At 41.5% G+C, this 288,358-nt stretch overlaps 1 protein-coding gene across 1 annotated transcript; it reads left to right on the top strand.

The window, feature by feature from the left end:
- Window positions 1-131,078: 131,078 nt before the first annotated feature.
- On the top strand, window positions 131,079-287,940 carry PLPPR1 (phospholipid phosphatase related 1). The gene is made up of 8 exons (XM_058171791.1): window positions 131,079-131,397; window positions 214,412-214,518; window positions 253,621-253,809; window positions 260,491-260,623; window positions 266,548-266,798; window positions 279,306-279,482; window positions 282,673-282,804; window positions 285,414-287,940. The coding sequence occupies exons 2-8, from the start codon at window positions 214,456-214,458 to the stop codon at window positions 285,444-285,446; spliced, it is 978 nt and encodes a 325-aa protein (XP_058027774.1). The 5' UTR covers window positions 131,079-131,397; window positions 214,412-214,455; the 3' UTR covers window positions 285,447-287,940.
- Window positions 287,941-288,358: the final 418 nt, after the last annotated feature.

Raw genomic sequence — 288,358 nt, 5'->3', positions numbered from 1 at the left:
TATTTCCATCCTTCAACCATGAAGAAATCGGATTTCAGATTAGAGGCATTCCCTGCTTTTCCTCCTCTATAATGGTACAAATCTTAAAACCTTAACTCAAAATTCAACAGGAGGAAAGTACCTTTGATTCTTTGACATTTTGTAGAGAAGCAGTGTGATAAAAATGCATTTTCTTGCCAAGAAAGACGACAAGAAACAGGATAGTTTGGCTTCACCTGTTATTTCTATTATTTTTACATGCCTGTTTCATATTTTCAGTAATATATATCTACTATTTCATATTTTAACAACTTCATATAAAATATATTTAATACTTCTCTGCAGGTGTACCAAGCAATATAGGTCGGTTCTTGGCAATGAAGAAACCACTGGTGCAATATATTATTCTGTGTTTAAATATGTTTTTTTTATTTATGCTTATGAAACCAGCCTGAAGCAGACATGATCACAAACACAAACAGAGAAACTCAGCATGAAAGCCTTCATGAACTCGTCCTGTCTCAATGAGTAATAGAGAAAATTTTAATAGATCCGAATAACCTGTGAGTTCAAAAGGTTTATCCTCCGTGACACCAGCTCTTGCACTGTATGACAATAATGTTCAAAACTTGATATAGTGATAAAAGGGTCAAAACCTTAACAAGTAAGACATCCTTCCATTTGCTACATAGTCCTAAAATGAAAGAGGGCAATCAAACTTGTCTAATTAGGAAAAGGGCAATAATCTCATTTTTTTAGCAGCTGGAAACCTCTTTGGACTTTTGGCTGAAGAAAGGAAAAAAAATGAACTTAAGATTTATGGCTTTAACGATTAGGAAGGTAGCTTATGGCAAGAAGAAAATCACAGTGTAATCTTGGGGCTAAATATAAATTCATTTTTAGCCGCTGTTATATCAGAAGCTTCATCTTTCTTTTCTTTCTTTTCTTTCTATTCTTTTTCTTTTTCCTATTTCCTTTATTACCCATTCAACATTTTTTCTTTATTTTTCTTTACTTTTCTCTAAAAATTTGTATTGCTTTTATCTTGTCATACATTTCTTTAGTGAAATTTGTTATTTACAAAAGAACCATGTAGCAATTTGAAGGAAGCCTCAATTGTTTGTAACATTGATTCCTTTATGTTTTCTCACAGGATTGCTGGAAGAATATACAAAGGGAGACCAGAAAGTTAATTTTTTTTTCTGTGTTTGTTAATGTTCAAACAAATTGGAAAACTGTGGTTTAACAGCTGACCATACATCAGCATATGAAATGGTGATTGGATCAGTGTCTGAATTCAGTTTAACTTGATTGTCTGCAAAACATTCTGTCTTTTGAAAATGCTTTCTATAGTAGCTTGGTTACCTTGGAATTCTGATGTTATATTGTAGACCCTTGGTTTAGGGAGATAAATGTCAAGGTGATGAATTATGATAGCTATGTAATGGAACAAAGGGGATACTGAGAAACAATGGCCACAGGTAATGGTATCTTTGAGGAAACCCTGAGTGTAATTTCAGTTAATGTAACAGACATTGCATATAATGAAGTGCTTGTTTTTATTTATTTGTGTTTCCATGGTCTTTAGGATCACCATTAAAGGTTACAGAAGAAATAAATATGCATAAAGTGATGGACACATTATTGCCTACTTCTAAAAGCCCTGTAGAGGTGAATAGTTTTTGATATCAATATTTAGATGGAACTATTATCTGTATGTTTACTCTAGGAGAAAAGGAAATGATCGAAGGCTACAATTTACTTTCAAAGCTTATTTTATGTATGCCATTATTGCATAGCAAATATCAGCACTTTTTCGTCTCTCCTATCTTTCTGAATGCTCTGTGGGATTAAAGATTTCACTTCATTTAATGTCACACTGCTTTATGCTCCCATTTCTCTGGATAGAGATAACTAACTTCAAGCATAAGGCAATAAGGATATCACTTAGAGATGCAATTTTATTTGTTTTTTTGATCCAATATCAGAGTCTCTGTCAAAGAATTTATTAACATTTTGTTAACTGAGATTGCACTCTGGAACTAACATTTTTATGTTAGTATATTCTCAAAAATCAATTACATAGAGTCGAAACCTAATTTGACATTACACTAGATACTTGCTATAATACAGTTTGTAATAGAAATGCTTGGAATGTTACAGAATTATACTTTAGGCATTTGTGCAAGGATAAATGAACATTTTTTGTTTAGTTTCAGATAATCTCTTAGATTTAAAAGTAATTCTTGTCAAATGCTTAAAATGCTCACAAATAGAATAGAATAGAATAGAATAGAATAGAATAGAATAGAATAGAATAGAATAGAATAGAATAGAATAGAATAGAATAGAATAGAATAGAATAATTTTTTTATTGGCCAAGTGTGAATGGACACACAAGGAATTTGTCTTGGTGCATATGCTCTCAGTGTACATAAAAGAAAAGATACGTTCGTCAAGAATCATAAGGTACAACATTTAATGATAGTCATAGGGTACAAATAAGCAATCAGGAAAAAATCAATATCAATATGAATCATAAGGATACAAGCAACAAAGTTACAGTCATACAGTCATAAGTGGAAGGAGATGGGTGATGGGAACGATGAGAAGATTAATAGTAGTGCAGACTTAGTAAATAGTTTGACAGTTGTGAGGGAATTATTTGTTTAGCAGAGTGATTGTGTTTGGGGAAAAAACTGTTCTTGTGTCTAGTTGTTCTGGTGTGCAGTGCTCTGTAGCATCGTTTTGAGAGTAGGGGTTGAAACAATTTATGTCCAGGATATGAAGGGTCTGTAAATATTTTCATAGCCCTCTTTTTGACTCGTGTAGTATACAGGTCCTCAATGGAAGGCAGGTTGGTAGCAATTGTTTTTTCTGCACTTCTAATTATCCTCTGAAGTCTGTGTCTGTCTTGTTGGGTTGCAGAACCAAACCAGAGAGTTATAGAGGTGCAGATGAAAATGGGAAATACTATTTTGAGAGGGGAGGAAAAATGCAGACAATTCTACATTTTTATGTATCCTGTTCAGCAGGATATATTTAATGAATCTTCCTTCATTGTTTTTCTTTAGAATTTTTTTGTTGCTTTTTCCGAAATCAAGCCACAACACTTTGCAGTAAAAAGCAAATATTCCACTGAGACAATCTCAATTCCTAATGACAAAGATCAGTAGTGCATCAAAACTATTTTCTTCACAACATTAAGATAGCGGTTTCCCACTGTCTCCTTCTACTTCCTGGTACATAGCCTACAGCCATGGATTTCTCTGGTGGTCCCTGATCAAAGTAATGAACAGAGCAGGCCCTGCTTTTCAGATACTATCAGCTAAAGTCAGTGCCACCACTACCAAAAATGTATCTTTAAAGCCCAAATGCATACAGTTGTTTCTATATAAATAACAGATAATAAAATCAGGATATTTTTTTGTTTACTCAGCCTAGAGGAAGTCAATGAGCATATATTACATTTCTACATTTGGAAATTCAGCTTCCCAAATTACACACAAGTTGTACATTTAGAAAAGTAGTGACTAGCGGAACAACTGAGCTTGCTGATGACGCTAAATTGTTCACAGTGGTAAAGGGTAAAGGGACTGAAAAACACTCTAAATAGATTTTTGCACATTAGGGGAGTAGGTGTCAAATTGGTAGATATCATTCAACACGAGCAGGTGTAAAGTGAGGCATATTTGGTGCCAAATATCCTAGCTACACATACAGATTAACAGGATCAAAATTAGCAGAGTCTGAGGAGGAAAGAGATCTTGGAGTAACGGTTAACAGTTTTCTGAAGATGTTGGCACAATGTGCATCTGCTGTAGGGGAAAAAAAAAGGCTACAGCATGTTAGGGATAATAAGAAACAATACTGAAAATAAAGATATCAGTTTCCTAATGTTCTTATCAAAGGTGTGACTCCCTTCTGGAATATTGTGTACAGTTTTGGTTGCTGTACCTTCACAAATATACAATAGGGCTGGAAAAGTTACCAATTAGGGGACCTAAGATGATCAAAGAGTTGGAGTAGCTTCCCATCGAGGAAAGATTGTGACATTTATAACTTTTTGGTCCAGAAGGCAAGCAAATGAGATCAGACATGAGTCCAAAATTTGTGTGGATAAAATAGACAAGGATATGCTACTTTCACCTTCCTAAAATATTAGAATGACAATTCATCAGACAAAATTGAATCCTGGAAGAATCAGGACAGGAAAAAGGACAGATTTCTTTCTCTCTTTTTTAACACACACACACACACACACAAAATAGCCTAATTCAACTTTGAAATTTGCTGTCCCAAGATGTGGTGCTGGCTATCAGCTTCAGAAAAAGGGTTGGACGAATTCATTGAAGTCATGGGGATCAAGGGCTATTAGCTTTGATGACAGTGTGACTGGTTCTGAAGGCCATTCGCTGGAAGGTTAGTGGTCTTCCCAGAGATGATAGACAAACAGACATAGATGGATGGATGGATGGATAGATGGATGGATAGATGGACAGATGGATAGATAGATCTTTAACTTTAAAATTTTTCCTCTTTTTAATCACCTTCTTCCCCAAATTTTTCTCCTTAGTGTTATTTTATGTTTTATCAACCTTTTGAAATTCAGTAAAGTTATTTGGGGAGAAAAAGAATTCCAAGACCACCTTTTTCCAAATTTCATATTATTTTGGCTTGTCTGTGGGTTAATACCAAATCAAGAAGAGCCAAATCCTTTGTGCCTTTCTCATGGAAGCTGATAGATATTTTTCTGATAGGGGAAAATGACAATTGATGAATCAAGATTTTTCTGGAAGGAACATGTTTAGCCATCGGTTTTCCCACCAATGTGCCATCACTTCCCTTCCTGCTTTTTTGAAATAATTGCAATTTGCTTTTGGAAATATCAGCCTATCCTCCTCCTACTTGTATAATAGGAAAGAATAATACTGCTTTTATCCATTTTTCCATGTATTCTATTTCAAATATTCTGAACAGAACCAGTAAGTTCTTTTATTTGAATTTCTGTGCAGATGTGATATTTTAACATATTTAATGCTTCTGTTTCTTTTAAATAAATTATATCCTTTAATTACTATAGTGCAGTAATCAAAATAATCTCAACGGGTCTCAATTATACTAATTAAACAACTGATGTATTCCTGTTCTCAGTTTATTTCCCTTACACTGTGCATTAGTACATAGACAATGAAGGTACACGCATCAGTGATACAAACTAATATAAAGTAAAGAGAAATGAAAAATCAAAAGAAAAAATAGAAAAGAAAAAAGATATGAAGATATAGTTTCCAATCTCTACAGCAGTTATAAATACAATTATAAATTTACCTCTTTCTCTAAAGTTACATCATAACACTCTTTTTTATGTAATCTATCCTGCCCTATCATCAAAACCAAAAGTCACAAGTTCATTTCAGCAATAAATAAAGAACTCTCTTATGGATTTTCCTTAGAACAACTTTATTGTCACTTTGAATGTACATTAACTGGCATACATTAAAAATTAAATTTTGTTGCATACAGCTCTCAAAGGTTCACCACCTCCAATGTACACGTCATAAACATGACAATATAAATAAATAAATAAATGCAAAATTATGCATATACCCACATATATTATATGACACAGAGAAACAACACAATCTAATTCGGATGTATACCTGTACATGGAGAGAAAAATGAATCTTGTGAGTACCAAATGGATGGCATAGGGAACAAAGCTGTTACAGAATCTGGTAGTTCTGCTGGAAATATTTGGAAACCTCCTTCCAGAGGGGAGCAACAGACACAGACCATATAGTCTGTGTGTGGAGGTCTCTAATAATGCCTTGAGCTCTAAGCACATAGCGCTTATAAGCAGCACCCTAAATAACAGGAAGCGAGCTTCCTATAATCTTCTCAGTTGTCCTTACCACTCTCTGTATGGACCTTTTATCTGAGGAACTGCTGCCACCAAACCAAACCAAACGGTGATGCAATTTGTTAAAATAATCTCAATTGTGCCTCTGTAGAAAGTGGCCAGGAGAGAAGGAGAAAGATGTGCTCTCCTCATCCGATGCAGGAAATGCAGATGCTGGTTTGCACACTTCACTAAGGATGACATGTGGACAGACCAATTCAGATTGTTAGTTATCTGCACCCCCAGATATTTAATACTGTTGACCGCCTCTACAACTGCATCCTTGATGCTGAGTGGAGTATGACTATCCCAACTCTTTCTAAAATCTACAATGATCTGTTTTGTTTTATTAACAATTAGAACCAGGTTACTTTTATTGCACCAGTCCACCAGAACCTTCACCTCTTCCTTATTTGATCCCTCTGATCAAAGAAATCAGTTTAACCATATTAACAAGTTCCATCATTTTCACTAACCATTCTTTCATAGTGGGCAGTGCTAAATCTTTCCCTCTTTGTCATGCAATAATCTTACTGCAGTTATCATGTACAAAAACAAAGTTCCATGACTTTTTCTCAACTGTTTGTCTATCCATTCCAAACTGTTTATCTATCCAAAACTTCCAAAACTTCTGCTCTCAGTTGTACATTAAAATACTTGGAATCATCACCTAGATCAGGTATCCCCCAACCCCTGTGCTGCAGCCCATTACTAAGCCAGGCTACGTGAGAGGTGGCTCGGTGTGTATGCCGCCCTGAGCTCAACTCACATGAGTGGCAGGGCGGCCCACCTGCGCATGCACGCAATAGCTCAACTTGCAGTCCAGCTGCATGAACAGACGTGTGGGTGCTAGCCCGCTGCTCATGCGAGTTGAGCTGCATGCACACGTGCACACCAGTCCACTATTTGTGTGGCCCAGTTCCCCTTCCCAGTCAAGACATCAAGTTGGCTTGGGGATCGTTGACCTAGATGAGGGGGTTGAAGGGATGCTCATCAGATTTGCAGATGACACAAAGCTGGGGAAAATTATTAGCACTTCAGAAGATAGACTCAAGATGCAGTTCAGTTGCAAAAAAAAAAAGGTCTTGCAATTAGGAAGGATGAGGTCAGGATAGAAACTTGATACAAAGTATTCTCTAGGACAGTGATGGCTAACCTTTTTGCCATCCTGTGCCAGGATGGGGGTGGGGTGGGGGGAAGATTCACGCATGCACGTGCCCACACCCATAATTCTATGCGCCGCACCCCACCCTGCCATGTACACGCATCCCCCTCCCCCCCCGCTCCTGGCACGCCATGGCCCGGTAGGCCAGTTTTTCTTTCTCACCCGGCTCCAGGTCCTCTCCATGCATCTGGGGAGGGCGAAAACAGCCTTCCCCACCCCCTCGGAGGCTCTCCGTAGGCCTGAAATGGCCCGTTTCCCAACTTCCAGTTGGACAGCAAGTGATGTTTTTTGCTGTCCCAGCCTCCAAAGCCACTCTAGGAGTCTCTGGAGGCTGGGGATGGCAAAAAACATCACTTCTAGGAGTCTCTGGAGGCTGGGAATGGCAAAAAAATCACTTCCTGTCCAACCGGAAGTTGGGAAATGGGCTGTTTTGGGCCTCCAGAGGGCCTGGGGAAGGCTGTTTTTGCCCTCCCTAGATGCATACAGAGGATCTGGAGCCAGGTGAGAAAGAAAAACGGGCCTACCGGGCCATCAAAGGCCCTCTGGAGGCAGGAAACAGCCTGTTTCTCTACTTCTGGTGGGCCCTGAAGGTCGGAAAATCAGCTGGCTAGTGTGCGCATGCGCGCTGGAGCTGAGCCGACATGTCCACTGATATGACTATGCGTGCAACCTGGGGCACGCGTGCAATAGGTTCACCATCATGGCTCTAGGATCTAGCTATCCTGGTGGATCACCACTTAAGTATGAGTCAGCAGTATACTGCAGCTACCAAAAGAAGCAATGCAGTCCTGGGCTGTATCAACAGAGGGATAGAATCAAGATCAAGTGAGTTGATAGCACCACTCTATTTTACTGCCCTGTTGAGGCCTCCAATACAAAATACAGTACAAAAAATTCCTTGAAATAGCGCAGAAAAGAGCATCAAGGATGATAAGCGGTCTGGAGGCTAAATTCTATGAAGAACAGCTAAAGGAACTAGACATACTTAGATTAATGAAGAGAAGACTGAAGGGAGACATAATAGCAGTCTTCTAATACTTGAACGGTTGCCACAAGCAAGAGGAGTATCAATTTATTGTCCATAGTACCTGAAGATAGAAGTAGAGGGGGGAAGCTCATAAGAGAGATTCACCTGGAAATGAGGAATTTACTGACAGTGAGAACTATTAAGCAGAGGAACAGCTTGCCTTCTGGATTTGTGAGTGCTCCACTGCTGTTGGATTTCAAGAAAAGATTGGACAACCATTTGTCCAAGAAGCTATGAGGACTTGTAAAAGGCCCCTTCCAACCCTGTGATTCTGTGAGTATGTACATTTAAATTCAGAATTTTGTAGCTTTTTTACACATCTGTCAAACGTGATAAAATATCCCTTCCTGTTCCCTCTCTTTTCCAGCATAAATTTGAATTGCCCTTATACATTTTAGACAATGGTGAAATATACCAATGGTATAACATTTTATAAATATTCTCTTTAAGATTATAACATAATGTAAATTTCAATCCTTTCAACCACATATTTTCCATTGTTCCACTTTTAACACATTTTATCATACAAAAGGAAGGAGTATGAGGTATGTTTGCCATCTTGGGTTATTTATAAGGCCAGTTATAAATATATAAAATAATAATATTAGGCCCTTGGGAAAGACTCAACAGCTAGATAAATATGCCAAATTCAATCTAAATGTCTGGCTGACTGTGCAATGAACCATAATAATTCTCTCACTTGTTCTTCTGTTTCAAATTTCAATAAATATTTATACATTTAGCAATTACATGTTCATCATTTGTACCCAATACTATTTCAAACTTGTCTCACAATGTTCAAAACTATAACTCTTCTGTACATTTTAAATCTAAATAACTATAAATAAGAGAACCATTGGCAACTGTAGCCCTCTGCCACCAGTTCTTGATTTTATATTAAATTCTTACCTCACAAAATTCAAGAATCTTACAATATGATACTCATTTGTGTTTTCTTATTATTTCTCATCTACAAAATGCTTCTTGTATTGAGAATCAAAAATCTGTTTTAAGGAATAACCTGGATTGGTATTTGTATCCACATTCTCAATATGGCATGCCTGATATAATTATTTTTGAAATCCATATTAATTTTTACTTTGTCATTCTCAGCAAACTTCTCTAAAAAAGGGAAAGTTGAAGACAGGGCAATAATATAGTTGATTCTATGATTAACATTTCTTCTTTACGCAAGAAAAAGGACGGGCGAAAAATTTCTTCTTTCTATTTGAAGCCATTCAGTATGGCCTAGCTCCAGCCTGCCATCCCCTCCCTAGCTTCCCATACATTTCAGATTGGGAAAGAGAGAAGCCTAGAGATGACAGAGGTAACCTCTGTCCATTTCCTCAAGTTCAACAGTTTTTAAACCTTTTGTCGTGTCCCACTCCCACTCCGACGACCGGGTCTGGGAAGTCTGTATCAAGCGTGGCCATGAAGCCTCTGCAGCTTTGCCAAATTCCTTTCAGATTTCTCAGGCAGGCAGGAATCCAAGGTGTGACTTCAGCAAACCAGATGAGACTTTGCTTGACTCAAGGAATGCCAAAAAGCAGATCCTTTATATAGGCCATGGGGTGTGGCTCCATGACTCAGCACTTATCCAGGCCTGCCCCTCCCTTCCTTCTGCTGACATCGCCTCTCAATTCTCCGGAAGCAGGGATCCATCCACTGTAAATTCCCTTCCTCTGGATCTAACACGTGGCTGGCTTCATGCTCACACGCTGTAGGAGTGAGGTTTGCTTGTTCATTCCTGACATTCTGTCCGGGCATGGTGCCCGGGCTGGGGGCTGGAGGCATGCCAGGCCGTTCCTCTTCATTATCAGACTCTGAATCTGATAGCAGGCCTGGCAGGAGGAGGGAGGGGCCCGGCTGAGAAGAGGAGGGCGGGTGGGCACAACACCTTTCCTCATGATGTAAATATCAGCCCACAAAGACATCAACCCATTTCCAATCCACATCATTTCAAATCTGTTTAATCTCAGTTACATGTTTATGTGGGTACAAATGTGCTAATTCCCATTTAAATTCCCATTTTGATTTACAATTGGGAAACGGTGCTATATGAATGGTTTTTATCAGATGAGCTACCCTTGGTCATAACATTTCTGTATTTGGATTGAGTAATGATGGGCACACCTTAAATAAAGTTCATATTGTAAATTATGTTATCAGTATGCCTAAGTCTCTGTTTGTCCCCTTTAAACTTGATTTCTAATTATAGACATTTATATATCTGTGGATTGTCTCATTATGAGTTCCAAAACAATTCTTTTTTTTGGCTCAAAGTATCCATATAGGATCCATATAGGATCCATATAGGATACTTTTAGGGACGCGGTGGGTCAGGGGCTAGGACATTGAGCTTGTCGATCAAAAGGTCGGCACCTCAGCGGTTCGAATCTTTAGTGCTGCTGTGTAACGGGGTGAGCTCCCGTTACTTGTCCCAGCTTCTGCCAACCTAGCAGTTTCGAAAGCACGTAAAAATGCAAGTAGAAAAAATAGGGATCACCTTTGGTGGGAAGGTAACAGCGTTCCGTGCGCTTTTGGTGTTGAGTCATGCCAGCCACATGACCACAGAGACGTCTTTGGACAGCGCTGGCTCTTTGGCTTTGAAACGGAGATGAGCACCGCCCCCTAGAGTCGGCAATGACTAGCACGTATGTGCGAGGGGAACCTTTACCGTTACCTCTTATTCATATAACTGAAGCATACATACTAGCATAATACAGTAAGCATTTTTGAGAGCAAAGTGGACTGCATTTTCTTTTTCAGAAGAGAATAGGAACTGATGTTGCCTGGCAATTGTTAATTACGATTAAACATTAGGCCAAGCCTGTGAAGCTTTCTTCGTGTATCCCAGCTATTTAATGGAAGTTGGCCTAAAAGACATGAGTTCATCCTTCCATCACTTGTTTTCTTAGCTGCCAGGCTTGGCATACCTTCCTTTCACTTGGCAGCCATATGTCTTTATGGGAATGACACAGATGGATGGCTTTACTTATCTATTTTGTATTTCATTCTCAGTCTTGGTTTTAAAACCCTGGAAGTTACAATTTCCTAAGACACGATGCCAAGAAGCCTGCTAGCCCACAGAAGCCAGCAATCTTAAGAGTGCCAGCCTTGTTCACATCATAATTCTTGCCAGACAGTCGCAGAAGCAAACACGCTTTCCCAGAAAGTCTGCCAAGAAACAGGCCAGCCTATGGATGTCAGCAATCTCAGAATTCCAGTCCAAAGATTGTCACATTGGTGTTCTCTTGGCTGGATAATTGGAGGTTCTGTGTTTGTAGCTGATATAGCAGCATGCCTATTCCAGCCCTTTCCTTTTCCTCCTATTACTAGTCACATAGTCAGAAAAGCATCCTCTGAGATGCCTTTAGCTTTTCTTGTGAGCCTAACTTCCTCTTGTGCATTAGATTTCCTAATCTTCTTTCTAAAGAGATCAGCTACTTGCTGATGTGATTATATCTATCTTCCATCTCCTATCCCAGTCTTTTTAACTCTTGACTCAGTCGAACATTTCCTATGCCTTCACAAGTGTTTCTTAAACTGCTTCTTCACCCCTTCCCCAATCTTTGATCTTGATGGAATTGTAGGATACGTTCTTTTTCCCCCAAAGCTCTATTGAGCGTTTACCAGTTATTTCCAATTCTTTAAATCCTTAAACCTATTGTGAATTATTTTTTATACAAGAATGAAAGTACATTCACTAGGTGGCATTTGAAACAAGCCATTCTGAAGGTCTCTAATACCCTGTTTTCCCCAAAATAAGACATTCCCTGATAATAAGCCCAATTGGGCTTTTTGAGTGCATGACAATAAGGCCAAGCGCTTATTTCAGGATTCAGAAAAATACAAGACAGTGTCTTATTTTCGAGAAAACATGGTAGCTTTAATATAGTTAAATAGACAATTTCTGAAAGTGATGAGAACATGATGCCAGTGTCTTTTAAGTGCTTGCATTAGTTCCATCATTGTTATATTCCCTTCCAGCATCATTTCCGTGTCTTTGGAAATCTGAGGTAGACGTGCTTTCTGTAAATAATATTTAATATTATTATTAATAAGGCCCCCCTAATACACGATCTTATCCAGGGTGGCGCTGCGGATCTTATAGGCGTTACGGAGACCTGGTTGGGCACTGAAGGGGGCGTGCCCCTGGTCGAAATGTGCCCACCGGGTTTCCGTGCATTCCATCAGCCGAGGGCCCAGGGTAGGGGTGGGGGGGTGGCGGTTGCTATTAAAGAGAGTCTAGAGCCGAGGGAGACCACTGTACCTCAGATCGCCGGGTGTGAATCCCTCTTTGTGAGATGGGGTCATCGGTGTCAGATGGGCTTGCTGGTCACGTACCTGGCTCCTTGCTGCGTGACAGCTGCCCTGCCCGAGCTCCTGGAGGTGCTTGCCGGGGTGGCAGTGGAGACCCCCAGACTTTTAGTCATGGGGGACTTTAACTTGCCATCGGCCGGCTCGTCATCGACAGTGGCTCGGGAGTTCATGGCTTCCATGACGGCCTTGGACCTGACTCAAGTAGTGGATGGCCCCACTCACATCGGGGGTGGCACTCTGGATCTTATTTTTATCTCTGGTCAGTGGTTGAAGGATCTGGATTTGAGAGATGTAGTCATAGAACCTTTGTCATGGTCAGATCACTCTCTCCTTCGCCTGGACTTTCTGACCGCCACTCAACACCGCAGGGGGGCGGAGCCACAACGTTGGTTCCGTCCCAGGCGCCTGATGGGCCCGGAGAGGTTCGGACGGAGCTTCGGCCCCTTCCTGAGGGCCTGGTTCACGGCACGGCAGAGGAACTAGCCGCAGCCTGGCAACGGGCTGCGGCTGGGGCTTTAGACCGTGTCGTGCCTCTGCGGCCTCTGACCCGGCGCAGATCCCAACCAGCTCCTTGGTTCTCCGAGGAGCTGAGGGGGATGAAACGCCGGAGAAGACACCTAGAGAGCTCCTGGAGGTCTAGCCGTTTAGAGGCTGATCGGACACTAGTTAGGTCCTATACTAGGACCTACCTGGTGGCACTGAGGGAAGCGAGGCGTTGCTACGCCTCCTCCCTCATTGCGTCGGCAGATAACCGCCCAGCCACCCTGTTTCGGGTAACCCGTTCCCTCCTTCACCAGGGGGAGCGGGATGACCCATTGCAGGGATGTGCTGAGGAGTTTAACGGTTATCTATACGATAAAATCGTTCAGCTTCGAGACGGTCTAGACCAAAATTGCGATGATTCAGATGAGGTGTCTGAGGGTGGTCTTGGTGACATTTTCTGGGATGAGTTTGACCCTGTGGCTCCCGAGGACATGGACAGGTTGTTGGGTAGGCTGAATGCCACCACGTGTTTACTGGACCTGTGCCCCTCCTGGCTGGTGCTGGCCACTCAGGAGGTGACACGAGGCTGGCTCCAGGCGATTACGAGTGCCTCCTTGTTGGAGGGAGTCTTTCCGGCCGCCTCGAAAGAGGCGGTGGTGACCCCTCCTCAAGAAGCCCTCCTGGACCCGGCTGTCTTAGGTAATTATCGTCCGGTCTCCAACCTTCGCTTGGCGAAGGTTGTAGAAATATGGTGGCATATCAGTTTCCCCTGCACCTGGATGAAACTGTCTATCTAGACCCGTTCAGTCCGGTTTCCGGCCCGGCTACAGCACGGAGGCGGCTTTGGTCGCGTTGGTGGATGATCTCTGGAGGGCCAGGGATGAGGGTTGTTCCTCTGTCCTGGTCCTATTAGACCTCTCAGCGGCTTTCGATACCATCGACCATGGTATCCTGCTGCGCGGTTGGAGGATTGGGAGTGGGAGGCACCGTTTATCGGTGGTTCTCCTCCTATCTCTCCGACCGTCGCAGACGGTGTTGACAGGGGCAGAGGTCGGCCCGGGCGCCTCACTTGTGGGGTGCCGCGGGGTCGATTCTCTCGCCTTCTGTTCAACATCTATGTAAACCGCTGGGTGAGATCATCAGTGGCTTCGGTGTGAGGTACCAGCTGTACGCTGATGACACCCAGCTGTACTTCTCCACGGGCCACCCCAATGAAGCTATCGAAGTGCTGTCCCGGTGTTTGGAAGCCGTCGGGTCTGGATGGGGAGAAACAGGCTCAAGCTCAATCCTCCAAGACAGAGTGGCTGTGGATGCGGCATCCCGGTACAGTCAGCTGAGTCCTCGGCTGACTGTTGGGGCAGTCAATGGCCCCGATGGAGAGGGTGCGCAATCTGGGCGTTCTCCTGGATGAGCGGCTGTCTTTTGAAGATCACTTGATGGCCGTCTCCAGGAGAGCTTTCCACCAGGTTCGCCTGGTGCGCCAGTTGCGCCCCTTTCTAGACCGGGATGCCTTATGCACGGTCACTCACGCCCTCGTGACATCTTGTCTGGATTACTGCAATGCTCTCTACATGGGGCTCCCTTGAGGGGCATCCGGAGGCTTCAGTTGGTCAGAATGCAGCTGCGCGGGTGATAGAGGGAGCCCCTCGTGGCTCCCGTGTTACACCTATCCTGCGCAGACTGCACTGGCTACCTGTGGCCTTCGGGTGCGCTTCAAGGTGCTGGTGACAATCTTTAAAGCGCTCCATGGCATAGGGCCGGGCTATTTACGGGACCGCCTACTGCTACCAAATACCTCTCACCGACCGTGCGCTCTCACAGAGGGACTCCTCAGGGTGCCGTCAGCTAGGCAGTGCCGTCTGGCGACACCAGGAAGGACCTTCTCTGTGGGGCTCCCACCCTCTGGAGCAGAACTCCTCAGGACTTCGTCAACTTCCGGACCTCCGAACCTTTCGTCATGAGCTTAAAACACACTTATTTATCTGCGGGACTGGATTAGATTTTAAAGTTATGGGTTTTAAGGGGTTTTTATTATTTATACTATTTTAAACTTGGGCAATAGAATAAGTTTTTAATTGTTGTTTTTAATCTGTATTTATATGTATTTTAACTGCCTGTGAACCGCCCTGAGTCCTTAGGGAGATAGGGCGGTATATAAATTTGAAAAATAAATAAAAATAAATAAATAAATATTTCCCTTGTCAATACTCTCCTGCTCATATAATTCTCTGTAATAATCCTGCACAATTTTTTTCTCTTCATTCCCATATTTAATCTGACCTTAGTTGTCCACTAATTAAGGTGTGGCCAGCTCAACATCACTTGTGTTTTTATTTATTTATTTATTTTATTTATTAATCATATTTGTATACCGCCCTATCTCCCGAAGGACTCAGGGCGGTTCACAGGCAAGTAAAAACATATAAATACAAATTAAAATAACAATTAAAAAACTTATTCTAAAAGCCGAATTATTAAAAAACAGTATAAATACTAAAACCCATTAAAAACCAATATAAATTTAAAATCTAGTCCAGTCCTGCGCAGATGAATAAATGTGTTTTAAGCTCGCGACGGAAAGTTCGGAGGTCCGGAAGTTGACGGAGTCCTGGGGGAAGTTCGTTCCAGAGGGTGGGAGCCCCCACAGAGAAGGCCCTTCCCCTGGGTGTCGCCAGACGACACTGCCTAGCTGACGGCACCCTGAGGAGTCCCTCTCTGTGAGAGCGCACGGGTCGGTGAGAGGTATTCGGTAGCAGTAGGCGGTCCCGTAAGTAACCCGGCCCTATGCCATGGAGCGCTTTAAAGGTGGTTACCAAAACCTTGAAATGCACCCGGAAGGCCACAGGTAGCCAGTGCAGTCTGCGCAGGATAGATGTCACACGGGAGCCACGAGGGGCTCCCTCTATCACCCGCGCAGCCGCATTCTGGACCAACTGCAGTCTCCGGGTGCCCTTCAAGGGGAGCCCCATTTAGAGAGCATTGCAGTAATCCAGACGAGACGTCACGAGGGCGTGAGTGACCGTGCATAGGGCAGCCCGGTCTAGAAAGGGGCGCAACTGGCGCACCAGGCGGACCTGGTGGAAAGCTCTCCTGGAGACGGCCGTCAAATGATCTTCCAAAGACAGCCGTTCATCCAGGAGGACGCCCAAGTTGCGCACCCTCTCCATCGGGGCCAATGACTTGCCCCCAACAGTCAGCCGTGGACTCAGCTGACTGTACCGGGATGCCGGCATCCACAGCCACTCAGTCTTGGAGGGATTGAGCTTGAGCCTGTTTCTCCCCATCCAGACCCGTACGGCTTCCAAAAACCGGGACAGCACTTCGATAGCTTCGTTGGGAATGCCTGTGGTGGCCCGAGTGCTCTGCCAGTGAAAATGGGCTCCCGAGCTCAGTTTTTGGCTGTGACGGCCTCCTGCAACCTTCTGCCAATGAAAATGGAGCTTGGGAATGCCACTCATGACTGCCGCAAGCTCTGTTTTTGGCTGCGATGGCCTCCTGCGACCCTCTGCCAGCGAAGACAGTATATGCAGCCCTCCTGAGCTCCATTTTCGCTGACAGAGGCATTGCTGGCCAGTCCTTTGCTGTTTCCAGGGTGGCCCCATGGGCCAGATCTAAGCAACCTGCAGGCCGCATCTGACCCGCAGGCCTTGAGTTTGACATCCCTGACTTGCATGTTTAAAATTTCTTCTTTTCTATCCAAGATTTCCATGAGACTTGCTTGTCCTTTGAAACAACAAATCTCCTTTATTTTAAAAAAAAGGCAAATTCTCTACTCTTTTTCAATGACCTAGATAATATTTTGCTGTGTTTAAATAGATCACAACCTCTTTAAATACAACCTCACAACCTCTACTAGAATTTCTGACACTACTTCTGAAACTATATGAATAAGAAGATTGCTAGGGTGGGAGGATTACTATTACAATTAGTACAGGAAGGAAAGAAGAGAGGGAGGGAGGGAGGGAGGCTATTTTGTGGATCAATATCATATATGCATGCATGATGTATTCAGATACAACATATTTCTCTCTCTCTCTCTCTCTCTCCCTCCCTCCTTCCCTCTCTCTCTCTCCTTCCTTCTCTCTCTAAATGAGTGTAAAGGGGAGGGAAGATGTGTGAATTGGAGGAGTTGGCATAAACCAGATTGTTGGGGGCAATATGCTAACTCTGTAAACCGCTTAGGGAAGGCTGTAAAGCACTGTGAAGTGGTATAAAAGTCTAAATGCTATTGCTAGTGTTATATCTACAAAGATTAAAATTTAAAATTAAACTTTCCCACAGCTCTATGAATAAATGTATCACACAAAGAAGTCTCTAGATGAAGTGGATTATCCGGACATTTTCAGGGCGGTTTATGCTTTTGAGATGGCATTGATTTGTTGCACCTGTAAATGGAATAAATGACCTTTGGAGGGCTCAGGATAGGGATGGTGCATCCATCCTGTCTGTCCTGGATCTCTTGAGGACTTTTAATACCATCATCCATGGCATCCTTCTGAACCAACTCCAGGAGTTAAGAGCAGAGAGAAGTGTTTGCTGTACTACCTGTACTTAGCCCTCCAGAGTCTGTTCCAGTCAATGGTGATGGCGATAGAGGCGGGAGAGAGACCCACCCTAGATCTCTTCTGTATGGGGTGCCTAGGGTTCTCCCGCTCCATCCTACTTAACATCTACATGTTGCGTAAGATCATTCAACAACATGGGGTGGAGTATCATCAGCACATGGATGATACTATGTTATACATCACCCCATGCCAGGCAGTGATGCTTTTCAGTGCCTGGAGGTTACGAGGGCCTGAATGGGGAAGAACCAGCTCAGAGTTAATCTTGGCAAGATGAGTGGCTTTGAGTCTTTCACCCCCTAGTATGTGATTACTTGTCATCCTTAATTCTCTTTCCATCTGAGTTGGTGTGCAACTTGAGGATTCATCTGGACTTGCAGCTCCTGCTTCTGGAGCAGATGGTAGTTGTGACTAATGAGGCCTTTGCAGAGGTTCAGCTTGTGTGCCAATTACATCCTTTGCTGGACCAGGTGGCCTTGCTCATCTCAATCTCCTTTCAATTGGATTACTGCAATGTGCTCTATTTGGAGCTACCCTTGAAAATCACCCAGAAGTCTTCAACTGGTCCAGCATGCAGTGATGCTTTCTTTAATTCAGCTATTACCATTAACACCCATATAAATGGTATATGGTCAGATTATTTGCCTCTCCCTGAAGCTCCCTACTACCAATTTTAGGCTGGATGCCCCCTCCAGATCCCTTCTCCTAAATATTGCCAACTAATGGGACTTCAGGGCAGGGGGTGAAATTCAGCAGATTCTGACAGGTTCTGGAGAACAGGTAGCGAAAATTTTGAGTATTTCAGAGAACCGGCAAATACCACCTCTGGCTGGCCCCATAGTGGGGTGGGAATGGAGATTTTGCAATATCCTTACCCCAGGAATGTGGAGGGAATGGAGAATTTGCAGTATCCTTCCCCTGGAGTGGGGAGGGAATAGGGATTTTGCAGTATCCTTCTCCTGCCACGCTCACCAAGCCACGCCCACAGAACCAGTAGTAAAAAAAATTGAATTCCACCACTGCTTCAGGGATGTGCTTTTTCTGTGGTTGCTCTAATCTTTTGAACAGCCTCCCCTTGAATTTTAAAGGCCCTCCATCTTACTAGCCTTCTGTGAGGCTGTGAAAACCTGTCTATTTGCTCAGGCATTGAGAAAGGATAATAGCGAGCCTAGCAAATGCAAATATAAATTTAGAGTTAATATGATGTTATGGTGCTCTGATTGCGATATATGATATTATTGTTGGGTTTGGTTGGTCATATTTATTTTGTGTTTATTAAATGTCATTGTGAGCTGTCTAAGGTTACTATCTATAAAATAAGCAATCTTATAAGTTTCCTAAATCAATACACTAGAAAGTAGAGATAAAACATTTGGAAACCTGAAATTGAAAATGCAGAAAATGTTACAGCCCCTCCAAAGATATATCATTGACAACTTTAAAAAGGAAGACCTTTTTTAACTTTTAGAGGATGAACAAAGAATTTCTAAATCCTACCACGTAGTACATTCACAAAGATGGCTTGAAATTTGGTAAAATAGTAAATATTCTATTCATGATCCATATTAACCATTGTGCAAAATGCATTTCTACAAGATTTTTTACCTTATAGTATAATTTGGAAAGAATGTAACACAGGATTTAATCACACACACAAATCCCTATACAATTACCTCAGTAGTATGCATTCTTTGTTCAAGTTTATTATTTGTGGAAAATCGGAGGGGGGGGATTAATTATAACTTTCCAAAGTCTATCTGCTAAATGTAAAGGAGAGACTTGAATGTGATAAATTGGAAATTCAGCTGATAATCTTCTAGTAGAGTTAATATTTCATATTTTAGAGCTTCCACCAAGTAAAAGGCTGGTTCTTTTCTACATAAATTGAACTAACATTGTTTCAGATTTCAATGACATTGCTTTGGATTGAAGGATCTTATTAGCCTTCAATAATTAAATAATCTACATGGCCCACTAAATTATGTTTTTTGCAGTCACGTTGTAGAGCTAAGTGTAAGATTAATGAGTCTATAACCTCTCAATCTTCATAAGAACTAGACATATGCGTCTACTGATAAAGGAGAATATTTGTAGCTCAGGTTGAAATGTGCTCTCTGAACTTAGTTATTGTCATGCAGAAATTTTATTACCAAACTAGGTAACATGTCATCAGTGCATGGTGATGGAACATCTGTAGGAAAACAGCCAAGCTCAGAGAGCACCAAGGACCCCTCACATGTCAGTCTTTTCAGCCATTGCCATCACTGATACCTTAGAGGAAGGAGGCGGCAACTGAGCTTTCTAAATTGTCCAATTGGAAGATGGAAGTAGCCTGCAGTCCAGATTAAATGTGTTGCAAACTGTTGCTCACGTTCCCAATCTAGACAGCATTTTCGTAAACCAAATTAGAATCAAGCCAGCATAAGGACAGGGTAGGAATATATTAAACAGTAATTGTGGCTATGTCCTTAATTTACTAAGCATGTCAGAAATAACGAAGTAATTACATATCTTTTGTTAAACAATAACTTAACAAAGTCTTTGTTAAGTCTGGCCACAAGATCCTAGTTTACACCACTGTAGTTATGCTTGCTCTCCACACTTCAGATCTGGCAGTCAAATGCTAGATAGGATCTAGCCATCGACTTCAAATGCATCATTATCATATGGGCTTAAGTTTAAGCTTATTTTTTTTTCCAATTTACTTTATGTATTTAAAAATAAACATTAGAGAAAATAAGTACTACATGAAAATGATTTCTTTTTTATTAAGAAGACTTTCCACTCTACCCCCAATGTGTATTTCTATTTTTCTATTCTAATTGTTACTATCTTCCACAGTAACCCAACATGCAGAATTTTCAGTACTGCAGGCTGCTTTTCAGAAAGGGTAGGGAGATTCTCTTCTTAGGTTTTTGATTTTTAAGATTTAATTTTGCAAAGTTTGTGGTCTCTTGATGCTTCTCTCTTACTTGGACTGTAATTCTGTGAGTGTTTACTATCTGAGTTTCCCATGAGGTTAAATTATAACCTTTTTTTTCTTTCATTCAATCAATCAATCAATCATGTCTGATTCTTAAAGACTATCTGTTTCTGCAGTTTTCTTGAAAAAAATTTTCAGAAGTAGTTTGCCATTGCTTCCTGCCTAGGACCAAAAGTGAGCAACCGGCCCAAGGTGACAAGCTGACTTTGTGCCTAAGGCAGAAGTAAAATTCACAATCTCCCAATTTCTAGCCTTATTCCTTAACCACTACACCAAACTGGCTCTCAGAAATTTTAATTAGAGCAACTCAATATCCAGCCCTGAATGAATAAGATTATTATTAACCATCAATGAGTTAGTGCCGTGCCTTCACATTTGCAGCACAATAGACATTCACTGTTACATTAATGAGTACTCTAACTAAACTAAAGTAATACACTCCAGAAGTAAATAGACCCTCCAAAAGGCATTTGCAAATAGATGAGTTGAAAACACAACATGTGAATGTGTCATAAGAAAGGTTTATAATCTAATTTCAAGAGGGAAGCTCTGCTTAGAATAATGATAGAATAATGAAATGTTTCTACAATGCTAAATTCAAACAAAGGTTTCTTAACCCTTTTTTACTCACAGCTGTTACCATGGCAACATCTTTGGGTGAAAAATTGGGAAAGCCCAGCTGTAGGCTGTAGAATCAATAATAGGAAAATAAATCAGAAAACAAAGCTGGTAGATCCTGAGGAAGAATCCATTCTGAGGTACTCCCTCCTCACCAGGATGATTCAAGGTATTCTATACTTGTATAGAAGAAATTAGAAATATATATCTTTATGTTAATCCATAAATAGAATTTGTAAGTGCAGTAATAATTATTTTAAAAGTGGATCTTTAATAAATCCATAACGTATTGGCCCTATACAATACAATACCTGAATTGCACTACATGTTGAAACCAAACCAAGTGAATCACACGATTGATTACTAGAATAGGTGCACCTGGTCATAGTATTTATACCTTATCAACATTCATCCCGGTTCTACGTTAAGCATCATTCATATGGCTCTGCCATATCATACCAAGCTCTAGAATGGTCAGGAGAAGAGCACATTAAATTCATCCTGCATTTAATGAAAGTTTCCCTTGGAGCTGCAGTGGCAGAAAAGAGGCCTATGATCCTACTAATGACATGTAAACCAACTTAGCAGGAAGCCCAAACATAGCCAATTATTTAGTCAAAACCATATATTCAAATCTGCAGATTGCCACAATTGCTCGAGCACAACATTATTTATACAGCAAAATCCCACTCCAATTTATTTAAAATTCTTGTGGAGTCAGATAGGATTTATTTCTGTATATTGTTTGTTTTTGCCATTCATGCATGCCTCATAATAATCCTATAAAATAGATTGGTCTGGCAAAAGAGTAACAAAAGTTACTTCATGAACCTCCAGGCCTACGATACTTTTGAACTTCGATCTCCCCAGCTCAAGTTAAAAAAACAGAAGAGACCTGTCACAAGCTGCAACTCACTTCATCAGATGCACAGATAAACTGATAATAGGATTTAAATTGGGGTTGAGTCAGCAGGGAAGGGAGGAAAGGAAAGGCTAGCTGCATAAATGCAGGTTACATGTGAGGCAAATTAGCAGTACCTTATTGATTAACAATTTAATATATTGCGTTCATTGCGCTTCTTGAAATCTTATGAGATTGCCTGAAACTTTTTGATGTTTATGAGTTGAGCAATCACAAGCTCAGTAATGGAGATTTTTTGCTACCATAGACTGATACTGAGATGCTTGTGAAATGGGTAGCTACTTACCTAAATATGAGGAATTAATAAATAAAGTCCAATTTTTCCAAAACAGTCACTTTGAGGTTTATAGCAGACTCCATGGGATTATTATTTTTTTGCTAGTGTAAACTAATATGGAATCCTGCTTGTGAGATGGATACTTACTTAATAGGAGAAATTAAATAAATAAATGAACAATAAATGGTAAGACAGTCTGTTATTAACACAGCTGCCTGCAATTACTGCAAGTTCCACCAGGCTCAAGGTTGACTCAGCCTTCCATCCTTTATAAGGTAGGTAAAATGAGGACCCAGATTGTTGGGGGCAATAAGTTGACTTTGTATATAAATATACAAATAGGATGAAGACTATTGCTAACATAGTGTAAGCCGCCCTGAGTCTTCGGAGAAGGGCGGGATATAAATGCAAATTTAAAAAAAAGAGCTCTCTCCTACTACGCCTAGCTCTAGTTAATAACATAAAGACATTTATAACATATTTGTTTTTAAACAAATGAGTGTATGATTATAGCTAGGCACATGGCCAAGGGGTTAAAGATTTCTTTCATGTGCCATGGCACCCATTTGCCTGTCCCTAAAGGGATTACTGAGCTAGATTATATTACTCAGTACAAGATAGCTCTTTGGTTCAAATATTGATATTGCTCTCGATTTATAACCTCCTCTATCTCCCCCCACTCTATATCATAAAATTGTATGAAGCTTTTTCTTTCAGAAAGCTTAACTGTGTATTAATATGGCCTGATGCTATTTTAAACTATGGACCACAGTGTGCTCGCTCACAGAAATGGAGGTTAAAATGTATTAAATACATAATTTATGCAGCTTATGTTATGTCTCATGACAAACTCACAGTTCCCAGAAATCTTTGTATTGCTGTATCTTTTCTAATCAGTTAGTAAACAGCCAGCCAAAAAGAAAAGGTAAATTTAAGTAAACATAGGAACAACCTACTTACAGTTATATTTTTAGACAAGAATAAATCACAAAGCACTTAATTATATTCCATTTTCAGGTTTATATTAGGAAATCTCAGTTTCAACGAGGGATAAAGGGTATGTATTATCTTGCTACGGGTATATGGATTTAAACTCTATTGCATGTTTTCCATTACCTGCCTCTTGATTTAACTTGGAGAACAAGTTAATTCTGATTTCAGATTAATGCAGTTCTTTCCTTCTCCTTCCGCCATTTTTAAAAAATGGTTTTTGCTTCACATGTACATTGGCTGATGTCCAATAATGGCCAAACCACTTGTTTTGTTTAGGAAGACAGGGAGGATAAGAGGCAAAAGTGAGAGGAACAGCTGGGAATAAAAGATAAATCGGTGAAGAGAAAAAGAGAAGATTAGAAAAGGTTTTATCTAAGGATTTCAGTCAGATAAGCAATTTCAGTTGTTCTCTTTCTTTAAGGAGAGCCAGTTTGGGATAATGATTAGGGCACTGGGCCAGAAGCTGGGGGACTGTGAGTTCTAATCCCACATTAGGCACAAAGCCAGCTGGGTATCCTTGGCCCAGACATTTTTCTCCTCCCTATGAAAGAAGCAATGGCATATAACTGGGAGTCAACAATGACTCAAAGGCAAAAAACCCCAAAAACTTTATATAAGTTATTTTCTTGCTTTCTCTCTCTCTTTTTTAATTTTAGCCTGTGAATGTCATCTAATCAGCTAATGGAAGGCCATAATCCAGAAAATACCATCTCTCCACTTAGCCCTCAAAACAAATTCTTCCCATTTGATCTTTCATCCCAAAACACAGGAAAAGATAGAGACCGCTTAGATCCGTGATGGCAAACATATGGCCCGAAGTGGCACGCAGAGCAGGGGTGGGCTCTACTTACCTTTACTACCAGTTCACAATGAGACCTCGTGTGCTGCTTTGCTCATGCATGCACTCTTCTGTGCATGCACAGAAGCTTCCTAATGATGTCCGGGTCAGTGGGTGAAGCCTCCCGCAGGTTTTACTACCGGTTCTTGCGAACCAGTCCGAACCGCGGGCAACCCACCACTGACACAGAGCCATGTTGCCTGGCATGCGTGGCATCACCCGTTCCTCTTCCGGGTTTCTGGTGTGCATGCGTGAGATGATCAGCTGCCCTTTTTGCATGCGCCAGTGCTGGAAACTAGACGACGGTGCCGAAAGGTTCGCCATCACTGGCTTAGATACTGTTGGTTGGCTCCTGCTCAGGAAAATGTTTGAAACTGAGTCGTGAACCAAGATAAAGAGGTAGAGATATGAATTCAAGATCCATTATCTTTAAACCACTACCATGGGATTACACACCAGTACATTGATTAGAACTAAAGGAAACCAAAAATAGGCTGTATAGCACATCTCCTAATATGATGGAATCTGTTTCTGTATTGGGGTTTTCAGTATGTATACGATGGGAAAAAAGAGGCAGATTGAAATCAGTCCATTGACAATTGTTTTAAACCAAGTCCAGGAAACAAAAAACAAACAAATAAAAAAACAAAAACTCACAAACACAATGCTGCTATTTGCAAACACCAAATCATTCCAAACAACACAAGGAGAAATTCACTTGGGAAGAGAGTTGTAAGAATGCTTGTTACCGCTGTGACAGAAGCTCACATAAAGAACAATTGGGTAGGATTTATGGAATATATATATAATCCTGGCAAGGAATGATTAGCCGAGTATAGCATAAGGCTAACAGGTAATAGAAAAGAGCTGGAAGTGTTAGTCTTGAATCCAAGGTTTTGAGCCTGAGAGAGCATGACTTGAAAAGATGATGTTTCAACAGTAATCTAAAATATCATGATCAATTATGCATGATCAAACAAAAATAAGTTGATAAGAAATGGCTCAAAAGTGTTGCCCCTTTAGACATAAATAAATTAAGTAAAATTGGGCTGAGTTCCCCTAGATGACCTGTAAATCTGCTTGCTATACAAGAACAAACTATTGCTAGGCTATTTTGATCTGGATTGGACAATATTTTGGTATACATGGCCAGCCTGTTTCTGTAATATGCAATCCAACTGTACAACTGTACAATTCGTACATACGAATTCTCATTGGTCAATTAAGGGGCGTGCATAAGAGCACAAAAGTGCCTACCGTTCCTGTCCTATTGTTCTCTTCATTATAGTATTATATGCATACTTTTACTTATACTTTTACTTATATATACTTTTTCTCTCATGATGAATTATTGTTTATGTTGATGTTTGTTTATACTGTTGTGACAAAATAAATTTAAAAAATTGTTTTTTTTTCTTGGTAAAGAATAATCTTTACTAAAGGATTCTGTTAAGGAAAAATATTCAGAGAAAGTATGTATCAATGAGATTCTTCTACCCTTATGGTCAGGGTAAAGTCTGCCAGTCAAACTGAGACATTTAAGACATAAATCAAATGATTCAAATGATTCACAGCCATTGGAGGGCACTACAATTCCACATTCTCAGGACCCCGGTAATCTGATTCAGGAAAACCTTAAATATTCTCTTAGTTACTTTATTGGAAAGTCATTGTATAGCGCTTTTTAGTTCTACCACCAGCTCCACAGCAATGAATGTTTTAAAATAATTACACTAATGTTGCTAACATAGTAGAGAACACTAAGATATAATAAGGCATATTTTATTTCAGATGTTTACGGCCAAATCTAACGCTTTGTTGAGAACCAGATTTAATTCTTATCTGTATAATTTTCCAAGAAACGTTCACTATGATAAGATCTGCTATTCCTTATCTGCAAAAGTTAGTGAATTTCAGTAGCCTTTGGCAGTTTTATATATACACCTAACCCGATGGTCTATGTAGCAAACTTCCATGGAAGGAGGATTAAGAAACAGCTGATGTTTCTTTATGAACTCTCAAAATGGGGAGGGGGGGAATGAAAAAAAAAAATTTCTCCAGCTCAAGTGTAAAAGTCTAAAATCTATAATGGATAGGATTTCATGTCCCTAGGCCAGGGGTCTTTAACCTTGGCAACTTTACGACTTGTGGACTTCAACTGGCTGAGGAATTCTGGGAGTTGAAGTCCACAAGTCTTAAAGTTGCCAAGGTTGGAGACCCCTGCCCTAGGCAACATAACTGTTCCATAATTATGTTAGTGTTGACCATGAAAATGCAGATTATGTAGGCTGCATAAAATAAACCAGCTTCAGTGACTTTTAGTATTGATAGGATAGAAGGGAAGTCAGGAGAGGCTGGCGGACATGCCAAAATTTCTATGGAGTCTATTACCCTAGAACTGCCCATCATTATGAAACTGATTGATATCAAGTGATCTGCAGGAAAGAGCTGGGAGGCTGTTTTATTCTGACTTTGTTCACTGTGGTGTTATTTCCTAATCTGTGATGATCTTTTATCATGAAAGGCAGGATATAAATAAGTTTAATCAATAAACAGACAAATTGTTTAAAATGAAGGCAGAACTGCAAAGGCAGAACTATAATATATTCACATAAAGGTAGCAAGAAGCCTTCAGCACACTTACAATCTTTATCATTACTTGGGAATCCTCCCATATATGAGAAATATAAGAACCATTATATGTTAGATTACACTCCCAGTATTTTCCCATTGTGGCAAATAAGCAATCTACTGAATAAGGTGATACCTCATAGCCTTTTACATTTATTATCGCCTAATTCTTCACAAAATAGGACTCAAGAAACCTTAGAGTTTTCGAGAGGTTTTAAATACACAGAGGCTTTTCAATAAAATGGTTCACTCATTGTGGCAAAGCTTTTCATGAAAAATGGATTCCTAACTGCTGCTATTCTTCCCTTTCATAACTTTTGTGCATAAGAGCACAAAAGTGCCTACCGTTCCTGTCCTATTGCTCCCTTCATTATATCAAGTTAACATAGCTGTTGCATACTTTTACTTATATATATATAATATATTTCTTTCATGATGTGTTGTTTTTATTTATGATGATGTTTGTGTATACTGTTGTGACAAAATGAAATTAAAAAAAGGAAGAAGATAGAACTGCTCTAAAGTATACAGTTGAATAATGCAAGGTACTATTTGGGCCCAGTGAATGTACTTGCTGAGACTCTGAAATATAATATCAACATCCAAGAATGAATCATAGGTTTAGTGAAACTGTATTGGAAATCCCTTCCTTCCTTCCTTCCTTCCTTCCTTCCTTCCTTCCTTCCTTCCTTCCTTCCTTCCTTCCTTCCTTCCTTCCTTCCTTTCTTCCTTCTCATAAGCAAAGGAAAACAGAGAAGATGGGATACTTAACAGTCTCACCACAACCAATAAATGAGACCAGAATGCATTAGACCTTTTTAAGGTTAGTGTGTATACATATGAGATCAATAACCATATACCCATCTCAGTACCCTTAACAAAAAGTCTGAATTTACAGGAAGCTGGGATTTTTTGACAAAATTATGAGTAGAGAAAAATGTGAAGCCCATTCCTTTGAAGGCTTCCTGGAATACCGCATAAGAAAAGTGATGCCAATCATTCTTGCATCAAGAAGTAGCAGGCTTATTTTCATTTGTCCCAGTCCCATTTCCATAGCAATGCTAAGTACAGGGTAAAACCGAATCCTAGCTTCTATACTGTTACTTTCTTTCGAGTGCTAATAATGCTTTGTATTGCAGTTGGGCACCATTTACATAAAGGTGGAAGAACATTCATCCAAATTAATTACATTTACTTTCAGGCAGGAGATGACTCTGGCAGTGGAGAGCTTCTCCTTGTAAAATGTTTATCCATCAACCTTCAGCTATAACCTTGGCAATGGATTTGATTTAGATGACAGGCTACTTTTGAATGAATGTAGTAAGAATGCAAGGCCACTATTCTATTTCAAAGTAATTGCATATAGGAGCCACTGAACTCAGCCAGTTTTCTGAGTAAACAACTATATGATCAATCTGTATGACCCAACTTCCTTGGAAGTAATAGCTATTGAAGTCCATGAAACTTGTGCTCAAAAGAATCAAAGCCATAGAAGCTTATGTTGAAAGAGTTTTCTTTATGATTAGGTTGACTGCAAGTCAATTGTTTATTTGAGAAAAGTATTTTTGCAATATATTTCTGCAAGTTGGTTACAGCTTTTCCACATAAAAGATACTACCTTCCCATATCAACTTTATTCTTCTCTTCCAACTTTCATATACTCATTTTACTCCTGCTAACATGCCCTTGAAAATTTCTTGTCCGGGGGCGTGGCCATGACCGTGGTGGGGTAAGGACCTTTCCTTCACTTCACAGGGCTTATTAATGAAGATTTATGAGAATTTATGCCGTTTGGAATGCACTGTTATGGATGAAAGTTAATAAATCATGAACTGAAAGTGTTAACAGCCCAGCAGATTGAATTTAAAACTGGTAGGTCATCTGAAACGGCTTGAATTAAGGAGTTTCTACAGCGTGGGTTGACCGAGCCGGCAGACAAGATAAGTTGGAATAAATTACTGTGTTCTGTTTTTCCAAAATTAACTATCTTGTTCTGTGTTAAAAAAAATTTTTCTATTGCTGAGGCTAAGGACTGAATATTAAGGACTGAATTTGATAATGAGAAGAATTTTTTTTTTTTTTGAGCCTTCCGGAAGTTCAGCCAAGAAGAATTTAATTGAAGAGAAGAGAAACTGATTTTTTATTGGATTGTTTGGCAGTAAGAGGATTTTACTGAGCTAATTTTTTCTTTATTTTTTTTTCTCTTGAGAGCAAATTAATAGCTTGTTTATATTACAAAAAAAAAAAAGGATTTTGCTTCGTTTAAGTTGGTTTGTCTTCCTTTCTGCTTTGCTGACGTGGAGGAAAAATGGAGCTGATTAATGTTAGCTGTGAAGTTTTGTGTTTCTTTGTGGAGTATCCTTGAACTTGAGAGATAACAGTGCAAATAAGCCGCTTCATTTCAATTAAAAGACAGTCGTCCTTTGATCTTCACCAAGACCCTCTGTAAAATTGGTTTGGAATCTTAGTTTGGGAAATTTTTTGGTTTTTTTCAAAATGACTCAACAACTTTCAAGAGCAGCAACTGCAGCTTTAAATAAAATTGGGGAAAAATAGCAGGACTATCAGGCGTATAGATAATTTGACATTGAAACTGACATCTGAAATGCAGAATTTAAAGCAAGAGATGAATGAAAACTTTGCAAAACAAAAAGAGGAAATGATAATGATTAAAGATGAAATGGAGCAGATGCATGTGCATGAGGTAAAAGTAGATCGGCAAATTGGTAAAATATTTTATAAAAATGAGCAGCAAGATAAGAGAATCTGTCTTTTGGAAGAAGAGATGAGGAATTATAATTTGTTATCAGAGGAATCTCAGAAGAAAAGGAGGATAAATTGAAACAGCGGGTTTTGAAATGGATTAATGATTTGGATACGCAACTTACGTTCACAATAGCAGACCTGGCAAGTGTTTTAGAATTGGATATAGAAGGCAAAATGGTTCTAACAGGAATGTGCTTGTCAGGTTCGCAAATCTTGGTGATAAGTTGGAAGTTATGGCCAAGGTGAGAGAGTTGGGAGATGCTTTGAAGTTTGAAGGGAAGACTATTCAAGTCTTCCCGGATATATCAAGAGAAGAAAGGGCATGGAGATTTTTTTTAAAACCAATCACAAAAGTTTTGAGGGATAATGGAATTAAATACAATTGGAGGCCACCACAACAATTGAAATTTTTTTATAAAGGAAGGATGCGTACAATCACCCCAGATATAGATGCATTATTATATTTACGGGAGCTTGGACTGATTGAGATGGAGGATTTAATGGAGATAAAAGATCAAATGCTTCAGATGGGTGGAACATACATGTGAAATATCAATCCCAGAAGAAGAAAAAGGGGCTATTGGAGGGCAAGACTCCAAAGGGTTAAAGAGGAAAGAAATATCACCTGTGTTGGTTGAACAGAAGAAGAGTCGTGAGGATACAGTAGGAGAAGAAGCAGATAAGAGTCTTGGAAAATATGAAGCTGAATGCGGGTCATCGCTATCTTTTTTTTTGAGTGATGAATTTAAATAGACAGCCGAAGAAGTGGCCGGGCATTGGCACGTCCCTCTCCCCATTCTCTTTATAGAGGCGAAATCGATGAGGATGTGGGGAAGAAGATTGTTTGTACTTTATTGTTTGTTTTGTTTTGTTTTGTTTTTCTTATTGTTGTTTATATGTTAAATATGGTAGTTTAATGTCGGGTGGTGGGCACAGAAAGGAAGATCGGGATAGGATTAAATATTTATATTTTAAATGGGAGTTATAAAAATAATGTCATGGAATGTGAAGGGTACAGGGAATCAGATTAAAAGAAGAAGATTGGAGCTTAAGATTAAAAGGGATTTGCCAGACATTTTATTTTTACAAGAAACCCATCAGAAATCTGAAGATTCAAATAGAATGTATATAAAAGGTATGCAAATATATGAAAAAGCATTTGGAACTTCAAAAGCTAGAGGAGTTGCAACACTGATATCAGATAGGGTGTACTTTGAAAAACATAAGGTAATTTTGGATGAAGATGGAAGATATGTAATAATTGTTGGAAATCTTAATGAGGAAAAAGTGACACTTGTTAATTTATATTTACCAAATGAAAAACAAAGAGAATTTCTTGTAAAAATAACAAAAATTTTGGAGAATGAAAGTGTAGGGAAAGTAATTGTGGCTGGGGATTTTAATTTAATCAGAGATAAAATAGATAGTACTAATCCCACCCGCTGTGGAGGAGCAAATAAAATGGGGATTTTAAATATGTGGATGCTTCAAACGGCGTGGGTGATGTGTGGAGAGAGGATAAAGGAATTGAGAGAGTATACACTTTTTTCTCTAAGATATATAATACATATTCTAGAATTGATTATATTTTTCTTTCTAAAGATTTGTTGAATAATGTGGATAAGGTAGATGTGGGAATTTTTAAAGATTCTGATCATGCAGAAGTTATGGTGGACTTAGATTTTAATTTTGAGAAAAAGAAGCTATTGGAGTCCATGAAACTTGTGCTCAAAAGAATCAAAGCCATAGAAGCTTATGTTGAAAGAGTTTTCTTTATGATTAGGTTGACTGCAAGTCAATTGTTCATTTGAGAAAAGTATTTTTGCAATATATTTCTGCAAGTTGGTTACAGCTTTTCCACATAAAAGATACTACCTTCCCATATCAACTTTATTCTTCTCTTCCAACTTTCATGTACTCATTTTACTCCTGCTAACATGCCCTTGAAAATTTCTTGTCCAATCTGTTATGGAATCTCATAAGTGAGACTATATTTAAATAGGACAACTATTATATCATTATTCTTAGGTATCTTTAATTATTTGATGCATATCTGCATTTTTTTGTGCTTCAAATTAATGTACATAATATTCCTTTTTCCAATTTTTCCCACAGCAACAACCCTGTAAGATAGATTGGGCTAAGAGACAGTGAATGGCCCAAAGTCACCTAGCTAGAGGTTTTAAATTTTATGCCTAATAGAGGACTTGATGCTCTCTGAGCTTGCAGTGGTAGGTTTCAAAAAAATTTACTACTGGTTCTGTGAGTGTGGCTTGGTGGGCATGGCAGGGGAAGGATACTGTAAAATCTCCATTCCCACCCCACTCCATGGGAAGGATACTGTAAAATCTCCATTCCCTCTCCAATCCAGGGGAAGGTTACTGCAAAATCCCCATTTCCTCCCAATCAGTTGGGACTTGGGAGGCAGATAATAGATGGGAGTGGGTCCAGTCAGAATTTTTACGACCGGTTCTCCGAACTACTCAAAATTTCCGCTACCGGTTCTCCAGAACTAGTCAGATCCTGCTGAAACCCACCTCTGTGAGCTTGGTTGCATACATTTCATTACCAAACTAGGTAATATCATCAGTGCACTGATGTTACCTGGTTTGGTAATGAAACATCTATAAAAAATGAGCTCAAAGAGTATCAAGGACCCCACAGTTAAACCCTGAGCTACAAATATTCTCTTCTATCAGCAATAGAGGACTTCTGGTTTCCAATCCACCAACTTAATCACTAGAGCAGGGGTGTCAAACCCACATCATCATGATGGCGTCACGTGACGTATCAGGATTCCCCAGTGGTGGGATTCAAGTAATTTAACAACTGGTTCTCTACCCTAATGATTTCTTCCAACAACCAGTTTGCCAGACTGCTCAGAAAATTAACAACCGGTTCTCCCGAAGTGGTGTGAACTGGCTGAATCCCACCACTGGGATTCTCCGCCCCCCATTTGCTAAACCGGGCATGGCCAACACGTGACATATCCAGCCCGTGGGCCGTGAGTTTGACAGCCCTGCACTAGAATAAACTGCCTCTCTAATATAGCTTCTATATAACACTTTGCCACTCTTAAGAAAGGGAAAAGCAAAATATACATATGAAATGTTATTTAATTTCTATTAATTCATACCAGCCTTTCTCAACATGGGGTCTTTCAGATATAATGCTTTATAATTCTTAGGACACTGAATAACTTAATGTTGGGTAGTAGACAGGAAAAGTTTCATTTTTATAGTCTTCATCTTAATAGGGCCATGCCTGAACAACATTTGGTTCATTTTGGCGAATCTCCCATTGTCTTCCAGCACTCAAAACTAAAAGACCAAATATTTATTTGATTATACATGTAATAACAGCAGCAAGAATTGTTTTTGCACAAAACTGGAAAACAGAGAAAATAGCCCTGGAAGGAAAAATATTAAAAAATTTTTAGAATGTGCAGAAATGAATAGATTAACTTGCAATTATCTTTGTTGGGGAGAATTGCTGCTATTAAAATGAATGTTTTACCTAGATTTTTATTCCTCTTTCAGATGATACCAATAATTAAGAAAGATAAGAATCTTGAGGAATGGCAGAAGGGAATTAACAAATTTATATGGGAAGGTAAAAAAGCTAGGGTTAAAATGAAAATAATTCAAGATTCTCGAGAAAGGGGAGGTTTAAAAATGCCTAATTTTAAATTATATTATGAAGCAGCTGCTCTCTCTGCAATAAGTGATTGGTTTAATTTAACAGAGGATAGAATTTTGAATATAGAAGGTTATGATTTGCTATATGGATGGCATGCATATTTAATTTATGACAAAAAAGTGGATAAGGCCTTTAAAAATCATGTGCTAAGAAATTTACTGCTATTATAAGTAATAGACTAAATAGATTTATAGATAGATATATAAGTTATAATCAAGTAGGTTTTGTGAAGGGTAGATACATGAGTGATATTGTTAGAAGAGTATTAAATATTATAGATGTAGCTGAATATAATGGTGATAAAATTGGTATAGTATCATTGGATATTTTTAAAGCTTTTGATTCTGTACAATGGGAAACAATTAAAGTAATTGTGGAGGCTTTAGGCTTTGGTAATAAGTTTATACATGTTATTTCAAAATTGTACCAAAAGAGCAGTGCAAGAGTGAAGGTGAATGGAATATTAACTGAAGAGATAAAATTAGAAGCTGGTACGAGACAAGGATGTCCCGTCCCCAACATTATTTTTATTGGCTATGGAAATATTGACAAAATGATAGAAAAGATGAAGAATTAGAAGGATATAAGGGTATAAGATAAATTTGTATGGATGATACTTTAATTATTTTGAAAAATGTAGAGAAAGATCTGAAAAGATATATAAGCATTTGATAGAATTTGAGGAAATGACAGGATTGAAAGTAAATTGGTCAAAGTCAGAATTATTGATGGATAGTAATGGTAATGAGTCTGAGAATATGCAAGAGCAATTTGGGATAAGGATTAAAACACATTGAAATATTTGGGTATAGTGCTTTCACTTAAGGTTAAAGAATTGAAAAAACTTAATTATGATGTGGTGATTAACGAAATTGAGAAGAAGATAGATAAATATAAAATTTTAAAGTTGTCTTGGTTTGGTAGAATTGCAATGTGTAAGATGATGTTGCTGCCCAAGTTCAACTTTTTATTCGAGATGCTACCACTAAATTTGACAGAGAAAGATATTGAAGGATATCAGAAAAAACTAGATAACTTTTGCAATGGTGGTAAAAGACCTAGATTAGTGAAGAAAATGTGGTATCAAAATCAAAAGGAAGGTGGATTAGGAATCCCCAAATTATTTAATTATTACTGTGCGTATGGTATCCGGATAGTGGTAAAAATACTTAAAGGTGAAGATAACTATTGGAGAGATTTAGAGTTAAGGGATATAGAAATTTGGATCAAGGTGGTTTTTAGATAAAGCAAATTTAAAATGTGTAAGTAGAAGTTATTGGTTAAAGGGATTAAGTAAAATGTGGAACAAATTTGTTAAAATTTTAATTCCGGATATAATCTTTTTGGGGGAGACAACTGGAATTTGGCGATTAAAAATAATATAAAACGTAATGAAGTGATTAAAGAGGAAAATATAGAAATTATTAGAGATTGGATAAAAGTTATGGGAAATGAAAGGAGGAATAAAGAAATTATTGAAAAATTAGGGTTAAGTTGGTTTGAAAAATACAGATAGAAAATGGACAAAAAACTAAAGGAAAATTATTCGATAAATAGATGTGAAACTGAATTTGAATATTTAGTATCTCGGATTATGAAAGATGAAATTGGGCTAAAGGGACTCGTTAGTAGGGTTTATAAGATTATAAATTCTGATGAAAAATTACAAAGAGTGATGAGGACAAATTGGGAAAAAGATCTTAATATTGAAATACCAGAGTCAGATTGGAATGTGAATTGGAAGAGTAGAATTATGAGAACTTTATCTATAAGGATTAAAGAGCACAATTATAAAGTTGTTTGGCAATGGAGTTTGAGTCCAGTAAGATTGCCAGAAATGAATGAAAAAATTAGTAAAAATGTTGGAGATGTGAGATGGAATTGGGGACTTATGAACATATGTGGTATAATTGTGATAAGGTTAAAAGTTTTGGCAACAATTGGAGAAAATGATATTTGAAATGATGGGAAAGTAATAACATTGAGAGTGGAAACTATATTATTGTTGGTAATTAAGGAAATAGAATTAACAAAATATGAAAAAGAATTGATTAGAATTATGATTATAATAGGTAGAATTATAATAGCTAGATATTGGAAACTAGATGTGATTTTTAGAATAGAAGAGTGGAATTCTGAAATGTGGAAATTAGCTTTAAATGATAAAATGACATGTGATATTAAAATTAGAAGTGGTGTGTATAAAGAAGATATTTTCTGGAAGACTTGGAAACCATTTGTGGACTTTGCGCTTGGAACATTGGACGCTTCAGTACCTGTACCTCGAGAACGTGGATTTTGGCAATCATGAGGATATATCCGAAGACCCAAATCTTCCTTTTATGTATAGCACAAGGGTGTAATAATGTATTTTTTTTTGTTTGTTTGTTGTAAAAAAAGTAATTAAAAAAAAAAAAAGAAAATTTCTTGTCCAATCTGTTATGGAATCTCATAAGTGAGACTATATTTAAATAGGACAACTATAGTCATTATTCTTAGGTATCTTTATTTATTTGATGCATATCTGCATTTTTTTGTGCTTCAAATTAATGTACATAATACTCCTTTTTCCAATTTTTCCCACAGCAACAACCCTGTAAGATAGATTGGGCTAAGAGACAGTGAATGGCCCAAAGTCACCTAGCTAGAGGTTTTAAATTTTATGCCTAATAGAGGACTTGATGCTCTCTGAGCTTGCAGTGGTAGGTTTCAAAATTTTTTACTACTGGTTCTGTGAGTGTGGCTTGGTGGGCATGCAGGGGAAGGATACTGTAAAATCTCCATTCCCACCCCACTCCAGGGGAAGGTTACTGCAAAATCCCCATTTCCTTCCAATCAGTTGGGACTTGGGAGGCAGATAATAGATGGGAGTGGATCCATCTATTTGCCCGAAGCCCCTTCTTGACAGGAAGCCATTTTGAGGAGAGGCTCTTACAGGCTTTGCAGTCCCACCATGGTGTCCCACCATGCCCAGGGTTTAAGTAGAAGTGGGTGGTACTTGTCAGGAGACACAGGAAGGTCTTCAATGTTGCTCTTCAAACAACAGAAAAGGTGCAAACACCTTTTCCAGATATTCTATGAAGAGAAGAGAAATAGACATGAGTCAGTCAGAAGAGAAGCATGATTTCTCCCTCTACTGCCAGTTTTTTGGCAGCTGAGATGGTCACACATACTCCGAAAAGCCTTCTGACAGCCATGACCAACTAGTTGCTTGCACTTTCACTGCACGAAGGGAGAATGGACAGCTGTGCACTGGCTAGTGGCTTTTCAGGGCAATTGAAAGCCTCGTTCCCTCAGCAACCAGGTAAAAATGGCCATTTTTTAAAATGAGATCTGGCCAGACACCTTCCTTCCTGGGACTCCAGGCGGTGGCAGGAGCACCGATCACAACCTGCAAGTGACGATTATTCAATGAAGTTATACATTAAAACTCCTCTGCATGTGGTGGAATGTTTATCTTCCCAGGAGGAAGGGCTGCATTAGAGAGGCAAAGAGATCCGCTGATCATGGGAAATGTGGCTGATAGGAAGAGGCTCAAACTGGGTCTTCCTTAGTATTTCCCAGGAGTTCTCTTTTGGACTGATGGAATATACGGCAGTAATTTTGGATTTCTGGACATAAGGAATTACTAGGAAATATTGTGATTGACTTTTTAAAAGGAGCAATGAAGGAAAGACAGAGATTAATGCACCAAAAAAAATGGCAAGAGACAATAGTATTATTTTTGAAACAAGGTTTTTTTAAAATATTAATAGACAAAAATATTTGTGTCCCCGAAAGAATTATATGGTTATATGGTTATAGAAGCTATAAGGGAGATATTCTCTGAATTGGATTGGATTTTTACGTTTTAGCTGGTTTTAAATATTTTAGGATTAATTTGTTCTACTGATTTATATATTTTATGATTGTTTATTGTTAATTTTTTGAAGGATTTGGTTATGTAAGGAGGAAGTCAGAGCTAGAGAGGGAAAATTGGTATAATAGTTTTGGGAAAAAAAATTTTTTTTTTTTAGCATATGTTTGTTTTATTTTTAACTATACCTTGTGTTTGTTCCGGGAAGCCAGGGGGGGAGGGGGAGGGGGTTTGTGAAGGGAAAGGGGTTGGGGGGAAAGGAGGGAAAAAATTTTTGTAAAACTTTTTGAATAAAAAAAAAAAAAAGATTTTTGTTAAAATAATAGCTAATAGATTAATGTTGATTCTGCAGCAAAGAATTCATAATGATCAATCTGGATTTATAAAAGGGAGACAGATGAGGAATAATGTTAGGCAGATTGTTAATTTATTGGAGTACTTAGAAAAGAAAAATTTTATTCCAGCAGCATTTATTTTTCTCGATGCAGAGAAAGCTTTTGATCGATTGCATTGGGAATTTTTATTTAAATTAATAGAAAAGATGCAATTTGGAGATGGTTTTTTAAGAATAATTAAGGCAATTTATGGAGAGCAAACAGCACAGATTATAATCAATGGTAGCTTAACAGAACCTTTTAAGATTGCGAAAGGAACAAGACAGGGATGTCCTTTATCACCATTATTGTTTATTTTAACTCTAGAACCATTATTGGATAAAATACGAGAAGTAAAGGAGATAGAGGGAATTAGAGTTAGACAGTATGAATATAAGTTAAGAGCTTTTGCAGATGATTTGGTGATTACTTTAACAAACCCTATAAATTCTAGTAAATCTTTGTTGGAAATAATTGATCAATATGGGAATGTCTCAGGGTTTAAGGTAAATCAGAAAAAGACAAAAGTGATAATAAAAAATATGGCCAGACAACAGAAAGAAAAACTAGAGGAAGTAACAGGATTTGAAATTGTAAAGAAGGTTAAGTACTTAGGGGTTTATATTACGTCGTCAAATGTGAAATTGTATAAGAATAACTATGAGGTTTTATGGCAAAAAGTTCAGAAGGAGTTGATTGTTTGGAAAAAATTGCAATTATAATAGATTAACTTTGATGATCAAAGAGAGAGAGGATTCAGAATATTTTAAGATATGGGACCAATTTTACCATTGGTTAGAAAAAAGATATAGATAAGCAATTGACAATTATGTAAGAAATGGTCTAATTAGAATATTGTACTTATGAAAAAATTGTAATAGATTAAATTGAAATGAAGAAAGAAGAAACAACAAAAAGATGGAGCCATGAAGAAAACACCGAGATGTCACACGGAAGAAATGACTGATGTATTAAATGTTTGTTTGTTTATAAAATAAAAAAACTTTTTAAAAAAACCCTAAAAAACCCACTCTTCTATGGTCTCCTTATGAGGAGCAGCAATCTCCCATCCTCTTTATGTGGAGAGTTCCTCAGTTTTTGCTGCAGTCATTGGCTCTGCTTTTTTTTCAGACTGGCCCCTGAAGTCCTTGCAATAACATGTTGTTTAAACACTCAATGTCAAATGCTATTCCTCCTAAGGAACTAAGTTACCAGGGTTTCCTCCCCCCCTCCCTTCATAATAATTACTTCTCCCTATGGATGCAGATGCTTTGTTCTACAATTCCGCCACTTAAAATTTTCAAATGGAACATAGAATTCATATTTTAACTGGAAAAATCTTTTACTACTAAGTCATCCTGAATAACTGAAACAATTATTACTATAAATATAGAAGTACTTTTATGCTGTCCCTGCTAACTGTGAGGGGCATTTATTTAATTTTGCCCTTCATCACTGCCTACAAGAGGTGAGAAGCAATCAAAGGTTGTCTCTCATTAGCTTCTTTGACATCCTCAATAATTGTTCTCACATCATCTGCTTTATTTTACAGAACATCTCATTTGTACAAATGAAAAGGTTTAAATGAAAAAAGTAATGGGCTATTTTTTTTCTTTTCTTTGTGGAATAATTTGATGCAGATGAAAATAATACTCTTTCAATTAATGGCTTTTATAGCACCGAGATATGTTTGGATAATTCAGAACCAACACTTGTGTATGTAAGTCCCCATACTCCTCTTTTATCTTATCTTGTTATCTGGATTTGAGTTCACTGTTGTTTGAAATATAGTCTAATTGTATTTCTGTGCTAACAAGGTCACCTTGTTTTGAAAAATACACCTGTTCAATTTATACCTCATTCCCTATGCTGTTAGTAGTGATTGGTCATTTTCTGCTTTGAAAATACTATTCAAGGATCCCTTTCATCAATCTGAAAGAAATCTGCATGGGCCTTCATTAAGTAAGTTCTTACTTAAGGGTGCTTTTTCAAGAGATATCTTTCATTTTTCCTTGAAGATGTTTTGCTTCTTATCCAAAAAGCTTCTTCATTTCTGAAGCTTTTCCACTTCAGCTTCTTGGATAAGAAGCAAAATGTCTTCAAGGAAAAACAAAGAAAGTCCAGTTGCCTCTTAAAAAAGCACCTTTGGGACAACCATGACCTGGATGACTGAGAATCTCCATAGACAAGTTCTCACTCCTTTCAGGCACCTACTTGCATGTAGCATTTGCTCCAAAGTAGATTGAAACACATTAGGCAGGTATATATCTCCAGTGACTTCACCCTTCTCACCTGCCATTTTGACCCTTCTGGGTCAGCAAGGGTCAGCAAAGAGCTAGCCAGAAGTGTAAATGACTGACTCAGAAACCTCTAATCCTAAAATGCCCAATATTTCTTCAGTATATTTGGACTACAGGCATTTGCTGAGGGACCTATGCTTATTCAAGAAGTTTCAGGTGGGCTGAATCCTGATGCAAATGAAAAAATAAGGTGCAAATTTCTATTTATAACCAATATAAGGTAAAACTAAACAAAGGGAATTCCCACTTATTTCATTTTCTGCAGCTCCCAAATGCCTTGAACCACAGTTTTGAGGGAGGAGAAGCTGCCCAAATTCATGACATTTCAAAGTGCTACTAATATAAACTGTTCTTAGAAAGCTAAATGTTGTTTTTTAAGCTAGCCATCTGTCTACACAAAACTATATAGGCAGTTTATTAGGTGGATTTAGACTGGAACTAAGATTTTCCACTTCAGCCATAACCCAATGCACATGTAACGTTAAACAATATATGACTTGACATGTTATGCAAATATTCCATGTTGCATTGAGTCATTATTTAATTGTGGCTATTTATTTAAACCACAGTAGTTGGGTTCACATACTGTGCTATGCAAAAAACCAAGCAAACTACATTATTAGCACAAATGTGAAACAATATTAAACTGCTTCCAAGATTGGTGATTTGGCTCTTAGGCTTTTGTCTTATTCCCAGACAATATATTTGTTTTTTCAAAGCTATTTTACTATTTTCAACCTTCATCTAAACCTTCCTCTAAAACAACAGAAAGTATTAAATATAGCAATAGCACTTAAGACTTACATATCGCCCATAGTTTACAATGTCAGCTGCCACAATCTGGGTCCTCATTTTACTGATCTTGGAAGGATGGAAGGTTGAGTTAACCTTGAGTGGGTCAGAATCAACCTCCTGGCAGCGGGCTGAGTATGCCTGCAATACTGCATTTTAACTACTGTGCCACCACAGCTCTTTTCTATGAAATATCTATGGAAGGCATAAGGTTTACTACTTTTAAACATTCTCATTGTATATCTGAGAGCTGCAGGTTTGATAGGTATCAGAGCTATTCCAACTACTAACCTGAGACTTGAATCTTTGGCTCAAATCCTACATAGTGTGAAGGTAAAAATTTATGCCAAGAAGGGTGAACTGGATCTGTTATAAATCAAAGTCTTGTAGCCAGACTTACTGCCTCCAATGGGACAGCCAAGCCCAGGTTAGATTGGGGTCAGGAATCCTAAAATTCAGGTATAGGCTTAGAAGTTCATGACTACTTATTGGCTGAAAGTACAGTTTTTCCTCCAAAGACTTTCCACATTTTGCTGATTACCTTTCCTCAAACTGGAAATTGGTGGTAGAGCAGAAGCTTGCATTATACAGGCACCATTTTTAATGTCATTAGGATACTAGAAGACTAAGAAAGTGTTCATCCAATGAATGAATGATATGAAGCATTAAGCTGAGTTGGGTTCTGGGTTGTCCCAGAACAACAGAATTTAGGTTGTTGAGGATATATGGGAACCAGCAAATTATTTATACGTTCTCACTTTTCCCAAGCTGAGAAAAGCATTGTTCAAAGCTGAACATGACATCCTTTCCTCTGGATTGCTGCAAGGTATATATGCTGAAATCCCATTAACTGAGGATACATTACATACCTCCATGTGGTGCTAATAAGACAGAAACAATCAACCACTGTACATTTTATAGAGTCGTTCTGACCAATATTATTTTACACAAAGATGCTGAAAGATCAGACACACAATTTTATGAAGTTTCTCACAAAAGAGTTGAAATCTTTTATCAGTTCAGTAGCTGTGTGTTGCCACAAAGGAAATAATGAAAAAGCTGACACAGAGATAATTTTACTGACTTTTTTTCAGTTTCACGGTGCTATATTTAGATAGTTATACTGTTAAAATGCTACTTTTTCGATTTTAGGAACACCCTTGTAAATGGTTTTAGTTTCATTGTGCTTTGGTCCTACAGATTATAGTTTTAATGTTAAAAATATTAAATTCCTGAGAATTATTCTGATCTTAGTGTCATAAGAGACTATTATGCTACTTCCCCCGCTCTCTCTTGAGATAATTTCAGGGCAAAATTTACCCTCAGGTTTGTATTTTGAATTTTCTATATGTCAGGTTATTGATAAAATTAAAAAAAATATTTGAATTTGATTCATCTGAAGTTTTGGTTTTCACAGAACATTTTCTCTCTTGAAATAACTCAAGGATACTAAAAATTGCTGGATTAAAAAAACTTGTAGAACAGTTATACTTCAGGGATGCCATGCAAAGTTGAAAGAAAAAGGAAGACATAACAGGTAAACAGAATGGTAGATAAAAGTTAGCTTGGAATCAACCTTGGTTTCTCCAGTTCTCATATAATTTTTCCTATGTAATGCAGTCCTAGAAAAGCAGTTGCTTTACTTATTTGCAGTAGAAGTCAACTACACACAAAATTCCCTATGGGGTAACATATATTACTTTACAGTACATTACGAAGAAATCTCCCTCCAGTCTTAAAATTTTGTACCCTGAATATTTTTTAACGTATTGATGTATTATAGTGTGTCTATGACAGCTTATCTATAGAAAGGAAGCAGAGGAAAGGAACTACTAATATATTTAAATTGCTAGAATATATTTCCTACAAACCTGGAGCTATTCTGTGGCAGTATAACATTGTGACGGCATATATACATCATACTCAAATAAATCCAAAGAAACAAAATCATACCTTAATATTTAGACTGGAATAAAAAAGAGGGGAGGGAGAGAATCAGTGGGCTTAACCAATCAATTATTTATTACTGTATGTCTTTAAAAAGATTGACTTTTGCAAAGCCCAATCTTTAATCTCTAAATAAGGAACAGTGTTGAATTGTCAGTCATATGCAATTTTTAACAGCATTAGAACATGTTCAAACGTTCAAAACTTCCTATCCATCACAATTTATAGATATTGCTGTTAAGGCCATTATCTATGCATAATGGTTAAGGCACCAGGCTAGAAAGCCAGAGGCTGTGAGTTCTAGTCCTTCCCTTAGCCATAAAAACCAGCTGGGTGACCCTCTCAACCTCTCTCACCCACTCCATCTCACAAGATTGTTATTGTGGAGAAAATAGGAGGAAGGTGCGTTGGATATGTTCATTACCTTGAGTTGCTTGTAAAAGTAATAAAGGTGGGATAGAAATTTACTAAGGTGGAAGAGGTTCAAATTTCAATTTATTCATTTGCTTGAATATTCCCTATATTACATTCAATATATCCATTTGCTTCAAAACTGATAACATTTATTAGAATGAGTTACACAGCTCTTTCAAATATCTTTTTTATTCTGCAATCAAGTAGGACGGGTGCCCTTTGCATCCCATCCATCAAACAATGTCATCTATTGTGACCCCGGAGGTGTGCTTTCCCAATTCCAGCACCTGCTCTCTGGAATCATTTCCCTCCAGAGGTTCATGCAGCTTGCATCTTAATGACATTCCATCAATTACTCAATTACATAAATTACTGGTTTTTCTACCAAGCTAGGGGCTATGGTTGTGTAGCCCCTTCTAGTTAAGATTGTTTTGGTTTAGTTTGGTTTTGCTGTCTTCAAGTCAGGATTGATGGTGATGGCCTGGATAAGTTCTTACAATTTATTTGGCAAGAATTCAAAAGTGGTTTGGCATTTATTTGTTTGTTTGTTTGTTTGTTTGTTTATCACCCCATCTTTTTATTTTAGAAATAATTCAAGGTGGCAAACAAATCCAACACACCTTCCTCCTTCTATTGTCCCACAACAATAACACCCCTCCCCCCCCCCAAGTGGATTGGGAAAGAGAGTGACTTGCCCAAAGTCACCCAGCTGTTTTTTGTGGCTAAGGCGTGACTTGAATCGCTGACTCTCGCTTTCTAGTCTGGTGCTCTAACCACTAGACCAACTGGCTCTAATTAGTTTTGTTCTATTTTATTTAACATCGTGTATTTCTTCTTCTGATCAATGATGTTATCTTTTTCATGTTTTTTTTTAAATCTAAGCCTCCAATAGAAGAGTCAAGCAGTCTTAAAATCCGAATGAATTTTAAAAAAGGGAGGGAGGGAGGAAGGAAGGAAGATAATGTTTTGTGTGAGCTCTGGACACTGATTGTGGGAGGTTTGTTTAGCATCTGGAATAGATCCAGAGGTTTTTACCTTTGCCTCAATGTTTCCACATCTGCAGGAAGAAATCACTGATGAGTAGAGTCACTGTTTTAATTAGGTTTGTGCTTGTAGTTCTTCTCATGAGAGACAACTCAGCCTCTCCTTCTCTCACTCTTCACTTCAGAAGAATGCTGACTATGGTGCATCACTATAAATAAAGCTGAGCTGGGTAGGGGTAACTATGGCAACCACGGAGTTTCAAAAACATATGTGTACAGGCTTTTTGAAGGCTACCCTGGAGTTTACAATGACACATTATGTCCCCTTTGCAAATGACATCACAATGATATTTTTTTATTTCTCGCTGGACACAAACATTCTTTCTTTCAAGTAGTGGTATCATGTAGTTTCCTCACCCTGTACTGTTTTGGTCTTTCGAATATATCAAGCGTATAAAACACATGAAAGAAAATGGACTGTATATCTTTTGTGTTCTCCATTCATTTAATAATTTTTCCAAAGAAACTGGAAATCAGTTCAGCAAAACAATTATTGTGGAAAGCACATTACAATTATTTTATGGCATTACCAGAAGATGGAAGAGTTTTGCCAGTTTCATTACTGTGCATTATTTTAAATGGAAATACAGATACTATTTACAGAGGGGGAGGGGAAATCAATACAAATTAATTAGAAGAGTCATTGGAAAGAAAATCCTAATTATAGTGTATAAATGCTAATAATCTCAAGAGACTTCTACAGCATCATTTACTCAAGACTCTTTGTTATCTTCATTAAGATTCTGGGAGCCTATGAGAGCCTTTTGGTTTATTCGCACTCGCTTCCATAATGAAGATATTGGGGATTTTTTTATACAGCTCATGATAGCACACCAAAAGCCTTATTGGATTGATTGGGAATGCTCTCATTAAAACCATGTCAGAACAGCATCGTTCCACTGGATGTGAGACACCAAGAAAGAAGACTGCCTTTTTCATGTGATGACCCATTAAAGCAGCCAAAGATTTCCCCTTTTTTAAGTTCAAATTCTCTGAAGTGTTAAATCTGCTTTTTTATGCATTTTTGGTAAGGCAAGGGGGCTCGACAGCCCCAATCAGTAGAAGAATGGAAATCTATTTTTGTTGCACAAATGCCAGCCTAGCAAACTCACCAGTGCATGTATTTGCACATTTGTAATCCTATCAATTTTGAAAAGGCTAATGGTGTGAAGAAAGCTGTTTGTTTGCATATAAACAGCATCGGAATCTGTATTTAATAGGACACTTGTTTTCCCCAGGCCTCTTAAGGGAATTCACACTCAGAAAAGAAATACAAATAGATTCCTGTTACTCCTTGCTCTTACCAAATGCATCTGTTCTTCCCTCCTTCAGGAAATTGTTTTGTGGACTTCTAGGAATGTGAGAAAGGAACAAGAGGCACATGCATTTGTTCTTTAAGAATCAATCCATGATTGGGGTCTAAATCATGTAACAGTAGTGTTATGGAGGAAGGAATCACATGTTAGAGCAAGAGTGATGAATCATTACTATGGGCCACATTTTGAAAAACGGTTCGTACTCTGCATGACATGGAACAGATTTAAATAAATAGACTGTTGCTATGTTTAACATGCTCACAGTCTGTGTTGTGTCTTGCCCGCCCTCAGAGCAGCCAGGGCCTTCTTACCTGCTCCCGAACACTGAGGAATGTATGCCTCCCGGCCCCAGTCCTGGCTCCATGCCCACACAAACTGCAGAAGAAGGAGCATCTCCCTGCCCCAGCCCTGACTCCATGCCCAGGCAAACGGAGCAGCTAGACCCCTCCCCCTCCTCCACAGCAGGTGAGCCTGAGGAGGGTTTACTCCCAACAACAGCTGATTGGAGTGACCCTCGCATCAGAAGATTGGAGAGGCGGAGGCAACAGAAGGAAGGGAGGGGCAAGATGGCGCTGCTGTAAGACTCGGCTCAGCAGATCTGAGCTCGCCGGGCGAATGGCAGTATCGGGGCCGCTCGTCTAGCTGTTTTCGCCCCCCGGTCCGGTAGACGATCTTCCTCGCAGCCGCGGGAGAGGTCTGCGGACCTTTTAGGACCCGCGGCTGCTGAGAACGGGCCGGGAGGGCGATCGGCGAAAGACGGCAGCCATTTTAGGTGCCGGGGATGAGGTGGCGTTTTAGTCGGCGTTCGGCTAGTGTGCCGCCCCTCCCAGCTCTTCCTGGTTTGCTCCCTATGTTTTTTACCCTAAGGACTCTCAAGGACTCCCTAAGGACTCTCAAGGATTCTTAAGGACTCGCTCCTGTGATTAACAACTGCCCCCCCTCGATATCAGAGGGTGGGGGCGACCTCGGAGGACACTGGAGGTAAGGAGGGCGGTGTAGCCTATTTGGCCTGGCTTTCCTTGCTTCTGGGTTTGTCTGTTATAAGATCTCCCCTGTCGCAAGCACAAGATCTTCCCTCTCACAAGGACAACTGTGGTCCCTTTGATATCAGAGAGGAGGAGGACGTTTTTGGCCTGCCTTTTGATCTGGTTTGGCTTGGCTCCCTAATTGCGGCGATGTCGGCCGCGCCCGCCCTTCCCCTGTGTGTTGGGGATTTTGGGACGTATACCAACTTTTGGGCATTTTTTGATCTTTTGGGGAGCTGTCAGGAGTGGATGGGCTGTACTGGAGTCGGACTGGAGTTCTGGGAGCTGCTAGGAGTGGATGGGAGTGCCATCTGGAAACAGCGATGGACGTAGAGGGCGGCTTGGATGGCGGCCATGGAGCGCCTCCCCTTCCCCCCCCTCTTCTTGGGACCCGGATGTTTCTCTGGACAGATTGTGCTATTTAAGTCCTGGACTATTAGTCGCTGATTATGGACTTACTAAGATTGTACCATGGGTTTGATGGTTGAGTATATTTTACATCTTATATGCTACATGTTACATCTTATATCCCACTTGTACCATGGAGATTGACTGTCCATTTTTACATCTTATGTCATCTTATATCTGGATCCTAAGTCGAGAGCTACCTCAGGAGAACATCCCTGTTAACATCTCTGCCAGCCTAGGATGATCTATCTTCTGCTGACTTTTACTGTACTGTATGCGCTATTCTAGAACTGAACTCTTGCACCTGCGAGGTGCCCCGCCTCATGAGCGGCCTGTTACACTACGAAGGCGGCCTCTATGTGGTCTTGGGACCCACAGAGGTGGCACGAGAGGAGGAGGACGTTTTGGCCTGCCTTTTGATCTGGTTTGGCTTGGCTCCTAATTGCGGCGATGTCGGCGCCGCCTCCCCTGTGTGTTGGGGATTTTGGGACGTATACCAACTTTTGGGCACCTTTTGATCTTTTGGGGAGCTGTCAGGAGTGGATGGGCTGTACTGGAGTCGGACTGGAGTTCTGGGAGCTGCTAGGAGTGGATGGGAGTGCCATCTGGAAACAGCGATGGACGTAGAGGGCGACTTGGATGGCGGCCATGGAGCGCCTCCCCTTCCCCCCCCTCTTCTTGGGACCCGGATGTTTCTCTGGACAGATTGTGCTATTTAAGTCCTGGACTATTAGTCGCTGATTATGGACTTACTAAGATTGTACCATGGGTTTGATGGTTGAGTATATTTTACATCTTATATGCTACATGTTACATCTTATATCCCACTTGTACCATGGAGATTGACTGTCCATTTTTACATCTTATGTCATCTTATATCTGGATCCTAAGTCGAGAGCTACCTCAGGAGAACATCCCTGTTAACATCTCTGCCAGCCTGGGACGATCTATCTTCTGCTGACTTTTACTGTACTGTATGCGCTATTCTAGAACTGAACTCTTGCACCTGCGAGGTGCCCCCGCCTCGCGGGAACGGCCTGTTACACTACCGAAGGCCGGCCTCTATGACGGGTCTTGGGACCCACAGAGGTGGCACGCGAAGAGGAGGAGCCTTTGGGGTTTTTTAGACAGGGCATTTTTAAGGGGTGGGAGGGTAAGGAAGGGTGTTGGGGGAAACCCGTTGGGGGTCCAGTTCCTGCAGTGCTCGCGGTAAGTCTATAGGTTCGGAGGTCACGGGGGTTTGTGTTCCGTCGGTTGAGGTGGTTCTATTTGCACGGTAAGTGGGAGGGGCAGATATGGCGGAAGTGGGGCTCATATCGTTCTTTGGGGGCGCTCGATGTTTGCAGGCGACCACGCCCGAGCCCCAGACTTCTCCCGTTTCCCGGATGGTCAAGACTCTCAGAGCCTGGGCCTTGGCTGATGCTGTGCAACGCACGGTCCGTGGCCAATAAGGCCCCCCTAATTCATGATCTTATCCAGGGGGGTGCCGCGGACCTTATGGGCGTTACGGAGACCTGGTTGGGTGCAGAAGGGGGCGTGCCCCTTGTTGAGATGTGCCCACCGGGTTTCCGTGCATTCCATCAGCCGAGGGCTCAGGGTAGGGGTGGGGGGGTGGCGGTTGTGATTAGAGAGAGTCTGGAGCCGAGGGAGACCACTGTACCTCAGATTGCCGGGTGCGAATCCCTCTTTGTGAGATGGGGTCATAGGTGTCAGATGGGCTTGCTGGTCGCGTACCTGGCTCCTTGCTGCGTGACAGCTGCCCTGCCCGAGCTCCTGGAGGTGCTTGCTGGGGTGGCAGTTGAGACCCCCAGACTTTTAGTCATGGGGGACTTTAACTTGCCATCTTCCGGCTCGTCATCGACAGCAGCTCGGGAGTTCATGGCTTCCATGACGGCCTTGGACCTGACCCAAGTAGTTGATGGCCCTACTCACATTGGGGGAGGCACTTTGGATTTGATTTTGTCTCTGGTCAGTGGTTGAGAGATCTGGACTTGAAGGAAATAGTCATTGAACCTTTGTCATGGTCGGATCACTCTCTCCTTCGCCTGGACTTTCTGACCGCCATTCAACACCGCAGGGAGGCGGAGCCGATCGTTGGTTCCGTCCCAGGCGCCTGATGGACCCGGAGAGGTTCCGGACGGAGCTTGGGCCACTCCCTGAGAGTCTGGCTCACGGCACGGCTGAGAAACTTGGTGCGGCCTGGGAACGGGCCGCGGTGAAACCCTAGACCGTGTCGTGCCTTTGCGGCCTCTGACCCGGCGCGGGTCCCAACCGGCTCCTTGGTTCTCCGAGGAGCTGAGAGGATGAAGCGCGGAGAAGGCGCCTAGAGAGTTCCTGGAGGTCTAGCCGTTCGGAGGCTGATCGGACACTAGTGAAGTCCTATAATAGGGCTTACCTAGTGGCATTGAGGGAAGCGAGGCGTAGCTACGCCTCCTCCCTCATTGCATCGGCAGATAACCGCCCAGCCGCCCTGTTTCGGGTGACTCGTTCCCTCCTTCATCAGGGGGAGCGGGATGACCCGTTGCAGGGACGTGCTGAGGAGTTTAACGGTTATCTATACGATAAAATCATTCAGCTTCGGGACGGTCTGGACCAGAATTGCGGTGACTCAGATGAGGCGTCTGAGGGTGGTCTTGGTGACATTTTGTGGGATGAGTTTGACCCTGTGGCTCCCGAGGACATGGACAGGTTGTTGGGTAGGCTGAATGCTACCACGTGTTTACTGGACCCGTGCCCCTCCTGGTTGGTACTGGCCACTCAGGAGGTGACACGAGGCTGGCTCCAGGCAATTACGAGCGCTTCCTTGGTGGAGGGAGTCTTCCCAGCTGCCTTGAAAGAGGCGGTGGTGAGACCCCTCCTCAAGAAGCCTTCCCTGGACCCGGCTGTTTTAGGTAATTATTGTCCGGTCTCCAACCTTCGCTTCGCGGCGAAGGTTGTTGAGAGTATGGTGGCATATCAGTTTCCCTTGCACCTAGAGGAAACTGTCTATCTAGACCCGTTCCAGTCCGGTTTCCAGCCCGGTTACAGCACTGAGACGGCTTTGGTCGCGTTGGTGGATGATCTCTGGAGGGCCAGGGATAGGGGTTGTTCCTCTGCCCTGGTCCTATTAGACCTCTCAGCGGCTTTCGATACCATCGACCATGGTATCCTGCTGCGCCGGGTGGGGGGATTGGGAGTGGGAGGCACCGTGTATCGGTGGTTCTCCTCCTATCTCTCCGATCGGTCGCAGACGGTGTTGACAGGGGCAGAGGTCGGCTCCGGGCGCCTCACTTGTGGGGTGCCGCGGGGTCGATCCTCTCGCCTTCTGTTCAACATCTATATGAAGCCGCTGGGTGAGATCATCAGTGGCTTCGTGTGAGGTACCAGCTGTCGCTGATGACACCCAGCTGTACTTTTCACACGGGCCACCCCAACGAAGCTATCAAGTGCTGTCCCGGTGTTTGGAGGCCGTCGGGTCTGGATGGGGAGAAACAGGCTCAAGCTCAATCCCTCCAAGACAGAGTGGCTGTGGATGCCGGCATCCCGGTACAGTCAGCTGAGTCCACGGCTGACTGTCGGGGGCGAGTCACTGGCCCCGATGGAGAGGGTGCGCAACTTGGGCGTCCTCCTGGATGAACGGCTGTCTTTTGAAGATCATTTGGCGGCCGTCTCCCGGGGGGCTTTTTTCCAGGTTCGCCTGGTGCGGCAGGTGCGCCTTTCTGAACCGGGATGCCCTGTGCACGGTCACTCACGCCCTCGTGACGTCTCGCCTGGATTATTGCAATGCTCTCTACATGGGGCTCCCCTTGAAGGGCATCCGGAGACTGCAGTTAGTTCAGAATGCGGCTGCGCGGGTTATAGAGGGAGCCCCTCGTGGCTCCCGTATGACACCTATCCTGCGCAGACTGCACTGGCTACCTGTGGCCTTCCGGGTGCGCTTCAAGGTTCTGGTAACCACCTTTAAAGCGCTCCATGGCATAGGGCCGGGCTACTTACGGGACCGTCTACTGCTACCGGATACCTCTCACCGGCCCGTGCGCTCTCACAGAGAGGGACTCCTCAGGGTGCCGTCAGCTAGACAGTGTCGTCTGGCGACGCCCAGGGGAAGGGCCTTCTCTGTGGGGGCTCCCACCCTCTGGAACGAACTCCCCACAGGACTCCGTCAACTTCCAGACCTCCGAACCTTCCGTCGCGAGCTTAAAACACACTTATTTATTTGCTGGACTAGTTTTTTAAATTTTCTAAATTTTAAATTTTTAAATTTTATAGGGGTTTTAATTGGTTTTAATATTTATATTATTTTTAATAATCAGGCTTTCTGAATATGTTTTCTTAATGGTTTTCTTAACTTGTATATATATGTTTTTCCAGTCAGGTTTCAAGCAAGCACACATCCCAAAATTTTCACAGCCATGGTTTTCCTTTAAATTATAGGCTGCCCATTTCCAAGGGTTGGTTACTGAACCTGCCCTAGCTCTTACTTTAGTGCATCCAGATTTTTTTTTAGTCCAAATTGAGGTTAATCAGTGTGCAATCCAGGCTTTTTCCTTTCTTTTTTTTTTAAATTACACACAATGAGCCCTGGGACTTCTACTCATGAGACCACCAGTGCAACATATCTTGCTTTACTGGGCAACTGGGCAGCATCATTTGTGAGTCATAGTCAGGGCTTGGGTTTTGGATATCACTTTTTCTGCTATCTCTTCAAGGGAGGAATTGCCTGAGGGGGATGCCCCTCCCCCATGGAATTAGCAGGGAGATCTGACTCCTTGGACTTTTAGTGCCACAGAGCAAAATCAACCTAGAAGTCTTGTGTGGAGGTAAGTGAAGGGAATAGTTTCAGTCTAATTCTGAATGGTGTGTCTCTCTGTGTGTGCCTGTGTATGCAGCTACTTTTACAATACAGGCAATACAAACATTTTGGACATATTTCCTTCCTACCAGACAAAAATCTAAGGTGTTCAGAACTTGCTGTGGTAGCCACTCAAATACAATCCTTACATGAGTACTTTAGACTGATTACAATGTAAATGAGACAAGAAAGAAAACCTTACAATGAATTTCCACCCTCCCGCCATAGTCTTTCCAGTTGTCTTCTGGGGATTGAAAAGAGTCTTTTAGTCTTTACTTGTATATCTCAGGGTCCTTTCTTTCATGTCTGCTGGGTAGCATGCTTGGTGATAAGGCTAGTTAGTCAGGCTTGGAAAGGTCTGCTCCAATCTGGTTGCTGTGATGACTTTCAGTGGGGGCTGGATTCAAACTCAATTCCTGGCTCCAACAAATGGAAGGTCTCCTCTGGGAGCAGCATCTGGACCCATGTGCTCTGCTTCCACAGTTGCAGAGTCATCTTTTCAGGGCTGAAAGACATTAGAACAGGATCTCCCCCCCACTTTTGTGGGTAATCTTCTCAGGAAAGGCATTTAACAGGATTAGAGGGGGGTGGTGTAGATATCTTGCAGGCAGAGTTTGAAAAGAAACAACACATCAGTATTACAGTTATTAAAAGATAATGCAGTTTCAACAAAATGGAGACACAACTGATGAAAGAAAAAACTGGATTCACATGCTTCAGGAAGAGGATGAACAAGTAAAATCATTTAAACACACAGTAAATGCAAGACTGATTTTTTTTTTCTTGTAAGTGAACTTAAAACGTTTCCTCATAAACTTGAGTTGTTACTTTAAGATAAAGAGAGAGAAGAAGAAGAAAAACAGAAATAGGATGAAAAGTCCTCTTTACTGTTTTGTTGGCCAGACAAAGACAGGAAAAAGGCTCTTTCCTTTTTTTCTCTCTCTCTTCCCCATTTTCATTGCTTCAACCTTTTCTTTTTCTCTAACAATTTAAAATTCTTGTCTCTAGAGATCAGATACATTTTACAGTTACAATTACCTCAAGGGCCCACAAAGACAGACATACACACATAAAAAACAAGGAGGACAAAGAGAGGAAAACAAAACTGAGATTTACACACACACTGATCATTCCCGCCATAAATCTCAGTTAAATTAGGGAAGGCACAAATCTTAACAGACAGACCACGTGGTTCCATAGAAGACAGAGAAAGAGACAAACAAACAAACAAAACAAAAACCCAAACATTCCTATTTATATATTTCCCTTTTCTTTTAAGTACCTTTATTTAGCCAAATTTGTTTCCTATTCTCATCTCTTAGCAAAGCACATTTTTCACATAGTTTTCTCAACTACTTTTTCCGCATACCAGGCAAAACTGGCAGCCGCCTGGCATCCCAGGCCCCAAGCAGGTCTCCTAGGGGATTTCCCGCCACCCTCGAGCTACTGCTTCCCATGTTTCCCTCCCCGATGTGAGGTTTTATTTTTCACTTTGGCTTAGCCGGGTGGACCCTCCTACAGTTTTCAGAAAAAAAGGTTCTGGGAAGGACTTCGACTCCCTTCTGTCTAAGTATGGGCCCCTTCCTGTTAAGGGAGCTTCGTTTTGCATCAAAAAGGTGATCCCAGAGGACCTACTGCCCCTCCAGCAGGTACGAGCACCTCCTCAACACTGCTTCCTGCTTTGCTTTCTCTAAAATACACTAGTAAACTCTACTCTTTTTAATTGTCCCCTTCACACTCACTTTCCTTTTACTTGGCTCCCGTTCCTGATAAACACAAAGTTCCACGTTTGGCTTCCCCCCCCTTGGCTTCCCCCCCTTGCTTTCTCTAGCCTACTGGTCACAGCTTGGTGGAGCTAGCAGTAGGCAGAGGTGTGGCTAGAGGTTGCTCAAAGAGGTGGAATCAGATTGTTTCCTCAGGTGGAATCCCACACATACTTCCTCCTTCCCTAACAGAAGGTCCTGTGCTCTGGCAAAACCCCCATGCTCTCCAGACTTTTGGTCTTTCTGCGGTTAGAAAATGCACAGAGGAAGCAAGATCCAGCTGTGATATATAATATATATAGATATAGATAGTTATATATATATAATTATATATATATATTATATATTATATTATATATTATATATTATATAATAATGTAATATTGTCACTCAATACCGGTCACTCAAGTGGCCTCCAACAACCTGGGTCAGGCAATAACCCCAAAAGAAGCTGCTCAACACAATTCCGGATTGTTTCTTGTCCCAGTCAAAGCGAGAGCTCATGGTGACCACACAGATGGGCATGAGGACCCTGGCGCAATAAAGCAGGCAGGTTCCCAGCAGGAGCATCGTGGTCCATAATCTGACCCAGGTTGTCGGAGGCCACTTGAGTGACCGGTATTGAGTGACAATATTACATTATTATACTAAATTTAAATAATAATTAAATAATAAATAATCATATATATATAATTATCTATATCTATATATCTATATATTATATAGATATAAAACATATATATATATAATTATATATATGTTTTATATATAAAACCAGACCGCAGCTGCAACATTAGCCATTTCAAACCCCTCCAATCCATACATGCAGCAGACTGACACCCACTACGAAGATGTAGCATGACCACGACCATGAAGCCAAACAGCAGCAGTGCAGCTCACTGGCTTCAGGAAACTTCAAAAAATTTTCAGAATACCAAAGCTTTCAGGATGAACTCTTCCACAAATACAGTGTATACGACTTCAGGTTATTTATCAATAAACAAATAATGAGGCAAATCCAGAGGAAAACCACATAGAACCAATACAAAATAAATTTGTATAAAGCTTTAAGAAGTCCCTTCATTCCAGTTCCACTTTTCTTTTATGCATTAGATTTCCTGTCGGGTTTGCCATTGAAAATGCTTCAGCCTGCTCACTGGGGAAATCCAAATTTTTCTACTACCGGTTCTATGGGCCTGGCTTGGTGGGTGGTGTGGCTTGGTGGGCATGACTTGGTGGGTGTGGCAGGGGAAGGATACTGTAAAATCTCCATTCCCACCCACACTCTAGGGGAAGGATATGGCTAAATCTACATTCCCACCCACACTCTAGGGGAAGGATATGGCTAAATCTACATTCCCACCCCCACACTGGGGCCAGCCACAGGTAGTATTTGCTAGTTCTCCGAACTTCTCAAAATTTCCACTACTGGTTCTCTGAACTGCTCAAAATTTCTGCTACCGGTTCTCTAGAACCTGTCAGAACCTGCTGGATTTCATCCCTGAGCCTGCTTCTCTTTGTTGGTATCCCACCATAAAATGTGGGAGGGGGGGGGAGAAAGGGAATGTAGTGGGGGAGGGGTGACAGGAACCAGAAGTACCAATCTGGAACAGACCAGCACATGAAAGAGGTGCCAAATCTTAAAGCTGTTACCAAAACACCAAATTCGAAGATTATTGGACACTCGTGAACTGGCCATGGGAGTAGGGCCCAGGAAATGGGGAAAAAGCAGGGTTTGAGCGGGAATATTCAGATCCAGCTTTGCTTATGCTGTAATCACTTGGCTTTAGTAAAAGTATACCTTTGGCTTCAAATGGAGTCGCAGGTCTTTCTTTCCTAAATGCCCAAGCTGGGATTATCCTGACATTTTCCATTTATCTTCATAGTTGCTCAAATTCCAAACTGGATGCAATTATAACATTCTAGCCTGATCCTCTGGTATAAATGTAAAGGCAGTCTCAATTTGAGCTTATTTTTAAATGAGTATGTAGTGTGGTTCTTGCTGTTTTTGCCAATATTATGAAAGTAATTGGCTATGCCGCCTTTTGTTTTCAGTTTCCCAATGTAGCATAGAGATGTTTCCTGAAATTTCCTATGCAATTAATAACCAGACCTAATTCTGATTATTTCATTTTGAGATCAGCTGAAGTTAGCCTGATGCTATCAACTGTTTAAGTGCCTTTAACATACTCACCTATAACAGCCTCATTATTTTCATCATCATTCTCTTTCAATCTTCTTGAGTAGATAGTCTAGTATATACTAGACTGCTTTTTCTTCATAATGGCATTTACGTGCACAGTGAAATGGCTTTGATTTAGAAAGGCAGATGGAAAGAAAAAAATAATAAGGGTAGAAATAAAAGGAGGGTAGGCACGAAGATGAATATTCAGGAAGAAGGGCAGGCAGATGGCAGACAAAATGTGTTGTGTAGTGGAAAAAAATGACTCTCCAATCCTGAATGACATTTTCATCTTCCTCCTTCATTTGCTTCAGTTACTTATAACCAGTTTGGTGCATCAATTTGCATATGTGAAGGTTTCCCTGTGATATGCAGGGATATTTTCAGGAATTACTCAGCTCTGTAGCCTTGAACTGAATTGCTTGCCAAGCCAAAGAAGCAAATAAAGCATGCACTTCAGGGGAAAGCAAACAAAAGTTCCTCGGTATCACCATCTAATGTGAGGAAAAACCCTGTGTAAGTTCTCTGTCTGATGATCAATCAGACTGACCTTGCCTGTGAGGAATCATAAAACCATCTGTTGAGATATCCCCCCAAAAATGTTATTGGCACATGCTCGCTATAAATAGCTTCTCTCTAAATGGAGCAATTCTGAGGCCAATTTATACTTTTTCTTCTTCCCCTCTTCCCAACTGAAAGCAATTTGGAGGATTATTTCTTCTATACACAAGTAACATGGATGGTGCCTTACAATATACATCTTAAAATAATTAACCAACCTGGATCCTTTTTTGGAATATGAATTTACTTACAAAAGAAAGACCCTATATTTACCATATAATAATAGGCTGGAAGGAAAAACCCCAAAAGAAACCATAAAAATCACGTAGAAGATGAATTTAACAGAATAACAGAGTTGGAAGGGACCTTGGAGGTCTTCTAGTCCAGCCCCCTGCTCCATCAGGAGACCCTATATCATTTCAAATAAATGCCTCTCCAATCTCTTCTTAAAAACCTCCAGTGATGGAACACTCATAAATTCTGGAGGCAAGCTGTTCCACACGTTAATTGTTATTGCTGTCGAAAAATTTCTCAGAGATTGGATCTCTCCTTGATAAGTTTCTATCTGTTACTTCTTGTCCTGCCCTCAGATGCTTTGGAGAGTAGGCTGACTCCTTCTTTTCTGTGGCAGCCCCTCAAATATTGGAAGACTGCTATCATGTCACCTCTAGTTCTTCTTTTTGTTAGACTAGACATTATCCAGCTTCATATGTTTTAGCCCCTAAAACAGTCCCCTAATCTGTTCTATACACCCTTTTTTTGTACTGTGGTGATCAAAACTGGACACAGTATTCCAAATGTGGTCATACTAAAGCAGTGTGGCATGTGTTTTCTCCCATTTCCTGATGCCTAAAGGTATTAAGAACTTGGCTTTTTCCTCTGGCCTTGGGCCAGGATTTTTTTCAGGAGGTTATAAATGTGAACATGGGAGTTGCCTCTGGTATGATGCATTTTTGGCAGCTGCTGCTTCTGACAATATTTCAATGATTAATTTTAATTATTGTTTACTACCCAGAGTCATATGTCAAATGAGTAGCTATATACGTTGAAATAAATAAATAAAGTTTTTTTTAAAAAAAAATACCTAGAGGTACCATAACTTCCAACTTATCAGCATCTTTCAAGTTTCCCACACTCCTCTAGGCCACTGACTTCAATAACCTGAATCTCATTACCCAAATATGAGCATAGTTACAAATGCTCCTCATTCAGCTATTTTCAACAGAGAAAGACAAAAGAAGTATCTACGTTCACATGTCAGCTATGTGCTATGCTAAGAAGATAAAAGAAGATCAGAAAGGCTGAGAACAATATCATCATATTTTCATCTGAGATTATATCATATTACCAGCTACAACAGAAGCGAAATACCAATATTTGTTTTCAGGAAAGCCAATGTCAATAGATTTAGGGAAGTACTAGATAAGATCACTATGGCAGGAATCCTTGGGTCATACAATATGCAAAAGAGTTGGGAGTGTCTTGCAAATAAATCATAATCACACCCATTCCAAAGAGAAGGGGGGGAAATTGGAGACACCAGAAAAAGTGTTCTGGATGCACAGGAAGCTTTTGAATAATTATCTTTAAGTCTATGAAGGGTAGAATTGTACTGTAAGACAAGGTAGACATGGCAGGTACAATGAGTTTAAAGTACAAAGAAGTAGGTTTTGATTAGACAACAGGTAAAATTTCCTAATGGTAAAAGTTATTCAACAAGAACAAGGGAATAGAACACCTGCTAAATTAGTGACTAGACTATTTAAGCAAATAGCAAAGAAACCATTTAAACCGAGGTCAGATCATGGATGATATTGTGGTGGACTTTTCTTGCACTGGGCAGAGGATTGGATTAAATGAACCCTTCCAACATTATATATTGCTATGAAATTTTATAAGTTTTTAATTTTGATGAAGTTTAGTGTTGAAAAAGTTACTTAGTCCACTTAGTTACTTATATTGCCATAACCAATATCTCTCTCTCCATGGAATTGTCTGTTTCACGTGTCAACTCAGTAGTTTTCTTAAATTTTAAGAAAGCTACTTTGCTTTACTTCACTGTTTTAGAATGACTGCCATTGAACAAATCAGTATTATTATTATACGCATTATTCCTCATAACAGATGATCTGTACTTCCAACCCCAATATTCCAAAATGTGTATTGGAAAAAAGAAGTATAGCTAATCAAAATAAGTATTTTATGAACATTGACATTGGTTTCAAACATGTGATTAAGCACAAAAATCTCTGTTTTTATTAATTTGTTAATACAAAACGGTAGTAATTACATTTTAGACTTACTTTTTTGACTGTTCCACAGAGGCAAGAAAATATGCACAAAGCCTACCTGGTTTTTTGCTTTAACGAAAACTAAATAATGAACCAAGCATTTAAGAACATAAGAAAAAAAATCCTTGTAGACCAGGTGATTAAATCATCTAATCAAGCATGCAGAATGTCACACAGAGGTTAACTAGATAGATTTGAGAAGATGAATATAAGCATATACTACAGAGTGATGGCTTCTTTCTCTGTTCTTTTGGGTGTATTTGAAACATGCTCCCTATGCTTCAAGAGGCAGTTGGCAGTGATCAGTATTAAAAGCCACTGATAGTCTGATCTTCCATGCACCTCATCCATCACTATTAAGTCATCATAATTAGAATGAGATAACTGATATCTCATCCCCGGAGAATCCTGTCACCTCTCTGTCAGCCCCAGCTATTCCAGTTCATCTGCCTTGGTGTCAGGAGAATAAATAAGCTCTCTGAGAACCAAGAACTCATTGCACCCAAAGTACACTAATGTCTTCTGCCCATCAGATAGATAGTCATATGCTACATAGCTCGCACACCCTTCTTGGCCTGGCTATTTGCGATTAGGTGTTTAATACCCTATAATACTATATTAAATCTGCTACATTTCAATTTGGTTGTAAAAGTCTTTTCTGCATGTGTGTTAATTATATTACAATTTGATTGCATTGCTGGCTGCTTTAATCAAATCACCTTTAAAATTGTCTTGGAACCAATAGGTAGAATTAACACCTAAGTTGATGTTCATGTGGCCATGTGTATTTAATACTTCTCATATTCTGCACCTATGGATTCTCTCAGTAGGTAATTAATTATGGTAATAAATCTTCCATACTGGATTGCTTGTCTGACTCTTAATGTCCATTATAAGAATTATAAAGAGAACTAGCAAGGTTGCTTATGCTGCAATTTTTAGGATTTATGTCGGTGAGAAAAGTGCAGGAAAATGAATGCCTTTGCATTTTTCAGAGGCAAGAAGGAGAATCAGGACAAGTTCTTTAATTCATCATTTGCCGCTGAAGCAATCCAGAGCAGGGATCAAGCACTGTAAGAAGCAAAAGGAAAAAAGAGTTTGGAAGTAGGGCCAGGCCAAGACATTTTGCAACAAAAACAGGAAAAGGAAGCATATGTTGTACGTTGATGAAGGTATCTTTTCTTTTATGTACACTGAGAGCATATGCACCAAGACAAATTCCTTGTGTGTCCAATCACACTTGGCCAATAAAATTCTATTCTATTCTATTCTAATAAGCATGACTTTCCTATGAAGAAAAGGTCTAGATAGCCAGGAAAACCTAGCATGATTTCAGATAATTGCCTAGTGTTTTCTACTACACTTGAGGGCAATAGACAGTGTGAGGTGGCAAAATAGACCATAGAAATTTCCAGAAAAGGGGAATGTTCCAGGGGCTGAAAAGGAAACTGACATTTTTCCCTTTCTCTAATGATTGCTGCCTGAGGATTTTTCCCCCCAATTTGTCTAATGTAGTCCAGTTTATGCTCTATAGATTTCAAGCCATCTCCATACCAGTTTGCACCCTCTCTAGTCAGATTCTCCTAAAAAAAGGTTTTCCGGACCTGGTACACTTCAGATGTGTTAAATCATAATTACCATCAGGGCTTAGACAGATGCGGATTGATGGGAGATGTGATCCCACATATCTGGAATGGAGTTCCAAGTTGGAAAAGATGCACTTGAAAGATAGATGTGTTTTATTTTGCACATTGCTATACTGATGTAAGCACTCACTGGAGAAGACCCTAATGTTGACAAAGACTGAAGAAAAATAAAAGAAAAAGGGGACAGCAGAGGATGAGATAGAATAGAATAATAACAGAGAGATCCTCGGTGCTCTCTGAGCTTGTTTGTTTTCTTGCAGACATTTCATTACCCAAACTAGGTAACATCATCAGTGCTGGTGAGGAATGCTGTTTGCTGTCAGTTTATATTCTAGTGGATTGCCTGTCAGTGTTGGTGGGGTTGATCTTAGAGATTATTTGATTGGGCTGTTTGCTTTGGCTTCCTTGATAGTTTCTTGATTAGAGCATTGCTTACTTGAATGTTGGTAAATAATAACAGAGTTGGAATGGACCTTGGAAGCCTTCTAGTCCAATGGTTAGATAGTGTCATCAATGCAATGAATATAAGTTTGGGCAGACTTCACAAGGTAGTGAAAGATGGGGGGGTGTGTCCATAAAGTTGCAAAAAGTCGGGCACAACTTAGTGACTGAACAACAACACTGATGCAACACTTCTCACAAATCTTTATGAATTTATTGTTTAAAGCAAACCATGATTGAGATGTTAGCTGTCATAATATTTCAAAACAATCAGAAAAAGTATTAAGATTAAGATCAGACTCCTGCTGATAGCAACCTGCAATTATTGCTTTTTTTAAAAAAGTACCCAGGAAACTTACACTTAATTTGAAGAAATGCCATGCAAGCAATGTATTTTTTTTTTTAAAAAAAGAGGAATTGAAAATGTAAACACAATTGTATGTTTTTGTTTTAATTTATTTGTATTCAACATTTACATCTTTAAAATTTTAATTACACTTTTACATCTTTCCAATACCGGCATCTTTAGTAATATCTATTTTAATACAATTGTATGTTAATTACCACCTTTGTTTAAAATACCTGGTTCTCCAGGATTACTTTTGATTGTTTTTGTTTGTCTTCTGAATTATCTGAAGCTTTATAATAGATGCCTTTGTTAACTCCACTCCTAATCCATACTTGTTATGCTTACATTAGTATGTCATATATGTGCTAACAAAATGGGTTGGGAAACATTCAGGACATATTACTGCAAAGGGAAATACAGTATATATGCATGCTATGAAAAGAGCAATTTTGACATTTATTACCAAAAAGAAATACATATACACATAAACTTTCTGGTATTTAAATGTTTAAATGATACAGTTAACAATCAAGGGTTTGGGAAATCAAGTCTATCATTATTCGATTTGTTTTCAGCATGATCCCAGATTGACATACCCAACTTCTAGATGGGAGATTGAATCTGCTCTTCATGTATGTGTATATATTATATTGTAAAATAATATGTAAAATAAAATATAATTATGTATACCTGTGTTGCACATAGTAATCTTTTCAACATATATACACCATTCTATATATGGATAATGGAAGCCTAGGCTCGGAGCAGGAAGTGCATTTACACTGTCCCATTGATGTGGGATTAAATATTAACTCAATGTTAAATATTAATATTAGTGGAATTAAAAATTAATTCCACTATTTGAACCGTAAAATAAGTTATAGTAAAGCACATTTAACATGGACTCTGATAGTCATTTATTGATTGACTGAAATTAATCTGCCCTACGTATTAGCCCAAATTCTGAAGTCTTATGAACATTCTAAGTGATGTAAAGTTTTTTTTTTTAAAAACCTAAAAAAAATCTACAGACTGAAGGGCTGTGCAAAGAGGGATAGAAGTACTAAGTATTGATCAGTTGCTATAATGGGTATTTTAGTGCTATTCGTTTATGAGAAATTTTATAAAACTGAAAAGTGAGAATAATATGTGTGATTTTCTCTCCGTATGCCTTAGAATAGAATAGAATAGAATAGAATAGAATAGAATAGAATAGAATAGAATAGAATAGAATAGAATTTATTGGCCAAGTGTGATTGGACACACAAGGAATTTGTCTTGGTGCATATGCTCTCAGTGTACATAAAAAAAAAAAAAATACGTTCATCAAGGTACAACATTTACAACACAATTGATGATCAATATATCAATATAAATCATAAGGATTGCCAGCAACAAGTTATAGTCATACAGTCATAAGTGGAAAGAGATTGGTGATGGGAACTATGAAACGATTAATAGTAGTGCAGATTCAGTAAATAGTCTGACAGTGTTGAGGGAATTATTTGTTTAGCAGAGTGATGGCCTTCGGGAAAAAGCTGTTCTTGTGTCTAGTTGTTCTGGTGTGCAGTGCTCTATAGCGTCGTTTTGAGGGTAGGAGTTGAAACAGTTTATGTCCAGGATGCGAGGAATCTGCAAATATTTTCACGGCCCTCTTCTTGATTCGTGCAGTATACAGGTCCTCAATGGAAGGCAGGTTGGTAGCAATTATTTTTTCTGCAGTTCTAATTATCCTCTGAAGTCTGTGTTTTTCTTGTTGGGTTGCAGAACCAAAGCAGACAGTTATAGAGGTGCAAATGACAGACTCAATAAGTCCTGTGTAGAATTGGATCAGCAGCTCCTTGGGCAGTTTGAGCTTACTGAGTTGGCGCAGAAAGAACATTCTTTGTTGTCCTTTTTAATGATGTTTTGATGTTAGCTGTCCATTTGAGATCTTGCGATATGATAGAACCCAGAAATTTGAAGGTTTCTACTGTTGATACTGTGTTGTCAAGTATTGTGAGAGGTGGAAGTATGGAAGGGTTTTCCTAAAGTCTACCACCATTTCTACGGTTTTGAGTGTGTTCAGTTCCAGATTGTTTTGGTTGCACCACAAGGCTAGTCGTTCGACCTCTCATCTATATGCGGATTCGTCATTGTCTCGAATGAGACCAATCACTGTTGTGTCATCTGCGAACTTCAGTAGCTTAACAAATGGATCATTGGAGATGCAGTCATTGGTATACAGAGAAGAGAAGTGGGAGAGCACACAGCCTTGGGGGCCCCTGTGCTAATTGTACAGGTATTTGATGTGATCTTGCTTAGCTTCACCTGCTGCTTCCTGTTTGTTAGGAAGCTTGTGATCCACTTACAAGTCTGTTCCGGTACCTGTAGCTGGTTTAGCTTAGTTAGAAGAATGTCTGGAATGATGGTATTGAATGCTGAACTAAAGTCTACAAAAAGGACCCTTGCATAGGTCTTTGGAGACTCAAGATGTTGTAGGATGTAGTGCAGAGCCATATTAACAGCATCATCTGTTGATCTATTTGCTCGGTATGCAAATTCCAAGGGTCTAAGAGCGGATTCGTGATGGTTTTCAGGTAGGAAAGCACTAGCCTTTCAAAGGTTTTCATGACTACAGATGTTAGAGCAACTGGTCTGTAGTCATTCAGTTCCTTGATGGTGGGCTTCTTCGGCACTGGGATGATGGTAGAGCGTTTGAAGCAAGAAGGAACATAGCACATCTCTAGTGATTTATTGAAAATATGGGTGAAGATGGGGGCCAATTGGTCAGCACAGACTTTTAAGCAAGAAGGAGTTATCTTGTCTGGGCCTGGAGCTTTTCCTGGCTTTTGTCTGTGAAATAGGTCCTGCACTTCCTTTTCTGTGATCACTAGGGGTTGTGAACCCAATGAAATGGGGTCAGTTGTAGGAGGCTTGGCTGTTGTTGGTGTGTCTGAGATGGGGGTTGTGGAGATAGGTGGCTGTAGTTTCCTTTCAAACCTGCAGTAAAACTCATTCAGGTCATCTGCCAGTTGTTGATTACCTTCAGCCTGGGAAGGAGGTTTGCCATAGCCGGTGATATTTTTAAGAGTTTTCCACATGTTTGCTGGTTCATTTGCTGAAAATTGATTCTTTAGCTTTTCAGAGTAGCTTCTTTTTGCTGCTCTTATCTCCCTTGTTAGTGCATTTCTGGCCTGATTGTACAGCATTTTATCACCTTTTCTGTAGGCTTCCTCTTTGGAATGTTGTAGCTGCTTAAGTTTAGGTGTAAACCAAGGTTTGTTATTACTGTGTATTTGCAATTAGGCATATAGACTCTGTATGTCCTGACTCCTAAGCAATCCCTGCAGTTTTCTTGGCAACATTTTAAAGAAGTGGTTTGCCATTGCCTGTTTCCTAGGGCTGAAGTAGAAGAACTGGCAAAGGTCACCCAGCTGTCTTTGTGTATAAGGCAGCACTAGAACTCATGGTCTCATCAGTTCTAGCCTGGTGCTTTAACCATTACAGCACTGGCTTTCAATTACTGTTATACATTCAGAATATCATTTATGAGTAGTGTGAATGAGTACATAATTGTAGGGATATATCAGTGTGCATGTTTATGGAGAAATATGAATGTGTGAGAAACTGGATGAGAACAGACAAACAGCAGATTTTACATGCATATCTCTGGTTTTAAACAAAACTTGGCTTATTCAGTTTTATAAAACTTGCATAATCAGCATGTACTGCTAAAGCATATGGAAGCTCTCCTTTTCTATTCCAGCAGGTGGTAGTAAAACAGATGATGGTTTTTTTCTGGTGCTGAAATTAAAATTCCCATTACATTTCACTCAAATCAGAGATTTACAAAATATGTATGGCATCACTGAATTTACTATGAAAATTACTAATTCAAAACTTATTTTATTTTGCAAAACTCATTTTTACAAAACAATAGTTTCCTATTTTTTATTGTTCCCACTTCAGAAAATTGGTGTCCAGCTACAGTATATCAGTGGTGTGATTCAAAATTTTTTACTACCGGTTCTGTGGACATGGCTTATTTTATTTATTTATTTATTTTATTTTATTTATTAAATTTTTATACCGCCCTTCTCCCGAAGGACTCAGGGCGGTGTACAGCCAAAAGATAAAAACATAAGAAATATACAATTAAAACAACAATTTAAAACCGAGCATATTAGAAAAAGGCCAAATAAAAGATTTAAAATTTAAAATTAGAAACCCTAAAATGATAAAACCCAGTTAAAAGAATTTTAAAAAAAGCAAAAAAGCTTGGAAGTTATATGGAAATTCTTGCTTAATATTAATTCAATCAATCCTCTGCATCACCAATTAGTTATTGGGATTTCATAAAGGTAAAGGTAAAGGTTTCCCTCGCACATACGTGCTAGTCGTTGCCGACTCTAGAGGGCGGTACTCATCTCCATTTCAAAGCCGAAGAGCCAGCACTGTCCGAAGACATCTCCGAGGTCATGTGGCCGGCATGACTCAATGGCAAAGGCGCACGGAACGCTGTTACCTTCCCACCAAGGTGGTCCCTATTTTTTCTACTTGCATTTTTATGTGCTTTCGAAACTGCTAGGTTGGCAGAAGCTGGGACAAGTAACGGGAACTCACCCCATTACACGGCAGCACTAGGGATTCGAACCACTGAGCTGCCGACCTTTCGATCGACTAGCTCAACATCCTAGCCCCTGAGCCCCTGAAATCTCTGGGATTTCATAGTCCAAGTCTAATCAATAAGTGAAGAATAAATAAATACATTGAAATTGCCCCATTGCTAACCATATACATATACAGTAGAACCTCTGGTCACGAACAATTCTGACATGACCAAATCAGTTTCCGACCAAAAAAAATTTCATATTTTTTTTCCACGTCCGATTTCACGTCTGAAAAAACTGACATTACCATTTTTCACACTTAGGACCATTGCAGCATCCCCATGGTCACGTGATTTACATTTGGATGCTTGGCAACTGACTCACATTTATGATGGTTGCAGTGTTTTGGGTCATGTTTTGGGTCATGCGATCCTCTTTTGTGACCTTCTGACAAGTAAAGTCAATGGGAAAACCAGTTTCACTTAACAACTATGTTATTAATTTAACAACTGCAGAGAGCCATTTAACAAATGTGATAAGAAAAGTTGTAAAATGGGGCAAAACTCAACAAATTTTGGACTCAATTGTGGTCATAAGTTGAAGACAATCTATATATAGTATTTTCTTCCTACAATAGAGATCAGATCAGGCTAATCCCAGCTGATAGATAGATAGATAGATAGATAGATAGATAGATAGATAGATAGATAGATAGATAGATAGATAGATCGATTGATCAGATAGATAGACAGAACATGTATATATAAATATAATATATACATACATACATATACTATATATACATATACATAAGAAACCCCAAAGACAAAATTGAGTTAGAAAATCAAGGAGTATATGAAATCCCATGCACCGCCTGCCCCACCACATACATTGGACAAACCAATAGAAGAATAAGTGCACGCATTGAAGAACACAAAAACTCAGTCAAAAAAGAGGAACCAACTTCTTCCCTGGTCCAACACCTTAAAGCCACAGGACACGATATTGACTTTAAAAAGACCAGAACTATCGCCAAAACTGAACACTTTAACAACAGAATAATCAGAGAAGCCATCCGCCCACACAGCATGAACAAACGAGATGATACCTCCCGCCTACCAGCCATTTGGAAACCCGCCCTTATTGACAAACGAGTCCCTAACACGAGGAATGACACCAGACCCACACTCACGAGGTCCACACAGGATGTCACCACCACACATCCACCCAGAAAGCAGACCCAAACCCACACTGATCAGGAAGCACGACCAAGGACCAGAAGCCAGACCGCAGCTGCAACATTAGCCATTTCAAACCCCTCCAATCCATACATGCAGCAGACTGACACCCACTATGAAGATGTAGCACGACCACGAAGCCAAACAACAGCTATGCAGCTCACTAGCTCAAATCCCCCTGCAACTCAGAGTAATCTGAGCACAAACAAGCCCCCACCCAAACAGGACACACCCCCAGCAAATCAGAGCACAAAAAAACCCCCATCCAATCAGAGCACAGCCAAGCTCCCACCCAATCAGTTCAAACCCCCACTAGCAGTTAAAAAGGAAGAAACAGCTGCAATCACACATTGCTCCCAGAAGCACGAAGCTGAAGCCTGAAGATGATGAATGAGACTTCGTCGAAACGTCGCCAAGACACTTTCAATTTTACGCGGGAGAAAACCCGAATAACCAAAGACCTACATACAAACACCCGCGAAAACCTCAGAAAACACATATACATATATACTGTATACACACACACACATATACACACACACACTATATACATGCTATATCTATCTATCTATCTATCTATCTATCTATCTATCTATCTATCTATCTATCTATCTATCTATACACACACACATATATACTAGGTAAAGGTAAAGGTTCCTCTTGCACATATGTGCTAGTCGTTCCCGAATCTAGGGGGTGGTGCTCATCTCTGTTTCAAAGCCGAAGAGCCAGCGCTGTCCGAAGATGTCTCTGTGGTTATGTGGCCGGCATGACTAAATACTGTAAACGCTGTTACCTTCCCACCAAAGGTGATCCCTATTTTTTCTACTTGCATTTTTTACGTGCTTTCTCACTGCTAAGTTGGCAGAAGCTGTGACAAGTAATGGGAGCTCGCTCCGTTACGCGGCACTAGGGATTCAAACTGCTAGACTGCCAACCTTTCGATCGACAAGCTCAGTGTCTTACCCACTAAGCCACCGCATCCCTCTTACACATATATATTATATACAGAATAGAATAGAATAGAATAGAATAGAATAGAATAGAATAGAATAGAATAGAATAGAATAGAATAAAATAGAATTTTTTATCGGCCAAGTGTGATTGGACAAACAAGGAATTTGTCTTGTTGCATATGCTCAATAATGTGTGTGTGTGTGTATGTATATGTGTGTGTGTGTGTGTGTGTGTGTGTATATGTGTGTGTGTGTGTGTGTGTGTGTGTAGGTCTTCGGTTATTCGGGTTTTCTCCTGCGTAAAATTGGAAGTGTCTTGGCGACGTTTCGACGAAGTCTCATTCGTCATCTTCAGGCTTCAGCTTCGTGCTTCTGGGAGCAATGTGTGATTGCAGCTGTTTCTTCCTTTTTAACTGCTAATGGGGGTTTGAACTGATTGGGTGGGAGCTTGGCTGTGCTCTGATTGGCTGGGGTGTGTCCTGTTTGGGTGGGGGCTTGGTTGTGCTCAGATTAGTCTGAGTTGCAGGGGGATTAGAGCTGGTGAGCTGCATTGCTGTTGTTTGGCTTCATATTTGTGGTCGTGCTACATCTTCATAGTGGGTGGGTGTCTGCTGTATGTATGGATTGGAGGGGTTTGAATCTAATCCCCCTGCAACTCAATTGAATCTAATTAAAGTCTAATCCCCCTGCAACTCAGACTAATCTGAGCACAACCAAGCCCCCACCCAAACAGGACACACCCCCAGCCAATCAGAACACAAAAAACCCCCATCCAATCAGAGCACAGCCAAGCTCCCACCCAATCAGTTCAAACCCCCACTAGCAGTTAAAAAGGAAGAAACAGCTGCAATTACACATTGCTCCCAGAAGCATGAAGCTGAAGCCTGAAGATGACGAATGAGACTTCGTCGAAACGTCGCCAAGACACTTCCAATTTTACGCGGGAGAAAACCTGAATAACCAAAAACCTACATACAAACACACGCGAAAACCTCAGAAAACAAATATATATATATTATATATATATATAGTCATGTCCCACTCCTCCGCTGACGGCCGGGTCAGGGCAATCCGAATCAGGCTTGCCTCTGCAGCTCTGCCCAAAGTCCTAGCAAAGTCCTCAGAGCAGGAAGGAGACCAGTAAGTGACTTCAGTAAGATAAGTTTGACTTTGCCTGACTCAGAGACTGCCAGAAAGCAGATCCTTTATATAGGCCATGGGGTGTGGCTCCATGACTCAGCACTCATTAAGGCCTGCCCCTCCCTTCCTTCTGTTGCCTCCGCCTATCCAATCTTCTGATGCGAGGGTCACTCCAATCAGCTGTTGTTGGAAGTAAACTTTCCTCAGGCTCACATGCTGTGGAGGAGGAGGTCTAGCTGCTCCGTTTGCCTGGGCATGGAGCCAGGGCTGGGGCCGGGGGATGCTCCCTCCTCTGCAGCCTGCTTGGGCATGGAGCCAGGGCTGGGACCGGGAGGTGCCCCCTCCTCTGCAGCTTGTCTGGGCATGGAGCCAGGACTGGGGTCGGGAGGCATACATTCCTCCGTGTTCGGGAGCAGATAAGCAGACCCCGGCTGCGGTGAGAGCGGACAAGACACAACATATATATATATATAGGTCTTTGGTTATTCGGGTTTTCTCCCGCGTAAAATTTGAAATGTCTTGGCGACGTTTCGACGAAATCCCATTCGTCATCATCAGGCTAGGTGCTTACAGCTTCCTATTTGTAGGAGAAATGTAAGCACCTAGCCTGATGATGACGAATGGGATTTCGTCGAAACGTCGCCAAGACACTTCAAATTTTACGCGGGAGAAAACCCGAATAACCAAAGACCTACATACAAACACCCGCGAAAACCTCAGAAAACATATATATATATATATATATGATCTGATCTCTGTTGTAGAAGAAGCAATCATGTTTTAAAATACAGGAACAGCATGCCTTTTGCTAGAAACCTTTGGTCCGTTCAACACATATGCTCTATCACTCTAACAACTTTTTCTTCTTCTCTAGATAAATAGAGTCCACCGTGAATGGGCATTGTTACAGTAATGTAGTAGGTAAAACACTTTAGAGATTCAAATAAATTCTTGGAAAATATTCAAAACAGTGTTTGCAAGCTGAATGCTGGAATCTTTTCCTAATTTTAGCTTCAGTTCCTTTCATTTTAAGAATGTTGCCCAGGCACTTATTATTTTCTATATATAAATTGGCAAAGCAGCAGCTGTGCCTAAACCATTTAAATTGTTTATAGTAATTCACTGCATTGATTACTTAGCCTGCCTCAGGGAGAAATTGGGTCCAATCTAGGCAGGATGAGGATTATAATTTGGCATTTTCTGCCCCCCCCCCTTTTTTTTAATGCTTCAAATTTATCTGTGGCTTGAAGCTGCTAGGAGAATGATTGACTCATAAAGAGTTTGGTAAAACATCTGGGCAAAAAATATATTCTGCATCAAAAAGTATAGCTTTAATATTTTAATAAACACATTTACATGTTAATAAATAGCAATTATTAATAATTTAAAAAAATACAAATAGATATATATGGGTCTCTTTTTAATGACTCCTGAAGCCCTGCCTTCTTTAGTTGATTTATTACATCCATTTGATCTTCTTTCTACAAATAATTCTTTCACCCAGAAAACCTGTAATGGTGGCCAAATGTAATTATTGCAAGGAGTCCTTGTCTATGCTGGGGATGTTTATAGCCTTGTCTTGGCTTTTCTCCTTGGGATTAATTTTGGAACTAAGCCCTGCAAGTGAGCTCATGAAAACAAGATGCTTTATATCTAGGTCTTTATTCAGATTTGAGGCTTTATTCAAGAGTGTTAAATTAGGCAAGAAAGCAGTTGCATTGAATGGAAGTTTGCAATGAAAAAGCATTCCCTTCTCCGTATTTTTCTGTTATTGCTTCACACATTATCTTCTCTCTATACCAAAAACAGGCTTTGGGATCAAGACTATGACATTAACCCCTGTTGCATGTCTATGATTTATCACAGTTTATATATCAGATTTCCCCAACTATCTAAACAAGTACTTTGATCACATTCCACAACATCACAGCATTTCACCCAAATTGGCTGTGAGAAGACAATGGCCAGCATGCAAGTGATCAACAGCAGCAGATAGTATGGAATTTATTTTATTGACATCATATTAGCCTCTTTCAACCAGACAAGTCGAGCTACTCAAATATTCTGTACTAAGGATATGTTGCCAAAATGAAATAATGCAAAAGTGAATCCTCCTTTATCAGTAAGCTGAAGCAGCAGAGAATGCATAAATGCAGAAGAGACGTTAGATTTTTAAGAGACATCAGACCAGACCTATTATTTTAATCAGTGCAATCGCTGATGCTATTGCCATATGATAAGAACAAGAAGAGCAAGAGTTCAATAGGTCTGTCACTAACTAATTATGGAAAACATGCTACTTGCCATTTCCACTATTCTTCTCAAAAAGTACATTAATTTGGTAAGTCCACCGCATCTGACGGCTGACCTGCTACTGTTTTACCATAATAGCCTGCAAAACAGAGAAAGGCATAATAAAAAGGGGAAACTAAGAGTTCATGTTTTCATATTGTAGTATAATGAGATAATTTAATGAAGTGCTAATGGCTATAGCTCTTTCCCTCCTACACTAAGCTGTTGTTTTAGCAGAGTATATTGAGAGGAAACTAAGAACCTAGGAAAATTATCTTGTGTGTTATCCAGCTCCAATACAATTGTTAGACCACATATGTACCCTCCCTCCCTCCCTTCCTCTGTGTGTGTGTGTGTGTGTGTGTTTGTGTGTGTGTACCAACAGACAGACAGACATAAATCTCTGTATTAGAACTGCCAGTTCTCAAGTATCCTCTGGCTTCTGTACCAACATGTTTTGCAAAAGATGGAATGGGTTGGGGGAAAGAAACTCTAAACTGCAGCTTGGAGAAACTGCTATTTCCTCTTTTCATCAAAAGCGGCCTTCTCTGTCACTTGACAGAGGAAACTGTGCTAAGTAGTAAGACCAGTAATATCAACAGGATGAATGCAGACAGGCACCAGCATAAAAGTATTTTAAAAACATATTTCCATCTCTATCAGGGATCTTTTGCTCTGTACAGGGACTCTCTGTACCACAGGTATTCCTAATAATACATCCAATACTTAAACATTTAAATACAAAGAAGCTGGAGGGTATTGGACCATGCATTTCAATCTATTGGGCAGAATTGGTGGTAGAAGACCTGGCTGTTCTAAAGCAATGTGGCCATTTAGTAAATATGACAACAAGCAATATACTGCTAAGTGACATTATCTCAATGAACCAAAATTAAATCTTACACATCCTAGCTGGGTTAAGATTAGGAGAAATGAGGAAAAGATAAAAGCATGAAATATTTGAACCTTGACAATTATATTTGAGGTAGGAATGAAGAACATAAGCAAATGTATTAACAATTGGGGGTGAAATAGCGAAAAAAAGAATATAAAAAACTTCTTCAAACTACAAAACCAGTAACATGTCATTAGGCATTTTATGACTTCACCAGAAAACAGGTTGGTCACTATGAGGACAATTTTTATATATTGCAAAGAATTAAAAGCAGAGCATGTTTCTCAGGCATATGGACTTGGAAAATATATGCTCTCATTCTCTTCTCGATTGAGAGTTTCAATGACTTAATGTTGTTCTTTCAAAGCAATATTTCAAGCTGGTTAAATCTGAAGTTGGGGGAATAAATTGACTTTAAAACAAGACCAAATAGTTGGTAACTTTATTTCCCAATTATGTTTAACCCTAAACACAGTGGTGGGATTCAAGTAATTTAACAACCGGTTCTCTGCCCTAATGATTTCTTCCAACAAACAGTTTGCCAAACTTGCTCAGAAAGTTAACAACCGGTTCTTCCGAAGTGGTGCGAACTGGCTGAATCCCACCACTGCCTAAACATTTATCTAAAGCACATTATGTACATTCCTGGTATAGAAATACAAATATAGGCTAGATTCACTAAGACATAATGTTTATCTCGTTTTAATTTAATGCAATTTGTGAATTCAACCACTGTGAGTAAAAAAAACATGATTTGCCATAGGGATAGGCAAAATTTCTGAATCTTAGACTGCACTACTTTTCATTTCTCTCTCTCCTGATTGGTCTCCAAAAGCAGGAAGCACTGGGCTAAACATTTTTAAGGTTTAGGGTTGAGAATTAATGGACATTAAATCTTGCAAACTGTTTAAATCACCCAATTTGTACTCCTCCAGAAAAAAATATCCTGGTGATGAAAATCTGTAATTTTAACTACCAGATTTTAATCACAAAATATAAGTACGCAACAGAGCTGCCAAACACAAAGGTGAGGAGAGCTGTATTCAGTTTATGGACTCCAGTTACATACTCCTGTCATAGGGAAGTATGGTTTATTACATGACAGACATGTAATTGCATACCTGCATACGCATCCTGTCAGTGTGAAAAGGTACATCAGCCTGTTTAATGGAATAATTATGAGGCATTTCTTGAACGTCATCTTTGCAGCTGAACTTCCTCTTACAGATGATCTTTGCATTCATGATATTTAGATTTACAGATGTTTTCTATATCCTATCTATAAGGCTATCCATTAACAAATGTTACTTTCCTTCTTTTGTTCAGTGAAGCATTTACATTGTGTATGCTATTCTGAGCCATCCAAATTCTATATTTTTTTTAAAAAAAATATCCAATATGAGCAGCAGAATATGAAGCAAATCATTACTAATTTTGCAAATAGATTTCAAAGTTTCTCCATTAGCCTGCTTCATACTTGCATATCGCTCAATACATGGTGTGAGCAAATGTTGTACAACTTCTCTTTCGCAAAATTAGCTACTGCCAGATTTCATTCAGCACTAGAATTAAAAGAGCCACTTCTCTGCTACTCTTTTGAAGTTTTAAATATTTTCTTGGTTAGGAAAACATACATATATGCACATATTGGAGCCACAAGTGAACACAGTTGGTTTCTTCTATTAGTCTGGGGACTAACAGAAAGGATCTGCAACCACTAGGCTATGCTGCCATTTCAGCTCTCTGCCGCCTTGGTTTAACATGAAAAGATGGGAATAGGGGACAGAGATAGCCAATGAATTTAAGCCTTCATCCTCTGAAGGAAGTTTTGAAATATCATTGATGTCACGGCTGGAATTAAAACCTTTGGGGAAAAAACAATCTTTATTATAATTATACCCATTCTGTATTGGGGACATTTTAAAAGTTCAATAGTAATATTGGTGCCACATCATAGTGGTGTTGGGGGATCAATTCTTCACTACAGCTTATACTGTCTGCTTCCCTTGCTGATTTCAGCTGTTTTTTTAAAAAGAGCTTCAGCAATTTTAATCTAGGCTGCAGTGAACTGGCAACAAGGCATCAATGGCCCTCATTTTGGAACATGACCACCACAAGATTTGAATTGTCATTCCCCTGCTTCTTAACTTTTTCATCCATGCACAGAAAATAAATCTCACTAGCTGGTTCCTTTCTGGACTGCTCTATCCAAGCTCTATCCAACCCTTCCCTTCCCTTCTTTTCCCTTCCCCACAGCCTTTTCTTCACTTGCCCAGACATTTGCACAAATGGTTGCCTTCACATTCACATTTTCCACATATTTGCTTTGACACCAGTAGTGTTCCTTTCTAAATTAATCAAAGTGATGGGGAACAACTTGCTTTTTCTCCTACGTCCTTCTGTAGGCCTATGGAAACGTTTAGCAACGAAGAACTGATAGTCCAGCTGAAACAAAACAACAACATTCCTAGTCATGTCATCGTTTTCGATCTTTTTTGTCCAATGTTTCCTTTGTTTTTGGCAAGAAATGCCTATTGGACATCATGGATTGGCTTAACGAGCGCAGCATTCATTTAACTGCACCGTTTACTCTAATAACCAATGTAAAATGAAGTTGGATGCAGTTACATGGCAACCCACTTAACAACCACAGTGCCAGACAACTGTAATTTGGAGTTCAATTATGGTTCTAAATCAAGAACAACCTGCAGCTAAGAATAGGAGAACTGCAATGGAATGCATTAGGTAGGGCAGAACATTCTTAGTGCTTTAAATTCTGAAGTTTTTTTTTCCTTTCCCCTCTACAAGTTAATGCAGGCAAAGAAATTTCAGAGCAGCTCATCTTGTCAAATGTTATTTCTTAATTACAACTCTTTATAATCTACTGCTAGAGAACAATGACATATTTTTTCAATGACTAGTGGGCTTTGGCAGTGAGAAATATTTGGATGCTTCTCCACATTTAGACATGCATATTGCTCTAGGTCAGGGGTGTCCAAACTACGGCCCGCGGGCCAACTGCGGCTCGCGGGTCAGTTTTTATTGGCCCTCAGCAAATTCTAAAAGTATAATGAATATGGCCCTTTTGGGCCACCTCCCGGTGCTTGCCCAGTGGTTCGCTGCGAGGCTCGCGGCTCCTCCCCATGGCGGGGAATAATGAAGGGAGGGGGCGGAGGAGGCGGCGAGCGGGAAAGAGGCTGCTGGCCGTTCCCGACCCCAGGAGTTGTACTCTCGCCTTCCCCGGGCCGCCTGGTGAGCTCCTCGCGCCTCCATCCCTTGGGCAGGGAATAACGAAGGGAGGGGCGGAGGCGGCAAGCGGGAAAGAGGCTGCTGGCGTTCCGACCCCAGGAGTTGTACTCGCCTTCCCGGGCCGCCTGGTGAGCTCCTCGCGCCTCCACCCCTTGGCAGGGAATAACGAAGGAGGGGCGGAGGCGGCGGCGGGAAAGAGGCTGCTGGCGTTCCGACCCCAGGAGTTGTACTCTCGCCTTCCCCGGGCCGCCTGGTGAGCCCCTCGCGCCACCACCCCTTGGGCAGGGAATAACGAAGGGAGGGGGCGGAGGAGGCGGTGGCAAGCGGGAAAGAGGCTGCTGGCCGTTCCCGACCCCAGGAGTTGTACTCTCGCCTTCCCCGGGCCGCCTGGTGAGCTCCTCGCGCCTCCACCCCTTCGGCAGGGAATAACGAAGGGAGGGGGCGGAGGAGGCGGCGGCAAGCGGGAAAGAGGCTGCTGGCCGTTCCCGACCCCAGGAGTTGTACTCTCGCCTTCCCCGGGCCGCCTGGTGAGCTCCTCGCGCCTCCACCCCTTCGGCAGGGAATAACGAAGGGAGGGGGCGGAGGAGGCGGCGGCAAGCGGAAAGAGGCTGCTGGCCGTTCCGACCCCAGGAGTTGTACTCGCCTTCCCGGGCCGCCTGGTGAGCTCCTCGCGCCTCCACCCCTTGACGGGGAATAACGAAGGGAGGGGCGGAGGAGGCGGCGGCAAGCGGAAAGAGGCTGCTGGCGTTCCGACCCCAGGAGTTGTACTCGCCTTCCCGGGCCGCCTGGTGAGCTCCTCGCGCCTCCAGCCCTTCGGCAGGGAATAACGAAGGAGGGGCGGAGGAGGCGGCAAGCGGAAAGAGGCTGCTGGCCGTTCCGACCCCAGGAGTTGTACTCGCCTTCCCGGGCCGCCTGGTGAGCTCCTCGCGCCTCCACCCCTTCGGCAGGGAATAACGAAGGGAGGGGGCGGAGGAGGCGGCGGCAAGCGGGAAAGAGGCTGCTGGCCGTTCCCGACCCCAGGAGTTGTACTCTCGCCTTCCCCGGGCCGCCTGGTGAGCTCCTCGCGCCTCCACCCCTTGGGCAGGGAATAACGAAGGGAGTTTCAAGTTCATACCAAATACAAAACAAAGTTAAGATTGGTGTCCAAACTTGGTCTCTTTAAGACTTGTGGACTTCAATTCCCAGAGTTCCTCAGCCAGCTTTGCTGGCTGAGGACTCTGGGAGTTGAAGTCCACAAGTCTTAAGGGACCAAGTTTGACACCCCTGGCCAAGATGAATGAATATGAAACATTTTCCCCCCTTAAATGAAGATGATATCCACATATTGTTGCTTTTTAGTAGACTGACTGTATCCATCTGTATTGTAATGTCCCAGGTTTTCAGGCCTCTGATATAGTCTATTTACCACGAGTCACCAGAAATGGCAGCACCGAAGAAACGCAAGATAGCAAGTGAGTGTAGAAGATTTCAAACACGGTGGGAAAATGAATATTTCTTTAAAGAAATCAACGGAAAGTGTGTCTGTTTGATTTGCAATGAAGATGTTGCCGTGATGAAAGAGTATAATGTCCATCGGCACTATGAGACCAAGCATCAGAGCTACGCATCGTACACAGGTGCCAAACGAGCACAGAAATTCAAGCAAATGGCAGCTAGCCTGCAAGCTCAACAACAGTTTTTATTTCGTGCTAACAAAATACAGGAAAACGCCACAGCAGCAAGCTATGAAGTCGCAAAACTTATTGCCCAGCATGGCAAACCGTTCTCAGACGGTGATTTCATAAAGCAGCGCCTCATCAAAGTCACAGAAGTAATGTGCCCGGAAAAAGTGCAGGATTTCAACAACGTGACCTTATCCAGAAATACAGTGGTGCGGAGAATCGAGGACTTGTCAGCTAACCTGAAACTTCAGCTGAGAGAGAAAGCTTGTGCTTTTGATTTTTACTCGATAGCATGCGATGAGAGCACAGACGCCACAGACACCGCACAGCTTTTAATTTTTGCGGGAGTCGATGATAATTTTGCTGTACGGAGGAGCTGCTTGATATGATGAGCCTAAAAGGCACAACGACGGTGGAAATATTTTGACGCTGTGTCAGAGGCAGTTGAAAAGATGGGGCTTAAATGGGACAAGCTCTGTGGAGTAACAACGGATGGAGCTCCGGCCATGACGGGTGAGTGCAAAGGAATGGCATCCATGGTGTGCGTAAAAGAGAGCGGAGGTGAGGCTGTTAGGATGCACTGTATAATCCACCAAGAAGCACTGTGTGCCAAGACTGTGCAGCTGGGCGATGTGATGAACACTGTTGTAAAAACTGTCAACATAATTCGAGCTAGAGGACTGGACCACAGGAATTTCAAGCTTTCTTATCTGATGTGGATGCTGAATACGGGGATGTACTCTACCACTCTGATGTGCGCTGGCTCAGCCGTGGCTCTGTGCTGCAGCGGTTTTATTCGCTGAGATCAGAAATCGACAATTTTTTGAAAGAGAAGGACCGACTTCTTCATGAACTGAGTGACCCTCTGTGGCTGGCAGACCTGGCATTTTTAGTTGATCTTACTCATCATCTGAATACACTGAACAAGAACCTACAAGGCAAAGAACAGCTGGTATCACACCTGTATGCGCACATGAAAGCCTTCTGTGTAAAGCTCCGCCTGTTTGAGACACAACTACGAAGCTTTAATGCTGCACACTTCCCTCGCTGTCTGAAATCAAGTCTGCTTTTCCAAAGGCAGACCTTTCTGCTAAAAAGGAGAAATATGTTTCTGTAATTACATCTCTCGTGACAGAATTCAACCAGCGTTTTCAAGATTTTTCTGTCATTGAAAAACAAATCAAGCTGTTCTCGACCCCCTTCCTGGTGGATGCAGAAGAAGTGGAGGAGAGTCTGCAGTTAGAACTGATTGAAATGCAATGTGATGATTCTCTGAAGAGTCAACATCAGCTTCTCTCCCTCCCTGACTTCTATCAGAGTTTGGATCATGCCAAGTTTCCTCTGATGAGACGCCATGCAAAAAGAATGATGAGCCTGTTCGGCTCAACATACATATGTGAACAAACATTTTCTCTGTTAAATCAGAACAAAAGCAGACTGAGATCCAGAATGACTGATAGCCATCTCTGTGAAGTCCTTCGTGTCTCAACCACCAAACTTTCTCCTGACATCCCAGCCATCCTTCAATCCAAAGGACAGCATCACTGCTCCCACTGAGAGCAATGTTCTTCACATTATAGGCGAGTTAGAAATACACACAGTAATCATGTGTCAATATGTCACCTCTTGTGTGTGGCCCGGGCCACACATGAATTTACTAGGCTTATATACTGTTTGTTGTCCAGCCGCATGCCTTTCTGAATAATTATATTTAAAATTGGCATAAATAGTTGGATTTTAAATTGGGGTTTTATTAATATTTTAAATTTTAAATTTATTTTAATTTAATTTTAAATGGGGTTTTAGTTTTTATATATTTTAACTTTTCAGGCTAGTTTTAAAATAAGTTTTTTAATTTGCATTTTAAATTGTATATTGTATCACCTGTTTTATTTTTGCCTGTACACCGCCCTGAGTCCTTCGGGAGAAGGGCGGTATAAAAATTAAATAAATAAATAAATAAATAAATAAATAAATAAATAAAAATATTACATTAAAAATCAACATAACACAAACACACACGTACACAAACATAGAGATACACATGCACATATATATAACTCACACACATATAGTATACTTAAGCCTAAACTGTGCATAGGGACTACCCAGACGGCTGAAAAAAGTGATTTCTGACAGGTTCTCACACTTTTGACTGGTCCTCACACGTACAACTATCTTTACATTTTGCACCCTATCTTGTAACCGTGGTGAAGAGAAGCAGTTGTGAAATGAGTGATATGGTTGTTAAAAATGCTGCAATGGGCATAAATGTGAGGATGGTCATAAGTGTGAGGACTGGTCAAAAATTACTTTTTTTAGCCCTCTGAGTAGTTTCTATGCCCATAGCCACATCCACTCAGTCACATGAGCAGTTAGCCACGCCCACCAGTCACATGAACACCAAGCCACACCCCAAAATAAGCCACGCCCATCCCCCCCCCCCCGGTGGCCCGGGCCTTTGCTTATTTTTCTGTATTTGGCCCTCACTCAAAAAAGTTTGGACACCCCTGCTCTAGGTCAAGCTTAACATTAAGCAGTAAATGTACAGTTTGGCCTGTCAGCGGAACAAAATGTAAAAGACCCGCTATCATTTAGCAGCGAAGCATAAAAGAAAAGGAAACTAAACAGGAAAAGGAAAAACTTTGTGCCAGGGCAATTTAGGCAGGGATTAGCAATAGGTCTCAAGTACAGCAAACAGGTGTTTAAACACACATGAACAGCGGGGAGGTCAAATTGTAGACCACATCATGACCAGCTATAAACTGAGGACATATACAGTATCTGGTTTTCTCGCCCTTCTTAATGGGCTGCACCAGAAGTTGACTATTTAGCATAGCAGATAGACGGGGCAGATACTGGGAACGTGTTCAAGAGCAGGGGGTTGGACTAGAAGACCTTCAAGGTCCCTTCAACTCTGTTATTCTGTCTGCCTATAGGATGGCTTCAGCAACGGAGGGTATGGAACTGAAGGGCAGAATCACCCCTACCTACAAAGCCCTGCACAGAGTTGCCTTTCCCTGGAATGGATGTCTTTTTGTTGTTTTTCTTGTTGTTATTTTTCTTGTTGTTGCTGAGTTTGTTCTTGTTAGTTCTAAGATTTTTTCAATTTGTTATCTTTTTATCTGAATTGTTAAGTGCTAAAAAATAAAAACAACAGTTAAATAAAGTTGTTCATTGACCATAATTATTTTCCTTTAGCTATCGGTGTAGCATTCAGTGGATAAAATGATAAATAATTGTATAACGTTGTATAAAATAAAACTACAAAAACACTTTATATACTAATTTATATTTAGGCCTATTGTCATTACACTTTTCTTAGGGACAGGGTGAACTTTAGAACCTACAATTCTCAATGATAGGGAAAACAGCTAGTATATTAGATAATTAGATAAATGACAAAAACTTTGGGATAGGAATTATAAATTGACAATAGCTAATGCGTATAAGGAAAATCTTTATAAAATATTTTATAGGTGATATTTGCCACCAGCAAGGCTCGCAAAAATGTTTAACACCATGTCCGCCAAATGTTGGAAATGCAATCAGACTCTCAGTACTTATTATCATATGTGGTGGACATGTATGCAAGCAAGAAAATATTGAACGAAACTACATACATGGTTGGAAAAGATGATTAAGCAGCATATTGATTTAAAACCAGAAATATTTTTGTTAGGAATAATACCAAAAAGCTATGACATATTGGAAAAATGAGAACACCCCATCAGATGAAAATATAATTCAGAAAATATTGGATTGGATCACAAGCTTCCTAACAAACAGGAAGCAGCAGCTGAAGCTAAGCAAGATCACATCAAATACCTGTACAATTAGCACAGGGGCCCCCCCAAGGCTGTGTGCTCTCCCCACTTCTCTTCTCTCTGTATACCAATGACTGCATCTCTAATGATCCATCTGTTAAGCTACTGAAGTTTGCAGATGACACAACAGTGATTGGTCTCATTCGAGACAATGACGAATCCGCATATAGACGAGAGGTCGAACGACTAGCCTTGTGGTGCAACCAAAACAATCTGGAACTGAACACACTCAAAACCGTAGAAATGGTGGTAGACTTTAGGAGAAACCCTTCCATACTTCCACCTCTCACAATACTTGACAACACAGTATCAACAATAGAAACCTTCAAATTTCTGGGTTCTATCATATCGCAAGATCTCAAATGGACAGCTAACATCAAAAACATCATTAAAAAGGACAACAAAGAATGTTCTTTCTGCGCCAACTCAGTAAGCTCAAACTGCCCAAGGAGCTGCTGATCCAATTCTACAGAGGAATTATTGAGTCTGTCATTTGCACCTCTATAACTGTCTGGTTCGGTTCTGCAACCCAACAAGAAAAACACAGACTTCAGAGGATAATTAGAACTGCAGAAAAAATAATTGCTACCAACCTGCCTTCCATTGAGGACCTGTATACTGCACGAATCAAGAAGAGGGCCGTGAAAATATTTGCAGATCCCTCGCATCCTGGACATAAACTGTTTCAACTCCTACCCTCAAAACGACGCTATAGAGCACTGCACACCAGAACAACTAGACACAAGAACAGTTTTTTCCCGAAGGCCATCACTCTGCTAAACAAATAATTCCCTCAACACTGTCAGACTATTTACTGAATTTGCACTACTATTAATCGTTTCATAGTTCCCATCACCAATCTCTTTCCACTTATGACTGTATGACTATAACTTGTTGCTGGCAATCCTTATGATTTATATTGATATATTGATCATCAGTTGTGTTGTAAATGTTGTACCTTGATGAACGTCTCTTTTCTTTTATGTACACTGAGAGCATATGCACCAAGACAAATTCCTTGTGTGTCCAATCACACTTGGCCAATAAAAATTCTATTCTATTCTATTCTATTCTATTGTACAGAGATGGATAGATTGACATTGAAAATAAAAGATAAAGGAGATTCAGAGTATTATTTAATGTGAAATAGGTTTTTATCAATGATTAGAGATAAGAGGTAGAAATTAGATGAAGAAAGAGCATTACTATATTCAAGTAAAATATGAGTGTTGTTTATAACTATAAGCATGATAATATAATCAATAGGATTACAAACAAGCTAATATAATTATAAATATGGTTAGAATTATTCTGTTGTATTATTACTATTACTATCAGTATATATGTTACTTTTTCTTTTTTTCTTTTGTAAAATGGTATGCACGGACAACACACTGTATTCAAAATACTTGCATATAAAAAAAAACTTTGACATTAAAAAAAAAAGAGAATACGGTTTCGCCATTGCTTTTGTTTGCCGGAAAAACAAAAATTGATCGCATAACCTGGGACACTGCAACAGTCATAAACATGAGTCAGTTGCAAGTGTCTGAATTTTGATCACGTGACCATGGGGATGTGGTGGTCTTAAGTATGAAAAAAGCTCATAAGTCCATTTTTTCAGTGCTGTTCTAACTTTGAACGGTCACTAAATGAACAGTTCTAAGTCGAGGCTCACCTGTACTTTCCGCAGCATCATTCAGTGTATTGTCTAGTAAGAGGTGGAATTTTGTTTAGCAACTTCAGGAAGATCTGTCTTTGCAACATCATGGTTAAGCACAGTAGATCTGCTATGCCGGCATAAATGAGAAATCATTAAATAATGATCCGAAGATGTGAAAAACTGAACTCCGTACCCTCTGCATGAAAATATGCTCTGCTGTTTCTTTTCTTAAATGGAGCACCCAGAACTTCTGAAGGCAAATCATTCCACTGGTAAATAGTTCTAAATCTTAGGAAGTTTCTCCTTAGTTCTAGGTTGCCTCTCTCCTTGATTAGTTTCCATCCATTGTTCTTTGCCTTGCCTTCTGGTGCTTTGGAAAATAGGCTTACTCCCCTCCTTTTTGTGCCTCAGTATCACCATTTAAATGGGAAAGAAAATCCTGTTTAATTCCTCTGTCTGACGGTCAGTCAAACTGACCTTCTCTATTAAGAATCATAAACCCATCTGTTGAAATAGCACCCAAAAAATGCTATTGGCACACACTCACCAAGGGACTCTGGCAACTTACAACTACACAAAAACACCAAAGAAAACAATAAAACAGTAAAAATGTGAAAAAAGACAACATTCAGAATGATGACATTAAAATTACCCAAGGACTGGATAAAAAGGGCCAATATGCAAAAGGGGGTTTCTAATACTGCTAATCTGAGGCCCTCCCTGACTTCCTGCATTGGTTCCTCAGTGTGCACACAATGGAAAAAAGCAGGAGGGGGAGCATCCCTTCTCTTCCTCTAACGATGGCATCAGCTCCTAGACCACAGAGGGAAGGAAAGTTTTGCAACATGGCCGCTGGGTCTGAGTGAACCTCCCTCAGATTGAAGTCTGAGTGGGGATGGGGAGGAAATCTCTCCTGGGGAGCCTGGCCAGGCTGGCAACCTCAAGAAGAAGAGCCTTTCCTTGGGCAGGGAGTTGGACTAAAGTCGCTTCCGCCCTAGGATGCCATGATTCCCTCTGTGCTTTGTGCCACAAGGAAGGTGCTTCTCTGTTGTTCATGAACAGACAATTTCTCACCATGAAATGCAGAGGCCAAAAGGCCACCAAAGGAGCCAGCCACCGGCCACTCCTAGACCCAGGTGAGCTGCCCTCCTCCTGGTGTAGGTATAAAAATGGCCATTGTTTATCTGATTGCCAAGGGAACGAGGCTTTCAATTGCCCTGAAAAGCCACTAGCCAGTGCACAGCTCTCCATTCTCCCTTCGTGCAGTGAAAGTGCAAGCAACTAGTTGGTCATGGTTGTCAGAAGGCTTTTCGGAGTAAGTGTGGCCATCTCAGCTGCCAAAAAACTGGCAGTAGAGGGAGAAATCATGCTTCTCTTCTGACTGACTCATGTCTATTTCTCTTCTCTTCATAGAATATTTGGAAAAAGTGTTTGCACCTTTTCTGTTGTTTGAAGAGCAACATTGAAGACCTTCCTGTGTCTCCTGACAAGTACCACCCACTTCTACTTAAACCCTGGGCATGGTGGGACACCATGGTGGGACTGCAAAGCCTGTAAGAGCCTCTCCTCAAAATGGCTTTCTGTCCAGAAGGGGCTTCAGGCAAAAAGATGGACTGGCCAGGCTGAGAAAGGAGAGGCTAAGCTAGATGGATGTTCTTTGACATGTCACCTTCTTCTTTTGGTCAGGACTGTCGAGGCACAGGATGACCAGCAGAGAGAACCGGATGACCAGCAGAGAGAATTGGAGACACATTTTCATGTGTCTGATGGAGGCACATCTTCCTTTCCAGGGGTAAGGATGCTTCTGAAACATGGCCAGTGGGCTTTCATGCTTCAAAACTGGGCGGGGGGGAGGAATTCCCACTTGGGGGAAACTTGGCCAGCCAGAACACACTAAAGAAGATCTCTTTGGGTTCATGGGAAAATCTTGATGGCTTGGAAGGGAAAATCCTGGGAAATACTAAGGAAGAGCCAGTTTGAGCCTCTTCCTATCAGCCACATTTCCCATGATCAGCAGATCTGTTTGCTCTCTTTGCCCTCTGTAATGCAGCCCTTCCCTCCTGGGGAAGATAAGCATTCCACCACATGCAGAGGAGTTTTAATGTATAACTTCATTGAATAATCGTCACTTGCAGGTTGTGATCGGTGCTCCTGCCACCGCCTGGAGTCCCAGGAAGGAAGGTGTCTGGCCAGATCTCATTTTAAAAAATGGCCATTGTTTACCTGGTTGCCGAGGGAACGAGGCTTTCAATTGCCCTGAAAAGCCACTAGCCACTGCACAGCTGTCCATTCTCCCTTCGTGCAGTGAAAGTGCAATCAAATAGTTGGTCATAGCTGTCAGAAGGCTTTTCGGAGTAAGTGTGGCCATCTCAGCTGCCAAAAAACTGGCAATAGAGGGAGAAATCATGCTTCTCAACTCTTCTGACTGACTCTCTTCCTTCACAGAACATCTGGAAAAGGTGTTTGCACCTTTTCTGTTGTCTGAAGAGCAACATTGAAGACCTTCCTGTGTCTCCTGACAAGTACCACCCACCTCTCCTTAAACCCTGGGTATGGTGGGACACCATGGTGGGACTGCAAAGTCTGTAAGAGCTTCTCCTCAAAATGGCTTCCTGTCCAGAAGGGGCTTTGGGCAAATAGATGGGCAAGCTGAGTGGCCAGGCTGAGAAAGGAGAGGCTCAGCTAGATGGATGTTCTTTGACATGTCACCTTCTTCTTTTGGTCAGGACTGTCGAGGCACAGGAACCGGATGGCCAGCAGGGAGAATTGGAGACACATCTTCATGTGTCTGATGGAGGCATATCTTCCTTTCCAGGGGTAAAGATGCTTCTTCAACATGGCCAGTGGGGGTTCATTCTTCAGAACTGGGTGGGGGAAGGGAGGAATTCCCACTTGGGGGAACCTGGCCAACCAGAAAACTGAAGAAGAGCTCTCTGGATTCATGGGAAAATCTTGATGGCTTGGAAGGGAAATACTAAGGAAGAGCCAGTTTGAGCCTCTTCCTATCAGCCACATTTCCCATGATCTGCTATCTCTTTGCCCTCTCTAATGCAGCCCATCCTTCCTGGGGAAGATAAACATTCCACCACATGCAGAGGACTTTTAATGTATAACTTCATTGAACAATTGTCACCTGCAGGTTTTGATCGGTGCTCCTGCTACCACCCAGAATCGCAGGAAGGAAGATGTGCGGCCAGCTCTCATTTTAAGGAGGTTAGTGTTCCCAGCTGAGGAATTCTGAAGCCCTAAAGAGAAGGCCTAGAAGGTTGGCAGAGGGGAAGCATCTCTGCCCTCTACCTCTACTTCTGCTAAAAGAAGAATGACTCAGGTCCTTTGTTCTATCCCCAGAAATGAGAGGACATTGAAGTGGACACTGTGGCTATCTACAATTTTCGAGACCTGCACTGAGTCGGTAAGGCCAGAGCAGCTCCTCCCCATAGTAATGGCAGAAGCCCCGTCTCTGTGGATTTGTTCATATGCCAATAGACGGAATATTTGCATTCTTATTTCAGGATCCATCGGAAGGATGCCAACAGATGGGGAGCCCATGGGACGTGGAGGAGCGACGTGCAGGAGGAGACAGTGCCTGTCTTTCAGGGTAGGTAACACTTTGGAGGGTGAGACTTTTGCAGAGGGGAGCCATCTCTGCCTCTGCTTCTGCTGAAGGAAGAAGGACTCAGGGCAATCCCACTGGCAAGCCAAGCCCCTTGGCAGGCCAGCTGGAAGGGTTCTTAGAGCCTCCACATGACCACTCTTGCAAAAGGGCCCATGGCCAGTTTTGATCTTTGGCGCCTTCGTTTCTCCCCCCAGAGAAGAAAGGCAAGAGCACTAGAGGCCGCGGCTTTCCACCATTTTGGAGACCTGCACTGAGTTGGTAAATCCTGGACAGATCCTCCCCATGTGAAAAAAAGAAGACCTGTCTGTGCATTTCTTCATATGCCAACCGACGGAAACTTTGACTTTTTATTTCAGGAACCACAAGTTCAATCAGTGGAGGAGAAGCTCTCTCCTGATGAGAAGTCATCTTCTTCAGAGGTAAGAAAGTTTTGGCAATGGGAAGTGGGAGAAATTATGCTATACATCCTTCTTAGCTTAATGCTTGCAAAGGCACTCTTGCTGTTGGCACATAGGACCTGAATGCACCCTATCCTTTAGGAATCTCATTGGGACACAGAAAGCTTAGGATTTAGCCTCCATACTGTCATTTGCAGGATTCACTGACAGTCCTAATGGGCTCCAGGACCAGCAGCCTTTGGGACTTGGACTCTCTTGCTGACCTTCTGCAGGAGGAATCTGAGGATAGCTGGGACCAGGATGCAGAGGCTTCAGAGGCCAGCCCTTCTTCCAGTCCATGGGTGAGAAAGACAAAGTGTTTTTGGTTGGGGAGGGATAGAGTCCCTCTGAGTCCCAATAGGCCCTCTTTTAGTAATTCTGAGTTTCTTTTTTCGGATGGATAAAGAGGAATGATTGTCATTCACAGGATTCTCCAGAAGAAGGGGAAGCCACTCTGGAGGATCTCAGCAGCCTGGAAGAAGACATCCTGGACTCCCTGGACTGCCTTCTTCAATGAGAAGAGGTATCTATTTTACTCTCTTCACAGATCAATGCCTTGCCTTGTGAAGCTCAAGGAAGCAATGAGCTATGCTGTGCAGGGCCATTTAGGTGAGAGAGGTCATAGTTGAGGGTGCTGACACAACATGGTCCACTGGAGAAGGAAATGGCAACCCTCTCCAGTATCCTTAGTAAGAAAACCTCAGGAAAAGTATCAAAAGGCTAAAAGCTACGATGCCAGAAAATAAGCCCCTCAGCTAGGAAGGTGTCCAATATGCTACATGGGAAGAGTGGAGGGCAATTACAAATAGCTCCAGAAAGAGTAAAATGGTACTAATAATAGCCTTTGATTCCTCCCCCAGATGCTTCCTCAGATTCCTCTCCAGAGATGAGCTTGCAGGAGAAAGAACCTGTTGTGGTCCGTCAGCAGCCTACGGAGCTGGCAACGGAGTCGGACAGCGATGAGGCTGAGGTGAGGCCAGGGCCATCGGGAACCGGGGTGCGAACTCCAGAGCCTCCAGAGACTGATAGTAGTGAGGCAGAGGAACAGGAGGAGCCTGTTCCTAATGCACGCATGAGAAGAGCTGCCAGAAGGCAAGAGCAGCTCAAGCAGAAAGGACAACTCGGGAGTAGGGCCAAGAGATGATTGGCCTCTTCTGTAAGGCTTAAAACAGAACAGCACCGGCATTTCAGCTTTGCCAGAAAACAACGTTATAGCTGCATCTTCTGCTTTGTCTATGTCTTTGTTTTTGTGGCTTCTGGACATTTGCCAGGAAGGGCCTTTGGCAGTTTCCCTAATTGGACCAAGGTTTGCGAGATAACTGAGGAATTTGTGTTGGGAGGCATTTGTTTTACTTTCAGTTGAACGATGCTGGGAATGAAGTAATTCCCAGCTGTTCGAATAAAGTTTGTTTGTTTTTCCACAGACTAAGTTTATTACTACCTACTTGGGCCTGGGTCACGACAGAACCAGCGCCAGGCACCTTAAGAGGTGAGTTGGTCAATGGCTCTGAGCAGTCTGCTGAGAGTGATTTGGCTGAAACAACAGCTGCAGCAGGACAGCCCTACGGCTTCTGGTGGGGAAACCACGCAGCTGCCAGCTGGTTAGTGATGGGGAAGAGGAACTGCCTTCTGCACCTAAACCAGGAACACTTAGGGCGGAGAAAAGGCAGGAGCAGCGAAGGTCAGCTTGATTACTTGCGAGGAACCAGGCTTGCCATTCTTGATGAACTGCATCAGAAGCTGGCTACCTAGCACAAGAGACAAAGAGAGGCGATGCTGGGAACGTGTTCATGAGCAGGGGGTTGGACTAGAAGACCTTCAAGGTCCCTTCCAATTTGTTATTCTTTCTGCCCATAGGACGGCTTCAGCAATGGAGTGTATGGAGATGGAGGGCAAAATCAACCCCACCTACAAAGCCCTGCATAGAGCCTCTTTCCCCTGGAATGGATGTTTTTTTGTTGTTGTTCTTGTTGTTCTTGTTATTCTTGTTAGTTCTTTTTCAATTTGTTGTGCTTAAAAAATAAAAGCAACAGTTAAATAAAGTTGTTCATTGACCACAATTATTTTCCTTTAGCTACCAGTGTAGCCTTCAGTGGATAGAATGATAAATAATAGTACAACGTATACAAAAAAACCTACAAAAATACTTTATATACACTAATTTATTTTTAGGCCTTTTGCCATTACACTTTTCTTAGTGATAGGGAGAACTTTTAATTAAATGCAAAATTTCACCAAGTGTCTTTGTCCCTAGTTTTGTCTAGGGACATTTATTTTTCACTGCTTTATGAAAGATAGTGTATTAGTACTCAGTTACTATATACAATCTGAAGTGCTATAGGATATCTTGCTTGAGTAGGGGGCTGGACTAGAAGACCTCCAAGATTCCTTCCAGTTCTATTCCGGTTGGTTGATTGATTGAAGTAAAACAGTTTTTTCTGAGAATCTGGCACCCCCATTGCTTTTGCTTGCCGGAAGGACGAAAAGCTGATCACATGACCCTGGGACTTCAATCGTCATAAAGATGAGTCAGTTGCCAAGAGTCTGAATATTGATCACGCGACCATGGGGATGCTGCGAAGGTCTTTAAGTGTGAAAAAAGATTGTAAGTCCATTTTTTCAGTACTGTTCTAACTTGTTCTAACGGTCACTAAATGAACTGTTGTAACTCGAGGATCACCTGTACTTTCTGCAGCATCAACCGGTTTACTGTCTAGTAAGAAGCGGAATTTTGTTCAGTGACTTCAGGCTTGAAAAGTGCCTTTAAGCTGCGTGGAGGGGTGCTGGGGGGGGGTCCCCAAATTTATGGCGCGAAGCAGACACCACTGCTTCTCAGGCACCTAGTCACCGCAGCATTGGCAGGGGGAGCTTGCATCCGACAACACGGATCTTTCTCCACCCCTGCAAGCGCGAAGCCGACACCACGGCTTCTCCTGCGCTCCGCTGGCTGCAACTCACGATTTTGAAGGTCCAGCAATGTCCCAGGCAGTCCGGACGATCCTGTGAGGCTTGGATTCGGCAAAATGACCAAAAAAAATGGCCGCCATTGCTCTAGCAGCTCAGCTTATTTCAGGCTCCCAGCAGCAAGGAATAATAAAGAAAAGGTGTTTGGTTTTTTGTTTTTTGGAGTGGTTTGAGAATTTTGAGAATATCCTTGGAACATCGTGATGGTAGGCACATAAAGCACAGTAGATCTGTTATGCTAGCATAAACTTTGTATTCTTCCAGAAAAAGGAATTTTACAGAACAGTACTCAGGTTACAGTGTCTAATTGGTTATAATTTCATGCAAATGATGGTAAGTTGTTGCTACAATACATACACCAGCATACTACTGTGTATAATAAGATACACAAATGAGACAGTTAAAATGGTAGTGCATGTCTTAACCTGGTATGAAGAATTTCCATGCATGGGGATTTCAATTCAACTGTAAACAAAATTTCTACCGCAAGTGAATGACAATGTAGCATACCTTGCTTCAATATTGTCCTCTCAGGAATCTTGTTAATTTGTACTACATTTTCAATTGAAAAGGAAATGTTGATTCAAGTTTACTAGCGAATTGAGAATATAAGAGGACCACAAAAGTTCATTCTTCTGCCTTACTCATAATTGTTTCCCAGAGACTCAGGAATATAATTTGCTTTACATTGGGTGTAGACTATGCACCAAGCTGAATATTATTTTCTTAAGCTCTTCGGCACTAGAGAAATCATTAAATAATGATCTGAAGATGTGAAAAACTGAACTCCGTACCCTCTGCATGAAAATATGCTCTGCCATTTCTTTTCTTAAATGGAGCACCCAGAACTTCTGAAGGCAAATCATTCCACTGGTAAATAGTTCTAACTCTTAGGAAGTTTCTCCTTAGTTCTAGGTTGCCTCTCTCCTTGATTAGTTTCCATCCATTGTTCCTTGTCTTGCCTTCTGGTGCTTTGGAAAATAGGCTGACTCCCCTCTTTTTTGTGCCTCAGTATCACTATCTAAATGGGAAAGAAAATTCTGTTTAATTCCTCTGTCTGATGGTCAGTCAAACTGACCTTCTCTATTAGGAATCATAAACCCATCTGTTGAAATGCTATTGGCACACACTAACTGTTTTTCTTGTTATTTTTACTGTTGCTGCTGAGTTTGTTCTTGTTAGTTCTGAGATTTTTTTCAATTTGTTATCTTTTTATCTATATTGTTAAGTGCTAAAAAATAAAAGCAACAGTTAAATAAAGTTGTTCATTGACCACAATTATTTTCCTTTAGCTATCAGTGTAGCATTCAGTGGATAAAATGATAAATAATTGTATAACGTTGTATGCAATAAAACTACAAAAACACTTTATTTACACTAATTTATATTTAGGCCTATTGTCATTACACTTTTCTTAGGGACAGGGAGAACTTTAGAACCTACGACTCTCAATGACCGGGAGAACAGCTAGTATATTAGATAATTAGATAAATGGCAAAAACTTTGGGATAGGAATTATAAATGACAATGGCTACTGCATATAAGGAAAATGTTTATAAAATATTTTACAGGTGGCATTTGCCAGTGGCAAGGCTTGCAAAAACACCATCTCCGCCAAATTTTCGAAATGCAATCAGACTCTCAGTACTTATTATCATATGTGGTGGACATGTATGCAAGCAAGAAAATATTAAATATTAATATTAATTTAATTCCTCTGTCTGATGGTTAATTAAACTGACCTTCTCTATTAGGAATCATAAACCTAGCTGTTGAAATGCTATTGGCACACACTCACTAAGGGACTCTGGCAACTTACTGTATAACTGCACAAAAACACCGAAGAAAACAATAAAACAGTAAAAATGTCGAAAGAGACAACATTCAGAATGATGACGTTAAAATTACTCAAGGTAAAAAAAGGGCCAATATGCAAAAGGGGGTTTCTAATACTGCTAATCTGAGGCCCTCCCTGACTTCCTGCCCTGGTTCCTCAGTGTGCACACAATGGAAAAAAAGCAGGAGGGGGAGCATCCCTTCTCTTCCTCTAATGATGGCATCAGCTCCTCTACCACAGAGGGAAGGAAAGTTTTGCAACATGGCCACTGGGGAGGTCATGCCTGAACTCTGAGTGGGGATGAGGAGGTAATCTCTCCTGGGGAGCCTGGCCAGGCTGGCAACCTCAAGAAGAGCAGCCCCTTGGATTGCTGGAAAATCCTTTGAGGTTTGCAGTGGAAAGGTGATAACATTTGCACAGCCTTTCCAAGTAATCCTCACCTCCATTGGTGTCCCTGGCAGAATTAAGGGGTTGCACCTCTGAAACTCCTCCTAATGCTTCACCCCTCTCCTGGATTGAGTGGCACTTTGTATAAAGACTTCACAAATCTGAAAAGCTGCATTAGCCAAAAAAAAAGAAAAAAGAAGAAGAAGTATGTTTTCCTTTAATTAGACGGGATTGGGACCCCTTCACAGATGAGGAAGAGATGCCAGGCTGTGCTGCCCAATGAGTAAAGGAAGGTCAAATTGCCCAAGGGACCCAGCAGAGAAGCAAGTGAATTTCTGGGGCCTCTTGAAGAGAAGACCAAGGGAAGACATGATGGTTGTCTTTCAATACTTGAAGTGTTGCTACAGAGAAGAGGGTGTTGATCCTCCAAAGCAACTGAGAGAAAGACACGGAGCAGCGGGTGGAAGCTCATCAGAGAGAGATCCAACACTGGAAATTAGGAGGAATTTCCTCACAGGGACAACCATTAAGCAGTGGAACAGTTTGTTTCCAAGATTTGTTTGTGCTCCATTGTTGAGATTTTCAAGAAAATATTGGACAATCATTTGTTTGAGATGGTAGGAGGAGCCCTTCCTTGGGCAGGGAGTTGGACTAAAGTTGCTTCTGCCCTAAGATGCCACGATTCCCTCTGTGCTTTGTGCCACAAGGAAGGTGTTTCTCTGTTGTTCATGAACAGACAATTTCTCACCATGAAATGCAGAGGCCAAAAGGCCACCAAAGGAGCCAGCCACCAGCCACTCCTAGACCCAAGTGAGCTGCCCTCCTCCTGGTGTAGGTATAAAAATGGCCATTGTTTACCTGGTTGCCGTGGGAACGAGGCTTCCAATTGCCCTGAAAAGCCATAGCCAGTGCACAGTTGTCCATTCTTGTGCAGTGAAAGTGCAAGCAACTAGTTGGTCATGGCTGTCAGAAAGCTTTTCGGAGTAAGTGTGGCCATCTCAGCTGCCAAAAAACTGGCAGTAGAGGGGGAAATCATGCTTCTCTTCTGACTCATGTCTATTTCTCTTCTCTTCATAGAACATCTGGAAAAGGTGTTTGCACCTTTTCTGTTGTCTGAAAAGCAACATTGAAGACCTTCCTGTGCCTACTGACAGGTACCACCCACCTCTCCTTAAACCCTGGGCATGGTGGGACACCATGGTGGGACTGCAAAGTCTGTAAGAGCCTCTCCTCAAAATGGCTTCCTGTCCAGAAGGGGATTTGGGCAAATAGATGGGCAAGCTGAGTGGCCAGGCTGAGAAAGGAGAGGCTCAGCTAGATGGATGTTCTTTGACATGTCACCTTCTTCTTTTGGTCAGGACTGTCGTGGCACAGGAACCGGATGACCAGCAGAGAGAATTGGAGACACATTTTCATGTGTCTGATGGAGGCACATCTTCCTTTCCAGGGGTAAGGATGTGTTGTGTCTTGCCCGCCCTCAGAGCAGCCAGGGCCTTCTTACCTGCTCCCGAACACTGAGGAATGTATGCCTCCCGGCCCAAGTCCTGGCTCCATGCCCACACAAACTGCAGAAGAAGGAGCATCTCCCTGCCACAGCCCTGACTCCATGCCCAGGCAAACGGAGCAGCTAGACCCCTCCCCCTCCTCCACAGCAGGTGAGCCTGAGGAGGGTTTACTCCCAACAACAGCTGATTGGAGTAATCCTCGCATCAGAAGATTGGAGAGGCGGAGGCAACAGAAGGAAGGGAGGGGCAGGCCTTAATGAGTGCTGAGTCATGGAGCCACACCCCATGGCCTATATAAAGGATCTACTTTCTGGCAGTCTCTGAGTCAGGCAAAAGTCGAACTTATCTTGCTGAAGTCACTTACTGGTCTCCTGCCTGCTCTGAGGACTTTGCTAGGACTTTGGGCAGAGCTGCAGAGGCAAGCCTGATTTGGATTTCCCTGACCCAGCCGTCAGCGGAGGAGTGGGACACGACAGGATGCTTCTGCAACATGGCCAGTGGGCTTTCATGCTTCAAAACTGGGGGGTGGGGAGGAAGGAATTCCCACTTAGGGGAACTTGGCCAGCCAGAACACACTAAAGAAGATCTCTTTGGGTTCATGGGAAAATCTTGATGGCTTGGAAGGGAAAATCCTGGGAAATACTAAGGAAGACCCAGTTTGAGCCTCTTCCTATCAGCCACATTTCCCATGATCAGCAGATCTCTTTGCCCTCTGTAATGCAGCCCTTCCCTCCTGGGGAAGATAAACATTCCACCACATGCAGAGGAGTTTTAATGTATAACTTCATTGAATAATCGTCACTTGCAGGTTGTGATCGGTGCTCCTGCCACCGCCTGGAGTCCCAGGAAGGAAGGTGTCTGGCCAGATCTCATTTTAAAAAATGGCCATTTTTACCTGGTTGCTGAGGGAACGAGGCTTTCAATTGCCCTGAAAAGCCACTAGCCAGTGCACAGCTGTCCATTCTCCCTTCGTGCAGTGAAAGTGCAAGCAACTAGTTGGTCATGGCTGTCAGAAGGCTTTTCGGAGTATGTGTGACCATCTCAGCTGCCAAAAAACTGGCAGTAGAGGGAGAAATCATGCTTCTCTTCTGACTGACTCATGTCTATTTCTCTTCTCTTCATAGAATATCTGGAAAAGGTGTTTGCACCTTTTCTGTTGTTTGAAGAGCAACATTGAAGACCTTCCTGTGTCTCCTGACAAGTACCACCCACTTCTACTTAAACCCTGGGCATGGTGGGACACCATGGTGGGACTGCAAAGCCTGTAAGAGCCTCTCCTCAAAATGGCTTCCTGTCAAGAAGGGGCTTCAGGCAAAAAGATGGACTGGCCAGGCTGAGAAAGGAGAGGCTAAGCTAGATGGATGTTCTTTGACATGTCACCTTCTTCTTTTGGTCAGGACTGTCGAGGCACAGGATGACCAGCAGAGAGAACCGGATGACCAGCAGAGAGAATTGGAGACACATTTTCATGTGTCTGATGGAGGCACATCTTCCTTTCCAGGGGTAAGGATGCTTCTGAAATAGATGGGCAGGCTGAGTGGCCGAGCTGAGAAAGGAGAGGCTCAGCTAGATAGATGTTTTTTGACATGTCACCTTCTTCTTTTGGTCAGGACTGTTGAGGCACAGAAACCGGATGACCAGCAGGGAGAATTGGAGACAAATTTTCATGTGTCATATGTTCCTTTCCAGGGGTAAGGATGCTTCTGCAACATGGCCAGTGGGCGTTCATGCTCCAAATCTGGGTGGGGGAAGGAAGGAATTCCCAGCCAGAAAACTGAAGAAGATCTCTTTGGATTCATGGGAAAATCTTGATGGCTTGGAAGGGAAAATCCTGGGAAATACTAAGGAAGACCCAGTTTGAGCCTCTTCCTATCAGCCACATTTCCCATGATCAGCAGATCTCTTTGCCCTCTGTAATGCAGCCCTTCCCTCCTGGGGAAGATAAACATTCCACCACATGCAGAGGAGTTTTAATGTATAACTTCATTGAATAATCGTCACTTGCAGGTTGTGATCGGTGCTCCTGCCACCGCCTGGAGTCCCAGGAAGGAAGGTGTCTGGCCAGATCTCATTTTAAAAAATGGCCATTTTTACCTGGTTGCTGAGGGAACGAGGCTTTCAATTGCCCTGAAAAGCCACTAGCCAATGCACAGCTGTCCATTCTCCCTTCGTGCAGTGAAAGTGCAAGCAACTAGTTGGTCATGGCTGTCAGAAGGCTTTTCGGAGTATGTGTGACCATCTCAGCTGCCAAAAAACTGGCAATAGAGGGAGAAATCATGCTTCTCTTCTGACTGACTCATGTCTATTTCTCTTCTCTTCATAGAATATCTGGAAAAGGTGTTTGCACCTTTTCTGTTGTTTGAAGAGCAACATTGAAGACCTTCCTGTGTCTCCTGACAAGTACCACCCACTTCTACTTAAACCCTGGGCATGGTGGGACACCATGGTGGGACTGCAAAGCCTGTAAGAGCCTCTCCTCAAAATGGCTTCCTGTCCAGAAGGGGCTTTGGGTAAATAGATGGGCAGGCTGAGTGGCCGGGCTGAGAAAGGATAGGTTCAGCTAGATGGATATTCTTTGACATGTCACCTTCTTCTTTTGGTCAGGACTGTCGAGGCACAGGAACCGCATGACCAGCAGGGAGAATTGGAGACACCTCTTTATGTGTCTAATGGAGGCACATCTTCCTTTCCAGGGGTAAGGATGCTTCTGCAACATGGCCAGTGGGCTTTCATGCTCCAAATCTGGGTGGGGGAAGGAAGGAATTCCCAGCCAGAAAACTGAAGAAGATCTCTTTGGATTCATGGGAAAATCTTGATGGCTTGGAAGGGAAATACTAAGGAAGAGCCAGTTTGAGCCTCTTCCTATCAGCCACATTTCCCATGATCTGCTATCTCTTTGCCCTCTCTAATGCAGCCCTTCCTTCCTGGGGAAGATAAACATTCCACCACATGCAGAGGACTTTTAATGTATAACTTAATTGAACAATTGTCACCTGCAGGTTTTGATCGGTGCTCCTGCTACCACCCAGAATCGCAGGAAGGAAGATGTGCGGCCAGCTCTCATTTTAAGGAGGTTAGTGTTCCCAGCTGAGGAATTCTGAAGCCCTAAAGAGAAGGGCTAGAAGGTTGGCAGAGGGGAAGCATCTCTACCCTCTACCTCTACTTCTGCTAAAAGAAGAATGACTGAGGGTCTTTGTTCTCTCCCCAGAAATGAGAGGACATTGAAGTGGACACCGCGGCTATCTACAATTTTCGAGACTTGCACTGAGTCGGTAAGGCCAGAGCAGCTCCTTCCCATAGTAATGGCAGAAGCCCTGTCTCTGTAGATTTGTTCATATGCCAATAGACGGAATATTTGCATTCTTATTTCAGGATCCATCGGAAGGATGCCAACCGATGGAGGGCCCATGGGACGTTGAGGAGCGACGTGCAGGAGGAGACAGTGCCTGTCTTTCAGGGTAGGTAACACTTTGGAGGGTGAAACTTTTGCAGAGGGGAGGCATCTCTGCCTCTGCTTCTGCTAAAGGAAGAAGGACTCAGGGCAATCCCACTGGCAGGCCAAGTCCTTGGCAGGCCAGCTGGAAGGGTTCTTAGAGCCTCCACATGTCCACTCTTGTAAAAGGGCCCATGGCTACTGTTAAGTTTGGGCAATAACGAGGCAGGAGACCAGGGTAGTGACAACAGCTCTTTAATATACAGTGAACCCAGCAACCAGTACTGGGGCAAACCTCTCTTTATATACAGTTCAGCCGGTGGCCTCAACCACTCAACAATGTGCTAATTCCCGCCAAAACTTTTAAAGATACATTACACTCCTTCCCTCCCAGAAAACACTTTACCCATATTTGCATTAATTTAGCATATTATTTCTCTACGTAGTCGCGCAGGTACGCTGGGCGTTTCCTAACTCTTTCGGACCTGCGCAGTTCATTTTCTGGGAGTGAGTCGAGCTGACCGGAGGGACTGCTCGCTCCACTCAGCTCCTCCTCCAGGCCATCCGGCCTCGGATTACTTGCCGAGTCGTGCCTGCTGTCCTCAGGAAGGACCGGATGGTGTCGCTGGACCTCGTCTGAACCAGATAAGTCCCCCGTTTTTACTCGGCTTGAGTCGGCTGTGGGTTCAATCAATGAGTAGTCAGGGCCTGTCCCATCTATCTCTGGTCTAGTGTTAATTCTATTTCTTAGCTGATCTATGTGGCGTCTCCACACCCGGCCGTCCTCTATCTCTACGAGATACGACTTGGGGCCCGTGGTGTCTATGATTGTTCCCTTTAGCCAGTTTGGGCCATCACCGTAATTGTGTGCCCATACATAGCTTCCTATGGCCAGTTCTCTTGTTTTGCCTGGTGTTGTTTTGTACCCGTCTGGCGTGTAATTAGGGTTTAAACGGTCTAATGGGCATCTTAGTTTTCGTCCCATCAGTAGTTCTGCTGGGCTGCGGCCAGTGGCCACACAAGGGGTTCTGTGTTGTACCGTTAGGAATGCATCGATCTGTGATTGCCAATCGCCTGGGCCACTTCTGGACAATGCCTCTTTCGCGCTCCGGACGAAACGTTCAGCAAGGCCGTTCGTCGCAGGGTGGAAAGGCGCCGAGAGGGCATGTCGGATGCCCTCTTCTGCCAAGTACCCCTCAAAATGTGTCGCGGTGAACTGTGGCCCATTGTCTGACACTAGAGTGTCCGGCAACCCGTGCGTTGCGAAAAGGTGCCTTAGTGCTGAAATGACAGCTTCAGCGGTTGTGGATTTCATTAGGATGATCTCCAACCATTTGGAGAATGCATCCACCACTATTAGAAACGTTTGGCCGTGGAAGGGGCCGGCGGAGTCTATGTATACGGGACCATGGGCCTTGGGGTTTCTCCCACTCCCGGATTGGGGCCGTGGTGGTAGTGGTCTGGACTCCTAGCACACTTGGCATCTCCCAACCTTGTCGCTAATCTCTTTGTCCATTAGGGGCCACCACACATAGCTTCTAGCTAAACCCTTCATTCTCACGATCCCAGGGTGACCTTCGTGCAGAAGTTCCAGAACTTTTCCCGCAGTTTCTCTGGAACAACCACCTATCCCCCAGAGCAGGCAACCCCTTGCACTGATAATTCCCGCTTTTCTTAACAAATTCTTTGAAACGCTCGCCCGGTAATGACACCCAGACCCAACCAATTACAGTTCTCAAAGTAATGTCCCGGTATGAAGCCCGAGCCACTTCCTTAGACGTGACTGGGCCAGAGTCCAGAGAGTCAATTAACAGTATGGGTGTCCCCGGAGTGGGGTCCTCGATCGCCCCTGGTAGTGGGCATCTGCTTAATGCGTCCGCATGCCCCAACTCCTTTCCTGGCCGATGCCGCAGCTTATAGGAGTAGGCAGCTAGAAAGATAGTCCATCGGGTCAATCGGGGCGAGAGTGCCACGGGTGTTGGCCGGTCGCCAGCCAGCAACCCTAACAGTGGTCTATGGTCTGTAATAATTTCAAAGTCTCGACCAAAAATGTATTCGTGAAATTTTTTCACTCCTGAAACTATGGCTAGGGCTTCCCTATCCAACTGACTATAGTTCCTCTCTGCCAAGGACATCGTTCTGGAGTAGAAGGCTATTGGGGCTTCTGTGCCATTCGGGAGTCTGTGGCTGAGCACAGCCCCCACCCCATAGGGGGATGCATCGCAAACTAACACCACTGGCATTGTGCTATTGTACTGGATCAGTAAATTATCGTTCGATAGTAGGTTTTTTACTGCCTCGAATGCTCTAGCTTCTGTCTTTCCCCAAGACCAAACAGCATTCTTCCCCAGTAACTTATGTAGCGGCTCGGCAACAGTCGCCTTATTTTTTAAAAAGACCGCGTAAAAATTCAATAGGCCCAGAAATGCCTGTAGCTCTGTTTTGTTTCTGGGTGCTGGGGCCTTTTTTATTGCCTTGATTTTGCTCTCTGTGGGGTGAATTCCTTCCTTGTCTATTCGGTAGCCCAAGAAATCTACGGATTCTACCCCTATTTGGCATTTGTTCACTTTAACTTTTAGACCGGCTGACCGGAAAATGCCCAAAACTTTTCTCAAACGCTCCCCTAGTTCTTCCAAATACTCGGCGGATACCAACACATCATCAAAATATGGTACCACCCCCGGGAGCCCTTGCAGAAGTCGCTCCATTAAATTTTGAAAAAGGCCAGGTGCCACACTCACCCCAAACTGTAATCTGGTACATTTAAAGGCACCTCTGTGAGTTACAATTGTCTGGGCTTCGGCTGTGTTGGCATCTACGGGCAGCTGTTGATAGGCTTGGGCCAAATCTAATTTGGCAAAAATGTGCCCTTGCCCCAGCGAGTGCAGCAAGTGTTGTACCACTGGAACCGGGTAAGCGCTTTTTTGCAAGGCTTTGTTTAAGGTCGCCTTGTAGTCAGCGCAAATTCGAATTGACCCATCTGGTTTTACTGGGGTGACGATTGGCGTCTCCCATTTTGCATGGTCGACTGGTACTAGTATCCCTTGACTGACTAGTTTATCTATTTCCCGGTCAATCTTGGGCTTAAGGGCGAAAGGAACCCTCCTCGCTTTTAACCGTATGGGGGCTACCTGAGGATCTAAGTTGAAAGAAATAGGGGTCCCCTTGTACTTGCCCAGGCAGTCTTTGAAAACATCTTCGAATTCTTCCATGAGGGCGTCCTTTAGTTTAAAGTCGTTTCTGTAGATGCCAGTCACTCCCATGCCCAATGCTCGAAACCAGTCTAGTCCCAACAAGCTTGGCAGGGTCCCCTCGACTATCGTGATGGGCAGGGTTTTCTTGTGTGGTCCATACTCGACGCGGACGGACGTTGTCCCTCGAACAGGGATGCGATTCCCTTGGTAGTCTTGAACTTTTAGCCGCTGTGTTCGCAGTTTGCGCTTGGCGATGTTCGGCAAAGCTTTCGCAAAAATGTCCCAGGACATGATTGTGATCGCTGACCCTGTGTCCACCTCCAGTCGGCACGGCACTCCTTCGATTTTTGGTTTTGTGAAGATCTTCTTCTCTAACCGGGTTGCTGCACGACCCACTATCACGGTCGTTCGATTTGACTTCGCGCCCTTTTTGTTTTGACCAATCACGGGTCGCCTTGCCGATCCCGCGCTCTGATTGGTTGGTTTGAATTTTCGGCGGGAAGGTTGGGGTGCTCGACAGACTTGAGCCAGGTGCCCCTTCTTCTCGCACCGCCGACATGTAGCGTCCTTGAACTTGCATTGTTGACGCTGGTGTTGCCCTCCGCAACTTCCGCAGTCATCCCGGTCTTCTTTTCTCGGTCCCCCGGTGTGGAAAACTCCTTCCTCACCCTCGCCGTCTGATTCGGTCTGGATTTCTTCGTTGTGGACCGGAGTTGATTTCGCTTCGCCATTGGTGTGGCGGCTTTTGTAGGTTTCCGCTGCTTGGGTGGACATTTCATGAGCTCTGGCCGTCCAGAGCGTTTGCCAGCGATAGGTTGCTCTTGGATAGCAACCGCCTCCATAACGAATGTCCCTGACCCCACGGATGAGTTGCTCCAACAGTTCCTCATCCAAATCTCGGTACCCACAATATTTAGAGGCTTTCCTTAGGGCGGCCATGTATTCGCTGATGGACTCGCCCTCTTGCTGTCTGCGCTCTCCAAATTCAAAACGTTGCACGTATTTGGATGGTGTTGGCGCGAAATGGTTCTTCAATAGGTTCTGCAGAGTTTGCCACGATACCGATTGTACCGGCGTTGGCTCTGCCAGGGCTTCTGCGATGTCGATGACCTCGGGACCGCAGTGGCTCAGGAAATACGCCCTTTTTCTGTTGTCTGGAACTCCTTGCAGTTCGTTCGCCTCGAGGAAACTCTCGAAACGGGTCATGTATGTTCCCCATTTCTCCTTGGATGGGTCAAACGGCGCGGGCGGTGTGTAGCTGGCCATCGCTGCGTTTCCGCCCTGAATTTGCTGGGTTCGGTCCTCGTAGTGCGTTCAGCTCTTTCCTGGTGCTTTTAGCCTCGGGATCCCATCCTCGTCACCAGTGTTAAGTTTGGGCAATAACGAGGCAGGAGACCAGGGTAGTGACAACAGCTCTTTAATATACAGTGAACCCAGCAACCAGTACTGGGGCAAACCTCTCTTTATATACAGTTCAGCCGGTGGCCTCAACCAATCAGCAACGTGCTAATTCCCGCCAAAACTTTTAAAGATACATTACAGCTACTTTTGATCTTTTCCCCTTTGTTTTCTCCCCCTAGAGAGGAAAGGCAAGAGCACTGGAGGCCGCAACTGTCCACCATTTTGGAGACCTGCACTGAGTTGGTAAATCCTGGATAGATCCTTCCCATGTGAAAAGAAGAAGCCCTGTCTCTTGCCTTTTTATTTCAGGAACCACAAGTCCAACCAGTGGAGGAGGAGCTCTCTCCTGATGAGGAGTCCTCTTCTTCAGAGGTAAGAAAGTTTTGGCAATGGGAAGTGGAAGAAATTGTGCTATACATCCTTCTTAGCTTAATGCTTGCAAAGGCACTCTTGCTGTTGGCACATAGGACCTGAATGCACCCTATCCTTTAGGAATCTTATTGGGACACAGAAAGCTTAGGATTTAGCCTCCATACTGTCATTTGCAGGATTTGCTGACAGTCCTAGTTGGCTCCAGGACCAGCAGCCTCTGGGACTTGGACTCTCTTGCTGACCTTCTGCAGGAGGAATCTGAGGATAGCTGGGACCAGGATGCAGAGGCTTCAGAGGCCAGCCCTTCTTCCAGTCCATGGGTGAGAAAGACAAAGTGTTTTCGGTTGGGGAGGGATAGAGTCCCTCTAGGTCCCAATAGGCTCTGTTTTAGTAATTCTGAGTTTCTTTTTTCAGATGGATAAAGAAGAATGATTGTCATTCACAGGATTCTCCAGAAGAAGGGGAAGCCACCCTGGAGGATCTCAGCAGCCTGGAAGAAGACATCCTGGACTACCTGGACCGCCTTCTTCAATTAGAAGAGGTATCTATTTTACCCTCTTCACAGATCAACGCCTTGCCTTGTGAAGATCAAGGAAGCAATGAGCTATGCTGTGCAGGGCCATTTAGGTCAGATAGGTCATAGTTGAGGATGCTGGCACAACATGGTCCACTGGAGAAGGAAATGGCAACCCTCTCCAGTATCCTTAGTAAGAAAACCTCAGGAAAAGTATCAAAAAGCTAAAAGCTACGATGCCAGAAAATAAGCCCCTCAGATAGGAAGGTGTCCAATATGCTACATGGGAAGAGTGGAGGGCAATTACAAATAGCTCCAGAAAGAGTAAAGTGGTACTAATAAGAGCCTTTGATTCCTACCCCAGATGCTTCCTCAGATTCCTCTCTAGGGATGAGCTTGCAGGAGAAAGGACCTGTTGTGGTCCGTCAGCAGCCTATGGAGCTGGCAACTGAGTTGGACAGCGATGAAGCTGAGGTGAAGCCAGGGCCATCGGGAACTGGGGTGCAAACTCCAAAGCCTCCAGAGACTGATAGTAGTGAGGCAGAGGAACAGGAGGAGCCTGTTCCTAATGCACACGAGAAGAGCTGCCAGAAGGCAAGAGCAGCTCAAGCAGAAAGGACAACTCGGGAGTAGGGCCAAGAGATGATTGGCCCCTCCCATAAGGCTTAAAACAGACCAGCACCGGCGTTTCAGCTTTGCCAGAAAACAACGTTGTAGCTGCATCTTCTGCTTTGTCTATGTCTTTGTTTTTGTGGCTTCTGGACATTTGCCAGGAAGGGCCTTTGGCAGTTTGCCTAATTGGACCAAGATTTGCGAGATAACTGAGGAATTTGTGTTGGGAAGCATTTGTTTTAATTTGAGTTGAAAGACGCTGGGAATGAAGTAATTCGAATAAAGTTTGTTTGTTTTTCCACAGACTAAGTTTATTACTACCTACTTAGGCCTGGGTCACAACAGTTTGTTTTCCGGGCAAGAGGATAAGTATCAACAAACTTCTATCACAATGGAGGGGCTCTGTGCTGTGAACACGCAGCTTCAGCAGCAAGTAGCTTTGTTATCTGCACAGATGGCTCAGCTCCATGCTCCAGCTTCCCCCTCTCCCCGTAGAAGAGGTCATATTGCCGCGCCAGACAAGTTTGATGGTACTCAAGCCATGTTTCCTGCATTTATGGGATAATGCCAGATTTTTATCAGCCTGAGAATGGAGGACTTTCCCACTGACTGGGATAAAGTGGGGTTTGTACTCAGCCTGCTTTCAGGCTCTGCAGTTCGCTGAGCCATACCCCTGCTGGTCCAGGCTAGTCCTCTGTTGGATGATTTCAGGTTTTTTTTTAAGCATCTCAGACTTATGTATGAGGACTCCATCAAAATGCAGACTGACACCAGACAACTGAAGACCCTGAAGGAACTACTGCAGGAATATATCAATGAGTTTTGGTTGCTTAGCCAGGATTCAGCCGGGAATGAGGCAGCCCTTATGGGCGCGTTCTAGGATGCCTTATTGGAGGAGCTGCAGGATGAGCTGTTTGGGTTGATATCCCTCTAACCTTCAATTTGCTGATACATCTGTGCCTTAGGAGTGATACCTGGTTGCAGATACGGAGCAGTCGCCATGCCCTCCAGGAGACCCGTATGATTCCAGTCAGGTGTGAGACCCCGGCTCCATGGGAGGAGCCCATGGAAATAGGTACAGCCAGACCCCATCTGTCGGTGGCTGAAAAAAATAGATGACGATCAAGGGGTTGTGTTTGTATTGTGGGGAACCTGGCACATGGCCACCTCCTGCCCAAAGAAGCGACGAGGGGAGCCGGCTTCTGTGCCTGCCCCAAAGCCACAGAAAACCTTGTTGGAAAATGACCTGAGCCTGATCTAGGGGAGACCCTGGGTCAGGTGCGCACCAATACCAAGGAACGCCCAGTGGACATGGAGCCCGGACTCCCCCGGCACCTGATTTTGGCGGCAAAAGTCTTCTTGTCCAATAGTCAGCAGGGAATTCTGGCACATACCTTGGTGGACTCCAGAGCTACAACTAATTTTATGGACACAGCATTTGCAGCCATATATTCAGTCCCTCAGTGTCCAGTGGATCCTCCCATGCTCATGGAGACCATTGATGACTGGGTGCTTCTGTCTGGGCCTATTACGGCTGCTACGCAAGCCTTGCGCCTGACCATTGGGTCTCATGAGGAGGACATTCAGTTTTATATTACCTCCAGCCTGCATTTTCCCGTGGTTTTGGGCTTTGCTTTGCTCCGTACACATGACCGACAGATCTGTTGGTCCCAGAACTTCATCGCTTTTCTGAGCCTGCAATGTGTGGACCACACCCGCCAAGTCTGCACAGGTCAGCTGCAGGGTCCAACTGGGGTGTCCTTGCCTTCTGACCTCGAGGACTTTGCAGATGTTTTCAGTGAGAAGGAGGCAGACCAATTGCCCCCACACCGGCCATACGACTGCCCCATTGATTTGATCCCGGACGCACCACTCCCAGTGGGGCGTTTGTATTCAATGTCAGATCCTGAGTTGGCCGCGTTATGGGACTTTGTTGACAAAAACCTGGCTCACAGCTTTATCCAGCCCTCATTGTCGCCATTGTCTGCCCCGGTCCTATTCGTGAAAAAGAAGACTGGAGACTTGCGGCTTTGTTGAGACTGCCGCAAGTTAAACACCATCATGGTGCGCAAAGCTGTCCTCTGTCCCTTATTCCCAAACTCTTGGAACGGCTTCCGGAGGCTACCGTGTTCACTAAATTGGACTTGCAAGGGGCCTAAAATCTTGTTCAGATCTGGCCTGGAGATGAATGGAAGACAGCGTTCGGCACCCGTTATGGACATTTTGAGTATACGGTCATGCCGTTTGGACTGACCAATGCTCCTGCTGTCTTCCAACATTTCATGAATAACATTTTTAGGGACCTCTTAGACAAGTTTGTCGTTATTTATCTAGACAACATTCTATCTACTCTCTTTCCCAGGAGAGCCACCAACAGCACCTCCACCAGGTCCTGCAACATCTTCGGGAGCATCATCTGTATGTGAAACTGGAGAAATGCCAGTTATTCCAGTCCACCATCGAGTTCCTGGGGTATCGCATCTCTCCCAAGGGCATTGCTATGGAGACGAGCAAGGTGGAGTCTTTGCATAGTTGGCAACCTCCTTGATGAGCAAAGGATGTCCAGCGCCTTCTTAGGTTCGCCAACTACTATTGGACCTTTATCCCCGGCTTTGCTGCCTTGATCGCGCCCCTCACTTGGCTTTTGCAGAAAAAGGTCCCATTCCGGTGAGCAGCAGGCATCCCAGGCCTTGAAACAGGCCTTCATGAAAGACCCTATCTTGAAGCATGCTGACCCCCATTGTCCATTTGTGGTGGAAGCAGATGCATCGAATGTTGCTGTTGGTACAGTATTGCTCCAGGCTCGCACGTCCGGTGGTACCCTCTTTCCTTGTGCATATTATTTCCAGAAGCTCGACCCTTCTGAGTGCATTACACCATCTGGGAGAAGGGGTTACTAGCCATTAAGACAGCGTTTGAGGCCTGGAGACATCTTCTGGAGGGGACTCAGCATCAAATTGAAGTCTGGACGGACCATAAAAACCTTGAGTTCCTACAGACTGCCTGGAAACTGAACCAACAGCAGATTCAGTCGTCCCTCTTCTTTGCCCGGTTTCATTTCCGCATGACATACATCCCCAGTGGTTGCAACCAAAGGGTGGATGCGCTCTCGAGAAAACTGGAGATTTCCCACATCGAAGACCTGCTTCTGCTCCGGACAGTGTTGCCTGCAGAATCTTTCTCTGCGGTTCAGGAACCAGTGGATTTACGGGCTCAGATATGGGAAGCACAGCGGCACAATGCTTATGTGGAGCAATGGAAGAAAGAGGTAGGGCCCGCCTCTCCATGGATGTTTCACGATGAACTTTTGCAATACCGTAACAGGCTCTACGTGCCTGTAGGGCTGCTCCAGGAACTTATCTTGTCGCAGTGGCATGATGATCCTGCAGCAGGGCAGAATTTGCAGTGGAAAGGTGATAATATTTGCGCAGCCTTTCCAAATAATCCTCACCTCCATTGGTGTCCCTGGCAGAATTAAGAGGTTGCCCCTCTGAAACTCCTCCTAATGCTTCACCCCTCTCCTGGTTGAGTGGCAGTTTGTATAAAGACTTCACAAATCTGAAAATCTATATTAGCAAAAAAAAGAAGAAGAAGAAGAAGAAGTATGTTTTCCTTTAATTAGACAGGATTGGAATCCATTCACAGATGAGGAAGAGATGCCAGGCTGTGCTGCCCAATGTGTAAAGGAAGGTCAAATTGGCCAAGGGACCCAGCAGAAAAGCAAGTAAGCTTCCGGGGCCCCTTGAAGAGAAGACCAAAGGGAGACATGATGGCAATCTTCCAAGACTTGAAGTGTTGCTACAGAGAAGAGGGTGTTGATCCTCCAAAGCAGCTGAGAGAAGGACACGGAGCAGTGGGTGGAAGCTCATCAAAGAGAGATCCAACTCTGGAAATTAGGAGGAATTTTCTCACAGTCGCAACCATTAAGAAGCAAAACCATTTGTTTCCAAGATTTGTTTGTGCTCCATTGTTGAGATTTTCAAGAAAAAATTGGACAATCATTTCTCTAAGATGGTAGGAGGAGCCCTTCCTTGGGCAGGGAGTTGGACTAAAGTCGCTTCCGCCCTAGGATGCCATGATTCCCTCTGTGCTTTGTGCCACAAGGAAGGTGCTTCTCTGTTGTTCATGAACAGACAATTTCTCACCATGAAATGCAGAGGCCAAAAGGCCACCAAAGGAGCCAGCCACCGGCCACTCCTAGACCCAAGGGAGCTGCCCTCCTGTTGTAGGTATAAAAATGGCCATTGTTTATCTGGTTGCCGAGGGAACGAGGCTTTCAATTGCCCTGAAAAGCCATAGCCAGTGCACAGTTGTCCATTCTTGTGCAGTGAAAGTGCAAGCAACTAGTTGGTCATGGCTGTCAGAAAGCTGTTCGGAGTAAGTGTGGCCATCTCAGCTGCCAAAAAACTGGCAGTAGAGGGGGAAATCATGCTTCTCTTCTGACTCATGTCTATTTCTCTTCTCTTCATAGAACATCTGGAAAAGGTGTTTGCACCTTTTCTGTTGTCTGAAAAGCAACATTGAAGACCTTCCTGTGCCTCCTGACAGGTACCACCCACTTCTTCTTAAACCCTGGGCATGGTGGGACGCCATGGTGGGACTGCAGAGTCTGTAAGAGCCTCTCCTCAAAATGGCTTCCTGTCCAGAAGGGGCTTCAGGCAAAAAGATGGGCAGGCTGCCTGGCCAGGCTGAGAAAGGAGATGCTCAGCTAGATGGATGTTCTTTGACATGTCACCTTCTTCTTTTGGTCAGGACTGATGAGGCACAGGAACCAGATGACCAGCAGGGAGAATTGGAGACACATCTTCATGTGTCTGATGGAGCCACATCTTCCTTTCCAGGGGTAAGGATGCTTCTGCAACATGGCCAGTGGGCTTTCATGCTTCAAAACTGGGGGGGGGGAGGAAGGAATTCCCACTTGGGGGGAACTTGGCCAGCCAGAACACTAAAGAAGAGCTCCTTGGATTCATGGGAAAATCTTGACAGCTTAGAAGGGAAAATCCTGGGAAATACTAAGGAAGAGCCAGTTTGAGCCTCTTCCTATCTGCTACATTCCCCATGATCTGTTATCTCTTTGTCCTCTCTAATGCAGCCCTTCCCTCCTGGGGAAGATAAACATTCCACCGCATGCAGAGGACTTTTAATGTATAACTTCATTAAACAATTGTCACTTGCAGGTTGTGATGGGTGCTCCTGCCATCATCTGGAGTCCCAGGAAGGAAGATGTCTGGCCAGCACTCATTTTAAGGAGGTTAGTGTCTTAGCTGAGGGATTCTGAAGCCCCCAGGAAGGCAGCTACACTGAAGCCCTAAAGAGAAGGGCTAGAAGGTTTGCAGAGGGGAGGCATCTCTACCCTCTACCTCTACTTCTGCTAAAAGAAGAATGACTCAGGTCCTTTGTTCTCTCCCCAGAAATGAGAGGGCATTGAAGTGGACACTGTGGCTACCTACATTTTTGAGACCTGCACTAGCCTACAGTTAGGGCAGAGCAGCTACTCCCCATAGTAATGGCAGAAGCCCCGTCTCTGTGAATTGGTTCATATACCAATAGACGGAATATTTGCATTCTTATTTCAGGATCCATCGGAAGGATGCCAACCGATGTAGAGCCCATGGGACGTGGAAGTGGGACGTGCAGGAGGAGACAGTGCCTATCTTTCAAGGTAGGTAACACTTTGGAGGGTGAGATTTTGGAGAGGGGAGGCATCTCTGCCACTGCTTCTGCTAAAGGAAGAAGGACTCAGGGCAATCTCACTGGCAAGCCAAGCCCCTTGGCAGGCCAGCTGGAAGGGTTCTTAGAGCCTCCACATGTCCACTCTTGTAAAAGGGCCCATGGCTACTTTTGATCTTTTCCCCTTTGTTTTCTCCCCCTAGAGAGGAAAGGCAAGAGCACTGGAGGCCGCAACTGTCCACCATTTTGGAGATCTGCACTGAGTTGGTAAATCCTGGACAGATCCTTCCGATGTGAAAAGAAAAAGCCCTGTCTCTGTGGATTTCTTGATATCCCAACAAATGGGATCTTTGCCTTTTTATTTCAGGAACCACAAGTCCAACCAGTGGAGGAGGAGCTCTCTCCTGATGAGGAGTCCTCTTCTTCAGAGGTAAGAAAGTTTTGGCAATGGGAAGTGGAAGAAATTGTGCTATACATCCTTCTTAGCTTAATGCTTGAAAAGGCATTGCTGTTGGCCCATAGGGCCTGAATGCACCCTATCCTTTAGGAATCTTATTGGGACACAGAAAGCTTAGGATTTAGCCTCCATACTGTCATTTGCAGGATTCCCTGACAGTCCTGATGGGCTCCAGACCTGCAGCCTCTGGGACTTGGACTCTCTTGCTGACCTTCTGCAGGAGGAATTTGAGGATAGTTGGGACCAGGATGCAGAGGCTTCAGAGGCCAGCCCTTCTTCCAGTCCATGGGTGAGAAAGACAAAGTGTTTTCGATTGGAGAGGGATAGAGTCCCTCTGAGTCCCAATAGGCCCTCTTTTAGTAATTCTGAGTTTCTTTTTTTGGATGGCTAAAGCCAAATCATTGACATTCACAGGATTCTCCAGAAGAAGGGGAAGCCACCCTGGAGGATCTCAGCAGCCTGGAAGAAGACATCCTGGACTCCCTGGACCGCCTTCTTCAATGAGAACATGGTCCATTGGAGAAGGACATGGAGAAGGAAGTGACAACTCTCTTCAGTATCCTTAGTAAGAAAACCTCAGGAAAAGTATCAAAAGGCTAATAGCTACAATGCCAGAAAATGAGCCCCTCAGATAGGAAAGTGTCCAATATGGTACCTGGGAAGAGCGAAGGCCTATTACAAGTATCTCCAGAAAGAGCAAAGTGGTACTAATAATAGCCTTTGATTCCTCCCCCCAGATTCTTCCTCAGATTTCTCGCTAGAGGTCAGCTTGGAGGAGGAGAAACCAGCCCCAGGCACCTCAGAAGGTGAGTTGGTCAATGGCTCTGAGCAGCCTGCTGAGAGTGATTTGGCTGAAACAACAGCTGCAGCAGGATAGCCCTGAAGGTTCAGGTGGGGAAACCAAGCAGCTGCCAGCTGGTTAGTGATGAGGAGGAAGTACTACAGGAGCAGCGAAAGTCAGCTCGATTACTTGAGAGGAGCCAGTCTCGCCATTCTTGATGGGCTGCAACAGAAGCTGGCTACTTAGTACAGCAGACAGGAGATGATAGTGGGAACAACTTAAGAAGGGGGCTGGTATAGAAGACCTCTGAGGTCCCTTCCAACTCAGTTATTTTATTCTGTTATTCTGTCTGCATATAGAGAGACGGCTTCAGCAAAGGACGATGGAGAGCTGAATTACCCCCACTGACAAAGCCCAGCGAGGAGCTGCTCTCCCCCAAAGAACTTTCCTTGATCGATGGCTTGTTTGTTTGTTTTTATTTGTTTGTTTGTTTGTTGTTATTACTTTTCATATTTGCTCATTTTTCTATTTGGTATTTTTTATATTATCATTTATGTAAATTTTGTTTAGTGCTTAAAATTAAAACCAACAGTTATATAAACAATATTGTTCATTGACCATTATTATTCTCCTAGAATATAAGAGGACCACAAAAGTCCATTCTTCTGCCTTACTCACAATTGTTTCTCAGAAAGTCGGAAATGTAATTTTAGATTGGATGTAGACTATGCATCATCAAGCTGAATATTGTTCTCTAAGGCTTTCTGGCACTTCAGAAATAATGATCCGAAGATGTCAAATACTGAACTCAGTATCCTCTGCATGTAAACATGCTGTGCCATTTCTAAAACTGGCATATCTGCCATTTGAATTCATGCCTTCTCAGCCCAGATATGAGCATGCAATTTGAAATGTCTTTACTTTGTGGTTGAAATGAAGTGTGTATATGTTCCTGTACTTCATATGAACATTTAAGAAATAAATGATATAGACGGTGCCACAAGGATCAGATGCATAGTGGCATAAATAAATTCAGGAACAGATCTGAAACTGCTGCATTCATAGAATTAATTTGGAAAAATTGGGGAAATTATTGACAATTTCATAGAAAGGCTGTCCAGCCTCTTTCTTTATAACCTAGCTGATGGAAAAGCCATAAATTCTGATTCACTATTTACAGTTTTTATTAGTTTATAATAAAAAAGAAACATACAAAAGCAAATAGTAGAAAAATAGGGGAAAGGAAGGGACAAGTGTAGAAAGAGAAAGGGAAAAAGAAAAAAAGGCATTGACTTCGGACTCCCACTAGTGCAGTAGAATAAGACAGTAACATCAAATCTCAACTTTTTACTTTTACATAGTAGTGTAAACTAGCCATTTCTATAACAACAAACTAATCAGTAAAACCCAAAAGCAATTTTTCATTTTTTTCCACCTCAAGCACAAAGTCCAGAAGCGGTTTCCAAGTAGAAACAAAAGTCCTATTTTTTGTTTGTTTGATCAAAGCTGTAAATTTAGCCATCTCTGAGAACTCCATCAACTTTTGCAGCCATTGTGGGAATCGAAATATCCTTCCATTTTTGTGCATAAAGTAGTCTTGCTGCCATCAACATATACAATATCGAACTTCTAATATTTTTTTCAAGTCTTTTCTAAGAAATAAACGATATAGACAGTGTTACAAGGATCAGGTGCATAGTGGCCTAAATAAATTCAGAAACAGATCTGAAACTGCTACATTCATAGAATTAATTTGGAAATAATTGTGGTGGAAACAAAGTTAGTAATTAATATTTGCATAGGAGGAGTTTTTCAAGTCACAAGAAGAACATTAAATAATAGTTATTATTATTAAATCCTGATAGCTGTTAGATCTGTCAAGGGAGAGAATGGCCTCCTCCCTTCCTGAGCCAGGCCATGTCAAGAGATGATGAACATCTGGCAAGCCCCTTCAGCAGCAGCAGCAGCGGCCCAGCCAGTGGATCTATAAATATGCCTGTGCTGTGCTGTGAGATAAACACTAAATTGTATTTATTGTCTGGGGAAAAAACACCTGTATAATGTATTGTTAGAAATGGTGAAAGAAGAAAGAAAGAAAATACCACCAAACCTGAAGTTTATTGCACACTGTATATGCTGAGAATCTGATCATTATTTCCATGTTAGATCAATGTTATCTACATTTATCAAAATGTGCAAAAATGTGGCTGCCATCAAGTGTTTTTCCAGACCATTCCAGCCGGGATTTGCTTTTACCAATTACTTAATTTTCTACTTCAAAAAGAGGACTGTTAGCTACTGAATCACAAGAACTATCAATCTTCTTCTGCATTGTTGTGCAACAAAGAACTCCTTTAAATGAAACATGGTAATGGTGCTTCGTTGCCTTTGTATTTTCCTTGGTATTTCAACAAATACTGCTCTCATATTATATTTCCCTGTTCAGCTCACTACTTTTGCACAATCTGTTACGATGGCCAGTTATTGAACGGTCAGATATAAGCACTGCTTGGAAATTATAGCTTCCCATGCCAACCCTGGATCTCTGACCAGAAATTTCAGATTAATCCAATGTCTTCAGCAAGAGGGAAGCAGAGTAATTTTCTCTTCACCGTTCATATGATTGCCCTATGGATTTCATGCTGAATGCCAAGGCCCCAGAGGGTGGATTTATTCACTGTCCGAGCCCAGAGCTCAAGGCCCTGAAAGTCAAACATTTGCAACATTAACACTATACCCTGTTTCTGAATGTATTATAATGAACTGACTCCATGGGACATGCAATGCTGATCTCTTGCTTGCTGATACATTTCTCTCCCAAATTTATGACAAAAGTGATTTCTATATTCCTCTTCCATATGAAGCTCTTTAATACTGAATTCTTTGTTTAATACCTTAGGTAAAGCTAGATTTAAATTAATAAATATATTTTAAATTTTAATTTATATAATAACCATATGATTAGGAGAGGATCTTAACTGAGACTATGTAGTGGAAAGAAGGCTGCTCTATTGTTGTTGCTATTAGTGTTACATTTTCCCAGTAAAATGCAACCCTACTGAATAACTGCACATTGCCCCGGTAATAAATCAGGGAAATTAAAAGTGCTGCCCTGATACTAAAATCATGACTGCACACATATAAGTAAAAACTGCCATATTACATTGTGATTTGCCCAAAATACATTTTAAAAGCTACCTACAGATTGGGAATTTTTTTTATTATACAGCTAATGAATAAAACTAGTCACTTATATTGTTCAAAAAACATAGTATGCGGAAAAATGGGTGCAGTCTGTTGCACATACAGTAACTTATTTTTAGGACATGGAAAAGTAATACACTTAGAAATCTAGTCATATTTGAAAAAAACTTGAAACATACAGCAAACATCCAATAAAGCATCAGCACTAGCATGGAAAGTCAAATTAAAATGCTAATATTAGAGCTGGCAGACTCTTAAAAATGTACATGTTTTCTAAAACAATAGCAAAGCCCAGGACCCTAGCAGCTAAAACAGTAGAAGCTATAAGATTTGTGGTGAGCACAAACATACATCAGGGAGGGTGACATGTGCATACAACCAGACAAAGCCTTAACTCCATTATTTGAATGTCACAGCTCACCGAGTCTCTGCTCCAAAAAACATTTGTGTAGCAGCCATGGGCCAGCTGCCCTTTTCATCTTTTTTTCTGAAAGCTTGACCAAATGACCCGGCTTCCAATATTGGTCCCTAGAATTAACCTTGTGTGCTTGGTGTGCTCCTTTGTGTTCTTTTCCTCAACAGAAGTGAATGCTTACCATCTTTCTCTTCTCCCCCCACCCTTCAATTTGGACTTCACTTTTACTGCTTCATTTTCATGCTCTGAGTGGGTTAATTTTGCTCCCAGGTGCATATTTATGCACCTGTTCTAACATGTCTACCAGCAGCTGGACTTTTCCATCTGACTGCTTTACAGTGTGTGTGGGGGGGGGAACCAATCAGGATTTTGTATATACAGAGCTTTTTAACATATTGCTGCAGAGACCCCCATCATTGATCTAAGTTTCCGTGATACATTGCTCCAGCCTAGCACTAATAAGACAGCAGGGGCATTGAATAATGCCTAAGTAAAGGTGCTTCATGAATTCCATTGAAAAACATGAGTTGTTATTTTACACTAGACAAGGAGAACTGAGCTGTTTATTTGGCTTTTTAAAAAGAAGGATGCCATAAAGATGAATTGCTATCAATAATCTTTCAGATAATCAGCCGATGATAATTGCATGTTGCCAAATAACAATTACATCAGTTTAAGAAAAATAAACTTTTCTTTTTATTTATTTAAACTAAGAGGGGTGCGGAGAGAGGGACGGTGGGGGGGAGAGGGAGGGTGGGAGGGAGGGAGAGAGAGAGAGAGAGAGAGAGAGAGAGAGAGAGAGAGAGAGAAGAGCAAGGGTATCACGATTAAGTTCTCTGTTTTATTAACAAGGCAATGCAACTAAGGGGTTACCAACAACTTTTCTATTCTGATCTCTTCTATATTTCATTTTTTGTAATGGAACAAAATGTTAATTTACCACAATGTCTTGATGTAGCCATTAGTTTGACTTTTGTTATGAATTAAAGGGGACTGTTTTATAGAGCTAGCATTTTAATTATCCATAATGTTGTATTCAAGTAAGTGAAGTGAAATGTCATTGGTACCCATCAATTTCCCATTAGCTGCTGGTCACTGTTAATCAGATTGTTATTGCCATTAATACCTGTTGAAAGTTTCCACCCATGCCAATCTTGAATCATTCGTGAGCTATACAAGATCAGATCATAAGTGCAAACATACATAACTGAATGATTAAGCTGATCTATGATTAACTTAGCCACTGTTTCATTTGTATCTATGAAGGAGCATTTAGTCTTATAGACAACCAGGTCTCCATATGACATGAATGGAGCTGTATTCATGTCATATGGAGTTACAATATAGCAGGCCACATTTTTCAAGTAGCATGTTGTACAAACCTAGGCCATATAACGAGTTTATGGTTCGGTATGTCATGGAAAGACTTTAAAAAAGGATAGCTAGGGTGAATGGAAAGAAGTGACTTCACAATTTTACCTACTGGTAGATTAAGCATTTTGTGAGAGGGCTGGTAGCAGTGAGAATCTGTTTGTTCTGCTGTCTTACTGTAAGGTGCATCTATGCCCTTCACAATGAGAGTAGCTTTTAATACGCTAAGAATATTTTCAGATGAATGACTTCTAGAATTTAACAATGGGAAAAAGTACCACAGAACTATTTTCACCTTTTCCTCCCACCCCCATATATTTTTATTAAGAAAAGACATGAAAAGCCAGCATGGATCTAAGTTGGAGGATAACGTCTGGACTTCCTGTAAAACTGTGAAAAAGGCAGGATAATCATATGATAAAAGCCTCACCTAAGTGAGTCTGCTTGACTTTTTCCCAATTGTTTTCCAGCTTGAAATTATCTTTCTTTGAACAACCAATTCAACTGTACTGAGAAATTCCAGCAAAGATAATGACAAATGTAAATTTTCCTTCACACTAAATGTAAAAAAACTGTTGGAAAGGGGTAGGAATCAGATGGAAAAATTACTTAGGAGGAAAGGTTTGTGAAGATTTTCTCCCTTCACCCTTCTGTTTGATTCAGTCTTCAGAAGCTGATATTATTAAGGTGGAGAAAAAAGGAAGAATTACTTAATACATTAGGCATCAGGGTTTTGATAAGTGCTGACATTCACTGAGATTATCTTGATAGACTTTTTCCAGTTGACAATTTCAGAAGATAGGAAGAGATTATAACTGCACTGTAAGTGATTAATCTAGAGAGTGTTCACCTTGTTACTTTTGCTAAGTATACCATATTTAATTGCATAATCCATAGTATGTAATTTAGGAAGAAGGAATTTCCTTGAGAAGTACATCCAGCAAATGTTCCTAGTTTTTTTGTTACATAGATACAGTGGACTGTGCAATGTTGATAACCTGCTATAAATAAAAGACTTTTCAGCAGATAGGCTTAATGGAATTCCCTTTATTATTTGTCTTATTTAATATAAAGATAAGGGATAAAAGTAACTGCAAGACGCAAACAGGAAACTGGCTTCAAAGAGTTTGTCATGAAACTGATTCATTGCCACAATTGAGAACTGTTTGTGAGTTATGATTTTGCAAGATATGCCATTGTATCTTTTTGTTTCTGGGTACACTTAGTAGTCCTTTTGAAAATAGCATTCAAGAAGTAGTTCAGAGTGCTAAAAGGTCTAATAATGTGGTAGGAATAAGTCCCTACACCTGGAAAACCCTAAAACATCCAAATGTTCTCAATGATACAATAGTATTTTATTTAGCTACTGAGATGACAGTAAAATTGACATGGTTTTTCCTAAAGCCAGTCTGCAGAGCTTGTTCTCACAGTGGTGGTACTAGTCATAATAAATTATAATTTACATCTTTTTCTGACTGAGAAAAGCAGTTAAAACAGACTAAAAGGAATTTTCTCAGGAGGAAATGTATAGTATTTTAGAATAGTCAACTCTGGTGGGTGTTATAACAGGCAACATAATTCTTTTTTTGTATCAATAATAAAATAAAATATCTGAAGATGATGATGATGCAGATGATGATGATGATGTTATTCATCAATCGAATCTGACTCTTGGGGATTCTATGCGCCAGGTCTCTCCACATCCTCAGATCTTGCACTGTTTCTTTGAGTTTTTCTATACTCCGGCTGGTGTCAGCTTTGATGGAGTCCAGCCACCATGTTCTTTAGTTTCCTTTTACCACTATCTTCCAAACATAATTGTCTTCTCCAGTAAATTCCCCTGCATGACAGGATCAAACTGAGAGGTAGTTTCACAATTTTGCCTTCTAGTTACATGCCTGGTGTTATACGCTCCAGTAATTTCTTGGTCATCTTTGCTGTTTTAGGAATATACAGGAGTCTTCTCCAGCACCACAGCTCAAAAGAATTGACTTTCTTCCCATCTTGTTTTTTTTTTTCCCAGGCTCAACTTTCTTAACCATAGGTAGCTACCAGGAACACAGTAGAGTGAACTAATCTACATTTGGTTGCCAGAGTGATGTCTTTGCTTTTCTATATTTGGCTCATGTTCATCATTGGTATGAGATACAGTGCAAGCCAACATTTTATATTTGTGTTGCACTAGAAGTTGTCTTTTACAAAAATAGCTTTTGCCTGATTTCATTCAGCTCTAGAATTTAAACTAACCTCTTCTTCGATGTGGCTCTTTGAAGACTGAAATATTTCTTTTGTTAGGAAAACATAAACACACACACAGGTATTCACAGAAGTGAATACACTTCTGGCTCCAATTAGAATTATTAATTCTAATTAATAATTAGAATTAATTCTAATTCTAATTATTAGAATTAATAATTAAATTCTATTAATTTAGGACTAATAGAAGGGATCTGCAACCACTGGGCTATGTTGTCCTTTCAGCTCTCTGCTCTGCTACTCTGCCTTCTTGATTTAACAACAAAAGATGGGAATAATCGATAGAGATAACCAATGAATTTAAACCATCATCTTCTGAAGGTAGGCTTGGAATAAAAACTTTTGAATTTATATTTATTATATCTATATTTATTATAATTATGCACATTCTGTATTTCTTGAGGGGAGGCATTTTAGAAGTGCAATAGTGACAATGGTGCCTCATCATGGTAGGGGAGGGGAGCAATTCCTCACTAGAGCTTAAGCTACTTCCCTCTCATGTTGCTTCCAGCTGTTTTTAAAACAGCCTCAGTAGTTCCAATCTAGGTTGCAGTGAATTGGCAACAAGGAATCAATGGTCCTGAGTCTGGACTATGACCATCACAAAATCTGAATTGTCATTCCCATGCTTCTTAACTTTTTCAACCACACACAGAAAACAAATCTCACTGGCTGGTTTCTGTTTCTGGACTGCTCTACCCATATATGCCCTTCCCTTCCCTTCCCTTCCCGCAGCCTGTTCTTCGCTTGACCAGAAGTTTGCACAAATGGTTGCCTTCACATCGCTTTCCCACATATCTGCTTTGACTACAGTACTGTTCCTTTCTAAATTAATCAAAATGATGGGGAACAAGTTGCTTTTTCTCCTATGTTCCTGGAACCTAGGCCCACGAGAACATTTAGCAATACAGAACTGATATTCCAGCTCCATAGAAACAAAACAATATTCCTAGTAATGTTATCATGATTTTTTAATCTTTTTTGTCCATTTCCAATGTTTTTTTTCTGGCAAGAAATGCCTATTGGATATAATGGATTAGCATAATGATAGCTGCATTCATTTAAGTGCCCATGCAAAAAAGTTATGAAGTTGGGTGCAATTACATAGCAACTGGTTAATGACCACAATGACTGACAACTGTAATTCAGAACTCAGTTATGGTCATAAATGAAGGAAAACCTACAGCTAAGAATAGGAGAAATGCAATTTTAGCCTATCTGGAATGTATTAGGTATGGTAAAATATTCTTAGTGCTTTAAGTCCTGAAGTTTTTTTCTTTCCCCTCTCCAAGTTCATTCAGGCAAAAAAGTTCCACAGCTGCTCATCTTGTCAGATGTTATTTCTTAATTACAACTCTTTATAATCTCTACCACTAGACAACAATGATTTTTTTTAATAACCAGTGCTTTAGAAGTGAGAAATATTTGAATGTTTCTCCACCTTTAGAAGCACATATTGCTCTAGCTCTATCTTATCTTAATATTAAATAATATATGTAAAAACTTGGCCTGTCAGCTGAAGAAAATGTAAAGGCTGGCCATTATTTAGCAGTGAAGCAGAAAAGAAAGGGAAACTAAACAGGATGAGGAAAAAATTGTGCTAGGGCAATTTAGGCAGCACAGCAAACAGGTGTTTAAACACATACAAACTGCGGGTCCTACATCAAATTGTAGATCACATCGTGACCAGCTGTAAACTGAGGGCATATACAATATCTTATTTTTTTAATATAAACAATGCCTCACTTTAACGATTAGGGGGCCTAGACATGGGTATTTGAACATAGATCTTTTTAACATTTCTATTTTATTGTGTATTATTAATCTAGATGAATTAATATATACTGCTAGTTCATGTATGCCATATGCTAAATAAATAAATACATACAAAGAGAGAGAGAGCCTTGTTTTGCCCTGGTATTTTATCACCATTATAATTCTATTCATAGTTATTTATGGGATTTTATGTTTGTGCATCTGTCTTCAGTGCAAAAAAAAATGCAAACCATTGAAAATACTGGCTGTCTCGTGGACTGCAGAGCTCTCTCATCTCAGGCCTGATTTTGAGGCCCTGTGTTGGGAAAGGAGGAGGCCATTTCCTGTTGCCCAGAAATTTAGTGAGTGCTGATTGGATCATAGAACCATCAATCAAAGGACAGTAACACTGGGTTCCTCCTCCTGGTTTATACTCTTGGAGGAAAGAGAAATGAGAAATTTGGGAGCTAGGAGTGGAAGGACAGATGGGAGAAAAGCCTGGAGTCTTAGCCCTAGGAAAAATATTCAGAGTTATAGAGGTGGTTGTCCAAAGGTTGCAAAAGGTGATCTCATAACCCCGGGACACAGCAACCATCATAAGTATGAACCAGTTGCCGAGCATCTGAATTTTTATCACATGATCATGGGATTGTTACAAAGATCGTAAGTGTAAAAAATGGTCATAAATAACTTTTTCCAGTGCCGTTGTAACTTTCATCGGTGACTAAATGAACTGTTGTATGTTGAGGATTACCTGTGCTATGTGTACTTAATCCTGCTTCCAATATTTTGTCTCAACCTTCCTTTGAAATTTCTCTAATCACTTCACAACTCTGAAGCGCATCCTTCAGAAATTGAATTATAATAATTACTCAATTTGTTCCTGTTTTGGGCATTATATCAAACTTAGATATGTTTATAAACTCAGAGAGGATACAGGGACAGCATTTAAAATATAAAAATAAATGACAATTCGCCCATTGGAGGGGGGGGGGAAAGATATCTATATGAAATAATAGACATTTTAGAAGTAAACCTGCACAACTGAAATTTATTTGAAAACAAATAAGAATTTATTCTGTTTCTGTGAAGCATGTGGTTTAATATTTCACTATCTGAAGAACAAGCTGTAAAGCTGGCTATCTAGAACCTGGTGTTAATTATTTGTTTGTTTTGTTCCTAGTTTATGATATTTGGAAATTTAAAATAGAATATATTTGTTACTAGCAAGTCCATTCCTGATGAAAGAAGGAATGTCTCCATTTAGGGCAGTGAATGCTTCAAAATTTATTTAGAAGACTTTTAAGAACAGCGTCTTTTTCCTGGTCATTAAAAATATGTAACTTTTTTCAGTAACCGTTGACTGTAATTGAGCCATGAATTACAATTATAAGTTGTTACAGTCATAGGTCAAGGCATCATGTGACATGTTTACAGTAGTTGTTAAGCAAATGCTGTAGTCATTAAGTGAACGCCAGGACGCTGCAAACAGTCATAAAGATAAGGCAGTTGCCAACCATCCAAACTGCGATCATATGAACACAGAGGTGGGGATATGCGGCTACCATAATTCTTTTAACAAGTTGTAAGTAACTCTGCAGCAGTTCTTCATAACTTCAAATGGCCATTAAGGAACCAGTCATAAATTGAGGACTACTTATAATGAATGGATTGTTTAAATACATATATACAATAAAACATACCTGTAGATTATTGTGGTGGAAACAAAATTTTAGTAATTAATACTTAGAAGAGGAACATTAAATAATTGTATTTAATTAGGGAAAACCCTCATAGTTGTTGGATCTGTCAGGGGAGAGGAGGGCCTGCCTTGTCTTTCCCAAGCCAGGCCACAGCAGGAGGTGATGCATGTCTGATATGGCCCCTCAGCAGCAGTGGTGGCATTGGCAGCAGCCCAGCCAGTGATCACTCCCGCAATCGAGCCACATTCCAGTCAAGGAAGGGCTTCAGCCTCGCTGTCATTCACTGGCAAATATCCAGCTTGGGAAGAGCTGAAAGAGGACTACAAGTCATGGCCGTGACCAGAGCTTCAGTAGTCCCATGGGTAGAGCACACACTGGCCCCTTCACCTTCCTGGAGACCCCGCACGTGCCCTCAGTAGGCAGGCGGGAACGCAGCCAGTCTCTTTGGTGATGCAGACACCGCAACAGTCAGGCAAGCAAGGCTTGAGGGGTGCCTGTTCTGTTTCCCTCTGATGCCCCCCAGGCTGTGGTAACATATACATTTCATTGGAAGACATTGTATGATTCCTTCTGTACTTTCTGCCACATTTGTGGTGCTCCTCTGTTGTTAATGAACAGACAACTTCCCACAGGAAACGCAGAGGCCAAAGGCCACCAAGGGAGTCAGCCACCAGCCACTCCTAGACCCAGGTGAACTGCCCTCCTTGTGTAGGTGTAAAAATGGCCATTGTTTACCTGGTTGCCGAGGGAACAAGGTTGTCAATTGCCCTGAAAAGCCACTAGCCAGTGCACAGCTGTCCATTCTCCCTTCGTGCAGTGAAAGTGCAAGCAACTAGTTGGTCATGGCTGTCAGAAGGCTTATCAGATAATGTGTGGCCATCTCAGCTGCCAAGAAACTGGCAATAGGGGAGAAAATCATGCTTCTCAACTCTTCTGACTGACTCATGTCAATTTCTCTTCTCTTCACAGAACATCTGGAAAAGGTGTTTGCGCCTTTTCTGTTGTCGGAAAAGCAACATTGAAGACTTTTCTGTGCCTCCTGACAGGTACCACCCACTTCTACTTAAACCCTGGGCATGGTGGGACACCATGGTGGGACTGCAAAGCCTGTAAGAGCCTCTCCTCAAAATGGCTTCCTGTCCAGAAGGGGCTTTGGGCAAATAGATGGGCAGGCTGAGTGGCCAGGCTGAGAAAGGAGAGGCTCAGCTAGATAGATGTTCTTTGACATGTCACCTTCTTCTTTTGGTCAGGAATGACGAGGCACAGGAACCGGATGACCAGCAGGGAGAAAAGGTGTTCGGCACTTTTCTGCTGTATGAAGAGCAACATTGAAGACTTTCCTGTGCCACCTGACAGGTACCACCACCTTCTCCTCAAACCATGGGCATGGGAGGCACCATTGATGGACTGCAGAGTCTGTAAGAATCTCTCCTCAAAATGGCTTTAGGGGCAAGAAGATGGGCAGGTTGAATGGCCAGGCTGAGAAAGGATAGGCTCAGCTAGATGGATGTTCTTTAACATGTCACCTTCTTCTTTTGGTCAGGACTGTCGAGGCACAGGAACCGGATGACCAGCAGGGAGAATTGGAGACACATCTTCATGTGTCTGATGGAGGCATATCTTCCTTTCCAGGGGTAAGGATGCTTCTGCAACATGGTCAGTCGGGGTTCATTCTTCAAAACTGGGTCGGGGAAGGGAGGCATTCCCACTTGGGGGGAACCTGGCCAGCCTAGAAAACTGAAGAAGAGCTCTCTGGATTCATGGAAAGATCTTGATGGCTTGGAGGGGAAAATACTGGTAAATACTAAGGAAGAACCATTTTGAGCCTCTTCCTATCAGCCACATTTCCCATGATCTGCTGTGTCTTTGCCCTCTGTAATGCATCCCTTCCCTCGGGGAAGATAAACATTCCACCACATGCAGAGGACTTTTAATGTATAACTTCATTGAACAATTGTCACCTGCAGGTTTTGATGGATGTTGGTGCCACCATCCGGAGCCCCAAGAAAGATGTCAGGCCAGCTCTCATTTTAAGGAGGTTAGTATTATCAGTTGAGGGATTCTGAAGCCCTAAAGAGAAGGGCTAGAAGGTTTGCAGAGGGGAGGCATCTTTACTCTCTGCTTCTACTTCTGCTAAAAGAAGAATGACTCAGGCCAACCCCCTTGGCAGGCCAGCTGGCAGGCCTCTTTAAGCCTTCATGTGTTCCCTCTTTAAAAAGGCTCATGGCCACTTTCAATCTTTGGTCCTTCATTCTCTCCCCAGAAATAAGAAGCTCTCCACAATTTTGGACACCTGCCCTGAATCACTAAGGTGAGATCAGCTCCTTACCATGGTAATGGCAGAAGCCCTGTCTCTGTGGATTTGTTGATATACCAATACAGAATATTTGCATAGTTATTTCAGGATCCATCGGAAGAATGCCGACTGATGGAGAAGGCTAAGAGCCCAAGAAACATGCAGGAGAAAAGCAGTGCCTGTCAGTCAAGGTATGTAACACCTCAGAGGGTGAAACATTTGCAGAGGGGAGGCATCTCTGCCTGTGCTTCTGCTAAAGGAAGAAGGACCCAGGCCAAGCTCCTTGACCAGCCAACTGGTTCTTAGAGCCTCTACATGATCACTCATGAAAAAGGTCTCATGGTTACTTTTGATCTTTGGCCCCTTCATTTTCTCCCCCCAGAGAGGAAAAGCAAGAGCACTGGAGGCCGCGGCTGTCCACCATTTTGGAGATTTGCACTGAGTTGGTAAGGCCTGGACAGATCCTCCCCATGTGAAAAGAAGAAGCCCTGTCTGTGCATTTCTTGATATGCCAACAGATGGGAACTTTGACTTTTTATTTCAGGAACCACAAGTCCAACCAGTGGAGGAGAAGCTCTCTCCTGATGAGGAGTCATCTTCTTCAGAGGTAAGAAAGTTTTGGCAATGGGAAGTGGGAGAAATTGTGCTAAACATCCTTCTTAGCTTAAGGCTTGCAAAGGCACTCTTGCTGTTGGCCCATAGGGCCTGAATGCACCCTATCCTTTAGGAATCTTATTGGGTCACAGAAAGCTTAGGATTTAGCCTCCATACTGTCATTTTCAGGATTTGCTGACAGTCCTAGTGGGCTCCAGGACCAGCAGCCTCTGGGACTTGGACTCTCTTGCTGACCTTCTGCAGGAGGAATCTGAGGATAGTTGGGACCAGGATGCAGAGGCGATTTGGAGATTTGCATTGAATTGGTAAGGCCTGGACAGATCCTCCCCATGTGAAAAGAAGAAGCCCTGTCTGTGCATTTCTTGATATGCCAACAGACAGAATCTTTGGCTTTTTATTTCAGGAACCACAAGTCCAATCAGTGGAGGAGGAGCTCTCTCCTGATGAAGAGTCATCTTCCTCAGAGGTAAGAAAGTTTTGGCAATGGGAAGTGGGAGAAATTATGTTATACATCCTTCTTAGCTTAAAGGCTTGCAAAGGCACTCTTGCTGTTGGCCCACAGGGCCTGAATGTACCGTATCCTTTGGGAATCTTATTGGGTCACAGAAAGCTTAGGATTTAGCCTCCAAACTGTCATTTGCAGGATCCGCTGACAGTCCTGATGGACTCCAGGACCAGCAGCCTCTGGGACTTGGACTGTCTTGCTGACCTTCTGCAGGAGGAATCTGAGGATAGTTGGGACCAGGATGCAGAGGCGATTTGGAGATTTGCATTGAATTGGTAAGGCCTGGACAGATCCTCCCCATGTGAAAAGAAGCCCTGTCTGTGCATTTCTTAATATGCCAACAGATGGAATCTTTGACTTTTTATTTCAGGAACCACAAGACCAACCAGTGGAGGAGAAGCTCTCTCCTGATGAGGAAACAACATCTTCAGAGGTAAGAAAGTTTTGGCGATGTGGCCAATGTAGGCTATGTCATAATTCCTGATGCGAATGGGAGAAATTGTGGTATATATCCTTCTCCCCTTAAGGCTCACAAAGGCTCTCTTGCTGTTGGCCCATAGGACCTGAATCCACCCTATCCTTTAGGAATCTTATTGGGTCACAGAAAGCTTAGGATTTAGCCTCCATACTGTCATTTTCAGGATTTGCTGACAGTCCTAGTGGGCTCCAGGACCAGCAGCCTCTGGGACTTGGACTCTCTTGCTGACCTTCTGCAGGAGGAATCTGAGGATAGTTGGGACCAGGATGCAGAGGCGATTTGGAGATTTGCATTGAATTGGTAAGGCCTGGACAGATCCTCCCCATGTGAAAAGAAGAAGCCCTGTCTGTGCACTTCTTGATATGCCAACAGACAGAATCTTTGGCTTTTTATTTCAGGAACCACAAGTCCAATCAGTGGAGGAGGAGCTCTCTCCTGATGAAGAGTCATCTTCCTCAGAGGTAAGAAAGTTTTGGCAATGGGAAGTGGGAGAAATTATGTTATACATCCTGCTTAGCTTAAAGGCTTGCAAAGGCACGCTTGCTGTTGGCCCACAAGGCCTGAATGTACCGTATCCTTTGGGAATCTTATTGGGTCACAGAAAGCTTAGGATTTAGCCTCCAAACTGTCGTTTGCAGGATCCGCTGACAGTCCTGATGGACTCCAGGACCAGCAGCCTCTGGGACTTGGACTGTCTTGCTGACCTTCTGCAGGAGGAATCTGAGGATAGTTGGGACCAGGATGCAGAGGCGATTTGGAGATTTGCATTGAATTGGTAAGGCCTGGACAGATCCTCCCCATGTGAAAAGAAGCCCTGTCTGTGCATTTCTTGATATGCCAACAGATGGAATCTTTGGCTTTTTATTTCAGGAACCACAAGACCAACCAGTGGAGGAGAAGCTCTCTCCTGATGAGGAAACAACATCTTCAGAGGTAAGAAAGTTTTGGCGATGTGGCCAATGTAGGCTATGTCATAATTCCTGATGCGAATGGGAAATTGTGGTATATATCCTTCTCCCCTTAAGGCTCACAAAGGCTCTCTTGCTGTTGGCCCATAGGACCTGAATCCACCCTATCTTTTTCCAATCTTATTGATATGCAGAAAGCTTAGGCTTTAGCCTTAACACTATCATTTGCAGGATTTGATAGAAGTCCAGGGGGCATCCAGGATGAGCAGCCTTCAACACCTGGACTCCATTTCTGACATCTTGGATGAAGAGTCTGAGGAAAGCTGGGACCAGAATGCAGAGGCTTCGGAGGCCAGCCCTTCTTCCAGTCCATGAGTAAGAAAGATAAGAGTGTTTTCTGTTGGGGAGGGATGGAGTCCCTCTAGTCAGTTCTCCTAACATGAGTGAACTGTGCTGGAGAGCTCTGGGCAGTGGAGCAAGTTGACACCCAGCCCTTGGGACAATGTACTTAGGCTAACTAAGTTCTGGTGTGATTGGTTCATTTACTGCAAAGCAGCAGGGAAGGGCCCATTGCAGTGAACTGGTGTCCTAAATGGATGTGACCCACCCTGCTTATTCTTTTCCTTTTTGTGTGTCCTGCTGCTTCTGGGCAAAGCTTTAACAGGCAAAGAGTAGAGAGTCTACTTTTCTGGGGGATGTGTGGGGTGGGAGTGGAAATTCCTGTCACTCTGGAGATGGGACAGAAGCATTGTTCTGGTCATGGATCCCATTCAATAGATCCTCTTTTAGGAATTCTGAATCTCTTTTCCCTGATGGCTAAAGAGGAATCATTGTCATTCATAGTATTCTCCTGAAGAAGGGGAAGCCACCCTAGAGAATCTCAGCAGCTTGGAAGAGAACTATCTAGACCTCAATCTTTAATTAAAAGAAGTATCTATTTTAGCCTCTGCATGGATCACTGCCTTGTCGTGTTGAAGAGTCTTACGCAGCTAAGGGCCACCCAAGTCAGAAAGGTTATAGTGGAGGGTGCTGACACAATGTGGTCTACTGGAGAAGGAAATGGAAACCCTCTCCAGTATCAAAAGACTAAAAGCTATGATGCAAGTAAATGACCCCCTCAGATCAGAAAGTGCCTAATATGCTACCTGGGAAGAGCGGAGGGCAATTACAAGTAGCTCCAGAGAGAGCAAAGTGGTACTAATAATAGCCTTTGATTCCTCCCCCAGATGCTTCCCCAGACGCCTCTCGGAGGTTAGTTCGGAAGAGGAGGAACCAGCCCCAGGCACCTCAGGAAATGAGTTGGTCAATGGCTCCAAGCAGTCTGCTGAGAGTGATTTGGCTGAAGCGCAGCTGAAGCAGGGCAACCCTGAGGGTTCTGGTGGGGAAAGCACACAGCTGCAGGCAGTCGGTGATGAGGAAGAGGAACTGCCTTCTGCATTGATCCAAGAACACATAGGGCAGAGAAAAGGCAGGAGCAGAGAAGGTCAACCAGATTATTCGTGAAGAGAAAGCCTCACCGTTATTGATGGGCTGCACCAGAAGCTGGCTCTTTAGCACAGCAGACAGATGGAGGCGATGCTGGGAACAACTTGTTTGTAAGAAGGGGATTGGAGTAGAAGACCTCTGAGGTCCCATCCCCTCCAACTCAGTTATTCTGTCTGTACACAGAGGGACGGCTTCAGCAATGGAGTGTATGGAGACAGAGGGCTATATTACCCCGACCGACGAAGCCCAGCAAGGAGCCGCTTTCCCCCGAAGACCTTTCTATAATTGATGGCTTGTTTTTTATTGTTTGTTGCTGTTAGTTTTAATATTTGTTCATTTTTCAATTTGGTGGTTTTTTATGTTATCATTTATGTACTTTTTTGTTTACTGCTTAGAATTAAAACCAACAGTTAAATAAATAATGTTGTTCATTAACCACTATTATTCTCCCAGTTTTTTCACTGCTGTATAAGATACAGTGAATTAGTATTCAGTTACCATATTGATAGAAACCTGATACTTGCAGATGTTCCGCAGATATATACAGGTGATCAACAACTTACCACCACAATTGAGCACATTTATGTTGCTAAGTGAAACATTGTTAAGTGACCTTTGCCCCATTTTATGACCTTTCTTGCCACAGTTGTTAAGAAAATCAATGCAGTTCTTAAGTTAGTAACACAGTTGTTACAAGAATCTCACTTTCCCATTTCTTTTGCTTGCCAGAAGGACACAAAAGTTGATCACATGACCCCGGGACACTGCAACTGTCATAAAGATGAGTCAGTTGTCAAGTGTCTGAATACTGATCACATGACCATGGGGATGCTGCAATGGTTGTTAAGGGTGAAAAAAGGTCATAAGTCCCCTTTTTTCAGTGCCATTATAACTTTGAACTAAATGAATTGTTGTAACTCAAGGATCACCTGTACTTTCTGTAGCATCAACCAATGTATTGTCTAGTAAGTAGAATTTTATTCAGCAACTTCAGGAAGATCTGTCATTGGAACATCATGATGGTAGGCACAAAAAGCACAGTAGATCTGCTATGCCAGCATAAATTTTGTATTCTTCCAGAAAAAGGAATTTTACAGAATAATACCTAGGTTACAGTGTCTAATAGGCTATAATTTCATGGAAGTCATGCTAGGTTGTTGCTCCTATGCATACACTAGCAAAATACTGTATATGGCAACTCCAAATCTCTGGTAACAAATGCTCAGTCCTGCACATTGGCAATAAAAATCAGAACATCAAATACAAGCTGGGCGGAAATGATCTAAAAGATGACTTACATTCCGTCAAGGACCTAGGAGTACTCATTTCAAAAGATCTAAGCCCCAGAGCTCACTGTAAAAACATCGCTAAAAAGGCATTAAGAGTTGTCAACCTTATTTTATGAAGTTTTCTCTCTGATAACGCTATATTTCTAACTAGGGCATACAAAACCTTTGCCAGACTTATCCTTGAATATTGCTCACCTGTCTGGAACCCACACTATTTCAGACATTAATACAATAGAGAGGGTCCAGACTAAAATGACAGGGAAAGTGTCTGTCTTAACCTGGCATGAAGAATTTCCATGCACAGCGATTTCAATTAAAGTGTAAACAAAAATTCTACCTCATGTGAATGGCAAAGCTGCATACCTTGCTTTGATATTGTCAGTAATAACCTTGTTAATTTTTACATTTTCAGTTGAAAAAAAAGTGTTGATTCAAGTTCACTAAGAATTAAGAATATATGAGGACCATGAAAGTCCATTCTTCTGCCTTACTCACAATTGTTTCTCAGAAACTCAGGAATGTATTTTGTTTTAGATTGGGTGTAGACCAGGGTGAAATCTAGCAGGTTCTGACAGGTTCTGGAGAACCGGTAGTGGAAATTTTGAGTAGTTCGGAGAACCACGAATACCATCTCTGGCTGGTCCCAGAGTGGGATGGGAATGGAGATTTTGCAATATCCTTCCCCCAGGAGTGGGGAGGAAAAGGGGATTTTTCAGCATCCTTCCCCTGGAGTGGGGTAGAAATGGAGATTTTGCAGTATCCTTCCCATGCCATGCCCACCAAGCCACGCCCACAGAACCCGTAGTAAAAAAATTTGAATTTCATCACTGGTGTAGACTATGCACCATCAAGCAGAATATTGTTTTCTAAGGCTCTCTGGTAATTCAGAATTTAAAAAATGATCCAAAAGTGTTAGATACTGAACTCAGTACCCTCTCCATGTAAACACGCTCTGCCATTTCTAAAACTGGCATATTTGCCATTTGAATTCATGCCTTTCTCCAGTATCACCACAGCTGATTACAATGCACTGACATATGCATTTATAGTGCACCATTCAAGTGGTGCAGAAAGCAGCCCAGATATGAACATGCAGTTTGAAATTTCACTTTGTGATTGAAATGATGTATGTATATGTTCCTGTACATAATACGTCTAAGAAATAAAAGATCTAGACTGGACAGTGCTACAAGGAACAGGTGAATAGTGGCCTAAATAAATTCAGAAACAGATCTGAAACTGCTGCATTGATAGGATTAATTTGGAAAGCTTGGAAAAATTATTTTCTCCATATATGGGGAAATATCCAAGGGGGAATAAGTCATATGTTCATCTTATTTTAGTTCAGTTCTTGTTGCTGGATGGGGACATGAGTGAAAAGAAGTACCCAAGTACCCAAGTAGTCCTTGTTTAACAAACTGGTGGCTTAGTGATTGTTTGAAGTGACAACAGAACTCCAAAAGGTATTTATGACTTGGATTCAAAGTCTTTATGTCTGCCCCTTTCCCCATCTGCACTCATGCAATTGCATTGTGGACAACCAGTCCACATTCACAGCTCTTTGCAACATCCCACGATCACATGACTTCAATTTACAATGTTTTTTCTTGTGTTTACTTCCACTTTCTGGCAAAAAAGTGCCCATGGCTTCACTTAACAATTGCAGCTTTCCTTTAATGACCGCTTCAGAAACTGTTGTAAAAGTGGGTTGGTCATGATGACCCATTTAATGACCAGTAAGATTTACGACTTTAATTCCAGGGTCAATTATGATTGTAAGTCAAGGACTACCTGTATAATTATTTGCTACATCTTTGCTTGGAAGAAAACAAAGGAAGCCCTGCCAATAAAACCTGTGACATAACTGCTATAAGGTGCCAAATGCCATTATTCTTTTTTTCTAAGATATGAAAAATTATCAGTATTTTAATCTGCACATCTACATCTATTAAAGTGCTTTTGCATTAGTTCTGTAATTTAACCACTTCTGTAATTAAACCAACTTTTTCTGGAGAGATGAGTGCAGTTCCTAGACAGCCTTTCAGCGATTGCCATCCAAACATTTAGAGAATTAATTTCATCTGCCGCATGCAAACACACTTCAAGGAAGTTCCCCAGGAGCCCCTGGAAGCCACCTTTGAATTCTTTTCTCCCTTAGACACCTCCATGCATTCCCAGTACATTTCACTATCCTTGTTTTGTTGTCCTCTTTAAAAGGTAGAAAAACATAGCTGGAAGGGATCTTAGATGTCTTCTATCTAGTCCAACCCCCTGCTCAAGCAGAAGACCCTGTACCATTTCACAGAAATGGCTGTCCAGTCTCTTCTTAAGCCTCCAGTGCTGGAGCACCCAAAACTTCTAAAGGCAAGCTCTTTCACTGGTAAATAGTTCCAACTCTTAGAAAGTTTCTCCTCAGTTCTAGGTTGCTCCTCTCCTTAATTAGTTTCCATCTACTATGGTTTCTTGTCTTGCCTTCTGGTGCTTTGGAAAATAGGTTGACTCCCTCTTCTTTGTGGCAGCCCCTCAAATATTGGAACATTGCTATCATGTCGCCCCTAGTCCTTTTTTTTCATTTTACTAGAGGTACCTAATTCTGGCAACCGGTCTTCATTATATTTTAGCCTCCAGCCCCCCCCCCCCAATCATCTTTGTTGTTCTTCTCTACTCTCTTTCCATACACTTTCCATAGTCTGTTGACACTTTTTTAAAAAAAAATACTGGTATAGTGGTGACCAAAACTGGGTGCAATATTCCAGGTGTGATTTCATTAAGGCCTTATAAAGTGGTACTAGCACTTCTTGTGGTCTTTATTCTATCCCTCTAGGAACACTCCTGTGGAAGTAGTGATCTAAGAGATGATGCTGTAGAACAGCTCATGCAACTAGAAATTTAAGTGCAGCAAGAAATAGAATTGCGCGCTTATAAACTGCAGCGAAGCTGGAACCTCCTCTTCATCCTCATTTACACATAATTCCCTACCCCATCCTTTCCTCTTTCCCTCAACAAACAAGTAGAACCCGGGCTCCACGCAGGGAAAGGACGCCCACATGGCAAGCGAGACCGGGCAAGGCAAGTGAGGGAAAACAGCCCTTCGCTTTCCAGAAAAAGAGAGGCGGGAAGCCACCCAGGCGACACTAACCCACGCTAACGGAGACGGGCGGAAAGCAGAGGGCGCGCGACGACAGTAAAAAAAGACCACCACCACCAACCCGCTGCACAGCCCGCCACGCCCCCTTCGCCCACAGGGCAACTGGTTTTGGTTGCAGGACCCAGGAGGTCGGAAGCAGCACGAGGGGGCTACCGCGCACGCTGAGTATCCTCCGTCCTGCGCCTGCGCAAATCTGCTCTCGTTGGCTGGCGTTCTCCCTTCGATTCCCACCTCCTCACACCATCATCAATCTCCTTTTCTGCCCCGGCTGTTTCTTCTGTTGAGCAAGTAGGAGACAGTGTTTCCCCCTTTACGCACACACACCATCCCTCTTCCACCTCAGGACCTTGGTAAACCAGGAGTATCCGGGCTCTGAAAGAACAGATCCTCCGCCGAAACCCCAAAGTGCAGCCTCTCCCGTACATGCATCGCTACACACGGAGATCATGATCGTACATTGGATGGAGACGGCGTCTCTCGGCAGCCTCTTGAGTGGATATTGCTACTCCTAGCTTGGATAGCGGCGGTGCTGGAGAAAAGGACAAGGAGAGCCGGAGAAGCGCCCGGAGGTGAGACAAGGGACGGAGATCGGAGCCGCAGTGGGTTGACTCCGAAAGGGGGAGGGGGTTTGCGGTCTAGAGGCAGATCCCTGGGGCTGAGCCCCTTGGCTGCGGTGGGGGTGAGGGTTAATCTCGCCGGAAAACTTTGCTTTCTTTCTCCGCTTTTTAGTTCGGGCAAGGAGCGATGAAGGGACACAAAGAGCCCTTGGTTAGGTCTGCGGGGAAATTGTGGGAATATTAAAAGAAGACGCAGGGTGAAAAAGGCGCAGCTTGCAATTGCGAAGTATGTGCGTGTATGTGTAAGAAGCCTCGGGACGCCTGGCAATATTTGCTACGCGTTGCCTGCCGTAGAGGATTTATCGGGCTTCCACGAGGCATTTTTAAAAAAAAAGTGTGCTAGTGTAAGTGTGTGTGCGCGCGCGCAAAACAACATACAAGCAGAGCTGCCTGCGTTTTTCTTTGTACCAGAGGATCTTACAGCCCAGATACCTGATTGCTGCGTGGGTGACTATGCTTTTCGTTGCGCGGAGAATCATTCGGATGCTTTGAGTTGTGTATGTGTGTGTAGAAGATGCTTAGCACTTCTTTATATGTACAGTTGGATTTCCCAAACGTAATCGTACCAAGAAGAAAAATGTACCCGAAACTTGGATGCGAGAGAAGCAAGCAACATTAAAAAGCCTCTTAACTGATGGAAGGGTTGGGACTAGCGAGATCTACCTAAGTAAAGTTTTGCCGCGCATCTTGGTTTCTGGAGTTGGATTTGTGCGGAGTGCCTACTGCTAAGCAGCTTGGCCTCTCTATTCTTCTATCTAAGGGGTGTGCGTTGCTCTCTTTTTCAATGGCATTTTGTGCATTCTGCTGAGAGGCTCAGAAGCAACTGCAACATAAGAGGTTCTCCCCCCACCCTATTTTTGTTACTGTTGATCTGCCGCGGTTGAAAAGGCTCCACCTGTGCTACTGGCAGATGAAAAGTGATTTATGTGTGCACAGGCCAGGGGAAAAAACCCTTGTGATTTATTGTTGCTATTTGGATGCAGCTAAATGCATGTTTCAGGAAGGCAAGACAATGTTGGTGACATTAATGGATATTGAAAATGAGTTAATTGCAAACATGTGGGATGTTTTGAGCTGACTAAAAGTACTTAGTGTGTAGAAGCCAAGGAAGGCAGTCTAGTGTCCTCCATTTTGGACTGCAACAACTCTTTCATTGTTATACTTTTGGTGGATGGAGTTTTGGGAATTTCCAGTCCAAAAGTACCAAATTGCCTATATCCAATATAGGAGATTGTATATCATAGCTTTATAAATTTTAGAGGCTGTTTCCTGTTGACTTTTCCCATTTGCAGTGCATGCCAGTGGAATGTTGTGTTGCTAAGTATTTCCTCTCTACTGTTTTTGTGGAGAAGAATGTGCTTCAGAAAGTGAGCTGTTTATCAGAGCATCAAACCATCACTCCTGTAATAAAAAATGTCACAGGTGTACCAGCCTGGAAGTTGTTCCTGTTGACCTAGAGATGTAGATTAGTAAGAGGTGATTGTGGTTGATGCCTCAGAATGGAAGAAAGGACTCTGTTACTCTGGTAGTTCTTGATATTTATTGAGGCCGGATTTGGTGACTAAACCTTCAAATTAAATCCTGGCAAAGATTTTGTACTACATGATTCCTGTTTGATTGCCACTTCCTCACTGAGGGATGAAACAAACCTATTTTCTCTTTATACATCCATTTTTGCTACTGAGAAAAGCTACACAAAAGCTAGTTCTGGCTCTTTCATGAGTTGGTATTTGGATTCATATTTCTCAGCTATATGTGATTTCATTTTATTTAGCTTAGCATTTTGGTGAACCCAGACATTGTAGCTTAGCAGGAAACCAAGCTATTATGATTTGTTCAACAACCATAGTTAACATCCTAGTCCAGCTTTAGGTGTGAATGCAGTACTTGTGCTTGGTACAAGAGTTTGCAAACAATTATGTCCCCATTTCTTATGCAATAATTTACTAAAGTGATAAAAGTTAGTAATTTAAGAATATATGGATGAATAGTCAAACTTCAGCAATAAACTTAAAATAAATACTTCTGGCATGGCAAACATAACATGAATAAGTAAAAATTAATAAAAAAGAATAGATACTATTGTTATTATTTGCAAAATTATCTTTTGTTTATCTAAATAAACATTGGGAAGAACAAATGATGAAACACAAATATTTCTGAAATAGCAAGACTTGGTAGGTAGCACCTAAAAACAATTGGGTTTTTAAAAAATATATTCCAGTAAACAAATATAAAACTCTTTGATTTTGTAAATTTGTAGTAGGAAAAATTAATTCACTAGTTTGGGATATGCTGGTGTGACTTAAAATATGTTAAATTTAATATATAGCTTAGAGCAGGGGTCCCCAACCCCAGTCTGTGGACCTGCACCGGGCCACATCCCATCTACAAGATGCAGGCAGCATGTGAAACCACACCCCATCTAGGCTAAGGAAAAACCTGTTTCCACAGAACTGATCTATGGTGCCCAAAAGATTGGGGGCCATTGGTTTACCAATCATACACTGCAATTCTTCACTGCAATTTGTGATCTAAAGTGTTTAGAGACTAAAATTTCCAAAATTCTTGGCCCAGTTGGAAAGTACCAAGTAGAGGAAGTTTGACAACATTGCATTAAGCCTTGTTGATTGTTGAGTAAGGCACAATGGGTCCCCATATAAAGTGCACTATGGAATTCGCACTGCAGATTAAGCCAGACTACCATGTTATGGATGAATATATTGTGATGTAAATTATGGCTACAAGATCTGGAGTGCAACATGTTGGATGACTACTGGATAACAATAAAGAGATACAAAAAAACTGTTTGGTGCCTTCTAGTGGTCTAACTCAGATTTTACAGTCCAGATCTGATGCCTCCAATATAAAATAATTGAAATGAAATAAAATCTCTGTCCAGATAATCAGCGTAATCTATTTACTGGCAGCAAACATACCCTTGAGGCAGTAAAGGGGGAAAATGCTTGTGTGTGTGTATGTGTTTACTCTCAGCCAAAAAAGTAGGAAATGAAAAAGTAGGACAGACAGTGAGGTCTGCTTCAAAGAATAAAAAAACGGCACCAAAACTCTTGGGAAATTCTTCAGTTACAGGGTAAGAAATAACTTGACAGAACAGTACCTCCTGAATGACTACACCAATATTATAAATGAAACAAACAAAATGTTAAAAAGTTATATTTATGTAGTTACTTATCAAGCACATCTAAATTATATTAAGGTAACCAAAATATCTTTACAATCCCCAAGGCATGTCACAATTTTTGAGCACCCCTAATGTTTGGAAATTGAAGGTTGAAAACTTACATCAATATTACAGTATGCTTTCCCCACTAAAATCTCTTCTCTTTTCCCTTCCCTTCCTTCTCTCTTCTTCGTCTTTCTGTCTTCTGTCACATCACTATTGTGGCTAGCTTTCTCCCTCATAGTACTGGTTTCATTTCAAAAGGTTGACTTTTTTTTATTGTATTTTAAAACAATCCATTTTTATGATGTGTTGTATGGTTTTAAATCATGAGTTGTTCCCCGTGGAGGAGCAGCACAAGAAATGTAGGAAATCAATTTCTAGATAAGGTAAGTATGATCTAAATCCCAGGACAGAACAAAGCGATCTGATTAAAAGTCCTTCTTCTGGGTCTGCCTTAGAAATTTCCTGTTTTCCTTAACCCAATAGATATGGTGATTACATAGCCTTGGAAAGAAACAAACAAGATGCTAAATTAGCATGAGCAAAAAAAAAAAATAGCCACCTACTAGGCAAGAATTACACATCTTAGTTTTTCAATAAAGCTCTCCCTGAATCACATACTGATAAGAACTGCTTCTAAAGATTATGTGTGAGAAATGCAGCTGCCTTGTGAATCATGTCAGTAGCAGAAATTGTTTTCTTTTGGAGATGCCAGGTTTCACAAATTATGTTTTGATTGAGCATGACTCACTAATGAATTTGTCAGATTAAGGCTGTTCATAGGTAGGAGCATTGTATGTATAAACCAGCTCCCACATGTTGTAAAACATCCCACAATAGAGCAATATGCATATCTTTACAACATTCCAGCTGCAAGCTACTTTGGACTGGAAAAAATTAGGATTTATCCTTGCTGTTATTCAAAGCAGTGGTTACTATGGGTAGTCATTGTTGGGCAAGGAAATCCTAGTAGAATTTCTGTTTTGTTTTTTCCTCCCAGAATTAGTGTCTGTTATTGATAGTTTCTTCATTGAGCAGTTTCAACTCTTATACTAACAGCAAATGTAAGTGGTGAATTATGATAGCCACATAGCTTATTTTGTTAGGGAATGGGGTGGAATATTCTCATACAAGACATGACTGCCTGGCAAACTCTTAACATTCTGTTGGCAATATTTTGTTTAGGCTCCTCTTAAACTCAGTTTTGGGAGATTCAGTTGTTTTGCATGTATTAATTTGTGTTATTCTAAGTATTTTATAGTCATCTGAAGGTCCTGGATATAGCCCAAGCATGCTTTCTTGCTTCTGAAACATTTCCTGCCTTTTGGAAAACATTGTTGATTTTGAACGATTAGAGTCATGGCAATGGATTTAGCTGGAGGAAAATAAACATACACTAAGCATTGCACCTAGCAGGGTAACCTCTGTGTTGTGGGAGATTGGTAGCAGCATTTCATGCATTCATCCTGCACAAATCTCTAGCAAATGTCAGGCTGTTATGATTGCAAACATAGACTTAAAAATGTGTGGGCAGTGTCTAGTAAAAGCTTTTAAAGCCATGCAGTGTCTTCTGACAATTTTCTGCAACCAAAAGTTGAATCTGAGTTGTCAAAATAATCCCTGCTTAAAGAATGAGCAGATCAGTTGCTTTTTCTTGCCCAAAAATTCCTGAGGAGGTTTGACAAAATTCCTGGCCAGAACGGCATTCTATCTGAAGTCACCTTTTATGGAAGCTAGTTATTTAGCATAACTGGCTAAAGAAAGAAATATCTCAACAAGAGTTCTTTCATTCTATTTTATCCATTTTAGACAGACTCCCATCCATCTATCCATCTATCCTCTATCTAATTCATCTCCCCAAACCACTAAGTGTTATTATTTGCAATGTTTTAACACACTACAAGGGGATATAATTAAATAAATGGTTGAAAATACTACAATATTCAGGATATTTAATTAAACATAACTGCAAATGAGAACAAAGTTAGTTTTTATTCCTGATTCATTAGCACACCACTCAAAAGCTATCAATCCACTAAAGTTCTGCACTTCTATATAATTTAGTACTATATCTACCCAACTGCTGCTTAAGGAAAAATATGATTAAAACCAATGATCAGCAAAGGAACGATTTTCCTCCCTCCCTCCCTTAATTTTCGTTCTGCCTGAAACAGCTGCAGACAGGTGCCATGTATGCCATGAAGCACCTTTTTCAAATTACTTTCAAAGCACAGCACAACCCTCTTAATTAGACACCAATGAATGAAATATTTCAAGAGCTGTGGTGGTGCAGTGGTTAGAATGCAGTATTGCAGACAAACTGCATTCCCACAGATACAAATTCAGTCCTGATGGGCTCAAGGTTGACTCAACTTTCCACCCTTCCAAGGCTGGTAAAATGAGGACCCAGATTGTTGGGGGCAATATGCTTGGAGCGGAGCTGTAAAGCACTATGAAGTGGTATATAAATTGCGTATATAATTATATAAATATAAATCATACATGCTATTGCTATTTCCTGAGACTACAGTTTGAGGATTTCAAATGGAAAACAGGATGTATTTGTATGCTTGTTTGCACTCTCTCTCTCTCTCCTAACTTTCTTAACTATTCTTTAATTTAGATATAAAAAGCATGCTGTCTTGGAAATTGATATATGTCTGATCTGAGAATCATAGCAGAGGTCCCTGAAGAATTTGGTAAAGCTTCAGAAGGATGATTCTTGTTTTAATAGATTTTTTAAAGGATTTCTCCTGAGCTCAGTTGCCATAAAATCGTCAACCTTACATCTTTCTCTTCCAAAAAGAATTATTTTTATGTATTAGGGAATACTCATGGACATTTGGAAGTTTGGTTGGACACATTTCTGTCTTGTTTGTTTTCCTGCTTAGAGGAACGTGGAGAGTGATCCTGAGAGACTCAATAGTAAAATTTGTTGCAAACTACATACAGATACAGTGACTTGAAAAATGGCATTTTGTCAAAACAGACATTGCCCTTTCCATGTAATCCTTTTTTAAAAAACCCAATGGGAATTGGTTTTGTTAGTTGAATTGAAAAGAAGATTGGATTTTGCCAAGTTGTATTGATATCTTGAAATGAAGCATGCACAGTAGCTCAGTTTAAAATCTATTGAAATATACATAGAAACTCTCTGGCAATCCACTAAAATTTTAACCAATTATGTGACAAAAATGTCTGGTTTGGTTCTTTCAACCCAACAAGACAGACACAGACTTCAGAGGATAATTAGAACTCCAGAAAAAACAGTCACTACCAACCTGCCTTCCATTGAGGACCTGTATACTGCATGAGACAAAAAGAGGGCTGTGAAAATATTTACAGACCCCTCACATACCGGACATAAATTGTTTCAACTTCTACCCTCAAAACGACGCTACAGAGCACTGCACACCAAAACAACTAGACACAAGAACAGTTTTTTTCCCAAACGCCATCACTCTGCTAAACAAATAATTCCGTCAACACTGTCAAACTATTCACTAATTCGCTGCATTACTATTACTATTAGTCTTCATATCGTTCCTATTACCCATCTCCTCCCACTTATGACTGCATGACTGTAACTTTCTTGTTTGTATCCTTACGATTTATATTGATATTGTTTCCTAGTATGATTTGATCGCTTATTTGTACCCTATGGCTATCATTAAGTGTTATACCTTATGATTCTTGACTAATGTATCTTGTCTTTTTATGTATACTGAGAGCATATCAAAGACAAATTCCTTGTGTGTCCAATCACACTTGGCCAATAAAGAATTCTATTCTTGCCATCTTCTCATCCTTCTCACTTCTCATCTTTCCTTCTACCTTCTCAAATTGGTATATTATGATTTATCAATTGTTGTTTGTATCTTATGATTTATGATTGTACCGTATGATTTATGAATTACTATTTTGTTGTTTGTATGTACACTGAGAGCTTATGCACCGAAGACAAATTTCTTGTATGTCCAATCACACTTGGCTAATAAAGAAGTCTATTCTATTCTATAATTTTTATCTCTGGGCCATCCCAGATCAAATATTCTCAGTTGATTCTTAATGATAAAACTTTTCCTTAAGTTTTTAATTTTAACTGGGATCTTTCCCAACAATTGGATCTCATTGCCCAAAATCATAAGCCTCTGTTGTAGATATATCTGCATTATTTGCTGTTCAAAAAACTTCTTTTACTTGGATATAAGTCCATTCTCTATCAATCTTCTTAAGAAAGTCTAGTTCATTACCATCAGTTCTGTCAACTCTTTTAAGTTTTTAGAATCCATGACACTTTTAGCCTTCTCCAACAAGCCTATAATTTTCAAATCAAACTTCTCTTTCAAATCTATCACAGCTATAAATTAGATTCCAATCTGTCCTATTGTAAATCTGGCTTAGCTGCTGTTACTTGTATCTGAGCATCTTCTTTGGGTTGATTTAAAATCATTGTTATTTTATCAAACTTCTTATCTAAATTTTCAATTTGAACTTGTTAGTTGAAAAGCATTTTTTTTCAAAGGCTTCTGAATTTATGGTACATTTTTATGGAAAGCCCAATGTCAGCTGTTGAGTGTGAAATTCCAGCTATCATCTGCCCATCAGCCACAGTTAGATAGATAAATTGAGAAAATAAATGACACATTAGAACAATGTCTTCATTGATCTATTAATCATCAGCATGATGACTTGCACATTTACTCATAGTGGGCATTCACTTATAATATCCCAGTTCACAAATGCACTCATTAATCATAAATTTATGCCATGTCCTTGCTTTTGCTAGGTAACTCCTGGCCTTTGTTTTACCCGGTGGCTTTGTCTGAGGTCCTGATCTCAGTGGTGGAGTCCTGACCTCAGTGGTGGAGTTGTCAGGGAACTTATGGTTCTGGGGAACTGCCTTCTCAGGGCTCAGAGGCAGAGATGGCCTAAGAATTCAAGGCCACCATGACAGTCATGAAACTCGTGCACCTTATAGAAGACCCAATTCACAAAGGGATCACACATTAGATCTTTGTCTCAGGACAGTGGCAAAGTGATCTGAGATTAGGGGACATTAACACTAGTCCCTTGGCCTGGACACATGGACAGATCACTTGGTCCTGGAATTATCTAGCTGCCTCCCACTGCAGGGAGGATGGGCCTATTTGGTCTGTCCATTCCATGATTGATGGACCCAATAGGGTTTCAGAAGGAGCTTGGGGTTATTCCCAAGGTTCTCATGACTTTGCTGAGGTCTGAATTGCAGCCTGGAATGAGTATGTGACAAGGGCCTTGAATCTTGAATGATGCTGGAGGAATATGAAGGATGAAGCTGACCAAACATTGACATTAGAACTTGTGGCAGTAAGAGCGCAGTGAAGCTTGCTTACTTCTTTGCTCTTATTGTGTGTGCTACAGGGCTTAACTCTCTCCCCTCCTATTTAATATAGGAAGTCCTCGACTTGCAACAGTTCAGTTAGTGACCGTTCAAAGTTACAATGTCACTGAAAAAAGTTACTGTCTCGTATTTATGATGGTTGCAGTGTCCTGGAGTCACGTGATCCCCTTTTGCAACCTTCTGACAAGCAAAGTCAACCTTAACAACCAAGTTACTAATTTAACTACTGCAGTGATTCATTTTTAACAGCTGTGTCAAGAAAGGTCGTAAAAAGGGGCAAAACACACTTAACAAATGTCTCATTTAGCAACTTAAATTTTGGGCTCAATTGTGGTTGAAAATTGAGGACTACCATTATTTTTGAGCTCTCTGTGGTCAGGAGAATTGACATCTCTGACTGAACAGGGATAACAATCCCCCATACTGCTCTGATACACAATTTGGCAATCCCCTTGGATTTATGGCTCCTGCTGGAAGAGCAGGTGGCAGCCATGGTAGAGAGTCTTTGTACTAATCTCTCTTGTATGCCAGTTGCTGTACCAAGAGACCTTGCTCATAGTTACACATGCCTTTATTACTCCTGTTTGGATTACTGCAATGCACTTTACATGCATTGTAAAGTGAAGACAATTTGGAATCTGCAACTGGTCCAGAATGCAGCAACCTGATAGCCCAAGACAATTATTCCTATTTGGAAGCTCTTCCTGTTCAATATCACGTTTGATTTTCTGTCTTTCATTCCTGCTGCCCAGTAATACACTTTACTGTATAAGTCTACAGTTGGAGAACTTGTAAGAGCACAAGGCGCCTCTGTTCAGTTAATTAAAACAACTGGTTTCTGCCCTCTGGAACATCTTGCCTCCCCCTGAGGTGAGATTGGCTTCCATCCTTCTGACTTTCTGCAGGAGCCTGAAGACATGGCTCTGCCAGATGGCTTCGGGCGCAAACTGGGGGGAGCAACACACCGGAGGTGGTTGATGAAAAAAGAGGCAATCCCACCTTCTCACCCCAGTGCATTCTGTTCCCTCTCTCCCCATCTTTTAACTATAATTTTATCTTGATTGGGAGTTTCATCTTTATTGTTTTAGATATATTTACTTGTTAGGATTTTAATATTTTAATCCTGTAACTTATCCAGAATTGTTTTGTGTGAGATGGGTGGCAAATAAATTTACTTAACAAGCAAGCAAGCAAATAAATAAATGACATTTTCCAAGTCTGCTTGAGAAGCTGTTCCGTTTTGTCCCTGGTTGCATGAGCCTGGGAAATGGCATGGCTGCTTTAATGAACACGCTGAAAATTTTCAGAATTGGAACAGCTCATTGGGTGCAGGAGAATATAGGATATTTTGCACCTAACAAACTCACTCTTCATGCCCAACTGTCCTCCTGAACATTCTTTCTTTTCATTTTATTATCTTGACAACATGCTTAATTATAGGCAATCCTTAGTTAACAACTGCCCTGTTCAGCAATCTCTCCGGGTCAGGGGAGGGGAAGTACCTCTTATCCTAAATTCTTTTTAGTGTGTAGATGTATTTCCATAATTATGAGGCTGGAGGAGCAAGACAAAGATTATAGGGAAAGCTTGGAAAAATACAGTTGGGGAGAGAATTTCTTCTTTACTAGCGGTAAATGGAGCGCTCATTGCCTCAGGTTGTTTTATATGATGGGAATTCCTTTTTTCTGCCTGATAAACTTCACCTATCTTTTTATTGCTAGGTCGTGTCACATTGTTATCGTGGTGGATCTGCTATCATAGATAGTTTCCTTTTATCATGTCAACTTGCCACCAAATGAAAGCAAGCAGGCTGTGATGTGATAAGGAAGAGCAATCCTTGATAATGTATCTAGGATAATAGTCTTACAAAATGAAACAATCTGTTGATAGTTGTTGTGAAATTAAAATTATCACCTACAGTACATTGGCCTGAAATAGACACACACGTAACATTGAAACGAGGTTTAAATAGTAGCAGCCTTTGTTTTTTCAGCCTTTTTAAAGCAGATTGTAGTGATAAAGAAATTAACATACTATAAAAAAATAGAACTTAATTGCTCTGTTTGTATGATATTCTTATCTGCAGAATCGTCAATGAACATGAAGTTGGATCAAGGGGCCCAAACTATTTGACCTTAAGGAGATTACTTTTAATATTAAAAAGGCCCAGGTTTCTTTGGCACTCATGTAACTCCCCCTAGTGAGCTATTGTCATCTGAATGGCAGACCAGAGGGAAGAGTCAGCTCTTCTGCTTTCTGTGATAGAAATAAAAGTCATAGATAGGCTTTCAAAAAACAAATTTCTCTATGCATTTCCTTTCTTTGACACTTCCAATTTGGTATCCCCATTCCTCATAGCTACATAAGAAAGTTGAAAAAAAGGGCAGAAATGGGTGGGTAAATAGGACTCCCCACCTCCTTGTGATCCTGTCAATGGTGGTGCTGACCTTGATCTTATCGCTGTTGATTTTTTTAAAAAAAATGTTCCAGTAGAACAAAAAATAGAAAGCTGGGAAAGAGGCGAAAACCTCTCTGGCTATTCTGTGCCAGCTGGGAAGAAAAGGAAAGAAAATGGCAGACAGATGACAGATGAAGTCATCCCAGCTCTTTTGCTGCTGGTGCATGCAGGTCACTTAATTAGCAAGTGGAATGAATGCAAACTTGATTAATATGTGGATGAAAGATGTTATTTCCCAATGTCAAGATGAGAATCTTTTTTTAAAAAAAATTATAAGATGTATTTTGAGCATTTTTAAATAACTGTGGGCCTAATTTGTTTCATTGCTTTTCCAGCTAAGGACAAAAGTCAACCTATTGCTTGTGAAAACAAGGGGCACACCATTGAATCATTTGCTGAATGATCATCTTAAGATGAAAGCATTAGAAATATAACCAGAATTCCAATCGTATTTCCAAAAGCAACATATGGGAAGGAATGGCAGGAGCTATTCCTTGGAATGGGGGGTGGGGAGGAGAGGAGGATGCCTGTGAATCCTTTAGCCAGTTTCCAATTAGTGTTACCTAGGCTGAATATATAGAACAACATATAAGTATATAGATATAGGAAAAGTTATTTTCATTAAATATCCAATCTTCATCAAGGCAATAGAAGACAGAAATTCTATATATCCAGTAAATCAAGCTGCATCGATAAAAATGTATTTCACACATAAGCTTTCAAAAGGATGGAAAAAAATAATGGCAATAGCACTTAGACTTGTATACCGCTTCATAGTGCTTTACAGACCTGTCTAAGAGGTTTACGGAATCAGCATACTGTATGTGTGGATACAGTAGCTGACTTACAACAGTTCATTTAGTGACTGTTACAACGGCACTGAAAAAAGTGACCTATGAATATTTTTCACACATATGACAGTTGCAGCATCCCCATGGTCATGTGCTTACATTTGGCTGCTTGACAACTGGTTCATATTTATGGTGATTGCAGAGTCCCGAGGTCATGTGATCACCTTTTGTGACCTTCTAACGAACAAAGTCAATAGGAAAGCTAGATTCACTTAACAACAGTGTTACTAATTTAACAATAAAAATTATTCACTTAACAAATGTGACAAGAAAAGCTGTAAAATGGGACAAAATTCACTTAGCCACTGTCTTACTTAGTAACATAAACTTTGGGCTCAATTGTAGTCATAAATTGAGGACTATCTGTACTCTTTTGTTTATTTGCATTGTTAATATTTGTTTACTGATTTAGCTATTTAAACTAATTATATTGTATGGTATGTTGTAATTATTGGGACTACCTGATTTGTATTGCACTTTGATAAATAATAAATGTCCATAGATCTGGATCTAGGAACATCTAATTCACATCATCAGAATTTCTGAAACTTATGATTGCTACATCTGCATGCACGAAATCTAGAAATGCTACCATAGCTTGTTTATATGATATTTATACAGTTATTTGCATATTAGTAGCAATGAATAGTAGGATAAGGCAGTGGAGAATAATGCAATATGATATTGCTAACAAAATTATACTGGACATTTTGGAAAGGAAAATGTAAAGAGATATATAGAGGCATCAAAGTTATGATGTAAACATCAATGTTCTGAAGGAATCTTTTCTTTTAGTCATGACCTCGCAAGGGCCTTAGATCATGCATTTTATTTTAGAATTCTAAATAGCTGCTTCCTATATGTTTTTTCATAGCCAGTGTAACAATGAAAAGACAATAGCCTACATGCGCTTGATATCTCTGCCTTCATAATGAATCGCTCACTCGTGATGCCTCTTGTCAACAATAACAATGAGGCTTGCAAACATGATTCCTCTAGGGAAAGAAACTATTCTGATTCACGTGATTGTCTTAAGCAGGCCTATGACTGTTCACAAATGCACACCATATATTTATGCTGCCTTCTGAGCTTCTCCCCAGAGAGAAAAGGTAATTTTGTTTGCTCCAGTGGTGCTTCTGGTGAGAGCTGGCACATTTATATTGGAAAGTCTGATATGTGCTACCTTATTACAATTTTTTTTATTTGGCCTCTGCAGCTGAGATCTAGCGCGTTATGCTAAAAGCAGCATGTAGTAAAAGACTGAAGCTATAATTACTTTGGAAAGAGAGTAACACATAGACTGTTGGAGATTTAATCATTTCCCTTGTAAGCACAATACTCCATCATTATTCTTCTCATCAAACTAATAGATGAAAGTGATACAGTGGTAATCAATTTAAAGAATTCTCCCCTGAGGTGGAAACAAATGCAAAATGCTGTTTTCCATGCTGTTTTTTAAAAAATATTTCTTGAAACTATCCGTTTAAATAGGACCATTCCTTCTAGAAGGTTGATTGAAATATCGATGAGGGGAAAGGAGACTTTGTTTTAAATTGCCCCTCCTCACTCCTCTGTAATCTTGCTAAATGTGCCAGCCAATAAAAATGTGCCAGCCAATAAAAAAATCTCATTTAGAAGTGAGGATGACTAAAGGCCAATGAACAAGATTAGGGAGTAGAAAGGACAATACAGGATCAATAACACACAAGAATTTATCAGCTGTTTAAAAATGGACAGTGTATAGATTTGCAGTTTGTAAAAGTGTGCCTCGTGTACCATGGTGCTACAAAAGCATGGAGTGTCGTGAGATATTTTAAATTCAGATCTGATTCCTTAAGTAACAGAACTGTTAGGCATTTCTTTTGATTTAGAGATGCTATGAAAAAATTACTAAGGCATTCAGAACAGCATTGAACTGAGAAAGTTTGTGATCCTCCAGCATAGATCTTTGTCAGGGAATTGCGCAGCCAGTGTCCAAATGGAGTCAGAGACAAACCAGTTTTTTTATAAATAAATATATTTTATATCATGAATATATAAATATATTTAGTGAATACAATAGGCAAAGAGGAGCATCCTCAGATGAATCAATACAGCAGGAACATCATGAGGTAAATTACAGAGAGCACAGAGAGCACACAGAGGAAAAAAACCGGTAAACAAGGAAACTCCCCCTTTACACTCACAGCAACCAATCACAGGTTAGATTCCCTCATGCACTGGCCAATTGCATGAGGCAATTTAACCTCTTCAACCAATTAACTCATTGTCTAACTGTCACTGCTCCAGCAGTTAAATTTTAAATATCTTAACGATCTTTTCCATGAATTTGAAAATAATGTAATTAGGCAGGTAGCACTGTTAGCCTCCCCTCTCCCCCCCCCCTTGCTGCAATTGGTGGTCAAATGAATGCTTCAGAATTCAAAAGCACTACAATAATTTTGTCTGATGAGAAGTGAGAGCCATAATGAGAGGTAAATTAAGAGCCACAGAGGATGGACTTTAAAATATAAGAAAACCCAGGTTAATTAGTCAGTGCAACAATATTACAAAAACCATGTGGCAGGTATTACAAAGTCCATCCTCTGGGGCTCTCAGAAGTATCCAAGGAGATTAGTTAAATTGTATGTACTTTGCTTTTTGTTTATCCACTTATTGGTAGTACAGTTCCCTCTAATACAAAGCAGTTGCTAATGACAGTTAACTGAGGAGGAATTCTGGGAGTTGAAGTCCACAAGTCTTAAAATTGCCAAGTTTGGAGACTCCTGGTTTAAAGTTTGGATTGGCATTGGGCGATTTAAGCTGAAATTCCATCTTCCGCAATGGGAGGTTACTGGGTGATTTTGGGCCCGTCATTCTCAGCCTCCTAACCTATCTCGCAAGATAGATGCTGTGAGGAAAAATAAGAAGATATATGCTTGAACTCCTGAAAGAAAAGCCAAATATAAATATAACCAACCAGCCAATAAATATAAGCTGGTGCTTATACTTCTTCCCCCAAATCTGTGTATCGCAACCGAACAATTGAAGCCCATTTCCAGAGGGAAACTGGACAGTGTTCTTCATTTAAATAGTAGATATGGGGAATTTAGGAGACAAAGGACATGTCACAAGCTTATCTCTGTGGAGTTCAAATGTCAGCAGTTGCTTCCTAAGACAGTTGCCTCATCCAGCTATGCCCTGTTTGAAATCCCTGGAGAGCAAAGGTATTAGTAGGGAGGAACAGAAAAGTCAAGATGGCAGCCGGAGCTGTGCAAATGAAACCCTGCAAAGAAAAGGTGGGGCTTCAATCAGGCGGTTGTGGGACCATCTTGACTTTTTGACACTGTTCCTCCTGCAAAGCCGCTGCTGGATTTCCTGGCCAATAGCACAGTGTGTGTTTCCCAGTGAAGGCTGTCAACTTGACAGACTCTCCTCCACAGAATGCATCTTCTGTGTCTATGTACATACTGCATGGCTCTTGTCGGACAGATAAATAAAAACAGAGGAGGGCAAAGTGCCAAAATGTATGTCAGTCTGACCTTTTAGATTTCACTGCATCTTTGGTCATCTATGCTTGTAAAATATGTACGGATGAAAAAATCTTAGATAAGTCATGACTGGTATTTTTTTTTTACTTCCCTCCTTTCATACTCTCTCAAGCATGTGAGGCTTCTGTGCCAGCCAGTGTTTATCAGAATGGGAGCTGGCATCGTTTGTATTATACTAAGTGATGAAGTAGCTCATTACAGCTAGCTGGCAACCATATGGCATGACCAAGCTGCTTCTTTAAGGATCAGTGACCAGCTTTTTGTTTCAGTTAAAGAAACCATAAAACTACAGAACGGTCCACTTCCTTGGCGAATACAGTACATTCCAAATCTTACTAAATATCCATTCTGCAACATAATATTACATGCAGTGAAGCCTCATTTTAAAGGAATTAATTTGCAGAAGGGAGTATCCTTTATTCATAAATGTCCATTCAACACAAAAACAGGTCCTTGTGCCCGTTTACATCATTTGTGTATATCATTGACGTCATTATGCAGTGTAAATTACATTTTACACATCATTAATGTGGTAACATAAATTGCTACAAACTTACATAATCTACACCATTTGCATAAACACTGTAATGCAAATAATTGGAAATGTTATTAGTTGCATAGTGACAGTTATGCAAGTAACATGCATTGCATGCAAAGCCCATTTTTAAAAGATCCACTAAATGAGTATTTTCACTGTATTTGGTTAGCATCTCTTCATATGCAAATTGGTTAGATCAAGTACTTATTATTAGATTTATTTAGTTTTTATACCATCTTTATTACTTTATAAATAACTCAGAGCAGTGAACATACCTCTTCCTATTTTTACCATAAACCTGTGAGGTTGGTTTGACTGAGAGTGTGACTGGCCCCAAATCACTCAGCTGGTTTTCTTGTCTAAGGGAGGCCTAGAATCATCCTGCTGTTTATGCCTGCACCTTAAAACTATACCATATTCGCTCAAGCATAAAAGCAAAAACCACAGAATTTTTCAGTCAGATTCTCTGTGAGAAAAATGCTGTAATATTTTATATATGTTGAAAGCAAAGTCACTGAAAAGGATTGAGCTTGCACAGAATTTTGGTTAAGTGTCGGGGGGGGGGGGAGCCTGATAAATGTTAGAGATTAAAAGGCAAAGGACTTGGCAGACTACAGTATAATCCTAAACTGAAATGCTACATGAGGCAACATTTTGTTGCAGTCTCCATTTATAACTTTCCTATTTCAACAATTTTTGATGTTCTCTGTGGATAAATAGAGGACATAAATATCCTTTGTTGAATCATAGTCTTCCTCATGACCCAACAATCTGTGTTTTGTTAGCTTTTCTTAGCTTTCTCAAGTAAAAAAAAGTACCATAAGAAACCCAAACTTAATTATTTAATTTTAATTTTTTATTTATTAAAATAAAATAAATAAAATATTATTTATTAAATTTATGCACCCATCTAGCCATCAAGAGAAACTTCATATTAGCTATGAAGTTACTTGGAACTCACTGTTTTTTCTTACCTTGCATATTCTGGAATATATTTTGTATACTGTTTTACTATGGGCTGCATGGTTTCAAACTTAAGGATATCTTTGCAATCCAAGGGCTAGAAATTTGGGTTTTTTCACCCTAAATAAAACGTCATAGGATTCATGGGAATTTGACCTGAGTATAGTTTCACATACAATAAAAAGTGGCCTATGTATATTTCTAGGCTTCAAAGAACAGTTATCTGCTAATATCTGCAATCTGTCAGAGCCATCTTTTGTTTATGATGCTGCAGTATGCCAAATTTAAATTTTAGAAGTTGTAACAAATGTATAGTAGCTTGTCTTAGGCTAGAAGCCAATACAAAGCAGGAATTCTAATCTACTTTACCATGGCTGTTGTGAATATCAAAATAATTAGCCCATATCTATTTGTAATCACACCCATCCAAAAGTGAATAGTTCAAATGCATACTTACAAGCATACATACAAGTGTGCAGTGTGACAGTATCCATAGCAAAATTCTAGCATGTATTTACTCTGGAGAATAAAGAGTACCCTTGGGGTTGAAATCTAACCCTCATTAGATTTCAACCTGCAGAAATTTCACAAGCTTGCATCACACTCCACTATCTCAAGAGTGTGATTACAAAAATAATTGCAAAGATGAAGCTGTTGTCTTAACTTTTGAGTTTTAATGTACACAAATTTTCTAAAGCAAAAACAATGTTACATAATCACATTCACAAAGTGTCTAATTTTTAAGGGAATAAACACATCCTCTACAGCCTTCCTCCCTCCCTCCCTCTATTTCCAGGCAGGAGCTAATAAATTATACATAGCCTAGGTCAGTGGTCACCAGCTGGTGGTTCATGGACCACTGGTGGTCTGCGAGAAAATTTTGGTGGTCCGTGAGAAAATTTTGGTGGTTCAAAGAAAAATTATTTGCATTTTTTATATTGCACTAAATCAGGGGTCCTCAAACTACAGCCCCTGGGACAAATATGTGCAATGAACATTTGTGTTGCTGCAGAGTCTCCCCTTTTGGGGTTTTTTGTGTGGGTCAGAGGAGGGCAGAAATTCCAACTTGGGGTCTGCTTCAGCCTCCTGGTGCTGGGTTTTGGGCGAAGGCTGAAGGGAAATACCACTGGTGGCGAAGAGCCGGAGGACCTTGTTCCAGTGGGACTGCATCATGGCCTGGAACTGGCTGACCATCTCAGCCCACTGAGCCTCCAGGCGCTGGTATCTGGCCTTGCACTCTCACAGGTCTTCCCTTTGGTTGGAAAGCCTATGCTCATAATCCACAGTGAGGTGCTTCTACTGAGCCTCCTTCTCGGTCAGAGGAGTGGCTGGGAGGGGTGAGTAGAGGCTGACGAGGCGCCCCTTGATGTGAGTGACATCAAGTTGGCCACGCCCACCCAGTCACATGACCACCTAGCCATGCCCACACACCCAGTCATTAGGCAGATCATATTAGTGGTCCGTGGGATTTAAAATTATGAATTTAATGGTCCCGGAGGTCCGAAAGGTTGGTGACCTAGGTGACCAACTCCAATACCTGCCTTTCATTAACACTGTCAATCTTGATTGTAATTCATGGTAGGCTATAGAATAATACTGAGGAACAGAGTTTAGGAGATGACTAGACGGAGACTGAGGGACAGGTCAAACCCATCATAGTCACACAAGAGATCTAAGTCCAGCCCGCTTTGAATGTCTTTCTTACCTCCAGCTCATTTTCCTTAACCATTTGTTGGTCAGATTCTTGTAAAGATCTTAAGCTTGCAATAATTTATTCTCATTTGAACTGCATGAATCTCCTGATTTCCCTGTTGCTTGAAACAGAGGATTTCTCCTGTTAACTCACAATGTAGTTCCCCTGGATTGGGGAAAGCATAGGTCCCTAGCAGTTGCTGAGTGACAAATCCCAGTATTCCTTATCCTTCCAAGATTGCTTTTTAGGTACTGGTTCAACAAAATCTCAAGAATCACAGATTTCCTCCTTTATCTGAATCTATAGCCTCTTATTTTCAGAAAGAGTATAGACAATATCTTTGAAAAAACATATCCAAGCTGTTACAAGATTACCTGATCAATTTCTTCCAATATCCCTCTCAGTAATTGCTTTCTATCCAAAAATCCTGAAGGTATTTAAACAACTTTCAGGCAAATTCACTAAACTTTCTATTTTGTTACCTGCCAAATGACTGGCCCTTTGTATTTTTATTTCAAGTTACTATTAGAAGTAGAAGCTCATATATGTACATTTTTTTGACCAAATCTTTTGAGGCATATTTTCTGACCATACCTTGGATTTTACAATGCAACTGTTTCCTCTAATAAAGGGAAGCAGAGGACAAAGGCTTACAAGCATCATATTTTTATTAGATGCTTTGTGTACTTAATGAAAAAATGAATCTTTTTCTTAGTATCTCAGCATAAGGAATCCCATTTACTTCTCTTAAAATGTCTTCTCAACGATTCATGGCCTATTAAACAAACCAGCCTTTACCTTGTAGATTATTAAATGTATGGTATATTTTAAAGCTTGAAATGACTATTTAAAACATAGGTTGCTCTGATGTTTCCAGTTGACAAATGCAGATTTTTGTTTGTTGACTGCTGTGAGGTAAGCAGCTTTTTCTTTCTTAAACATTCCCATGTTTTACACTTATTGCTCGTGGATTCAATAACCTAATGTTTGATAATGGATGCTTTCATAATGTTTGCTTGCATTATTAATGTTTTCTGCCATTCAGTAGAGATGTTTCATTTGTCTTCATACTTAACCTTCCCTGTTAGTACCTAATAGAGTTTTATGTCAAGTAATCACTGCCATTGAGGTTGTCAGAAATGACTTCATCTCATCTAAGGGCTACTATTCTGTATAATAGTTATTATTATTATTATTATTTTTACAAAAAAGCACCCACCATTCACAAGAAAAAAGACAGATTATATCATGTGCATGTAATTTGATTTACCAGGAGGCCCCACACAGTGTGCCCTGTCAATCAGAAGCTGCAGTTCCTACCAACCAGCAAATAATCTATGAGTTATTTCTGATTTCTCTTTTGCCCATCTCATTTGTTCAGTCTTTTTTTTTTTGCTAGTTTTTCTGTTTCACTCTTCCTTACTTATCCTTTTCTGTTACTCATTCTGCTGCCCGCTCTATTAATCCTTGCTCAGTCCATTTCCTAATCCACAAGCTATGCTCCTCTGTGGATCACATCATCACCCCATGGCTTCTTCCTTGTTCATTCTCTCCATGATGTGTTCCATTTCTTGTCCCATTTCCCTCTTCATCAACAGCTCTAAAACTTTTGCTTTATCATGCCTTTTGTTGCTAGCTCAATCATTGACTCCATTGCTGTTGCTCTGTCACTAGAGCCATTACCTAATTCATTGTCCTCTCTCTTGGTATCATTTGCTGTTATCATACACACACACTCTGTTTTCTGCTCAATCACCTTCTTTCATTTTATTGCCTGCTCCAATACCTGCTTCATCATCTACTCCAGGGGTGTCAAACTGATGGCCTGAGGGCGAGAAGCGTCATGTGCAGGCCACATCCACCCCAGCTCCGCAAAGGCAAAAAACCTCACGATAGGTCACATGACATCACCAAATTTGACACCCGTGATCTACTCCATCACCTATTCTTTCATTCAGCCTCACTTCAGTTACTGGTTCTGTTACTGGATTTAACAATTGCTGCCTGTGTATCTCTCTGTTTCAGGCTCTGTCATTTTCTCCAGGGCTCTCTCTTACTTGTCCTTCTCTCACTCTTATGCATCTGTTGATCCTCACTCATCCTTCTCTACTTTTTCTTTCTCATTCTATTTAAAAATAGCTGATTGGGTGAAGTGGAGGTGGATTCTCCTGCTCGCCCCTATGTTGCACAACTGGGCAACATTCTATCTCTGTAGAAGAGGAACCTGTGTAATGCCTGATCAGCGCTCTGATTCGTTGCTGCCTAAACCAAAATAATTCCATAAGGAAGTTGGTAATAATCAAAAAGGAGGGAATGTATTTGACGGAAACAAAGTGGCCAATAGGCACTGGACATAATCCCTGATGCGTCATCACTAGTATTTCTGTTAAATAAACTGTGTCTATAGCAAAACTTACATTGGAAGAAAATGAAAAACACCACTATAACATTGGATCAGCTAAATACAAAAGTTAAGGTTTGGAGTTAAGATAAAGACTGCAGCACAAAGACATGCTCTTAAAATGGCTAGTTGGTTATCTTTAAGCCACAGTTAGGTGTATGTGTGGATAAGCTTTGTGAGATATGGCTGATGACCCTCATCATTTTTCCCTTTTTTCATTAATAGTCCAATTTTTGTTCTCTTTTTTTAATGTATGCCCAGGAATGTTGGTGTTCTGAGCCTATATTGTACTGCAGTTGGCACACTGCCCATAATAAGGAAAACTTGCACTAGGTGTAATTACATTGTAAAAAAAAGTTTATTTTTGGAATCTATGGTAATTTGTTAAATTATACAAAGGAATATGTGCCTTCTGAAAAGCAGCTAATTATGGTGAGGATTTTAAAGAAAATTTGGAAACAGTTGGAGGTTGTATACTTTCTAATTTACTGAAAAACTGATAAAAATACAGAAAAGTAATGTGGCAGCAATTAGATTCCAGCAGAGAAATTAAAATTAAAAGCAGTGGAAATAAGATAATAGAAGTTAAGAATAGAAGCTGCTTTTCTCTTGTGCTATGCTTTGATTTAATTTCTGTTTTTAAGATATGCTATTATGACATTTTAGTACAGCAAATAATACACATCCATAATAAACACCTAGAGGAACCATTTAACATTGAGTTTTTGCTACCATAACAGATAAATTAGACTGCTTCTGTTTCTGACCAGTTTTATATTTATTGCCGGCAGTTCCATTCAGCTTTTCTCATTTTAAAAAAATCTTTGAAGAAAAAAGTTTTAAAAAATCTTGAAGAAAACAAATTTAATCATTTTTATTAATCTGCGTATTTTCGTATGCAACTTTTGAACTGAGAACTTTACTGCAAAATTCAAAGAGCACACTAAAGAACAACTGCATCAAAGTGTGTTAAATGTTGTGTAGCGTCTCAAATGTTTCTAGGCAATGTAAATTATATTGGTCAATTTGAAAATGCCAATGAAAGTATTTGCTTTCCCAAGTGTTAAAAGGCATTCAGATTTCTTTTAGATTTAGTCTTCCCATCATATCTGCTGTTATTATTACATCTTCCCTGTCCTCTCTAAGCAGTTTTTGGTGTTTTCTGCAATCCTTGTGCAGTCATACCTTCCCTGGAAGAAATTGTCATGAGATATATAAATTTGAAAGATGGGATTAAAAAAAACCTATAGAAAAGTACACATTTAAGTGTATCATGTTCCAGTGGTATAATATATTCTGAATTTTCCACTACTAAGAATCTTCCTATCTCCACAATGAATCCACAGAATGGCCACTGTCAGGCTTGAAAGACCAGATCCACATGTGAAGATTCAATTAAGCTGATTTATTGCTAAAGTATGCACAGGAAACTTCTCCAGTAACCCTCCGCACCTGTTTAGAGTTAGATAAGAACCAACAACAGTCCAAAATGGGGTGGGGGTGGGGGGCCTTGGGTTCACTTATTGCTACATAAGGATTCTAGACTGATTACTCTTTTAATTCCACCTCCAGATTCTGCCATTCCTTCTACATTCACAATCAAGCCAATTACTCTCAACCTACGGGGATAATAACAAATGACTCCCACTACAAATTCATCCAAAAGTTTACTAATACACATAAAAAACTTTGAAAACCAAAATGTATCGTATTTGCATTCTCAGTGTTTTCCATATATTAGAAAACCTTAGAATAAATCTGGGAAGCAGATCAATGTCAATATTCCTATATAATTTTAATGTCAAAATACAAGTGAAACTTCAATAAAACCAAATTTGCAAGTGAAAGGCCAAATTTGCACAGCACTATTTGCATCATAATCCAAATAATGTAAATAGTGTTTCCTTTGCAAGATGACATCATGCAAAAAACATAAATTTACACAAATACATTTATTTGAGAAAGTGACTAGCCCAAGGTCACCCAGCTGGCTTTGTGCCTAAGGCAAGACTAGAACTTACTGGACTCCTAGTTTCTAGCCTGGTGCCTTCGCCACCACACCAAACTGGCTCTCATTAAAAATGAATGCAGCCCATAATTACAAAAATTAATATATTTACTTTGCTCTATGTAAAAGCTCATTTTGAGTTCAGCAAGTATAATAACTTCAGTTATTCAATAGTAATTAAAAGACAACAGAATAGAAATGGTGAAATTATGACTTCTGAGAATGGTTCCATGTCAAAGCAAAGCAAATGGAAATCTTACTTTCAAATAGATAAAGGCTTTGTGAAGGATAGTGTAGTGCTTCTGTAAAACCTTTATATATATATATTTGTTTTGTTTTATAGTATTTACCCTGTTGTATTCATAGCCAAGAAAGGGTAATATCAAATGTGATTTATATTAGTAGATTTTTTCTCTTCTCAAGTGCACATATATTTTGCAGCATAAGGAGCCTGAGGCAATATACTAATTTTCTCTGCTGTCTACTATTCTGCCAATACCGTACTTGTAAGGTGAATAATACTGAAATATATCTTCCAGAATAAATCTATTGGCTGCATTGCGCTGACTCTTTCTGGTGGTCAGTGTCATGACAACAATATTTTATAAGGCTATTAAAAAACTGAATGTCCCAGTGCATGTAGTATCTTCATGAGGGAGAGATATTCTTTAATGTGCTCACTGACCAACCTACATAAAACAGCAAAATCCACAGGATAGACATATGCACTCTGATATTAGCTGATTAGCCCTTGCCAAATTTTATATTTTATACCGTGACACAAAATTTTGCAATAATTAAGAGAAAATGATGTATTTCTGCTGCAAAATAAATAATTCAGAGAAAGCAAATCTGTGTTTCTTAAACACACTATTGCTATGTAGAAAGTTAGCACCCACCTCTCTCCAAGAAGAATGAAATATTCTAGGAAATATTAAAAAGGCAGAATATTTCCTCTAAGAGAGAAATAGAAATCTTAAGGGACAAAGAAACTCAGCCCCAGCAGATATTTTGGTGCCAGCTTATCTACAAAACAACAGACCTTCAGCTCCAGGGTGATAGGATTAGCCTTCACTCAAGATCCAAACCAGGACAAAGCCGTTAAGCCATAATAGGAATTGCCCAAAGCCCCTTCATTACATCACCCAACAAGATTCAACCAAGCCTGGGACTCATAACAACCTACAAAGTTACCTCTGCATGGCCCCATGGGAGTCTGACAACCATTCAGAATACATTTTTTTCACAGGAAAAGGAAGCAAATTCAAAGCCCAAGAAAGGGTATAAATCTCTCTCTCTCTCTCTGTCTCTCCCATGTGCTTGATTGCCCAGGACCTCAATCCATGTGGTCCTGTCCACCATTAAACCATCTTTCCAATCAGTCTCCATGTTTCCAGTGTCTTTCTTCCCACTTGGAACTGAACCCAGATGGACATTTCTTCCAAAAGCTATTAAAGGAATTATGAGCTAAAATATTTCTGTAAAATTGACAAAAAAATCAGTGTGGCCTGTTGTTTCAATGGCAAAATTGTAGCCTCAATAAAAATTAAATTTCTCCTCTGTAATAAATAAAAATTAAATAAAAATTAAATAAAAATTAAATTTTGTTTAAGAACTCTTTAAAGGCAAAAACCTCATGTGGAAAGTTATTCGGAAACAAATGAAACCAAAATGGTTTGTTGCAAATGTGAAAAAAGAGAGTAACAGCTGGTCATATTATCACAGTAGTACCTTTGACATGCTTGTAGATTTAAATTGTAATTGGGCAAAGACTTAAAATATAGGGATTAAATCTCAATCTCAAAGTGATTTGGCTGAGACTGTTCCTTTGTTAGAGAAAGAACTGTACATACTGGGTTTAAATGAGATTTCAGTTAGAAGAGGTGGGAGACGGGAGAATCTACCATGAAATGGAATTAGGGGCAATTGTGGAGTGTAGAAATTCATTGTTCAGCAGTTCTATTTCTATAGAGATAGCTACATCAGCATCAATGTGGGTATAATAACACCTACATATAAATTTAAGTGATTTTGTTTCTGTTATTCGTTATTCAAAATATCAGAATCTTTTTTTGAAAAAAAGTATTTCAAGGAATAAGCCTTCCTCACACATGAGAAATAAAATCTTTTTTTTTAATTACACATTTCCTATGTAATGTAACATATTGAAAAGAAAGAATGCCAGGATTCAAAAACTATACTAATAGAAAAGATTATAATGATGTATATTTTAACTGATGTGGTCTAAACATTACTTGAATATAAATTTCTCCCTGCAATATACAGCACACATCATTAAACAATAAGCAGAAAAAGATGGTGCATAAAGAACTATTACAAATTGAGTGCGCAAGGCCTGGTAGTGGGCCATAGCCCAGGTGTTGGGGACCCCTGGTTTAAAGAATCATATCAAATTAAAGGTGTCACTGGATTGACTTCCACAAAATAGCAAATTTCAATATTACCAACTGGCCTTCTCTTGTGTTCAGAAGTTAAACAAGGTCAGTTTTGATTAATGGAATGGGAGAATTCTAAGGAATATCAAAGTTTGTAATTATACTAGAATATACAGTATACTATATATACTAGTTTTAATTCAGAGACAACAAATCCAAATGTCCTAAAAATGTTATTAAAGAAACTATGAGGCAAAATACCTGTGTAAAATTGACAAAGCAAAGCAATGTGGTATGTGGTTTCAGTGGCAAAATTATTGGCAAATTATTTGACAAAAGCATCTTGGAAAAAGGCAATGCAAGTCACATCTTTTTACTGTCAAAGAAATAACACGGATTTGTTCATGAAGTTACAAGAAGCTGAGTACAGCTTAAAAGAAGCTTGACATTTTTACAAAAAAAACAGACTCATATTATAAACACCCTTAAACATTTATGGCAATTGCCAAGAGTATTGTGACTAGGCACCCCACTTTAAAAATGGGTTGTCAAAATGTTTTGATATTTTTATTATCTCTCTGGTGGGATAGTTAGCACTAAGAAGTTATGACTAAGATTAACTTATATGAAGAAAGAGAGAGAGAGAGAGAGGAAAGAAGAGAAAGGAAAGAAGAGAATTTCTGGCCTCTTAGTCATTGACCAAGAATTCCACCTAAATTGATAAATAAAATTTATGGCATTAAATTGTACTCCAGAATTTACTAGTTAAGATAGTGATGGCTAAACCTTTCTGGACCGAGTGCCCAAAGCGTATGCATGTGCGTGAATGTGTGTACGCGCGCCTGAACCCCCTAAATGAAATGCATGTGCGCCCCCCCGCATGAACCCTACCCCCACCTGTGCATGTTGGCCCCCATATGTGCATCCCGCCTGCGTGCGTGCATGCCTCCTGCACATGCCCCACCCCCACGCATGCATGCATGCCCGCTCCCCCACATGCACCCTGCCCCCGCGCATGCATAGCTGAGAGCCAATGACCAACTGGCCAGCAGGAGGTGCACGTTCATGTGCAGTGGAGCTGAACTGGGGCAATGGCTCGCATGCCCGCAGAGAGGGCACTGCATACCACAGGTTTGCCATCACAGATTTAAGATATACATTATGTTCCTATAGCTCCAAGCCATAACACATGCTACTCAAGATAAATCCCAGAAATAATTGTATGTGCTATTGCCTTTTGTGGAAATGTTTAATTTGGAAAAAGGTGGGTCCAGTTTACTTTTTCCTACATGCGTAACAAGAGCTCTGTTTGTTAGAAATCTGATTATCCTTTTTTGTCAGTTAGATGTCACACATTGAAAACAGAAACAAATTAGAGCTTAAACATGTGTGCAAATACATGTTTTGCAAAGAGGATACTTCAATTTAAGGGAGGTGAGAGATAAAATCCCTTCAGCACATCCTATAACTGTTTCACCTGTTCTTTTTAGTTGCTAGGTAACAGTGTCTCCTCCCCTTTAGAAGCCAGAGAATCTAATACAGGTGATTGACCCCTTTTACGATGAACACAGCACAGGAGTAATTATCAACTGGCATTTCTCCAATTTGTCTCATAAGTGGCACTTGCTTTTTAAGTGATAGCTTACACACTAATACATCAAATTATTTTCTACAAAATCAAGTGAATTTTAAAAAGTAGTTGAGACTCGTCTCCAGGATCCCTGGCAATTTAAAGTTATCAGCCCTCTATTCAAGTGAAGTGATGTAAAGAACTCTCAAAGGAGCTTGGCAGACTAATTTAGCTAATATTGGTTGGGTTTATAAACTACACCAAGCTAAAATGTGAATAGTTCTCCGTAGTGGTAGAGATAGAATCCAGGAATGGGTTAACTCCATCTGTCAGCTAATTGGACTGAGTCTGCAAGTTGTGGTGACACTCCTCCTCTGCTTGCATCCCCAGCTTTTAGACTCAGTCTTAGCTTGGACTAGGCATGTTTTCTAGATTCTCTATTCTTGGATGCTTTCAACAACAGAGAAATACAACATTGATTGCAGAGAAATATACCATCGCTTGCTGTGGCTCCCAGTTTTGGCTGGTCGAGCGACTCACACTATTCCAGCGTGAAGGGCTTTCAGCCCAAATCTGCTGAAGGCCGTGTGGCGGCAATCAAGCTGCCTGATGGCAGCACTGATAGGGCAGTGCTCACGAACCTAGCTCCGCAATGCTGGCCCTGGGGCTTGGGGGAAGTCAAATCTTTGCACCATTATGCTCAATTTGGATCAGCGGAGCAGAAGATGTGCTTGATGGCAGTGAGTCACGGGACTGTCAGAAGACTCCCGTTGTGCATAAAAACCCCAGTAGGCAGGGCCCGTAGCCCAGAACACACCGGAGCTACTCTAGCTCCTGCTCGCACCCTGGTCATACTAAATTGTGCCAGGCCATTCATGGCGCTTTATGCAGCAGGGCTCTAATCGGGTGAGACTGTTAGGCCAGAAATATCGAAATGGCGGCCACCTTTGCCAGAAACACTGCTCTTGAGGCCGGAAACCCAGTGCTCTCTGGCACTGACAATTTTGAGGGTGCAGGGCCCTCGCAGATGAGGCCCGCAAGAAAGAGAGCAGCAACTGAGCCTCACTCGGGTAACCTGGCTAAGCAGCGGGAGGCCAAGCAGCAACATAAAGCCATTGAGAGGGCGATTGCAAAGGCTCAGAGGGAGACTGATAAGAAGACAAGAGGTCTTCAGAATATGGAGCCAGCATGTTTCTGCCCATTTACCTCACAGCAGTTGGAGCTGCCTGATCTTCAGGATAATTTGCAAACATGGGCATGGTCCCCAGATGGCACTGTGGAGCAGACTTCTGATCCGCCCAGCAACAGTGAGTTTTTCTTCGGCTCGCTGCCAGAACCAATGCCTGCCTGGGAGCAGCCTGTAAGACAGAGGTTTCCCTCTGCTTCATGCCCACTGCCGCAGGCCTTCACGCAGAGGAGCGATTAGAGCCTCAAATCCCTGCCAGTATGGGAACTTTCATCTCCAAGGCGATCAGACAAGGGATTGCAGCTGGTTTACAACAGAGAGCACCATCGGTGGTTATTGTTCACCCCAGGCCCCAAGTTTGCCATCAAGGGTCCCATTTTTCGGGGGAAGATTTTCCCCTCAAGGTCAGTACTCCCCAGCCTCTTCCAGTCAGGCATCTTTGTCGGAAGAGGAGACACAACGGGACCTAGAACTATCTGATGATGAAGGCTTAATGCTTGATCAGCCTGCCTTTGTGGGTCTATTTCGGCCTCCGTTGTTCAGATCCTTGCTCTTCAAAGTGAAGAATAATGTTCTCCGTTATGGTGGAGACAGCAGTCAGAGTGGGTGGAGCTCCTCTGTTCAGATTGGATAACTGAGTCTGTTGAAGCTGAAAGTCCCGCCCCTTGCTGCTGGGAACCCCAGATTTTGACTCAGTTGTTCAGCCTGGACGGTTGCGTTGTGGATTTCTCCCTGCCTGACTTGCAGGGAGAACTTGTGAGTACATACTTGTGAGTAACATTTTTCTTATTTTTTCTCCGCTGGCTGCAGAAGTTATTATTACTTCTGCTTCAATTCTGTTGAGCTGCAGGCGTTCCAGGATATTTTTGGTGGGGTTTTTAGCGCCCCCGAAGCCAGCAGGGATTGGATGAGTGGAGTTATTCACTCCCAGTATCGTTGGGGCAGCTTCTAGCACTGCCGAGGGCTTGCTGGGCGGTATAGAAATTGTTTGGATTAGTTTGCCGCCCGGCTTTAATTATGATCGCTGAGGAGTTTGGTTTCCGCTCCCACAGGGTAGCCTGCAATTTACCCAGCCCTCCGTCTCCTATTTCGCGCGATCTGATTTTTCCCGCCCAAAACAGTTTAAATGGATCGCTTATTGCAGCTGCGGAAGGAGACACTTAGAGCTTAGTGCTCACTCCGCCTCTCCCCTATCCAAACTCCGGTGGCCATTTTGAGCACATTTCGGGTGAGTCTTCAGAAGATTAGTCCTGAAGTTTACATTAGGCGGAGTTAGGGGCTAATTTGGGCGTGGAGCTTTGTGCTCTCATTATTTCAGCTGCAGTTCTCCTCCAGTTCGGACTTTATTAGTCTCTCTATTGGTGGCCGCCATTTTGAATTTAAAAAAGAGGAGAAGTGATTCTTTGGCCTTATTGAGGTCTAGAAACTTAATATTTCATCATGCCTAAGGCCTTGGCAAAATCCAACAAACGCCAGGGGTCTCCATTGCCGGAGGAGCAAGGTCCATCAGGAGGGGTCTCTCCCAAGGCCCCTATTGCAAAGTGCAGCCGTGTTTCCAAGCAGAAAACCAAGGCCCCATCTGCTTCAGGCCGCAGTAAGTCGTCTAAAGCATCTCTGAGGGATGAGCAGAGAAGAGATGAAGCAATACAGAGAATATGTAGTAGGGCAGTCTCTAATTTACCCTCTTCTTCAATGGCCAATCCAGAACCCAGTACTTCTGCTGGGTCTCTTATTCGAGAGGGTATTATTTCTACCTCTCCTGGTCAAGCTTCCTTACAATGTTGCCCAGTGGATATTCCTACAGACGCATTATGGGGGGATCCCTTCCTCCAGTTTCTCATACAGTTGATGCACCAGTTATTGAGTCTCCTGAGGAGTTTTCTCAGATAGTTCCTTCTACTGCAACCCACGTTGTTGGTCAGGGGGCAGAGCCTCTTTTGCCTGTTTCGCCACATATTCAGGCAATCATTGAACAGACGATTCAAAGGACCCTTTTATCGGGCATGCAGATATCTGAGAGGGCTTCCTTGTCCCATTCAAGGCTATCAGTGAGGGAGGAGGATCCTGAAGAGGAGGAAATGCAGTCACAGCTGGGTACAGTCTCGCCTACCCACTCAGTAACTAGCCATCCTCTCTTTTGGAGGGATTAGAAAGGCGAGATCCTGACCTGTCTGAAGATGAAGGGTTATTACCTGACCAGCCGGCATTTACTGGTCTTTTTCCTCCTAGTCTTTTTAAGTCCTTGCTTTTCAAGGCAAAGAATGTGGCTCAATTGAGTTCTTCCTCGGATCAACCTGTGGCATCATCCTCCAAGGGTGCATCTGACATTCTTTTTTCTGAACCTGACCGAGTTCCGGATTCTATTCCAGCACCCCCACTTTTCATGGACGTAATCAAACGCCAGTGGACAGCCCCTGGTTCTTCTACGGTTCCTTCCTCAGCAGACAAACGTTTCTTCAATGTGGACCCCAAATTAGCTTCAGCTCTACAGACACCCACTGTAGATGGTCCAGTTGCAGCTCTGGCATCTTCCTCATCCATTCCGGGCCAGCCTGAAGAGAACCTTCGTCCAGAGGATAGACGGCGGAGCAAGTCCTGCAGAGAGCTCATCTAGGTGCAGCTTGGGCAATCCGGTCGGCTTCTTCAGCATCTTTCTTTAATAGGTCCACCTTGTTGTGGCTCAGACAATTACAGGATAAACTTCCAGCAGAGGATACTCGTATCCACCAGGACCTGAATAAGATAATTGCAGCTGTTCAATTTTCGGCGGATGCCACTTTACATGCCATACGTTTTGTTTCCAAATCCATGGCTTCAGCTTTGACGGCTCGACGCTTACTCTGGCTTAGACATTGGCAGGCGGATGCCCGCCACAAATGGAGGCTGGCATCGGCTCCCTTCGCAGGGGAGCTACTTTTGGTGCTGCGTTGGACCCTCTATTGGTCGAGACTAAAGACAAAAGAAAGATATTACCTTCAGTCTATCGCAGAGGGGAAGCCAGATTTACTCCCTTTTCTCGTCAATCTTCCTTTCGAGGTTCTGAATGGGGGGCTGGTTCTTCCAAGTTCCAGGGGTCCTGGGCTCCTAGACAAAGAGGAGGTCATGATAGAGTTTCACGGGGTAGGCCCTTTCCTTCCAAGCGGCCCTTTCGTGGAGGAGGAAGTCGTCCATTCGGCGTCATCGATAGGTGCATTGCTAGTCCTCCCATAGGGGGCAGGTTAGCCCATTTTGCGGATCAATGGGAGTTCACTACTTCTGATAATTGGGTTAAGAATACAATTCGATACGGTTTGTCTCTGGAATTTGTTTCCTTTCCAAAAGATTTTTTCATTCGCTGTCCGGTATCTAGGAACAGGGATAAACGGGTCCATATGGCGGCAGCAGTTAAGCATTTAATGGAGATTAGGGCTATTCAACCAGTTCCCGTAAGGCAAAGGGGACATGGGTTTTATTCTCTTCTGTTCCTAGTTCCCAAATCTTCGGGGGGCTGGAGGCCCATTTTAGACCTCAAGAGACTAAATCGTTTTATTGTTTATCATAAGTTTAAAATGCACTCTCTTCGTTCGATTCTAGATGGCGTTCGGAAGGGCGACTTCCTCACTTCCATAGACCTCACTGAAGCTTATCTTCATATCCCTATTTTCCCGGATCATAGGAAGTTTCTCCGGTTTTGTTATAAGGGGGTTCACTATCAATATAGGGCACTGCCCTTTGGGTTGTCTTCTGCCCTGAGGGTTTTCACCAAGATCTTGGCTGCTATGGCAGCTCATCTTAGGTCCATACCTATTCGACTTTATTGTTATTTGGATGATATTTTAATTTTATCATCGTCAGAGTCAATGGCCAGAAGAGATGTACAGATTGTAGTTCAGACTCTTTCTTTACATGGCTTCTCTATTAATATAGAGAAAAGTCATTTGACCCCCTCAACCTGTTTACTTCACTTAGGAGCAAATATTGATTCCATATTAGGTAGAGTCTCTTTATCTCAGGAGAGACAGAGTAGTTTAAGATCTTTAGCTGGTTCTTTAATAAAGGAAAGCAGAGTTTCCTTGCTGTCATTATCCCAACTCCTGGGAAAGATGATTTCAACCATTTCCATCGTTCCATGGGCGAGATTTCATACTAGAGACCTCCAGTGGTTCCTGTTGCCATTCCAAAGAGCGGGCACAGGCAATTCCACTTCCAAAGTCCTACTGCCCAAGGAGGTTCGCAAGTCCTTCTTCTGGTGGTTGTCATCGGCGATTTCCAAGGGATCTCCTTTGCACGAGCCTCATCGTTTGGTGGTAACTACGGATGCCAGTCTTTTCGGTTGGGGTGCACACCTCAAATCGCTGCTGGCTCAAGGGAGCTGGTCCATCACTGAACGCCGTTTTCCTATCAACCAGCTAGAGCTACGGGCTATTTATCTAGCTCTTTGTTTTTTCCAGAACCATCTATCAGGCAAGCATGTACTGGTGCTCACGGACAATATCACAGCCAAGGCTCATGTCAACCGACAAGGGGGCACCAGATCCAAGTCCTTGATGAAGGAAGCAAGGACCCTATTCCTGTGGGCAGAACGGAATCTTCTGTCCTTGACTGCAGAACACATCTCAGGGGTGTCCAATATTCAGGCAGACTGGCTCAGTCGTCAAGTCATCGACCAGGCGGAGTGGCGTCTGCATCCAGATCTGTTCAACGACCTCTCACGTCGATTTGGCACTCCAGTGGTGGACATGTTCGCAACACGGCAGAACACGCAGCTTCCTCGTTTCTTTGCCAGGTTTCCAGATCATCTAGCAGAGGGAGTCGATGCTCTTCGCAGTCCATGGCCAGAGGGGTTACTCTCGCGTTCCGCCTCTCTCAATCATCCGAGTGGTCCGTCGGATTCTGGAGGAACAGGCAGAGGTCATCTTAATCGCCCCTCACTGGCCTCGGAGGTCTTGGTTCGCAGATCTCAAGTCGCTGTCAGTGGCTCCCCCCTGGAGGATTCCTCCCAGCAGAGTGTCGTTATCTCAAGGGGCTCTGGTTCATCCAGATCCTCTATGGCTCCAGTTGACCGCCTGGCGCTTGAGCGGGGCGCCATGAGAAGAGACAATATGTCTGCGAGGTTTATCCTGACTATGTTAGCGTCCGGAGGCCTTCCACTGAGCGCATTTACTCAGCCTCTTGGCGGGCTTTTTGTTCCTGGTGTCAAAGGCCGGGGGTTTCTCCACTCCGGGTTTCCATTTTGCATATATTGGAATTTTTGCAGGAAGGGTTAGACAAGGGGTTAGCTCCCAACACACTTCGTAGACAGGTAGCAGCTATTTCCACGGTTTTATCCTGTGATCCACTGACTTCCTTGTCTCAACATCCTTCTATCAGGAGGTTTTCAAAGGGCCAAAAATTTATGTCCTCCCGTGGTCCACAGATATCCCACTTGGGATCTTTCGCTGGTCCTAAATTCCCTAACAGGGCCTCCTTATGAGCCATTGAGGTCTACCTCTCTGAGGCTATTAACTTGTAAGGTTGCCTTTTTGGTGGCTATCACCTCTGCCAGAAGGATTTCAGAATTAGCTGCCCTCTCTGTCCGCAGTGATCTTTGTGTTTTCCATCCGGATCGAGTAGTGCTCCGTTTGGATCCTTCATTCATTCCTAAAGTAAATTCAGTTTTCCATCGCATGCAGGAACTTAATTTGCCTAATTTTTGCCCTCACCCAGTTCACGGGTTAGAGCGCCGTTGGCATACTTTAGATGTTCGAAGAGCTTTGAGAATTTACATTAAGAGAACAGCAGAGTTAAGGAGAACAGAGTCCTTGTTTGTGTCTTTCCTTCCTGTTTCTTTAGGGCGTAAGGTGACCTCGTCCACTATAGGCAGATGGATTAGGCATACGATAGCTAAGGCTTACGAGATGAGATCCCTGCCTAGGCCCCCGCGTTTAACAGCGCATTCCACTCGCAGTGCAGCTACCTCAGCGGCCTGGTCTACTCAGGCATCCTTGCCAGAGATATGCAGGGCAGCCACCTGGTCGTCGCCCTCTCCGTTTATTAGACACTACAGAGTGGACAAGTATGCTTCGGCTGAAGCTGCCTTTGGCCGTAGGGTGCTGCAGCAGGTACTTGTATCTGAGGTTGAATCTGTCCAGACCGATCCCTCCCGTAGTTAGGGACACTAGGCTTTGGTATGTCCCACTCTGACTGCTGTCTCCACCATAACGGAGAAGGGGCGTTGGTACTTACCTGAGACGCACCTTCTAGTTCAGTGGAGACAGCAGTCAGCCCCTCCCTATTTCGGTCTGGATCCTCTTTTGTTTGTTTGTTTTGGATAATAAAATTTGTTTCTCTATTTTCCACGACGCATTGAGGCTGGTTTTTCTCGCCTTCATCAAAATCTGGGGTTCCCAGCAGCAAGGGGCGGGACTTTCAGCTTCAACAGACTCAGTTATCCAATCTGAACAGAGGAGCTCCACCCACTCTGACTGCTGTCTCCACTGAACTAGAAGGTGCGTCTCAGGTAAGTACCAACGCCCCTTCTACCAGGAGTGCGGCTACAACTGTGGCGTGGTTGACGCAGGCCTCTATAGAGGAGGTCTGTCGAGCAGCTACCTGGTCCTCTCCATCCCCTTTTATCCATCACTATAAGCTGGAGATTTATGCCTCAGCTGAGGTGGCCTTTGAAGGCAAGTACTTCAGAGTGTCCACGCGGAGCAGGGGACTTTGGACCGGACTCCGGCCCAACCCGTAGGAAAACCAGCTTTGATATGTCCCATTCCTGGATGCTATCTCTACCAATATGGAGAAGGGACGTTGGTCTTACCTGATGCGCTACTTCTCGTTGGGGTGGAGATAGCATCCAGTCTCACCCAGATTTGCATCTGGTCCTGAGCCCAGGAGGGGATATGACTAGAGCAGAGCATGTCAGTCTGCATCAACGCCTTTGTCAAAAAACTGGGGCTGCAAGCAGAGGAGGTGTTTCATCACAACTTGCAGACTCAGTCCAATTAGCTGACAGACGGAGTTAATCTATTCCTGGATGCTATCTCCACCCCAACGAGAAGGAGTGTATCAGGTATGACCAACGCCCCATTTATGACTCAGTGGCTGGTCATGTAACTTGGTTATATACATTTAGTGGTAATATACTTGGTAAATTGTACACTTGGTGGGTTACATAAATTGGACTGTACATTCAACTTTCTGTTGAAATTTCAATATTGGTCTGTAGAAATGTAGCAATACAAAGTTTTATAAAGGCCCCTTGGGAGGAAGTCATGAAGCTTCTAGTATGAAGTCCAGACAGTTTAACTCCTATAGCTCCCTAGTTTAAGGGTGCGAATAAAAAGGAAGGTGTATAATTCATAGCATCTGCAGACTTCTCTGCCAAAGATAGCTGTAAAAGCTAAATGCCCTCATTATAGTAATTAAAGTGCAAGGCCTATAAACTTACTCACTTATTTAGTCTATGTGGCTGCCCATCTTGCCAAATGAACAATATTAAAATAAAAATTCTAATAATGGAAGAATTAAAATACTGAGCAAGAAAATATCATCCCGTAATCCAGCGGTTTGCCAGGGGTTGCCTAAGACCATCGGAAATATGGGAAGTATACTTGCGAGTTGAAGAATCGCGCTCCAATGGTTGACTCCACAAGCCAGCTGCAGGCTCTTCAAATCGCTAGCCGAATTCGGCTTCAGGTGCGATGAATTAAAAAAGAGAGAAATCTTTGCTCTGATGTCTCCCTTTCAAGCCAGCTGCAATCACTCCCGATCGCTAGCCTAATCTGGCTTCAGGTGCGATAAATTCAAAACGAAAATAATTTTACGGTTGGGGTCACCACACTGTGGGGAATTGTATTAAAGGGGTCGCCACATCATGGGGAATTGTATTAAAGGGGTCGCAGCACTATAAAGGTTGAGAACCACTGCCGTAATCACTCATACAACCAAGAAATAGGTCCCGGCATAGTCTGTGGGCACAGCCTTATGAGAGGCAGGCAGGGATCTCCAGAGAGAGAATGTTCCATAATGTCAGCGTTACCTATCTGTTTATTTAATTGTTCCTCTATTTAATTATTAGATTTTTATCCCACCTGTATTATTTTATAAATAACTCCTTCTCCTCTTCTTTTTCTCCACAACAGCAACCCTGTGAAGTGGGTTGGGCTGAGTAAAAGTGACTGAGCCAAAGTCACCCAGTCAGCTTTCGTACCTAAGGTGGGAATAGAACTCAGTCTCCTGGTTTCTAGGCCAGCACCTTTACTATACCAGACTTGCTATGGCAGAAAAGCCATGTCTTCTAGGTCCTACAAACATTCCTTAGCCAATGGGACCAAAACCATTCCCATCCTGCCTAACCAGATTGGATAGATGGAAACAACTATAGTCCTTCAAGTAACTTAAAGATGATAGCCGATACCTTGAATTGCACCTGAAAGCAAACTGGCAATCAATGCAGGTCATGGAATAGTAGTGTTGCATATGCCATATAACTGGCACTATTTACTATCTGCTGCTACATTTTGTACCAGTTGAAACTTGCAAATGCTCTTCAGGGGCAATGGGAGGTCTCAGAGGTATGAGTGACATTGAGCAGAAACGCTCTTATTTAATATATGACTTAACATAGGGATGTGGGTGTTACCCATGCCTTTGGTCCAACAAGGGTGAAATCGGGTCTGTAGCTCCCTTTAGTGGCCAGTAGTGACTGCAACCGCTGTAATACAAAATTATGTAAGTCCTCAGGGAGAGATCTTCTGGAGCTGCTTCTAAATTGTGGCCAAGACAAAATGGCTCCTATAGTTATCTAAGCCTGAAAGAATAGAAAATAAGGTCCAGAATTTATAGCACTCATTCATAGTGCTATGGCACTATAGGTTGCTCCAGATTCCATTTGTGTTTCTATTTTAAATCCTCACAGCTCTTGGAAGCAAGAGCAGAGAGCTGGTAGAATCTTCACATCAGTTCTCAGCTTGCTAGATGATTTGCTGGCAAGCAAGTGTTAATCACATAAAACAAGATAATAACTTTGGAATGGAGGCAATTGCCTTTCTTCTGTATGAATGAATATCATGTGCTGAGAGTTCATGTTGCAAAACATCTGTAACATTCTTGAATCAATTGAATAAAAATTTAATTGTTCAGCTTCAAATTTGAAGATCAGTTTCAAATCTCATAGCCTTTTTAGCCCATTCAACCTTCACACTCTATTTGTCTTGTTTTCTAGAAGCTTATTTATGTCCTATCTGATTTTTTTTTCACTGGAAACAAGATTTTTCATGGCAGTAAATAAAAGTGAAGAAAGGACAATATAAGTGCTATTTCAGACACACTGCCATGCATTGGAAATCTGTGATGCTGAAAAAGATGTTCCTTAAGGATTTGTTTTGGTGGAGATTCCCTCTCTCTCCCTCCCCCCTCTCTCTTATACACATACAGATACACTTTGAAGCAAGCTGAGACTCAAATGTGTCCTAGGAAATTGCCATGTTTATGAAATATATTAAGTTGACAGCATAGAAAGAGATTTAAAGCCTCATTTCTTAGAAAAGGAGCCAGCCCCGGCATCTTATTTCCCCTCCCCACCAGGCATTCAAATAATTTTTTAAAATGTCCATATAATTTTTCTACAGTGGACCAAGTTTACCTTTGAGGCAAGCAATACTAGAGAGCATATGTCTTTGAGAGAAGAAATCTCAAATGACATAAAAATCTCATGCAACAACAATACAATTCAGTATAAAGAAATAATATTATATATCAGAAGCAACCCAAAATGCAAACTCATTATAATCTTGGAAGCTTCTCACTTTTTGTGTGTGTACAAACAATGTTCATGGCATTTCTTTTACTATAAGGCTTTTTGGAGCAGTGTGACGGGAAGCATGTTAGTTAGAATGAAGAATTTGAGGCCTGGTTAATCCTGGTTCATCAACATGGATCCTGTGTTTTTTGTTGATTAGGGGCATACTTAATTTCTTCCAGTGACAGTCAACCAGACTGATTTGTTAAAAATGGAAACTCAAATCTAAGAAATGGGCTCTATAAGCAGTGGTGAAATCCAATTTTTTTACTACCAGTTCTATGGGCGTGGCTTGGTGGGTGTGGTGTGGCGTGGCTTGGTGGGCATGGCAGAGGAAGGATATTGCAAAATCTCCATTCCCACCCCACTCTGGGGCCAGCCAGAGGTAATATTTGCCGGTTCTCCGAATTACTCAAAATTTCCGCTACCGGTTCTCTGAACTGCTCAAAAGTTCGCGGCCAAGGTAATACTTTTCTCAAGTTTGCCACTGGTCCTTAAGAGTTTTCAGATATTTAAAAGGCAAAAAGAGGACATAGATAATTGGAAAGGAGGACATGCTAACGGTGAAACACGCAAACCAGCATCTGCATTTCCAGTCTCGGATGAGGAGAGCACATCTTTCTCCTTCTATCCTAGCCATTTTTACAGAGGCACAATTGAGAGCGTTTTAACAAACTACATCACTGTTTTGTTTGGTGGTAGCAGTGCCTCAGATAGTCGATACAGAGAGTGGTAAGGACAGCCAAGAAGATTATAGGAAACTCACTTCCTATTATTCAGGATACTGCTTATAAGTGCTATGTGCTTAGAACTTGAAGCCTTGTTAGAGATCCCACACACCCACTTTATGGTCTGTTTCTGTTGCTCAACTCTGGGAGAAGATTTCCAAGTACCGTACTTTTCGGAGTATAAGACACACTCCCCCCCCCCAAAAAGAGGGTGGAAATGTTGGTACATCTTATACTGAATACAACCATTTCTGGCCTCCTGAAACCCCGCCTCACAGGTTCCGTTTTTGCGAAAAACAGGCCCATTTTTTGCAAAAATGTGATATGCAGAGAGTTTGCAGAGTGCTCCTGGGGGCTGGGGAGGGCAAAAACATGGTGCGTGGGGGGTTTGGGAGGCCAAAAATGGGGCACACAGAGGGTCTGGGAGTCCTGCAGAGTGCTCCTGGGGGCTGGGGAAGGCAAAAATGCGACAGGTGGGGGCTTTGGGAGGCCAAACCTGGGCCTGTTTTTCACAAAAATGGCATTTTTGCCCTTCCCAGCCTCTGTGCGCTCCATTTTTGTGGCCTCCCAAACCTCCCACGCGTCATGTTTTTGCTCTCCCCAGTTTTCAGGAGCACTTCAGAGCTCCCAAACCTCTGCATGCCCCATTTTTCGCAAAAACAGGATGCGCAGAGGGTTTGGGAAGCTTGCAGAGTGCTCCTGAGGGCCAAGGAGAGCAAAAACTTTTTTTTTCTTGTTTACCTCTTTGAAATCTTGGTGCATCTTATACTCCAGTCTTATAGTCTGAAAAATATGGTATTTCTAGCATAACTACCAGATTTTGTAACAGTTTCGTTCTCTATGTTATCCATCTGGTAAACTCACAAGATTCGTTTTCTCTCCATGTACACATATACATCCAAATTAGACTGCGTTGTTTCTCTGTGTCATATGCTATTTTTTTTTTATTTATTTTTTTTGTAAAAAAGTTTTATTTTTACAATCATATCAAATAATTCATCCAATGTACAGTTATATACAATTAGTTGGGCTTGCCCAGTCACCACCCCCCTTTTTAACACTCTTCCCTCTTCTACCTTCTTCTACTTTCCAGACCTTCCTCTCCTTCTCTTATCTACATCCTCTCCTCCCTCCACCCTACACCTTCCTTCTCCCTCTTCTACCCCTCTTCCTTCCTCTTCTCCTCTTTCCTACCTCCTACTCTCTCTTTTCTCCCTCCCCACCGTTCTAAAATGGTAACTGGGCAGACCCGACCCTGCATTAATTATATTTATACATCTTCAATAATCCCTGTACATTAACCATCACTTGGTAGAGATATGCTATTTATTTTTTCATATCCTTGTAGTGTATATTGTAGGTGGTGACCCTTTGAGAGCTGCACGCAACAAAATTTCATTTTAATATATGCCAATTAGTGTACATTCAAAGTGACAATAAAGGTCACAGTACCACGAAAGTTTGAATGACCACTGTTGAAAAAACAGATCAAAATAGAAAACCAAGACACTCAAAAAAATGGACAATATTTGATTTTATGTCTGTCTGTGGTTGGAGGGCATGAAGACAAAAAGGAGGATATGTTCTCCTTTTGTTAGACAGTTGGTAATCCTATTCAGAGTGCTATTTGGGATACATCATAGTTTCCTCAGAAAAATAATTTTACTCTAGCTGCTTATGGTACCTCACTGCTTTTCAATGGCTTCTGTCACACAACATGATTAATGAGGTCAATTAAAACCACACAGTGGAGTGGTGTTCACGCAACCTATTTTGCTTGGTTAGTTTTAACGTTGGTTATTTTTTTTAAAGTATGTACAAAGCCAGCCTGTTGGCTTGTATATGACTCAATAAATTGTCAAAGCCAGAAAATAGAATAACTAATTAGGAAACCTAACTAATCATGTGATGCAGATGGAATAAAGAAGTAGGTTGTATCCCAGCTTAAAATGGATGACTCAACAAAATCATCATTCTCATGACTGCCTCAATTTTCTCACATTATCTCAGTTTGTTTTTTCATCTCCAACTGGGTATTCACTGTGTTTTCTTCAGAGGGTTTCCCCAGATAGAGAGATTCTCCTTAAAACCTGGTCAAAAAAGGACATAGGGGCATTGTGTGAGGAATTTACAAGACATTTGAAATGATTCACATTGCTGTGATAGACTTAGTGTATTTTGATTGAATCATACTCGGTGGGTTAAATTTCAGTAGATGAGCTTTGAAAATCCTGGCAAAAGGGCTTGGTTAATTTCGTTGTTACTTGTATGCTCACATCTTCGATTAGTTCCTTTGCTTGTTTGTGCCTTCCAGTCAGCATTGCCTGAACAAATCCCTACAATTCTTTTCACAAGATTTTGTAAGTGATTTGCCATTACCTGCATCTTCAGGCTGAGAGTATGATTGGCCTAAGGTCACCCAGCTGGCCTTGTGCCTAAGGCAGGATTGGAACTCACAGTCTCACAATTTCTAGCTATAAACCTTAGCCATAACACCAAGTGACTTATTGTTTGATTAAGGAAGCAGGAATTAGGGGTAAGATACACAATAATTGCAACTGCAATAGTAACCTTCCACCTTCCCCTTTTTATTAGCAACTTCATTAAGGCTGAAATCTGAACATTTTAAATTTCTTCCAGGCCTTTGTACAAGCTGGATTCAGCTGACATTTATGAGATAAATTACTGATAAATTCTGCCATCTGTAGATTGTTTATGTGTGGAATTCCTCTTTTTTCTTTCCAGCCTCCTCTTTTAATCTTTCACAAGCAGCAGGGGTGAGCAATCTGTACAGAGCCCCAGGAAACTCCCAAATTTTGCTGCTAAAATTCAGTAACAAACTGCCAAATAATGGCAGTGTAATTTTCTGCTGATTTGTTCCTGAAAATTAGTGAGGAGGGTGCTCAAGTTTTGATATTTTAATGCACTTTGTAAAGTTTTTTTTTTTTAAAATAACCAAATGGGGAAGAGTGAAACCCCACCTAGTAATCCCATCCTTTCAGTTTCATTAAGCCTTGGTCTTCTGGCTGGAAATAAAGGTAGTTGCTTAAGTTGCTTAAGGCAAATGGCCTTGAAGGATATTGGGATATCTCAAGTGCCTTAAGGTGACTGTAATACTTGCTACATAGGAGTGTGCCTTGTATTATTTAGGAGCCCTGGTGGTGCAGTGGTTAGAATGCAGTATTGTAGGCTAACTCTGTCCACAGACTGGAGTTCAATCCTGACTGGATCAAAGTTGACTCAGCCTTCCATCCAAGGTTGGTAAAATGAGGACCCAAATGATTGGGGGCAGTATATTGACTCAGCCTTCCTTCCTTCCCATGTCAAAAAAATGAGGACCCAGATTGTTGGGGGCAATATGCTGACATTTGTAAGCCCCTCAAATGGTGCTATAAAGCACCAGGAGGCAGTATATAAGCCTAAGTGTGATTGCTATTAACTTGTGATCAGCCTGAGAATTTTGCCATTTCAACCATTCACCTCTTAATATATCAGTCAACAGACTAGTGGCTGTCTGATGAATTGGCATATAGGTAATCTTCAACTTACAGCCACAATTGGGACCAGAATTTCCATTGCTAAGCAGAGTGGTTATTCAGTGAGTTATGCCCAATTTTATTACATTTTTTGTCACAGTTGTTAAAGGAATCACTTCAATTAAGTGTGTCACACGGTCATTAAGCGAATCCTGCTTCTCCCATTGACTTTGCTGGTTGAAAGCCCTTTGGGAAGGTTGAAAATGGTGATCACATGATCCTGGGACACGGCAGCCTTCATAACTACACGCCAGTTGTCAAGCGCCCAAATTTTGATCACATGACCATGGAGATGCTGTGATGGTCTTAAGTATGAGAACCAGTCATAAGTCACTGTTTTCATTGCCGTTGTAACTAAATGAATGATTGTAAGTTGAGGACTACCTGTAATCAACACACATTGTTGTCATTTTTAACAACACATGGCTGGGGGGGAGGTTGGTGGGGTTTTTTTGGGTGCCCACGGTTTGGCTGTGAAAAAAGCCCATTTTGCATAAAACTGTCATTCTCTCCATCACTACAGAACAGAGTTCTCCATTGGGTTTCCTGCACCAACAAATCTTACAAGTAAACAGATTTATTAATGGCCTCTAAAATTATGCTTTTCTTCCAAAGTTTCCGCAGTTCTAATATATGTTGGAAGGACATTTCAGCATTTTTTTTTATTCCTCTTCATCTCTTCTCATGTCATACATCCCCTTTTATCTCTGCATCTCTTGCTCTTTGACCTTCCTTTCCTCAAAATTCTCATGAGGGTTAGTCTTATGAATGCTATTTTGTGCTGACAGCTACTTTCCTTCCTCTGCAAGGAGAATTACATTCAGCGAGGCAAAGAATTGCATTTTTCCCTTTTGCTCATTGGCACCTATAGATTGTAAATCACATACCAAGGAGAAGGAGTCAATTCTGCTTCTCTGAATTTGGTGCTAGATTTTTCTAACAGAAGCATCTTTTTATCTTTTAGGGAACATCATTTTTTAAAAATTGAATATGATGTCAGCTGCTTGATTGTTTCAGTGTTGTTTTCTGTCTCTTTCATTCTTTGATTTTACTTCTCAAATTAACCAATTTCTAATATTAGGCAAGCAGACATTATTTGCATATGGTTCGTAGGCAATATCACTGCCAAGAGTGAGAAAATTGTGGGAAAGATGCTATATCCACACCCACATTTCAAGGTATTTCGTCCCTTAGTATCATCTATCAATTTGTTAATATAGTTTTATTAAGATAATATGTTTTAAAAGTGCAAGTGTGCTTTGGAATTATTTACAATATTACAGCCCACCTCTAAAGATGGTCCTCAACTTACGACTGGTCATTTAGTGACTGTTCAAAGTCATAATGGCCTTGCAAAGGATGCTTTCTGGCCCATAAAGCACTATGCTGACCCGCTCCCCCATGGTCACATGAGAACATTTTTTGGGGCACTTGTCAATTTATTTGTACCTATGATCAGTTGCCAAGTGCTCTGTGATCATATGCTCGCCATTTGCAATCCTCTCTGCTGGCTTCCTCAGTAAGTCAGTGGTTGCAATCTGCAATCTAGTATTGCCCGACAAGAGGACTCCTTCTCATCTCTTGGGGCTGGCTGGAAGAGCTGCCTACTAAGTAGAGCTCAGCCCCTCCACAAGGCTGCAGAAATGGGACCTGTGTTCCAAAAGACACAAGCACAGTTTCTGCAGCCTGGCTGAAGCATTGTCTTATGTACATGGAAGAGGCTGAAAAGCTAGTGAACAGCATTGCTTAAAACGATAACGGTTAGGCTAAGAAGGGTAGAATACAGGGTCGATCTTGTGATTGTTTGGAAGGCCTTTTTTTCCAAATTGTCTGATTTGGAGAAGGACCTTCTAACTATCATAAAAATGGGGCTTGCTTCCAGGATGGTGCAAGAAGGCTTTAGTAAGAAGGCTGTGCCTGGCATCAGCTGAGCATGCCAGCAGCTTCAGAAAATAAGTGATAGAAATCAGAAGGTGTATTTTTTTCATTCACGTCTTTCCAAATTTGAAATTCCACATTTTAAATGTGCAGTCACATGGTATTAGCTGTTTCATTATTCTAGTGAATTGGTTAATGGAGTCAGTCTCAGTTATCAGCTAGTTAGAGTGGCTTCTTCCCTATCCTCTTCTTCATTTCCTATTTCTAGAAATGATCTTCGTCTACCTCTACAGTGTGCATATTTATTTAAGGTGATGTCTTGGTTTGCTCAGATATCTATAGCACTTTCTTCAAAAGTGAGAATAACAAGATTTATTGAAAGGAGAATTCATTGTCACATTTTCAGTGTTTCACTGTGGGACCAAAATCTTGATTATTGAGTGAAGCAGCCAGTAAGCAAGATACCATGTGACTGCTTCACTCAGTGACTTCAGTCCTGGCATTGTTGGTTGTTCTGTTAGGCAATCTGGTGGATCATTAAGTATACGAATCCCAGATAAGGAGTGTGGGGTGCTTCAGGGGGTGGAGGAGACCGTGGGAGGTTCCGCTTAGGTGCTGAAAATACTCTCTGCCAAAATCCCAGCAGGATTTTCAGCTCCTGGGCAGAGAAACATACATTCCCCATCTTTGTAAGGTACGCTGTGCGCCTTTCCTTATCATGTTGCCTCTGTGCATTTTGGTTTTTGAAATTGGTTCTTCTCTGAGAGTGGCTGAAAGAGCTGCCTGCCAAAGGATTTCAGCTCCTGCCTGTGCACAGAAGGGAACTCCTTCAGTCACTTGGGTAAGATGGGCAGTGTATAAATTTAATAAATAAAAAAAATAAAATAAAAAACATTTGATTATTTGAATGCTTTGTTTTCCTATTGCTTAGATAGGTAGCAGCCTCTAGCTGATCTCTGATAGGTTGCAGAAAGCTCACCAGCATTAGGTCTGCTTAGTATTTCCATAGGACACCACTAGAAAATCCCAATGCTTCAGAGTAAATCATTGTTAAGCTGACAGGAGAATCTGTTAGATTCGGGCAATAACGAGGCAGGAGACCAGATGAGTAACAACAGCTCTTTAGTTTATAGTGAACCCAGCAAAAGCAACGGTAAAAAACCCCTCCTTATATACAGTTCAGCTGGAGGCTTCAGCCAATTAGCAACGTGCTATTTCCCGCTCTTATTTTCCCTCCAAAACCCTTAAAGATACATTACACTCCTCCCCTCCCAGAAAACTTTTTACCCCTATTTACATAAAATGAATAATTATTTTTCTACGTAGTCACGTGCACGCAGGGCGCCTCCTAACTCTTCGGACCTGCGCAGTTCATTATCTGGGAGTGAGTCGAGCTGGCCGGAGGGACTGTTCGTTCCTCTCAGCTCCTCCTCCAGGCCATCCGCCTTGATTACTTGCAGAGTCGTTCCTGCTTTCCTTCGGAGGGACGGTTGGTGTCGCTGGAACTCAGATAAGTCCTGCGGTTTTCGGGTTTGAGTTAGCTGTGGATTCAATCATTGGATAGTCAGGGCCTGTTTCGCCTGTTTCTAGACTGGTGGCTATTCTTTTCTTAACTGGTCTATGTGGCGTTTCCAAACCCGCCATCCTCTATTTCTACGAGATATGATTTGGGCCCGGTTGTTTCTAGGATTGTTCCTTTGCCAGTTTGGGCCTTCACCATAATTGTGTGCCCATACGGAACTCCCTACTGTCAATTCTCTTGTTTTGCCCGGTGTTGTTTTGTACCCGCCTGGTGTGTAGTTCGGGTTTAACCGGTCTAACGGGCATCTAAGCTTTCTCCCATCAGTAGCTCTGCTGGGCTGCGGCCAGTCGCTACACAAGGGGTTCTGTGTTGTACCGCTAAGAAGGTGTCAATTTTAATTGCCAATCCCGGGTCTGATTCTGGACAATGCCTCTTTGCACTCCGGACGAAACGCTCTGCAAGGCCGTTCGTCGCAGGGTGGAAAGGCGCCGAGAGGACATGCCGGATGCCCTCTTCCGCCAAGTACCCTCAAAAGGGTCGCCGTGAACTGTGGCCCGTTGTCTGAAACGAGTGTGTCTGGTAACCCGTGTGTTACAAAAGGTGCCGCAGGACTGAAATTACAGCCTCTGCGGTCATGGATTTCATTAGAATGATTTCCAGCCATTTGGAAAACGGCACTGAAAAAGTGACCTATGACCATTTTTCACACAACTGTCACCACATCACCATGGTCACATGATCAAAATTCAGATGCTTGGCAGCTGACTCATAGTTATGACGGTTGTAGTATCCTGGGGTCATGCGATAATGTTTTGCGACCTTCTGAAAAGGTAGGGGAAGCCAGAGTCACTTAATGAGCATGTTACTAACTTAACAACTGCAGTGATTCACTTAACAACTGTAGCAAGAAAGGTCGTAAAATGGGGCAAATTTACTGAACAGCTGTCTCATTTAGCAACATAAATTTTGGACTCAATTGTTATTGTAAGTCGAGGACCATCTGTACCTTGCTGAGAGTATTCAAGACAAGTAGAAAATTGAAACTGATGTAGGTAATTCTATATTTTGGTTTTCAGGGTTGTTTGTTGGAAAAACAATAAAAGGTAATGAAAATTGAACTAAATCTGACACATGACAAGCTGGACACAACATATTGATAAACTACTAGAGTATATCTGAAATCCATTTGCAGCTACCACCTGTGCTTTGAATGAAATTACACCATTACTTTTGAAACGCTAAAGTTATATTGGGAAATAATAATTTCATTTCTGCTATAAAGAAAAGTAAATTCAGATGTTATATTCATATTCTTTCCTCTCACGTCCCCAATGTATTTCTGGAAGAAGAAAACAAATATAAAGAATTGTATTTTGTGTGTGTGTATATGTGTATAAAATTAATGAGTATAAAGAAGTTCTATTCCTGCATAAGAGAGGCACAATGGCTCATTAAAAATGCTGGAAAGCTGACTTTTCCGGTTTGAGACCCGAATGCTGACAGATGAGTTGAGCTCCCATTACTTCCTCCAGCTTCTGCCTACCTAGCAGTTCACAGGCATATAAATGCAAGTAGATAAAATACTGTGTTTGCCCGAAAATAAGACAAGGTTTTATTTTCTTTTGGCCCCTGAAATATGGCCTTGGCCTTATTATCGGTGGGTCTTATTATTTTTGAGCTGTAGGAGGCCCCTAAATCTCAGCCCGTGGCAGGAGGACTGGTGCCGGAGCTCCGACCAGCTGTTTCACCGGTGCCGCTCAGGCTGCTGCCTCCAGCAATCGTGGCAGCTTTTTTGTTGCTTCCCATGCAAAAAACACAAGGTGAGGAGGCGAGATGAGGTGGGGGGAACATGCCCCACGTGCCCCACATGCACTTGCCATCCACACAGAATGGCCTTGCAGAGGCCGCTCCCCCAAACCTAGCTCACACACCCCTTCTCTTAGTGGCTGCAGCAAAAAAAGACTTGCCAGCCCTAGCCCTGTCGACCTGGGACCTGAGGGAGACTATTCAAACAATGTCGGCTGGCGGCCCCCAGGGGAAGAGTGTTCTCTGTGGGGGCCCCGGCCTTGTGGAACAAGTTGTCGGTGGGACTCCGTCTTCTCCCTGATCTTCGGACCTTTAAGCGTGAGCTCAAGACTTTCTTTTTTCACCAAGCGGGGCTGGCCTGATTAATTTTAATACTGAGGGTTTTTAGTGGGTTTTTAACAGGGTTTTTATCTTTTGTAATTTTTTTATCTAATAGTTTTAATTATACAGCATTTAAATTAGATTTTTAAACTTGTTATCGTATTTTAATATTTTTGGATTATTGTTGTTTTATTTGCTGTACATCGCCCTGAGTCTCCGGAGAAGGGCGGTATAAAAATGTGAATAAATAAATAAATAAATAAATAGACTGGCACCAGAGCTCAGAGTAGTCTGCGCAGCCATGAAGTGGGATTGGTGTAGCTGGTTCTTGCCCGCAGCATTGTCGGCGAGGATCGAGTCAGAGCTGCTGCCGCCCAAAATCAGCAGACCAGATTCAGTGAGCCAGGCGCACTGCTGTCACTCAGGAGAAGAGAGAGAGGAGGAGTAGCAAGACAGCCCCTTTCTTACATTCTTCTTGTCCCAGACAGCGACGGCGTGTTCAGTTTCCCAAATCTGGTTTGCTGATCTCGCCCGGCGAGGGGGAGTGGCAAGTGGGTAGGGATGCATCACAAACTAGCACCAATGGTAGTGTGCTATTGTATTGGATCAATAGGCTATCGCTAGACAGGAGGTTTTTATTGCTTGAATGCTCTAGCTTCCGCCTTTCCCCAAGACCATGCAGCATTTTCCTAGTAATTTGTGTAGCGGCTATGGTAGCCTTATTTTTTAAAAACAGCGTAAAAGTTTACCAGACCCAAAACGCCTGCAACTCTGTTTTGTTTTGGGGTGCTGGGGCCTTTCTGATTGCCCTAACCTTGCTCTCAGTGGGTGGATCCTCCTGTCTATCCGTAGCCCAGGAATTCTACGGATCCTACCCCGATCTGGCATTTGTTTAATTTGACTTTTAAACCGCGGACCGGAAAATACTTAAAACTTTTCTCAGTCGCACCTAAGTTCTTCCATATTGTCGGCGGATACCAGTACGTCATCAAAATGCGGTACCACCCGGGAGCCCTGCAGAAGCCGCTCCATTAAATTTTGAAAATAATCCTGGTGCCACACTGACCCCAAACTGTAACCTGGTGCATTTGAAAGCACCCTGTGCGTTACGATTGTTTGTGCTTGCCGTGCTGCTATCTACGGGCAACTGCTGATAGGCTTGGGCCAAATCTAGTTTTGCAATAACCTGCCCCTGCCCTATCGAGTGTAGTAAGTGTTGCAGCACTGGGTGGGGTGAAGTGCTTTTGTGCAAAGGTGTGTTTTGCGTTGCCTTGTATTCGGGCCAAATCCTGACTGACCCATCCTGTTTCAGTGGGGTGACTATGGCGTCTCCCACTGCATGGTCGACTGGCACTAGTATCCCCTGGCTTACTAGTTTGTCCAGTTCCCGATCAATCTTGGGCTTCAGGGCGAAGGGAACCCTCCTAGCCTTTAAACGGATAGGGGCAACTTGAGGGTCTAGGTTGAAGGAGATAGGGGTCCCCTTGTACTTGCCCAGGCAGTCTTTGAAAACGTCCTCGAACTCCTTCATGAGTTCGTCCTTGAGGTCGACTTCATTTCGGAAGACTCCGGTCACTCCCATGCCCAATGCCCGGAACCAGTCTAGTCCCAACAAACTCGGCAGAGTCCCATCGACGATGGTGATGGGCAGAGTTTTTTCGAACTGTCCATACTTGACGTGGACGGTCGTCACCCCTCGAACAGGGATCCTGTTCCCTTGATAGTCCTGCACTCGTAGCTTCTGTGGCCGCAGTTTGCGTTTCGCGATAGCCGGCAAGTTTTTTTCTAAGTTGCTCCAGGACATGATCGTAATTGAAGATCCAGTGTCCACTTCCATTCGGCACGGCACTCCTTCGATGAGTGTTTTAATAAAGATTTTTTTTTCTAGGCGCGTTGATGCTTGGCCCACTCTCACGGCGGTCTGATTCAACTTCGCGCTTTTTTTGAATGACCAATCCCGGGCCTTTCGTTCCCGCGCTTTGATTGGTCGGTTTGAATTTTGGCGGGAAGGTTGGGGCGCTCGGCAGGCTTTCGCGATGTGCCCTTTTTTCACGCCGACACGTGGCATCCTTAAATTTGCAATGCTGCCATTAGTGTTGGCCCCCGCAACTCGCGCATTCCCGGTGTGGAAGACTTCTTCCTCTTCCTCCTCTTCCGACTCGGCCTGGACTTCCTCGTTGTGGACCGGGGTTGTTTTCGCTGCCGCCCCTGGCGACCGGCTTTTGTAGTGTTTCTGCCGCTTGGGTAGACATCTCGTGAGCCCTTGCCTCGTCCAGGCGATTGCGGCGTTAGGTTGCTTCTGGACAGCAGCCGTCGCAAACGGATGTCACTGACCCCGCAAATTAGCTGGTCGAGCAAGGCGTCTTCCAAGTCTCGGTACTCACAATGGTTCGCGGCTTTCCTCAGTGCTGCCATGTACACACTGATGGACTCGCCCTCTTGCTGCATGCGCTGCCTTAATTCGAACCGTTGAACGAACTTGAAGGCGTTGGTGCATAGTGGGCTTTCAAAACAGTCTGCAGAGTTTGCCACGGTACCGCTGTACCGGCGTTGGCTCAGCGATTCCGCGGTGTCGAAAACCTCTGGACCGCAGTGACTCAGGAAATCGCCGTTTCCTGTTGTCCGAGACTCCTTGAGCTCGCTATTTCGAGGAAACACTCGAAGCGAGCCATGTATGACCCCCATTTTTCTTTGGCTGGGTCGAATGGCGCTGGCGGTGTATAGCTGGACATCGTTGCTAACCGCCCTTATTTTGCTGGGTTCGTTCCTGGTGCTCTTTTGCCCCGAGATCCCACCTTCGTCGCCAGTGTTAGATTCGGGCAATAACGAGGCAGGAGACCAGATGAGTAACAACAGCTCTTTAGTTTATAGTGAACCCAGCAAAAGCAACGGTAAAAAACCCCTCCTTATATACAGTTCAGCTGGAGGCTTCAGCCAATTAGCAACGTGCTATTTCCCGCTCTTATTTTCCCTCCAAAACCCTTAAAGATACATTACAGAATCCTTTAAAAAAAAAAGCAGTAATCATTTCCATCACATTGTTATAAAGAAAATTACATGGATAAAATCAGCAGGCCAGATTCAGTGAGCCAGGCGCACTGCTGTCACTCAGGAGAAGAGAGAGAGGAGGAGTAGCGAGACAGCCCCTTTCTTACATTCTTCTTGTCCCGGACAGTGACGGCGTGTTCAGTTTCCCAAATCTGGTTTGCCGATCTCGCCCGGCGAGGGGGAATGGCAAGTGGGGAGGGATGGGGTGGCAGAGAAGCGAGACACATGGAGCAAGATGGGGCTCCCCTTGCCGTCTCTTCTCCCACCCCTTGCCGGGCATGGCAGGAGCTGGAAGTCAAGTAAGACAAGTGTCTCGCTCTCCCACCCCCCACAATTGGGAGACTGTTCCATAGGGCAGCTCTCATAACCGAGAAGATGTGCTTCCTTGGACCTACAAGTTGACATAAGGGGACCCAGAGCATGTCCAGTTTATCAATTCTGGTGTCATAGGCAATATCAAAAACAGGATAGGCAATATTTACAGTATCTAGCTCAAATTCATATGGACAGTGACTCTGTCACTCTTATATAGCACCTACAATATTGAGGGTTCAGTTTCGGATAGGTTCCATTTGAAGAGACCAGATTACAGGTAGTGTGAAAGATTTAAACCTGAGATCCTCAAAGTAAAAGAGACAAACTCAAGTGAGATCCGATGCCCTAAACTTCCTGGCCTAAGAAGATCAACTTCCAGAATACCCCAGCCAGCATGGCCATTGAGAGGAATCCTGGAACTCTAATCTAGTGATGTGAAGGGCACCCAGATTTGAGAAGTTGTTCATGGGTAGGCAACCTATACCTTCTAAACATTTTGAAAAATAACTTCCACAAGCTAATCTGTTAAGGAAGAAAACAGGGAAGTAACTGTACAGTGTTTTCTAATTGGTAACACACACATTAAAAATCTTTGCTGGAAGCTTTTTCTTGCCAATTTTATCCCCTTTCTTGCTACAGTTGTTAAGTGAATTTTCCCCATTTTATGACCTTTCTTGCTACAGTTGTTAAGTGAATCACCACAGTTGTTAAGTGAATCACCACAGTTGTTAAGTGAATCACCACAGTTGTTAAGTGAATCACCACAGTTGTTAAGTGAATCACCACAGTTGTTAAGTGAATCACCACAGTTGTTAAGTGAATCACCACAGTTGTTAAGTGAATCACCACAGTTGTTAAGTGAATCACCACAGTTGTTAAGTGAATCACCACAGTTGTTAAGTGAATCACCACAGTTGTTAAGTGAATCACCACAGTTGTTAAGTGAATCACCACAGTTGTTAAGTGAATCACCACAGTTGTTAAGTGAATTTTCCCCATTTTATGACCTTTCTTGCTACAGTTGTTAAGTGAATCACCACAGTTGTTAAGTGAATCACCACAGTTGTTAAGTGAATCACCACAGTTGTTAAACTAGTAACACAGTTGCTAAAATAATCTGGCTTCCCCGTTGATTTTACTTGTCAGAAGATCACAAAGATGATCACATGACCATGGAGATGCTGTGATGGTCTTAAGTATGAGAACCAGTCATAAGTCAAGGACTATCTGTTTTGGGACATAGTATTTCTGAGTTACTCCTAACTTATTTGGAGAACAAAGGGTTACTTTTGTCTCATTTTATAGACAGTGAATTGAATTACAGATAACTGAATAGTATGCAAGAGTGAGCATGTTGTCTGTGATATTGCAGTGTCCTTAAATACATTCTTAATTAAGTCCTCTTAATGATATCTCTTTGTCATTAAATGCAAAGTATTTATTATCATTAAAGGTTAATCTAAAAACAACACAATCCAGATGCATTCTATTTTAACCAAGGTTATCTTGCTTAAATACAGCAACTAATTCATGAAGTTGGGCTAAGCTACTTTATGGATTATAGAAGGAATACTGATGAGGAGTATTCTTGATTGCACATGAGTTAACTACAGTATTAAGTTATTGCGGTTGTTATTCTTTATCTAATATGAAGGAAAGCTTTATTGTGTTCCAGTTCTTTGCAAAGCCACCACTTGGCTTGATTATTTCATATGGTTTGAATGAATAGAAAAGCAAGGCTACCTGGAGGGTAAACAAATACAGTTAGTCCTCCACTTACGACCACGACTGAGCCCAAAATTTCTGTTAAGCAAGAAATTTGTTAAGTGAATCACCACAGTTGTTAAGTGAATCACCACAGTTGTTAAGTGAATCACCACAGTTGTTAAGTGAATCACCACAGTTGTTAAGTGAATCACCACAGTTGTTAAGTGAATCACCACAGTTGTTAAGTGAATCACCACAGTTGTTAAGTGAATCACCACAGTTGTTAAGTGAATCACCACAGTTGTTAAGTGAATCACCACAGTTGTTAAGTGAATCACCACAGTTGTTAAGTGAATTTTCCCCATTTTATGACCTTTCTTGCTACAGTTGTTAAGTGAATCACCACAGTTGTTAAGTGAATCACCACAGTTGTTAAGTGAATCACCACAGTTGTTAAGTGAATCACCACAGTTGTTAAGTGAATCACCACAGTTGTTAAGTGAATCACCACAGTTGTTAAGTGAATCACCACAGTTGTTAAGTTATTGAGGTTGTTATTCTTTATCTAATATGAAGGAAAGCTTTATTGTGTTCCAGTTCTTTGCAAAGCCACCACTTGGCTTGATTATTTCATATGGTTTGAATGAATAGAAAAGCAAGGCTACCTGGAGGGTAAACAAATACAGTTAGTCCTCCACTTACGACCACGACTGAGCCCAAAATTTCTGTTAAGCAAGAAATTTGTTAAGTGAATTTTCCCCATTTTATGACCTTTCTTGCTACAGTTGTTAAAGTGAATCACCACAGTTGTTAAATTAGTAACACGGTTGTTAAAGCGAATCTGGCTTTCCCATTGATTTTGCTTGTCAGAAGATCACAAAAGATGATCACATGATCCCGGGACACTGCAACTGTCATAAATATGAGACAGTTGTCGAATGTCTGGATTTTAATCACGCGACCATGGAGATGCTGCAGTGGTCATAAGTGTGAAAAACAGTCACAGGTCACTTTTTTCAGTACCGTTGTAACTTCAAATGGTCACTTAGCAAATGGTTGTAGGTCAAGGAATACCTGTATAGCCACAGAAATTCCTTCTGCTCCATTTTACCTGAGCTGCTCACTTTCCTGAATATTCCAACTGCTTATCAGAGATAGTTTAGAGATAGCACACTGCAGCTGAGTTCCAGCCTCAGTTTAGTAACTTCAGCTTTGCTTTAAATGGAGAAGTCTTTATCAGGATCTAGCAGAAGAAGGAGTTGAGATAATCTGACTATATGGTTGTGAACCTGTCTCTTTCCCTCGTGAATTTATGTATAGAGAATGTCTGCCGTCTGCCTGAGAAGAAGTATCTTCTCTGTATTTCAGAATATGGAGCACAGCCAACCTAGCCACAATATGAATATTTCTGATCATAGAAATCACTGCCATCTCAGAAGACATGGTCTGAACAAGTAAACTTGATCCTTTTTGGTGCAAATCTGTCATTGATAAAACTGCTGAGGTGGGAAATCTGAGAAAGGAGCAGTGTGTTGAATAGTGTTCTTCCTTGTGCTTTCTAAGCACTTCCTTCCTTTCTAAGCACATTTACACCTCATATATGGCAATTCCCTCTGTGGATCCAGTTTTGTATTCTGAATGTTCATAGAGTTATTAGAACTGTGATTTACTGAACTTGATTTACTTAGTTATCTCAATTCCATGGCTTTACCCAATTTGCATTGTAAAGTGATTTCATAGATTTTGTAACTGCTGCACAAAGTTTGAATACTTAATTTGGGGTCCAATGCCTTATGTAAACCCGACATTTATTTATGTGCATTATATGAATTTGCCTGGCCATTTTATTGATATTTTCAAGCAGCTCCTTCCTTTCCTCAATTGGTAGAGTATATTCTACTGACGGAGAAGGGCTTTGTGAAGTAAGTAAGTAAGACTACATAGGCAGGTAAGAAAGAAAAGTAATGGGTATGTATTCCCTTGAGATAGACAAGCCATTATACAAATGAAGGAAAGAGGAATAAGCAACAATCACAACAAAGAGTGAGTTTGAAGTCTGATATGTATACAGTATGTTCTCTCAATGCTACAAAGCATGTAGTGATAATCATTTATATAGAGAGGGAGTTCTGTCCCCAAGGCAGGACTGAACACTGAAAAGAATATGTCCCATATTCTTTTCAGTGCCAATGGCACCTGATTTTAAATATACTTGGAGAATACAGAGTAACATTGATCTCTTAAGGAAAAACACTTCTCAAGGTCTCATATCCAGCACAATGCTTCTTCCTCCACTTTCTATTTCAGCAGTTTTATCAATCCCAGTCTCCTCACTAAGTGGATCTGGTCTACTTCCTATTTGGAGCACAGACTCCTGTTGAGATTGTGGTGGTTTCTGTGGATGTACTGTGGTAATTGACCAACACCGATAATTCTGATGCGCTAAATTTGTCATGATTTACTAATGTGCATTCAAGGGGGGGGAAAGGGATGCTAGGTGAAAATAATTGCTTAATATTTTCTAGTGGATAATTCTATATGGTTATCCACTTCAGTATCTGTTAATTTTCTAAAAGATAAGTCTTCTTTGAATCATGTTCAGTTCTGGGTGGGCTCATGAGCCCATGTAATTTTCTTGGCAGCAAAATAGAATTGCTTTATTATTGCCTCCTTCCAGAATAGTCATCTAGAGAGCACCAGATTGGAAAAAGCTTGTCTGTGTTAAAGTAGATCAATGACATTTAATGAAATGTTGACATGAGGGTCTAGTGTGAATGCTGATAATTATACTGAAGAGGCTGCCGTTACAGCCAATGTGGGGCTTCTAAATTAAAAATCATCCTGCATGATTAATATTTGCTGTATTTCTGAAAAAGTCCTGTTACATATTGTGTTAATATTGTATATACGAGTATATGCATAGCCCACATTATTAGTAATACTGCTACAAATCTATCATGCTATTTAATTCTGCAGCTGAACAGCCAGCCTTCTTGTCAGGTTCTCAGATCGATTGGGTACCCAAGAAACCAGTACAGGTAGTCCCTGACTTACAACAGTTTGCTTAGTTACAACAGCACTGAAAAATGTGACTTACGACTGTTCTTCATAGTTACGACCTTTGCAGCATCCCCATGATCAAAATTCAGATGCTTGGCAACTGAATCATATTTGTGACCATTGCTGTGTCCCGAGGTCATGTGATCCTCTTTTGTGACCTTCTCACACGCAAAGTCAATAGGGAAGCCAGATTCACTTAACAATCGGGTTACTAACTTATCAACTGCAGCGATTCACTTAACAACTGTGGCAAGAAAGGTCGTAAAATGGGGCAAAACTCGCTTAATTAATGTCTCACCTAACAACAGAAATTTTGGGCTCAATTGTGGTTGTAAGTCAACGACTACCTGTACTTCACTTAATTCATTTTCTTTATTGCAGCTTCATCTACCACAAGTCTCCCATCAAAATGCTATTTGCCATGATTGCGACAGAAGAAGAATTCATGACTGTAGCTTTCGTTTCTCAATATTACTGGCTCTTGGTTCATGGCTGATCAAATTTGCAAAAAAGCACAGAAAGCGTTAAAAAAAATCTTCAGGGATGAAAAAGGCAAATGCAGCCATTTGATCTTCACTACTTTTGATTCCATCACAATCAGATCTTCCCAGTGACCTGCTGAATCTAAACAATAGCTGCATTTTAAATAGAGACTCTTAATATTCAAATTGCATTGATCAGGTCTGAAAGAAAATTACAATATTGACTAAATAAAGATAATAATTTTTTTCAGCCATTGAGTTTCAATTGTATGTTTAATTTCCCGAGGTGTCTTATAACCTGAGCCCTCTAATAATAACACAGAAGCAGCTCTGCAATCATATGAACTTATTATGGAGATTACTTGGTTCATGTTTATTCATAAATAATCATATCCCTACAATGTTCATTGTAGATCTGGCTCACAGTTGCTAGGCTACAAAGAACAGTCAAGATTTACATTTAATGGCATCCATAGAATTTTTACAATTCTTGCTAGGTTTGGTACTGGGTTCACATTCTGTGTCAAGCCATAACATGGATAATATGGTTTACAAACCATGTTTTATAATACATGCGCTGCATGACTCAACCTAGAAACGCAGACATATTGTGCCCAGCTTCTTCTGGCATTCAGACAGCAAGGAGTAAAGTAGTTGTTGTCTTGTTTTATCGATGTCCTGGGAATTTGCAATTTGCTAAGTTTAATTTCAACTTTAGTAAAAACCAGCTTGGCCAAGAAAGTGATGTAGAAGAGCCAAGGAGGCTGCCAGAAGGTCCTCCTTATATTTTGAAATATATGTACTGCCCAAGTCTCTGGTGAGCGTTAGGATAGAGGGCTCTGCCACTGTGTTCTGAATAGAATACCTCTGTGGTCATTGCAGGGTTCAGAATTTAAACTAATGTGTATTATTTCTATGAAACTAAGCCTTGTCACTTTGTTTTTATTTTCCTAGCACTACTTTGTGCCCAATTTGATTTAACAATTATATTTTGGCATACAAAGAAGTTTTATTTTCCTTTTCTTTTTTTAACATTCCTTTTGTTAAGGGCAATTATTTTTCATTCCCAGCAGAGATCATCTTATTCTCTAGTTTTCTTCTTAAGCTTTCAGCTATAGTTCTTAGACTGAAGTATTTTTCAGTTCAGTGCAGCTGATAAAGTACATTGATTACTCTCTAGATTATTTTATAGAATAGCGCTGAACTGGGATTGGTTGATCTGTTTTTATTTGTTTGTTTGTTTGTTTCCTTGGCTGTCCATAATATTCATAGGAATCCTCTAGCACTAGAACTGAAAAGTGTCAAAACTCTTTATATTCTTCATAGTCCATTTTTTGCTTCCATAAATGTCAAAATTAATACCACTGCTTGCACTTACGATTATTTGTAAGTTTAAACACATCACAATATCTAAGCATCTTTTCCAAGGCCTTAATGACTGCTCTATCAGATAGTCATGTATGGTGTATTTCTTGATTTCTCAATTATCCAGCATGCATCAGCAGTAATACCTTGGTTACATTTTCGGGAGGAATGAATTGGTGACACTGCTTTTTATTATTGCTATCAATACAGTTTCCAAATGCCATGTAGTGGCAACCCTGTAATCAGAGCAATTTAGAAATTTCGATTTCAACTCCTCAGTTAATAAGTTGTAAAAAATGCATGGTCCTATTTTATCCCAGTTAATATACTATTGTACTAACGGAAAGAAAGACTAGGGTTCTTTTCTCCAAATAGTAAAATGTCAGCTAGGAGTATCATAATGGAAGTAGAGAAGCAAAACTTTCTTCTCTGTTGACATTAATGTAAATCTAGAGTAAATTTTCCCTGGGTTGCTGTTTTGTATAAGATGTAAGTAAGACATGTTAATAGTCCTGAGCTGTTAGCTTATGTAAGAGGATTTTAAGATAGAATTAACTCTGTATTTTTGTTTTTAATACCTCTTAGGGGGTCTAAATGGGCAGATGAAAATAGACCAAGTTTTATGTTCTCTGTAGTGTAGAGTATGTCAGAAAAAGAGAAAGTATTTAGAATAGTTATAGGATTATGATGGTGTTTAGACTAACTGCTGGGGTTTTGAAGTGGAAACGCCTCCACAATCATATTTATGTGACAGTTCCACCCTGGGAGTTAAATCTGCACTTTCCTAAAGAATAGAGCAAATGTCACAGGCCTGTTTTATCTTCAGACATAGATAATCAGACAAGCCGTGATGAGTTGGTGAACCCAGCATGGAATCATGAGGAGCTAATGAATGTCTGACTTGTGCCAGGAAGTGTGACAGACAAATGGGTAAATACTGGATTTATGTGTGAATCCAGGACTGGGGAAAGCAAATAGTTTAATATATCAGTGTCTCTATCACCAAATAACCTGTTTTACAGGTCAGTCTACCCATTTTCTGATAAGACTTGTTGAAGTCCCAAGGGTCAGTAAATACTATCAACCCTAAAGTTGCCATCTATGTTTGTTTAATGGCAATTCTGCCCTTGGTTTATCAAGTTTTCGAGGCCACGAGTGGACAGCAAGTATAATTGGAATCTGCCAGTCTGTCAGTGATCAGTTACCTTAAAACTTTATGGGCATAGAGATGTGCAATAATTTAAAAATAATTATTGCTTGTCTCATTTTTATTCTAGCCTACAGCTATCCCTATAAATGGCTAAACATAAAAATTATAAAGTCAGATGATTACTATTTTATTTGATTGTTCTGTTGAAATATTTATACCTGCCTTTTTGTCCATTAGTATGATCAAAAGTACTTAGCAATAATAATATTAAAGCAAGACTAGAATAGATACACACCTCAGGGTAGAGAGTTAACTGATTAAATAATGTTTCCTGAAGTTTTGTCAAGTTCCTGACTGAATTACATCATACCATGAAGGAGTTATGCAAAATTCCTTCAAAAGGCCATGAAATTCAGAGCAAGCACCCAGATGATATGAGTCAACTCATTTTTATTTGGGGGGGGGGAGTCAGATTTGTAGGGCTAAGATTATTTTGAACTAAGATCCTAAAATTCTTTGCATTTGGTCCATATATTATTAGGACCTAATGGAACATTGAAGTAATAATTTTAAGGAGCAACCAGAGGCTATTTGTACTTTCTGAATATTTCCACACACACACACACACACGCAGATATATATGTTTTCTGAGGTTTTCGCGGGTGTTTGTATGTAGGTCTTTGGTTATTCGGGTTTTCTCCCGCGTAAAATTGGAAGTGTCTTGGCGACGTTTCGACGAAGTCTCATTCGTCATCTTCAGGCTTCAGCAGGACACGATATTGACTTTAAAAAGACCAGAACTATCGCCAAAACTGAACACTTTAACAACAGAATAATCAGAGAAGCCATCGAGATAGAAAAAAGCCCACACAGCATGAACAAACGAGATGACACCTCCCGCCTACCAGCCATTTGGAAACCCGCCCTTATTGACAAACGAGTCCCTAACACGAGGAATGACACCAGACCCACACTCACAAGGTCCACACAGGATGTCACCACTGCACATCCACCCAGAAAGCAGACTCAAACCCACACTGATCATGAAGCACGACCAAGGACCAGAAGCCAGACCGCAGCTGCAACATTAGCCATTTCAAACCCCTCCAATCCATTCATGCAGCAGACTGACACCCACTATGAAGATATAGCACGACCACAAAGCCAAACAACAGCTATGCAGCTCACCAGCTCAAATCCCCCTGCAGCACAGACTAGACTGAGCACAACCCACCAACACAGGACACACCCCCAGCCAATCAGAGCACAGAAAAACCCCCATCCAATCAGAGCACAGCCAAGCTCCCACCCAATCAGTTCAAACCCCCACTAGCAGTTAAAAGGAAGAAACAGCTGCGATCACACATTGCTCCCAGAAGCACGAAGCTGAAGCCTGAAGATGACGAATGAGACTTCGTCGAAACGTCACCAAGACACTTCCAATTTTACACGGGAGAAAACCCGAACAACCAAAGACCTATATCTATATATATATCTATCTATCTATCTATCTATCTATCTATCTATCTATCTATATATATATATACATACACACACACACACACACACACACACACACACACACACACACACACATATATATATGTACACACACACACACATTTGAAAAAACATTCTGGGAAAGGCAGAGATTTAAAGCTGTATCCAGAGAAACTAGAGAGGCAACCTTTGAGAGTTCCCTATCTGTTTCACCTTGAATGGCATTTTCTTTGAAGTAGACATCTGTAGGAAAGTCTATGGCAGCTTGCTGCAGACACTGGTGTGACCAGATTTTATAAAGGAGTAGAGCAAGAAGAAGTCCAGAAACCCGTGCTTATGGACTCGCCATGGTCAACTCACTGCAGCACAACTTGCCATGGCTAGCTCACCACGGGACAACTCGCCAGGGGACAAGAGTTATACTGATATTGAAGAAATCGTGGAATAGAATCATTAGCAAAAGGATGCCAAAATGAAATGTGAATGACAAAAATTAAAATATTTTTTAAATTATTTTAAATAATCAAACTGAATTGTTGAATTGTCCAGCAGTGAGTCGCCCGATGGTGAGTTGGCCATTGCAAGTTATCCCGTGGTGAGTTGGCCATTGCGAATTGTACCGCAGCGAGTCCATAAGAATGGGTTTCTGGGCTTCTTCTTGCTCTATTCCCTTATAAAACCAGGTCACACCAGTGGGACCCCAACAGTAGGATCAGAAGAACAGGGCAGAAGGAAGAAGGGACAGAGTGAGGGGAGAAACAGCACTGCTGATCCACTACTGCCAACTGATGCTCCTAAATGAAAAGCCCCTGCCAATTTTCTCTGTTGAGTTGGATCACCTGGAATCGGAGCAAGAAAAAAGAATTCTTGGATGCCCTGGCAATTCTGTGGCCCTCCTCAGAACTCAGGCTTGGCCCCTTTTTTCTCTTAAGCAGGGATCTCCAAACTTGGCAACTTTAAGACTTGTGGACTTCAACTCCCGAAGTTGAAGTTGGGGCCGTGGTGGCTCAGGCTGTAAGAAGCCTGTTATTAAAACACAGCTGCCTGCAATTACTGCAGGTTCTAGTCCCACCAGGTCCAAGGTTGACTCAGCCTTCCATCCTTTATAAGGTAGGTAAAATGAGGACCCAGATAGTTGGGGTGGCAATAAGTTGACTTTGTAAATATACAAATAGAATGAGACTATTGCCTTACACACTGTAAGCCGCCCTGAGTCTTCGGAGAAGGGCGGAATATAAATGTAAACAAAAAAAAAACAACTCCCAGAATTCCTCAGCCAGCCATGCTGGTTGCCAAGTTTGGAGACCCCCCGCCCCCCCGCTCTTGAGCTTTTCATAGAGGTCTGGTGTTGTGGCATAGATGAAGACAAACGCTTGTAGGTGTGATGGGATTTCATCTGACTTAGAGAAAGAGAATGCTGAACCATTACAAAAATGCTATTTGAGTCCTTGGAAAATGAAAGGAGAAGAGTGAAGATCAAGATTACTTTGCCTTGATTATGTTTGTTATGAGTTGAAGTGGGGGGGGGCTTGATCGGTTTTCAAAATGCTCTACAATACTGCATTAAAGTACATTCTGAGACTCCTAGACGCTCCTCATTTCTGATCTTAACCTGTCTCAAAGGGCTGGCAGTATAAGACAGTCCTCCCTGCCTGCCCAAGCTGCAGCTTGGAGGGGCACCTTGTTTGGCTTCACTGGAAGGTAGGTTAAATATCGTATACTCAGCAGGAGTGTCTTACAGAATGAAACGGGGGGGGGAGGGGAAATCACAGGGTTCCCTTCCTGTTGCTCTTATGTTTGTCATTGGTATTGTGCCAGTATGACAAATTAAGGTAGTTATAGCCTAGAAGAAGCTAATCAGATTTTCTTTTGAAAATAAATTAGGAAAGCTCCTGCTAATGATTGGTTATTCCCTGGACAAAAAGCATATACCAATTCCTTGGCTGTTCCTTTTTCTTTCTAGTGTTCTTTTCCCAACAGGTCAAAGGCAGAAGGAGAAATGAACCTATGAGTTCATTCAAACCCTTCATTCAAAGGGGAAGAAAGCGGGGGTGAAATGCTCCTGGTTTGGACTGGATCGGCTGATCTGGTAGCAATGGCGGGTGGTGGTTCGGAGAACCGGTAGCAAAAATCCCTGTCCCACCCCCCATGCCCATCTGAGCCACGCGATCATCAGAGCCTTTTTAAAAAACTTTTAAAAGCATTTTTTAAAAGCTAAAAAAGCTAAAGCCTGCTAGGCAAAAAATGGGGGGTGTAATGGGGTGGGGTGGGGGTTGTGAGAGAGAGAAAGAAAGAAAGAAGGGAGGGAGGGAGGGAAAAGGAGAGGAAGGAAGGACTAAAAACCTGGCACAATTTCAGGGGATAATCCAGGGCTGGAAGGGACCTGGAGGTCATTTAGTCCAACCCTGCTCCAGCAGGACATTGTTACTGAGTTTCTGCCTTTTGATCCCCCGTCACATAGCCACGCCCACCCAGTCACATTACCCCACCACCAAGCCACGCCCACAGAACCGGTAGGAAAGGAATTTCGATTTCACCACTGCAAGAAAGCCTTTCTCTTACTGTAATAATTACTGGTTAGGGGTAGAAGTCTACCACCACCCCTTCCTATTTGGTTTCCAAGTATTCTTCACATGAGGAGCAATTGTTGCTGAAATAGTTCAGGTGAACGGCTCAATATATTTCAAAATCTTTTAAAATTTTGTAATCTTTCTTAGTTTGCTTCTCTTCAGATGTGTTGAAATGTATATTATCTCCAGCTAACAAGGATCAGGAATAGGGGTTTATAGTCCTTTATGGAATAAACAGATGAACTACATACAGTATGATACAGGTATCCCGAACTCCTAGTTGCTGAACTGGCACCAGTCTGTGGCATGCCAGAAACCTGACTGCACAAACAAGGCTAAGCCCCATCCATAGGATGCAGGCAGCACACAAAACTACACCTCTTCCGGTCCATGGAAAAACGTCTCTCCATGAAACTAGTCCCTGTGCCCAAAAGTTGGGGGGTCGCTGGTTCATCAGTTAATGCAGAAGCATGATTGTCTAGATCCATGTGCAGATCTCCAGTGCTGTAGGAGTCCTGCTGGTTGAGGATGGTAGAAATTGTATTTTATTCACCAAAGAGTGAGCAATTATGGCTGGTCACATGGGAAAAAAATGAGAACTGAGAAAGTGGATGAAGTCCACAGCCTCATTAGCCTTGCTGCCACTTTATTTGCAGAGTTGCAAATAGGAAGGGGAACTAGACTGCTTATCAATAAAGCAATTAGCAAACAGCAGTGATCTCCTTTGGAAACACTTGTTTATTCATATATCTGATTCCTAGCCACACTATGTACTTTGGAAAAGCCTGCTATTAGGAATGTGTGCCTGTTTATCCAGTCAATATTGACTTGGTTTTTTTAAACCTGTCTTGGGCCAAAGAAACAAAACCTGGTTGACAAAAATTATTTGTATGAACAGGCAAAAAATTGACCATGACTTCTTGGGAAAGATACATTACTCAGGGCTTTTGAAACCAATATTTAAATTAATATAACACCACTTTCATATTCTAATCACTTGCATTTTGTGTTGCCAGGCTACACATGCCTTTTGAAAAATTTGGCAAGCAGAGCTTGACCCAGAAAGAGATCCAATTATCAAGCTCAGTATCATGTAAACACAGGGTAGCATAAACTCCCAGCTTTGTGATTTTCTGCCAATATGAAGCGGCAGATAAGGTTGTCCACCCTGTAAGCCACCCCCTCTAGAGGGCAGAGGGGATGACCTTGTAGGATAGTGGGAAGAGTGGCAAGGCTATAATGTGGCTTGGGACCTCATCTTCTTTCCTGTGGCTACTAGAGGGAAGGGCAAGGCAACAATCAGATAAAAGGGGCCTGAACCCACACCAAGAGTATAATGTGTCTCAGACAGTCTCCTCCTTAGTTCACATGAAGATTAAGGGGAGGGGGGGACATCAAGACTGGCAAGATTCTATTTTTAAAGCGTTAACTATAAAAATTATACTGACATACATAACATTGGCTTCCTAGTCTGATTTCCTTTGAAGGGCTGAAATCCATCCAATATGTGGTCTATGACATGCCTCAATTCACATGTGATGGGATACCCATCCATCACTTCTGAGTACAGAAATATCTGGCCTGAGAGAAATACTTCTCCCAGTATTTTCCTTCCAAGGCACTTGAGGGAAAGGCTGCAAGGCACTACAGATAGTCCTCAATGTACAACAGTTCATTTAGTGACCGTTCAAACTTGTAATGGCACTGAAAAAAGTGCCTTACGACCATTTTTCATACTTACGATCTTTGCGACAGCCCCATGGTCATGTGATAAAAAAAATCAGACTCTTGGCAACTGACTCATATTTATGACTATTGCAGTATCCTGCGGTCATGTGATTACCTTTTGCGACCTTCTGACAAGCAACATCAATGGGAAAGCCAGATTCACTTAACAACCATGTTACTAACTTAACTGCAGGGATTCATTTAGCAGCTGTGGCAAGAAAGGTCATAACATGGGGCAAAATTCACTTAACCACTGTCTCACTTAACAACAGAAATTTTGAGCTCAATTGTGGTTATAAGTCAAGGACTACCTGTTCATGACTCTGGACAGTTTGCAATTAACACAATAAAAACAAGCAGAGTTTAAAAAACGAAAAAGATAAAAATAGCAGTGGAGAAAACTCAAGACCACTCAAACAAGCCATAACACTATCAGGGTCCTACATTTGATAGGAAAGCCAAAGTTTTAGTGCTTCCTGAAGGTCAGCAGGGTTCAAGGAAGCTGAAGATGTCCCCTAATTTTGCACTAGTTGAAAGCTTCTCATACTGCTTTCTGGAAGAGATTTTAAGAAACACTCCATAATTTTTACATAAGGATATAGATTCTGGTTCTGGCAATATGAACTCCAGTGTTCCTGTAAACCTTAGAGTAAGTGGAAGGAACATTGTTGCCCCTCAAAGGCAAAAGGAACCGGGAATGAAGAAGATGGTCCAGATGTTTTACCTGCAACTGTTCTGACCTAGGCTTCCTTAAAAAGTAGGAAGCAGGAACTGGTCCTGGCAAAACCTCTTATTTACACGACTGTGAATTACTTTCATTCACAGTCAGCAAGGCTGGTCCAAACAGCTTTTCAAAGGAATATTTATCAACAGACCTTATCTCACTTGGCAAGCTGCCACTTAATTTGTTTCCAAACACAGAATAAGGCAAAACTTGACACAGAGTCTCTTAGAGTCATGAACAGAACTTTCCACTCTTGAAATGACCGAACAAATGAATTGTTTCCTGCAAAAGCCCCCTCCCTTTTTGCTCCTCTTTTGTTTCCTATGGGAGGGGCCAATCATTTCCTAGGTGTGGGTTTACTCCAAAGTTGACCCTGCTTTCTGAGTTGTTTCTTGTCTTCTGGCAGCTCTGCGTATGTGCACACTGGGAATAGGCTCCAGCTGTTCCTCTGCCTCATTGCTGTCTGACACAGAGCCCTCGTCCAACCTTGCTGGCCACTGGCGGGCCACAACAGCAATATCTTCCTCGCTAGCGAAAAGTTCCCTTGCCTTCCTCTATGCCAGGGTTTTGTAAACAATGTTCTGAGGAACTCCAGGGTTCTGTGAGAACTTGATGGGGTTTTGTGAGAGAATATGGACAAAAAACAACAACCGCTCACTCAAATGCAGCCAATTTTCTGTCACTAGAGTTCTGGCTGTAGATTATGTGTTCTGGGATTTATTTATTTTTTTTAACTGGCCTATAAACTTTGAAAACTGCTCTGGAGAGCCAGTTTGGTCTAGAGATGAAGGTACTAGACTAAAAACCAGGAGACTGACTTCTAGTTAGTGTTAGGCATGAAACTTGGCTGCGTGACTTTGGACCAATCATTCTTTCTCAGCCCAGTTCACTTCGCAGGATTGCTGTTGTGTGTAAAATAGGAGGAGGAAGGGGTATTATACAAATTATTTAAAAAAACAAAGGTGGGATAAAAAAAACCTTAAAAATATACCACAGGACTAGTGGCTCCTGCTGCCAATGGGACAGATGAGGTTGCCTTCTGCTGCCTTTAGATCTCTCCTTTATTGCAGGTGGGACACAAAGTCCCTCTGTGTATATTGTTAGCTAATGCACAAACAGAGAAGAGCAAATCACAGACCATTGGGATAGTGTCCAAAGCTCATCTCTTATTTCAGCTCCCTTGCTTCCTTCTGCTCCCTGATCACATCACAGTTCATATTATTCATATATAATTGACTAGTAAAATAGTTTGCTGAACTAATGAAATTAAAGTAATTCTCAGCGGCGTGCATGTGTAGCTATTACCTTGCAGAGACTATCATGATATTAAATGCAGGTGGCATTTTAGCATGATTTCAAATTTCAAACTACACTTTGAGATCCATTTATTCAAAACAAGCAGTAGATAACACAAGGAATTTTAAAATCAGCGGAGTGGGAGTGAGGGAGTGGTAAAGGCACAAGACAAGAAACAATGGTTGGAAACTTCCCAAGGAGAGAAGCAACCTAGAACTAAGGAGAAAATTCCTAACAGTGAGAACAATCAATCAATGGAACAGCTTTCCTTCAAAGGGTGTTCCATCACTAGAGGCTTTCAAAAAAAAGTCTGGATAACCATTTGTCTGAAATGGTGTAGGGTCTCCTACTTGAGCAGAGTGTTGGACTAAAAGACCTACAAGGTCCCTTCCAATTCTATTATTCCACATTCTGTCATGGGAGGGAAATGAAAAGGATTGCAACACTGCAATATGAAAGACGTAGACTTTCAGGGAATTGGGTCATGCAAACAAGCATTTTAATAAAATGTGGATTTGAGGAAACATGATTGTGTCCCACAACAAACAAGCAGTAAGTCAGAGCAAAAGAAACCGATCCCTTTCTTCTCCCTTATCTGAAATAAGCTATAAAGCAAACAAATCCCTGCATAAAATGAAAAACTGGAATGAGCAGAAATAGAATAGCATGCATGAGTACTTCCACCCTCAAAGAGCTCTGATAGTAGGATTTAACAGTGTGATAAAATCTTACTGGCCGGCTACTCATATCACTGTCGGAGTCTACCACAGCACTCAAACCCCACCAGAATTTTTTCATAAATGGAAGAGAAAGTCTGCTAGAGTCCCAGAAGCTGTTGAATTTGCAAAGCACTTCAAAAGGCTATAACTGTGTTGGCGAACTTATGGCATGCGTGCCGGAAGTGGCATGCAGAGCCATTTCTCCCGGCATGCGTGGCTTGGCCCATTCCTCTTCCGGGTTTCCAGGGCACACATACACACTAGCTAGTTAGTCTGCTGGTTACTGGTGCGCATGCGTGCGCAACAATCAACTGGCCTTTAGCGTGAGTGTGCACCAGCCATGCCATCATTGCCCCAGGATATCCACCTCTTGCCAGCCAGGAGCGCTGCCACCAGCCACTCCCCTACGCATGGCTGCCTGTTTGCCTCATCATCACCACTGCGAGGAGAGGCCCTGAAGCTGCATTGCCTGGAATCCACATGGGCTGCCACAGGGGGAGGCCATAACACAAGGGCGGCAGGAGGAGGAACCGTCGCTACCTCTTAGCTGGCGCGATCAGCCTGCTGCTGTAGCTTGCCGCCACCCTCTCTCCCGCCAGCTACTCCTGCCACCACCGGGGAATGGCAGTGCAAGAACCGCTGCTGCCGGGTGCGAGGGGGCGGTGGAAAGGATGTGCAGTCTGGGGCTTCCCTGTCTCCCCACCTGAACAGGCTGTCTGGGGGAAGGGATTGAAGCTCCAGCCCACTGCTCCTGCCACCGCCGGGAAAGAGCAGCATGAGAATCGCCGCCGCCGGGTGCGAGGGGGCGGTGGGAAGGATGTGAGGTCTGGGGCTTCACTGTCTCACCGCCCAAGCAGGCCGTCCAAGGGAAGGGATTGAAACCCTGGCCTGTTGCTTCTGGCAGTGGCACCCCCTCATCTCCAGCAACAGCGGTTCTTGCGGTGCCTCTTCTCCGGCAGTACCAGGAGTAGGACTTCCTGTGGGTCTTTTCCCCCCCTTTGCACCGTGACACATGGAGAATGGGGGTGGGTGGGAGCGACCTGCTTCTGGAGGAGGTGGAAAGGGGTGATGGTGGTGGCATTGTTGTCTTTATTCTGAGGCAGGGCTGTGTGCCTGTTGTGTCTGTACGTGGTGGGCTTTTTGGTGAGCTGGCGAGGCTGCGTAGTTACCACAGCGGCTTGTAAAGCTCGGGCTGAGTCTGAGGGCCGCCAGGTCCGGAGTTGGCAGCAGTTTCTTCCTGTCACTCAGCTTTGCTTTGGGTGACATTTTCCGCATTCAACTCTGAAGGGTAGCTCAGAGGCAGTTTGCAGTCCTCTGGATCCAAGTCTTGGCATTGAGAGAAAAGCAAATTTCCAAAAGGAGCAGATTGATCAGGGGTGAGGGGGTGCCGGTGACAAGGATGGGTGGGTCGGGGCTTCCCTGTCTCCCCACCTGAGCAGGCTTCTAGCGTAGCCCCAAGCCTCAGGGGGGAGGTAGGGAAGTCTCCTGCTGCTCCTGCCACCTCCACCTCCTCGCCCTTGGCAACAACAGTTCTCGTGCTTCTGCTTCCCCGCTTTGCGCTCCAGGCAGCATCCAGCATGGCAGAATTCTCTCCCTCCCCCTGGAGGCCTGGGGCTATGCTAGAAGCCTGCTCGGGGAAGCCTCAGGCTGCCGGGGAAGGGCAAGAGCAACTGTCCAGCTCAGCCGCATGGGGCAGCATTTGCTGTCGGGGCGACTGGCTGCCTCGCCTGCTGTTCCTTCCCCAATGTTGGCTCAGCTGATGGTGCAGCAGTGGGTGTGGTGGAAGTCGGGTGATGAGCTCAACCGCAGGCAGCATAGTGGTGGGGGTCGGGTGGGGGTGCCGTGCCAAGCCAGGGAATGACAGTTCCCAGTGGGGAAGGAGCCCAGGCAAGCCATGCGTTCAGAGCTCACTGGCTGCTGGTCCACCAAAGCCCCGCCAGCTGCACCTGGTCAGCCACGGCTCCCAGCAGGGAGAAGCCCAGGCAAGCCGTGCATTCATAGCTTTCCCGGCAGGGCCAAGAGAATGGCCATCAGCCAGGGAAGGGCGGCTCCCGGCGGGAAGGAACCCAGCAATGCCACACATTCAGAGATTCCCTGGCAATGCTCTTGGCCCTGATATCTCGGCAGTGCCATGCGCTGGCTGGGGAATGCCTGTCTCACCAGGGAATGGGCCGGTACCTAGTTGTCCTCCTGTAAGAGGTACACCAGCCCTCTTGGAAAAGGGGGGGCATTTTCAGGGGGTGCACATGCTCAGGGGAATCGTGTGGGGGATCATTTGCACATTCACAGATGGGGGCGCGCATTGCATTATGGGTACTGGCATGCAGGAGCACGACAGCACTTGCAGGCTCAGACTTTTGGCACGCAATGCCAAAAAGGTTAGCCATCACTGGGCTATAAAGTAGCTCAAGGCCACCTGATTCTGCCTGGAGTTCTGAAGAGAACCCACCCTTGATTCACAGATACGCTTTTGAGGAGGTGGTTCAACTGAAATTTCATTGAAACAAGCAGCCCCTTAACTCGTTCCAAACATAAGCATTTCAACAAATCCTTTTTTTAATAATATACTGTTCGGGAAGAGAGAGAAGAGGCTGGTGGCTAAATAAAAACAGCTAGATGAAACCAGGTAATTTTCTCTGCAGATCATTTAATTTTATTACTAGTACAAGGGAAGGCTATTTAAAATTTAATCCAAAGAAACATTAAGTCAATTCTAAGCCAACATCCAACCTGTAATTTACTGTCTTCTTCTGGGTGGTCTGACTGATGTTGAAGCGCCATTTGTGGTATTGAATATGTTTAGACAAGACGGAGGAACAGCAAATCTTTATATGTTGAAAGTCATCACTGTCCCTTTGGCTATCCCAAATAACCACCCAAGCAACAATCTGTTGTGTATGTTCAGTGAGGAATCAAAACAACTTTTCATTGGGAAAAAAAATCCACTCTATTTACACTGGCAAACAAAATTAATGTTTGCATCATTTCTCACCTTCGCCTGCACTATTTTCTATGGTTTCAGCTTATGTTTCAGTTAGCAATCTCTATTTCTATGCCTTCTAGAGGTTTAATAGATAAGATTGTTACGTTTCTTCTGCTGATCTTGCAAAATCCTTGAGAAATTCCATTTAGTTTTCAAGCGACTAGTCCAGTATGCAATCTTGATCAAAACGTATTTCAAATTCTGCACAATTCTGTGTCTCCACAAGACATGAATGGATGCCACACTAAACGCCGTAAGATAAAACTAAAATATGTGTAAATAATAGGAAAGGACTGTTTGAATAGCTGATAAACAGTGATATTTATATAAATGTTGTATATGTTATGTTTTGTGTTTCATTTTAATGTGTTTTAAAAATAAAAAACTTTACACTCTAAACGCTGATGGGTTGCTTGATGCATTTACTGTTCTGAAGACTATTTAAATAATTAACATTTAAAATTTAAAAATAATTTTTTAAGTGATTAAATAATTATTTAAAATTAAAAGATGATTTTAAAAAAATAGTTAAATAATTACAATATAATTTAACTGTATTTTAATTCATTTAAAATAATTAAATTATTTAATTAATTTCATGAAGAATACCTGGGGTCTACCTTTCTCTGTGGCATTATTTATCACTGTCCCAGTGTGTTTCTGCTCCTTCTGCTGTCTAAGTAACGTGCACAGTGCTGATAGAACCTACATACCTGCCTTTTATCAGTGTTGAGAAAGGAGGGACTTAAGTTTTATGTCACCTCCCAAAATCTAGTACCCAGAGGAAAGGAAAGGACAAATAAATTTAATTTTTTTATTTTATTTATTTATTGAATTTATATTGCCGCCTATTCGCCCATGGCGACTCAAGGGGACTTACAGAATATAAAACCACATTTAAAACAATAAAAACTAACAAAAAGAATCAAATAAATTAATCCCTGATGACAGCAGATTACACTAGTCATTCAATGGGCTCCATCCCACTCTGGGTCCCCAGGCCTCCTGGTAGAACCAGGTTTTCATTAAATGCTCATTGTTAGAGGCTTGCTAAATAAGTGGAAAAGTTAGAGCTTACTTTTTAAAACAATTCTGAACATTTGTACTTTTAGGTTGGAAAAGAACACTATAGAATAGAATAGAATAGAATAGAATAGAATAGAATAGAATAGAATAGAATAGAATAGAATAGAATTTTTTATTGGCCAAGTGTGATTGGACACATAAGCAATTTGTCTTGTTGCATATGCTCTTAGTGTACATAAAAGAAAAGATATTTTCATCAAGGTACAACACTTACAACACTTAATGATGGTCGTAGGGTACAAATTTAACACTTAATGATAATCATAGGGTACAAATAAGCAATCAGGAAACAATATCAATAAAAATCATAAGGATTACCAGCAACAAAGTTACAGTCATACAGTCATAAGTGGAAGGAGATGGGTAATGGGAACGATGAGAAGATTAATAGTAATGTAGATTTAGTAAATAGTTTGATAGTGTTGAGGGAATTATTTGTTTAGCAGAGTGATGGCCTTCGGGAAAAAACTGTTCTTGTGTCTAGTTGTTCTGGTGTGCAGTGCTCTATAGCGTCGTTTTGAGGGTAGGAGTTGAAACAGTTTACGTCCAGGATGTGAGGGGTCTGTAAATATTTTCACGGCCCTCTTTTTGATTCATGCAGTATACAGGTCCTCAATGGAAGGCAGGTTGGTAGCAATTATTTTTTCTGCAGTTCTAATTATCCTCTGAAGTCTGTGTCTGTCTTGTTGGGTTGCAGAACCAAACCAGACAGTTATAGAGGTGCAAATGATAGACTACATTAGTTCTGCCAACTTCTCTGTAGGGAATTCATTAGACCAGAGGTCTCCAACCTTGGTAACTTTCAGCCTGGTGGACTTCAACTCCCAGAATTGGGGGATTCTGGGAGTTGAAGTCCGCCAGGCTGAAAGTTGCCACGGTTGGAGACCTCTGCATTAGACCATCCAGAGGTGGTTATTCTTTTCTCAGCCCTGATTTCTCAGACATAGGAAATTTTTATCGTTGACCATAATATAATCGAAACTAAAAAGTGCTACATGCAGAGAACATTAAAAAAAATAGTGGTAAAGTCTTTGAAAGGTATCCAGCTAAAACATAACATAATTAATGTCTCCCAAAGGGTTTGCCTCTTCCCACCAAAAAATCAAGCATTTTGTTATGTCTTCATTATTCCTTATGGGTATAACTTAAAAAAAAAATTAGGTCCCTTCTTAAATCTGTTTGCCCTCAAATCATGCCTGTTCAGATCACCAGTTCAGACAGGATTATGGCTGGTTCACACAGACCTAGAAAGGCTTGCTAGTACTTACACCTGAGCTATGAGAGGTTAGAGGAGAATTTTGGTGGTTTTAGTTTCGTCTAGTTTTTTCTAGATGGGCAAGAGCATTTAACAACTTAAAGTCTTTTTTTAAAAGTGGTACAGGTAGTCCTCAACTTGTGACCACAATTGAGGCCAAAATTTTAATTCCTAAGAAGAAAATTGTTGAGTAAGTTTTGTCCATTTTACCAGAATTTGCCAGAATTGGTAAGTAAATCACTGCAGTTATTAAGTTAGTAACATGATTATTAAGTGAAACTGGATTCCCCATTGATTTTACTTATCAGAAGATCACAAAACGCCATTGTAACTTCAAATAGGCACTGAATGAATGATTTTAAGTCGAAGGTTAAGTGGTGAAGGTTAAGTGGCGAAGGTTGTAGAGAGTGTGGTGGCACGTCAATTACCCCGGTACCTGGATGAAACTGTCTATCTAGACCCGTTCCAGTCCGGCTTTCAGCCCGGATACAGCATGGAGACGGCTTTGGTCGCGTTGGTTGATGATCTCTGGAGGGCCAGGGATAGGGGTTATTCCTCTGCCTTGGTCCTATTAGACCTCTCAGGGGCTTTTGATACCATCAACCATGGTATCTTGCTGCACCGGTTGGAGGAATTGGGAGTGGGAGGCACCGTTTATCGGTGGTTCTCCTCCTATCTCTCTGATCGGATGCAGACGGTGTTGACGGGAGGGCAGAGGTCGACCCCGAGGCACCTCACTTGTGGGGTGCCGCAGGGGTCGATTCTCTCGCCCCTCCTGTTCAGCATCTATATGAAGCCGCTGGGTGAGATCATCAGTGGTTTCGGTGTGAGATACCAACTGTACGCTGATGATACTCAGCTGTACTTCTCCACACCGGGCCACCCCAACGAAGCTATCGAAGTGCTGTCCCGGTGTCTGGAGGCCGTACGGGTCTGGATGGGGAGAAACAGGCTCAAGCTCAATCCCTCCAAGACAAAGTGGCTGTGGATGCCGGCACCCCGGTACAGTCAGCTGCAGCCGCGGCTGACTGTTGGGGGCGAGTCATTGGCCCCAATGGAAAGGGTGCGCAACTTGGGCGTTCTCCTGGATGGACGGCTGTCTTTTGAAGACCATTTGACGGCCGTCTCCAGGAGAGCTTTTTACCAGGTCCGCCTGGTCCGCCAGTTGCGCCCCTTCCTAGACCGGGATGCCCTATGCACGGTCACTCATGCTCTCGTGACATCTCGTCTGGATTACTGCAATGCTCTCTACATGGGGCTTCCCTTGAAGAGCACCCGGAGGCTCCAGTTAGTCCAGAATGCGGCTGCGCGGGTGATAGAGGGAGCCCCTCGTGGCTCCCATGTGACACCACTCCTGCGCAGACTGCACTGGCTACCTGTGGCCTTTCGGGTGCACTTCAAGGTTTTGGTAACTATCTTCAAAGTGCTCCATGGCATAGGGCCGGGTTACCTACGGGACCGTCTGCTGCCACCGATTGCCTCCCATCGACCCGTGCGCTCTCACAGGGAGGGACTCCTTAGGGTGCCGTCCGCCAGGCAATGCCGACTGGCGACACCCAGGGGAAGGGCCTTCTCTGTGGGGGCTCCCACCCTCTGGAACGAACTTCCCCCAGGATTCCGTCAACTTCCTGACCTTCGAACCTTTCGCCGCGAGCTTAAGACACATCTATTTATCTGCGCAGGACTGGACTAGAATTTTAATTTTAAATTTAGTTTGTAACGGGGTTTTATTATTTTAATCATAATTTTAAATCCGACCTTATTTAATAAGTTTTTTAATTGGTGTTTTATCTTGTATTTATATTTGTGTTTTTATCAGGCTGTAAACCGCCCTGAGTCCGTCGGGAGATAGGGCGGTATAAAAATGTGATTAAATAAATAAATAAATAAATAAAGTCAAGGACTACCTGTATTTTTTTTTAATATACCAATTGACACCCTTCCAATATCTAAGGGGCTGCCACAAAGAAGAGGCGTGGTCAACCTATTTTCCAAAGCACCTGAAAGCAGGATCAGAAGCAGTAGATAGAAACTAATCAAGGAGAGAATCTACCTAGAAACTGTAGGAATTTAGCACCCACCCCCCTCCTAGAAGAATGACATATTCTAGGAAATATTTAAAAAAGCAGAATATTATACCTTCCTGGATGAGAAAAGGGGAAACATGCTCTTGGAAAGCGGCCCCCACCTTTGTTAATAGCCCCAGAAAGACAAAAGACATCTTATCTACAACACAGAAGACCTTCAGCTCCAGGGTGATGGAATTAAGACATGGCCCTCAGGACATGATAGGATTAGCCTCTACCCATTTCACCACATGGCACCTGGGAAGGTTACATCAGCCAGCAAGGCTAGCTAAGACCCCCACCCCCTGGGAGTCTGACAGCCAATCAGGATACTCTTCCTGTGCCCCAGAAAGTTCAAAGCTCAGAAAAAGCATAAAACCAGGGAGCACACCGGATCTCAGCCCTTTTTCTGTTCAGGATCTCAAGCCATGTGATCCTGGCCACCATTAAACCATCTTTCCAAGCAGCCTCCATGTTTCCAGTGTCTTTGTCCCCACTTGGAACTGAACCCAGATGGATATTTCTTCCAACAAAACCAAGGAGAAATTTCCTGAAAATTAGAAAAATTAATCGGTGGAACAACTTGCCTCCAGAAACTGTAGATGCTTCAACACTGGAGGTTTTAAAGAAGAGATTGGGCAACCATTTGTCTATAATAGTATAAGCTTTCCTGCTTGAGCAGGGGTTGGACTAGAAGACCTCCAAGGTCCCTTCCAACTCTGTTATTCTGACAACATTTAGTTGGAGGCAAATATTGTTTCAGGAGATGAAATATCTGTTAAACCTGTGTGAGAACCCAGGTGAGGATGTTGCATCTGATCAATGCTTCACTTAATTCACAATTGCCCCCTATTTTTTAATCTGAATTTATTTTTAAATTCATACTATATACTGGCTCCAAACTGCAGATAGGCTGCTATTTGATTGCATGGTTTCATTGGTTAGTTTGCCTTTTTTTTTTTGCTTTGTTCACTCTTATTTTTCATATCTCAATGCAGCTTTTTTATCCTAATTCGGATGGCTTTGAAGAATTGTCCTTTACAGCGTGCTTGTTAGAAAAACGCATAATTTAAGCTTCGGTGTGCATAATGTTGCCTAGCAATGGGCTTCTAAGAGAACAACCAGGATTGTATTCACAGATCATCCTGATTCTTCCCAATCCCTTATGGTACAGTTATATTCTGTGCATAAGGTTACTGCCAAAATGTCACCTCAGTGAGAACTCTTTGCTCCCCCCCCCCCCACATCTCCTAACATGGAGAATCTACCTACTCTGGGTGATATTACCATCTCGTTGCGGATTTCTTCATTTAAAAACAGTATTTCACTAAGTGCCAGGTAGTGTGTGGGAGGGGATGTCACAATTTTGGAGAAATTGCGCTCTTTCATATTTATAGGAAAAACCTAAAGGTGGGGGGACAAAGAAAGGGGGCACAGGATTTTTCTAAGTTAAAGCCTATATTTCTTAGGAAATATTCTCTTCCAGGATCAATAACAATATTGAGAAAGCAGAATCTGAAAGCAGAACAACATTCTCCCCCCCCCCACCTATCTTTTATTCTTTTTCTGACACTTTCTTTATGTCCCCACTCTCCCAAGAGGAAAAAAAACAGATTGTTCCTATCACAGATAGGAACAAAAGCCATTTGCAAAAGGCTTTGAAAAGTAGGTCAAAGACTACAGGTTGCTCGTTCTAACAATAGATGCAGGTTTTTATGAAAAGTTTTTTTAACAAACAAAGCAAAACAAAACAAAACTATAAAATGTGCATGCATATCAGACATTTCTTTCAACATACGTACTATTTTTGGAAGCGGATTTCCCTGTGAGGATGCATGTCTAGGTATTTAGTTTTTAAGAGTATCCATTTCATGAGTGTTTTCCCATTAAGGTTTCCATTACTTGTACACCACTTGAAGAACTGCATTGCAAAATTCAAGAGTTCCAATGTAACTGCATTGATTTATAAAATGCTATACAGGAATGTGTTAAAATCCTCCTAATCATTGTAAATGCCTAGGAGAATAAAAATGCATCTGCCCAACTCAAATAATGTTGTGTTCAGGCATACCCCACTGGAAACAGTATTTCAGAAAAAACTCAGAAGGCTAAATCCTGGCCAGCTATTGACTGCATCTCAGCATAGAGAGGCATCCTGAGGAACTCCTACAGATATGACTTCAGAGTAGGGATGTGCAGGAACTCTAACATGACTTTCCCTAACTTGGTGGTGTTTAAAATTACTGGGCTTCAGTTCCCAAAATGATATAGCAGCATCACCAGACCGTTCAGAGATATGATGCCCCAAATCTAGAGCTTCCAGCAGAGGATCGGCTTTTGAAAAGTATATTCTGAAGTTCTACAAGTGATTTTTTTCACCCCTATCTTTTTTCTGCTATAGAAATATAAAATACCTGCCCATACAAGTGAAAATGCTTGTTGATATTACAGTCAATTTAGTGGAAAATGATTAACCTATCGCTTATCCTCTCTTGAGCATTGGTTGCAGAGGTCAGATTGTCTCTGTTCCTTTCCCCTCCATAGGTCTTTCCTTTGAATTAGTACTAGACAAAAAAACAACAACAAAACAACCAATTTATCTGCTGCTCCATGTCACCAACCTATTAGAAGAAAGATTACTTTTGGCATCTTGGAGAATCATTTCCCCCGCCCCCCCAAGGCAGCCCCTTTTGTTCCAGAGAAAACATTGCCAAATATTTAGTTTGGATAATGAATCTGCAAATGTCTCTTCGAGGATAGGAATTTTTTACCCCTGTGTGTCCTGAAAGGTTTCTGAGTTCTATGGTTCAGTCTTACTAATTTGATTGTAAAGCCAGAGTGCTGTTGCTAAGAGTTTGCTCTGGGAATTATGCATCAGTGAGGCCCGTTTCACAGCAAGGGAAGGAGATAAAGGCCCTTCATTTCCCTGACTGAAAGCAATTGGAGAAAGATTGTGAACCTGCTTGCTTTCACTATCTTTTGGTTTATGGGAGAGGCAAGAACAGCAAAAGGCAAAGCAGAGGAGATAACCATGGTTTGTTCTAAAGCAGGGATGTCAAATTCCATTTCATTGAGGGCCGCATCAGGGTTGTTTTTGACTGGGGGGGGGGGCATGGCCATGGTGGGTGTGGCCAGCTCAACGTCACTCGCATTGAGGGCGCTTGTGGCCGAGCGTTCTGCCAGCAAAAAAGGGCTCCCAAGCTCCGTTTCCGGCTGCAAGGGCCTCCTGCAACTCCCTGCCAGTGAAAATGGAGCGCAGGGGCTCTGTTTTCACTGGCAGAAGCACCGCGGACTGGTCCTTCGCTGTTTCCAGAGTGGCCTTACGAACCAGATTTAAACACCCCGTGGGCCAGATCCGGCCCCTGGGCCTTGAGTTTCACACCCCTGTTCTAAAGTAATAGGAATCACAAACTCAGTCTAAAATGTACTGGGTCTGATGCAAGGGACAACACCATATCCAAATATGGCTTTTTGTGTTTCTTTTACACTCAGGCTCACCATCCACTAAAGAAGGAGGAATACTCTAGTTTTACTCTCTCCTCTCAAGCTGTTCCAAACAAATAGAAGGCAAGCTGTGTTTGAGTGGGGGGGAAAAGTAACTTCCACATTTATGAAAATGAAGTAACTGCAAATGCACAAGAGAGCCAGATTCCTGATTTCATGGAAAAATAAATTACAGTTTTCTTAATCATTTTATTTTATTTACTTTTCATCTGGGAAAACTAGTAGGGCAAATAACATAAGAAAAAGTTATTTGGACTAACGGTTTATCAAATTATATAAAACTAAGAATGGTATAATTGCTATATGTTATGGTTAGGGTTAAAATTCATTTACTCTCTTTGCTCATTCTTCTTTCATACCCAATGGCAAGGGGAGTTTTTACTTTTAAGTTACCAGTTAAATTACCAGCATAGAAGATGGCTGTATGTTTATAGGATGGTTTAGAAGGAGCTTGATTTTAACTTTTTCTAAATAATTTAAATTAACCATCTTTTAAAAATTTAAGATAGCCTAGAAAGGCCTAGTTTCTTGAAAACAGTAGTGAAATCTTTGCCTTGAGAAAGGCCTGCATAAGCATAAAACAGGCCCATTTATTTTCATATCAGAAAATGGTGGCTTCTCATCATGCCGAGCCAAATCTTTGTAATTGTTTAAAGTCTGGATTCAAAATATATGTTTCTTAGAGTGTATATACAAACTAGGTAACTATTGGATGTGTCACAACTCAGACATGGTATTTAGCTTATTAACTACCAGTAAAAATGTATCTGATGAAATAGATACAGAAATCATTCTACATTCTTTGAGTTATTCCATATCATTTCAGGGATCTGTATTTCTGTACCTAAGAAACTTTGATTTCTATGCAGTTTATAATGCCATATATTGTATCTACAGGAGTCATTCACATGATCCAACGAAATATGTTCTGTAGTAAACCATTGTGGGAGGGATGGTAAACTGAAGATGTCTTTGCAAAAGTGGAGTTGACAACTGCAACAAAGGAATTGGAGTGTAGACCGATTCTTTGGAACATGATAAGGATGTCTTGATAAGGATTGGATAAGAGTTCGCCCACATGTGCTTTGGACAGCTGCTCCTTGTGAGGAGAATGTGAGTCAGTGGTCTGCTGCAGGCTTGTGCGCTGGGAGACGATGGGATTCACCATTTTGTTCCCAACTCTGGTGGAGCCTTTTGAAGGATACCAGGTTCACAAATCTCTTTTCTAGTCATTTTTGGAAATTGCCTATTAACCATTTTAATGCTATTAGAAACAATAATGGAACAATATTGGAACAATAAGATTGAAACGTGGCTAGGTGAGCTTCAAAAATAAATGTAAAATTAACAAAAACTTAACAACTTACAAGAATTTGAAATAAACGACTTAAAAGAATTTGAAATAAAGCTAAATAAGATTTTGATCTAAGAAAGTTACAAATGGATTAAAGGTGCAATTAAATTTGAAATACTGACTTTTATACAGGAGGGGACGATGGCAGAGAAGGCTTTCTTACTGGACTCTGCCAGTCAAAATTCTTTAATTGACAGGGTTTGTAGGATACCTTCTGTGTCTACCTGGGTGGGCTGATGTAATAATAGTTCTGCAGATAACCTGACCCCATGCCATGTATTGCTTTAAAGGTCATAACCAATACCTTGAATTGGACCTGGAAGCAAACCAGCATGCAGTGTAGCTCACACAGTAGAGATGTCACATGCACTGATCTTGGGGTGCCAAAAATTGCGCGCACAGCTTTCTGTATCAGCTGAATGCGGGTTTTATTCTTTCAAGAAAACTGATGGTGTTTCTCAAACATGATTCTGAAATTTGTAGCAACCAGGATTGTCACCCCAGTTTAACAGTTCGGAACTGATTCTTTGAAGAAATTGTAACAGAAAGAACTGATGAAGAAATTGTTTGAATTTAGCAGACTATAAACGCTTTAATACATATATACATACATACATTCTTTCTCATGTATTTTTATTTTCAGATGCACGGTGTTATTTATGGCGTTTATAACTGTTCCTCTTATAAATTAATCATTTATTGATACACAGTGCTGTCACTTAAGGATTACAAATTGCTTTTGATGTCAAACTAATCCTTTGGCTAATCCAATTTTCATTTTGCTTTTGTTTGAAAGAAATCTGTGGCTATTGCTAATTGATATTAACAGTGGTATAAATACCATAATTTATATATAATAACACACATGCACACATCTTTACACTGAAGATATGAATAGAAGCCAAGAGCAGCTTCCTTGCTTCATATAAGAGTAAGTTATTCTATTAGAAAATCCCTTAAAATAATTAGGGTTACAAATGTTGGAGGTAGGTCCCATTGATAACCAAAGCGCTTTAGTAACAAAGAATTCATGATTCGATATTTGTGCTGGGGTTCTTGAAATGTAATAACTATAAAGGAGCAAGACTATTCCAGTAATTGTATCTTCCATATGAAATGGAACTCTTTGTTTTGGGATAATTCACAGATCATTTCCTAGTCTAGTTGTTAATTTTTGTTCTGTGGAGACCAACAAAATAACATGTTTGCTGCTGCTAGCTACTTTGTTAATTGTGATATTGTTGTTTTAATCATTCTTAATGTTAATTGACTTGTCTTGCTGATGGTACAATAAACAGCCCATTTATTGTAATTTTTATAAACTACCTTAAGGGCCTTTTTTTTCCCTTTGGAAAGGCTGAATTGATGGGTTTTTCTCATTTATTAGTCCTTTTTTTGGATTGCTGATTTTATTATTATAAACCCATTGTTTTACTCTCTAAATATGCTGTTAGCCATTCAGGGAAATAAAAGACAAGCATTTAATGGTTGGTGGTCAATAAACAGCTGGACAATTCAGTGACTTCAGTTCTTATCATTACTGTTAATTGGATTGCACACACACACACCGTGAGATGCTCCATGCAGTGGAGGTTTTCCTGGACTCACAGTTCTTGCTTAAGGATGGATGATGTGGCCGTCATTCGTCTCCAACAGATTTACTAGTTACAACCCTATCTGGATTAAAAAAAAAACCTTGATCACCATGTAGCTGGAGTACTGTAACACACTCTTTGGAAGGCTGCCTTTGGAGATGACTCAGAAGCTACAACTGTGGGGCAGGAGGTGGTGACCAGAGGGCTTACAGTCCGAATTGATTCTGCAGAATAACATTGATTTCAAGTTGCTACACTGACTTACCAGTAGGCTTTTATGTCCACTTCAAAGAGCTGGTTATTGTCTTCTAAGCCAAATACACTGTAGCACTGGGATCTATCAGAAACTATATTGACAAAATTAAATCTGCCCACCTGCTCTCTTGCTTTTTCTCATGAGAATACACGGAAGCTGGGTTGCGCAGCAGACCATTATAGCAGTTGCCAGCACATTCTGAAATATGGCAAGCCTGTGCATCTTTGTAGTTTAGAAGACTGTGAAGGGCCACCATTACGCCCTTTGGCCCTTTCCCAAAGTGGGTGAGCCTTAAATTCAGGAACATCTATTACTATTGTTATGACCTCCGGTTTATGTTCTACCTTTCTTCTCTTCTTCATTGGTGGCTGCTTTGGGGAAAAGGAAATGGAAAAACTGGAGCTCACACTTTTTTTTTTTACTTTCACTGGTGCATTTTTATATGGAGGAAATGTGAATTAAGTGTTGGTTTTTGCCACAGCCACCGGTATGCGTTCCCTCTGATGCTTCATTCTGGCCTAAGGCGGAAAAGAAATTTGCTTGACATTAACCTTCCACCTGTCTCAGCTTATTAGAATTTCCCTTTTCTTTCCTTTTGACTGGTTAACCTCTTGTGCTCCTGCTTCCCCTCCCTGAGGAAATAAAAGATTTAAGCTTGGTCTTCCTGGTTCACATTCCCCAACTTTGTAGGAATTCTGCTGCTCTCTTTCTCCCACATCCAAGTATTAAACAGTAGCCTCCGTCACATTCTTTGTAGTTCATGAGCTTGTCAGAGGTGAACCCTGAGCAAGTTGGACAAGACGGGAGTTTGGCTAATGAATTCATGAGGAATGTTTTATCTGCACTGGCTTATTTAAAGATCCAAACCCCTAGTCACAAAATTGATGCTGTTTGCCTCTTAAGGCAAAGATAACGTTTTTTAAAAAATTTGCATTTATATCCTGCCCTTCTCCGAAGACTCAGGGCGGCTTACACTATGTCAAGCAATAGTCTTCATCCATTTGTATATTATATACAAAGTCAACTTATTGCCCCCCAACAATCTGGGTCCTCATTTTACCTACCTTATAAAGGATGGAAGGCTGAGTCAACCTTGGGCCTGGTGGGACTTGAACCTGCAGTAATTGCAAGCAAGCTGCTGTTAATAACAGACTGCATTAATCTGTTGAGCCACCAGAGGCCTGATCTTTGCAAGGCCAGCTACAGTAAAGCAGTGCGGGTCAGTAGAATATGGGGGATACAAAAACAAGTTGGCTTTACTTACTGTGCTCAGCTACATTTTGTTCAGGGAAAAACAAAAACTACATTTGAAAAAGAAATGATTCTGTGTTTGATGTTAAGACAGTTTAACAAAAACGCAAAGTAAAATCACTTTTTTAAAAAAATCTATCTTTCCCGCTCTCTTACTTTCTCCCATTTTACATATTAGAATTTAATGTCTGATAACTTTGTTGATTTTTTCCCCTCCGCTTTCTTTTTAATCAGCCTCGAACAGCTTTGGACCCTAACCTTGAGGGGTGTGATGAGAAATGGCTTTGGGAGACAATACACAACGAAGTTACTCTATCATCCCATGTTTCATCTTTGTTGAGGTGAGCTTTTCAACAACTTGTAATAGGAAACAAAGATTTGACAGACAATAGGTGTACAGTATATTTTTTTAACTACTTATATGAGAAATTAGGGTGAACTCATGATAAATTGGTTCTGATGAGAAAATACCACCAGGGCTTCAATGCTAACCATATTAACCTGCATGGAATTCTTCTTTTAAATGGTATTTTTATGGATTATGATCATTTCTATATTTTGTATTATGTTGTTAATTTGTATTATGCATGTTAATTGTAATTTCATAATTACAAATTGTAATTGCCATCTAGAGCCAAAACAGATTAAGGTGACCTATAAATTTTTACAAATAAATAAACTTATGTGAATCTTACTAAAGAGAAAAAAAGAGATTAGCTCAAACATTCACCTTATTTCTTGTTTTTATGCTGGTCTGTGACTGTAATAAAGATTTGATTTGATTTATCTTGTCTTCCTGGAATTGGAACCCATAAGCTTTTAAAATATTCATTTACTTATTTATTTATTAGTACATAACTACTTCGATATGAGCCACTCTGCAGGATAGAGGTGGTCAGAAAATTAGATTCACAATATAAAGTTGATTTTTATCTATTTGTCTGAAATGACTAAATTGGATAAGATAGCATGGCATCCAGAAGATGGCTGATTCTTTTTTCTTTTTCTTTTTGGAAGCGAAAATCTATTGGAGCTGCAGAAATGTCTGCAAGAGGGCATACATTCTGATTTCATGCCTTTTGTTAAAATATACTGAGAATCCTTTGCTGCATAAGCAGATTATATTTCTTCCACTCTGCTTCTTTATAACAGCCAAAGCTGGGATTTCACATTTTCACTCCATCCCCATTAAAGTTTATGCAGCATATCCATTCTTCCTGGGGGATGCAAACTTAACTTGCAAAATTGTATGAATGAAAATATTTTTTTAAAGAAAATAGAAGTTACATTCATTTCTTTGTCCTCCAATATGTTCTCAGCTTATCTTATCCCTGCTTTTTGCAGTATTATGAACATCAGATCTAACTCATACAACATTGGTTCAATCGATAGTTTAGCTCCTTTATCCATTCATCAAATGAGTCTACTTTTTTTTCTTTTAAAGTCCTGCAAGTGCTTAAAAATGCTTAAATGGGCACTTAAACATATCCATTTCTTTGCCTTCCTGTTATATGTCTGTGATGGAAAAGGCTAAGCAATTTAAATAGATTGTTAAAAAAAAAAATACCCCACTCTAGGGGTGTACCTAACCTCTTAGGCACCAGTAAATCGTGGCTTTTTGATATGAAATGGTGAAGCCACCTATAAATACCACATTTGTATTTTTTGTTTTAAGCACGTGTAAGTAGGAATCCAGTTCTTGCCTGCCCAAAGCCTCTTCCAGTAGATTTAATGCTTTCAGCTTCACCCAAGTTTTTTGTAATGCTCCCAAATAAACGGTAACTTTGAATATGAAATCAAGGTTGTTTGTTCAATTCAGAGCAATTTCCAATTTCTCTTTCTGGCAGAAGACTGTCCCTGCTCCTATTGTCCCCAGAGGCAGTCTGCTCAGTTGCCTCTTTTATTCTGCTGGTTGGTTTCATTTCTGGAGATAACAGCTGTTGTCTCCTTATGTCCCAAAAGGTTTCTTTTCCTCCCCTCAACCGTCTGTTGATTCTAGAAGTAGTATTACAAAATAAATAGCCAATTATCAGAATCTGTGGTTGGTCTATATCTTTTCAGACTTCCATGTTTCCCCGAAACGAGGACCTGTCCAGATAATAAGCCCAATTGGGCTTTCGAGTGCATGTGTTAAAATAAGCTACTCCCCCCAAAATACCTCCCCCCAAATACTTAGACGCATGTGCAACTGCCGTGCAAACAACACGATGTGAGGAGGCGAGGCTGGAGAGGGGGAGAAAGGGAGGGGGAACATGCTGCACGGGCCCTACACACACCTGCCATCCACATGGAACGGCTTCGTGGAGGCTGCTCCCGCAAACCCTAGCTTGCACGGCCCTTCTCTTAATGGTGGCTGCAAGGAGCGGCCGCCAAAAAATTCTTCCCAGCCATAGCCCTGTCGACCTGGGACTGGGGGGAGGGGGACTTCTCTCTTCTCCCCCACTTGTTGGGCATGGCAGGAACTGGAAGTCAGGTAAGACACAACAGAAAAGTGAGATGTGTGTCTTACCTGAGTTCCAGCTCCTGCCATGCCCAGCAAGAGGGGGAGAACAGACAGCAAGGGAAGCCCTGTCTCGCTCCATGCGTCTCGCTTCTCCGCGACCCCAACCCTCCCCACCTGCCACTTTCCTCGCTGGCTGAGATTGGCAAGCCAGATTCAGGGAGCTGAATGCGCTACCGCCGCCCGGGAGGAGAAAAACGTGAGAAATGGGTTCTCTTGCAGCGCCTACTCTTTATCTTCTTCTCCCGAATAGCAGCGGTGCGTCCAGCTCACCGAATTCAGCAGCAGTGGCTTTGACCTGATCCTCACCGGCAATGCTGCAGGCAAGAACCAGCCACGCCAATCCTGCTTCATGGCTGCGCAGAGAGCCTGCACCGACCACTGCTAGGAGTTCCGACACCAGTCCCCTTCTCCCCAGTCCCAGGTCGACAGGGCTAGAGCTGGCAAGAGTTTTTTTGTGGCCACTCTTTTTGTGGCTGCCACTAAAAGAAGTGGCACACGAGCTAGGGTTTGCGGGAGCGTCCTCCACGAGGCTGTTCCGCGTGGATGGCAGGTATGTGTGGGGCATGTTCCCCCCTGCCTCGCCTCCGGGAGCTTTCCCTTGCACGGGAAGCAACGAAAAAGCTGCTACAATTGTTGGAGGCAGCGGCCTGAGGAGCACCGGCAAAGCAGCTGGTCAGCGCTCCGGCACCATTCCCCCTGCCATGTGCCAAGGTTCTCCTGTACCTCAAAAATAATAAGACCCCTGATAATAAGGTTAAGGCCATATTTTGGGTTCAAAAGAAAATAAGACCCTGTCTTATTTTCGGGAAAACATGGTACAAGTAGAGTTTTTTTAAAAAATATTATTATACATTTTCCTTTATAATACATCACATTTTCCATTTTACAACGACAGTCCATCTCTTTCCTTCTCCTTCCCTCCCTTCCCTTCTCCCTTCTCCCTTCTGCTTTCCTTTCCTTCTCTCTTTTCTTCTCCTCTCCTCCCCTCCCCTCCACTTCCCTCTCTCTTTTCTCCTCTCTTACAAGCAGAGTTTCTAATGTTTTTGGTTTTGCTATCATATTTTTTTTAATCTTGCATATATTGCCTTTTCCTTGACTGCATTGCATAAAGGGATTTAAATATTGCATTTCTCCAACTAAGAGACTTGCAACTTGCATAATATGACAAGCTTGCGCTTTAGAGTGGTCCCTAAGATATGCCTGTTGCAGCACATCTGTAGTCACATGATCAAAATTTGGATGTTTGCCAGCGTGCCTGCACTTATGACCTCCAGGGTGCTTCAAATCTACCATCCTATCTCCCCATATCTATACTCTTTTTGCTTCCTGCACTCTGTGACCCTGCCACCCTAGCTGACCATCACTGTCTCCTTGGCTCCCGCTGTTGACCAAGCATGGCTGCTGTGAGCTTTTACAAGGCAACTGCTGGCTGCACAAGGCTTTCTTCCCCAGATTGTGTGGTTTCTTTGTCAGATCTGCAGAAGATGGTCCCACGGGGCCAGCATCTGCCTCGCACAGCAAGGCAGAGGCTTCAGCGTAAGAGGTGGTGAGGGCGATTATAGCTGGGACTGGGCTGGGACAATTGAGGTTTCCTGGAGCTGCTGGAGCTTTGTGCCACATGACTGGAGCTTCAGGTTCACTCTCTACCTTTAAAACTCACTGAAGCATTGTTAATAGGGATAAAGTGAGATAAATCATTTCTATGTCAGCTTCAGCTCAAGCTGAATATTAGCCAATTCGCTGCAAGAATTTGGACCATACTAGTCAGAATTTTAGATTTCTAGTAATAGAGAAGAACCATGAAATACCTATAACAGCAGAAAAGTACATCAGCATTTTAATCCTTAATTAGAATAGCTTCTTCCTATTAACATGGAACAAAGAGGTGAAGCTGAGGTCTAATTAAAACACTACTCAGGCATTGATCAAACTGATTGCTGAAAAGCTCAGAAACTGGAGTTGTTTCAGAAATCTGTGATAAAATATTTAACTATAAATTCCCTCCTGGGATCAGGCTAAAGGTCTAGGTACTCAAACATTCACTTTCTTACATAATCAGAGAGAAATAAACACAATCTGAGAGGGAACACAATTTCCTGTCCTCAGGAACTATTAATCACAGCTACAACTGTATTTAAGCATAAAGACTGCATGTTAAATTTTGTGGTTCAAGGGTACTGGTAAATCTTGTAATTATCATAAATGTGGACTGTGATTAATATCCATAGTTGATATTTGAATAAAGAAAGCACCAATGCTTGGCTCTTTCATTAGATTTTGAGGTAATATAACAATTACGTTTTACATAATAGGTTCTGTTTGTTTCACTGTATCTTACTGCATTAGCCTGGCCTTTAATTTTTCAACTTAAATTCTAATATATAGAGTATATATAGAGTGCTAGAAAAATCATTAATTTGATCTTTTTTTTTAATGTTTTGGACGTAAAATACACCGAAGTTCAGCATTTCTTACTCTCTAGCCTGTTTAGAGAACAAAACCTTAGTGGTTCCTCTTAATGTTCTGCATTATGACCACATCTAAGATACTCCTTCCAATTCTTTTGAGAAGAGATTGGACAGCCGCTTGTCTGAAATGGTATGGGGTGATGGTTGTTCTCCGAGCTTGTGGCTTGGTTTCCAAGCATTTCGTTACCAGTCTAGGTAATATCTTCAGTGGAGTTTAGAGGATGTCAGTGTCAGTGTTTTTCTGTTTATAGGGGCTTCAGGTGCGAGTGTGTCAAGTGAGTTTCTTGTGATGGAATATAATCTTCTGCTTGAGCAGGGGGTTGGAGTAGAACATCTCCATGGTCACTCCCAACACCGTTATCTATATTCTGTAATTCTGTAAATTAACCATATTTTAGGAAGGACATGAACAAACCAGAGCATGTCCATAGGAGAGCAACCATTATGATAAAGGGATTGAAGCAGTGGTGGATTGCCCCCCCGGTTCGGACCGGTTCTATAGAACCGGTAGTAAAACTGGCGGGAGACTCCACCCACTGACCCAAACATCATCAAAACTCTTCTGCGCATGCGTAGGAGAGCGCGCATACATGATGCGAACCGGTAATAAAGGTAAGTAGAACCCACCCCTGGATTGAAGCACAACTGTATGAGGAATGGTAGAAGGCACTGGGTTGTTTGTGTGGTGATTTCTGTTGATTGTCTAGACTGCAGTTATCTTGGCAAGATTTTGGCAATTATTTATTAAATTTATATGCTGCCTGTCACACTATCAAGTGACTCTGAGTGACCCTTGGCTATTTCCTAGGATTGAGAGAGGGGGACTGGTCCAAAAGTATCCAGCTGCTTTGTGACTAAGGCGGGATGAACTCATGGTCTCCTGGTTTATAGCCTGGTGCCTTAGCTACTCTATCAAACTGGTATCCCAGGATATTTAACTTGGGAGAAAAGAAAACGGCAGGGTGCCATGATACTCTTCAAGTTTCTAAAATGCTGATGTAGCAGATGGTGAAGAATCATTCAGAATTGTTCCAGTACAGAGGCAAGTCAGAAGGGATTTAAATAACAAAGTAATAGATTTCAGTTGACACCGGAAAACATTTCCCAACAGTAATTGGAACTGACTGTCTTGCGATGAGTGAACTACTGGAGTTATTAAAGAAAGGTCCCCTGTATCAGCTTGTAAATCCATACCTGTACTAGAGTTGTTAAAGAAAGGCATCCCCTACACCAGCTTGTAAATCCCTGCCTGCTACTCATAAATGCACTGTAGTAATGGGACCACACAAATTATTCTAAATGATGCCCATTGTCATTGATGATAGAAAAGCAAGATAAAAATGATGTGTGTGTGGGGGGGTGAGAATTGTCAAAGCTCGAAAGCTTACTCATGTTCAAAAGCTCTGAAATTATCATCCTAGCTGGCTCCTTTTGACACACATACATTTCCTGTAGAAGTGTTCTGCAAGCACAAAAGAAACAGTTCTTGACAGCTCGATTTACAGCACACTGGAGGAAAACTAGGCAATTTGGAAGGATAATTAAAACTAGAGTAGCGTACTAGAAAGTGCATTATGATGATGTCAGGTAGGATGCCTGAAACAGTCACGCAAGACAGTCTGGATGTGAATTAATCCAGCAGGGGAGCTCACAAAAGGAAACCTGTCTGAAGAGGCTGGATTGGTTTTTCTGGACAGATTAAATGATGGCCTTCTAACATCTAAATCAAGAGGGCCACCCTGAGTAAGGTTCTTCCCTAGGCAGTAAATTTGTAGAACATTTGCTGAGAGGATTGTATGAATAAACATGTTTGTAAGGAAAACTCTATTCTGAAGATGGGTTCCAGCTGAACCTTTTCGCTGATATGCAAGTTAGCCATGGAAGGGTTATTGTTGTTGTTTTCCTATGGACAATGTTACAGTTGTGAAACTCCCCTGTAGTTTAAAGTGTAAAATCTAGAAACCTTTCCTTTCCTTACCTTACCTTACCTTACCTTTCCCCTTTCCCCTTTCCCCTTTCCCCTTTCCGTACAGATAGTCCATAATGGCACCTGCCCATTACAGTCACATGCAGAGCATTGAATTGTATTTCCTATAGAATCTTCATTAGCAGCAGAAGGTCTGCAGGGGAAATTAGGATACTGTAGTTCCCTCCAATGAAATTTTTTTTGTCTTTTTTGTTTATGTAACATCTACAAAAGAGATGGAGTTCATGGCATAACACTGCTTTCATATTTTGACAGAAGCATTAGATCCTCCACAGTTCCTCTTTAAAACATTTCGCTTTAAACTGTGGAAGAAAAAAACCCAGCAGTCACTGTTTTATTTTGGGTTTGTTTACTATCTTTTGGCATTTTGCAGGGTGGGGGAGTTCGGTAGACATCTTAGATTTTGTTCACTGATTTCAGTTGGCTGCTCTCATTCCATCCCCAGGGACATACAAAGAATTTCAGTGTGAAGTAGAAAACGAACTATCCAGACAGTAAGAGGATTTCCTTTATATATCCACTATTTCTTTTGTGTAATTTCAGAGGAAGCTAGAGAGGAAGAAGACTGAAGAAAGAAAAGGGCCATGACTTAACCAGAGTTTATTGAATAAACCACAACCGGGTGGCTCATGTTGTATACTAAGTCAAAATCAAACCAGCCAATTTATGATTTAATGAGATGGGCAAGTCTAAACCAGAGACATAGGGCAGTTACTGCATGTAGTCTTTGTATATCTAATCTCTCTGTTTCTGAGCATGCAAGGGTCTTCAGTGGCTGTTTTGGGGGATTTTTTAGGAATTAAGGCATTTTCCTTTGTATGTGTGCCAACCTTGGGATCCTTTTGTAACACACTGATCTCTCCTTTTTGTTTCTTGCTGCTGCTCTGTGTGTCCCTAGAGCTACCCATGTTCCAGACTTTGCACAGCCTTAGCAAGGGGGGGGGGCGGAATTAGAATTGTGTTTCAGCCCTTTCAGAGTTTTATGGCTGCCACAAGAGATGAATAAATTCGGTGACGTCTTCTGGTGAGTAACGACAGGCATAGTGAGATTTCATTGGAGTGGGGAAGAATTTCTTTAAAGGTCAGCAACAAAGTGCTTATCTTTTCCCACAGAAAAGTTAGCTAGAACACTAAGTAGAGGCAGCAGCAATGTTTTCTCATGGCATTTGTTTTGCAGAGTCTATTATGGCCAGCCCATTATGGCGATCTAAGGCAATTTTCCCCCCTGCGTGTATTCATTGTGGTTTGTAAATCGGAACATGTTCCCTTCAGCGGCTGTGATTCATTGCAATTCGCTTGAAAAACATGCTGGATATTTAGGAAATACAACCTTTCCATGTGGAATCACAAATTATCTTGATTTTTTTTCTCCCCTCTGCAATCGCACTGATAAAATATGGCTCGGTTCTCTGTTTTTAATTTTTTCAGACCTATGATTATTTTTTTCCAAATGTTTGGCTATTTTTAGAGCACCTTTTTCTAGGGCAGTGATGGCTAACCTTTTTGCCATCACATGCCAGGAGTGGGGTTTGTGGGGGTGGTAAGGGGTTGCGCGCATGTGTGCCCACACCCATAATTCTATACACCCCATACATGAGCGCTCAACCTCCCCTGCTCCCCTCCCCACTCCTGGCACGCGATGGCCCAGTGGGCCCGGTAGGCCCATTTTTCTCTCTCCCCAGGCTCTAGAGCCTTTCTAGGAGCTTAGGGAAGGCAAAAATGGCCTTCCCCACCCCCAGATGCCGGAAATGGCCCATTTGCCAATTTCTGGTGGGATTGGAAGGCCTATTTTTTGCTCTCCTCAGCCTCCAGAGCCTTTCTAGGATCCTGGGGTGGGGTGGGGGTGAAAATGGCCTTCCCCACCCTCCCAGAGGCCCTCCAGAGGCCATTTGCCGACTTCTGCTCCCACCTGTGGCACACATGCCATAGGTTCGCCATCACGGTTCTAGGGTGAAGAGATTATACAGGTGGTCCTCAATTTATGACCACAATTGACCCCCGAATTTATATTGCTAAGTGAGAAATTTGTTAAGCGAGTTTTGTCCCATTTTATGACTTTTCTTGCTACATTTGTGAAGTGGATCACTGCAGTTGTTAAATTAGCAACACAGTTGTTAAGTGAATCTGGCTTCTCCATTGACTGCTTGTCAGGTTGCAAAAAAAAAAAAAAAAAAGGGTTGCATGATCCCTGGGTAACCATCATAAATATGAACCAGTTGTAAGTATTCAAAATGTACATCACATGACCATGAGGAAGCTACAACGGTCATAAGTGTGAAAAATGGTCATAAGTCACTGTTTTCAGTGTTGTAACTGAAAAGTCACTTGTAACTTTGAATAAATAAACTAAATAAACTGTTATAAGTCAAGGATTGCTGTATTTTTCCATGTATAAGATGCTACTTTTTCTTTAAAATATTTACTTGAAAATGGAAGGGTGTCTTATACACCGGAGGCTGAGAGGAGAAGGCGTGGCCCATACCCTTCTTCCAGCTCTGCCGGACGAGCCTCTACCTTATATACAGCTCTATCATTCCTCTCTATTGTAGTTGTTTCCTGTATCACATTGGCACTCTAGGTTTCATCTCTATTGTTCCTATGATGCATTTCCTGTTCTTGTATTACTCACTCTCTAATAAGATGGCTTCTGCACAGTGATGACTTGTAGCGTGCTTTCTTACTCTACCTAAAACATGGGAGCATCTTATAGACGGAAAAATATGGTACCTGTAATTCCCACCATCCCCTCTGGAGCATCCATAATGGTAAAAAGAGGACCCTGCTCTGGAGAACACTATACCAATTGCTATCTGTATCAATACCCAGTAGCAAATAAAATACAAAGAGGAATCTTGTTATGATGGCAATTTTGGTAGGACCTGAAGTGGTTAATATTTATTGCAAAAAAAATCAAGTGAAATGAATCCCAGTCTACTGTTGCAATCGCACGTCTATTTGCTTTTTATGCTCAATTGCATGAAACCCTGCAATATAGATTGGTGCATGCTGATAATCTATTTTAAGGGGGGAGTTTGTGAGATGAAATTGTATATGCATAAGCTTTGCAATTAAGTCATAAAGTTCATTGGAGCCAATTAATCTGCCTCTGAGCTTTGCCTACATCAAAAGGACGTGGGGATAAAATAGAGGGAAATATATCTTGATTTCAGTAAAGCGAATGTCAAAATGCTGCACGGTATGTTGATTAGCAATCTAGATAAGAAAGGGATGGATTACTTAAAGATAGCTCAATTTGTTCCTCATATTGGAGAGAGAGATTTGGGTGCCTTGAGATCCTTGGTCCTCCACTTTTAACATTTATATTAATGACGTGAATGAAGACATGGAAAGAATGCTTAACAAATTTATGTGGCAAAATATTTGCCAGAAAAACGAATACCATAGAAGACAAATATAAAATTTAAAACAAGCTTGATAAATTAGAAAAATGGGTTGCAAGTAATATTGAAATTTATCAGCCAATAAAGTTCTTCACGTAGGAAAAATATTCAGATGCATAAGTATAAGGAAATATGTGGCTTGGTGATAATAATTATAATTGAATATGAAACTGAAGTTAATGTGTAGCAGCATATTCATGGTTTCACTTAATGACTGTTTCACTTATCAACAGACTTGCAAGTCCCAATTGTGATCATTAAATGAGAACTACTTGTAATGTATGTCCTGACATTAAAAGGAAACTATGTAATATTTGGAGACTTTTCGTAAGGTTCAACTCCTTGATCATTTCCTTTTTGGGGGGGGATTATTAAATTCCAGACGTTATACAGTAACAAACCAAAACATGTTTTGTCCTAGATTTCTGCCTCGTATTTAACTATATATATTTTGCCATTTACATTATGGATTAGTGGTGTACGCGCACGGGCACTCACACACACACACACACACACACACACCTTTGGCTCAGTGCCAACTCCTGGCAACTGCTTGGACTAGTCTCTGCAGTTTTCTTGTTAAGATTTCAGAGGTGGCTTGCTATAACCTTCTTGTTCAGTCAAGTCACCCAGATAGGTTCATGCCTAAGATGGGACTGGAACTCACAAAGAGTCTCCAGTTTCTACCCTAATGCTTTAACCACTATATCAAACTGGTTCTCCAGGGTCTTATTAAGGTCTTTTAGTTAATCAATTGCAATTTAAAAAAAAAAAACAAAGGGAAAGAATGCATGTCGGTGTTATGGTCCGTCAGCAGCCTACAGAGCTGGCAATGGAGTCAGACAGCGATGAGGCTGAGGTGGGGCCAGGGCCATTGGGAAGTGAGGTGCGGACTCCAGAGCCTCCAGAGACTGATAGTAGTGAGGCAGAGGAACAGGAGGAGCCTGTTCCTAATGCATGCATCAGAAGAGCTGTCAGAAGGCAAGAGCAGCTCAAGCAAAAAGGACAACTTGGGAGTAGGGCCAAGAGATGATTGGCCCCTCCCACAAGGCTTAAAACAGACCAGCATTTGAGCTTTGCCGGAAAACAACGTTTGTAGCTGCGTCCTCTGCTTCATCCTCTGCTTTATCTACGTCTTTATTTTTGTGACTTTTGAACATTTGCCAGGAAAGGCCTTTGGCAGTTTGCCTAATTGGACCAAGGTTTGCCAGAGAACTAAAGAATTTGTGTTGGGAGGCATTTGTTTTAATCTGAGTTGAACAACGCTGGGAATGAAGTAATTCTCAGATGTTCGAATAAAGTTTTTTCTTTTTTCATGGACTGAGTTTATCACTACCTACTTGGTCACAACAGTCGGGTCTTTGAAAACTTCTTGCAAAATATATGGCTTTAATTTTAAGCAGAAAAGAATTTCTTTTTCGCTTATGTTTTTGTTATTGAAAAGTGATAAATGGATTCTCATATAAAGGGAAAAACTTATAAGAGGTAGAGCACACATGGTTTCTTTCTCTGGTGCTGTCCAGAGCTATACCAATACACAATTAAAGTTGCCACCTTCTCAAATAGAATTCAAATCAAATTTATGCTTTTTTTCAATTGCTACTATGGCTATAAGTCAGAAATCATTCCTAGTTATAGGAAGCTTGAACTGGAAATCATAGGGATTCAACTTAATGCATAATTGAGCTTTGAAGCCAGTGCCAGACATGTACCTGTGTTTGAGTCCTCTATGGTGGGATAGGTTGAACTTCAAGATGCCCCTTGTTTCAATTGCCATCACTATTTACATGATTAATAATTTTTGCTTGGATATGAAGGAATCCAGGGCTCCCAAGGCTGGTGTATCTTACAGGTACCCTGTGAGATTTCTACCATTCCCATATTGGATTCTGGAGTAGGATTGCTGAAATTTTGTAAGTTTTAAATCTTGTGAAATTTGATGTGACCTGACGAAAGAGGATTGAGCTAGCATCAGGTGCCATCCATATAGCCAAGCCCTATTTTAAGGGGGTAAAAGAAAAGGCTTAATGCGTCCCCAAGACTCTTAGATTGTGTAGCTTTCTTTTCAAAAAATACAATGCATTCTAATCACATTTGATATTAAAATAACATAAACACAGGAAAACCTGTATGAAAGCAAAAAAAAAAATCTTACTACTTTGGCATCTCTGCAGCTTGAGTCTGCTCTTACTGTGATGGTTAAAATGTTACATGTTTTTGTTTTGTTTTGTTTCTGATCCTGAATTCAGTCAGCCTAGAGACTGGTATTTATGGATTATAATTCTACATCTGGGCTTCTACCACATCTGAAGTTTGAGTCTACCTTAACATAAGGTCTTAATATGTAAATTTAATTTGCAAAATAATGAAAGAATTCTTCGAGCCAAAAGTCTGTAATTCAAATAACTCACAATCATTATTTGGTGAAAAATAATTTGATGAAAGAATTTCAACTGGTGGGATCCAGGAACAAAGCCTTCTCTGATGTCATACCCGCCCACTGGAACACTACCCCCAAAAGTGAGACCAGCTCATTTTTCTGGCCTTCCAAAAAGTGTCAAGACTTGGTTTTGCCGATTGGCATGGAAGTTGAGGGATATGCAACCCTGGGGGTATTTGGTGATTATGAGAATGCTCTCTCTGCCTTTGTAACTTTTTAATATCTTGTCAGAGTTATATTTATTTATTTATTTAGTCACAACAGTATATATAAGCATAAGCATGAAGTAACTATATAGTATATAAGCATATATATGAGTATAAGTATGAAATAACTATATTAATTGGATATAATGAAAGGAAACAATAGGACAGGAACGGTAGGCATGTTTGTGCTCTTATGCACGCCCCTTACAGACCTCTTAGGACCTCACCTTGGGGTGAGGTCAATAGTAGACAGTTTTTGATTAAAGCTTTGGGGATTTTGAGTAGATACCACAGAGTCTGGTAGTGTGTTCCAAGCATTAATAACTCTGTTACTGAAGTCATATTTTCTGCAATCAAGATTGAAGCGGTTAACATTAAGTTTAAATCTATTGTTTGCTCTTGCATTGTTGTGATTGAAGCTGAAGTAATCCTCAACAGGAAAGACTTTGCAATAGATGATTTTATGAGTTAAACACAGGTCCTGTCGAAGGCGGCACAGTTCTAAGTTTTCTAAACCCAAGATTTCAAGTCTGGTGGTATAAGGTATTTTGTTATATTCAGAGGAGTGGAGAACTTTTCTTATAAAATATTTCTGGACATGTTCAATTGTATTGATGTCTGAAATGTGGTATGGGTTCCAGACAGGTGAGCTGTATTCAAGTATTGAATAGCAAATGTTTTATAAGCTCTGGTTAGTAGTGTAGTGTTTCTGGAGAAGAAGCTACGTAAGATTAGGTTAACAACTCTTAATGCCTTTTTTGCGATGTAGTTGCAGTTGGCTTTGGCACTTAGGTCATTGGATATGAAGACTCCAAGGTCTTTGATTGGGTGGGGGTGGTCATCTGTAAGGTAATGTCCATCAAGTTTGTATTTAGTGTTTGGATTCTTTTTTCCAATGTGTAAGACAGAGCATTTGCTGGTTGAGATTTGGAGTTGCTAGGTTTTAGACCATTCTGACACAAAGTCAAGGTCTTTTTGAAGAGTAGCTGTATTATTGGTAGTGTTAAATAGTTTGACATCGTTAGCAAAGAGAACACAATTACTTTTAATATGGTCACAGAGATCATTACTGTATAATATGAAGAGAGTTGGTCCAAGAACACTGTCTTGGGAAACACCGCTATTGACAGGAACAGGTTTTGATAGGGCACTGCCTATTTTGACCACTTGTTGTCTGTTTGACAGGAACACTGTTATCCAATTGTGGAGCGGTCCGGCGATCCCGTAGGATTTTAATTTTAGGAGAAGTTTGTCATGTACCACTGAGTCAAAAGCTTTACAGAAGTCTATGTATATTGCATCTATTTGTCGTGTCCCACTCCTCCGCTGACGGCCGGGTCAGGGAAATCCGAATCAGGCTTGCCTCTGCAGCTCTGCCCAAAGTCCTAGCAAAGTCCTCAGAGCAGGCAGGAGACCAGAAAGTGACTTCAGCAAGATAAGTTCGACTTTGCCTGACTCAGAGACTGCCAGAAAGCAGATCCTTTATATAGGACATGGGGTGTGGCTCCGTGACTCAGCACTCATTAAGGCCTGCCCCTCCCTTCCTTCTGTTGCCTCCGCCTATCCAGTCTTCTGATGCGAGGGTCACTCCAATCAGCAGCTGTTGGAAATAAACTTTCCTCAGGCTCACATGCTGTGGAGGAGGGGGAGGGGTCTAGCTGCTCCGTTTGCCTGGGCATGGAGCCAGGGCTGGGGCCGGGGGGTGCTTCCTCCTCTGCAGCCTGCTTGGGCATGGAGCCAGGGCTGGAACCGGGAGGTGCCCCCTCCTCTTCAGCTTGTCTGGGCATGGAGCAAGGACTGGGGCCGGGAGGCATACATTCCTCCGTGTTCGGGAGCAGATAAGAAGGCCCCGGCTGCTGTGAGAGCGGGCAAGACACAACACTATTGTTTTGCCTTGATCAAGATTTGTAGTCCATATGTTATATATATATATATGTGTGTGTGTGTGTGTGTGTGTGTGTGTGTATAATATTGTATATGTGTGTGTATATATATATATATATATATATATATATATCTATCTATATATATATGTGTGTGTATATATATATAGGTCTTTGGTTATATATGTCCATATATATATATCTATCTATAACCAAAGACCTACATATATATATAGGTCTTTGGTTATATATGTCCATATATATATATGTGTGTGTGTGTCTGGGATGCTCCCAGAACACAGCTGAAGCTGAAGATGATGAATGAGACTTCATCAAACGCCGCCAAGACACTTCCAATTTTACGCGGAGAAACCAATAACCAAAGACCTACATACAAACACCTGCAAAACCTCAGAAAACAAATTATATATCTATATCTATATCTATATCTATATCTATATCTATATCTATATCTATATCTATATCTATCTATCTATCTATCTATCTATCTATCTATCTATCTATCTATCTATCTATCTATCTATCTATCTATCTATATATCTATCTATAACCAAAGACCTACATATATATATATATATATATATATATATATAGGTCTTTGGTTATATATGTCCATATATATACAATACCAACAGCAGAGAACAGTTTCATTCAGCAGAGCAGATCAGCAGGCAAGTTCTCTCTCTCTCTCTCTCTCTCTCTCTCACACACACACACACACACACACACACACACACACACAGAGGTTTCAGTTTCCTTTCTCTTTGTACAGAATCGGAAGCTGCAGACTAAGACACACCCTGGCTCCAGTCTGTCTCAGCTCCCAACTGGCTGATTTAGTTGCTATGCCTATTCATTGACTGACCTTGTTACCATGTCTTCCCAGTCACAAATATTCTGACATATCTCAGTTTTTAGATTTTGTTTTTAACTCTGTTTTAACTTTGCTTTTATTTATGTTTTTATACTATGGTATGTTTTTTTTACTGTAAACCACCCAGAGTCACTTTAGTGAAAAAGGGCAGTGTAGAAATGCGACATATATTTACATATGCATATACATATACATATGCATATATTTTATTATACTGGTTGTTATAGTCAATTATTATCTATGGACTTAGTTTTAAAAAGCTCCCAAATCCTCACTCAATACAAGATAATCTAATGTTATTTGAATTTTATTCACCCTTATAATGCTTGTAAAACTTTTTTTAATATATATTTTGTTTTCCTTTCCTTTCTGTTTTGTTTTTTTATCCTCTTTTTATTTTATTTTTTTAGCGTTGCGGTATGGATGTGGCATCAACAATCTTGTCTTTAGGTTTACTGTCCCAGAAATGGATTCATGTCTGTTTAAACAAGTGAACATTTTTATCATTTAAATTTAGGAGAGAGAAAAATGAATAAAGGATCAGAGCCTGTACGACTGATTAACCACAAAAGGAGCTGCTTATTTCTTGTTACTTGTTTTGGATTTGCATTATCCTCTGCTGATGCTGCATTCTTAATAAAGTCATATTAATAACATAAATGGTACTCTGAAAATGGAATGTGGATTTTGCTAGTCTCTAGCTAATTTATGAATTCAATTAGAGTGGAATAATTTTTCAAATAGATTGGATAAAGGATTATGTTTTTATTATTGTAACGATATAACTCATTTTGATTCCGTGCCAGTTAGTATTGGAATTCAGAGGAAATACATCTTGGTGAGCTGGCCATCAGCTTGAATATAAATCTGTGGTAAAGCTTATAATACTGAGACTTACACATTGAATCCTCTTAACATCTACAGACAGATTCTGAAATAAATGGAATGATTTCATTGTACAGCTGTTAATCAACTGGCCCTGGAAACCTGCACCACTTCCTTCCTTAAATCACTTTTGATGAAGAACAGTTGTCCATTTTCTACCCCTTCTACTTCACGTACATTTTCAGGAAATTGCTGTCTCAAAGGGATTAAACAAATTCATAGGCCAGGATCCCAAGCACCTCTTTAGATAAACTTGATCCCTTGGCTGTGCCCAGAGAAATTTATTTTATGATTTAAAATTTTATTTTGGGGCTTTGTTTTTATTTTACCCAGTCAGCACAAGGGCAGTTGACCTCCAGAATATGCAAAAGTCATCTTCTGAATTACCCTGGTTAAAAGTAGATTCAAACTTGGATTTGTCCAGTTTCTACTCAACAGATAACATCAAGATGAATGGTATGACTTCAGCCACGATCTCTGTATATTCTGCAAGCATCAAATCCACCCACCCTCACAATATGTCTCCAGCCAGCCAAGAATTACTTATGTCTGCTCCAGAGATAGGGCTGACATCTTCAATATTTGTGTCTGGAAAAATGAACAATGAATTGTCAAAGTTAAAAATCCATCTATTCTAAGGACTAATAACCTTTGAAATAGCCTCCCTTGAAAGCTTATTTATCAATATAATATTTTCCTCAGCATGTATTGAAATAGAAAGCCTTGATAGCTGGCCATTAAAAAAGATTAAAATATTCACGTACATATCTGAAACGGATGAAAACCAAACATCTTGAAATATGAACATGTGGTGGTTTTTTTCATATTCTACCTTTAATTTCTTCACCCAGCAGGGTATTTAAATGGGAGATAAAATGAGAGTTGCTGAAGAACTCAGTGGTAATGATGGGAATATGAAAACAGCTTTCATAGCAATTGGTAATATCATTAAAAAAAATTATAAGAGAGCGGGAAGCAAAGTAGGGCTCTTTTTTTTCTAATCTGGCTGTGTTCATAATTTGGAAGCAGACTATGTCTCAGGCTGGCACCACTTGGAGCCTGTCCAACAGCCTTTTTTGAAAAATAATCCACTGCCATTCAACCTTGCAGCCCACCAGGAAGGATCACCATTGCTTATGTTTTCCTACCCATTCCAAAAGACATGCTGTTATCTGCCCCAGGTCTCAGGAACACTGCTACCTATATAGCTGCTACCATACCACTAATCACCAAACAGCTGATTTGCATCCCAGCTACTGGTAGTCCTCACTTAACAACCGATCACTTAGCGGCTGTTCAAAATTATAACAGACCCCCCCTAAAAGCTACTTACGACCCTGTTTTGAAGTTAGAGCCGCCACAGTGCCAATATGGTCATTTATCCATATGACCAACAAGGATGCCGCAGCGGGCCCTCCACCTCTCCCTCCCCTTTCGTGCACTGCTAGGTCCTCACCCCAATCACCGATCGCACACTTATCCTTTGAAGATCTCTGGATCTCATGTTAAGGAAGGCCACTCATTCCTAGGCCACATGGTTGCATCCCAAAAGTGGCCACCATTTTCAGCATGCTGACAATTTCATGCAGAAATGACATCCACTTCCGGTGCTTTCTGCCGTGATCAGCTGGAAGTCGGGAGACTGCAAGCTTCTCCAAATTAAGTGGTTAAGGAGGGTTGGGATTGGAGGGGAAGGGAATTTAGTTTCAGCAGTCAAGGGAGGTTGGGGGGTGGGTGGGAAGGAGGGAGAAAGATTAGTGAGTCTGTCCCTTCCAGGTTTTTTTCTTTATTGAAAAAAAAATGTGGATTTGTGACGGAGGGAAGGTGTAAAGCAAGGGAAAGATTTTGGGAAGCTTTTCCTTTTCAAAGCTTTTCATCCTTTGCATGCAGGATGCTGGCTTCTCCAAAGCCTCGCAAGAACTAGGAGAGGCCTACAGTTTCCTGACTGACTGCTGATTGGGGCAGAGGCCAAGCCCACAAACCTGCTTTCATTCTTCTTGCAAAATGCACCAGTGGATGGATCACTAATAGCAGTAGCACTTAGATTTATATACCGCTTCACAGTGCTTTACAGCTCTCTCTAAGCAGTTCACAGTCAGCATACAGTCCTCATTTTACCCACCTCGGAAGAATGGAAGGCTGAGTCAACCTCAGAGGTGGGTTTCAGCAGGTTCTGACCAGGTTTTGAGAACCGGTAGTGGAAATTTTGAGTAGTTCATAGAACCGGTAGTAAAAATTCTGACTGGCCCCGCCCCCATCTATTCTCTGCCTCCTAAGTCCCTGAACAGGAGGAAATGGGGATTTTGCAGTAACCATCCCCTGGAGTGAGGCGGGAATGAGGATTTTACAGAATCCTTCCCCTGGAGTGAGGTGGGAATGGAGATTTTACAGTATTCTTCCCCTGCCACGCCCACCAAGCCACACCCACAGAACCAGCAGTAAAAAAATTTGAAACCCACCACTGGTCAACCTTGAGTCTGGTGAGATTTGAACTGCCAAATTGCAGGCACCCAGCAGTCAGTAGAAGTAGCCTGCAGTACTGCATTCTAACCACTGCACCACCACTAAGCTTCCTGGTGTTTCAAAGTATCAGGGTTTCTCGTGGCCACACATGTAGTATTGTTTGGAAACCACTTCGGCATTGGAATGCAGAACTGGGCCCTAGTCTAGCTGGGCTCTCCTTCTCCTCTGAGCTGTTTTTGGCTTTGGTTGTCTGCCTCCTTTTTGGATCCAGCTGTTTGGCACACCTCCCAGGGCTTCTCCTATCCCTGAGGCACCCTGCACTCTCCTTAATGACCTGAATGGTTGTTTAAGGGAGAGTAGAAGGTAGGGTTTGTTAAGAGAGGGCATCTCCCTTAACAGCCATCACAATTTGTGTCCATTATGGTTGTAGGTCAAGGACTACTTCTATTCCTTTCTGTCCCACAATTATTTTTAAATAATATGACTTGCTGTTAGTCATTGTTTTTAGGGGAATATTTACTTCTATAGTATGCGAAGTCAATTCTTAAAGTATAGAAAAACAAAAACAAAAATTAAGAAAACTCGGGGAAAAATCATGTTCCTGAGTATGGGTTCCCATTGGTTTATGTTTTCAGTAAAACAAATAGGAAAAAAAGTGTTATCCCCATTACATTCCCTACATTAGTAGGAGTTAAACTTCATGGAAATGATCTCAACTTTCTTATTACAGTTTCTTAAAATATTTTGCCTTGTACATTAACAAACATACCCAATGCCTATTTATATCTATCTGTTAATTCTTATTCCTGTGGGGAAACAGGAGAATGAAAAACACTTATATGTGCTACCTTGTACTCCTGAAGGCAAAGTGGGATATTAATCTAATAAATGGACATTCCTATAGGCTCAGCATATTTCACACATATTTGAAAATAAAGCATTAGTATTACTTCATGGCATTCTTTATAAATAGCATGAAGTAAATACTGCCAAATCTGGCAATTTCAGGTGTTTGAAATGCTATCAAAATATCTTAAGATACATTACTTTACTAAACCAGACACTTCTTTTTGACAAGGAATTTCATGTGAGAAAGGGATTATCTCCCAACAATTCCTTTTAAAATGATAGACATTTTCATTGGATAAAATGCCGTGAGAGCAGAAAATAGATTTAATGTGGGGAAGAGGTGGTGTATATATGAGCCATTTATACAGTAAAATACCATCTGTTAGCTCGGTATAATTCTCCTTTTAAAAATAAATTAAAAAGGGTTAATTTTTCTACTATTGTATCAAATCTCCACGAATATTCTGCTACACTAAATGAAAGCTAAATAATAATTCTAAAAATTCAAAATATCTCCTAAATATGTATTGAGAAAAGGAGCTGAATGAAAATTTGCAAAACTAAACTATGCAAATCAATTATTGCAACCTATCAATCAAAAAGGCCATTATTTTTTTACAGTGTGACATCTACCTCAGGTGGCAGTTGTTGAGGAATAGAAATAAGGAAGTACAGTGTGATACTGAAACAGTGTAGTTAACACAACTATTGACCTGCCATACCGTATAAATTAGCTTTCTCTCTTTATGTCAGATGGAGCTATCTTGCCTTTGTTACATAAGGTTTGATTGCTATTCCATTTAGCTTTTGAAGATTGCAGTAGAGGTGGGACTGCAACATACTGGAGACAAGCTTAGCGATATTATTAGTACTAGTATTGGTAACAATATTTCATCTTGCCTTTTTAAAATATATTTGATCTGATAAGGGCAGCAAACATAAACAAAAATTGTACCGCCTGTTTTCTCCACAACCACCACCATCCTGTTAGGTGGATTAGGCTGAGAGAGTTATTGGCCCCAAGACACCCAGCCAACTATCATGCCTAAGGGAGCCTAAAAATCAGTCTTTCGCTTTCTAGGCCAGGACCTTAATCACTACACCAACTGGATCCGTAGGAAGAATATGAAGGGCCGGGGGGGGGGGGGGGGAAATCCTATGGTGGAAAATTTGGAGGGAATCCTTTGTTACACCTTTTGCCCCCAAATGTTTTTATTTTGTTGGTTTTTCTTCTTCCCTTCCCTCTTTTCTGGCAAAATTGATTCTCAGAGGCCTTGGATGTAATTAGTAAAGAGGGCAACATCAAGAAGCTACATTTTCCTTGTTACAGTTGCCGCCTGTCAAAAGTCTTCTGGGTTGATGAGATTTTACAGCAATCACTGCAGTTGAGAAAAAAGTACCACTCGGCACATCTTGAGGGTATAAATTTGTTAGTAGAATCTCAAAAACTAGCGTGAAAACAAAAATCTTTAGGAAATATCCAGAATAATCCCCACTTCAAAAAATGATTGTATCATTTATACTTGATTTAGGATACGCTTCTTCCACTCAAGGTCAGCACTATATTGAAAATTTTCATTTCCCCCCATTGATTATTATCACAGTCAGCTCACATTTGGATGACTGTAGTGAAGTCTGCCTGCCTAGTCCTGTCCTTCCAGCCACTACAAAGTAGGGCAGTAAGATTACTCCTTGGATCAATATTCAGAAATGACTCTATATTGATTCTAAAAGAACTGCATGGACAAAGTATAGATTACCTGCTGGACTTCACATTTTAATGATCTTTCTGCAGTTGTTAGCAGCCTTGATGTATTTTTTCAAATGTTAAGGTCTGCAGGGTAATTCGCTGGGCATCTTTTGGCGGGCAGAAGTACGTCATGCTATTCCATTTAGCTTCTGAAGATTGTAGCAGAGGTGGAATGCAACGTATTGGAGACAAGCTCAGCAGTATTAGTATTGGAAACAATATTTTAGCTTGCCTTTAAAAAATATATTTGATCTGATAAGGGCAACAAATATAATCAATATTTCTACCTCCTGTTTTCTCCACAACCACTACCATCCTGTTAGTGGGTTAGGCTGAGAGAGAGTAATTGGCCCCAAGTCACCCAGCTGGCTTTCATGCCTAAGGGAGGTCTAAAAATCTTATTTCTGGAATTAGGGCACCAACCAACTGCCAAATATAGAACTCCTAGAATAATAGAGTTGGCAAGAATCTTAGAAGTCATTTGATGCACCCCTGCTCCCTGCTCAAGCATCTCTGAAAAATGACTATTCATCTTCTTTCTTAAATTACATCCATGCATATCTAGTAGCATGTTTTTAACAAAAGATCTCACTCACGTGTGCGAATAAGACTGGCAGGCTCAAGCTGTCATCAGTCATATAAAATGGTATTCTCCCTGCCTGCCAAACAGTTCTGATGTAAGTACTCTGGAATAGTTTTCACTTTTTCAGCTGGCCAGAGCAGGTGTGCTTTACGGATAGGTAAATGGCATAGACCATAGCAGGTGGCAAATTTGAAAACCATGGTTTGTTGCATAAATCATAATTGGTCATTCCATAGTTTTATACTAAGCCAGTTACTGAAGTATGAGATCCCATCTTTTGGTAAACTGTGGACAAGCATAATATGGCTTAGTGTGATTTCAGAACTCAATATTTACATTCCTATGCTCTCAAAAGTGGCTCCTATTAACTTGTGCAAATCAGCTATTATGGAAAAAACCAAGAGCACATTAAGAGCATTTTCTGTGGACAGTTTTAACATTCTGTGTGCAACATTGTGCTAATTACATTACTGTAAAAGTAGATCCCCCATGAAAATATTATATTATACTGACAGGATGTTGACATCTGTTCTGTTCTTAACACCTTATCAGGAGGAAAAAAAGAGGAAGGAAACATATTAACATCTTATTGGGAGGAAAAAAGACAACATTCTAGAGTAAGGTCTATTGCTAAGGATAACAGCAAACCTTACATTATAAATATAACATGCAACTCACCTCCCCCCTCCCCCCAATATTGTAAGGCCAAGGGGTTTTGGATTGAAACAACCTGTGTGTAGGTTGGTAAAACCAAAGCCCTAACTCCTGCTTTGTTTTAAAATCCCCTAAAACCATGATGATGAACCTATGGCATGCGTGCCACAGGTGGCACGCGTAGCCATATCAGTGAGCATGTGAACTCAGCTCCGCCAGCTGATTTTCAGACCATCTGGACCCATCAGAATTAGGGAAACAGGCTGTTTCTTGCCTCCAGAGGGCCTTGGGGGGGGGAAGGCCTGTTTTTCTCTCTCACCTGGCTCCAGAGCCTCTCTAGGAGTCTGGAGAGGGCAAAAATGGCCTATACCCCCCCCCCCCGGGAAGTCCTCTGGAGGCCAAAAACGGCCCATTTGCCAACTTCCGGTCCCACCAGGCCAAAAACGGGCCTACCGGGCCATCGCATGCCAGGAATAGGGGGGTCACGTGCGCAGGGGCAGGGCGCATAGAATTATGGGTGTGGGCACACGCGACTGCCCTTGGCCCCCCCTCCCAGCACGCAATGGCAAAAAAATTAGCCATCACTGTCCTAAGAGCAAAACCAAAAGCAATGGCAGCTCCATGGTTAATAATGAGATTTCCAAAGCATTTCAGCTTGATAGAAGCTTCACTAGTAATAATATTTACAGTTTGGACAACAATTTTGTAAATTCTAATTTGTTTTAAAAAAATCTATCTTATGAAGTCACTGTGAATCAACACCAAGTTGGTAGCACATTACCAATCAAATTGATGAATATTGTCCATTTTGTTATTCATACTGTACATGCTGGTGTAGTGGTTCACAGCCAGGGTTTGTTGGGCAATGTAAGGGCCAGGGCAGGGGAGGGGAGAGAAGCAGCACACAACCTAGATTCCATGCATGCAAGTTTATATTAGAGTTCTTTCACCCATTGCTCACATCCATCCAGCTGTGCAGCCCGTTTCCTAATTTCCTGATTGGTTCTTGGTTTGTGCTGGGATCTGGTGATTAGTTTGAGCAGTGAGTCCTTATCCAGGCAAGTTTCCGATTTGTCCATTTTGGGAAGCTGACTCCTTTTTTTGGGCAGAACTTTGCTGTGGCACAGAGCAGGTAACTAAGCTTTGTTATCTTTCAGATTTTCATTTTTCTTATTGAACCTTTTTTTTCTTCAGGAGGGGGGATAGATTTCAATAGCTTCTCTGTGAAGGAATACGTAGTAGTTTCTTTCTATAATCTGCCCTACCTAATCATAAAAATCATGAATCACATGTTCTTTTTTTCCCATTTTTACTCAAAAAAAGTCTCTTAAGTGGCTTCAAATTTTAAACAAATGTGATAATGTATCAGAGTTAAATATGAGTAAAACTGAAAGAAACTCTAAAATAATTTAGGGTAGAAGAGGATCTCATATTCTTGATTGAAGCAGGAGGAAAACTAGCGAAGGAAAACATTGAGAAATTAATGAATGCAGGTTTTGTTGGTCTGGATAACCTGTATCCTGTAAAATTGCCCATAGAATATTACCCGTACATATATTCAGCTAAGGCCCTGCCACTTACTCTATGAATTCAAGATTGTCCTCTGCATAGGGACCAATCTCAATCTGTACTATTAATTTTGCCAGAATACAACTGGTTTTCTTGGACTATAGGGTCATGGATATTTTCACCACAGAAATGTTCTGAATTGTTACCATTAACATGACTTATACTGATTATGACATTAGTTGTGTGATGATATCATATCGTTGTCAAGTCATCATGTCATCTAAGACTATAATTGTCTGGACCTTTAAATGTATGTGGGCAACTGTATCATTTTTAAAAATATCCCTTTCATTGTCATAATTGTTGTAGGATTTATATTCTTTTGCACTTTTTGTTTTGTAATGAATTAATTCATCTAGGAAGAAAAGTTAAGGTCTTTGATACTATGCGTTTTCTACAGAGTTTCAGTTCCAGAGACACTGTTTGAAAGGAGCTATTGTTACCATCCCTTCCTCCTCTTCTACTTTAATTCTCTTGTGCATGTTAGTTAGTTGATAAGAGTATGTATGGAGCTATCTCACATATCTACATGCTGTTTTTATTTCTTCTTCCCTGCCTTTAGGCCACAATTCATGAATTTCAATTAACATTGTTTAAAATTGCTGCTGTGTACTCATTGTTTCTGTTTAGCTCACCATTTTGCAAAATTATTCGGACTGTCATTTGGGGGAGGTTTTTTTTGGATAGGTATAGTGAGGCATCATTTTTTAAAAATGGTGCAGAATATGGTTCATATTTATTTACAATGTTCTTTACATAATTGCAAGGGCAGGTTTGGCTGATGCTCATCAGAAGCGAATAACATTTAAGCCTCTTTCCTTCAACTGGATTATTAAAAGTTCTCCATATTTGCATAGAGTTTCCCCGCAGAAATTCCCCCCCATAAGTGCTAGAAGAGCATTAAAACACATCAAAAATATGGATATGGATATATTATATATATATATATATATATATTTGTTTTCTGAGGTTTTCGCGGGTGTTTGTATGTATGTCTTTGGTTATTCGGGTTTTCTCCCGCGTAAAATTGGAAGTGTCTTGGCAACGTTTCGACGAAGTCACATTCGTCATCTTCAGGCTAGGTGTTTACAGCTTCGTGCTTCTGGGAGCAATGTGTGATTGCAGCTGTTTCTTCCTTTTTAACTGCTAGTGGGGGTTTGAACTGATTGGGTGGGAGCTTGGCTGTGCTCTGATTGGATGGGGTTGTTGTTTTTTTGTGCTCTGATTGGATGGGGGTGTGTCCTGTTTGGGTGGGGGCTTGGTTGTGCTCTGTTTAGTCTGAGTTGCAGGGGGATTTGAGCTGGTGAAAAACGCCCACACAGCATGAACAAACGAGATGATACCTCCTGCCTACCAGCCATATATATATATATATATTGACAAACGAGTCCTTAACACGAGGAATGACACCAGACCCACACTCACGAGGCCCACACAGGATGTCACCACCACACATCCACCCAGAAAGCAGACCCAAACCCACACTGATCAGGAAGCACGACCAAGGACCAGAAGCCAGACCGCAGCTGCAACATTAGCCATTTCAAACCCCTCTAATCCATACATGCAGCAGACTGACACCCACTATGAAGATGTAGCACGACCACGAACACGGCCAAACAGCAGCAGTGCAGCTCACCAGCTCAAATCCCCTGCAACTCAGACTAAACTGAGCACAACCAAGCCCCCACCCAAACAGGACACACCCCAGCCAATCAGAGCACAAAAAACCCCATCCAATCAGAGCACAGCCAAGCTCCCACCCAATCAGTTCAAACCCCACTAGCAGTTAAAAGGAAGAAACAGCTGCAATCACACATTGCTCCCAGAAGCACGGTTGAAGCCTGAAGATGACGAATGTGACTTGTCGAACGCCGCCAAGACACTTCCAATTTTACGGGAGAAAACCCGAATAACCAAAGACCTACATATATATATATATATATATATATATATATATATATATATATATATATATATATATATATATATATATATATATATATAGACACATACATACATATACATATACATACACATACATATACATATATATATATATATACACACATACATACATACATGTTTTCGTAGGTTTTCAAGGGTATAGATATGTAGGTCTTGGCATTTTCCGATCTTTTCCCATGTAAGGTTGAGAGTATCTTGGCAATGTTTCGACGAGGTCTCACTCATCATCTTCAGGCTGGTGTCTTCGGCTTTGTGCTTCTCGAGCAAAGAGTGGTCGGAGCTGCCGTCTCTCTATAAATACTGGTGGGGAGGTGGGGAGTGTTGCTGTGAGCGGGTTGGTTGGCTGTGTGGTTGCATCTTGATTGGTAGATGGAGTGGGTGTTTGCAGATTGGTCGAGGTGAGGAGTGTTGCTGTGAGCGGGTTGGTTGGCTCTGTGGTTGCATCTTGATTGGTAGATGGAGTGGGTGTTTGCAGATTGGTCAGCTGTTTCTTAGCATCCTGTGTGGGTGTGGTCCTGGTCTTTTGTTCCTGAGCTTTGGTGTTGTGGCCTCTGAAGTTCTGTGATGTGATGTCTTGAGCAGATGGCTTTGATGCAGCATCCCGGGCCCTGGTTTGGCTCCGAGTCTGAGGTCCTATCATGTGTTCCTGGTGTGTGTCAGTCTGCTTTGTGTGGGGATCGGAAGGGGGCGCAGCAGCCAATGGTGTCAGCATGGTCTGGCTTCTGGATGATGGTTGTGTTTCGTCTGTGGGGTGGGTTTGGGTTTGAATCTGGTGAGGATGATTGGTGGTGGCGTTGTGTGTTGTCCTGGGTCCGGGGTCAATTTTCATAGCTGGGACTCATTTGTTGACCAAGGCTGGTTTCCAGATGTCTGGTAGGCAGGAGGTGTCGTCCCGTTTGTTCATATTGTGGGGGTGTTTCTCTATTTCAATGGCTTCCATAATTATTCTCTTGCTATAGTGTTCAGTTTTGGAGATTAATTTGGTTCCTTCAAAATCAATTTCGTGTCCTGTGGCTTTAAGGTGCTGGAACAGGGAGGAGGGTTTTCTTCTTTTCTGACTGCGTTTTTGTGTTCTGTGATGCATGCATTTATTCTCCTATTAGTTTGTCCAATGTATGTGGCTGGGCAGATTTTGCATGGTATTTCATAGACTCCTTGGTTTTCTAGATGGATCTTGTCTTTGGGGTTTCTTAAGATGTTGGCTATTTTTTGGTCTGTGCAGAAGGCTGTCTTGATGTTGTGTTTGTGGAGAATTTTGCTGATTTTATCTGTGGTGCCTTTGATGTACGGGAGGAGGGCAATGCCGTTGTCTTGTTCTGTGTCTTGGTTCTTGGGTGGTGTCTCCCTTTGGATTAGGCTGGTAATTGTGTTTCTTTGGTATCTGTTGGAGATTAATATGTTTGTGAGAGTGTGTAATTCAGTTTTCAGGTGGTCTTTGTTGGCTAGGCGTTTGGTCCTGGAGATGAGTGTCTTGGCTACGGAGCTGATCTGTGCAGGGTGGTGATGTGATGATGAGTGTGAATTACACACTCTCACAAACATATTAATCTCCAACGGCTTTGTGCTTGTGCGAGCTCCAACCACGCTTTGCTCGCAGAAGCATAAAGCCGAAAGCACCAGCCGGAATATGATGGGTGAGACCTCGTCGAAACGTCGCCAAGATACTCTCAACCTTACACGGAAAAAGACCCAAATATGCCAAGACCTACATACCTATACCCGTGAAAACCTATGTAAACACACACACACACACACACACACGTTTTTGTAGGTTTTCACGGGTATAGGTACGTAGGTCTTGGCATATTTGGGTCTTTTCCCGTGTCAGTTTGAGAGTATCTTGGCAATGTTTCGACGAGGTCTCACTCATCATCTTCAGGCTGGTGAAAAACAAAAGACTAGGACCACACCCACACAGGATGCTGCGAGGCACCGGCCAATCTGCAAACACCCACTCCATCTACCAATCAAGATGCAACCACAGAGCCAACCAACCCGCTCACAGCAACACTCCCCACCTCAACCAATCTGCAAACACCCACTCCATCTACCAATCAAGATGCAACCACACAGCCAACCAACCCGCTCACAGCAACACTCCCCACCTTCCCACCAGTATTTAGAGAGACAGCAGCTCTGACCACGCTTTGCCCACAGAAGCTCGAAGCTGAAAGCACCAGCCTGAAGATGATGAGTGAGAAACCGAAACGTCACCAAGATACTCTTAACCTTACGGGAAAAGACCCAAATATGCCAAGACCCCCCACACACACACACAGTTGGGGTAGGGTGGGGGAGTTTAGAATTCTCACATCCCATTTATGGTGGTCCCAATCTGGAAGAAGCAACCATATGTTTGTAATTAAAATGAATGTGGGAATAAAACTAGAGCAATACCAAATTGCCATGTCATCTACCGGTAGTTTGCTTCTTATTGATGGTTGTTATAGGCACTATCAGGCAATTACTTTTCAAAAATGACTGTTTTCAATTTTCTTTAATTATTTTATGTTATTTATTGCTGGGTGGGAAGACATCTTGGGTCTGAGAACGGAAAGAGAAACCTGTTCATAGGAGATATTATGCAGCCTCTAACTCAGAAAACAAAGCCAATTTTTAAAAAAAATAGTATTAACAGTATTTCTACTAGTGATTGCTGCTAAGAAAAATGCAAAAAGGAGGTTCAGAAGTGATGGTACAGAGAAGGATAAGAGGAAGGGGAATCAAACAGGGCCAAATTGGAGGCAGTAGGAAAATGAAGAAAAGCTAGAAGGGAACTAATAAAACTCAAGAGACAGGGAAACTCAAGAAGAGATGAGTGAATGAAGAATTGCATTAATATATCTTTCAACATCTATAGTGCTTTTTCAAAGAAATGCACAGATGCTCACAAGAAGTAGTGAGTGGCATAAAGGAGAGGCAAGAGGTAAGGTCAGAATGAATGAATTACACAGAATATATGCCCCAAAATATCCTTTTCTGATCCATCTATCAGTGCAGATGGGAGTTTTTTTGAAGTATAAAACAATATATTGGGAACAACTTATTGTAGGTTCATAAGCAAGGAAAAGTGGAGGTGAGATAGGGAAAGTCTTAATAGTGTTTATCAAGAGATGGCTCACTTGTTGACATTCCTTAATGCCTACGGTAAGCTATTGGAATAAAACAGGGGATTATCAAAAAATGGAAAGGATTCCTGAAAAAATTCACTGCTGGTCAGTGGTGGGTTGCTCCCGGTTCTGTCTGGTTCTATAGAACCGGTAGTAAAATTGGCAGGAGGTTCCGCCCATCCTCCCGGACGTCATAAATGACAATCTGCGCAGAAGCGCAAGCGCATGACCCCATTACAAACCGGTAGTAAAGGTAAGAAGAACCCACCCCTGCTGCTGATGTATATGTAGACTCCAACTGATTCAGTGTTCTTCCTAGAAATTCTTGGATATTGCACTTTGAAATCAGAAGATGGGAATTGCATACAATTCATACAAATTCATACAATTGCATACAAATTCATACAATTCTCACCAAATTTTAATTTTCAACATTGCAGTAAGACATCATGTGATTTATTTGGAATTGGATTGTGTTGTAAAGAATTGCTAATAATTGTTGACATATTTAAATATTTAAAACAGTCTGTGGTTTAGTTTAAAATGTGAAACCGATTTTGATGGGAGAGAAGCATGACAGAAATACTGAGAATGTTCTGTACATACAGCCTTGACCACAAAACGATAAATAGGAATGGACCCATTATTAGTTAAATTTTAATCTACAGTAGATGTCGCATCCTCAGCTCATATTCTCATTTTAAAGCAATTCAAATTTATCAAGGCACAGATTTTAAAAAAAACCAAACAGCTTTGCTGCTTGTTGCAGACAATTTCTGGGTCACTGTTGAATTTGGATAGAATGCCCCCTGCTGATAGGTTTCCTGCACTTTATTTTGGTGAAATTAGAAAAACAAGGTTGCACAATCTTTTTGCAGCAATTATGTAACAGCAAGCTACCAGGTACAGTTTTCACAAGCATTCCATCATAATGTTCTCAGCTGATGCATTTTTTTGAAACAAAGGTGACATTCCACGTATGGTTGCCAAGTCACAATCAAAATGAATGGCCATTGTTAAATCTTGCTACTCAAGAGATTAAGCAGCTGCATGTTCTTTCTTGCCTTTTCTCCTCTCACAAACATTTGTCTCCACCTTCAGGATTTCAGCTGCATTATCCAACAGAAAAATGAACAATTGTATAGACTTGCACATGTTGGTCTTCACACATAAATGATTGGTTATGTGCCGTCGTCAGTGTCAACTCTTAGTAACCACATACATTAGTTTTTCTCCATAATGATCTGTCTTTCAATTTTTTTAATGATACACCCCATCCATTTTGCTGCTTGTCTTCTTCTTTTTTCTTTCTATTTTTCCTAGCATTTGAGACTTTTTTTCATACATAATTTGTCATACATTATCGTAAGCTTTAATGCAGCTTCTTTGGTTTGGCTTAAGATGTTGTATTAGCCTGCCATGATGGTTGACATACTATTATTTATATCTTAAACAAATCCATACAATGGAAGAAATGTATGCACATTTTAGTTTCTCATTAAAAATGCATGCAATAATCCAGACATAAAAACTCATTCTTTAAAATTTTTGAAAAATTAATTCAATTTATTATTGTAGAGCTACATAACAAAAGTTGGAATTATTGTTTTATGATAATGGTATTAGATCAGTATGTAAAAGAAATCGTTGTGGTCTACTAGCAGTCAGCAGAGCTAGCAGCGGAGTCAGCCATGGGCCAGTCCTGGACTCTGGGGAAGGCCCGGACAAGGATTCTGAGTCAGAGGCAGAGATGGGGCCAGGGCCATCTGGGAGCGATATGCGGACTTCTGAGCCTCCAGAGGTGGACAGCAGAGAGGCAGAGGAACAGGAGGAGCCTGTTCCTAGTGCATGCATGCAAAGAGCTGCCAGAAGTCAAAAGCAAAAAAGGACAATTTGGGAGTAAGGCCAGGAGATAATTGGCCCCTCCCATAAGGCTTAAAAGAACAGCAACGGCTCTTGGGCTCTTTGTAGGAAAGCAACGTTGCTACATTGATTTCTAGTCGGCATTTCTTGTTTCTGAACTTCGTGGGGCTTTGCCAAGAAAAGCCTGTGACAGGGTCCCAAAGAAGACAAAGTTTTGTGATAAGGCCGAAGAACTTTTTCTAAAGGATTTGTTTTGGAATTAATTTGAACTAAGATGAGAATGAAGTAATTCTCAGCTGTTCTAATAAACTATCTTTGTTTAGGACTGATTGTCTGGTAATAACTACTTGCGTTTAGGTCACAACAGAAGTAAACCAAGTAAACATTTCTCTATCCATACTTTTCAGAAGGCCTTTCTATATATTTTAGCTGCTTCTTATTGGATAGTCTTATAAATACTGTAGTTTTTTAAATGTAGTATTCACTTGAATTTGAGTCAGTGTTTTCCTCTGCATATCTACCTGGCTACCTGCCTGCCTACATATAGGTAAAAAGAGGTAACCAACCAAATCTAACATTATCACAGAGCATTTTGTTTTTTGAATGAAGCTACATTAAAGGTAAAGGTTCCTCTCACACGTATATGCTAGTCATTCCCGACTCTGGATTCTGAAGCTACCTTACAAATTCTGAAGCTACATTAGAACCTTCTAAAACTTAGGAAAATGTTTGGTTGACATCAGTAATGGAAAACACACTTACAGATTCTTGCAGGGAACTTTAGATAATCTATGTACCATAGTACATATTTAAATTCTAAATCATATTGATCTTCATTCCATAAGGTATAGAAGCTTCAAAGTAGAACTCTGATAACATCCCTAGATAGTATTTTCCTAGAAATATGATGTAATCGTGTAATGAATAATAAAATAAGGTTTATTGAGCCAAACTCAACCTTACTCTTCAACTTACAATGTGTCCCTTAGCTAATGTGAGTTCTGCAGGTAAGCGTGCAGTGGTGATGCTGGGTGAGCAGGATCTGTGGGGTCCAATTTTGTGGGAAGCAGACCCAAGGCCTGGAGGAACTCCAAAGAGGTTGGAATTGGAACATGAGGTGCCCCAGGAAGTTGGGGAGGCCTTGGGAAGTCCAGGACTGGGCCTCTACTAAGCGTCCCAAGGCCAGCTCTGTTGCTCCTGGGGCACATCATACTCTGCTTAATGACTATCCCATGTTCCCCCAAAAATAAGACTGGGTTTTATATTAATTTTTGCTCCAAAAGTCACATTATGGCTTATTTTCCGGTTAGGACTTATTTTTGGGGAAATACGATACTAAATGCGTCCATCTGGATGACAATCTTAACTGGGATTTATTTTGGAAGATTATATTATGAGCATCCTGAAAAATCATGCTAGAGCTTATTTTTCCGGTTGGGTCTTATTTTCAGGGAAACATGGTACATCAGGTAGAGCAGGAATGGCGATTCGTAAGTGAGGCAATCACATGGGTGCTTCACTTAACAGCTGTCACAACTTTAGACTGTAATGGGCAAGTTCCATTGCAGTTGTGAGTCAAGGACTACCTGTATAGCATTCAGAAGATAGATTTGCTTCTGAGCTCCGTTTCTTACAAAGCTTGTTTGGGTTATAGATGCAGAGGGTATTTTGTCCCTGACTTTGCCACTCTAAGCTTTGCTTTCAAGTAGTCAGCAGGAGGTTGCTTCACGAGAAGCCATAAGCAGTTGCTGTTATGTAATGTTATGTTTTTAAGTTAAGTGTGTGTGAGAGATTTGTTTAATACTGTACATTTATTTTTATTTTTGTTCGGAGTTCTGCCGTTTCATACAAAGGACAGCTGCCACACCAAATTTAACAACATATCTTGTCATTTATGAAAGAGTAACTGTGGGAGACAGTTCTTGACGGGTTTTTCTTTTACAAATTTCTTTCCTACAAAATTACTACTTTGTGGTTTACTACAAACAATTATCCATTATCCTACCTGTCACTCTCATTTTCAGGAGGTTGTAATCCATGGATAGGATTATGGGTTGGATGTGGGGAGCATGATGGGTGTGTGTGTATCAATTTCTAATTAAACATTAGAGGTTAGGCGCATGACTGTATGTTCCTACCAAGGATATGATTATAGAAATAGAAGGAGGAAGAAATCATAATCATGTACCATAGTCATCTCTGGTTTGCTGTCACTGGTGTTCCATAAAGAAGGGTGTGTAGAGGCAAAGTAATTCCCCTTGTATGGTAAACCTCAGTAGCTTTCAGCTTTTTATTCATAGCATATACTGGTTTGAATGGTAACTCTGTAAACACTCTCTAGAAATAAAAAACAACCGCATGAAACCTGGTAGTAAGTTGACATACATAGGATTGAACAATTAGGCTGCCTTTGCTTCTACTTCCAAATGTCACTTTTAATCTTCCATTTTCAACAGAAAAGGGCATAGTCTAGGAATCTCTCATTTGCCACGCACAAGAGTCAGATTAACTACTGTGAGAAAATTAAATGAAAGTCTAGCCTTCTTTGGGATATTAAATATTTTGATGGAGGGAAAAAATGCACGACATTCTTCAAACAGCATTGTCTGCAAAAAAATCTGACAAAGCATTAATGCCCCCTGCTGCATAATCTTCTGAAGTTCTGTAGAAGCTTATGCAAGTTTAAATAGAAACACGGATCAGCGGAGCTCAAGGACTAGCTAATATTCAGCACTTAAACTCTGGGGTGTCTTTCTCTTTTTTCTTTTAATTAAAGTGAGGGGAAAAAGAACTGTGCAGCGAGATTTAAAGGATACATTTTAAGAGAATTTTTACAGGAAATTTGGAACCCTTCTTAAGATAAAAAAAATTACAGTTTTTTTTCCTGATATTTTTTTTTGTGCCTACTAAATTCTACAGAACCAATTATTGTTCGCTTGTTTCTACTCTTCGGCATATTTCGGGAGAATCTTGCTGGAACCAAATCACATCTCTGCCACAGACTGAACCCAGTTTGAATTTCTGCACACAAGTACATTTTCTCAGATGAAATATTCTTCCAAATTGTTTTGTAAATCTCAAATTAGCCTGGTAAAAATACATAGCAATAGCACTGAGACTTTATATACTGCTTCACAGTGACATCCCTCTCTAAGCAGTTTCCAGAGTCAGCATATTGCCCCCAACAATCTGGCTCCTCAATTTATCGACCTTGACAGGATGGAAGTCTGAGTCAATCTTGAGCCTGTCAGGATTGAACTCCTGACAGTGGGCAGAATTAGCCTGAAATACTGCATTCTAACCACTGCACCATCATAGCTCTCGCCACATAGCAATAGCACTTAGATTTATATACCGCTTTTTAGTGCTTTACACTCCTCTCTAAGCAGTTTATAGTGGCAGCATATTGCCCCCAACAGTCTGGATCCTCATTTGCTGTTGTTTAATGTCATGTATGGAACTAGACCAGAGGCATCAAACTCAATTTCATTGAGGGCCGCATCAGGACTGTGGTTGACCTCAGGGAGCTGGGTGGGCATGGCTGACTGGGTGGGTGTGGCCAGCTTGATGCTACTTCCCAAACTGCTGGGACGTTTCCTCTTTGCATTGGGTAGACTGGGCCAAAGCCACGCTGGCCTGATCTTTCCTCTTCGCATTGGGTAGACAGGACAGCCTCATGGGCCAGATCCGACCTCATCACGGGCCGGATGCAGCCCACGGGCCTTGAGTTTGACACCCCTGAACTAGACAGTGACAACCTCTTTGGCAGATAGATAAAACTATTTTTATTTTAGTTTTGTGTGATGTTTATACACAAGTTTGTTTATGGATGATAAAATGGATGGTCCCACAGAAGAAAACTAACATACTTTTGGCCTAAGTTCAGCTATAGGTGAAGTCCTTCTTGTTTTTGGTTCAGGTCTCTAAAATTCAAATAATCAGATGATGATCAGCTGGTTCAGTTCAGCTTCTATTGGTAATCCTCAATTTACTGATGGCTTAACAATAGTTGAAGTTATGACAGCCTTGGAAAAAGTTATTGATGACCCATCCTCAAAGTTACAACCATTACGCTGCACCCACATTCGCATGATCACAATTCGTGTTTTTAGCAATCAGCATTTACCCCAGTTGCAGCATCTTGTGATTTCGTAATTGTGATTTGCCACCTTCCTAAACAGCTTTTGACCAACAAAGTCAGCTGGGGAAGCCAGGTTGCTTAACAACTGTGCAATTTGCTTAATGTACTTATGATTCACTCAACGACTATGGTAAAAATGGTCATAAAATCCGGTCTGGTCAAATGATGACTTGTTTAACAACCCACAATCCTAGCAACTGAAATCCCAGTCCCTATTGTGGTCCTAAATCAAGAATCACCTGTATTTTTCATCAAGCCCAGTTGCTCAGTATAGTGAAACAGCTGGTAAGTCTAAAACAGTTGCAAATAAAACCCTGTGTAACCAGTCTGCGTGCAGAGACAATTAAAGTGGGGAGATGAACTATGTAAGTCCTGCTTCATCCATACTCCCTCCCTACTCAATTTCATGAAAGGATGAAAGAGATTATGTGAATGAAGTTTGTCCAAATGCAAATTGGTTTCTCATGTGATTATGCCATTTGACAAACTTTTCATTCTCAGGAGCGTGATACATACTTCCCAGAGAATGTGCTAATACTATAGAATAGAATTTTTTATTGGCCAAGTGTGAGTGGACACACAGGGAATTTGTCTTGGTGCATATGCTCTCAGTGTACATAAAAGAAAAGATACCTTCATCAAAGGTACAACATTTACAACACAAATGATGGTCAATATATTAATATAAATTGTAAGGATACAAGCAACAAGGTTACAGTCATACAGTCATAAGTGGAAAGAGATGGGTGATGGGAATGATGAGAAGATTAATAGTAGTGCAGATTTAGTAAATAGTTTGACAGTGTTGAGGGAATTAATTGTTTAGCAGAGTAATGGCCTTCGGGAAAAAGCTGTTCTTGTGTCTAGTTGTTCTGGTGTGCAGTGCTCTATAGCATCGTTTTGAGGGTAGAAGTTGAAACAGTTTATGTCCAGGATGTGAGGGATCTGTAAATATTTTCATGGCCCTCTTGATTCGTGCAGTATACAGGTCCTCAATGGAAGGCAGGTTGGTAGCAATTATTTTTGCTATATTTCTTTTTTCGTTCTTTATTAAAACTCAAGAAAGTTCTAATTCAAAGCCTGATGTCTATGTTAAATTGAAGGAAGCTAGATAAATTGGAGATTAATTCGCACAAGAAATTTGCTTTTTGAAAACTTGATAAACATACAAGGAAATAATGATTCCATTATGCTGGATGGGACTGTGCTGTCTCTGTTCTTCTGAATTCATCTCTGACCTTTGATGGTTATGATAACTCAGTTCAGTTTGACTGGCTTATCACCTTTACATGACAACTGGCCACCTTTTAATTTAAGGGAGGGCTGTTTTTTTATCTTTTCATAGTTTTTTTATAGGCCTTGAACTGGTACTTGGTGTGGGATCTAGAATGGGTTTTCTGGAGAACCAACAGTGGAGAATCTTTTCCCCACACAGCATCTAAGTACTGAAGGGCAACAACTACTACTCTTCCTGAGGGCTGAGCTCACACAATACTCTATGCCACATTTCGCTTTGTTGCATTGTTCAAAGGTTGCGTGAATCCAGATTTTGTCTTCATGCAGCTGCCTTCAGTTTTTCTTCCCTAAGTATCAGGACAATGCCTCTCTTTCTCTCTCTTGCTAGTTGTAGTACTGCATTCTCTAGCTAAACTGCGTATTCTTGCAGATGGTTAGACCAGACAGCCATCTGTTTTGGTTTGGCATTGCTCCCAACTTAGCCTAGCAGAGAAAGGAGAGGGAAGTGAGGTTGCAGTAGGTATTTAAGTGAAAAAAATGTTTTTCAAGGTTGCCTTTTTTTTTTTCTTCACAAGGAGGCAGTGTGGTTCTCTTCATCATTTCTACTTTACTGTATCCCTGAGAACTGCTGCTCTACATTGTGTTTTTGTTTTGGGTTTCATTTGATTTGCTTTTATGTGATACAGTCTTTATAGCAACAGGAGATATGGAAATTTGTATCATTTCTCATTTAATGTAGGGGTTCTCAATGCATAACAGTCCCATTTGTGAAGGAGCAAAGAAATATCTTGTCTGCTTCTATTTTTCATGGCATATCTAGCAATTTAAAAATATGGTAGCAAAGGAATATGTTTGAGGTAATAAAAGGAAAGGAAAACTGATTTTAGGTTGCCCCAGAACTGAAATACAGGTGACTTGACTTACGACCACAATTGAGCCCAAAATTTACATTGGTAAGCAAGATAGTTATTAAGTGAGTTTGCCCCAGTTTCTTGCCGCAGTTGTTGTTAAGTAAATCTGGCTTCCCCATTGACTTCGCTTGTCAGAAGGTTGCCAAAGGTGACCCTGGAACACTATAACTGTCATAAGTACATGCCAGTTGCCAAGCATCCAAATTTTGATCACATGACCAAAGGGATGCTGCAAGTGTGAAAAATGTTCATAATCACTTTTTTTTAGTGCTGTTGTGAGAAATCTACATTTTGCTTATGAAAGACATCATATATTTTCCTCAGTCGGGAAGACAATACTAGGCATCAGCAGAAATGCTGTGTCTTTTGCGCCTATGTTAACAGCCTCTTTATAGCATTGACAAATTCATTCAGTTGGATTTCAGATCAATTCCTCTCTTCCAGTAGATTCCTTTCTTTTATTTTATTTACTACTTTGTAATTATTATTTCTTTCTGAATGAGATTGACATTGAGTGAGCCTTGTAATTATTTAATATGGCCTATCAGAAGCTTTTAACAGACTGCATGAGGAGAAGGGAATTTCTGGGGTTCCAAGTGGGTTTAAATTTAGCACTTTCAGCCTGATATTCTGAACTTTTTAAAGAACTTTGTTAAACTATTTTATGTATGTTGCATGTTAATAATTTGTGTTGCATGCTAATAATTTGTGTTGCTTTTAATTTGATCATCCTATTTGTATGTATGCATGTTAATAATTTGTATTGCCTTTAATTTATTATGCTGTTAATTTGATCATCCTACGTGGATGGAAAGGGAAGACATAAATCAAACACATTAAACCATCAATCAATCACTTTAAAACAATAACCCGAAATAAAAGCATAGTACTTTCCATGGCGGCAGGGGGAAGGAGCTTGACTAATTTCCAAACCAAATTAGCTGGAATATTTCAAACGTTCTCCTTAGACCCATTTCAATCAAAATCTGTGAGATGGACAGGAAACAGATTTAAAAATAAATAAAATGATTAAGAAACAGAATACTGAGTACAACAGTAAGATGCATCCCAGCCCAAAAAAGAATTCAACCCCCAAAATACGGCATATTCTTTAGAGAGCTAAAAATAGGAAGTAGGTGGAGAGAGAACAGCAGAGGATTGTCAGTGTCACTGTTTTGCTTCCTTTCTTTCTGAAACTCCTTGGCTACGTTACTATGCACCCTCCAGAGTAAATCTCAATAGATGCCCCCCTCCCCCCCGAGGTGTCTTCTCCATCTGTATGTTCCTTTTGTCGGCCTTGTGTGGTGGGGAGTGTTTATTCCAGCCCAAATTTCTTAACTGATAGGATGTATACCCTGTTCAGGGCTGCCCCATTTCATTTGCATTGATCCGTGCTGCTGGTAACAACTACACACTTTGGACTAAGTCGGGGCTGTACCTCCTGTTCTTTTGTGAGGTGCTTGGTAGTCCCAAAACTTTCCTGGGAGTAGAAGGGGGAGTTACTTTGCGATTTATGAAAGAAATGCTCCAGAGGGCAGACATTCATCCCAGCACATTCCTGCACCGATGTGGGCATTGCTGCTGAAATGGTAGCAGTGAGAATGGAGGGTGGCAATTGTCAGAGGCATAAATCCTGAGCAGCTGCTAATGTCTCGTTGTCACCATGCTGTATTTTCAGCTTGTTATTATGGCCGGGACGGTCTTGCTCGCCTACTACTTCGAGTGCACGGACACTTTCCAGGTGCATATTCAAGGCTTCTTCTGCCAAGACAGCAATTTGATGAAACCGTATCCAGGAACAGAGGACGAAAGCTTCATTTCCCCTCTTATCCTCTACTGTGTACTGGCTGCAACCCCAACAGCAATTGTAAGTAGATTGAATATATTAAATATATATGTACATGCATATTTTAAAGATCCTTTATTGGATTGTTGATTGCCGACTTCCCAGAGAAGAGATTCTATTCCTTTTCCATCCTCATGATTTTTATTTAACTCCGTAAATGTCAGTATAGTCATGAGGAGTCCGGCATAACTTCAAGGCATCTTTATTTATTTGTTTTTAAACTGAAGCTTTTGACAGACATGGCATGTTATCATAATCCCTTTGGAGGTATTAATTATCCCGCTAATTAATTAATTATGTGTATGTGATTTCACAGGAAGACAAAACCCCATGTTACATATTTCTCAGATGAAGTGCAGTAGCTAAGTGTTTCTCACTGGGTAAACAGCTTCACACATTTAGATCAACCATAATACTTCGATGTAAATGATTGGTGTTGGAGTTTATCACCATGAGTTCTCGGGGAGTTTAGTAAATAAATGCTTTTAGTAAAAGCAAAATGAGAATCTTGTAAGGAGTGTGAAGCTTCACATGCTGAAGGCAAAACTGACTGCTTTAAAAAATATTTCAGCTGAGTAGTGCTTATGAACGAATAACAAAATGTTGCCTTTTTTCAAATCAAATGTTGGTTTCCCAACTCTTTTCAATATAATTCCCATGCCAAATAATTGAAGGCTGTCATAAGCCCAAGATAATTATTAGTTAAGAGATAAATGCCAAAAAAAATGTCCTGATTGCTTTTCTTTTCACATGAGACATTAGCTTCTTTGTATACAAAGCAAATAGAATCAGCCACCAGTTTAATTTAAAATGCTGCTTCAAATAAACTTCTGAGACATGTTTGTCTAGTTCCTTTTGTGCAACCTGATTTGTTTTTCCTTCCCACCAGAATATGTGTTACACCTGTTTGCAATTTTTTTCCTTAAGTTCACTGCAAGAGAGATTCAACAGAAGAATAATGAGCAACATATATTAAGCACATCAACTAGATGAGAATGTCCATATAGGGTAGGCTCAGCTTAGCTTCTTATTCAAATTCAGAAGTCTTAACCCAGCATCCTTACAGGACGTGCACAGCTGTGTGCAATATAATTAGTTGATAGTAAGAGTGCTATAGACCTACTTTCTTCCACCCACATTTTTGGAAAAGGTTTTTTAATGTCATCTCCTGTTTTCAAAGAAATGGTTTAAAATAAAAATGTCAAAAACTCGGAACGAACGTGCAGGTTAAATATTCAGACCACACTTGCTAAAATGTTCCAAAGTAGGAAATATCTGCTGAAGGTATTGCAAAAGAGATTGAAAGCTAGAAGGGAAAAAGTTTTGTGAGCTTTTAAAGGTGCATTTGTAGTCACAAATGTACAGGCTTCTAGAAAGAGAGGTCTTTTTAAAGGAAATAATCTGGAAAGGTATTTGAAGAGTGTTTACTTGCTATCCACATTCATCAAAGGCACGTTCAATAAGGATGACCATTCATATGCCCTTTATGCCATTTCATGGTAGGCAGACCTGACAGCTATAAAAAGAGATTAAGTACTTATTATTGTCCCTCTCTGAGATTCTTCCATATGTTCTACTGTCAAATTGGCGGCCCATGGGCCACATGTGTCATGCTCAGGCCATGCCCACCCCAGCTCCCTGAAGGGAAAAATGTTGCGATACGTCACGTGACGGCAACATGACGCCGCGAGTTTGACATCTGTGCAGTAGAACCTTAGCTAATTAACTTTCCCCATCCTATGTAAATGTATTGGGATATATACAGGATCCTTTAACACTGATGCTTAAACACACAGCCCCTAGCCTGTGCTTGGGGAAATAACAGTTTTAAATGTTAACAGTCTTATCACTTTTGTGCATAAATGCAGTGCATGGAATTAATCCACCAAATCCTTCTGTGACACACTGTATTTCATGCACCCAAAATATAACTATGAAGGATTTTCCATGTAGTGTAGAATCAATATACAGCAGGTACAGAATGACCCAAATCCCCATTTCAGGGATTTCTGATTTGCAGTCCACATTTCTTCAAAAGAGCTTAGATCACCACATGTAGGAGTAAATTAATGCCTTGCATGTAAATTCATTCACTCCTTCATCTGGGATTTTTATTTGAAGTTCTTTGATTTGGTAAAAACGTGCTTCCTTTACCTGCTAATTTTCTGTCCAGTGATTGAAGCCATGTTAAGGATAGAGCAGGAATTGATGGTCACATGCTTGATGGTGAAATCCAAAGTGTGCTTTTCTTTTGCGTTGTACTCCAGGACAACTGGATAGCATGAACTTATTGTTATATATGGCAGGCACAGTCAAAGTAGGTTATGCACACCAGGGGTGAAATCCAGCAGGTTCTGGCAGGTTCTGGAGAAGTGGTAGCAGAAATGTTGAGCAGTTCGGAGAACCGGTAGCGGAAATTTTGAATAATTCAGAGCAGGGGTCACCAACCTTTCCGACCTCAGGGACCACTAAGTCCATAATTTTAAATCCTGCAGACCACTAATATGATCTGCCTAATGACTGGCTGGATGGGTGTGTCTTGGTGGTCATGTGACTGGGTAGACGTGGCCAACTCCTCGCCTCCCCGCCCGGACTCCTTTGGACCCCAACAGGAAGAAGTTGTTGGAGATAAGCAGCCACCATGAGAAAGAGTTGGCAAAACAGCTCAGTTCAAATTGGATCTGACCGAGAAGGAGGCTCAGCAAAAGCACCTCACTGAGAACTACTAGCATAGGTTTTCCAAGCAGAGGAAAGACCTGCAGGAGTGCAAGGCCAGGTACCGGCACCTGGAGGCTCAGCGGGCTGAGATGGTCAGCCAATTCCAGGCCATGATGCAGTCCCACTGGAACAAGGTCCTCCGGCTCTTTGCCACCAGTGGCACTTCCCTCCAGTCTTCGCCCAAAGCCCTGTATTGGAGGCCGAAGCAGACCCCAAATCGGAATTTCTGCCCCCCTCTGCCCCACACAAAAAGACCTTGAAGGGGAGACTCTCTGCAGCATCACAAACGTTCATTACACGTATCTGGCCCAGGGGCCGTAGTTTGAGGACCCCTGATTTAGGGCAATATTAAAAATGCAAATAATTTCTCTGCGGACCACCAAAATTTTCTCATGGACCACCAGTGGTCCATGGACCACCAGTTGGTGACCGCTGGTTCAGAGAACTGGCAAATACCACCTCTGGCTGGCCCCAGAATGGAGTGGGAATAGAGATTTTGCAGTATACTTTCCCTGGAGTAGGGAGGGAATGAAGATTCTGCAGTATCCTTCCCCTGCCACACCAAGCAAGCCACACCTACAGAATCGGTAGTAAAAATATTTGGATTTTACCACTGATGCACCTCTACAGGTAGTCCTCAACTTACAACAGTTCCTTTAGTGACCATTCAAAGTTACAGCTGCACTGTAAAAAGTAACTCATGGCCATTTTTCACACTTATGACCGTTGTAGCATCCCCATGGTCATGTGATTTACATTCGGATGCTTGAGAACTGGTTCATATTTATGATGATTGCAGTGTCCCAGGATCATCTGATCATTTTTGTGATGTTCCGACAATGTGAATGGGAAATTCAGATTTATTTAACAACTGTGCTACTAACTTAACAACTGCAGTGATTCACTTAACAACTGTGGTAAGAAAAGTCATAAAATGGGGCAAAACTCTCAAAACAAATTTCTCACTTAGCAGTGTAAATTCTGGGCTCAATTCTGGCCGTAAGTTGAGGATTACCTGTATTACTGTATTACCTGTATTACTTTTATGACTGGGAGATAGGCCGATGCTAGTGACTGGCCCAAAGTTATCTAGTGCTTTTCTGTGGCTGGGGATGGACTGGAATTTGAGTCTCCCTGATACCATAATGGCTACGCTACACTAGTCTCCTGTATAATCTTACTTACCAACAGAAATTCTTAATGTCACTGCTTCAGTCAAACTGGTAGATTATTATATCTAGCAATACCAGCAGTAGTTGTGTTTCTTGAAAATAAGTGCCCAAAGTGATTGAATTGCAAGAGATTCAAGGGGTGAAGAAAGCATCATGTGAGGGATATGTCCTATTTGCCAACTAAACATGCCTATACAATTAAGAAAGCTAAATTTGGTGTTGTGGTTAAAATGTTGGACTAGAAAGTGAGACCAGTCTGCCCTTAGGCATGGAAGCTCACTGGGTGATTTTGCTAGCTGTTTCTCAGCCCAGCAAGTTTGTTGTGGGCAAAAATTGTAGGAGAAAGAGCTGTGTATATCATATGAATCTCATGAATGAAAGGCTAGATATAAGCTAAATAAATAGTAACCAGTGGAGTCTGAGGAAAGCAGCAGTTAGGAACTGGTGGTGCACCTGACTGGAAGGAGGAGAGGTTGCTAGAAGAGACAGCACAGAAGACAAGACTAGCTAAATGTAAACATTCCTATAGCTATTTATTTGGAAATGGGGTTTCTTTGGGACTTCCTGTTGTATAACTCTTTATATTATGATTATCATTAGTAGTAGTAGTAGTATAATTACTATGACTATCATTACTATGTTGCTTTGCATAGACACTGAGAGCTTCTGCACCAGAGACAAATTCCATTTGTGTCTATTCACACTTGGCCAAATAAATTATTCTATTCTATCTTTTGGAAACTTTAGCAACAAACTACCCAGCATCATTATATATCTGGAAATAACATAAAAGTTGGTTGGGTAATGTCTTTTTCAAGCCTCCAGTTGCAGGTAGTACAAATGGGAGAATTCTGTTTCTGTGTCTGCCTCAGAGATGGGTTTCAGCAGGTTCTGACCAGTTCTGGAAAACCAGTAGCAGAAATTTTGAGTAGTTTGGAGAACCAGAGTAAAAATTATGACTGTCCCCGCCCCCATCTATTATCTGCCTCCCAAGGCCCAGCTGATCAGGAGGAAATGGGGATTTGGCAGTATCCTTCCCCCAGAGTGGGGTGGGAATGGACATTTTACAGTATCCTTCCCCTGCCATGTCCACCACACCACACCCACCAAGCCACGCCCACAGAACTGGTAGTAAAAAAATTTTGAAACCCACCACTGGTTTGCCCAAAGGTATTCTTTAACTGTGGTTAATTTCCTTCCTGGCAGAAAAAAAATCAGAGATCTTTATAAAATATCAAGTCTTCTTGTGTGCCTGCATCATTACTCCACCAGCACTCAGATTAATAATAGTAAAGAAGCTGAAGAGAATGGGAAATAATAAGGGAGAGGGAAGAAGAGTTTTAAAACCCTCGGAAAATAAGAGGAGTCAGAGAGGGAGAAGTAGCAATAAAAACAGAAATACAACTCTTTCCAAAAAGAAGAGCACCACGAGGATTAATTCCTTGCCCACATTGTATGTTTATTGCATAATGAATTTGATAACCTTTATAATCTACAAGGCTTATTTATTGCCATTTTTGCTTTTAGTATAGCTGTTCCATATTCTTTTTCCATAGTTCTTCCTGCATCCAACTGAGATTCAGCAGCACACAAATTAAAAACTGGATTAATTTTTAAAAAACAGAAAAATATAATCGTTTCCCCTATTAATTTGTTACTAGGTTCTGTTCCTATACTGATTGTACTGATAACAAAAAATAAATACATCTTGTAAAGAATAAAATTGTGTTACTCCCAACTAAGGGTGATTAGCAAAATATAAAATAAATTTGATATAAGTAGAAAATCATCAGGCATACCCCTGCCCTCACATTAGCAAGTGGGGGATTGAAAAAGTGTCATTTGTTTTGCAATTTATTTATTTTTTGCTTATTTTTAAATTTAACCTTTTAGATATTTAAATAGATAACCTGTGCCCTCATTGGGTCATCATTTCAGAGATATTTCCTTCCCAGATTCCTCAGTGCTTTTAATAATGGCATAGCTTCTGTTGTACTTCCTTCATTGAAAAAGTTGGGATACATTCAAAGATGGATCACCCTTGAAAGCATACCACAAGTCAAATACCAGCACTGGAAATGCTTTATGACATTTTGTATCGTGTCATAAACTGCTTTATGATCATGTTTATGTCATAAAAGTGTTTTATAAACTTTGCCCAATTTCAATCCAAGGGAGTCATGGGTCCCAGATTTTGGATGTATTCTGCATGTTCGGCCAATGTCCCCCAATCTTTTGGGCATCAGGGACCTGTTCTGTGGAGAGAGGTTTTCCTGTCGACCAGAGAGGGCATGTGGATGGGGCTTCGGTTGTTTGCGCGGCGCGGTTTCTGACATGCTTTGGCCTGGTGCTGACCGGGCCGGGGGTTGGGGACTCCTGTGTTAACTCATTTAAGGTAACTTGGTTCAAAAAGTTTTGCCTATGATGCACTATTCCATCCAGCTAAAAGTTATAGGATTCAGAATTTTAGTAATATATAGAAGGTAACCTTTGGAGAATTAAAGACTCAGTCTGTTACTTCAGATGTAAGCTAGTGAACTGTAGTAAATGGTTAGTTAATCTCTTAATCCAGAGATGGTCATCCAGAAGAGGTGAAAACTCAAATTTATCTGACTTCTCTACTACTCCCACCAGTTGTCTGCTATCAGTGTTCTGTTCTCTGCTCTCATAGATCAGGTTAAGAAATGGAGGGGTGGGATGGATTAACATCCCTTTCCAGAGAGGTTTCCAGTTCTCAAGGGAAGTTCAGCAGTGACCAATGCATTTGTCTTTGTGATTCTCAGCATTCCCCCTTTCCCCTTCCCTTTTACAGATTTTTATTGGAGAGATATCTATGTATTTCATCAAGTCCACCAGAGAAAGCTTAATTATCCAAGAGAAAACCATTTTGACAGGAGAATGCTGTTACCTGAATCCACTACTTCGGAGAATCATCCGATTTATAGGTAAGCATAAATAATTAACACATTTGCACAATAAAATAAGCTGAACTATTTTATATATTTTAGGCACAAACCTCACATGTAAAGATTCAGAGAGAGAGAGAGAGAGAGAAAGAGAGAGAGAGAGAGAGGGAGAATTTGCTAGCTCCAAGATTTTGAAAGCCTTTTTCTTTAGATTTTCTTTTGTGGCATTTTTCTCGCACAATATTTCACACCTAATCACATTTCATAAAGCTTAGTGATATAGAAGGCCTTGTACAGTTTGATTGATAACCAGAGACAGATTCTCTCAAAGGGCATGTGACAAAAGAAAGGCAAAACTGTTTTCTTCTTTTTCTGTTCAGAACTAAGAAATCAATTTCATTACGGGAGGCCAACTACTAACCTGCCATTCTGATGACACTTGGCTGGCAACCATCATTTTTATTTTCCATTAGTTTCCCGTAGCAGTCTTGATTTTCAGCGGCGTTTGAAGTAGAAGTTCCAGCTAGAGGCAGCCTCTAAAAACGGATTACAAAAATAAAATAGTGGTTTTCTTCCAGAAGTTGCATGAAGAGATGAAATATAGGTAGTCTTGATTTATGACCACAATTGAGCTCAAAATTTCTGTTGCTAATTTGTTAAGTGAATATTGCCCCATTTTACAACTTTTCTTGCTACAGTTGTTAAGTGAATCACAGTAGTTGCTAAGTGAATCTGGTTTCTCCATTGGCTTGGCTTGGCAGAAGGTCATAAAAGATGATCTTGGGACACTGCAACATCATAAATATGAATCAATTGCCAAGTGTATGAATTTTGATCACATGACCACGGGGATACTGCAACAGTTAAGTGTGAAAAACAATCATAAATCACTTTTTTAGTGACATAATTTTGAACTGTCACTAAATGAACTGTTAGAAGTCGAGGACTACCTGTATAAAAATAGTTAACACAGCTGCATGCTCTGCTCTTGGTAGGAAACAGGGGCAAGTCTCCAGGAGAGGAGGAGGAGCCAGGAAGGTCCAGCTTCCGTATTCTTCCATGAAAAGATATTCAGATTCAGCTGAAGTCCTAATTCTGTGAAAGAATTGGGAGAAATTTGGATCTAGGCAGCAATCAAGTTTTTGCTATTTCAATAGAACTCTTTGACGCTTGTCAATCCATTATGATTATTCCCTGTGTTCTCATGAGCAAAACAAAATAATTATGTACTTTCTTTTCCGGCTGAACTATGTCCAAGGAATCAGGTTTAGCACATTTCACGCACTCTGTGTTTCACATGTATTATCTAAATCGTATTAGCAGCCTAGTAGTGTTATCCCCATCTTGCAGGAGGAAACTGAGTTGTAGAATTAATCTCTTATTAGTGGCTTCCTTGCGTGTATCCATTTTAAATGAAAATAGAATTTAAGATTTCCTGCCTCACAGGGTAGCTTGGTTCTTTCCCGAATGAAGTAATCGAAATGAAAGACATCACTTGCGAGAAATAAAAAAACATCCATATTTTAATTCTTTAAAAACATGTATTTTAAGCAATGTCTATTGCATTGATAAGAGGTAAAGAGTCTATTAGAAAATCTAGGAAGTGCTTTCACTCTGGTGCTGAAATCTAAACTAATCAAACAATCTCACCTGCAGGACTTCTGCTAAAAGCACTTTTGTTGTGACTAAATGTTTATTATCGGCCGAAAGCAGCTTCTGCTTTCAATTAGTCTACATCCCAAGTATTTTCTCTTTCTGTCTGCCTTCTTTAATTTCTTCTAGTTAGAGGATTAGGTAGGCTGGGCTTAACGTGAAAGTTGCTTCCGTTTAGATGGCTTTCATCTGTCTATAAGCTTCTGAAATATGTAGCTCCTTAAATGGAAAACACTTTCTTTAAGTGGATCATTTTTAGAGGCAGAATCCCCCGATAATGGAGATTTAAAAATAAAGCATCTGATGTAATTAAAGAAGATTGATTATTTCTCATATGAGATGTATTCATTATTACTCTTAATATAAGAATGCAAAAGAAAAACTGAAGAGGCTCAGGTCAGTGATCATGAATTGTTAAGCATAGTCGCACCTGCTTAGAAGTTGGATGGGAAATCACAAGGTCTAAAAAAATACCATGGACGTATTCCTGTACTATTAGAATAATAAATAAATCAACACTGGGCTGGAAAACCTCTAGGCCTCCAGATATTGTTGAATGCCAGGTCTTATCAGTAGCAGCTAGCATGACCTCTACCATAGTTAGGAAGTAAACTACTTGTGGCCATCTTGTGTCCTCTTTTCAGAGATATTTCTTTACCTAAACAGAAGCAGAACGGCCACAGATTGGCAAAAAAAAAAAAAAAAAAGTTGGAATGGGAGCTTCTGACTTCCCCCTTGACAATGCTTATGGGAAGCTGGGAAGAAGGATCAAAAATCACTCCTCCTCTTCCTTGGTTGACCTGAGGAACTGTCTGTTATTTTGCTTGTGGGGGGGAGAGACAAAGGGAGTCACAGACCATGAGGAAAACTGCACCCCTGCTCCCCATCCTGGTATATCCCCAAGAGCCCCTCCTTCCAGAGAAAAACAAGACACCCCGTTGACTGCCAGCATCCCCCATTCAGCCCTATCTCACCAACAGACATCCAAGTCATCCTTTATTCTTGAGCCACAGTGGTGCAGTGGTTAGAGTGCAGTACTGCAGGCGACTTCTGCTGACTTCTGCAATTTGGCAGATCGAATCTCACCAGGCTCAAGGTTGACTCAGCCTTCCATCCCTCCGAGGTCGGTAAAATGAGAACCCAGATTGTTGGGGGCAATATGCTGACTTTGCAAATAGCTTAGAAAGGGATGTAAAGCACTATGAAGCAGTATATAGTGCTAAGTGCTATTGCTAAGTTGCTAATCCTTTCCTTGCCACCCACTGCTGTTAAAGAAATTTCAGACTTCAGCCTTGGTTCCAAAGCAGCGAATAACTGCTCACTTGCAGGTCTTGCCACCAGCTGATTGGATGCAGCAGGGGGAGTGGGAGTGATTTCTGACTTCCTGCTGGCTTCCCCATTGACTTTGCTTGTGAGAAGCTGTCAGAAATCATTCTCCTCAGTTTATCTGAGGAATTGCCTGCCAGTTTGCTGGGTGGGTGAGGGGGAGAAATATAGTTTTAGACTGAGCTCCCACCCTCAGGGAAGGAAGAGGGCTGGTCTACCGACAATTAGCATTCCCAGCCAGCGTACCTTGAAGTATAATGGCAAACATGAGACTCTGTGAAGGTGGTAAATGTGAGCATTGGTTGCAAAGTTACTCTACAGAGCAATTATTGACTCTGTCATCTGCACCTCTATAATTGTCTGGTTTGGTTCTGCAACCCAACAAGACAGACACAGATTTCAAAGGATAATTAGAACTGCAGAAAAAACAATGGCTACCAACCTGCCTTTCATTGAGGACCTGTATACTGCACGAGTCAAAAAGAGGGTAGTGAAAATATTTACAGACCTCTCACATCCTGGACATAAACTGTTTCAACTCCTACCCTCAAAATGACTCTACAGAGCATTGCATAACAGAACAACTAGACACAAGAACAGTTTCTTCCTGAACGCCATCACTCTGCTAAACAAATAATTCCCTCAACACTGTCAAGCAGTTACTAGATCTGCACTACTATTAATCTTCTCATCGTTCCCATCACCCATCTCCTTCCACTTATGACTGTATGACTGTAACCTTGTTGCTTGTATCCTTACAATTTAGATTGATATTGTTTCGTGATTGCTTATTTGTATCCTGTGACTATCATTAAGTATTGTACCTTAGAATTCTTGATGAACACATCTTTTCTTTTATATACACCGAGAGCATATGCACCAAGACAAATTCCTTTTGTGTCCAATCATACTTGGCCAATAAAAAAAATTCTATTCTATTCTATTCTATTCTTCATCACTGTTGTAACCTCAAATTATCGCTAAACATAGTTGAAGCTGTGGATGCTCCGTATCTGTACATTTATGATGGAGCAGCCCCATAGAATGGCAGCACTTAGCTGATACGGAAAATTAAGCAAGGGTGACCATAGTCAGCCCTTGGACGACCATAGATGGAAATGTAAGTATGGACATAGCAAGTGGCAGCACCTCACCAGCTTGGGGCTTGGAAACTAAGCAGGGAATATCAATGAAAAATTATCAGGAAATAGACTAGGTTGTAGGTAGTAGAATAAAGTGGGAATTTGAAAAACATGCTAAACAAAAGGCATGATATTCTATTTCCATACTGCTGTGAATAAAACTGGATGGACATGTCCATTAAGTCAGAGGGTTGAACACAATACAAGGGAGCCCTGTCTTGTCCTGTCCTTTCCTTACCTTACTTAGAATAACTTTATTGTCACTTTGATTGTACACTAATTGGCATACATTAAAATGAAATTTCATTGCATACAGCTCTCAAAGGGTCTCCACTTCTAATATACATTACATAACCTAATATACACTACATAGCCATGACAAAATACATACAAAATGATGCATATACCCACATATCTTATATGACACGGGGAAACAACACAGTTTAGTTTGGATGTATACATGTACATGGCAAGAGAAACTAATCTTGTGAGTTTGCCAGACAGATGGCACAGGGAACAAAGCTGTTACAGAATCTGGTACTCCTGCTAGAAATACTTCGAACCCTCCTCCCAGAGGGGAGCAACAGAAACAGACTGTGAAGTCGGTGTGTGGGGTCTCTAACAATGCTTTGAGCTCTAAGCACATAGCACTATAAGCAGTATCCTGAATGACAGGAAGCGAGCTTCCTATAATCTTGGCTGTCCTTATCACTTTCTGTATGGACTTTCTCTCTGAGACACTGCAGCCATCAAACCAAACAGTGATTCAATTTATTAAAACGTTCTCAATTGTGCTTCTGTAAAAAGTGGTGAGGGCAGAAGGAGAAAGATGTGCTCTCCTCATCTGACATAGGAAATGCAGAAGCTGGTTTCCACTCTTCACTAAGGATGATGTGTGGAGAGACCACTTACATTACCTTACCTTGTGTCTGTCTGTCTGTCTGTCTGTCTGTCTGTCTGTCTGTCTGTCTGTCTGTCTGTCTGTCTGTCTGTCTATCTATCTATCTATCTATCTATCTATCTATCTTTTTAGTATTTCTTGACTAGATGGGGTATTTCTGCAATCTTTTAATTGTGGCAAAGTGTACCTGTTAAAACTGAGATTGTTTACTGACAAAAGGGTTTTACTGAGAAAATAATGAAAGTGTTTTCCAATTTTCCAGGAGAGAAATGGAGATTGTATAAACTTTCCATCCCAAAACGCTTATCCTTGCTTCATTTAATCATAGCATAGTCAACTATCCTAATGTTCTGATTTTTCATTAGATCCTAACCATTTCACTGTCCTCATTAGTACAATTCTGAATTGATTACTTGAAGAAGACTTGCTCCATCTCTCTCTTCATTTTCCTCCACATACATATCCATATTATGTTTCAGAACATTAATAAAAGCTGGGTTCTCATTCTTTATATGTGCTAGGCAATTGGTGCACTTAATTTGAACAAAAGCCATACTTTGACCGTGGCCAACACTAACATAAAATAACATTAGGCAACTTTGAAGGGCTCAAGTACATTTGAATGTCTCTATATCTATGTAGGTGTTTTGTTTTGTTTTCAAAATTGGCAGCCTCCACATTTGGTTTAATTACATTTATCCTTATTTTTAAATCTCAAAAGATTTGATTGCAGATATTCATCTGGTAGTTTGGACTTGACCTTCAGGTTTTTTTTTTCTTCCTACAGTAGTTCTATTGCAAATTTTACTCTCGCCCCCCCCCCTTTTTTTTTTAATCCCAGGAGGGGGAAAGAAGTTGTTATTTTTCTTCCACGTCTATCGTGTTTCAGTTCTGAATAATAATTCCACTTTTCTTGTTGTTTTACCTTTTTCTTCTCCCAGGAGTATTTGCATTTGGTCTTTTTGCTACCAACATATTTGTAAATGCTGGCCAGGTAGTGACAGGAAACTTGGCACCCTATTTCTTGACTGTGTGTAAACCCAACTACACTGGGAGTGACTGCCGAGCTCATCACCAGTTTGTTAACAATGGGAATATCTGCACTGGCAACCAAGACGTGATTGAGAAGGCGAGGAGGTCTTTTCCATCCAAACATGCTGCTTTAAGCATATATTCAGCCTTATACGCTACAGTAAGTACCTAAAGAGGTTCTATTTTTGCCTGTTCTGTGCTTCACGTATCATTTCTGACTTCTTTAATGCCCTCTCATTTCTCTTAAGGCCTAAATGCAGAATCACTGAGATCTGCCATGCCAGTCCTGTCAGGCTGTACCATATCACAATCATACAGGTAGTTCTCGAGATACAACAATTCATTTAATGATGGTTCAAAGCTATGACAGCGCTGGAAAAAAGTGGCTTATGAAAGGAAGGTTTTCCAAAAATAATGAAAGGGTAATGGATGGGTACCCAAATGATGCAGCAGAAGGAGATAAAGGGTAAGGCAGAGGAAACACTCAGTCTGTGTCTCCTGAGGCATTGCCCTCTTCAAGATTCCAAGCCATTTGATCTAACCTAATTTCTGCCTGAATTCATCAGAGTCCTCTATTCTGAACTTCATTGTACATCTCTAAAGCTTTTCTATTCCTCTTCTCCTTAAAATTGCAAATAGAAGGATAACGAGTCACTTTCTCTCAAAGTTTCAATCACTTTTACTTCTTCAAATAATCCCTCCCTGTTAATAAGAATTAAATCTAAAATAGCATACTTCTTCACTGTTTTTCAAAAAAAAATTTTTTTTATTCAAAACGTTAAACTACAAACTCCAAAAAAGGGATTAAAAAAATACAAAAACAAAGCAAAACTAGACGACCTCCCCCAAAAATTATATGTGCATAAAAATAAAAAAGCATACATATAAACTGTCCACCCTAGTTGAATACTGATTAATATATTTCAATAGTAATAATTTCCTCCTCTTTCAAAACAGACACACAGTTTATGTACTTATACAACTCTGCTTACCCAACCCATTTGACCTGACATCAATTTACTATATATATAAAAAAGCATAGTTAGCAGATAAAACCAACAGCTCGCAAAAATAGGATGCGCAGAGGATTCGGGAGGCCTGCAGAGTGCTCCTGGGGGCTGGGGAGGGCAAAAACACGATGCATGGGGGGTTTCATAAAAACAGGCCCATTTTTTGCCCTTCCCAGCCCCCAGGGACATTCTTTAGGCCTCCCAAACCCTCTGCAGGCCCCGTTTTTGCGAAAAATGGTCCTGTTTTGGCCTCCCAACCCTCCTAGGTGTCACATTTTTGCCCTCCCCGGACCCCAGGAGCACTGTGTAAGCCTCCCAAACCCTCTGCAACAGTGGTAGGATTCAAAAAATTTTAGTACCAATTCTGTGGGCATGGCTTGGTGGGTGTGGCAGGATACTGTAAAATCTCCATTCCCACCCCACTCCAGAAGAAGGTTACTGCAAAATCCCCATTTCTTCCCAATCAGCTGAGATTCGGGAGGCAGAGAATAGATTGGGGAGGGGCCAGTCAGAGGTGGTATTTACCGGTTCTCTAAATTACTCAAAATTTCCACTACCGGTTCTCCAGAACTGGTCAGAACCTGCTGAAACCCACCTCTGTTCTGGAAGTCCCGTTTTTGCAAGAAACAGGCCTGTTTTTTGCCTCCCAAACCCCCCATGCGTCGCGTTTTTGCCCTCCCCGGCCCCCAGGAGCACTCTGCAGGCCTCCCAAACCCTCTGCAGGCCCCATTTTTGGCCTCCCAAACCCCCCCACCACGCATCACATTTTTGCCCTCCCAGCTCCTAGGAGCACTGTGCAAGCCTCCCATAAATCTGTGCATCCTGTTTTTCACAAAAACGGGGTGTACAGAGGGTTTCAGAGGCATCTTATACTCTGGTGGGTCTTATAGTCCAAAAAATACAGTAACTCTTCGTTATTTCAGCCATCTTCTGACAAAAATACAGAGTTAAATTTGCACCAAATGTCAAGATGGACAAAATCTCCCATTGTTACTATCATGTGTTTCTTTGAAAAATTGGCTTTCTTGAGAAGACCTTATCTACCGTATATCTTCTGCCTGTCTACAGATATCCCATAATGATATCTCTTTTGTTTCTCTCTTCTTTTATTCTTACTCAATTGCTCTCAGCAGGATTTCTGTGCTCTTATTTGTGAATTTCTGTACCGGCATCTGCTTTCTTTACATAGAAGTGCAATGCTCCCTTCCTTCCTGTTGAGTCTGTTCCTTTTGTATAAGCTGTAATCTTCCAGGGCTATGTTACAGTCATGTCCCATCAAATGACAGTGATGCCTATTGCGTCAAATTTGCCCCCGCCCCTCATTAGGGTATGATGTTTCCCCTGTTTGATTCCCATATTCTTTGCTTTGTTGTAGAACCATCTTAAGATTCAGCGGCATATTGGCTTTGAATATTGCATCTGGCTGTCATTGCAAAAAGCTTTTGATAAATCCATGCTATATAAATTTGATTCTTTGGAAAAACAAATACGTCCAAACTATTGGTTGTTGCTTCAGCTTGGGTCTTGTAGTGCTATAAATTTATTTGGCTGTTTAACAATTATTTGAGCTGTGTTGCTTAGTTTTCCTGGGCATTGCTTGTAATAACACAAGCAACAATTTCATGACAAACTGAACCATGGTTTATAAGCTGTTAATTCACACTTTTGTGCCCTGTGTATTTACAGGTTCCTCCCATGAGGTACTAGTTCCTCCTAATAGTTAAATTCATCTTGTTGCTCAAAATTCATTACTGTGTTTCTGGAGTTCAGTTTGGTTCTTCGCTGAGCATTTCCTAGTTGGCAAACTTCGCTGCCCTTCCTTCATATATTGACTTCCCAAGGAGGAGCAGTTTTTCTTACCTTCATCCTTTTCGATCCATGTTGCAAAAATTTCAATAACTGCTGGGCGGCAGTAAATAGAGGTAGTAATCCTTGATTTACAACCATCCATTTATTGACCGTTACAATATTACAGTGGCAATGAAAAAAAGTGACTTACAATCCAGTCCTCAAATGTATAACTGCTGCAGCGTCCCCACGATCACATGATCAAAATTCGAGTACTTGGCAAATGGGTTGTGTTTATGATGGCTGCAGCAGACCCGGGTCATGTGATTGCTATTTGTGACTTTCCCAGCCAGCTTCCAACCAATGAAGTCAATAGAATAGAATAACAGAGTTGAAGGGACCTTGGAGGTCTTCTAGTCCAACCCCCTGCTTAGGCAGGAAACTGGGATGAAATCCAGCAGGTTCTGACAGGTTCTGGAGAACTATTAATGGAAATTTTGTATAGTTCGGAGAACCGGAAAATGCCACCTCTGGCTGGCCGCAGAGTGGAGTGGGAATGGAGATTTTACAGTATCCTTCCCCCAGGATTGGGGTGGGAATGGAGATTTTGCAGTATCCTTCCCCTGTCACGCCCACCAAGCCACACCATGCCCACTAAGCCATGCCCACAGAACCGGTAGTAAAAAAAATTGGATTTCACCACTGCAGGAAACACTATACCACTTCAGACAAATGGTTATCCAGTCTCTTCTTAAAAACTTCCAGTGTTGGAGCATTTACAACTTCTGGAGGCAAGTTGTTCCACTGATTAATTGTTCTAACTGTCAGGAAGGTTCTTCTTAGTTCTAGGTTGCTTCCCTCCTTGATTAGTTCCATCCATGGCTTCTTGTCCTGCCCTCGGGTGCTTTGGAGACTAGCTTGACAATGGAGGAAGCCAGATTGACTTAATGACCACGTGTGATTCATTTAACAACTGCCACAATTCGCTTAACCGCTGTGACAAAAAGTAAAATCGGGCATGACTTTAATTAACAACTGCCTTGGCTAGTTGGTTCCAACTGTGGTTATAAGTTGAGACTACCTGTAAAAAGTTAATGGTGTTTTGTATTTCTTTTCTGCTATCTAGTAGTCATCTAGATTGTTGCAGTTAGCTTGGTATTTACCGTATATACTCGAGTATAAGCCGAGTTTTTCAGCACGTTTTTTGTGCTGAAAAGCGCCCCCTCGGCTTATACTCGAGTCTACGTCTTGATGTACTTCGGGAACCCCGCACAGGAGACGCCAAAGAGGCGGCGAGATCGTCCGGCGGGATTTGCCCAAGGCTGAGCAGTTCGCCGCGTGGACCTGAGCCAAGCCGGTCGCAGTCCAGCGAGCGGTGAAAGCGACATGCCGAGCGCCGCTCCGCTTTCACCGCTCGGCTGGACTGGGACCGCTTGGCTCGGGTCCGCAGTAACTCCGCCAGGCTGTGCCAAGAAACCATTTAAAAGCCCCGCCAGGGCTTTCTCTTCTCCTCCGTGCTTCAGAAGTTGGGCTTTTAAATGGTTTCTTCGGCACAGCCTGGCGGGAGTTACTGCGGACCCGAGCCAAGCGGTCGCAGTCCAGCCGAACGGTGAAAGCGACATGCCGAGCGCCGCCCGCTTTCACCGCTCGCTGACTGGGACCGCTTGGCTCGGGTCCGCAGTAACTCCCGCCAGGCTGTGCCGCCAAGAAACCATTTAAAAGCCCCGCCAGGGCTTTCTTCTTCTCCTCCGTGCTTCAGAAGTTGGGCTTTTAAATGGTTTCTTCGCGGCACAGCCTGGCGGGAGTTACTGCGACCCGAGCTGCCGTCGCAGTCCAGCCGAACGGTGAAAGCGACATGCCGAGCGCCGCCCGCTTTCACCGCTCGCTGACTGGGACCGCTTGGCTCGGGTCCGCAGTAACTCCGCCAGGCTGTGCCAAGAAACCATTTAAAAGCCCCGCCAGGCTTTCTTCTTCCTCCGTGCTTCAGAAGTTGGGCTTTTAAATGGTTTCTTCGCGCACAGCCTGGCGGAGTTACTGCGGACCCGAGCCAAGCGGTCGCAGTCCAGCCGAACGGTGAAAGCGGAGTGGCGCCGGCATGTCGCTTTCACCGCTCGCTGGACTGCGACCGCTTGGCTCGGGTCCGCGGGCGGGGAGCCGACTTTGGCCCTTTAGCAAGGAGGAAGGTGGGAGGGAAGCGGAGCTGCCGGCTGTGGCGCTCCGCTCGGAGCCGCCGCCGCCGCCTGGAAGAGGGAGGAGGTGACCTTCACGCGCGGAGAGGGTGGGGATGGGGGTTGAGGCGTGCAAGAGGAGCGAGCGTGGAGGAAGAGGAGGAGGCGACGGCCCCGCCGACAGCGCTTTAAGATCAGCCCACGCTCCGAAGAGGAAAGGAGCGAGTGGGTGGGGGGCTGGGACGAGACCCCCACCACAAACACACACACAGCCGGTCGGACGGCGCGGTTCCTTTCTCTGCTCTCTCTCGCTCTGCGCCAAGGCGCTGGAAGGGGGCGGAGAGCGTGAAACAGCAGCAGGAGCAGCCGCGCCGCCGCCTCCTCCTCCTCCTCCTCCTCCTCCTTTCGTGGCGGGCTGCTTCCAAGTCTGGAAATCTGTTTTGGGAAGTGGTGGTGCAGCGGCAGTTCAGCCCTGTCGGCCGGGGGAAGGAGGCGGTGGATCGGATTCTCGCGCCACACCGAAGTCGGCTGGAAAGCTTGCTGCTTCTTCTTCTTTTTTGCTTCTCTCCCCCCCCCACCCCTCTTTTCGGCTCTCTTGCAACGTTGCTGCAGCTCCTCGGCTCCTTTTCCCGGCGCCCCAGAAGGCTCGAGCCTCTGCTGCCGATTGGATACTAAAATAAAATAAAAGCGGAGAAGAACGGGGCGCCGCTTTTGGGGTCCGCGTGCCTGTCGGCGCCCGGCAGGACGCGTTTAAAAAGGCGGGGAGTTGAAAAGAGGCTGCCTCTTCGGGTTACCTCAACATCCATTCCAGAGCCGCTAAAAGAGCGGCTGCTTGGCCCGCCCTGGTTGGGGAACGGGCACAAAAAAAGGGTCCCTGGTGACCCAGAATTCATCCTAGCCCCATTGACTGGCCCCTTTGACTCGATAGGATTTAGCTGACGGGATTGTTAAACAGCGCTCGCACCTTTCTTCTGGGGAGAGAAGTCACTCTAATAAATATTGGGAGGTGTTTTCAAGGAAACATAGGGGTCCACCTTCTGCCCACAAGAAATGTAGGGAAATGCCACCATTCCCAGCCTTCTGAGCACATCAGCTTATCCTGGCAGAGGATGAGGAAAGTCGATTTCAAAGCCTTTGGAAATCACCAGCTTGGAAAAAGCTAAATTATGTAGGGCTATTCAGCTACAACTTCGTGTTTAGGTTTTGTCTTTTGAAGCGAGATAATGATAGCTAGCTAGCTAGCTAATTAGATAGATAGATAGATAGATAGATAGATAGATAGATAGATAGATAGATAGATAGATAGATAGATAGATAGATAGATAGATAGATTAGAAAGAAAACAGAACAAAAAAACAGAATAATAGAGTTGGAAGGGACCTTGGAGGTCTTCTAGTCTAACCCTGCTTACGCAGGAAACCTTATACCACTTCAAATGCTTATCCAATATCTTCTTAAAACTTCCAGTGTTAGAGCATTCACAACTTCTGGAGGCAAGTTGTTCCACTGGTTAATTGTTCTAACTGTCAGGAAATTCTCCTTAGTTCTAGGTTGCTTCTCTCCTTGATTAGTTTCCACCCATGCTTCTTGTCCTGCCCTCAGGTGCTTTGGAGAATAGTTTGATTCCCCTTCTTTGTGGCAGCCCTGAGATATTGGAATGTTCCTATCATGTCACCCCTAAACTAGACATACCCAGTTCACATGCCCTGTGAGACGCCTTGCTTGCATGTCACACACACGCACCGCCGCTGGGAAAAAAAGGATGGAAGGAAGGAAGGAAGGAAGGATGGATTGATGGATGGAGGCGACCGCTTTGAAGCGCAACCCTTCTCCCGCAACTAAGGGGGGGGGGTCAATGTTTTCCCCAATCCTAGGGTGTGGGGAAACAGTCATTCTTTCTTCCCCCCTAGTCTCTCCCGAGATCGCACTGCAGCGCCCATCATCCCCAGCCGGCAATCTGAGCTCGTGCCATCGATGTGGTCCTTGAACTTCCCCCTCCTTGTTTCTAACCCAGCCTAGGATGGCCGGCGTGGAGGGTATGGTGGTGGTAAAACGACCAGGAGAAAGCTTTCGCTCTTTTCGAGAGGTCCTCTTGGAAGGCTGCCTTGGAAAGGGAAAGTGGGGAGGGGGCTGAGATTTCTCCCTCAAAGGTCCCCTTGGAAGGCTGGGTTGGAAAGGGAAAGTGGGGAGGGGGCAGAGATTTCTTCCTCTCGGGTCCCCTTGGAAGGCTGGGTTGGAAAGGGAAAGTGGGGAGGGGGCAGAGATTTCTTCCTCGGGTCCTTCTAGAGTCCTTGAGAAACTGATATCATACAAGGTTAATAAATTATACTCCTCCTCCTCATTGATGAGTTTTTCATCCTGAAATTGATTGAAACATTGTACCATCATATGCTGCCATAGTATAGTGTTAACAACATCTGTAAAGATGATATATGGGCATGACACTAAGTTTTTTCTATATTTCCCTTTATTGAAAAACTTCCATCATGCTTCTTTCTGAAAACAAAGGTCATTATAATATACCTCATTATATATTTGATTTGATGATATTTCAGTTAATAAATACCATTTAAGGTGTTAAGCTTCCTTTCTTTTTCAGCAGCAAAGTGAATTACAACTTTAAAGAACTTTATTACTTTATATTCATTTATTTTAAGTATAGATTTTAGATTTTTAAACAAATATGTTTAGAGCTTTTATATCTTTCAAGTTATTCAAATTATCCCCTCAGCAGGTATATAATGGCATCCAATTCCAATATCATGTTGGGGCTTTTGAGCAAGGGAGGAGGAACGCGAGCACCGCCTTTCGCGCTGGCATTCCGGGATTTCCCTTTGTTTAGAGCTGGGAATCCTCCTTCCCCCTTTTGCACTTTTATTGTTTTTCGTTCAAATAAATATTCATGTTATTTTACTTGGCTCTATCTTTATTTTTTACATTGACCAGTAGCTGCCTCATTTCCCACCCTCGGCTTATACTCGAGTCAATAGTTTTTCCCAGTTTTTTGTGGTAAAATTAGGTGCCTCGGCTTATATTCGGGTCGGCTTATACTCGAGTATATACGGTAATCATCATCTCCCCAAGGAAAAAATAATAATAATTTACATGATGAGGAAAGAGCAATTGACATGGCAGGAACAACAATGATGTGTGTACAAACTGATGATTTTCATCAATTGGGGAACATAAAACTGCCCCAGCAAAGTAGGAGAGTAAAAGGTTCTTATCTCATTTTACATTCTGACTCCCCTCCCTGTGGAGTCATTTAATTTGCTTCTCAGAGGAAAGGCAAGAACATTAAGGAACAGGAGAGGGGAATGAGAAAAACCTAATATAAATTACGAGTATCCCTTTCTAATCTTTTTCAATCTCATTGTGAAGGTGATGAAAAGAGATTGCTTGGAAAGATCCATGGTTTTTTAAACATTTCAAACCGTTGGCAGTAAAGAAAATATTGATACATAGCTCACCAAAGCTATGAACTATCTTTTACTGAGCGCTATTGCCATCCGTGATTCTATTTCGTAATTCGGTGTTTGTGTGTGTATTGCGAGTGTTTGTGAGTGTGAGAGAAAGAGAGAGACTGACTGCTGTGCTTATTCAGCCTTGAAATGTGGAGATGTATAATTAACGGAAGGGGGGGGGCATTTGAGAAGTAATTACTGTTACTATCCCCTCCAGAGCAATGTACACGCCCAATAAAATCACTTTGCTCACAGAATTATCTGTCACCTAGCAGATGGTGAAAGTGTGTATTTATAAACTGCTAAATGGATGCACTATGCAAACAAATTTTATAAAATCAGCATGATTTTTTTTTAAAATACATACCTAGTTTATATGTACCTTGGGTATTCATGGATTGGCTGCAGTAAGCAAAGCAAAGTAATGATTTTTATTATATTTCTTATTTTGAAGAAGCTCTGAATTCTACACAGTGGTAATCATAGAATAATAGAGTTGGAAGGGACATTGCAGGTTTTCTAGTCCAACCTCCTGCTTGAGCGATGATATACCACAGCCATATGTGGTATGATGGCTAACCTTTTCCGGACCGAGTGCCCAAAGTGCGCACGCGCTAAGCTATCCCCCATGCATGTGCCTACCTGCATCCCCCCCCACGCATGCGTGGTGGAGACCCAAAGACCAGCTGGCCAGCAGGAGACACGTGCGCATGCGCAGCAGAGCTGAATTGGGGCGATGGCTTGCGTGCCATCAGGGCCGGCTCTGCGTGCCACCTCTGGCACACATGCCATAGGTTCGCCATCAAGGCCCTATACTATTTCAGATAAATGATTGTCCAGTGTCTTCTTAAATGCCTGCAGTGATGGATCACCTACTAGTTCTGAAGGAAAGCCGTTCCGCTGGTAAATAGTTCTAACTGTTAGGAAATTTCTCTATAGTTCTAGGTTGTTTCCCTCCTTGGTTAGGCTCCATCCATTGTTTCTCATCTTGCCTTTTGGTGTTCTGGAAAATAGTTTGACCTCATCTTTGTAGGAGCCCCTCAAATATTGGATCACTGCTATCATGTCTCCCTCTAATCCTTCTTTTCATTAGACTGGACATACCCAATTCCAAAACCATTCTTCATATGTTTTAGCCTGCAGCCCTTTAATCCAGAGTCTCAACATCCTTTATATATTGGAGTGACCAGAAATTTCAAGTGTGGTCTTACTAAGGCTTTGTAAAGCAGTACTAGAACTTCATGTGATCTTGATTCTATCTGTTGTGTCTTGTCCGCTCTCACCGCAGCCGGGGTCTGCTTATCTGCTCCCGAACACGGAGGAATGTATGCCTCCCGGCCCCAGTTCTGGCTCCATGCCCAGACAAGCTGCAGAGGAGGGGGCACCTCCCGGTCCCAGCCCTGGCTCCATGCCCAGGCAAACGGAGCAGCTAGACCCCTCCCCCTCCTCCACAGCATGTGAGCCTGAGGAAAGTTTACTTCCAACAACAGCTGATTGGAGTGACCCTCGCATCAGAAGATTGGATAGGCGGAGGCAACAGAGGGAAGGGAGGGGCAGGCCTTAATGAGTGCTGAGTCATGGAGCCACACCCCATGGCCTATATAAAGGATCTGCTTTCTGGCAGTCTCTGAGTCAGGCAAAGTCGAACTTATCTTGCTGAAGTCACTTACTGGTCTCCTGCCTGCTCTGAGGACTTTGCTAGGACTTTGGGCAGAGCTGCAGAGGCAAGCCTGATTCGGATTTCCCTGACCCGGCCGTCAGCGGAGGAGTGGGACACGACACTATCCCTCTGTTAATGCAGCCCAGGATTGCATTGGCATTTTCGGGTGCTGCCACACACTGTTGACTCATATTTAAGTGATTGTCCACTTGGACTCCAAGACACCCTCTTACAGTTATTGGCATTAAGTCAACTTTCACCTAGCATAAACCTATCCAGTTGGTTTTTCTAGCCTAAGTGTAAAACCTTACTTTTATCTATGTTGAATTTCATTTTGTTAGATGGGGCCCAGTGTTCAAGTCTGTCAAGATCTTTTGGGTTCTTGAGCTTGTCTTCTGGGGTGTTTATAATGATAAAAACTATAATGGTAAAGATGCAGAACATATTTTCCTGTGCTGCATTTGTACAGATTTTTTTTGTCTCCTCAATAGTTTGTTTATCAGTTAATTTCACCTTTTTGCTTATTGTTCTGAAGACCTTTGAATAAAACTGTGATTCCATTCTGTGTGGTGAATTTAGTGCAACTCAGTTTTCAGTCATTACGCTAGGTTTCGGTGGTATTTCTGTAAGCTCAGCCATTGGCACTTGGAAATCATGGTTTAGAGCTCAGCATTTTATGGGAACCAGGCCACTGAGATTGTTCAACAAACTACAATTATAGGAGTCCAATTAATTACATCCCCCAATTTTTTTACAGCTTTATTTGTATCCCCATGAGATTGATCTAACTTGGCCTAACCTTAGTTTGCCTCTCATTAAACCTCATTTGATACTTGGAAAGCATCTGCTATTGGGATGATGCTATTTTGGGAAGTGAGGTCTTAATGAAGCCAGGCTGTGTTTTGGAAAGCATAAATTGCTGGTGAAGTTTCTATTGTATTTGCTGATTTAGCCCATCACTTTTATTTTAGTGCTACAGTATCTGCCTACTCATGTCACCCTTGTAATTATAGTCTCAAAAATTAGTGTTAACTTTGTCCTCAGTGCTGCCGGGTTTTTTTTAAATCATGGTTTTGCTGTTTTGTTGAAGGAATAGTTGTGAATACAAAGAAATCTTGCATCCTATAATTATACTTTCATTGTCTTTCATGGTAGTTTGCCTTTTTTTAAAACAACAACTATACATTCTTCATTTTCTGCCATTTATTAATTACACTAAAAATTATGGTGGCAGTTTTTAAAAGCCAGAAATGGGATAAAGTAGCAAAGAATATTCATCTATTATGTGGAAGAAAGAACTGTTACTTGTTTATGCCTTTCTATACCACATTTTGACTTAGAATATTGATCAGACAAAAAGACAGGTTTTAGGATTCAAAATCATTTGCTATATCCACCTCCGAAATTCAGGAACAGTATCAACTGTATGATTATGTTCCTGAGTTTTAGACTTTTTTCACATTGCTGGATCTAATGTAGCTATTTTAGAGGCTACAAATATTTCAAACATGGTTCATATGAAGCTCTTATGTAGTGCCTTTTGTTCCAATAACACAACCCAACAAAAACCCCTAACCCTATCCGTAACCCTTTAAGAGTCATATTAACTTTAAGGGGCTACTCTTCATGGATCAATATATATATTGATATAATATACGATCGATCGATCGATCGATCGATAGATATAGAATCCCGAGTGCTGCGTAACAGGGTGGCTTCCATTACTTGTCCCAGCTTCTGCCAACCTAGCAGTTCGAAAGCACATAAAAAATGCCGTAGAAAAATAGGGACCATCTTTGGTGGGAAGATAATAGCGTTCTGTGCGCCTTTGGCATTTAGTCATGCCGGCCACATGACCACGGAGATGTCTTCGGACAGCGCTGGCTCTTTGGCTTTGAAACGTAGATGAGCACCGTCCCCTTGAGTCGAGAACAACTAGCACATATGTGCGAGGGGAACCTTTACCTTCACCTTATAGATATAGATATAGATATAGGCATACATGGCTATATTGATTTCATCTTTTTAACAAATCCTAAGAAATCTGAATAGGGGCTAAGATTCGAAGCTTGCATCTTGCAGTAACATACCAATACAGGTAGTCCTCGACTTATGACCACAATTGAGCCCAACATTTCTGTGGCTAAGCGAGACAGGTGTTAAGTGAATTTTGCCCTACATTTTATGACCTTTCTTGCCACAGTTGCTAAGTGAATCACTCCAGTTGCTAAGTTAATAACAAGGCTGTTAAGCAAATCTGGGTTCCTCATTGACTTTGCTTGTCTGAAGGTTGCAAAAGGTAATTCACATGATCCTGGGACACAACACTCGTCATGAATATAATTGACATGTCTAAATTTTAATCACCTGACCAGAGAGCTGCTGCAGTGGTCATAAGTGTGTAAAACAGGCATAAATCATTTATTTCAGTGCCGTTGTAACTTTGAATGGTCAGTAATTGAACTGTTGCAAGTCAAGGGCTACCTGTATACAGATGACCATCATATGCGGTGATTGATGCTGGATTGTAGAGGACTAGGTTATTATGTCACTAAGGTCAATCTGTTGATATTTCAGATGTACATCACTAGCACAATCAAGACAAAGAGCAGTCGGCTTGCCAAGCCAGTGTTGTGTCTGGGGACACTTTGTGCTGCCTTCCTTACAGGGCTCAACCGAGTTTCTGAGTATAGAAACCACTGTTCAGATGTCATTGCAGGCTTCATCTTGGGAAGCACAGTAGCACTCTTCCTGGTAGGTGGATAAACTTTTACTATCTTTTTCATATTGTATACTGCTTACTGCATTCGTACTGCAGAAAAAACAGTTGCTACCAACCTGCCTTTCATTGAGGACCTGTATACTTCAGAGTCAAAAAGAGGGCTGTGAAACTATTTACAGACCCCTCACATTCTGGACATAAATTGTTTCAACTCCTGCCCTCAAAACGACGTTATAGAGCACTGCATATCAGAACAACTAGATACAAGGACAGTTTTTCCCCGAACGCCATCACTCTGCTAAACAAATAATTCCCTCAACACTGTCAAACTATTTACTAAATCTGCACTACTATTAATCTTCTCATCGTTCCCATCATCCATCTCCTTCCACTTATGACTGTATGACTGGAGCTTTGTTGCTTGTATCCTTACAATTTATATTGATATTGTTTCCTGATTGCTTATTTGTACCCTATGACTATCATTAAGTGTTGTACCTTATGATTCTTGATGAATGTATCTTTTATGTACACCGAGGGCATATGCACTAAGGCAAATTCTTTGTGTGTCCAATCACGCTTGGCCAATAAAAGATTCTATTCTATTCTATTCTATTCTGTATGGAGAATTCCCTTGCCAGTATCCAAACTGGGCCAGCTTGTTCGTACAAGGCTGAAGGAAACAGAAAAGTCTTTTTCAAGATCAATTTGCATCCAGAGAGCAAAGGACATGCTACTTCCTGCTTCCATTATTTGTCCAGAAATTGATCAGACTTTCACAACAACCGTGGTCAGTCAGTGGTTTTCGGCCTCAGCTATACTTATTTATTTTATTTATTTATTTATTAGATTTTTATACCGCCCTTCTCCCAAAGGACTCAGGGCGGTGCACAGCCAAGTAAAAACATAGACATAGACAAAAATTAAAAACGTATTAAAAAACTGATTATAAAATGGCCAAATAGAATTAAAACTAAGATAAAACCATCCTAAAACCCCACTTAAAAATTTCATCAGGCTAGCCCCGCACGGTGGAATAAAAAGGTCTTGAGCTCGCGTTTAAAAGACCGGAGGTCGGGGAATTGACGCAACCTCAGAGGCAACTCATTCCGTAGGGCTGGAGCCCCCACAGAGAAGGCCCTCCCCCTGGGGGGCGCCAGTCGACATTGTTTGACTGACGGCACCCTGAGGAGGCCCTCCCTATGGGAGTGCACAGGCCGATGGGAGGCTATAGGTGGCAGTAGGCGGTCCTGTAAGTAACCCGGTCCTGTGCCATGGAGCGCTTTAAAGGTGATAACCAACACCTTGAATTGCACCCGGAAGACCACCGGCAACAGTGCAGGCTGCGCAGGAGAGGTGTTATATGGGAGCATCGCGGTGCCCCTTCTATTACCTGCGCAGCCACATTCTGGACCAGTTGGAGCCTCCTGGTGTTCTTCAAAGGGAGCCCCATGTAGAGAGCATTGCAGTAGTCCAGCGGGAAGTGACAAGGGCATGAGTGACCATGCGTAGGGAATCCCGGTCAAGAAAGGGACACAACTGGCGAATCAGGCGCACCTGATAAAAAGCTCCCCTGGCAACGGCCGTCATGTGTTCTTCTAAGGACAGCCGATCATCCAGGAGAACGCCTAAGTTGCGAACCCTCCTCCAGGGGGCCAATGATTCGCCCCCAACAGTCAGCGATGGAGTAAGCTGGCTGTACCGGGATGCCGGCATCCACAGCCACTCTGTCTTGGATGGGTTGAGCTGAAGCTTGTTCTTCCCCATCCAGACCCGCACGGCCTCCAGACACCGGGACATCACGTTGACGGCTTCATTGGGGTGGTTAGGGGTGGAAATGTACAGCTGAGTGTCGTCAGCGTACAGATGGTATTCCATCCCAAAACCACGGATAATCTCACCCAGCGGTTTCATATAGATGTTGACCAGGAGAGGCGAGATAACCGACCCCTGCGGCAGCCCACATATGAGGTGCCTTGAGGTCGATCTCTGCCCCCCTGCCAACACCATCTGCGATCGGTTGGAAAGATAGGAGGAGAACCACCGAAAAACGGTGCCCTCTACTCCCAAGCCCCCAATCGCCGCAGCAAGATACCATGGTCAATGGTATCAAAAGCCACTGAGAGATCTAATAGGACCAGGACAGAGGAACAATCCCTGTCATGGGACCTCCAGAGATCATCAACCAACGCGACCAAAGTCATCTCCATGCTGTACCCAGGCATGAAGCCGGACTGGAACGGGTCTAGATAGACAGTTTCATCCAGGTACCGGGGAAGCTGACATGCCACCATACTCTCAACAACTTGGCCACAAAGCGAAGGTTGGAGACAGGATGATAATTTGCCAAAATAGCCGGGTCCGGGGAGGGCTTCTTAAGGAGGGGCCTCACCACTGCCTTTTTCAAGGCAGTAGGAAAGACACCCTCCATTAAAGAGGCATTGATAATTCCCAGGAGCCAGCCTTGAGTAACCTCCTGTGTGGCCAGTACCAACCAGGAGGGACACGGGTCTAATAAATATGTGGTCGCATTCAGCCTCCTCAGTATCCTGTCCATGTCCTCGGGAGTCAGAGCATCAAACTCTCCCCAGATAACATTCTCAAGAACTACCTCTGTCATCCCACCCGGATCTACCCAATCAGCGTCCAGACCGTCCCGGATCCGAGCGATTTTATCAGACAGATATTGTCCAAAATCCTCAGCACGGCCCTGCAAGGGGTCCTCCCGAACTCCCTGCTCAAGAAGGGAGCTTCTTGATGTTGCTTCCCAACATCTCTGGATCTCACCACAGCATCTGTCCCATGAAATAGCTACTTCTATTTTCATCTCAGTCATAAATTTGTGCACTGTTATCTAAAGCGCTGACTGGGAATTATGTGATAGGATGATGGATTGCTGTAATGTAAATCTGCTTTGAAAAGTTTTAGCAGATGCTTTAGAAAAAAGAGTGTTAATGATCCTGAGTCAGTAAACACTTTTGCTAGATGTTGCTCAGTAGGAGCCAACATTATATAGTACACATGGAATGCTTGTAGAATACACAGAAGCTTTTAATTGGTTGCAAAGTACGAACAAGATAAAATTGGTAATTTATGTCACTCTAAAAGAATGTCATTCAAGTGATAGAACTAAGTCAATGCCACAAAATGCATGCGAATATCTTCTGAGTTTTAGTAATTATGATCGCTCCAAGAATCTTCTTTTCTCTTTCTGATCCCAAGGGCATCTGTGTAGTTCATAATTTCAAAGGAGCACATGGGACACCTTCAAAATCAAAACTGGATGAACAGCGAGGCGTGCCCTTGATGGCGTTTCCACGAGTGGAAAGTCCTTTGGAGACGTTGAGTGCCCAGGTACCATATAACTTCTGTTTAGAAATTTCTCTTTTTGATAAACTCTTTTTCAATAGTTCAGTTCTTTATATTACAAGTAAACGTTGTAGTCAGCTTGCTTTTACGTTTTTAGCATTTTTGGCAGGATAAATAACAGCGTAAAAAAGATGACCATTTAGAAGCACCATTATTTCATTAGACCAATCCTTTCATCCTGCATTTTTATATTCTGCTTCATCCATTCAAGATTAAAGGTAATCATTTAATTGGGACAAACTGCTTCATAACAAATACCCTGCTAAGTATTCACTCTTGGCAATTAGATTTGAGCTTTGAGCTACTTCATATATTATGTCCTGTACAAGTATTTTTAAAGCAGGATGGGGAACTGTGTTGTAATCCAGTTCCCATTAACTCCAAAAAAACAGGGTAGAACCTCATTAAATATGCTAATTGGGCCTGGAAACTCTTGTATTAAGTCAGGGGTCTCCAACCTTGGCAACTTTTAAGACTTGTGGACTTCAATCAAGCAAAGCTGGCTGAGGAACTCTGGGAGTTGAAGTCCACAAGTCTTAAAGTTGCCAAGGTTGGAGACCCCTGCATTAAATGACATGGTTGTAAGTTGAAAAAAGCCACATGACTGTGCTGCTTGGTGACAGCAGTTCCGGCAGTCCCAGTTTTCGTTGTTAAGCAAGGACTGTATGGGTCGTTAAGCAAAACAACATGCTTTGTTGCTGAGTTGTGTGACGTGATTCCAGAAGCAGTCACCATTTTCCAAATAACCGCACTGAATTAATTGAGGACTCTCAGAAAATGGTGGCTGCTTCTGGGATTGCACCGCACAGCCCAAAGACAAAGCTTCCCTAAACCAAGCTCTGGAACTCTTTGAAAGGTACGTACACAATGGGCAATGCAAGTGAGAAGGAGGATGTGGGGCCTGGTGGAGTGGAGAGTAGGGCCAGTGTGGGAACAGGGCAGGAAGAGGAACATGGGATGTGTTGAGGTGGGGGAAGCCATGGGAACCCTGGGTTAAAGCGTGCACCCCTGAATGTGCTCTGCTTAACAACCCACACATTTGTTTAGTGACCGCATCAAGAAGACCAGCGATGGGTCATAAGTGAGGCAATCACATGAATGCTTCACTTAATGGCTGTCATACGCAGGACTACTTAATTATCCTTGGATTATTTTTTTCAGCCTTATTGCTTCCAACCTAACAGAACGTTGGAAATAAATAAGGGGATCAGACCAACGTCTCTTCACCTGTCCACCAGCAGGATAATGCTCCAAAAATGAACAAAATGGAATTATGTTTAGGATTTGGAAGGGAAAGAGAACAGAAAGAGTTTGAAAAAGGAAAAAAAATTCTCAAAAAAAAAACACCTGTAAAAAAGCCCAATAAATTGTTATGAAACAGGCAATTAGGCAGTGTCTCAAAAAATGATGGATCCTCCATTAAACCCTCTTTCCTTTCCTTTCTGGTCATGTGTCCTAGGGTAGAAATGTTTTTTTTAAAAAACAAACAAACAAACAAGTTTTTATTGATTTTTTTTTAGTTTCCTCCCCTACACACATACATGATTTATGAACAGAGTATTGGCCATATCATATCTTATACAATTCAGTATATTCAAATATATTTTAATTAGCTACAATTTTTGCCAGAATATTCTTTTTTCATAATTTTTATTCATTTCCTAATATTTCCTTGCTCATTTCATTAAATCACATCTTCTTTCACCCTCAAGTTCTAATTTCTCCATTTTTATTAATATTCATTCTCTTTCATTCTTTTTTTTTTAACTATTTTAATTTTTATCCTATTGAAAAATGTTCGGGTTGCTTTTCTTCCATTTCATCTTTTCCTTTTCACAGCAATCCTTTCTTCTCCTTCTCACTCCTTTCCCTCCCTCCTTTCATCCTACCTACTTTCTTCTCTCCTCTCCTACTTCCCCTTCCTTTTTCCCCCTCCTCTCTACTTCCTCCCTATCTAACCTTCTCTCCTACTCTTATTTCCCCTACCTTTCCTCCTCTCCTCTTCCCTTTCTTCTTTCTCTCTCCCTCCTTCTCCCTTTCCATCTCTCTCCTTCTTCTTATTTCTCTCCATTGCTGTATTTATTTTCATTTCAATATTTCTGGTGTCCAGGCAATCCCGATTTTCTCATTTATTATGTATATTTCTCAAACCTCCCCTCCTATATTTTAGTTATTAACATTGTCTTCATCTTATTCCATTTATATCTTACAATCAATTAATGCAACCTTCCATCTCTAATTTTCTTAAAGTTTTTGTTCACAATTCAATGTTTATTATTTTGCTCCAATAGTGTACATCATTTACTAACATTTCAATTTTATTTCCTTTTACATCTTAATTTCAAAAAAAAAGAAGAAGAAGAAATACATTGTTTTAAAATAAATAATAAATAGATCAGCAGATGAAATGTGAAAGATAGTATGATTTATAAGTGAAAACGAGGGTAGAAGTGTTTTGAATGGGTTAAAAACAATTCCAGACACCATACTCTGTGTGCTTTCCTTACCTTATTTCTTATTTGTCCCAAGATCGACAGCTGTGACTACATCATTGCATTCTAAAGCATATTGTCTCTTCTCTCTTTGTTCTGCAGAATCATTCTGCCTCTATGACCGAAGTAACCTGATCTGAACAACATCAAGAGAATTTTTTTATTGCCCTCTGCTAGAGTACTCCCACCAGAATACACAGTTACACTAATTGTCAAACTGTGATAACCAGTATTATTATGTTATGTCTAGTTAGGAACTAATGTTTTGTACATTTTTGTATGAGGAAGTGATATAGCTTGCCCTGGAATCACACCCACTTTCTTTTTTTCTTGTTGTCAGCTTTAATATATTTATGCCAGAATTTAAGACAAGTGAAAACAAAAAAGAAACAAGACAAAAAAATATGAACTCTTTTTTGATTACAGTGTGTTCTGAGGCACTACACCTTTGGGAATTGTTGATGTTTTGTGATATTTGTACACACAAACTTTTTTGTTTTGTTTTGTTTTATATACAGTAAATTAAATGATAATTATAATACTAATTCATTTTTTACCTTTTTATTACCAGAGATTATGCTTCCAGTAAGTGAGGAGTTCAGATTCAGCACTGGCAGCGCAATTCTACAGAATTCATACTCATTTTCTAAAAGTTACTGTAGAATTGGCTCTGCATGACTGCCATCTGGCCCTTTAGATTATCGATAATGAGAAATATGTATTTTGAATGCTGGTTTAACATAGCAAGACTAAGAACTTGTCTGTTTGCAAATTTTGATTCCTCTTATACAAGCCCCATAATTGAGACTGTGACTAGAGCAGGAAATACCTGAACGTTTTTTCAGGAGTCCAATTTTTTTTATGGAGCTTGCTCAGGAAATTGTCCCAAGGGGTTATGCTCATGGTGTGTAATCTTTGGGTTGTTGACTCAAGATTAGTTTCCTTAGCCCCAAGGTCTTCACTGAATGTGCATAATTCACACCGCTTGTTTAGCAGCTTTTTGTTGTTTGATAGAGTCTTCTTCAAGCAAACTTTCTTCATGTAAAGCAACCAGCAAAATTTCTTTCGGCGTGATGGAAATTATAGAGAAAGCCTGCGTGTGAATGCACACCTCTTGTGCACTATCCTTAAGATTATTGCCTTGAACTACAAGAACAAATGACTGCAGCTTTTAGTCGGAGTCCAGTTTAGCACTAATAGTTTAGCAGATTGGATCAAGAATTCATAGTGTTAGTCAAAAGACTGTATCATTAGCCTTTTAGTAGATTTGAGGAACAGAACAAGAAGTTGGGAAACTTAGGAGAATGAAGTATTATTGCAGTATTATTGCAGTCCCAGGCCGAAGAGCTATGGCCTGCATTAAGCTGAAATCCACCTCAGTGTGATATTTTTAAATTTCTTAAGAACTGTCTCTTCCTAAAAAGCATGAAAATCATGTAGGAAAATTTGTAGCCATAATCATTGAATCATTTACCAGAATTCTACCAAATGAGCATTTTTTTTTTGCTGTAGACATATATGTATCGCTTTGTTGTGACATGCATGCGTTTCTAAGACATGATAAACTTTGGAAGTAGCACTTAACCTTGGAACAAATATATTAAATCTCTTTAGAGCCACTCAAATCCTGTTATTTCATACAGTGCTTCACAGAAGGCTCCAAATTGATCCCGAAAATTGGAAACCATCACTGTGTTACCAATTGGTGTTTTGTAATAGAAAAGAGCGTAAATGTTTCATTGCTACATTTGAGCGTATTTTGCAACTCAGAAAGATGCCTTAAGGCAATACATTTGTGATTCAGTTCCACTGGTGCTAACATATTGTAATACCTTTCACATTGACACAAGTAGGAAATCAGCTGCTGACTATGTGTGTCAAATATGAATGTGTGAAAAGCATCATTGTTGTGCCTCCTCAGAAATGGCCCTTCTCGTTCATAAGGAAATGCAAAAGAAATTTAGAACACCGGCTCAAGGAGGAAGATTGGTCAAACTTGGTACCTTATCACTACTTTTCCTTTTCTCAGCTCCCTGGGAAGATAAGGAGTTAAATGGAAACACCAAGGAAAAAGGCAGCCAAAAAGGACTTTGGGTTTCAGCAATTTTCCTTGTTTTCAGGAAGGGACTCTTCTGAAGAGATAGAACTTAGCATCTGTTAAAATAAAATGCAATGCCTACAGCAGCTCTTGAATCCCCCCAAAATGTGTGTATTCCTTCCTCCAAGTAATGCCGGCTTAATTTTCTGAATCAAAACTGATTTTCATTTTGCAATTTATTGTTAACAAATCAAAGGAAAGGAAAAAGGACCAGTTTGCTGATTTCATCCTCTCCCTCTCCCAGTCCTAGTAATTTTCTGCTACATCCCATTATTCTAGCATGATCATAATCACAATAGTGTTTCCTTTGAGAAATGGAACTTCTCTCTGTATTTTTGCTGGAATGCCTGCCATGTTGATTCCTGGGTTTTTGTATATAATTTTTTTTCCAAAAGAGATAAAAAAAAATTATCACAAAACTGTTTGCATCAGGACTTTGTCATTTTCCTAGGAGTTGGGAGGGATATATGAGACCTGTCTTATTTCTTAATTTATGTTCTTCAGCTTTTCGTGAATAAACCTCCAATCATAGATTTCCTTTAAAAAATGCATCCTGTTGATACCTCACTGGTACTTTAGAAAGTGCAAGTCATTAAGAATCCTGTTAAGTCAGCTAATAATTCTCAAACTTGTTATCCAATACATTTAGAAGATGTAGTTCACAGAAGATTGGGATCATTAGGGGCTATAATTGTATTTTTCTCTTGCATACGATACAAAAACATTAGTTCTGAAGTTCCTTACAAGAGTGTCCTGTTGAACCCACAATATAGTACAATACACCAGTGATTCTCAATCTTTTCTTCACCATGGACCCTCTTTAAATACATTTTGTGACCACAGACCCCCAAGACTTAACTCAAGATTAAAAAATTTTCTCAAGCCTTCACGGATCCCTTGTGACATTGTGGCCCCCAGGGGTCCGCGGATCACAGGATGAGGATCACTG

This window comes from Ahaetulla prasina, chromosome 2, assembly GCF_028640845.1.
Source record: "Ahaetulla prasina isolate Xishuangbanna chromosome 2, ASM2864084v1, whole genome shotgun sequence".
NCBI lineage: Eukaryota > Metazoa > Chordata > Lepidosauria > Squamata > Colubridae > Ahaetulla > Ahaetulla prasina.
This window is presented reverse-complemented; position numbering and strand designations above follow the sequence as displayed.

What these genes read in the sequence shown, in the direction of transcription:
- PLPPR1 (XM_058171791.1), top strand. Translation starts at nt 214,456, where the DNA reads ATGGCTTTGGGAGACAATACACAACGAAGTTACTCTATCATCCCATGT. An exon ending in CATGTTTCATCTTTGTTGAG is followed by an intron (nt 214,519 to 253,620) that starts GTGAGCTTTTCA and finishes CTGTATTTTCAG; the next exon opens with CTTGTTATTATGGCCGGGAC. An exon ending in ATTCAGCCTTATACGCTACA is followed by an intron (nt 266,799 to 279,305) that starts GTAAGTACCTAA and finishes TTGATATTTCAG; the next exon opens with ATGTACATCACTAGCACAAT.